The 288,358-nt window shown below is 39.7% G+C and overlaps 2 protein-coding genes across 3 annotated transcripts; one reads left to right on the top strand and one right to left on the bottom strand.

Moving 5' to 3' along the window:
* Positions 1-53,247: 53,247 nt before the first annotated feature.
* LOC124796429 (beclin 1-associated autophagy-related key regulator) lies at positions 53,248-185,344 on the bottom strand. Its single transcript, XM_047260617.1, has 9 exons — positions 184,587-185,344; positions 184,390-184,495; positions 162,666-162,747; positions 153,463-153,700; positions 152,570-152,739; positions 131,403-131,556; positions 96,950-97,126; positions 78,810-78,939; positions 53,248-53,885 (listed from the first exon to the last, which is right to left on the bottom strand). The coding sequence occupies exons 1-9, from the start codon at positions 184,820-184,822 to the stop codon at positions 53,721-53,723; spliced, it is 1,458 nt and encodes a 485-aa protein (XP_047116573.1). The 5' UTR covers positions 184,823-185,344; the 3' UTR covers positions 53,248-53,720.
* On the top strand, positions 185,139-262,660 carry LOC124796430. Of its 2 annotated transcripts, none has more exons than XM_047260619.1 (7): positions 185,139-185,408; positions 198,636-198,810; positions 222,865-223,073; positions 226,966-227,040; positions 227,149-227,301; positions 244,016-244,199; positions 261,551-262,660. In XM_047260619.1, exons 2-7 carry the CDS (start codon positions 198,642-198,644, stop codon positions 261,577-261,579), a joined length of 819 nt encoding a protein of 272 aa, XP_047116575.1. In that variant the 5' UTR covers positions 185,139-185,408; positions 198,636-198,641; the 3' UTR covers positions 261,580-262,660. The 2 variants fall into 2 exon arrangements, with proteins under 2 accessions (XP_047116575.1, XP_047116574.1); XM_047260618.1 differs by having other exon boundaries at positions 257,854-262,660.
* Positions 262,661-288,358: the final 25,698 nt, after the last annotated feature.

Here is a 288,358-nt window from a genome sequence, read left to right as displayed (position 1 = left end):
GAATAAAACGGTTAAGAGGCTCACTATTGCCAATAAAATTTATGCTAATATCGTATTTTACCGAGCTAATTGATCCAAGTCGTATTAAGGACAGGAGTTATTCACAAAAAAAAGATACAATTATGAATTATACCCAAGAGGAAAATTAATATAAATTATAAGAATTTTACTGGCCAGATATTCGTTGTATCGTTTTGCGTTCTACATCCGGAATTGTTGCCAAACACTAACTCTACTGTGACGAATATTTTACGTGCATTTTTGCGGCATACAAATGTTTGCGACGCAAGTACATTTCGCGGTAAAGATAAAAACGTAAGTTACACGAGGAGTTGGAGACCAATCATGACGCACTGCGGACAGCGGATGTGCTTATCTGGCACAGATATCAAATGCAGGTGCTATGCTGCTTGGATTCGATTGTTGGTCATTTGTGAATGAGAGTCCCCTTGCCGTGTGTCTCTGTGTTTCCGCAGCTTCGAAGCGAAGAAGGCTGTATGCATTTGTGGTGCCAGGCAGATCTTCAATCTTCTTTGAAGGATAATTGCGGAATTTCTCGGTGAGTAAAATGTGACGACAGGCTTCTTCAGCTACACCTACACGCACACGTTTCGCGTCTGTAGTCAGTTTTAGCGGACGTCTTGTAGGCGAATGACCTCGTCATTAGATAAACAGACGGACACGTTTCATTGTTGTTGGAAGTCCTACGAGTAGTGCCGGGTTTTACCGATCGCGGTTCAAATCCCCGTCTGGCAATCCTATTTAGGTTTTTCGTGGTTTCCTGATATCTTTTAAGGGGAAAATCGGAATCGTTCCTTTGAAAGTAACTCTGGCAGCTTAACTCCGCTATCCTTGTTCTACCCAAACAAGTGTTCCGCCTCTGGTGAACATTAGGTTAAAGCTCAATAAATACCATTTACTTTCAGATATTCCTGCCAGTACTGAATGCTGTTGTACGTAATGGCGGCATCACATACATAGAAGGCTTTTGCTAGTTCTTTATTTTGTTTCGTTGGTAACATCAAAATAAATTTATTGCAGAATCATTTCTGAATTTCACAAGAAAAATGACCCTCGTCTTCAGACTGTCAGGCAATGATTAGCTACAATGAAAAGAATATGCCTTTTTCGGTTGAACGTAGATATAAACCACTTTTCTTCCAAACTACATTTTATTCTATTTAGAATGCGTTTGCACAGAAATACAACCCTGTAAAGCCACATAAGACCCCACTTTTTAGTGGAGAGGAAATTGTTGTTTATTTTGTTTATTTACATTCCACTCATAATATAGGGTGAGTCAGGAGGAAAAGTACACGCTCTGAGAGGTGATAGTGATTCAGAACAAAAAACTTCATATGGACGTATGCCCTATCCGGGATGGTTTCCGAGATGGAACACATTTAGTATAACATCTGTACGTTTTTCTATAATAACTCGAAAACCTCACATTCCATCGAAAACGTACCGCAGTATAAAATTAAACCATACTAAATTTCTTACAAAAAAGTCGTATTAATTTTTTCTGCAGGACAAAGAGTTTGCATGAAGAGAGAGCGAGAATACTGAAAATCTCGCGCGACGCGCGTTCTCTGTAGCTTAGGCAGCTTTTGTAGGCCAATTTGCAGTAGTTTCCCGATTTGATAGACCTCGCGCGTTCTCTGTAGCTTAGGTAGCTTTTGTAGGCCAATTTGCAGTAGTTTCCCGATTTGATGGACCAGACTTCCTCTACACTACTCCGGTATTTTGTAAACAATGACTATGTTTGAATAATACAGAATACAAATATCAATGTACATTCAAAGTGTTCTATGTCGGAAACCACTCAGAACTGGGCATATGTCCATATGAAGTTTTTCGTTCAGAGTTAGTAATACTGCGCATGATCCTATAGGAAATAGAATGTTCTTGCCGCAACCTCTTCTATTAACTAGGTCACTCAGTCGATTTTTGGGTGGACCTACCGTTCTAAATAAGGCGCTAAAAATTTGTAATTTTGAAATGTATAAAAGTTTGACAGACGGGAAGGTCTCATTCACTACCAAAGAAAGTACTACGACCAACGAATAATCGAACACCACAGGTACAACTGTGTCTTAGCAGTTACCCAATGAGGTGCGAAATCTCATACTGATAGATAATTAGAGCTCGATTTGAGGAGCTCCGAGGTGGAAAAACTGTAATGAAATGCCAAAAATCGTGAGCAGGGGTAAAATTCCTGAAGTATTGTTCCATCGGCTGATAATGGTAATCAGAATTCTCGTGGTGGTACGTCGTTGTGGCGATGTCAGACCTCAGGCAGGACGCACGTATTCCTGATTAAATACCGGTACTTATAGTCAGCTGCATTTAGAGACTGCGTTAGATATGAGACCTCATTTTTCTGGCCTCAATACACACTGCATACTGTGTGATAAGAACAAGCGGAAAGGAAACCATAATGCATTTAATCATAGTCTCCTCTTCATTGAGCAAACGAAGAACACGATAAAAAATTAGTCGTGCTTGGGTAGCTCAGTTGGTAGAGCACTTGCCCGCGAAAGGCAAACGTCCCGAGTTCGAGTCTCGGTCCGGCACACAGTTTTAATCCGCCAGGAAGTTTCATATCAGCGCACACTACGCTGCAGAGTGAAAATCTCATTCTCGAAACATCCCCCAGGCTGTGGCAAGCCATGTCTCCACAATACCCTTTCTTTCAGGAGTGCTAGTTCTGCAAGGTTCGCAGGAGAGCTTCTGTACAGTTTGGAAGGTAGGAGACGAGGTATTGGCAGAAGTAACGCTGTGAGGACGGGGCGTGAGTTACGCTTGGGTAGCTCAGTTGGTAGAGCACTTGCCTGCAAAAGGCAAAGATCCCGAGTTCGACCGGCACACAGTTTTAGTCTGCCAGGAAGTTTCGTATCAGCGCACGCTCCCCTGCAGTGTGAAAATCTCATTCAGCGAAAATATTGTTGAGAAAACAAGATATTTTCTGCCACTAATACAGACAAACAAATTGCTGTAAACTTCTGTTTAAACAAATTGCTGTAAACTTCTGTTTAGAATTTCTCAAGCTGTTCAGAAAGAGGTGTCCACACACAGCGGACAATATTTCCAGAAATCAGCAACATCTTGGAATTTATGCGACGTGAGATGAAACACGGTTTTCCTGGTTTAACAAGTGTCGTGGGAGCACGTAAACAGATATGGCAAAGGAATTCCCAAACAGCTGGCATACCTGTGGCTATGGGATTGCAGCCGATAACGGGAGACTCACCTGCCACAAAGCCTCACTGAAGGTAGAACCAAGCGTTTTGTTAGTGCAAGTAACTCGTTACAACATTGTCGCACGGTCGTTAGAGTCTCGAGAAAATAAAATAAAGAGATGAGAGGTAGAGACGGAATGGTAAATAGTGAGAGAGTAAGAGAGATGATCAAGCGAAATTGATTACGGACAAGAAAATCAGTTAAGAAGCTCAGTTTAACAAGTTTGGGACATAAAAGTATCAGTGTGTTGACCTAAAGGCTTAGTTTGAGTATTTTTACACCATGATGCCGTAGGGAATTCTGAGACGTGGCACATGAAGTAAATGGAGTGTTTATTGAGCAGAAGAGAGCAGAAAAAATGTTAATGAAGTAGGAAACCGCACATCTTGCGGTGCCCTCATTAAGGATCCTGAAGTTCTTACACTTATTTTGTGTTTGTTAATTTGTACTTTGACTCATTTCATACATCTAAAGGTTCTCTTCCTTGAGAAAAACTACAGAACATGATGAATGACAGCATTTATCATTAAGGGAGGACTCGATAGAAATAGAGAAAGTGATGGAGGAAGGAGAAAAATGGAGAACCGGAAGAAAGAGGGAAACTGGTATCAAGCACGTTTTTTTCAAATTCTTTATTTAATCAGTTTGTCCTCTTCACGAAGATAACAAAATTTCTGACTTAAGTCTTCCAGCACAGCACCCAAAGGTTCAAACAATCTGTTCCGTAAACACTCTGCTGTTTCCTAGTACTCGCAGGTACTTTTATGAGCGCGCCGATACTAGTTGTTGTTCATTAATCTAGTAGCTGAAAGGTATTACATTTTGACTTTATCTAACTGTCCATTATCTTTTTATCAAATATAATTTTCCCCTTATATAAACACATCATTTGCGAGAGGAATGAACTTGCGATTAATATTGACCTGAATGTTGTTAACATATATAAAAAGAATAGTAGACGTCTAATACAATTCCATTGGGGACAAACATATGAAGTTAGTTTTTGACTGTGGATTTTTTTTATTTTTATTTTTCGTTTCGGGATAATCTTCTACTTTCTCGTTGTCAAGGAGTCAACTTTCTCATGGTTGAACTTTCCGCAATACAGACAGGTAGTGAAGGTCCACACTAAGAACGTCTTTATGTCCGAAGTTCCAATACGACTCCTGTAACAGATAGATACCAATACACAGGGCGGAATCTTGGGTCGGGTGTGCTGCCCTTCATTGTCAGAATTAGTTACTGACAGAACACAACACAAGGAGCTGACAAAGTGCTTTCTCCCATCGTGAACATAGAGCAATCGAGATTATATTAACCGAGATATTACCGAGGCTGACAGATTGCCTGGCCTCCAGGTTATATTCTGGGACGGCCACCCACAGCAGACAACGTTGGCTAAGGTCCCTGTGTGAGATAACAAGATCACGTAATCGATGAGAGCGCAGATACTTGCTGATAGCACGCGACTGAAGTAACGCCACAAAATGAAAGGTGCGCTCTGGATCTACCGTTTTCTTTTGGGCGAACGGGTTTTCGCCATAATTTACATGCGAATACTGTCCTAATTTGGTGTCGTTTGTACCAGTTCTTGCTGAATGCAGTCTTTAAATGTTTCACTACAATAAAAGTGGATATCAAAGATGACAAACTGATCTACTTTCGTGGTAAAAGAAGGCGAAAAATCCTTTCATCCAACAGAGAGAAACAGAGCTACAGCAAATCCCACCTTAAGCAAATTCGGCGTTAGGTCTGTGTTCCGCCCACTGCCGAATATTAAGGAATTGCCGCCTCCAGTGAAAGAAGATCTTGGTTTGAGAGCAGCTGCCATAGACAACTTGTCAAGTGAATGAGTGTAAACCAAGAGCAGACGCCGGCCGTAGTGGCCGAGCGGTTCTAGGCGCTACAGTCTGGAACCGCGCGACCGCTACGGTCGCAGGTTCGAATCCTGCCTCGGGCATGGATGGTGTGTGATGTCCTTAGGTTAGTCAGGTTTAAGTAGTTCTAAGTTCTAGGGGACTGATGGCCTCAGAAGTTAAGTCCCATAGTGCTCAAAGCCATTTGAGCCAAGAGCAGACACAAACACGTGGGCACTTGCGGCGGGTGGTAATGCAGTTGTCTAGGGCACACTGTCTGCACGGTGTACTACCGCTTTACTGAACTTTCACTGGGCACAAACGGCACGTCGAGTTGAGAAACTTTGAAACGTCAGCGACAGCGGCACATAGTATTCGGAAGGGCAGAAGAGCGGGTTTGAAGAAACTAAGATCCTGTCTCACGGTTCGTCTTAAATCCGAGAACACTAAAGCGGGAACATGCTACACTGCTACTAAACAATCGTAAATTTACTACTCCAAATGTTATTCAATGGAAGTCATAATTTATACGTTATAAATTAGTTAATTACATTTATTAGATCTACAATGGTACGTTATATCAAAATTAAGTTCAAAATATCCTGTTTCCATCCCTATAATGACTATTTTGCTGCTCAAAATGTAATTGGAAAAGAAGTCTTAATACATGTTACATACCAGGTAACAATTATTATTATTTGTGTGTATTTTACACACTAAATGAGCAGAGGCCTCCACTTTACACACTGTTATTACAAAAAAGACCTAGTTCAGTGTTCTGCACAAATTGTAGTAGTTACAAAATGTCGTCATTCTTCATTTTCTCGAAGGACAAAATGAGCAATTTTACCTTGAGGTGGTTGTTGGTGTCAAAACGAAACTCAACACCATCCGCATTGTGCTAATTTCAGCAGTAAAAGCCGAGATCAGCACTGAAGAAGACCAGTGTGATATAAACTAACACTTTTCTAACTCTGTCTGCTTGATATTTTGCCTAGATGGCACACTAAGGTAAATTCTAAGTAATAAAATAAATATGCCGACTATTAGGCAATAAAACAAATATGCTGACTGCTGGGAAACAGGCACATGATTACTAAATATCCGTAATATTTACGACTAGAATACCAGTGTTAGTAGACCGCTGGAGTCAGGAAATTGTAACAACAATGTTAGGCATGAAGCTACTCAAGAGCACATGTCGCCTACGTGTCCAGATAGACGGAACCGCGAAGATAGTTGGTTGGTTTGGTTTGGTTTGTGGGGCGATCAACTGCGCGGTTAGCAGCAAACCGCGAAGAGATACCGACTGCAATCGTAACTTTTACGACGGTTTAGTAATCTAAGATTAACAGGATTTTATAGTAAGAGAAATAGTAAAAATTTGCATGTCCACCAGCACACTGAACAGAAACACTGGCTTCAATATTTGTCGAAGCTGGAGATGGGCGCTAAAGACCAAACGCTCCGAACGAGAAATAATTACTCTTAAGGTTCCCGTTCCGCTCTTTTGCCGCTCCACATTTTATTCGCCCGCGAATCACCTCTAAAAGAACACTATGAAAAAAACATTATTCATATATACAGAGATTTACATAATTACCGGTCTATTTTGACAAGGATGGGACAGAGAGTAGGACGTGGCCTTATAATGGCAGCCATTCCGACATTCGGCAGAGATAATTTAGGAAAACCAAGGAAAACCTAAGTGTGAATGGCGAGATGAAGGTCAGAGCCTGGATTCTCCTAAATACGAGGCCTGTCCCTAAACAAGAGATGAGTTTCGTTCGGTTTAACTCTGGTTTACAGTGCTGCTTTGTTTACACATTATTTCATAATGTAGATAAGCTAGTGCTACGCTATTAATCTTTTTTCTAAACACAAATCACTGTATACACTTTGATTGACATAAGAACCACAACAATGATGCTTAATTTCCATTTCTCGTACTGCCAACTTCCCAGTTTCTTACTTGAAAAACTGAGTACGCATACCTTCATATTGCGTAAGAAATTGGGCTCAGAAAGAGTATAAGATGATAGTGCTATCTATTTCACAGCTTCGGTGTAAGGCTTTCCAGAAAGAAAGAAGAAAAAGAAAGCATTGTGCGAAAGTGCGTTGGGAAATGAAACAGGTGTTTTATTATTATTTACTTGCATTATATTTACGTATTTTTTGCCTAACCCTCAACTGTGTTATCTAAGTAGTCCTTTAATGTATATGACTATGGCTTGGAGAAGGGGATGGGGACTAAGTTCGTACGTGGTTGCAAATCCCAACCCCACTAACTACAGAAATCAGAACGCCACTATGTATTAGAGGCACAAAATATGATTCGGTGAACAGCCACAACTGAAGGTCATATTGATAAGACTGAGAAATCCACTTCATTTGTAACTTTCTTAGCATGGCTAATTTCTGACGCTATTGGTCCGTCGTCGGGTGGAACACATGTTGTTTGTCATGTCATGGGTGCAGACGGGCGGGCCAGTTAACGTAATACATTTAACTCACGCATACTTGGCATTAGGGTTCGCCGGTGCTGCCAGAAAAGCACCCGTCTCGCCTGTACCCAGTACGCGCACAGGCACATCGATTCCAACACTCAAATCATTTCATGACGATGAAGAATATGCTAATTTTAGAAAGTTTCCATTTTTGTTCAAATATGACGAGCCTTGAACACCGATAGAATTTTATACATTGATTTATAATTTCACGCTTAATGTGGTTTCGCGGCGAGCGGTAGACATTCTTCTATAGCACCCCATACTGCACAGAATTACAGTCTTCTTTCTCTTATCAAAAACTGATTCCTAATCTAAAGAGACCAGACGAAAGAAAACGCCTGTTCAAGGTTGTAGGAACTCCGCCGATAACGCTGTTCCCACGGGCGAGATACATTTCTACATTAAGAAAATGGGCATGTCAGAGATCGATCAATTCCCACATGCCGGAGACGCCCAAACATATTTGCTGGAATGGTTGTTCTCAGGGCACTGCTTGTTACTGCTCAAGTTGTTTGGTAACAGACATATGAGTCTGTCAGCTTTCCAACTTCTTCACAGTTGTGATGAGAAACTTCTCTAAAATTGCCAGTCATTTTGGCTTTCCAGTGGATCTCCAAACGTTTGTAACCACATACAGTCCACACGAATTTGCTCATTTCGTTCGTATGCTCCACATATCGTCAGAGACTTGCATTGGTGAATCTACATCAGGTTCTCACGAAAGGGCCAAATTACTACCTTACGCTCACAGCGCGGCTTTTCGAAATATCATCGGATCAAAATGATACATCGCACGTGGTCCGCTATTTGACATTTTCTAACGACATATGAAAAATTTTGATAATTTGGTAACACTGAGGTCGATACTCGGGAGGGCTGCAAGCCGTTACTTGACGCTTGAAGAAGTAATCAGTTCGTTTAACTTTTGGCATTTGCGATAAAACTCCAAAGAGCCGAGATAAAATAGTAGTGACATCTGGACGCTTAGCAGTTTCAGATCGAAGGAAAAACAAACCACTACACTTTTTTTTCTTTGTTTATCACGTTGAGTGCAGCATTGTTGTACAGTTATGAGGGCGCGATTTATAGTTCTGGGAGGAATTATGGACGCTGCAGTGGTATCTTTAGATGTAAATCAGAGGACTACTTTTAATAAAAACATAAGAAATATATTTACAGATCACTCGAATTTAGATTACATACGTTCAATATGTCCTCCACCAGCGACACGAACAATATCATATAGATGAATTCCTCACATACTTGGCTAAGAATGTTCATCGTCACTGATGTTACGGCATTACGGATTCGGTCCTTCAACTCTTCTAGGTTCTGTGGCAGTGTTGGCGCACAAACGTTGTCCTCAATGAAACACCACAGGAAGAAGTCACAGGGCATCAAATCCCGTGACTGTAGAGGCCAGCTGAGAAGTGCTAAGTTGCCTTCTGTTTGACGACCGATCAGACGGTTCGATAGAGTTTATTCAGATATTCACGCACTTGGCGACTCCAGTGAGGGGATACCCCGTCTTGCTGAAAAATGAAGTTGCTCATTTCAGCCTCAGAAACCACCAGTTTTGTAACATTGCAAGGTACTGCTGACCGTTAACCGTGTTTCCATCAGAGAAAAACGGGCCGTAGACAGATGAATGGGATGTCGCATAAAACACATTGACTTTGGGTGAATTTCGTACATGTTCAATATGGGCACGTGGGTTCTGTGGGTCCCAAATCGGAACATTGTGTTTGTTTGAATTCGTGCGACATTTTCGTCGGAAATACTGGGACAACAAGAACTCTTTCCTTTACATAAAAATCCTGTGTCTACGAACTGTCGATACCGTCTGCGAATGTTCAATTCATTCGAAGGATCAGTTTGATACCTCAACCAGAACCGTCTTTGCAGTATAATCACGGAATTACACTTCGCAAACTCAAAGACACAAAATTATTCCTGCTGCTGAGTAACCATTTTGCAACGAGTAACTGTGACCAAGCAAACAGAACACAACCGTACACTGTAAGGGAAAAAAAAAGACGCACCACGAAGGAATTATCCGAATGGTTCGGTAATCGGTAGATGTTATGTACATGTACAGACAAACAAATGATCAAAATTTTAGAAAAATTACATGATTTATTCAAGAGAAGGGGCTTCACACATTAGGCAAGACAATGACGCGTTGCTTCACCCCTGGCCCTTTTGCAAGCAGTTATTCGGCTTGGCATTGGATTGACAGTATTGTTAGATGTCTTCCACAGTGACATCATGCCAAATTCTGTCCAATTGGCGCGTTAGATCATTAAAATCCCGAACTGGCTGAATGGTCCAGCTCATTATCCTCCAAACGTTCTCAGCTGGGCCGAGATCCGGCGATCTTACTGTCCAAGTAGAGTTTTGCAAGCACAAAGACATGAAGTAGAAACTCTTGCCGAATGTGGGCGGGCATAATCTTGGTCAAGTGTAAGCCCAGGATGGCTTACCATGAAGGACAACATAACGGGATGTAGAACATCGTCGAACATATCCTCTCTACTGCGCTAACAAAACTCATCTACTACTTGAAGTGTCTCGTTTCCTAATTTAATTACCTCAGCGTCACCTGATTTAATTCGACAACATTTACTTAAACTTGTTTTGCTGTTGTTGATGGTCATATTATATCCTCCTTTCCAGACACTCTCTATTCTGTTCAACTGCTCTTCCAATTTCTTTGCTGTCCGTGACAGTATTACAATGTTATCGGAAAACCTCAAAGTTTTTATTTCACCTCCCTGAACTTTTAATTGTTTCTACAAATTTTCTTTGGTTTCATTTACTTCTTGCCCGGTGTACAGACTGAGTAACATCGGTGACCGGCTACTGCCCTGTCTCAGTCCCTTCTCAACCACTGCCTCCTCCCAGTAGTTTACTTACCACAGCTACCTTTAGAATTTCAAAGAGTGTATCCCAGTCGACGTTGCGAAAAGCTTTCTACAAAGCTACAAAAGATGTAAACGTAGGTTTGCCTTTCCTTTACCTTGCTATGAATAATCGTAGGGTCAGTTTTGCCTCTGGAATCCAGACTCATCTCCGACGTCGGCTTCTACCAGTTTTTCCACACTACCGAACCTACCCGTAACAAATCTATCAGTACGCCTCTGAATTGTTTCGATTTCTTTCTTTAATACGACCTGGTGAGGATCCCACACTCGAGTAGTACTAAAGAATGGGTCGCATTAATTTTCTATGTGCAGTCTCGTTTATAGATGAGCTACACTTCCCTAAAATTCTCCCAATAAACGGAAGACGACCATTTACCTTTCCTACTACCTTCCCGTACTTTACTGTGGTGATGACGTCCAGCAAAAGGTCTGACGACATTCCGTCACGTGACAGAATAAACTACTCCATTAGTCACGAGAATAATAATTCTCTCTCTCTCCAAAACTGTAGTTATCTCTAATTCAATTGTTCTTGAGCGTGAAGTGGGTATTTTAAGACAGTTGTTTCCCAACAGCACCATTTATTTATTTGGTCTATTATTACAAGCGGAAAAACTAAATTTAATGGTTTTTTCATTACTATTACATTACTCCGGAAATTTCACAAATATTAATGTAATACGGTTAATTACCCTTTCGTTTCTGTTTTGTTGAATTTACTGTTTTTTAAGGAGAAAATCGGATAGAGTGCTACACGGCGACTACTGCCTGCTACGTTCGACCACGGAAGCCAATAGCCCACTCCACAAACTGAAAATGAAGACTGATGCTTGTCATGTTGACGCAGTAGACGAAAGGAAAACGATGTAAGGAGAACTGTACGCAATGCTCTGTTATTTTGCGTAATAAGTATGGCTCCACGACTGTTTGCTCCCACTCAAGAGGCAGGACATGGCGAGCAGGAAATAACATTTATTATGTAAAGAATATTCAGCGCCACAAGGAAATAATAGTCTTTTCTTTCTTCTAAATATTAGCGGATTTAAACGTGAATAAATACGAAAGACTGCCTATCGGCAAAACTCGAAATGAGAAAAATAGTTATTTAATTTACTCTAAAATTAGATTTCATTGTCGTATAGCATCATTGCAGTTCTACTTCAGTCCAGGGCTTTATGTTTCAGGATGCTTATCAGATATGAAAGACTGTGTAAAGATAAGCTTTTCATTAGCTATTGTATTGTAGCAGGAGAAATAACTTTCTAATACAATGTAGTACATTCGAATATGCTGCTGAAACTGCTCTGGTAAATCTGTGTGATCGAAGATATTTTTTAACCCGGTGGAATGACTATAAAACAGTCACAATCACTGTTTCCTAATTCTCCCTGTAGAAGCAGCAAATGACCAGCGGTCCTTCGCAATTGTGTACCATAGATCCAACGGGATTACTGGTAAGTTCTTGAGCGACACTGCGACTTCTTAAACAACTTTATAAGGAGCTCCATTACCGTTTTAACGTAAGGCCTTCCGTAACTAATCAATCGCTTTCCCAGCGAACTCTCGGCTCGGGAACAGAAGTGTACGTTGCAAACCGTACAAGGGAATCGCAAACGTTTCCAATAGGATTAAAGTCTTGAGGGATCACAAGCTACAACAGTTGGTATCTTCAACGTGTAGCATCTCTTTTTGTCAAATGATCTCTGTGAAGAGCTGTCATGAGGGGATGCCCATGCCTATGCCAAAATTGACTTTTTCTCGCATTACAGCTTAACGTGACGTAATTAGTCTGCTTCGCGTCTAATGTGAGACTGATGCGGTTACTCTCTGTCTAGCAGGAAGTAAGATTACAGGTCAAGATGCTTTTGATATGGTGATTTTTAGATATGAAGCACCAGCTCTGTTGGATGAACATAGGAAAGGATATCCGCGATGATCTTTTTGGAGGAACTATCACAGCTGTCGCCAGAAGTAGCTTAGAGAAAATATGGGAGAACTCCGTTCCTGCTGAAAATCGATCCTTGTCCCATCTTTTTCGGATGACATCCCGTTAAATTCCCCACCCTCCCCCCCCCCCCCCCCCAACCCTCAAATTTCCCTATAACTGAACTACTGCTTCTGCTCAACATTAAATTTCGACTACTCAGAGACCAAAACGCAAAATCTTATGACCTTAGTTGGCTGGGTGACAGACCAGCGGTTGCACAGCAGCCTATTTGGAAAGGCTTTCCTTCCACGTGCGGAATTATGCTTTTTCTTCGAGAAATGTGTTTTGTTTATGTGGCCGATGATGAGCGTGTGTAGAGTTTGGTGTCACGTTTTTAAGGTTGCTCACGATGAGAAAGAGAACAGAGGGAGATACCGGGTGCCAGCACATAGTTTGCTCCTCCCAAATAGCACCAAGAGGGTCGCCGAACCTCCCTCCATCCTATGAGCGAATCCATCAACAGTGTCATGTGCTCTCATTCCATGAAACACCTCGGAGATAATTGTAACCTAATCCAGAACCTTGGTGCAAAATCTATGGATTAGGAATGTTACCCTACCACTTATCCTTCCTTTTGGTGGCGAAATACTGTGGATGATGTATTACTTGTGTGTGAATTTCTGCATGGAGGAAGAGGCACGATATGTTCGGAGTGTCAAAAAACGGCCGTGCGGAAAGAGAGGCAGAACAACACACATACAGATGCCATACTGAAGATATAGTAAGCTCCCACAGCACTTGGAAATCAGAATACGTTCTGGAAATGCGTTGTGCTACACACGAAAAATCGCATCTGGCGCAGGAATTTTATTGTTCAAATAATAATAATAATTGACATCATTGGAAACTTTCTCAAAACATCAGGACAGCGAGAGTTGATGTATTTTATACTGTCGACGACGAGTCAGTTAGAGACGGAAGTTCGGATGGGCAAATAAAGCGGCTGGATAGTCGGACGAGGGATTCAATTCCGCTCCTTCCGAATGCGACACAATTATAGGTTCTCTGCAAATTTCACGAAGCTCCGAAAGCGGTGCGTAAAATATCAGTTGAATGGAAAATTCTACAGTTGGCAATATTTTTATTCTACAAGATGATAATGTCCAGTGAAAAACATACAAATATCGTGAGGTTGTGAAAAACCCTTTCCGTGTGTCACAATGTGTGTGTCTATGCTAATCACACTTATTAGTTGTTGTGTATTGAAAGGTGTGTTGTTGAACAGTAATATCTGAGTCCTTTAGTTGGTGGTCTTATTGGCAATAAGTAGCTTCACTTTCTTTTAGTTTTCATTACTTTCAATCACATTCGAGGCGAGCGACAAACTAAGTTATTCTGATGTTTTAGTACAATGTTTTCGCCGAAAACAGGTGTTTGGCATGGTCCAGTCCGACAGTGATGCAATGACCTGTAGGTCTTACGTAGGAAATGCAAATTTCTGATACGACAGAAGCGTAGATAAATAGCATGACTATCCAGTGTAAAGCGATGAGCAATTACATCACATATTTACGGGAAACAATGACTTAAGCAAGTAATTACTTTGTGAGCGAATGGAAAAGAGAGGGTGCCACTACAGTTGACAACCGAGAATCGCTGACTCGAGGAACGTCCACGTTACGTTGTTGTATAATCTGGTATATGTCTTGTATGAGCTTCGAATTGTTTCAAATAACTGATAACGATATCTGGCAGATAATACTTTTCCCTGAATTTCCACCGTTAATCTCGATGTCGGCTCAAAAATTGAGACCTTTGACTGCTTGTTACACAAAGACGATATGTGCTATCAAAATAATTGCCAGCTACTTTAAGTCAAAGTAGAACGCTTCTGTTTCTCCCTGTTACAATGTTTAAGATATCACGTAAGTGCGCAGTGCTGCAGTCACTGGGATATGGAAACATAAATTACATATTCTTACGTTACTGTATGTCCATTTACGAAATAAAATTGTGACTTGAAAGGTAATGTGTGATATGACACAATGGTTAAAAGCATTGGACTGCGTTCAGGAGGAGAGCGACCAAAATTCTCGTTTGGTCATCCTGATTTAGGCACTCCATGGATTCCATAAACCACTTCAGGCGAATATTTTTAATGAAAAGGGCAGGGCCGATGTCCATCCCAATCAGTGCTCGATCAAAACTATCTTGTCACACCCAATAACGTCGCCGTTGACAGAACGTTAAAATGGAATCTTCCCTGTTTCCTTGTTTGTTTTCATCACTCCCTGCATCGAAAATTTCTTGAGTAACTAGGCCCAACACGCCACAAACCACAGAATGAAAGCTGTAATATACTGACATTTCTTCTTTGCGTTTAATCACCAAACGAAGATAGAAAAACGTTTCATTGAATGCTAGTACGAATAGATAGATTTTACCGAGCAAGAGATCTGCTCACCGGCCCACACTAGTAAAACAAATTTGAATCAGTACTCTCTTAAGGGGACGTCGACAATTGTAGAGTACCCATTTACGTGGGTGGTTTGACAAGTCTGGTAAAAAAAAAAGTTTGTTTCGTAAACAAATCGCCTTACTTCTCGATATATAGTCTCCTTTGGGCGATATACACTTGGTCCAGAAATCCAGCTTTTTCATCCCATCGGAAAAAATAGTCTGTCAAACTCTGCAAAATACTCGTTGACTGCAACTGTCATTTCTTCCCAGCAAGCCTTAGTTTTAAGATAGGGAACAAGAAGAAGTCACTTGGGGCTAAGCCTGATTAACAGGGTGGATCTGGAACGTGCTCAAAGCCCATTTCGTGCACTTTAGCCATTGTTGTAGCTGATGTGTGGGATGGTACTTTATTATGGTGATAGAACACTTTTTTGAGTGAAAACTTGTTTTTTTTTTCAGCCAACGCAAGTTTCAAAAGATTCAACAATGAAGCATAATAGGGCCCCAAGTAAACTATCATTTTCCCTTGGGAATCCCAAAAAACAATGTCCATACCTTACCAGCTGACAAAATGGTCATTGCCTTCTACAGTGCACTATCATGAGCCTCTGTCCATTCTTTTGATAGCCGTTTTGACTCTGGTGTGCAATAATGAATCCAAGTTTCATCAACAGTCACAAATCGGCGCAAAAAGTCTTGCGGACTGCGATTAAACATCGCGACATTGTGCTGAAATGTACTCGATGCGCATTTGCTCGACTGTGAGCAATCGCGGCACCCATCTCGCACACGACTCCTTCACAGACAATTCTCCGTGCAGGATATTATGCACTCGCTCAGTTGAGATGCCTACAGTCTTCCCTTCTTGCATGGAAATTTACCAGACTTATCAAACCACCCTCGTAGATAAATTTTCACACAGATGTTTGCTGACAGTGAAATGACAATGATTTTGGCTTTTACCACAGTATACTGTAGTTTTTTAAGCGCCTGACATGTAAGTTTTCTGTATCGCTCAACTTATGGCTGTAGCCATGTAGTGAGCTGTTATGGTAGGCCAGTGGGGAAGGCGTCGACTTACGTTACGAACTAGAATTCAAATTTGCTTGATGATTTTGACGAACCATACGTAATCTTTTCGTAAAATGATCAGAACTTCAGTGTTAGAAAATTTTTCTTCTATTACGTCAGCAATTTGGAATTTTGGGACAACAGAGCATTTTGTTGAACATAGATGTATGCTACACAAGATGTATGCATAGTTTCTGTTGTCAAAGGAACTAACACAAATTTTCCCACGTAAGGGGCAAGACTCTAAAATTGTCATTTTTGACAAAAATGAGTTGATCAGTTTCGAGACGTATTTTGTCACAAGAAATAAATTATATAGGTATCACGAAAATCTTATTACGTACCAGAGAATTGATGGTTGTACACTCAGTATTAGTTGCTGCCGCCTGTGACTAAACGGTAAGTTTTCATTAACGTTAACTCTGCCGGAGACAGTAAAGGACTTGGAAGAGCAGTTGAACGCAATGGACAGTGTCTTGAAAGGAGGATATAAGATGAACATCCACAAAAGCAAAACGAGGATAATGGAATGTAGTCGAATTAAGTCGGTTGACGATGAGGGAATTAGATCAGGAAATGAGACACTTAAAGTAGTAAATGAGTTTTGCTATTTGGGGAGCAAAATAACTGATGATGGTCCAAGTAGAGAGGATACAAAATGTAGAGTGGTAATGGAAAGGAAAGAGTTTCTGAAGATGGGAAATTTGTTAACATCCAGTATATATTTAAGTGTCAGGAAGTCGTTTCTGAAAGTATTTGTACGGAGCATATCCATGTATGGAAGTGAAACATGGACGATAAATAGTTTAGAGAAGAAGAGAATAGAAGCTTTCTAAATTAGGGTGCTACAGAAGATTAGATGGTTAGATCACTTAACTAATGAGGTACTGAATAGAATTGGGGAGAAGAGAAATTTGTGGCAGAACTTGACTAGAGGAAGGGATCGTTTGGTAGAACATTTTCTGAGGCATGAAGGGATCACCAATTTAGTATTGGAGGGCAGTATGCAGGGTAAAAATCGTAGAGGGAGACCAAGAGATGAATACACTAAACAGATTCAGAAGGATGTAGGTTGCAGTAGATACTGGGAGATGTTGAAGCTTGCACAGGTTAGAGTAGCATGGAGAGCTGCATCAAACCAGTCTCTGGACTGAAGACCACAACAACAACTACAACAACAAAAATCAAGACTGTTTCTTGTGTATGACACTGCTGAAGGATTCCTAATGTGGGACCTTATTATCTACAATTTTGTGATCATTTGTTTTTATAAATTCTATCCGAATGCCAGACGAGTTCAGTACACACCACACATAATTACATTATTGTTGTAGAATAATTCAGTTCGGTTTTATTATGCTACGCAGATTTACATTATGTATAACGACGAAATTAAATAAATAATAAGTGCTAACAAAACAAAAATGAGATGTTCGCAAAAAAAGGTATCTTCCATATAAGATGAATGAAGCTATTAGAGTTATTGAAATTCTGGTTACTTTCTGGTAATAAATTTACACAGGAAAAGAGTCTCATCAGAATCGGTGTGTAAACTTAAACCCTACTCCGCAAATTCGGCGTATTTAGCCTTCACAACTCGCCTACCAGAGAAATTTGCCGTTCTTAAGTCATGAGTTGACTGACACAGAAAATTTCTACTTCGGTTTCTCAGAAATTACGGAGTTTTGAGCTATGCCGAAATAGGCGTCAGTTTAATGGTTCAAATGGCTCTGGGCACTATGGGACTTAACATCTGAGGTCATCAGTCTCCTAGAACTTAGAACTACTTAAACCTAACTAACCTAAGGACATCCATGCCCGAGGCAGGATTCGAACCTGCGACGTAGCGGTCGCGCGGTTCCAGACTGTAGCGCCTAGAACCGCTCGGCCCCTCCGGCCTGCGGCGACAGTTTATTTTCAAAGAAGAACATATGTGAGAAAATTCATCTGGCCGGCTTCTCACTGTCAACGATAATGCCTGTAGCTATAAATGCTTTAGTAGTTTTACCTGTCGGAATGTGTGGATGTAAGTTATTCTGGGCGTTAAAGTTTCTCAAAAAAAGTGGAGCGCATGCAATGTGGTTGGCTTTCTGATATACCATGGTTCTTAATTGACACGGAGTTGTTTACTTCGGCGATTACTACCGCCCAGGTTGCAAACTGTTCGTCGAAATTTTCCTGATTATTGTGCTTCCTAATTACGTATTTATAGAAGTTTACTCAGACGAGGTCGCTAGTGCATGGCCAATGTTATAGAACTTATACTATCAATACTGTGTATAGCACGCATAATAGCTCAGTGAATGCCTCGCTGCGCGGCGGGCTTGCTCATTTCATAACGTGAGATGAAGCAATTTTTTTTTTTTTTGGGTGGGCGTGGGGGGGGGGGGGGGGGGGGTTGTGGCGGGAAGGAGACCAGACAGCGAGGTCATCGGTCTCATCGGATTAGGGAAGGACCAGGAAGGAAGTCGTCCGTGCCCTTTCAAAGGAACCATCCTGGCATTTGCCTGGAGCGATTTAGGGAAATCACGGAAAACCTAAATCAGGATGGCCGGACGCGGGATTGAACCGTAGTCCTCCCGAATGCGAGTCCAGTGTGCTAGCCACTGCGCCACCTCGCTCGGTGATGAAGCAATTCCGGGTCTTTTGGGGGAACTACCTACGACTTCTCGCAGCAGTTTGGCTAGAATATAGAGTGAAGCGAGAGGCGAGGAGAACAGTTTACAAAGAGAACTGGTACGTAATTCGTGGCAGTAAGTACACCATTATTGAAAGCGTACAAGCCTGTGATGTTTAAGCGTTCGTTACTTCCGCGAATCCTTTCTACTTTGGTACTGACGCTCGGAGCGAAACACAAAGCCGTAATATTAGTTTCGTGTCAATTGCAGTAGTACATCTTGAATTGGCAGGGATTAATTCTGCCGTACAATTTATTAGTCAATACGCGGGGTGACGTTTACTTAGCTTCCCCCTCACCCCCTCCCCTCCTCTTGAAAGCAATCACGCAAGGTCTGACGAGTAACAGCTTTCTTCTGCTGCAACAAAAGCTAGTGACACCGGCACATGAGAGCTTAGCGCAGTTGTTGTGGTTGGCAGGGATGGCGACTGCTACGGTGACGCTGTACTCGCACGCGCCGCGCTCCATGGGGAAATTCATGGCGCACTTGGTCGGTCTGTCGGACAACATGTGGCCGTCGTACTCGCGTCTCAAGCACTGGAGCCTGCTGCTGCACTTCGACGGCGACCCCGAAGACGAGGTCTGGCTGTGCACGCTACGGCGCAGTAGCCTGGGCGGCAGCCAGAAATTCTCCACGGGTAAGCCTTACTATGTTCTCATATTGAGTTGTCAGTCAATCGCTCATTTTTCTCATTTACAATAGTTAACAAACTTGGACGTTTTCAACAGTACGAGAGCAACACAAGGCAATTTAAAATAAATGCAGCTGCTACAAACGCTTACAACTATTTAATGAATAGCAATACATCGTTAAGAATTACAGAGAACGTAAAAATATTAACAATATGTCTGCACACTATATAGACGTTCTATATGACTTCTGTTGGTCACAGGCACAACATCTAAGCTATAATCGATTTCACACCATACGTTCTGAAGCACATTTGGAAGCCCCGATGCGAGCGCATCAGAAATGTTTATTTTGAGTTGAGGAATTGTTTTCGATAAACGAGGCATACATGAAAGATCTTTCACAAAGTCCATGGGTGGCATATATAGAAATTTAGGTGGCCATCAGCAGAACAAAGCATCAGCATGACCACTATGACTGATCCACAATACAGAAGACGTTGACTTAAAAATGTGTAAACCTCCGTACCCCAATGGGCAGCCGGCTGTGGTGGCCGTGCGGCTCTAGGCACTTCAGCCCGGAACCGCGTGACTGCTACGGTCGCAGGTTCGAATCCTGCCTCGGGCATGGATGTGTGTGATGTCCTTAGGTTGGTTAGGTTTAAGTAGTTCTAAGTTCTAGGGGACTGATGATCTCAGATGTTGAGTCCCATAGTGCTCAAAGCCATTTGAACCCAATTGGCATTTGGAGGTGCTTGAATGTGTCACTGGCGAAATCTCCTCTGGACTGTGGTGACATAATGACAGTCCTTAAATTCTAATGCTGGCTTCTGGTTCAATGCGACTGGACAATGATAAAAATATTGAACTTTATTTTACGTTATCTGTAACTCTTATCGTGTATCACTATGCATAAAACAGTAATTGTCCTGTTCTGCCATCTATGAATGTGGTGTCCATAGACCTTGCCAGACACCCTACATCCAGTGCAACCAAAGAATCCACAGAAAACTGATAGATGGTCACCCAGACCATTATACGACTGCAGTCATCCACGTGACAAAACTCACGGGATAGCCATATGTACATACACAAATGGTGGCAGTACAGTATCGTGTACACAAGGTATAAAAGGACAGTGCACTGGCAGAACAGTTATTTATATTCGGGTTATTCATATGAAAAGGTTTCTGACCTGATTTTGGCCACATGACAGGAATTAACAGACTTTGAATATGGAATGGCAGATGGAGGTAAGCACATGGGACATTTCATTTCCGAATTCGTTAGGGAAATCAATATTCCGATATCCACAGTGTCAAGAGTGTCCTGAGAATATAAATTTCAGGCGTTATCTCACCTTGGACAATGCACTGGCTGATGGCCTTCACTTAACGACCAAGAGCAACTGCATTAGCATGGAGCTACCTGTGCTAACAGACAGGCAATGGCCGGCAGTTGTGGCCGAGTGGTTCTAGCCGCTTCAGACCGGAACCATGCTGCTGCTACAGTCGCAGGTTCGAATCCTGCCTCAGGTGTGGATGTGTGTGATGTCCTTAGGTTAGTTAGGTTTAAGTACAGTAGTTCTAAGTCTAGGGGACTGATGACCTCAGATGTTAAGTCCCATAGTGCTCAGAGCCATTTGAACCATTTGAGACAGGCTATACTCCATGAAATAACTGTGGAAATCAATGTGCAATATATGACAGAGTGTATCTATTACGACAGTATGTGGCGTTAATGGTCTATGGCAGCAGATGGCCAACATGAGTGCCTTTGCTAACAGCACGACATCACTTGCAGCACCTCTCCTGGACTTGTGACCATACTGGTTGGACCCCAGATGACAGGAAGAGCCTGGTTAGATGAGTCCCAATTTTGGCTGTAAAGAGCCGATGGTGGGGTTTGTGTGGGGCATTGATCCCATGAAACCATGAACCCAAGTTGTTGAACAGGCACTGTTCAAACTAGTGGTGACTCCATAATGGTTTGAGCTGTGTTTACAGGGAATGAATTGTGTTCTCTGGTCCAACTGAACCGATCACTGACTGGAAACAGTTATGTCCGGCTACTTGGAGACCATTTCGAGCCATTCATGGACCTCATGTTGCCAAAATTTTTTTTATAAGTAATTGGATATACAAAAAAAATCTTCTCACCAAGCAGCAACATGAAAACACATATATAAAAAAAGGTATTACAATTTGCCAGACTGGATGAGATGGGAAGGTTTTTGCTTCTCATTGGTCTGGCAAGTGTCCCTGGCCCAGTGTTCTGGAAGACTTTTCTGAACTCTACCCTTTTTCCTAAACCTCACCAATCCTTTTCCCTCACTCCTCTTTCTTCTCCTTCAACTTTTTCCCCAGAATGAGCCACTGGCTCCAAAAGCTATCAAATTGTAACACCTTTTTTATATGTGTTCTCCTACCACTGCTTGGTAAGTAGATTTTTTTATCTATCCAATTATTTATATTTTCAAAAGTTGATCATTACCGTTCAAACAATTTTTATGTATAACAGTGTGCCTTACCAGTGGACCACAATTGTTTTCAATTGGTTATTAGAACATTCTGGGCAATTCTAGTGAATGAGTTGGTCACTCAGATTGCCCAACATGAATTCCAAGAAGTTTATGGGACATAGCCACAGCTTGAGGTCTTGCAGTATAATTCTCGCTTCCTGCACATGGGATCCCGAGTACGATTCCCGGTGGGGTCCGGGATTTTCCCTGCCTCGAGATAACTGGGTGTTGTTGTGTCGTCTTCATCATCATCATCATCATTATCATCATCATTCATACCCATTATGGTCGGAGGAAGACAATGGTAAACCACCTCTGCTAGGACCTTGCCTAGTTGGCGGTACTGGTCTCCCACATCATCCCCTGCACTCCTCAGAGTATGGGACCTCATCATTATCAGTTGAGAGGTTAGTTCATGCACAAAATACTACACCAGCGATACTTTCATGGCTATTGACAGCTATAGAGGCAGCATGGTTCAATATTCCTGTAGAGGCCTCCCAACAACTTGCTGAGTCCATGCCATGTCGAGTTGCTGCACTACACCAGGCAAAAGAATGTCTGACATGATATTAGGTCTCCCATGACTTCTGTCACTTCAGTGCATTTCATACTTTTAAGAAAACTGTACTTCCAATGGTGTTCTCCATATGTAAACATAACTAAATGAGGAAACATAAGTAGATCTGCCTTGTCTTTATGTTGTTCTAAGAAATAAAAATTATCTACCTGCACCAGAAACAGACATTACTGGTCATATAGCAAATGAGACACTATGTATAAAATTATTTAGGGTTTACTGGGAAGCAAGTTGATATAGAATAACCATACAGGCATGTGCAGAATTACCTGGAGATAACCAGGAAAAGAAGAAAATTTCATTTATTGAAAGACAATTTGGAAGGGAAGAAATGCTACAACATGGATCTTTGTCTTCATCTGGCACCTCTCTAACATTTGAACACTTGAGCCCAACTCATGGTCCTACTAAAATATCTCAATTTTGTGCTGTCTTTCTCATGCCATTCTAAATCCCAGAAATGCTGTTCTGCATACTTTGATGGTACAGTAAGCTGGAGAAAATCATGCCACATATAAATGAATGATCCTAGAACAAAATTTTTCATTCAGCAACAGGGTGTGCGCTGCACTGAACTTTTTCCACATCTCTGCAGTTGTATTAAAACTGAGCATTTTGTGGCTAAGAAACAGACTTAAGCCCCAGTTCAGTAGACAGTTTTAATTTACTAGAAATGTGTTTACCCAATTTTATCAAATAGATCAATAATGTTTAATGTGATGACAGGAAAGAATATATTTTTAAAAAATAAGACAGAGAAAAAGTATCAACCACATTTCTCATGACACTATGACCACATTCACCAAATATCTACCTACACTACAAAGAAATATGAGATGAAAACTGAGGATAATCATTATAGGGTGCATTAAGAGTACTAACACAAAATTATAATTCAAGGAAATACTACTATATTAAGTGAAGATAAAATGTGTATAGCTATACTATATCCACGCCATGACTTGATTCAACTGAAATTAAGAACCCAAATATGACACTTGTGAGTGGTTATCTTTTCTCTAGATTCCACAAAGGCTTTTCCAGTGTTGCATCAATAGGTTTTAATTTAATCCATTTAATCTTATGACATAATACGAAAAATAAGGGAAAGGCACCAACTCACCTGTAGTGGACTGATAGATGTGACAGAAAACAATATTCACAATAGCTTTTGATCTCTTGCTCTCTTTCTAATAAAAGTAAACACACACAAAGATACAGACACTCAAACACTCAACCCCAGTCTCGCCTTCGAAGTGTGTGTTTGGATGTTCGTGTTGATGTGAGTGTGAATGTGTGTACTTGTACTTAAAAAAAAAAAAAAAAAAAGAGCAAGAACTTGAAAGCAAGTGTGAATACTGTTTTCTGGCACATGTTTCGGTGCAACATGCTAACAGTCCACTACAGGCAAGTGATTGCCTTCCATTATTTTACATATTGTTCAATTACGGGATTTCCAGTATTGTTATTAATCTTCTGAGGTAAACAGACAAGATGAGATTTCAAATAATCATTAATTGACAGAAACAATAAAAATCCAACAAAAATTGGGACAATGCAGTGGGGATTGAAAATTCCTATTAGTTCCAGGACATGTAGTTACATTTGTTGTCACCAGGACACTATTTATATGACATACAGTTAATAGTTATCTGATGATGAATACTAATGTAACTACTCAGATATTAATCCAGGAACAGGAGATAAACAGAAGCAACATAACAACTGTATCTTTAATAAACTAGTAGTGTTCCTAATTATTTTGCTTTGTAGAGCTTACCTTGAGAAAGTTCACAGCAATGTAAAACTAATTAACTCCACTTGCAGTTTCTAACAGTTGCTTCACTTTGTAAATGTATATTTTTACTTGTTTCACAGCTCTGGACACTTTCCTTCATGATGAGATCTGTGGATCATGATAAGTGAATGAACAAAAAGAATGCTATTAGGCAGATTGACACATCTGACAATAACATCTATCATATTCACTTTCATAAGCAATAACAATTATTTAATAAGTTATTACAAACATCCTTCTTTTAAGCTGTCATCAAATTGTAGGATTGAAAAGCTCAGTCTAGGACTGAAAGCAATTCTTATATTTCTGAATATCATAATGTGTGCCTATTATCTTGCTGATGTTATAAACCACATAACAAATTATGAGTACATTGTATGAAATGAAACCAATTAACCTCATGCTAGTTTGTGTATCAATAACATAAATATCTGGATTATTGTATGATTCATACAGTCTTTAATATGCAATTTTTTTTTTCAGGAGGGGAAGAGATCGCATATTACTGCAAAAAAGTAAGCAAGCACGAACACCGAATTGGAAAATATGCAGAGACATTTTATTCTCTCGGTACAGTGAATATAACTGTTGAAGAACTGAAAGAAATGTGTAAAAATAATAAGTGTAATGGACGAAAATACAATGTTTTCAAAAGGAATTGTCAAGACTGGACAAGAGACTTGTGTAAGAGACTCGACATTTGGGATAGAAAAGGAAAACAAATTCGGACTTGAAACAAAACAGTTATGCAGGTGCAAACACAACATGTGTGCAGCTTCTTGGTAGTTAAATGAAAAGTCTCAAGCTTTTCAGATGACTTTGTCAGACATGAGCTTCGAGAGGTCACAATGCTGGCAGTGTGAAATGTTTGTCAAGTATGGTGAAACTTTTCACAGTACTCATGTTTATGTAACACGGTTGCAAGTTAGAGTGTCAGTACATAATCTGAATCATTCTACTTTCATGATGTATGGACTACTTTGTTTGTAACAACTAGATGAAACTGTGACGTGTAAACAGAAATGTTCGTTTGTAATTTCTTTGTTTGCATTTAAGTATAGGAAGAATAAGATGAGGAGAGTATTAAAAGACTGTAGTTATCTCTCAGAAAGTGCTCAAGTATTACTTAGTCAATGCCACATTGGTAATAATGTATATAAATGTTTCTGTTGAGAGATAACATATATCTGTGTTAGACATGTGTGGCGTTTCCATGTACTTAAAAGCTTGTGTGTGTCTGTTTAGAGATTTCTTTATGGAAAGGCACAGCAAATACTTTTTTTTATAATGATGTGATCTCTAGTTATAAGCCAAAGGATACCATCATATTGAAGCAACATTTCAATGATTTTCTTGCTTATGATCTTCATAAGATGATGATGGGCAGGGAACTTTCCAAAATATTGCTTGAAGGTAACGTTGCTACTTGTTTTGATAACCTGAAAATTATTTATTATTATTATTATTATTGTGTGGCACCCATTAAGAGTTTCTAAATAACAAGAATAGATATACTTGCCCAAGTATTGCTAAACAATTTGACACAATAGTTATTATTCATTAGTGACAGAACAAATCCACATACTAGGAAAGATGCTACTAGTTAAATAGCACATTCAAAATACATATAAAGGCATAGCCTATATGAAAATGGAGGCCTTCTTGGTGATTTAATAATTAAATCCGAGGTTTAGTTACCAAGGAAGATTTAATCAGTAAAAGTCACCAAGAAGGCATGCATTTACATTCAAGCTATTCCTTTATATGTATCATGAGAGTTCTAATTAGCTAGCAGCATCTTTGTTGGATGTGAATTTGTTCCATCACTAATAAATAACAGCTGTTGCATTACATTTATTAAGCCAAACTCTCACATTTTGAGGTCTTATTAGCTTCAGAATGGAGGCCAATGTGAGATTATATGGTGTGTCAAGAACAGCTATATTTATTAAGATTACTTGCTATTGTTTTGCTTTATTTCAGAGGGTAACCAAAAGCTCTCAGATTTTGCATTATGGCAAATTCTGCATGAAGCTCAGTGAATGTACAAACATAAGTTGATAGGCAACTTTTGTATTTCTGGATTTCACACTGTAAGATTGCTTAAGACAATATACACTCCTCAGTATTTCATTTAGACTGACAGAAACATGATCAAAATTATTATTAATTCTTAGTTTTTGAACCATAAACTGCTTAGAATAATTATTGACTGTTTTCTAACAAAATACTGGAATAGTGTGTCAGAATTTCCGCATGTTTGTATGCATAGGCTGATAGTAATATATGAATATGATATTACTAAACAGACTATGTTTAATTCTCTTTATAATATAGAAGTGGCAAGGTCATAATTTTTCTGAAAAGGGCAAATGATGCATGCCTGGAAAGATTTTCAGAAATTAAACCATAATCTTGCCTGGTAATAGGTGTTCGCACAATTGAACAGCAAATTAATATGTAATTTCTTCCGTGTTTTGTACACTTTTAATATATTTCAACAAAATGTAGATCTGAATTGTATGTGTCAGTGATATTAAATATGTATTTATTAATTTAACTTTGTTTTAACTTATTTTGTCCCCACAACTACTGAATTTTCAAATGCTGATGGTTATTGTAAGTTAACAGTTGCTGGAATCTTGCAATAAGAATGGAATCCAGTGCGAGGGATGACAGCAATGTCTTGATATTTGATGATGTACTATAACTTACATGAAAAGTGATGCTGTTCATGTTGGAAATGCCACTGTCATTACTAGTACTACTACTTCTACTACTACTGCTACTACACAATATTGGGAAATGAGCAGCTGTTCATGTTGGAAATGCCATTGCCGTAACTACTACTACTACTGCTGCTGCTGCTGCTGCTGCTGCTACTACTATACAATACTCGGAAATGAGCAGCTAATCTTAAAAACTTTTAACAGATACCGCAGCCACACAGAGTGTTAGCATGTTTCCATAATATTATGGCTAGGGCAGAATAATGGCTTATAGTCAAGCATGCTGAACCTGTGAAACGAACCAGGAAATACTCTCTTGAGTTAGCATTAACAAGCTGACTGCCACAAGGTCGGTGGCAGCACAGCAGAGCCGCCTGCTGGGGCCATCAGGGGCCTCACAGCAGTCAGTGTGTTGATATAGACATCTCTAATATCTTTAGTGCTTTGGGAACTGTTGACAAAAGCATTCAGACAACCCAATGGTACACAATCAGTCTAAAAGCAAAGAGTGTAAGATGAAATAGAATGCTAAAAAGGAACAGGTTAAGAAAACAAAAAAGCTGTAATTGCACAATAGTAGCCATAGGATATGAACATCAGAACTGATGGATAACCAGGTAACTATTTAATTTAAACCAAATGCAAGGCTCAGCAGTGCCACCAATTGTTTAAGCTCTTTAGAGGAACAGCTTGATAAAACTGATCTTATGATTGCAGTTGTGAGTGTAGACAGCTGTTTGGCCCATAAACTGAATTATAGGATGGCGTGAGACACACAGTTGAGAATGAGCTAGGCAGTAGTGTAAAGATTGTGAAATATTTTGAAATGCTCAACAACCTTGGCTGAAGCGTTCTCTTGTACATCTCAATGCAGATCTTTGGGAAGCTATCCCACCGGGAGTGATATTAACAAATAGGTCTGATGACCACACAGTTGAGTGCCCCACAAACCAAATCACCAAATTAACCAATAGGTGAAAGTGATACATCATCCCCCACCCAGTTGCATTACATACAGAATTACCTGCATCCAAATTCTTCTGGTAGGATGCTATTTGAATAATAATTGTGAGAAATATGCAGTCTTACTAAGGTAGTATCAATCTATTCCAGTGATTTCCACTGTGTTCCCAAGCCATTTTTTTAGAGTAAGTTCATTCGAAAACCAGAGCTCCAAAACAATCACAAAAGAGACAACTGCTGGCAAAGCAAAACACTGAGGCTTGGAAAAATCTGTGGATCTGACAGAACACTCATTTAGTATACTCTATCAAAATATTGTTTCCCCACAGTAAAGTTTCCAGTGAGGATCTATAATTAGAATCAGCTAACATCAATGATTTGGATTGAAAAGTGATACTAAATTATTACACACACTCCATGGTGGGGGTAAGAAGGGTAAGGAGGAGGAATGGCGGGATAGGTTGGGGGAAAATGTGCTGCTGTGCAGCGAGTAGGGCACAATGGGGACAGAATAGTACAGTTAGGTGCAGAGTCAGAAGACTGTGCAGAGGGTAGAGGGAATGGCAGAGGGGGCCCAAGAGATGTAGAGAAGGGGAAAAGACTAGTTGGTGGATTGGTGGGGTAGAAGGCATGTGTAGTGTTGGAGTGGGAGCAGGGGAGGGGAGTGGAGGACAGCGTAGGTTGAAGCGAAGGGATTACAAGAATCAAGGATATGTCATAGGGAACGTTGCCACTAAAGCAATTCAGAAAAGATGGTATTAGTAAGAAGGATCTAGATGGTGCAGGCTTTGAAGCAGTCATTGAAGTGAAGTGCATCATGTTGTGCAGGACAGACAGCTTGTTAGTTCTTATGCCAATGTAGAAAGCACCACAGTGGTTGCAGCTTAGTTTGTAGATCACAGAGCTGTTTCCACAGGGAGCCCTGCCTTTGATGGGATAGCAGGTACCTCTGGCAGGACTGGAGTAGGTTGTACTGGAATGTCTTGTATCCAGGTCTATTGCAGGGATATGAGCCATGAGGCATTAGGTTGGAAGCAGGGGTGGAGTAGGGACGGACAATGATACTGAATAGCTTCAGTGGGCAGCGGAATACCACTGTGGGAGGGGTGGAGAGGATAGTGGGTAAGATATTTATCGATGAGAGGTAGTTGAAACCATGATAGAGAGTGCGATCAGCTGCTTCAGTTCTGGGAGGTAATGAATCAGGAGAAGAGTGCTCCAGTACCTCTGCCCACATCAGACCTATCAACCACCAACAATATCTGCATTTCGATTGTTGTCATCCATTCCATACAAGAAGTCCCTTCCATACAGTCTAGCCATCTGTGGTCATCACATTTATAGTTATGATCAGTCACATCCCAAATACGCCAAAGACCTCACTGAAGCCTTCACAGGCCAATATTACACTCCAAACTCCTCTTGTGACTCAGTACCTGCCAGGACTGGAGCAACTTAATCACATTTTTTGCCAGGATTTCGAAAACTCCTTGCTGTGCCATGAAATAATAAATATCTTACCCACACTTTCCACAGTGGTATTTTGCCTCCCACCAAACCTTCACAATATCCTTGTCCATCCCTGTCTCTCATGGCTTATATTCCTGCAATATACCCGTCCCGTATTTCCTCCCACTATCGCATACTCCAGTCTTGCCACAGGTATCTCCTTATCCCATCAAAGGCAGGACTACCTATGAAAGCAGTTTTGTGATCTACAAACTAAACTCCAACCACTGTGCTGCTTTCTATATGGACTTGATAGCTAACAAGATGCCTGTCTGCATAAATGGCCGCAGCCAAACTGTGGATCTCTCAGTTACTGAATATGCTGCCCAACAAGCGATGTGCTTCACATTGATGACTGTTTCACAGCCTGCACTATCTTGATCCTTCCTACCAACAACAGCTTTTCTGAATTGCTTAGGTGGAAATTTTCCCTACAACATATCCTTGGTTCTTCTAAACTCCTCAGCCTCAACCACTACTACTCCTCTCTCCATCCCCATTCTCCTCCCCTGCTTCCACTCCAGCACTACCCTCAAGCTTCTATTCCACCAATGCACCTACTAGTCTTTTCGCCTTCTCTATGTCTCTTCTCTGCCCTCTCTCCTTCCCCCTCCACAACACAGCCTCTTGATTTTGCACATAGCAATACTATCCTGTCCACACCACACTCTGCTCATTCCCACAGCAGCACATCTTCTTCCCCCATCCCCATCCTATCCCCTCTCCACCACAGGACGCCTCCTTTCTCTCAGCACTCACCACGGATTACTGCCCATGTCAGACACAGGTGCAGCCCACAGTCAGGGGTGTTTTCTACTTCTGGAGGATGACTTTGCTGTCTGAAAGGTAAAAGTTTAGCAGTCTTTTTCATTGTACCTCTCTGCGACTCAACGCCTCCCCATGCGTAAGAAGCACGTGGTTACAAACACTATTTCGCAGGCTACGAGGAACACGAAACTCGCGAAACTCTTTTCATATTGTTGTTATTCCAGCTTGGACTTGCCATTTTTTGTTGAGGTAACTATACATATACTAAAAAATACAGATAAAAGACACAGAACTATAGAGTGGAATTTGTTCCGCACTTTGAAAACAGCCCGCCTGTCACTCAGTGTGGAGATCATTTTCTGTGAAGACCCACTGTGAATTTCAACTGGTCCCCAGTATATGCAGTTGGGTTCTTGTCAGCAGATACCACAGGACATACTATTCTGTTAATTCCTTCCTTTTGGAGGCAAGTAGTTATGGGGTGGGCACAGTGCATATTCATCTTGAAAGATGCATCCATCATCTACTGTTGATTGTAGGAATAGACAACAGTTTGGAAGATCCTCTCTGGATTCTGCACCGACCCGAAATTAACCTCAATGGTGATTAGAGGCATCTGACATCTGAATAAAATCCAGGTCCCCAACATGACAGACCCAACTCCATGCTCAATTCTTGGGATTCGATAACTGAGATGTGCACCTTTGTGCCTGGCCACCTCCACACTCTTCTAGAATGATCATTGGGTGTGAGAACGGTCTTGCACTTATTGCTGAAGAAAAACTGATGCTGCTGACACAGATAGCATTCCAAATGTTCCTAGCCACCTTCTTCACACAACATAGTGATGAGCCTTTGCACTATTGTCCATAATGGATACCTTGAAGCCAAATTAGTCTGGTGGATATCGTTGCACATTGTCTAGGTCTACACAGTCCCACATGCCACCAAAGAGGCAGCTTACAGTTCTGTTGCATTCTCCTAGTGGTATCTATGAGCCGTCACTGAGGCAGCTGTCATAAGCTGGTGAAGTTGCCTGTGGGTTGTCACTACCAGGCAGAGCTTTAGTATTTTGTATCTAGTGATAGTGGTTAAATGTCCTAAAGATGTCACAATGGCATGTGCCAATTTGGTGGGAAACTTTCCATTCTAGCAACCCTTATTGTCGTAATGTTATAATGTGTGCACAATCTAGGCTTCAACTTGGTCTAAGTTTCAACTGACCTTCATAGACATGCTCACAGACTGGACAATGTATACAAGCTACATTGTCCCATTCACAACTAAAGACATCTTTTGCTCTACTGAACAATGCTGAGAACACAAGTTTACTTGTACTCCATTACACAGATGGCTGTTTACAGCAATTTCCTTTGGTCAAAAGCGTATGGTAAAAAGAGGATTACATAAAAAAAGACAGAATCAACAATATTAAGAAAATGATAGATTGCTACTCATCATAAAGATGACGAGTTGTAGACCAGCACAACATTGAGCTACACACACACACACACACACACACACACACACACACACACACACACACAAAGAAAAAAATCAAGCACACCTCATGAACATATGACCGCTGTCATCAGAGATAGCAGTCATGTGTGCGTAAGGTATGCTTGCATGTGTGAATGTGCGTATTGCTGAGTCTTCTAGGTTGTAGTCAAAGAAACTTTTTGGTTTCTGATGTTCTGTCCAGAGCTGTGCTGGAAATCTTTGGAAGCACTCCTGGTGAAGCTGAGTCTTGCTGAATGATGAGTCAGACATCGGAGAGTGACATAAATACAGTGAAAAGTGGGCGTGGTTGAATTTACACATGATCAGCAGAGAAAATCTTCATCGGAGATAAAACTTACTATCAACTTTTGCCTGTGGAGGATAAAAACGTATTTATCAATTCTGCAGAGCCACTGTCCATTTATCACTGAGTTTCATGGCTTTTCCTTTTCTGTTAAAATTATCACTATGCTTGTATACTTTTGAGTACTTTTCTATACAGCCATGGATAATAGTTTGTCACAGCAAATAAAATTTTGGTTTCAGAAAACTTAGCGATTTCTTGAGTGGCAGTGGGAAATCAAAATTACTGGCCAGTCTATTGGGAAGAAATGTATCCTCATACACAACAGTTGTCACAAGCTAGGAGTACTTTTCATATGTGGCTGTTGGACGTTGTAGATTAGAGAGCTGGTGTTGACCATCACACTCCTATTGGTCACACTCAGCAACAGAATCCACACCAACAGCAGAACCTAGGAGCTCAACATTGAGATTCAAATGTAAAACACAGCCATAATATACAGCCTTCATCTGGGTCTGCTACCAGTGGAAATTCGGTGAAAACATACATATTGCAGGAGTTCTCTAAGCTCAAGGCTTCATGTTTTGTACTCAGGGTCAAAGACTTCACAATGTACCAAGTAACAACAACAAAAAACAACCAGAAACCCAAAGTATTTATCGCAGGTGAGAGCAGTCGCTTGAAAGGAGAATTGACACTGGTACATGCTGAATTCCCACATTATTACTATCCTGGGCATAAAACTTTTTCTTTTGCTCCACCAAAATTCTATGCACAACTAAATTGAGTGCAAATAAACTTTGATTTACATAGTTGTGCAAGGGTGAATGCATTTGCATTGAATTATTATTCACTGCAGCTGCTGCTCAAGACAACATGCTGAACCTTTTTAATGTTGATATGAAACTACAAGCTGTAAAAGTAAAGGTTCTTGTGGACACTGCAGGTATTGAGTACCATAATCAACGAGACGGTCCACATCATCTGCAGATTCAGGTGGAACGTGCACCAGTTACAAATATATGCAGTATGCAACATGGCTCACGAGCAGATTTGGCTAAATGTGTCAGTGTTCTTGAGTCTGCAACATTGTTCTTTAGTTCCAGTTTTCCTGCTACCCCTTCTCACAAATATGATGTAACAGAAATATTATTGAAGTGTTTGGCAGGAATTTGCTCTGTGTGACAAATTCCTCATGTAACAGAAGATATATCAACTACAGCTGATTTTACTGTTTTCCCTAGTCAGCAGATACTTTTACATTCTTTTAGTCTCATATTCACGCTTCTCTTTGTAGTTGCAATGCAGACTTTTATACAAGTACACAGAATCTTATAAACTCCATTTACTGACAGAGGAGGGCGTTTCTTCTTTACAGATCAGAGTGCTTAATGTATTTTCTTAGTTAGTCTAAAAATTGGTCTGACGTCACATTTCTGAAAAACCTTGCCAACCTGGTCATTTATTTTTTTGATGAAATAGAGAGAAACCGTGTTCTTCCACTGCTGCATTTTATTGTTGTCCTTTTTCCTGCTGTTATTTGGTCACAGAACCCTACTTACTTCTTTGCCTGAATAGCCATTCCTCTCGAAAGCCTGCTTCAAATGTTTTAATTCGATTCCAGGTGTTTTGGTGTGCAATTCTTTTTGAATCTGTCAACAAGACTTTTAATAGCACCTCTTGTGCTGTGGATGATCAATGGCATTCTTACATAAATATGAGGTCTGTCCAAAAAAATTCTGAAACATTCGAATTTCGCACCAATGGTGTGTTGGGGCAAAATGCGGTTGGTATCCCTGCACACAGCCCTGTGTTTAATTTATAACTGCCAGAAGGTTCGGTGTTGTATGTCTGTTAGTTATTGATCAGTGCTGTAGTGAGTAGCAAATTGTGTGGCATAGTTTGCGAATTTCGAGGTGATAGAGCAGCAATGCATCTGCATTACATTTTGCATGAAACTCAAGAAAACCTTTACACAGTTACACCAAATGATGCAGGAAGCCTACGGTGATGAGTTAAGTCCAAGGTTTGATCTTCACAATGGGTCAGGAAAGGTTCTCCAAGACCAAAAAAAGCTTGTCAGATAAGGTCAAATGTCAAAGCCATGCTGACAGTTTTCTTTGATTATGAAAGTTCATGAATTCGTGCCACAGGGACAAACTATTACTCAATGGCACTACTGGGACGTGTTGCGATGCCTGCAAGAAAATGTGAGAAGGAAACATTCTGAAATGTTGTGAGACAATTCATGGCTCTTGCATCATCGATAACGCACTCACACATTCATCCCTGTTGGTGCGTGACTACTGCACAAAAAACAAAGTCACTGTGCTGCTTCATCCTCCATACTCTCCAGACCTGGCCCCTGCACACTTGTTTCTTTGATTTCCAAAGCTGAAAACCCTGCTGAAAGGATGAAAATTTGAAACGATAGATGATGTAAAAGAAAATTCGCATATGGCACTTTGAACAATCCAAAGAGGTGTACCAAGACTCCTTCCAGAAGTGGAAATGGTGTTGGGAATGGTGTTTCAACTGTGGAGGAGATTATTTTGAACAAGACCATGCACAATAAGTAAAAGGCATGCGTAGAAAAATATTGTGGCTAAAGTTCCAGAATTTTTTTGAACATAGCTCTTATCTATCCATATGTGTGACTTTCTAAAAAGACTTATATTTTGACCTTCCATTGGCCTGTCTCATAACTAAGCCATCCAAGAAGGATATTGTGTAGTCTTTTTTCCATCTCCATAGTAAACTGGACTTTCAGATTTATATCATTCGAACAACAAAAGAATTCTTCTAAAACTTTTTACATTGTGAGCAGACCATGAATGTATCATCAACTAAACAATAACACCAACATAGTTTCTTATTTGCATTTTCTAGAGCTAACTGTTCAAATTTTTCCCTATAAAAATTAGCAATTGTGGGACCTAATGGGTTACCCATTGTGACACCATCAACTCGGTCATAAATTCATCCCATGGAACTGACTAGTAGTAAGGCAGTGTCTACAAAGAGCAGTCAAATCCACTGGAAAAACATCCATTATATAAATCATAACTTCATTAATTTAAATGATAGGGAATAAAGACACCATGTTGAAACACACAAGAAAAACTTCGGGAGCCAAATTTAGTCCTTCAAGTTTGTCGATAAAATGATGTGACTCTCTCTGGACAAAAGTCAGGATCTGAGAAGTTTCCTCGCCTGTGGCCATACAACCGGAAGACTTATCAGCAACTACGACATTGTCTGAATGCGTGTGTATTTTTCTTTTCCTTTCTGAAGGAGGCTTCGGCCGAAAGCTCAAAGTGTAACAGCCTTTTTGTTGTGCCCGTATGCAACTCAATACATCATCTTTATGGGGAGAACAACCTATCCTTTTCATAATATTGTTGATTTTCCAACCTAGACTGTCCACCATTTGAGAAAATAAGCTATGTGACTAATGAGGATGGTGTACACCTTTTTTTGAGCAGTTTGCACATGTGCATGAAACAAAACACACATACAAAGACAAGATACTGGTGGAAGTAAAGTTGTGAAGATAGGTTGTGAGTTACGCTCAGATAGCCCAGTTGATAAATCACAAGTCCCAGTCTGGCACACAGTTTTGAGGGAAATGACGACACATTCGGCACCTACTTCCTCTTAGTGACAGCAAACATTATGCCTTATAATAAACTGACAGTTACAGATACATTAAATTTAAAATTTTATTTTTATGGAGTTCCACAGCCTCAACGTTATTGAGGATGAAAACATGGCCCAAGTAGGCTGTATTATTTTTATCATCTAAGCGACTGGCCTTCAAGCACCCATAATACTTTCAAAAATGGTGTCATTGGTTTATATATCAATTGTCTACAGGCTCTCTCCAGTAGGTATACTTTATAACCCAAGTTAAATACGTATCTTAAGCTTCCAGATTCATTTTACATTATAATATATCACTGGTGTATGTGGATGCCACACATTTTACTTCTGCTCATATGTGACACGAAAACTAGCTGATACAAACTGAAAGATGTTATCTCATAGTATAGGCACAGCTTTTACGGTATAGCCAAAGATGTATAGAAACTTATCTGTAGATGGTTGATAACATTAGGTAAACGGCTGACTGCCATATTATGTCCATTATTCTACATGCATTATCTTACTGAAAGTAGTGGATTGAAACTCTTACCGGTATCTCATATGTCATAGCACATCTAATATTAGAAATTAGAGAACACAGTTCAGACTATAAAAGATTATGTCAGGCCTTTTAATGATGTGTGCCTGTCAGTCTGTAAAATAAAACAATACTGATGTTGTAACAAATACTTCGTGTGGTACATTAGAACCAGTAATATTTAAATGCCAGGCGATTTTCTTTCCACCTAATCTTTTGTATAGTGTTACAACAAAACTAGAAGACCATAGTTAGCTTACACTAAGTCAGTACACTTGTTTCACAATATGTTGTATTGTAGCTATTGGAATCTACAGGTGCTATGGGAAGGAGAAGGGGCCAATCGTACAGCTTAATGTGAAACTGAAGCAGTAGTTACAATTTTGATGAAAATATAAGAAAATGATCTCATTTAGAGCTTATACTTCTAGGTCTTGCAGCACTAGCCATTTCATAAGTCATGCATCGTATGTCATGTTACATGTAACATTCATTTTTATGTTGACACCACTAGAAAATGTGCAAGACACTGTTATGTGGCATGTTAATCATAGCAAAAAATAAAATTTCCATTAGTAAATTATTAACAGGAGGAACAGTGATTTAACCCAACTTAAATATTTATATGTAATAGACTAAGCTGAAGTTCCAGAAACTGTACATACATAAAATATCCAAATTCTATATAGATAAACCAACTGAAGGAAAGAGTGGGGGTATTCCACAAGGATGAATAATTAAAAAATTTATGCAAGTACTACAATTCTGTCAAATCTATAATGTTGATGGACTGCAGTGATATAATTTCAGTTAGGATTAACTCAGCTCATTAAGATTATTATATAAAACATAAAAGTAAAGGCCTCCATATGTTAACGTATCATAACTAATTCACAATTCTGTAAACTAGGTAAGTTTTTGAGGAAAGGCAGTGTTGTTATGGCATAACTAAGTTGAACTAGTTAAATAATATTATGAGCTTACAGGAGTTACATTATTATACATGTAAATCATGGTCTTAGTTATGTCATTTTACCTGTGATTATAAGACCATCTTTCCTCAAGGATTTAACAGTTTATAGATGTTACAGAATTGTGAATTAGTTATATAATACATTCATACCTCGAGACCTTTACTTTTATGTTTATTAATATTATAATTTTAACTAGCTGAGTTAATCTTAACAGGAATTAGATCATTGCTGTTCATCAATACTACAGATTTGACAGAACTGTGTAGTATTTGCTAAATTTTGTAAGTGTTCATCCCTCTGGACCACCACCACATTCCTTCCTCCAGTTGGTTTGCTTGTATGGAAAGTTAGATATTTTCTGTATGTATGCAGGAAATGCAAAATGGCTAAGCAGGGATGGCTAGAGGACAAATGTAAGGATGTAGAGGCTTATTTCACTAGGGGTAAGATAGCTGCCTACACGAAAATTAAAGAGACCTTTGGAGAAAAGAGAACCACTTGTATGAATATCAAGAGCTTTGATGGAAACCCAGTTCTAGGCAAAGAAGGGAAAGCAGAAAGGTGGACGAAGTATATAGAGGGTCTATACAAGGGCGATGTACTTGAGGACAATATTATGGAAATGAAAGACAATGTAGATGAAGATGAAATGGGAGATATGATACTGCGTGAAGAGTTTGACAGAGCACTGAAAAACCTAAGTTGAAACAATGCCCCGGGAGTGGACAACCCCACAGGAAGCAGGTGTTGACAGATGTGAAAATTACCGAACTATAAGTTTAATAAGTCACGGTTGCAAAATACTAAGGCGAATTCTTTAAATACGAACGGAAAAACTGGAACACGTGAGGCAATACTGAACACTGAGCCTATGACTTATCTTAGACGATAGATTAAGGAAAGGCAAACCTATATTTCTAGCATTTGTAGACTTAGATAAAGGTTTTGACAATGTTGACTGGAATACTCTCTTTCAAATTCTGAAGGTGGCAGGGGTCAAATGCAGGGAGCAAAAGGCTATTTACAATTTGTACAGAAACCAGATGGCAGTTATAAGAGTCGAGGGGCATGAAAGGGAAGCAGTGGTTGGGAAGGGAGTTAGACAGGGTTGTAGCTTCTCACTGATGTTATTCAATCCATATATTGAGCAAGCAGTAAAGGAAACAAAAGAAAAATTCGGAGTAGGTATTAAAATCTATGGAGAGGAAATAAAAACTTTGAAGTTCGCCAATGACATTGTAATTCTGTCAGGGGCAGCAAAGGACTTGGAAGAGCAGCTGAACGGAATGGACAGTCTTGAAAGGAAGATATAAGATGAACATCAACAAAAGCAAAACGAGGATAATGGAATGTAGTCGAATTAGGTCAGGTGATGCGGAAGGAATTAGATTAGGAAATGAGACACTTACAGTAGTAAAGGAGTTTTGCTATTTGGGGAGCAAAATAACAGATGATGGTCGAAGGAAAGAGGATATATGAGGGCCGTTCAGAAAGTAACCTCCGGTTGATTTAAAAAAAATACACCAAGTTAAATAAAAATATTTTAATATATACATCTTACAACTACATCTTTGCACTATTTTTCTACATAGTCTCCATAGCGATTGAGGCACTTATCGTATCTCTTCACAAGCTTTGAAATTCCTTCTGCATAAAAATCACCCGCTTGTGCCTGGAGCCAGCCTGTGACCGCATCTTTGAGCTCTTCGTCGTCATCAAACCGCTGTGACCCGAGCCATTTCTTCAAATGCATGAAGAGGTGATAATCACTTGGCGCCAGGTCTGGGCTGTAAGGTGGATGGTTGATAATGTCCCACTTGAAGGACTCAAGAAGGGCCGTTGTTCTGCGAGCAGAGTGAGGACGGGCGTTATCGTGCAAAAAAATGATACCGGAAGTCAGCATACCACGGCGTTTGTTCTGTATAGCCCGTCGTAACTTTTTTATTGTTTCACAGTACACGTCTTGATTAATGGTCGTACCACGTTCCATGAATTCAACCAACAACACCCCTTTGCCATCCCAAAACACCGTTGCCATCAGTTTTCTGGCAGAAAAATCTTGCGAGGCTTTTCTTGGTTTGGTAGGCGAATTTGAATGTGGCCACATCTTTGATTGTTCTTTTGTCTCAGGGTTCACGTACTTAATCCAGGTTTCGTCACCGGTCACGATTCTGTTTAACAATGGTTCTCCTTCGTCCTCATAACATGACAGAAAGTCTAATGCAGAGGCCATTCTTTGAGTTTTGTGGTGGTCGGTAAGAATTTTGGGCACCCATCGTGCACAGAACTTACGGTAACCCAATCTTGCTGTCACTATCTCGTACAAGAGTGTCTTAGAAATCTGTGGAAAACCAGTAGACAACTCCGACATTGAGAAACGTCAATTTTCACGAACTTTTGCATCAACTGTCTGAACGAGTTCGTCAGTCACCAATGATGGTCTACCACTCCTCTCTTCATCATGAACGTTTTCTCGTCCACTTTTAAATAAACGTACCCATTCACGGACAACTCCTTCACTCATAGCTCTTGGTCCGTACACGGCACAAAGCTCACGATGAATAGCTGCTGCAGAATATCCTTTGGCTGTAAAAAACCTTATGACAGCACGCACTTCACATTTGGCGGGGTTTTCTATTGCAGCACACATTTCAAAATGCCACAAAAACTAAACTAGCGCAAGTACGACGTTCACTCGACCACGGCTTGATGCCGACTGACCTGTTGAGTGCGTGAACGCACAGATGGCGTCGCTACTCCCCCCACAACCCGCACTGTGACCAATCGGAGGTTTCTTTCTGAACCGCCCTCGTAAAATGTAGACTGGCAATGGCTAGGAAAGCGTTTCTGAAGAATAGAAATTTGGTAACATCGAGTATAGATTTAAGTGTCAGGAAGTCGTTTCTGAAGGTATTTGTATGGAGTGTATCCATGTATGGAAGTAAAACGTGGGCGATAAATAGTTTGGACAAGAAGAGAATAGAAGCTTTTGAAATGTGGTGCTGTAGAAGAATGCTTTAGATTAGATGGGTAGATCATATAACTAATGAGGAGGTATTGAATAGGATTGGGGAGAAGAAGAGTTTGCGGCACAACTCGACTAGAAGAAGGGATCGGTTGGTAGGACATGTTTTGAGGCATCAAGGGATCACCAATTTAATATTGGAGGGCAGCGTGGAGGGTAAAAATCGTAGAGGGAGACCAAGAGATGAATACACTAAGCAGATTCAGAAGGATGTAGGTTGCAGTAGGTACTGGGAGATGAAGAAGCTTGCACAGGATAGAGTAGCATGGAGTTTTGATATGAGTAACTCACTTGACAGTGTTTACCATATTTTCTAGTGGTGTCAAAGAGTGTTACATGTGTACATGTAACATGACATGATGCAGGACCCATGACCTATGAATCATATAACACTATAAGACTTACAAGTATAAGTGCTAAAAGAGTTCATTTTCCTAAAATATATCACCTGGCGTATATATATTTCTGGTTCTCATGTACCGTATGATGTATTTGTTACTACATCATTATCGTTTTATTCTATCGACAGATGGGTATATGTCAACAGCAAGCCTGACAAATTTTTATAGTCTGAACTGTGTACTCTAATTTCTATTATTACATGTTGTATGACATACAATACACGATTTTCGATCCACTACTTTTAATAAGATAATGCATGTGAGAATAATGAACCTAATATGGCAGTAAATATCAACCGTTTACAAACAGGTTTCTAAACATCTCTGGTTATATCACAACCGCTGGGGCTATCCCATGAGATGACATCTTTCTGTTTGTTTTGCCTAACACACCAGTCTTCTGTCCACGAATGTTAATTTTTGAGCTTGATCTATCTTCTCCTTCCTTCAGGTAGTTTCTCGGTTGTCCTCAAAGTTGAGTACATCATATTCCAGTCATCCTAATAATAATCACTGGCTGTATCAGAAACTGAATCTGAGATCTTCAGGTGCAGTCAAGGACAAGCTGAACACTCAGTTATAGAGGCAGACTCAATTATAGAATCATAAACTTAAGTTCCTTTGTCTGCAAATTTTGCTCACTCATTAATACCTTGACTGTTAGCCAAAGTTTTTCAATTTTATTCTACTCACAATGCACATAAATAGCATAGCAAAGTTTTGAGAGGTAGTACAGTTTCTTGTTTCCCAACAGAATATACACAACAAAATCATAAACTGACAGCTCAATTGAAATACAATAAAGAAAACACCGACTGCAGAGAAAAGTGCAAGGGGTTGGTTTAGTTAATGACACTGGACAACAAAATTTAAATTTTTTTTTTCAGGTGCCAGAAACGAAAAGTGAATTTTCTTGTGAAATAGAGGGTGCTGAATATGAAAATGACAATAAAAATGCTGAACTTGTGCAAGTTTAAGAGGATTGTAAGGGGGTCAGAATTAATGAGACTTAAACAGGAGTGCACACAATGGGACTGATAAAAATATAACTTACCTGAGCATTACAAACGGCACCTTTCACTTGTATTGTGGGTCTGGAACATCCCTATCGATTGTTCAACAGTAACCAGCAAGTACAGAGTTACTCCAATGACACTGATATTTTCCCTTGCATGTATCACTTGGTGGAAAAGTTCCCCTTGTTCATTGCTGACTGCTCCACAATTTTCTGGGACGAATTCTATGTGGGAGTGTAACCCGCATCCTTTCGTCTTTCCCTCTCCTTCCCTCTTTCCTGATGAAGCAACCGTGGGTTGCAAAAACTTGAAATTTGTGTGTGTGTTTGTTATTGTCTCTATCAAAGTACCAACGCTTTCGTTTGGTAAGTTACAGAATCTTTGTTTTTAGATATATGTATTTTTAGAAACATATGGTACCCCATTCTTTGGTACAATGATATCAGTTGCTCCAGTACACCACACACTCACTCAGTGTCACCACTATCACATTCGTAATTGCAAATTCTCACTATGACCACTAAAAACACACAAGTTCTAAGAAGATTATCCCAAATCCAGTAGATTTAGTGGCAAAACAACTAAATTGTCAACACTTATGTGGTTGTTGATTTTTCTTTGTCAGCATTATACTGCTAGCAAAAAGAACAGTGATGGAACTGACCACCAAATAATAAGATGGTTATTAAATAAGCACACACCTGCTGTTTTCACAAACCCTTATTAGGCACACTTGGACATATACAGCGATAATGTATTTGAAACTTCCTGTCGGGTTGTTAAAACTGTGTGCTGCACTGAGACTCTAACTCAGGACTTTGCCTTTTGTGAGAATGTGCTCTAGCGACTGAACTACCCAAGCACGACTCACGACTCATTCTCACAGTTTTAATTCCGCCAGTACCTCGTCTCCCACCTTTCAAACTTGCCTGCAAAAGGTAAAAGTCCCAAGTTCGAGTCTCATTCCGGCACACAGTTTTAATCTGCTAGGAAGTTTCATATCAGTGCACACTCCGCTGCAGAGTATAAATTTCATTCTGGAAACATCCCCCAGACTGTGGCTAGGCCATGTTTCCACAATATTCTTTCTTCTAGGAGTGCTAGTTCTGCAAGGTTCGGAGGAGTGCTAGTTCTGCAAGGTTCGGAGGAGTGCTAGTTCTGCAAGGTTCGGAGGAGTGCTAGTTCTGCAAGGTTCGGAGGAGTGCTAGTTCTGCAAGGTTCGGAGGAGTGCTAGTTCTGCAAGGTTCGGAGGAGTGCTAGTTCTGCAAGGTTCGGAGGAGTGCTAGTTCTGCAAGGTTCGGAGGAGTGCTAGTTCTGCAAGGTTCGGAGGAGTGCTAGTTCTGCAAGGTTCGGAGGAGTGCTAGTTCTGCAAGGTTCGGAGGAGTGCTAGTTCTGCAAGGTTCGGAGGAGTGCTAGTTCTGCAAGGTTCGGAGGAGAGCTTCTGTGAAGTTTGGACAGTAAGGGACGAGGTACTTGCGGAATTAAAGCTGTGAGGATGGGTTGTGAGTTACGATTCATTGGTTGGTTGATTTTGGGAAGGGATCAAAAAGCGAAGTCACCAGGCCCATCAGATTAGGCAAGGAGGGGGAAGTAAGTCAGCTGTGCCCTTTCAAAGGAACCATACCGGCATTTGCCTAAAGTGATTTAGGTAAATCACAGAAATCCTAAATTGGGATAGCTGGACACGGGTTGAACTGTCATCCTCCCGAATGCGAGTCCAGTGTGCTAACCACTGCGCTATCTCGCACAGTAGTCACGCCTGGGTAGCTCAGTCCTGCAGGAAGTTTCATACCAGTGCACACACTGCTCCAGAGTGAAAATTTCGATAATGTATTTCATCCAAACCCCAACAAATCTTCAAAAACCAATGTCATATTAGTTAGCGGCATCCTCAAATTAGTAAGGACTGGTTAATTTTTCCCTCTGAAGTGTTTTCACCGTTGACCAGTGTAATATATGCCAACGTGTAGCACCCTGGAAGACTTCCTGGTCATCTACAAAGCAATAACGACTTCAGATGCTTGCTCAATAATTTAGACAATCCTGAAATTACATCCATTTCTCATCACCACCTCATATTCTAAAAAACATACTGGGTTATACCTAATATGAGTTCATGAATGTAGTCATCAACCTGACAAAATGTCCTATACTGGCAAGTGCTGAATACTCTCCATTTGTTGTTCATGTTTTTTCCAGCAGAAGTCAACTGCCAATCATATTTCACCAAATATCACCAGTGAAAATTAATCACGTTGTGAAACTTACATGTTTAATGGATAGAAGATGACTGGAAAAAGGTCTGTTTGTCAGAAGGTCCATAAATTTTACTCCATTCAGAGGTTGAGCAAAGGAGTGTTCCACATCACCCACATTAGGAAATGGATTCACTGCATGCAATATGCAGATCAGTGGTGGCAGCTCCACAATGTGGGGCATTTTCTGTGGAAAATATTTGGTCCCCTGGTGGTAAAAGATGAATGTGTAACTTGTTCTTGGGATCATCATCATCATGTCTAAATGCAGTTGGCAGTGTAATTTTCCCAAAGCCATAATGCCATGTTTTAAGTCAGTAATACACCTAATCATTAAATATATATCCTGTGCAGGACATGGAATGAAAAACATTCACTTTCACCTCCTTGAATGGACACTCAAGTTGAGTGCTGTCAACTAGGCCTGGGAATTTCTCTTACTTTTGGACAAATTCTTTAGAATCACATAACACATCTTGAGAGAAAGTGAAGGTACTATACATTTGAGCATGGAAGTACTATTCATGTTAAAAAGAATATACTCTTGGTGCACAACAGCTTGGCTGTCTTTAAGACTGCAATCTCCACCATTCTGCCATTCTCACATGGACCATCTTCTTTGATGTTGCATTGTTGGAATAACTGGTTTATTTTTTGGAACATTCCATGAAGTATCGCATGAGGTATCGTTTATCAAGAAAGTATTGATAATTTCTTGGGCTTCTCGACATTGCACTTTCATTTCCCATCGCTACTGGTAACTAGGTGACTGAGTATCCTAAACTTTAAATATGACAGCAACATCAATCCTATGAACCAAGCACGGCCTGATACTTAAGACCACAGTCTGCCTTGTCATGTGAAGCGACAGCAGTGTTCCTAGCACTAAGTTGAAACCACTGCAGTCATGGCATTAATGTTCATGGGGTAACACACCAACATGAACAGCCCCCTTTCCCAACATGCCACACCAACAAATTATGTCTCACTAACCTGTTTTTGAGAGTACATTGATTTTATGTAACCTCATCTTCAGATGTATGCATGGTGAACTTTACTCAGAACGTTTTACAATACCTTTTTTAAAAGCTTCTTTTGCACAGTTACACAACACCGTTAGTAGAGAAATAATGTTCATGACGCATCAAACATCCGAAGAAGGGATGGTGAGCATCTTGAAAAGTCATCATGGAAGAATAAATACCTATAGAAGCAACTGGCTGCAGATAATTCATTATAAATCACCTTCAGTGTCAACAGTTGCAGTGTTCTCATACATCCACAATGGACTGAAATTATGTTAATAGGGAAATATCAAGAAACATATCCTGGGCAGAGCACATTGTCAGTGCCTTTCTCTCTCCCATGAATTTCTTCCACAGTCCGGACTGAAAAAATCGTGCACTTGATCTGGGCTGCTGGTTGCCTAACTGTGCTATAGCATGCATGCTCGAATGGAACTGATATGCCCTTGCCTTCCTCTGACCTATGAATTTTAGAGAGAGACAGAGAGAACTTCAAATCACAGCAACACTTCACATTCTTCACATTAAGAAATCAGTATCAAAGGTGAAAGAAGTGATAAGTGACAGAAAAAAAATCCCAAGACCAAGTAAGTAAAGAACCAAAGGCCTTTAGACTTCCAGCTTGACATTCATCCACAAGTCTGATTAGATAAGTTATATTCATTGTTAGATTTCACAAAGATAGCTCATGATTCTTACTCTGTATGATACAGGAGAATCCCTTAAGGCATGAGTAAATATATAATACCTAAGCTGTAGATTGTGAGAAATAAGGCCACTGTTTCAAAAAAGCAACTAACAAAATTAACAAAATCTTTGTTTAGTGAGTTTAAGTAATTCTTTCACTGATCCTCCGATTTAACATCAACAAGAATGAGAATTACAGGAGAACTTATGGAACTACACAATAATTTCCAAGCCTGACTGAATACTTTGCATTATTCTATGGAAGCAAGCAATGACAAATTTAGATGCTCAAAAATTCTTCATTCGATAATTGCATGTGTCAGCAATTAATGGTGTTTCCAGATGGGAGCTTTCTTAGGATATGGAAATAAATACAACTTAGATATATACTACCACCCATGTTGCACTTTGTTTTAAAATGCACCTCTTTTGATAAGAGCATCTATAATTGCCCAGTAATCAAATGCAAATGTTTTCCTTTCACTGACACAGATTTTCATGTCTTAAGACTGTTTTGCAAACAGGGAAGCCGCTCCGATATGGCACTGTGTTCATCTTTTGCTAGTAGTATGGAACTATAAATGTTCTATAGTCCAATCACATAGAAAGTTATGTGTAGCAATCTGGTACTCTGTTATTGTGTGGTCTGTAGTTAGAATGAAACTGAAGCAATTTCCATTGACACTGGAAAATTCTAAGACAGACAAGATTGATCAAAAAAGCAACCTGAAATTTCAGTCAGAATGGGAAAGGTAAAAAGAACACTTGATCATGACGAGGATTTCTGGAGGGGACATGCTGCTCTGTTGTGTGGCAATCCACAACGAATATAGGTAGATAAACATTTATTAAACAAAATTTGTACTAGTCACCTTAAAAATATTTCTTACAAACAATATCAAGATATTTCAGTATAAAATTCACACTTTAAAGTGTGTATCACAATTAAAATCAGTACCTCAAAATCTCAACAATACTTTACATAATTCCTCAGTTAATCTTACATTAATTATTTATAAAAAATTATCCTATAGTACTTGAATTTCAACATATGTTGCTACTTTAAAGTACTTATTCCTTCAATTAAAAAATCTGAATTTGAATAAATGTCAGGTTTTTGCACAGCCAGTCTTATAAATATGCCTTCAACAGGACATTTGTGAAACAAAACAACCAGATACACATTAACCAGATACACATTATAATTTTGACATTTATAAATTAATAATACAATTAAGGACAACACATTTTTCACCTGTGAACAGACAACAGTATTAAATACCATATGTTAAATAGCACATTTAAAAATCTTTGCTGTTTGCATATGAGATCAATTATTTTCTGGCAAATCATAGACAAGAAACATGATACCAGAATGGTAAGGTCTTAGGTTCAAAACATCCAATTTTCAGACAGTAGGAACATTCAAAAACAAACTTTCAAACAAGTGCAATAACCTGTATGAACTATATATATGGCTGCTATTAATGCTCTTCAGTTTAGCTGTATTATAAGTTTTGTTACAAAGTACTTAATGATTGTTTTCAATATAAACATTACTGGCTGAATTTCTTCAACATTAGCATTTTTACTTAGATCACAAAATTTCAAGAGAGATTTGCTAACATTTTCTTGGATAATAATTTTACAGATTTTTAAATAAACAAATAATTAAATAATTAAGGGTTTTCATCTCTGATAGAACTGTGTGTGTGTGTGTGGGGGGGGGGGGGGGGGGGGGGGCTCTGAAAGCTAATGATTTCACAAGTAAGAAAAACTCGACACAGAAAAAAAGTGTTATATTTTGGCATAAATTACCACAATAAACAAAGATCAGTAATTAAATACAGATGATAATTGACTGATTGCAAGATCAACAATGACATATATTTTCAGATAAGAGCTGTATGGTATCTCTACCTTATTCTATTCCACTCCTGCTACAGAAAATAGATGAAACTTGTCCATCTGACTTTAGGATATCGCTCACAAACTGAAGGAGCTGCACAAAGAATTGAAGGGAAAAAACCTGACAAAACAGAAGCAAAATGCAAATATTTAACTAGCACTAACACACGTGCTCAGTCATTAAGTTCTTTTGGGAAGAAAGCCTACTGAGAATATTCATTTCAATTTTTTTCTGGAATGACTGGCCACATTTCTATGTTCTCATTTCTTTATACGAAAATATACGAAGAATCCAGCAAAGAATCAAAACCAGTAGCAATGTATGCACATGTTAGTTGAATGAGAAGAGAGCTTCATTGACTTAAAGTGTTCCACTAACTGTGTTTTCTTAGAAAGGATTAGAATCTTTTGTCTACAAGGAAAAACTGCAAAGAAGATGCAAGCTGACTCAGTGAGCTCTTGGATGTCAAAATGCCCCCCCCCCCCCCCCCCCCCCCCACCTCCAATTGCAAACATAGTGACAGATTTCAAATTCACCCATTTCTGCACCTATATTCAGAAGAAACAGCAAGAAACCTGCAGATACTGTAAGTGTCACATAAGATATTCATTTGGGGGGGGGGGGAGGGGGGGAGGGGGGGGGGGAAATTATACACACACACACACACACACACACACACACACACACACGACTTAAAAGTACCTTATGATACTCCGCAGGAACATAAGATGTCAATACATTCAGAGTTATGGAGGGAAACATAAAAGATCATGTACTTTCTCTACCTTCTTCCTCCCATTTCCTACCTGGAAAGTTAAGGTGCTGAAAGAATTGATTTTGTTTCAAAGATGTCCACTGACCAGTGTTAAGCACACCTTCATCATCATCTTTAGGTATAACTGAACTGTAGCTACAATTTTAAATTGCCATTTTCATACTCTGCAGTGGTCTCTAGTCCAGTCAAAAGGTTTTCTTCAACAGCTCAATGGAAGTATAGTTTCAGTGTATCAGATAAAAGTTCTACTTTAAAAAGAGTGAATTTTACTAACACAATAATAGTTCTGTTTCCAAATTTTCAATTCTTGACAAGGGCAGCTTATTTTATTGTCATATGCTCTTGGATGTTACAATATCCCCCCCAAAAAATACTATTCACTAGCCAGCCAGTAACATGAAATGTCTCCACTTCCATGGTTATCACTTTCAAATTAACTTCATTCTTGAGTGTCATGCCCAGTAATATCTAGCATTTCAGGTCACAGGATAAGTCTGAATGGAGTGTGGTAATTGTTTTGAAGTTTTTGGCAAATCTCCACAATTATCTTCAAGAAGTTCAGACTGTAAATAGCAAGAATAGTAATCTTTTGACCTACGTAAAAACCAGTATGACTGTCACTTTAAATTATGAATAATAAAATGTTGTTTCTCATCCATTCCCAGTAATGTTTTTATTTTTATTTATGTCAGTTTTTAGCAAATAGAAAACTGCCATACCAACTGAAAAGTCAAGAATAGCAAATTTTTGTGCATGTGAGAAGCTGAAAGAATCTTTTTTATGTATCTAAGGGCAGTGTTAATTCTGCCAATGAAAGCCTGGGAAGAATAGAAATACCCAGTATATCAATATCAAGAATATTCCAGAACCAACATTATGGTTAAGGGAACAGATTACAAAATATTGTTACTCTTTATAAACAATAATTTAAATGTTTATCTGAATTCTTCGAGAGAAAGTGTGATCATTATACAGGTATGATGATTTCAATATTCTCTTGTACCCTACACATTACAAATGAATTCATTTTTTAACACACACAGCTTACAACCTGCGAAGTTTCAGGTTATATGCAATATGAATTCAATAGACGTTATTGGCTGCTGTGTTACTTACCCCTGTGTTTTTTGGCAGCCTGGGGTATCAACAGGTGTCCTGCAGTCTTTGTTATAATTTGCATTCACCGGTGGGTGTAGGACAACACTTTGTATTTAGTGTATTTGAAAAATATGATGCCTTTGCACTTAACACTGCACACTACTCACAGTGGACTATGACTCTTGGTAGGCGGTACATCGAAGATTGCACAATCTGGAAATTACTGTCTTTCTTACCTTAGGAGAAATTTTAGGCAATTTAGACAATGAAGAATATAATTCTAGGCAAAGTGGGGTGTTGAAGGTACAAAAGTGTTTGCATATTAATCATGAAACACTGTTACTACTTGTGCACAATAACTTATTCAAATTATTATTTCTGTTACTTTTATTGCAGCTGATGAGCAAGAAATTATATTATTCTTGTCAGCAGACGAAATAAATGAAAGCAATTCATAAGAAGAGTTTGGAAGCAATGGCGAATGTTAGTATGTGCTGCTTGATGGTCGAGTTGAAAATATGACCTCTCGAGTGCAGCTTATGATCGACTATTAGTACCCATCAACAAAATGTGGAGCAAAATTCTCATGAACATAGATTCCTTGAGTCTAGTTCTGGATTGTGCTAAGATTTTTCTAACCAATGAAGACATTAGAGAACCATGTACACTTTACAAAAAATATCAAAGACACAGAATAAAAATTAGGCAAAACCTTTTTCAGTTTGGAATTTAGGGGAGTGTTTAAAATCAGCCACTATTCCAGCAATGTGTTTTAACTGCAGTTTGCAAGAAATGACAAGTTTGTGAAAAATACTGATGTGCTGTGCAAGCAGAGTAGACTGGCAGAAGGATTTCATTCCTTCTTCTAAGAGGTTCCTTGTCATAACAGTCTCAGATAATAGGCATACTTCCTACATAAAAATCTTGCTGTCTGAGATTTTATATGTGTACGAAGTCTTGCAAATACGCCTTGAAAATAAACACTGCAGATGAAGTAAAAAGTGGCGTATCTCATCTACATGAGTCTATGCTGAAAAGCAGGCTATCAACTCATCAGCAACAGTTATGAAACATCTCTCTGATAGTAATCTGTGTAACTAGAGGCCTTTTTGTTCCAGTAAGTAGCTTTTAACCTAGTTCAGATCTCTTTAAGCATCTAGCTGAAGACGGAATTAGAGCTGTGGATGCTGTAAAAAGATAAAAGAGAATAATGCCTCAAGAATTAATTGCAATTCAGATGAAAGAAAGTGACCTATAAATATAAACATAATGTGAAGATAATGAAGTGGGGGTGACTAGAGGGATTTATATTAATTGTCCCAGAGGCACATGACATCACCTGGAAAATAAACAAAAATTACATAGTTGTGCTGCTGCCACAGCAAACACTAGATTAAAATTTGAACTAGGGCAGTGTTGACCTTGCAAACTGACAGTGTTGATCTTGCAAACTACTGGTTGCAATACTATGTATTTCATCACAGAATAGTCAAATGCTAGAGAAAGTTTTATATTTTGAGGCTGCTAATGAGACTATCAAATGTATTTTGGCTGTAAAAGTTGGTGTACCAGAAGAGAATGACAAATGCTGATTTCATTACTAGACTTGCAGTTGAAGTAACTGACAATGCTGCACAACAACTTACAGGTATAGCTGTAAGTAGTAGAACTTTATTTAGATTAGCATAATGGCATTTTCTGTAGCATATACGACTCACAGCTATGAAGTATGGAGTCTACAAATGTTATGTATGTATCTACATTTGCAAGAAAGAAGTTTAAAAAGCTTCTTGCAGTTTTCTGTTTTGTTTTCCAATAATCCCATTTTTCAAATTTTTAAAAACGTGTCACATTATCCTCAAAGCCAATTTATTACTACATATCATTTTAACAGATATCAAAAATAGAAAAAAGAAGAGCTAACTTGGGAAGGGGGGGGGGGGGGGATTTTTGAGATAAGTTAAAAACTGGCAGAATATAACTTATTTGGTCACTGCTAATGTTACACAGTTTCTACAGCCCATTACATTGAATAGGTCTGGTACCGTGTGTTTCAAAAATAATAACAAAAACTAAGCAACACACAGTTATGTTCACTATAAGTGAACATATTTCATAAAAACAAAAAGTTTTTCAAAATGTTTGGTGGTCTGCTACTAAGAATCACTTCAAATATTATTAACTTATAATTGTAAACCAGTTTTTTATGCTGAAACACATCTCTGTAATGAGAATATGGATGGAAAACAAACAGCTGGGAGAAATAATCACCACCCACTATTTAGTCAACAAGCACACAGATTTCTTACTACTGCTCTGAACATACAGCAAATATGAGTTTTCTTTCCCGGCTGACACATGACAGTTATGGCAATAAAAGTTGAATACCTATCCAGGCCTCTTTGGTCTTTCTGTGTGGCTTTCTACTACTCTCCATTTTATAAAGGGGAGTGAATGTGTCTGATATTGGGCAACATGTGCAGAAAGCATGGGATACTAACAGCAAAGATTTGAATCACCAATGTGCCCAAAGGGCACAAGAGATTGAGAAAAATGTTGTCCAAGTTGTGGAGAAGTATCCCCTGCTGATGTGTCTAAATGCTAGGATGAAGAAATAATGTAAGCGTCTGCTCACAGTGACCTGTTGGTGAGATTAATCAATTTTTCAGAAAGCTTATTTCATCTACAGTTCATTTAATTTAAAACTGACCCACTTACGTCAATTTTAACTTCCTTTAATACATTTTTCCCTGCACTAAATAACATATGCTTGTCTTTAACAGTGTACATGAGAAATAACTTAATTCTCCAGTACACTGTTCATCCAAAAAGTTTGAATAAGCCCTCACGAAAGGTCCACTGAGTCTTCAGATTGGGTAGTGCCACAGTACAGACTCCAAATGGGATACGGATACTGGGGTGAGGAATGAGGCAAACAGAACAAATAAGTGCTATGACTGTCATGAGTTATCAATTTACATCTCACATTAAGTCAATACAAAAAAGTGATGCTGTAATACGATTATTAGGTAAATCTACACAAATGCCAGACCTGACATTTTCCCACAGAATGTATTTGTCTGAACTGTGGAATTTACCCAGATGCATTGTTAACCCTGCTGAACATAAACAATAGCTGGAGAGCTGAGGGAGGAATCAAACTTTATAAAGTGCTTGTGATATGCACGAAAAACCTTGCAGAAACTTGTAGATGTTAATGAGCTTATCACAAGCTTTTAGAGCTTTAAGATAACCATAAAAAACTGTTCAAGGCTCTCAGCCAAATACGGATTTCACGAGAAGTACTATGGTATACCTAGTTAAAAAGTGCAATATTATGATAATGAAGGGTCAGAATTTGTTCAGCAGTTTCTCAGTTTGTTACATCCCACACCCGATTGTTCTAAATCAGAATTTGCTACTCCTTATGTACTTATGAATCCAAGAAAATTATGCAAAAAGCTACACAAGTTTTAAAAATGATGACAAATAGTGAGGACTATATAAAATGGCTAATAGTAAATTTCATTTACTCCATGATCTCTGTATAGTTTTTAGCCAAGAGAAATTTATCATATTCCTCTATAGTACATAAGGGGGATTTGGAATAAAGACTCCTTACTTTTCTTTCTTATTATATAGCCAAACGTATTACAGTCAACACTTTCATACTGTTTAGACTTTAACACTGTCCAAAGCATAAAGTGGCACTTACCCCGAGAATTTATCCACAGCATGTAGTAACCAACCTAAGTGCAGTTATGACACAGTCTCAAAGCAATACCCCTAGTAATATTTTAAATTTTCTGTGATGCTTTCCATTTGCATGAACAGCAGTTATAGTGAAGTGAGGTGTTAGATGATATGATACTAAAATTACAAATGTTTTCTAAGTAACTGTTCAACTAGTTTTGATACAACTGTTCCTCGTGAATCCAATATAATAAAATTTTATTACTGAGAAAAAAATGTTCATAAATTGAAGTGTGCAATAGAGAAACTTGAGTTCTACACGAAACAATACAAAGCCATATACGACGAAAACTTTGAGTATAAAATCAAAGGCGTACAAGAATCACCAGTCGGAGTCTATAAATCTCATTTTAGTTTATTGGGATCACCAGCACTACCCAGAGAAAATGAACACCACCTACACAAAATAGTGGCTCCCACTGTCATTTTAAAAAATGGCGGTTCAAGTGCAAATTGGTAACTTCAGCAAAAAATGTGATACCGCTGAAAAAAGCAAACCTTTACAGTGAAAGAGGAGATAACTGCAAAAAAGAAGCCTCCATGGGGAAAATATACTAATAAATGTACATTAACACACCATAGCGACTTTTTTGCCATGCACAAATGTATACATTAAAAAACTAATATATAAAGCTATAGCCATATTCTATCTGTTTCCTGTCCAACCTCTCCATATGGAAGCAATACTTGCTGCTGCACTGGTAACTAAACCACCAGCCATACTTGTAGCTTGTTGAGTGCTGGTCAGAGCTTGCTGCGACCCTAAGCTCATTGGGCCAGGAGAACTTTCTGGACATGAAACATGGGGCACCTGCCAAATAACAAAAACTAAATAAGAGAACAGACTAAAACTTATATTCATCAATGGGAAGCACAGCAGTAAAAACTAGATCAAAGGCATTATCTCTACCACATAAAAAATTTCACTTGGTAAGAACGTGTTGAATAGTATCTTTAATATAATTTGATTCTTTGCTAAATTTATGATCATTCTAATTCACAACAACTTTCTATGCAGGACACAGCTCAAGGATTTATAACAACTAATCTAATACAAAAATACTGCTACCACATTCAGCTGTACAAAATGTTTGCCACTTAAGTATTCCTATAAGAATACAAGTTTATGGTAACATTTTTTTAAATGAAAGTAATACATTTCACATTTGTAATGTCGATTGGATTTTTATAACACACACACACACACACTTTTTTATGTCAAAATGAATTTTATTGCTTTCTCAAATTTACTTTCACCTATGCCATGTGTCGCTGCTAGTATAATCTTACTCTGTGTGAAAGCTACTTGCTAGAACACAGATACTACTTCTGAAAGTCTCACTTTAACAGTTCACTTTCTGGCTGCGTTCCACTTTCCATCAATCCCCCCCCTCAAAAGTTCCAACATTGTCAACCTTCTGCTGTTTCCGCCTCTCCCTGACGTACAAACTGCATATGTTAACTACCACTTCAACAGCTTGTCTCCACCTAAAACCCTGTACCTTTTCGAATCAATTAATGTTGCACAAATACAAGTAGATAAAACTCAAAGGCATTGTACAATGAGTGTTAAAAAAGCCTGTCTGAGAAAAAGTTGTAAGGGATGGAAAAGATCCACCATGGTTCAAGGGCAGCATTAGAAAGCTGCTGCAAAAGCAAAGAGAGCTTCACCTCCAAAATAAGCGATGTCAATGCCTGGTAAACAAACAGAAGTGGAACAAAGGCAAAATGTGTGCAACATGTAGGAGCATTCAATGAATTTAAAAGTAATTTTTTCCCAAATGATGTGACAAAGTGCAAAGAAGTTTTGGTCTTGCATAGAGTCAGTATGTGTATCAAAATCATCCATCCAATTGCTCAGCGACCACACCGGCACTGAAATGACAAATGACAGAGAGAAGATCAAAATGCTGAATTTGGTCTTATGAAATTGTTTCTAATAGCGATGATAATAACAACAACAACAACAATAATGTGACATTAGTAACAATAATGATAGTGGCAGATACAAGAATAATTTATAGGTCTGCAAAATAGATGTTTACTGATACAGCAAGTTCTGGGAAAAGGAAATTTAAGAAGACTACAATGGCTTAGAGTATGGGGAAATGACAAAGATCTAGGTGAAAGAGGAATGTAGAATGGTAATGAGTGTGCACACAGACAATGGTAATCTTATTGTTGTTTTAGAAGATATATCACATTATCTGTCTTCTGGAGCTGGAAATGTTATATTGTTCTCTAATACAATGTGGTAGGTTGTTCTGGACTCAGGTTCCTGCCACTGAGAAGGACACCAAGAACGTGGCTAAATGGTGGAGTTGGACTGAGAGGATTTTGCTCTGATGGGAATGGGTGTTTCTGCAGTGTTGTTCAGACAGGAGCATTGCATTCTGGAAACATCCCCTAGGCTGTGGCTAAGCCATTTCTCTCCAAAAGTGCTAGTTCTGCAAGGTTTGCACGAGAGTGAAGTTTGGAAGGTAGGAGATGAGGTACTGGCATAATTAAAGCTGTGAGGATGGGGCATAAGTCATGCTTGGGTAGCTCAGATGATAGAGCCCTTACCCACGAAAGGCAAAGGTCCCGAGTTCGAGTCTCGGTCCAGCACAGTTTTAATCTGCCAGGAAGTTTCATATCAGCGCACACTCCGCTGCAGAGTGAAAATCTCATTCTAGGAGCATTAAGGTTGAGGAGAGGTATGAGGGACTGTGCTCGTTGTTCAGATAATAGACAGAAGTTACAGAAATTTTTGCGAGTGTCCACACACAGCCAGGGTAGCTGTGCATATGATGGTAAAATGTATTCAAGGAGCTGAAATTCACAGATATAATGAACACAGGCATTCATAATCTGTCCCTGGTGCCATGAGCTTCCCTGACAATGACCTTGAAGGATAACATGGCTGAAATCAATGACTGGAACTAAGTGTTTGTACAATATTCTTATTTTTGTAGAGAATGGAAAAATATGGATGCCTTTTTGCACTTTACAATTGTGTGTTCAGTACAGTTTAGATTTTCATCTATAATTACTCCTGGACTCTTTGCTGAATGAGGGAAGTTGATATTTATCCTGTTTAGGATTAACAATGGTATGGATTCCCAGTATTTCAGGCCAATGAGATGAATGACCAACCAGTATCGATTGGGTTTTGGATAGGTTGAGCTCCAATTCTATACCTTGTGCCCATTTAGACAGTGATACTGTGCACAGGTGATACTGAGATGCTTGATAGCGGTCTTCAGGTTTATTGGTTTCACACTAAGATACCACACTTAGATTCAACTGGAGGTCATCAGCCTACATGTGGTATTTACAGTATGACAAAACTGATGACACATCATTGACATTCAACGAAAAGAGTATATGCCTTAACACCTTACCCGCAGATACCTGATACTACCTGCCTCTACAGTAACTTTATGGTGCCAGGCAAGATGCATTGCTGGTTAGACATCAAGTATGAGAGAAACAATTGCACTCCACTTGGCGAGAATTTTAGTCTGCTAAATTTGGTAAGTAAAATGTCATAGCCAATGGTGTCACAGGTTTTCTGAAGTCTAAGAAGTACATGATAGCTGCCTCTTGTGTGTACACAGCAAGCTTGACGTCATCTGTTACCGTTATTAAGGCAGATGTTGTGCTGTGATGTTTACGAAGTCTGATGGGTATTCATCTAGTGGGTTGTTTACAGTTAGGTAGTTTGCTGGCTGGTCATGGACTACATACTCTAAGGCCTTGGGGTAATGCAGGAATAATGCAAATAGGTCAGTAATCAGTGGGTGCTATGACCGTGTTCTTTTTTAGGTAATCATTTAACTAGTCCCTGTCACCAGGCCACAGGGAAAACATTTGTGGTTAAGGAGTGGTTGAAGATATCTGTTTTAGCGGGCCGTAGTGGGTCAATAATAAGCATCACCTGGATTGTGATGCCATTGTGTCCACCAGATGCTTATTGAAGTTTGATGTCTTCAATTAGGAATGTCTCTCTCGCTAGCAAGTACACTAATCTAGATCTTGTTGTCTTTGAGAGACCTAGTGCTCTTTTAGATAAGTCAATTTTACCTTTTCTAGCGTTTCTAGATTTTTTTCTGTCAGGTGGTCCCATATAACCTCGATCCCATAGGCCAGGATTGGCAAGATTTCTGCATTGAATAATTTCATGGCCGTTTCTAGACTGAGTAGGCAGATGTTTTTGATGTCCTGTATTGCTATCATTGCTTGGGCTGCACATTCTTTTGTATGTTTTGTGAAGCATTTGGCTGTTGGTTGAAATGTCACCCCTAGGTATTTAAAGTCCGATAAGATTTAATTTTTTGTCCTCTGATGTTGATTTCCGCATTCTTGGGTGTTTTGCCTCCTTTTCTGAAAATCACCATTTCTGTCTGTTATGTATATGTGTAGTTTGTGTACATCTTCATTTTCTCCAATTCGCAGTACTTTATCAGTGGCAAGAATGTACACTGCACCATTTGTCTATCTTCTCAATGATTTTCTGCAGCTTCTGTATACCTGTTGAACCTACGGCTGTGTCATCAGCGTATGTACAGCAAAGGGGTCATTGGGTCACCCTGTAAGAATCCATTCGATTGCAGAATGAGGTTCGAAAAAGAGACGTTGACTGATATTGTGATTAAGTTGTATTCGAGGATTGACTTTATTATTCTTGCCCATACGTTATATTCTCCCATCGTGTTTTCCAGTTTTCGGACTATGAGATCTGTTTCCAGTAGGTCAAAGGCTTTGGTAAAGTCTATGAACACTGTGTAGAACATTTGTTTCTTTTGTAGCACTTCATCGATGTTGTTCAGAAGAAGCCTGACTGCCGTAAGTGTTGATCTTCCAGATCTGAAGCCCATTTGTCATTCTGGGAGATGACTGTCTACAAAGGCTTTGATTTTTTGTGTAATTATTTTTGAAAACTCTTGACTGAGTATTTTCCAGGGCTATGCCTCTGTACTTGTTTGGGTCCGTTGGGTCTCCTCTACTTTTGTAAAGAACTTTTATTGTCGAGTGTCTCCATTGGGTCGCAATTCTTCCAAGTTCCAGGCATTTGCATCTTTTATATGTTCATTATATATATTATCGGATCCCAATGCTTTCTTGTTCATCAGTGCTTTTATTACTTCTTTTACATCTTCTTCATTTAGAGGTTCCCATACGTTGTCTTTTTCCTTAGTTTGATGATGTTTCTCTTTCTTTGGGGGTGTTTTGATTCCTTGTCTATTCAGTATCTTACTGAAGTGGTCTTCCCATTCCTTCATGTCTATTTTGGTGTATGAGCCAGTTTTCTTGGTCTTGCTGCTATGTATGTGTCTTTCTCTGCTTCGTCCGCTTTTCTTTTTGCCTCTCTTTCTATGTATTCTTTTTTCTTCTCTTCTATTAATTTTTTGTAGATTCTCCTCTCTTCTGCGTACAGTTTGTATGTTTCCTCGTTGTGCTGGTTTCTTAATGTGTGGAGCGTTCTTAGGTCAGTGTTCCTTTTGCTGTCCTTGTTTTCGGGTTTGTTTGTATCACTGAATTTTTTAGGAGGTCTTCTATTTTGTCTGTTGCTTTTTCAAAGTCTCCTTCCTCTATTAAAGTTTCTATTCGTGTTACCGTATTTACTCGAATCTAAGCCGCACTTTTTTTCCGGTTTTTGTAATCCAAAAAACCGCCTGCGGCTTAGAATCGAGTGCAAAGCAAGCGGAAGTTCTGAATAATGTTGGTAGGTGCTGCCACAAATAACATCTGCCGTCGAATATATGTAGCGCTACACAGGCATGCTTTGTAGGCACAGAGATAAATACTGGCGCCAAAACCTATGCTTCAGTAAAAAAAAAAAAAAAGAGAGAGAGAGAGAGAGAGAGAGAGAGTGCAAGACGAGCTTTTTTTTCTCCGCCTCCGAGTTTCGACCACTGCATTTTCATACATTATCCAACGAAGTAAATACAAATTCCATATTGTTCATCTTCGAAAGTAGCAGAATTTCAATGTACTACGAAAATCCGACTGGCAAGACTAGGGATGTTTGTCAATATGGCCAACTCTACGTTCTGAATTTTTTCCTACCTGTGAGAAGAGACAGTTGCTAATAAGACCCTGATGAAATGTGAATCACATGCAGGATTCTCTTCACCATAAGAACAATACGAATATAAACATTTTGCCATGTATTCTTTCGTGTTTTCTGCTATCTCATTTAAATCCTGTCTGCCTAATAAACTACGAAAATAGAGTGAGACAACAGCAAACGCGGAAGAATATACGTATCGTGTCATGTTTATATTCGTATTATTCTTGTGCCTAATAGTGATAAAGTCAGGAATGAAGCACGGCAACTGACTAGATTTTTAAATCTAAGATGACTAATTTCTGTGCAGAATTTGATGTACTAAAGAAGCGGCCGCAAAGATTTTCAAACGGAGAAAAATTTTCACCTAACTCTCGTTCAGAACATGTTCTAACATACGCAGTCTATTATTTGGTTCTAGTTGATCATTATCAAAGAAAGCAGCAGTGTAAGTAAGAACAAATAGCAATCTCTTGGCATTGTTTCGCTAATGAGATGATACCTTTTTTTTTTTTAAAAAAGCGGCGGTAGCGTGCACAAAAGCAAGCCATGCCGCGAGCGGCGACAGGCCATAAACACCTATAACAAAGAAAACGGCACTTATCAGTTCAATGCAAAATAAGCAGTCGATTCAAACCAGACAAAGCACGTGAAAAAGGATGGGTACCCGTATAAATACGAACGGAGGGCCTGACGCATAGCAATGGCTACCTGGTAAAGCTTAACTGCTAAGCTTACGACTCGAACCAAACCAGTATAGCTGTATCATCTTTCATTCGAACTAAATTGTGTCTCATATTACAATGGGCCAACTTTGTTTCGATTTGTAGGTGCGGCCTAAAACTTTTCTCTCCCCTTGAATTTCGAGTCTCAAATTTCAGGTGCGGCTTAGATTCGGGAATTTTTTTTCCCTTTATTTCGAGTCTCATTTTCCAGGTGCGGCTTCGATTCGAGTAAATACGGTATTTGTTCTTGCTGGTTTGTTAATTTTTCTTTATCTATTTTTCTTTGTGTGATTTGGCAGTTCTTTCTTGCTGGCGGTGACATGACTTTATTTATTTTTATTTTCATTGGAATGTGCTTTCGTATAGGACTGATGAAGTCATGCCATACTGGTTGAATACTTCCTTTTATTTCTCCTCTTGTTAATGCGATATCAATGGTACTTTTCCCACTGTGGCATATATATGTAGGTATCTGTCTATCATTCAGTAGGGTGAAACCATCTTGTTCTAGGGTTTCAATGACTAGTCTGGTTTTATAATTCTCAGTGTCCACTCTGCAGTTGAGATCGCCTGCAATAATGGTGGGTTTGCTGTCGTATTGTTTGATGAATGTGACTATTTCATCAATTATTTCTACACCATTTGTGTGCGGTTTAAAATAGGCTGCAATTATATTTATGTTTGCTGCTTCTACTAGCATACTATTTTCTTGTTTTATGATTTTTTTGGTGGGCGTCATTTAGGGCTTCAGCAGGATAGATATTCCTCCCATGGGTTGTCCTCTTTCTCCCTTCTTTGGCGTTAGGTGATAATTGTAGAAATCTTCATGTTGCCAGTTGTCTATCAGGAAGGTTTCTGTTAGAACTGCAAGATCTGAGTTTTGCAGAATGTCTGCTGGTGTTAGGCTAAGGGCACTTTTTATTCTCTCTGTATTCCACAAGACTGCTTTTATTTCTTGCTCTTCTGGTTTGCTTCTTAGTTTAGTTAAGCTCTGCTTCCACTTCCATTGAGCATCTTGGGAAACGAAATCAATGTACTTTTATGTTTTCAGGCCAGAATTCTGGTTTTTGTGTGATTTGTAGATTTTCAAACAGAATGTCTACATTGAAAGCTTTTTTGTCGCCCAGTGTGCACAGTTCTTCATATTCTAGCTGTCCCAGTACTCTGTTCTTGTTAAGGTATTTCACTACTGTATCAGTTGTGGTGGTTCTCTTTAAGTTACTGATATATAGCGACAGTGTTGTTTCTGCTGCTTGCATTTCTTCTTTTTTTTCCTACCCATTAAGGTTTTCTTTTTACTCTGGTTTCTTCTGTACCAGTTCCTCCCTACCATAGTACTCAAAGTTGGTTCCTCTAGTTCATTAACCTGATTTTCGGTTTTATTATGTTGCTCATGTGCATTTATTTGGGCTTGTAGCTGAATTTGTTGCTGGAGCAGAGGATTTCTGTATATTGTTGTTCCCCCGGTTTAACTTCGTTGTTGTATTTAGTTTGTATGTTGTTTCCATCAGTTTTGGTTTTCTCTGGTTCTAGGTGACTTTCCTTTTCTAGAGTTTTCTTTATTTGCTCCTGTATTAATATCCCTAGTCGGTTTTTCAGGAAATCAGTTATCTCCTCCACTTTAGGCCTCAGTTCTCCCATTTCCATATTATTTTCGTCTTTTTTTTGCTTTTTCCAGAGAGCTACCCACCCCGATGTCTCTGTTGAAGTTCTTCTCAAATCCTGTAGGTGTCTCTTCCGTCTGCCTCTGTCCGCTATGTGCTGTTTCCTGCATTTCCCCAACAGATGTCGCTAGGTGCCCAGCAGTCCTCTGTCCACTATGTGCTGTTTCCAGTGTTTCTCCGATAGATGTTGCTAGTTATCTGGCAGTGCAGCTGTCTTCTTCCTCGCTTGTCTCCTCTTGTTGGATGTTCCTAACCTCTCTCGTAGAATTCTACTCTCCTCCTACTTTGTTTTTGTTTTGTTTTTCAAAGATTCTAAGCATTTTATTAGTTTACTCACTGCCTCTAGTAATTCGTTCTTTGTTTCCTTCTTCATATATCCTCCTTCTTCTGCCACATTTCCGATCTTCATAAGAGCGTTCTAAATATGTTGCACTGCGCTGTCCACCATCTTAAAATCTTCAGGTAAGAGTATATCGTCTCCAATAGGACCATAAAAGCAAAGCACTGCAGTTCATATTTTCGTATCACACTGCCTTCGTATTTTCTTTATTTGTGTTTGCTAATGTGGCTTATTGTGACGGTACGAGATTTTCCAGATTTTTTGCAGCCAAAGTTTGGAAATAAATAATTTTGTTGAGTGGAAGTCAAATCAAGTACTAATTTTGAATATAAATGAACAAGCTATATTAGTATTTATTTTCATTTTTGTTATCCAATATAATCATTATAAAGTTTGATTAAATAAAAGTTTGTTATTTGTTACACAGAAGGTCTCCTGTAATAAGATACTTACCATCTATTATGCGTTGCGTTTAAAGTCACAATAAAAGCCTTAAAAGATTGGAATTGCCAAGTCCAGGTTTTTAGTAAAAATTACATTATTCTTCCGGTAAGAAGAATATTTAACACAATGGGGGTTAGTGGACTACTCCGACTTCAAGATCACAATGAGGTAACTTAAAATATAAATGAACCCTTGCACATGGCGACCCTTGTGTGAAAGAAACTGGAAGACGATTATATAATATCGGTACATCAAACTGAAAATTGAGTAGTAAGATTTCATATAAATAACCTATGGTTCTTTCAATTTATCCAGGTCCCTTCTCCTTAAATTCCCACCTTTTTGCAGTTTCTTCAGTTTTCATCTACAATTCATAACCAATATATTGTGGTCCGAGTTCACATCTGCCCCTGGAAATGTCTTACGATTTAAAACCTGGTTCCTAAAAATATCCTGGTTCCTAAATCTCTGTCTTACCATTATATAATCTATTTGAAACCTTCCAGTGTCTCCAGGCCTCTTCCATGCAAACAACTTTCTTTCATGATTCTTAAACAAAGTGTTGGCTATGATTAAGTTATCCTCTGTGCAAAATTCAACCAGGTAGCTTCCTCTCTCATTCCTCACACCCATTCCATATTCTCCTATTACTTTTCCTTTTCTTCTTCCTACTATCGAATTCCAGTCCCCAATGACTATTAAATTTTTGTCTCCCTTCACTATCTGCATAATTTCTTTCATAACATCATACATTTCTTCAATCTTTCCATCATTTGTGGAGGTAGTTGTCACATAAACTTTTACTACTGTGGCAGGAGTGGGCTTTGTATCTATCTTAGCTGCAATAATGCGTTCACTATGCTGTTCGTAGTAGCTTACCCAAGCTCCTATTTTTTTTATTCATTATTGAATCTACTCCCACATTACCCATATTGAATTTAGTATTTATAACCCTATATTCACCTGACCAGAAGTCTTCTCTTTTAAAATTTTCTAACCTACCTGGCCAATTAAGGGATCTGACATTCCAACCTCCAATCCGTAAAAAGCCAGTTTTCTTTCTCCTCATAACGATGTCCTCTTGAGTAGTCCCTGCCCGGAGATCTTAATCGGGGACTATTTTACATCTGAAATATTTTACCCAAGAGGAAGCCATTATCATTTAACCATACAGTAAACGTGCATGCCCTTGGGAAAAATTACAGTTGTACTTTCCCCTTGCTTTCAGCTGTTCGCAATACCAGCAGAGCAAGGTCGTTTTGGTTAATGTTACAAGGCAAGATCAGTCAATCATCCAGACTGTCACCCCTGCAACTACTGAAAAGGCTGCTGCCTCTCTTCAGAAACCACACATTTGTCTGGCCTCTCAACAGATATCCCTCCATTGTGGTTACACCTACAGTACGGCTATCTGTAGAGAGTTTAAGAGAGAGCATTAGGGAACGATTGACGTGAACGGAGTAAAGAAATACAGTAGAAGAAGAATGGGTAGCTTTGAGGGATGAAATAGTGAAGGCAGCAGAGGATCAAGTTGGTAAAAAGACAAGGGCTAGTAGAAATCCTTGGTTAACAGAAGAGTGATTGAATTTAATTGATGAAAGGAGAAAATATAAAAATGCAGTAAGCAGGCAAAATGAATACACAAATGAGATCAACAAGAAGTGCAAAATGGCTAAACAGGGATGGCTAGAGGACAAATGTAAGAATGTAGAGGCATATAATACTAGGGGTAAGATAGATACTGCCTACAGGAAAATTAAGACGCCTTTGGAGAAAAAAGAACCACCTGTATGAATATCAAGAGTTAAGATGGAAAACCAGTTCTAAGAAAAGAAGGGAAAGCAGAGAAGTGGAAGGAGTACACAGAGGGTCTATACAAGGGAGATGCACTTGAGGGCAATATTATGGAAATGGAAGAGGACATAGACGAAGATAAAATGGGAGATACGACACTGTGAGAAGAATTTGATAGGGCATTGAAAGACTTAACTTGAAACAAGGTCCCAGGAGTAGACAATATTCCACTAGAACTACTGATAGCCTTGGGAGAGCCAGCGACAACAAAACTCTTCCATATGGTGAGCAAGACACATGAGACAGGCAAAATACTTCACAGAAAATGTAATAATTCCAATCCCAAAGAAAGCAGGTGTTGACAGATGTGAAAATTACCAAACTATCAGTTTCATAAGACACGGCTGCAAAATACTAACATGAATTCTTTACAGACAAATTGAGAAACTGGTAGAAGCCGACCTTGGGTAGATCAGCTTGGATTCCATAGAAATGTTCGAACACTCGAGGCAATACTGATCCTATGACTTATCTTAGAAGATAGATTAAGGAAAGGCAAACCTATATTTCTAGCATTTGTGGACTTAGAGAAAGCTTGTGATAATGTTGACTGATATACACTCTTTCAATTTCTGAAGGTGGCACAGATCAAATACAGGGAGCAAAAGGCTATTTACAATTTGTACAGATACCAGACGGCAGTTATGAGAGTACAGGGGTGTGAAAGCGAAGCAGTCGTTGGGGAGGGAGTGAGACATGGTTGTACCATATCCCCAATGTTATTCAATCTGTACATTGAGCAAGCAGTAAAGGAAACAAAAGAAGAATTTGGAGTAGGAATTAAAATCCATGGTGAAGTAATAAAAACTTTGCGGTTTGCCGATGACATCTTAATTTTATTAGAGACAGCAAAGGACTTGGAAGAGCAGTTGAATGGATTGGACAGTGTCTTGAGAGGAGGATATAAGATTAACATCAACAAAAGCAAAACGAGGATAATGGAGTGTAGTCGAATTAAATCAGGTGATGCTCAGGGAATTAGATTAGGAAATGAGACACTTAATGTAGTAAATGTGTTTTGCTATTTGGGAAGCAAAATAACTGATGATGGTCAAAGTAGAAAGGATATGAAGAGAAGTCTGTTAACATCAATTATAGATTTAAGTGTCAGGAAGTCTTTCCTGAAAGTATTTCCATGGATTGTAGCTATGTATGAAAGTGAAACATGGGCGATACATAGTTAAAAAACAAGAAGAGAATAGAAGCTTTTGAAATGTCATGCTACAGAAAAATGCTGAATATTAGATGGGTAGATCACATAACTAATGAGGAGGTACTGAATAGAATTGGGGAGAAAAGGAATTTGTTGCACAACTTAACTGGAAGAAGGGATGAGTTGGTAGGACATGTTTTGTGGTATCAAGGTATCACCAATTTAGTACTGGAGGAAAGTATGGACGGTAAAAATCACAGAGGGAGTCAGGGATGAATACACTAAGCAGATTCAGAAGGATATAGGTTGCAGTAGTTACTGGGAGATGAAGAAGCTTGCACAGGATAGAGTATCATGGAGAGCTGCATCAAACCAGTCTCCGGACTGAAGACCACCACAACAAGAAGACCTGTGCATGAAAATTAATAGTGCTAAGACAAGAAGCCACTATTAAGCAGGCAATACAGAAACAGTCAAAATGTACATTCTGCTTTCCAGAAGTAATGATTTTAACAAAGTAACAGGTGTTGGTAACAGGCAATACTAACCAATACTAAAGTTGCTATTGAAGAGCCAATACAAAGAATTCTATGACACTGAAGCATTAAGAATAAGTACAGCCAAAAGCACAGGAAGGGGATTTGAACAAATTAAACAATGTATTTGATTTTTAATTTTAATAATGAACAGCCGCAGTTGCATCGTTTACCCAGAATTTACCTAGGTTTCAGTCGGGATAACCCAACCTTCTTCAGAATAACAATATCTATCGTTTGTCCATAGTGGACATTGTCAAGCTAAAACTACCAATCCATAAATTATCGTCAGACTGTAAAACTTACCTGGCACTACCTCGGCCCCACTTCATGACCGCAATGCGGCAGCCTTGAGTGCTGTACGAGTTCCAGTACAGCACTCGTGGCTGCCGCATCGCGGTCGCGAAGTTGGGCCGAGGCACTGCCAGATAAGTTTTACAGTCTGATGATAATTTATGAATTTGTAGTTTTAGCTTGATGGTGTCCACTATGGATGAACGATAGATATTGTTATTCTGAAGAATGTGGGTTTATCCCGACTGAAACCTAGGTAAACGATGCAACTGCGACTGTTATTATTAAAATTAAAATTAATATTTATACAGTTGCTGACAGGGCCGCGAAACGTTGATGATATTGGGTTTTTCCATATAATGGAATTTCAGTCGATGGAAGAACATAAATATAACATCACGATTGGAATTCAGTCGGTAAGCAACTAAAGAACCACAGAATTACAACTACCCTGACTACATCTACCAATATATGGATAATCGGAGCACCCACAATGAATGGTCCTATGTGTTGTTCAGAGCACAGAAGTTCGGCATCTGTCTGTCAGGTCGCCGTTCTACAAACCACCACGAAACAGCATGCTGATATCAACAGCAGCAGTTATCTTTGCAACCATCCACGAGTCACAAAATGCCATGGGTTCTTCTTTTAAAAGTGCAGTGGTGTGATCATGTGTATATAAAGACTAAAGTGAAATACTGGTGCAGTAATTTGATTGCAACAACTTCTGTGAATACAGTTTCTTACTATCAAGTCACTGTGACATTCAAATGTTCTATTATTATGAGAACCTTACTATTACAAATAGTAAATAAAAAAAACCATACCATTACAGTGAATATACCTACACCCATTCCCCACAATTAAGACACCTTACGTTATATATAGTTCAGTATAGCTACATTAAATGATATAAATACAAATTTGTTTTAGTTTGGAAATAATACGATGGCATACATAGATAACAGCATGACTATAGAAGAGTTAATGCAATCCGTTTTACTATAGCTGGCTCAGTTGAATAAAACAGTTATGCATACAGATGACAAATTCACACAAGTAGCAAACAGATTGATGTAAACTGACAACAGACTCACTAATTTAGAAAAACAATTTGAAGTGTTCATTGCCCAAGTTAAGGGTAGGATAGATACGTTGGAAACAAAACGGAACAGGGATTTTGATCATGTTTTGAAATAAATAGGTGCTTGGAAATAGAGGAAACTAAACAAGACAGTACCTTAGAGCAAGTACACAATATCAAAGCAGAAAATGACAAATTAGCGCAGAGAACTGAGATGCAGTGAAAACCCGCTTTTACACTTTTAAGGGGGCTTTTAAAAAAAAGTACGTGCAAAATACAGGAAAATGTGAGAAATAACATTTTAAGCTGTAAAAGTTACGTATAGCATACCCTCTTGCGTCTTCGACCTGATGTATGACATATGCAGATAAAAGGCATCAAAAGACATGTCAGGGGCTTATTTATTATCTAATAAAAACCATTGATGCAACTGGAACTGATAACCGTCTTGGAAGTAGGAACGTTCGACTCAATTTCATACGTCATAATCAACATTTTTGAAAATCTGCAGCTGCCATTCATAATTTAAATAAAGAAATACTGCACCAGTTATGAATTTTTTCATTCTTAGCACGACACATTTCGAGAGGTTTTTTTCTCATTGTTAAGTGCAAATATGTACGTAAGTACACTCCTGGAAATGGAAAAAAGAACAAATTGACACCGGTGTGTCAGACCCACCATACTTGCTCCGGACACTGCGAGAGGGCTGTACAAGCAGTGATCACACGCACGGCACAGCGGACACACCAGGAACCGCAGTGTTGGCCGTCGAATGGCGCTAGCTGCGCAACATTTGTGCAACGCCGCCGTCAGTGTCAGCCAGTTTGCCGTGGCATACGGAGCTCCATCACAGTCTTTTAACACTGGTAGCATGCCGCGACAGCGTGGACGTGAACCGTATGTGCAGTTGACGGACTTTGAGCGAGGGCGTATAGTGGGCATGCGGGAGGCCGGGTGGACGTACCGCCGAATTGCTCAACACGTGGGGCGTGAGGTCTCCACAGTACATCGATGTTGTCGCCAGTGGTCGACGGAAGGTGCACGTGCCCGTCGACCTGGGACCGGACTGCAGCGACGCACGGATGCACGCCAAGACCGTAGGATCCTACGCAGTGCCGTAGGGGACCGCACCGCCACTTCCCAGCAAATTAGGGACACTGTTGCTCCTGGGGTATCGGCGAGGACCATTCGCAACCGTCTCCATGAAGCTGGGCTACGGTCCCGCACACCGTTAGGCCGTCTTCCGCTCACGCCCCAACATCGTGCAGCCCGCCTCCAGTGGTGTCGCGACAGGCGTGAATGGAGGGACGAATGGAGACGTGTCGTCTTCAGCGATGAGAGTCGCTTCTGCCTTGGTGCCAATGATGGTCGTATGCGTGTTTGGCGCCGTGCAGGTGAGCGCCACAATCAGGATTGCATACGACCGAGGCACACAGGGCCAACACCCGGCATCATGGTGTGGGGAGCGATCTCCTACACTGGCCGTACACCACTGGTGATCGTCGAGGGGACACTGAATAGTGCACAGTACATCCAAACCGTCATCGAACCCATCGTTCTACCATTCCTAGACCGGCAAGGGAACTTGCTGTTCCAACAGGACAGTGCACGTCCGCATGTATCCCGTGCCACCCAACGTGCTCTAGAAGGTGTAAGTCAACTACCCTGGCCAGCAAGATCTCCGGATCTGTCCCCCATTGAGCATGTTTGGGACTGGATGAAGCGTCGTCTCACGCGGTCTGCACGTCCAGCACGAACGCTGGTCCAACTGAGGCGCCAGGTGGAAATGGCATGGCAAGCCGTTCCACAGGACTACATCCAGCATCTCTTCGATCGTCTCCATGGGAGAATAGCAGCCTGCATTGCTGCGAAAGGTGGATATACACTGTACTAGTGCCGACATTGTGCATGCTCTGTTGCCTGTGTCTATGTGCCTGTGGTTCTGTCAGTGTGATCATGTGATGTATCTGACCCCAGGAATGTGTCAATAAAGTTTCCCCTTCCTGGGACAATGAATTCGCGGTGTTCTTATTTCAATTTCCAGGAGTGTATTTTGTGTAGTGTCTGAATATGTGTTATTCTGCGTCTCTTCAACATAATCATCTTTTTGAGGTTATCAGGTACTGTGGCTCCTCAGTTATGTGGAAAACCACACACAAGCAAACTATCACTCACATTGTTTGTTTAAATAACATCACAAAAAATATACATAAATACTGCATTTGACAACGAGAATATATTTTCGAAACAAGTTTTGCTCAGCATGAAAAAGGTATGTAACCAGTGCTGTGTTCAAACTAAAATTATCTGAGCAACACAAAGTGAATGACGGTGACAACTAGCGCTACAAATGGCCGAACATCGAAACACGCTAAATATGGTTCGACAAAAGTGACATCATGATCACAACAATCACGAAACTGTGTTTGCGCAGTAGAGACAGTTCGGAAATGTTTGTCATTGGTCATGATATCTTTATTCAAACAAACCTAGTCACTCCTATCAGCCACCATGGCAAGTAGAGCTTGGCAGCAGTGGGAGATACGGCAAAGATTGTTCGAACTTCTACATGTTTACCAGGTCAAATCAACTGAGTACATAGCCCTGGTGTCAAGAAACTTTACCATGTAATTTGTAAACACTGCTGGACAGCCAGCATAATTTTCTCTCTCCATGAACATTTTTTCGTAATGCATAAATTGCTGGAAAATTATAAATATGTTGATGCAAAATCGGGTGCAAATTAACATTGTGGACATAGGAACTTTGACGGGAACAAAAAAACGTCATGAACGGCAGGAAACCAATTAATTCCGGGAAAGTAAAAGCGGGGTTACACTGTATATTAGAAAAAGAGGTGATGAATAGTAAAACAATGTAACATACTTACACTAACAAAAATATTGATGCTTTGTCCTAATAATTAACAAATTGGAACCAAGGATACAAAAGCTTGAATTTATTAAGGATGCACATAGTACAGAATCTACCTCTACAAAGACTAAATCTGCAGAGTTGGGAACACCAACAGTTCACAACAGTGATATTTTAAGTTCAAACACAAATGAAGTAATACGTAATAACTCTTTGAGCTTGGAGGAGCAAAGAAAGAACTAAGAAAAGAGGTAGAAGATTTGTTAGTAAAGAACAAGACAGTAACTAATAACTGTGATGACTTCACCACAACATTAAGCAAGGAATTAAATCACAAATTCACCAAGTTTCCACCTCTGTGTGATATTCACCCCATTTTATTTCTAAAGTCACTTAAGGGCATGTTACGTGATTCCTGGTTAGATTTTAATAACATACAATTTGTGATAAGCCATTTGATGCATGATGCTGCACAATGGGATGTGTTAAAAGCTATAAGAATTCTCAAGTTACAACAATTTCAAAACAGCATTTAAGTGTAAGTATTGGAATGAGGGAGTCCAAAAGAAATTGAGATTAGAGCTTTTAGGATCAAAACCATAGAACAGTAGTTCACTGAATGGTTATACAGATTTGTAAAATGGCACCTTAACAAATCTGTGTGTCTACAACATCTGATAAGAGAGCAACATTTTTATTAGAAGCGGTCAACTAGCTGATTACCATGGCATGTACGGGACAAATTGCTGGGGAAGGACTGGGAAAAAGTGAACAACTTATCGAAATATAATGCGTGGACACAGTGGAAAGGCGATCACAAAGATGGCACACAGGCAGCAATACCAATAATAATAATAATAATAATAATATTAATAATAATAATCAACAGAGTAATGTTAACAGAGGATCTTGTGCCACTAGAGAGAGTGCCATGAATGGAGGAAACAGGGTATACAATGGGCATGATTGTAGCAATTCAGGAAATAGACACAGAAACATAAACAATAACAGAAATTACTGCAATAATACATTTAACAATACAGAGACGGAAAACTAATATGCTTGCTAGTAGAGGCTCAGTCCTCTGAAGCAGTAGAAAATGAGCCACAATAAACCTGTTCTAGCTTAATCAGGAACAATTACGAGCTGAGTTTAATATATGTCTTACCACATGAAGGAAATACACAAACAAAAGAACATATAAAACCAAAATTGACATGCATTGTAAAGAGCATAACTGCAGAAGTTCAAAGACTATGGTGGTGACATATCAATAGTACATCACTATTTCTTTCAGCAAAATAATTTGCTAAATGCATTCCCTCAATTACCAGTCACAGGAATAAATATAAACAGGATAACAAGTACGACAAGCAAACCACAAAGTACAGAATTGTATTAAACGCACATACATTTCAAGGAGCAATCTCCTTCCTCCCCTCGTTTCAAAACATTTCCCTTCACTCTTCCTTACAAATGGTGAAGTGCTTAACACAGGGTATAGGGCCTGAGTGATCCCCCCCTCTACACACACATTTCCAACCTAACCCAATCAATTCTTCTTTCCTCTCTGATGAAGGAATGCAGACTTCCGAAATGTATGAGTATAGTTGGGTGGATTCACCTACTGGCAATAATGGCTGAGGGATTAGTGAAATGCTGATCAAATGTCAGTCCTTGTACTGCCTTGTAGGCAGCATAGAGCCAGTCGGAATTATCCTATGGCATACTCCTCAAATGGTGTTTATGTTTAAAAGCTACTATACACATTACTTGATGGAATACACTCTTTGAAATTCTGAAGGTAGCAAGGATGAAATACAGGGAGCGAAACATTATCTACGACTCGTACAGAAAACATACTACAGTTACAAGAGTAGAAAGACATAGATGGGAACCAACAGCATAGTTGAGATGGGACTAAGAGGGGGTTTGAGTATTTCAGGTGTCATTCAATCTGTACACTAAGCAAGCTGCAGAGAAAACCAAAGAAACAATTGGAGGAGAAGCTAAAGTTCAGGATGAGGAAATAAGAACTTTGAGGTTTGCTGATGACATTGTACTTCTATCATAGACAGAAGTGAACTCTGAAGAGCAGTTGAACGGAATGAAAAGTCCTAAAAGAGGTTATAGGATGAATATTGACCAAAATAAAACAAAGATAATGAAATATAGCTGAATTAAATCAGATGACACTAGGAAATTAAATTAAGAAATGTGACACTAAAAGCAGTAGGTAAGTTTTGCTATTTGGACTGTAAAATAACTTATGATGCTGAAGTAGAGAGGATATAAAATGCAGCAAGTAAAGCATTTTTGAAAAGGTGGAATTTGTTATCATCAAATATAAATTTAATTATTAAGAATTCTTTTCTGAAAGTACTTGTCTGGAGTTAGCCTTGTATTGAAGTGAAACAAGGATGACACAGTTCATACAAGACAGTAGAAGCTTTGAAATGTGGCGCTACAAGAATAATGCTGAAGATTAAATGGTACACTGAATAACTAATGAGGAGATACTGAATTGAATCAGAGTAAAAAGAAATTTAAGGCACAACTTGACTAAAGGAAGGCCAGTCTTCAGATAGAAGGCTGTAATAACATATAAATTATTGAATGGTATGCCTCCTGGGGGCAAGAACTAGCCAAACTTTCTCAACAATTTGTAATGATACATAAATGTTACAATTCCACTGTCAAACAATGGTTCCCTCACTCACTTTTTCTTTTAGTGAAGCATCTACATCTGGAATCAACTTTTGATAAATGCTAATTCCATAAAAGGAAGCTTATGTCAGAAAAGGAGATGATCTGACATTTTCTCCCGATTTCCCAGGGCGTATACATCCTGCACTATACCCGATTGTTGGATTGGCCAAGAGGGACTGGGTGACAGACCTTGTTTCGCATGGCCTCTATGTTCACCTGATCTGACAACATAAATTTTTGCCTCTGGGGGTTCGCAATGAATCATGTTAATGTGCCTCTGCTACCAGCTGACCTATCTGATTTATGAAACTGATCCGTAATTGTTGCTGCAACAATTACTCCAGGCACCCTGATGTAGTTTTGGGAACAACTCGCATATTGACTCACTGTGTGCTATGTGACGAATAGTGTTGGCAATTAACATTTGTAAAAAGAAGTGTTTGAGCTGCTCTTTCCTTTGATGTATCTTTTATACTTGTAAGTTGAATGTAATAAATGCTACAAAGTCTTAAAACCCTGAATTTCATTTTGAAACATCTGGTGTATAAGGTACTCACTATCCAAAATTGTTTGAATTGCATGCAGAACAATATGAATGTGCCAAGTGTATTACTTTCAAACTGGCCTACATATAGAAGAATCTGTCACATACTGAAGCGATGATTGCTATTTAGACAATTTGTAAAGGAAAGAAGCCACAAATATACAATCATGATGTGCATGGTTTTGATGTATGTGCTCGTGTACAAGGGAAAGCTTGATGGTGCCGAAGATGAAGCTCCTTTTCTTTTTTTTTCTTTTTAAAGACGAGTTTCAATTACCTATATAACAAACACCTGGGAAGAAAAATTTTGACATATGAATACAGACTATAGATAGCTAAAGAAGTGTATCCTGCAAGCATGATCCCAGGAACTATGAGAAAGAGACCTCATGAGGAAAGTAGGAAACTAGGAAGCAAGTCATGAGGTAGAGGTGTACAAGGTATTCAGAATTGGCAAGCACACTGACAACAAATGAATGCAGTAATTCTCCAAACGTTTCTGGGTTGGGGTTCCTTCAGAAATGTCATAGCAATATTGATGATTAGTAAACTACCCATGCTGTTAAGCGAATTAATTATATTTTTTGACGAAGACATCATTTCATATTTATACTGTTTGACTATTTGTTTCAGGAAAAAATATTTCATATTTATATTATCAGTTCAAAAACTTTTTGAGATTGGATTAATAAAAATCGAGAAAAGCTAAGATGATAGTTTTAATGCTTTAGTTGTTCAGCTCAGCCTACCCACTTGGGTACAAAACACAAAGTTCATAAAATAGTATGAAACTGTCACAAATGTCCTGCTTTGGAATGGTGTCCAACTCACACATCACATTAGCACCTTCTTTGTTTTCGGCAAACCATTAGAGATGCATTCTCCACTTTACCCTTTTTGGCAGGTTTGTGTGGAGAAGACAAAGTGTTATTTCCTGTAATGAATTTTTCCAGAAAAGAATTGTCTGTGTTTTTCATTTCAATCAAGTCAGGGCAGGCATCAATGTGTCATCCTTTTCACTCAGGAATCAAGGTATGCGGGACACACTCTGTACATACTCCCCTATTCTTCAAAACATTCTGGATAATATCTTTGCCTCTTGATTTAGAGATATTAAGTTCGTTGCCCTAGTGTGATTTAAGACACAACAAACTGACATACTACAGCCCCACATCCACTACTTAACACTGCCTGCTCATCACTAACTGGTCAAATGCACATTTGTTGTTTACAGTTGTTAGTTCAAACTGGCAATGTAGTTACTGTGCTGACATAGCGTATACGCCAGGAATAAAATCAATCGTAAGACTTTCTGGATGAACAGTGTATGTTTGACTTCTTGTTTCTGAAAACATTACATTACGTGAATACTTGTCCCAAAGACCGTGAATACGACATTTCTTATCGATGCAGAGCATGTCAGTTTCACATAACATTTTGTTACACACACACACACACACACACACACACACACACACACACACACACACACACACACACAAAATTACTACTTCATTTCTAAAAACTTATCTTTTGAGTAGAAGGAGTTGTCATTCACAAATTCTTTCAATCTGTTTTTAAACGCTGATTAGCTATGTCGGACCTTTTAATGCTATTTGGTAAATGACCAAAGACTTTTGTGGCAGCATAATTCACACCTTCCTGCGCCAAAGTCATATTTAACCACGAATAGTGAAGATTGTCTTTTCTTCTGGTGTTATAGCTGTGCACTTTACTGTTATTTTTGAACTGAGATGGGTTATCGATAACAAATTTCCTAAGTGAATATATGTACTGCGAAGGTACTGTGAATATCCCTAGTTCCTTAAATAAATGTCTGCAAGATGATCTTGGGTGGGCTCCAGCTATTATTCTGATTACACGATTTGTGCAATTAATACTTTTTCTCTTAATGGTGAATTACTCCGACATATGAAGCCATAAGAAAGCAGTGAATGAAAATAGACATAGTAGGCTAATTTACTGATATGTTTATCACCAAAATTTGCAATAACCCTCATAAAATAGCTTAAATACCCAAATCTAAACATTTCAGCAGGTCATCAATGTGCTTCTTCCAATTCAATTTCTCATCAATACATACCCAGAAATTTTGAATATTCTGCTTTAGCAACAGATTTCTGTTCGAAATCTATATTTATCACTGGTGTAATGCCATTTACTGTACAGAACTGTATATAATGTGTTTATTCAAAATTTAGTGAGAGCCTCTTTGCAGAGAAACACTTAATATTTTTTTTAAAGACATTATTTACAATTTCCTCAGCTAATTCTTGTTTTTTTTTTTTTGGGTGTGAATACTATGCTTGTATCATCAGCAAATAGAACTAGCTTTGCCTCTTCATGACTATAGAGTGGCAAGTCATTAATAAACAAGAAGAACAATATGGGAAGCCAAGACTGAACCCTGTGGGTTTTGATGTTTCCAAAGCTTTATATTTATCGTCTATCAAAGATCTGCAGTTATTGCTCTGTTTTGCAATGGTAACAAAGATATTAAGCCAGACATAAGTACTCCCTCCCACAATCAGCAGCACCACATACTCGCAGGAAGCAGGGAGTAAAAAGTAACAAGTTGGAGACATGTCTTCCTTCACCATATCATGTCATGTGGTGTTACATTGTGGCCTCCATAGTGGAATAAAGCTGTCAGCACAGCAATAACAACTCAATCTCAAATTCATCACTGCATGGTTACCAGACACATACCATATGCCTTTCTGCTGATGACTATGCTGCAAATTCTGAATGTCTGGAAATTTCTTGTGACCAGATTTCTGTAACATTTCCCACTTTAATTTTGAAAAGTGGTCCTTGGAATGTGGTATCAGATAAGCGTCAACTACTACTGGGAATTTCCAGCTTTAAAATCTTTACACAGTCTACGGGAGCTGTTCAGTTTTCATACCACTGCTAAACTTGGGGCCGAGTTCATGTGGGCTTTGCAGGTCCTCTTATCAACTAACTGAAATTAATTCTTAAAGTCTCCATACGTAACAACACAAATTACGATTAAAGCACAGGTGTTTGTGATTAAAGATCTTCCGCGGACCAAGTTGGTTGGTTGACGGGTGAAGAGGCTAAACAGTGTGGTCATCAGTCCTCAGTCATGAGATGGGTCATTTGGAGCTAGTAATGTCAGCCTGTAATTTGACTGAATTATCAAAATATGTAGGAATGGTAAAATTGGTGCACTGAAAGCAATACCAATGCCAGAGCTGAGAAATAAATAAAGAAAGGTAGAAGTATATGGGACAGGGTGGTATACATATCAAAGAGCAGATAAGGGCTCGCCATGGCAACAGAAACATACCAGATGCTGTCTGAACATCTGTGCCCATATTGGGTCTCCCTTTTGGAAACAGCCGACCTCTTTCACCCTTCCATAATGGAGAACCAATATGGACACAGATGTTCAAACAACATCTGGAATGTTTATGCTACCATCATAGGAAATCAGAGCTGCTGTCTTTACAATGGTGATCTGATGGAATCTACTGGTGATCCACCAAAATAAGCTGTGGTTTTGGCAGCAGAGACCACAAATGTGCCACCTGCAGCCTCCTGCTCCTGCTCCTCCTCCTCTCCCTTCCCCCTCCATCTTCCCTCCCACAACTTCTGCAGCCACAGCCATGGTATGAAATATGTAATCACTGTCACTAATCGGTGTGGATCATGGAGTTGTCCCCTGCACCATCTCGAAAACAGTTTGCTCTGGCATCTACAGACAGCACTCCACAAATGCCGCCCAGCTTGACAAATGATGGCACTGACCACTTTCTGATGGAGAACTATCTCACAGACCCACAGTCTCCTCTCTTTGACCAGTTGCCCATCCAGCACATTGAGATGCTGGACTCCCTCATCAGAATCTGCACAAAGTTAACGGTTTTTGATCATATTTGCTGTCTCAGATGATGGGAGGGAGAGAGGCCGCATCCCCAACAACTCAGCCAGTAAGATGATGTATTGCTACCACAACCAGCAGTGCCACATACCCACAGCAAGCCACAAGTAAAGAGCAATGAACCAGAGACATGCCTTCCCTTACCACGTCTTATCCCATGACGTCATCACATGGAGCAAACAGTGCTGCCCACACAACAACAGCAACAGCAACAGTCTCATATTCATCCCTGCATGCTGTCTTTCTGTTGATGGTCTATGCTGCAGCCTCAGACTGTGTCTGGATTTCAAATAGTATTACAACAGATTTGGACTCTAAACACAGACCTACAGAATTTCATGCTTCTGATCCTTTGTGTAGTCCTACCCAGCCAGCCAGAAGCTTTTGTTGTGTGCTGAACTCACAGCCTGTATAGAACTTTTTCAGGTGTGCGGATTCAAATATAGGATACAGCAACAGGGTTACAATAAAAATAAATCGTATGAAAATATTATACAAAATACATAATCTCTATGGGGCAGTTGTTAATTAGCTTTTCTACGCCCATCACATTCTCGTATATTCTTCAATATTGAGTATGCAGAGATCATGACATTCAAGATTTTACAGAAACACATTTTTAAAAGTTCCCAGAAATTACTGCTAACAGTTAGTTGCCTTTCGCGATTCTTCAATTTTTATTAACAATGATCAGTTTTGTATCACCTAGTGATTCACCGTCAGATGACGCTACACACTTACTGCATGTTTGGAACATTGTTAGGGTTGGATAGAGTGAATTCCATCCTCCTGAATACGAATTCAGTGTCTTAACAACTACACTGCCTCACTAGGTTGGTCCTATTGTACAATTAGCACCAGCAGGATTGCAATGTACCACTGCACATGCTATGGACTGCTGCTGATGACTCAAGGGCCATGAACCATGCAAAAACATACAGAACTTAGCATTTAGCATCTACATTGTTTTCTATACACACTTCACCCCAGGACTGATTTGACAACGTAAGTAGTATCTATTTTACACTCTCAAAAGAGACTTTTCAAGGCCTGAAGTTTTCTGGGTTTTACCAAGCCTGTTTTTACCTTTCTTATCTGACAGTCATGCTCACATAGGTCCAGATCGTTAAAAATACTTTACTGTTTTCCCTGTTGCTACCTGCAAGTAGAGGGTCTCAGACTAATGCCGAACTTCATGATACCCTAGTAGGAATGATTACCATATGTACCATGCCAAATGCACTCAAAATATTTAGGAAGCTATTATTAGTTTTATCCTCAATACCACTATTAATATTCATGTCTCCACATATCATCATGTTAGCTTTGGGAGCTGAGACTCTTTTCAGGATTACAGTTAATTGGCTGAAGAAATCATTCACATTACCACGAGATGAGCACTACACATACAGAATGATTAGCCGGACATTTGAAACAACACTGTAACGGGAGAATATTAAATATTATATTATCAGGAGAAATGTTGCTATATATTTTTGGAAACAAGACAAATCATTTTAAAGAAACTTACTGCTTCCCATTCCATTGGCAAATTATCACTCTCATCTTCTGAATCAGAGCTCTCATTCTGACCCAATTCTCGTGCCAGTTGTTCTTCTAGTGATTTAGTGAGATTGCAGTCCACTTCAAATGGTCCTTGCCTGCAATAGAAAAATTGATTACTACTTCTATATTCCACTACAACAAAAAATACTTAATTAAAATGGAGGGAAATCAGTTCTGAGTAGCAGAAATCACTAAGGAACATGTCTAGGAAAACTTAGAAGTAGATCACTCTGAATACCACTACAAGAATTTGATGCATTCAAAATCTGAAATGAAGAGTGCATATGTGATATCAGGACATAATTAGTTCCCCAGACAATGCACTGCTAAATGGTGTTCTGCAAGTGCCCTTTTAGTCTGTATTTGTTTTATAAGAACACTCCTTGGGGAAACAAGGCAGAAATGTAATAATTGCTAAGTGCAATTACAGTTACAGAAAGTATTCCATTATGCCTTAATGAGATGATAGGGTGTATATCCAGCCGGGGGCGGGAGGGGGGGGGGGGGGGGGGGAGTTTCTGGATTTTTCATAGATTTCACAGTTAAAAACACTTAAAAACACACCATTCCCCGGGAGAGAGTACATTTAGATTTCACAGTTAAAAACACACTATTCCCCAGGAGAGAGTACATTTTTTTCTATATTAAGTGACACTATACTTTCCGACACTATACTTTCCCTCAGAGCCGTAAAATTTGAACTTCCTGGCACTTAAGGAAATGAAACCCAGCAAAAGGCATTGCGTTCTGGAAAGATCTTTCATATGCGGCAACATGTAAACTGAATGTTTTCATATTTTTGATGTGGTCCTCAGTCAAGAGACTGGTTTGATGTAGTCTCCATGCTACTCTATCCTTTGCAAGCTCCTTCATCTCCCAGTACCTACTGCAACGTACATTCTCCTGAATCTGCTTAGTGTATTTATCTCTTGGTTTCCCTCTACGATTTTTACCCTCCACGCTGCCCTCCAATACTAAATTGGTGATCCCTTGATGCCTCAGACCATGTCCTACCAACTGAACCCTTCTTCTAGTCAAGTTGTGCCACGAATTTCTCTTTTCCCCAATTCTATTCAATACCTCCTCATTAGTTACGTATTCAGCATTCTTCTATAGCACCACATTTCCAAAGCTTCTATTCTCTTCTTGTCCAAACTATTTATTGTCCATGTTTCACTTCCATACATGGATACAGTCCATACAAATACTTTCAGAAACGACTCCCTGACACTTAAATCTATACTTGATGTTAACAAATTTCTCTTCTTCAGAAATGCTTTCCTTGCCATTGCCAGTCTACATTTAATATCCTCTCTACTTCGACTATAATCAGTTATTTGCTCCCCAAATAGAAACCTCATTTACTACTTTAAGTATCTAATTTCCTAATTTAATTCCTTCAGCTCAACCAACTTAATTCGATTATGTTTCATTAGCCTCATTTTGCTTTTGTTGATGTTCATCTTATATCCTCCTTTCAAGACACTGTCCATTCTGTTCAACTGCTCTTCCAAGTCTTTTGCTGCCTCTGACATGATTGTAACGTCATTGGCGAACCTCAAAGTTTTTATTTCTTCTCCATGGATTTTAATAGCTACACAGAATTTTTCTTTTGTTTTCTTTACTGTTTGCTCAATATACAGATTGAATAACATCGGGGATAGGCTGCAACCCTGTCTCAATCCCTTCCCAACCACTGCTTCCCTTTCATGCCCCTCGACTCTTAACTGTCATCTGGTTTCTGTACAAATTGCAAATAGCCTTTCACTCCCAGTATTTTACACCTGCCACCTTCAGAATTTGAAAGAGAGTATTCCAGTCAACATTGTCAAAGACGTTTTCCTCTGTCTACAATTCCTAGCAACGTAGGGTTGACTTTCCTTAACCTAAATTCTAAGATAATTCGTAGGGTCAGTATTGCCTCGCGTGTGCCAATATTTTTATGGAATCCAAACTGATCTTCCCCAAGGTTGACTTCTACCAGTTTTTCCATTCATCTGTAAAGAATTTGCGTTAGTATTTTGCAGCCATGACTTATTAAACTGATAGTTCGGCAATTTTGTCATCTGTCAGCACCTGCTTTCTTTTGGATTGGAATTACTACATTCTTCTTGAAGTCTGAGGGTATTTCGCCTGTCTCATACATCTTGCTCACCAGATGGTAGAGTTTTGTCAGGGCTGGCTCTCCCAAGGCTATCAGTAGTTCTAATGGAATGTTGTCTAAGCCCAGGGCCTTGTTTCGAATTAGGTCTTTCAGTGCTCTGTCAAACTCTTCACGTAGTATCATATCTCCCATTTCATCTTCACCTACATCCTCTTCCATGTCCTCAAGTACATCACCCTTGCATAGACCCTCTATATACTCCTTCAACCATTCTGCTTTTCCTTCTTTGTGTAGAACCGGGTTTCCATCTGAGCTCTTGATATTCATACAAGTGGTTCTCTTTTCTCCAAAGGTCTCGTTAATTGTGATATATGCCTCTACATTCTTACATTTGTTCTCTAGCCATCCCTGCTTAGCCATTTTGCACTTCCTGTTGATCTCATTTTTGTATTCATTTTTGCCTGCTTCATTTACTGCATTTTTATATTTTCTCCTTTCATCAATTAAATTCAATATTTCTTCTGTTACCCAAGGATTTCTACTAGCACTCGTCTTTTTACCTACTTGATCCTCTGCTGCCTTCACTACTTCATCCCTCAGAGCTACCCATTCTTCTTCTACTGTATTTCTTTCCCCCATTCCTGTCAATTGTTCCCTTATGCTCTCCCTGAAACTCTGTACAACCTCTGGTTCTTTCAGTTTATCCAGGTCCCATCTCCTTAGATTCCCACCTTTTTGCAGTTTCTTCAGGTTGAATCTACAGTTCATAACCAATAGATTGTGGTAAGAGTCCACATCTGCCACTGGAAATGTCTTACAATTTAAAGCCTGATTCCTAAATCTCTGTCTTATCATTATACAGGGTGATTCAAAAAGAATACCACAACTTTAAAAATGTGTATTAAATGAAAGAAACATAATATAACCTTCTGTTATACATCATTACAAAGAGTATTTAAAAAGGTTTTTTTTCACTCAAAAACAAGTTCAGAGATGTTCAATATGGCCCCCTCCAGACACTCGAACAATATCAACCTGATACTCCAACTCGTTCCACACTCTCTGTAGCATATCAGGCGTAGCAGTTTGGATAGCTGCTGTTATTTCTCGTTTCAAATCATCAATGGTGGCTGGGAGAGGTGGCCGAAACACCATATCCTTAACATACCCCCACAAGAAAAAATCGCAGGGGGTAAGATCAGGGCTTCTTGGAGGCCAGTGATGAAGTGCTCTGTCACGGGCTGCCTGGCGGCCGATCCATCGCCTCGGGTAGTTGACGTTCAGGTAGTTACGGACAGATAAGTGCCAATGTGGTGGCGCTCCATCCTGCTGAAATATGAATTGTTGTGCTTCTTGTTCGAGCTGAGGGAACAGCCAATTCTCTAACATCTCCAGATACTGCGGTCGCCATCTTAGCATCAACTGACGCTGACGCCTAGTCAACAGCGCCTCAAGCGAACAAATGTACAACTAAATGAAACTTTATAGCTCCATTAATTCGCCGACAGATAGTGCTTAGCTCTGCCTTTTGTCGTTGCAGAGTTTTAAATTCCTAAAGTTGTGGTACTCTTTTTGAATCACCCTGTATAATCTATCTGAAACCTTCCAGTATCTCCAGGCCTGTTTCATGTCTAGAACCTTCTTTCATGATTCTTGAACCATGTATTACCTATGATTAAGTTATGCTCTGTGCATAATTCTACCAGGCGGCTTCCTCTTTCATTTCTTACCCCCATTCCATATTCACCTACTACGTTTCCTTCTCTTCCTTTTCCTACTATCACATTCCAGTCACCCATGACTATTAAATTTTCATCTCCCTTCACTATTTGAATAATTTCTTTTATCTCATCATACATTTCATCAATCTCTTTGTCATCTGCAGAGCTAGTTCGCATATAAACTTGTACTACTGTGGCAGACATGGGCATTCACTATGCTGTTTGTAGTATCTTACCCCTACTCCTATTTTTTTATCCATTATTTAACCTACTCCAGCATTACCCCAATTTGATTTTGTATTTATAACCCTGTATTCACCTGAACTGAAGTCTTTTTCCTTCTGTAGTCGTGTTCCTTCTGTCACAGAACATCACTAATTCCCACTATATCTAACTTAAACCTATCCATTTCCCTTTTTAAATTTTCTAACTTACCTGCCAGATTGAGGGATCTGACATTCCACGCTCCAATCTGCAGAATGCCAGTTTTCTTTCTCCTGATAATGATATCCTCCTGAATAAACATCGCCCAGAGATCCGAATGGGGGACTCTTTACCTCCAGAATATTTTACCCAAGACGAAGCCATCATCATTTAACCATACAGTAAAGCTGCATGCCCTCAGGAAAAATTACTGCTGTAGTTTCCCCTTGCTTCCAGCTGTTCGCAGTACCAGCACAGCAAGGCCGTTTTGGTTAGTGTTACAAGGCCAGATCAGTCAATCATCCAGACTGTTGCCCCTGCAACTACTGAAAAGGCTGCTGCTCCTCCTCAGGAACCACACGTTTGTCTGGCCTCTCTAACAGATACCCCTCCATTGTGGTTGCACCTACGGTACGGCTATCTATATTGCTGAGGCCCAAGCCTCCCCACCAATGGCAAGGTCCATGGTTCATGAGAAGGGTTTTCATATTACGAAAGTATAAATAGAAATTCCACCACATAAAGCTCAGTAACTTCCGAAGCACTGAAATCTAGATTGGTTGACTAAAGTGAATCGTGCAATGCAATCACTGATCATCTCACATGATCTCGCCAGGCAATGACAGCAGATATTTGGAATATAGAACACGTGATGCAGTCAGCCAATAGCAACATCATTGTTAAGTAGTGGGAACACACAAATGGGAAAAATTAATGTTTTAAATTAACTTTCATACTGTATAGCTACAAGAAAGCAAAGCTTTGGCATTTAATATTGGATGTCAAATATTTTTGGCTGTTTTTTTTCCAAGAGAGTGGTTAAGCAGGATACTAAGAGCATAGCTTAAATTGCAACAACCGAATGCTTCTAAAAAAAGCACAATTATAAATTTCATTGTTGCGGACAGAAAATTTCATGCGTTACCTGGCTGAATACATGTTCCACCAAGCGCTACATTTCCATAGACAAGCCAATTATGTGCAAAACTGCTCAAGAACTGACCTCACATTGATTTTAAGGATAACTGTACTTTCTGCCATCTTATCGTATAATCCGTAATTTATGAAAAACTGATCTTGAACCTTGGCACTTTTTAGTGTGTTTCCCTTTAACATATGTTAACTACAAATGTGCAAGTAAAAACTTAAATAATGGCATAAATGGCTGGTCTTATGAGTATGAAATTTTCCTGAAAGCTGGTTCTCAATTTTGAATGAGAATCAAATGTTCTGTGATTTAAGAAATTCATCGTACATTCTCATACATAGTTCGTCTTACATAAAAGGAAACTTACTTTGAAAGCAATGCTTCTCTAACCACCATTTGCAATATTTTCCCATGACCTGTTAGAAATGTTAACAGTTGTGAAGTTACACTCATCAAAAACAGAATACCGTTATGAAGTATTGCATAGTCTTTATCCTAAAGCCTGTGTGACATTTTGCTGTTGGCAGATGCTTGTGTGTGCACTGTGTTTTGTTGTTTTAAATGACGGATTTTCTTTGCAGCAAAAGTTTTATTTTGGTGACATTCTCTCATTTATGGTTTACTGCTGCAGTATTATTCTGCAGTAGCAGGCTCAAGTAAACGTTTTTGTTAGAGTAGTCAGTCAAAATTACAAAAATTTAGCTGAAAACTAAAATGATGAAAAAAATTCCCAGAATTCTATAAAATTCCCGTGTTTTTCCCAGATGGAAAAGTTTCTGCATTCCTCCCAGTTGTCCCAGGGCATACACACCATGGATGAGGAGTGTATACGATTGGCAAGGAAGGGAGGGGGTAGTTCAAAATCAATGTATTAATTTGTGCTCACACTGCATGCATATATATGCTAATATATGCTAATACAAGAAGCCTGCTAGCACGACATAAGTGGAACCAAAATTATTAGAATGTTTCATAGCTACAAATGTGAAAGGAAACAAGAATCCTTCAACTATGTGCATTTTTATGTTGAGAGGTGATTCACTTTTCATAGTAGCTTGATTGAATGGAAATTTAATTTGCACTTAGTGATCTAATCTGTAAACAATATGAGAAGCTGAGTTTTGGTCAAGTAAATAACTAAAACAATGAAATCACTTACTAGAATTATCAGCAAAATTTTGAGGTGTACAGCAATTAGACGGGTGCTGCTGCTGCTGGTAATTATGACGATGACAATGGTTTCAGAGCACTCAACAGGCAAGTTATCAGCATCCATGCTATATATGAATGTATGAACTTTATGAACTGAACAGGAAGGACCTTCCTTAAAAACAATGTTACTGTAGTGATGAACTATGGAAATATTTTAATATTTTCATTTTTTTGGGAGTGTATGCTCGAGCATATCCTCACACTTGGATAAAATTATGGTAGTCTTAATACAAAATATTACTTCATGAAATGAAGATTAATTGGAAAAATCACTGAACTTTCCTCAGATATAGATGCACAGCTCACAACTAATGCACAGGAACCAGTTCCTCTCGATCATTAAAATCTGGTCCATAGCGATTGGGGATTAGTCTTGATTCCTCACAAAAATTTAAAACGGCATTGCCCAGATACATACTCATTCCAATCATCTATTAGTCCATCCCCCCCCCCCCCCCTCCATCTCCTCCTCTCTTTTCTTTGTCAATTGCTGTCACCCCCACCACAATAAGAATTTGCTGGTTTTGACCCCCGAAGTATTTCTTCCCAGATAATAAGTAAAATTTTTACCAAGTCTGGTTGTAATCAATCCAGTGCTTTAGGTGGAGAAGTGGAATATACAGGCATGCATGCACATCCATCCACTTTTATAATACACTACTGGCCATTAAAATTGCAAAACCAAGAAGAAATACCGATAATAAACAGGTATTCATTGGACAAATATATTATACTAGAATTGACATGTGATTACATTTTCACGCAATTTGGGTGCATAGATCCCGAGAAATCAGTACCCAGAACAACCACCTCTGGCCGTAATAACGGCCTTGATACGCCTGGGCATTGGGTCAAACAGAGCTTGCATGGCGTGTACAGGTACAGCTGCCCATGCAGTTTCAACGCGGTACCACAGTTCATCAAGAGTAGTGACTAGCGTATTGTGACAAGCCAGTTGCTCGGCCACCACTGACCAGATGTTTTCAATTGGTGAGAGATCTGGAGAATGTGCTTGCCAGGGCAGCATTCGATTCATTTACTGTATCCAGAAAGGCCCGTACAGGACCTGCAACATGCGTTCATGAATTATCCAGTTGAAATGTAGGGTTTCGCAGGGATCGAATGAAGGGTAGAGCCACGGGTCTTAACACATCTGAAATGTAACGTCCACTGCTCAAAGTGCCGTCAGTGCAAACAAGAGGTGACCAAGATGTGTGACCAATGGCACCCCATACCATCATGCCAGGTGATAAGCCAGTATGGCAATGATGAATACACGCTTCCAATGTGCGTTCACCGCGCTGTCGCCAAACACGGATGCGACGATCACGATACTGTAAGCAGAACCTGGATTCATCCGAAAAAATGACGTTTTGCCATTCGTGCACCCAGGTTTGTCATTGAGTACACCATCGCAGGCACTCCTGTCTGTGATGCAGCATCAAGAGTAACCGCAGCCATGGTCTCCGAGCTGATAGTCCATGCTGCTGCAAACGTCATCGAACTGTTCGTTTAGATGGTTGTTGTCTTGCAAATGTCCCCATTTGTTGACTCAGGGATTGAGACGTGGCTGCATGATCCGTTACAGTCATGCGGATAAGATGCCTGTCATCTCTACTGCTAATGATACGAGGCTGTTGGGATCCAGCACGGCATTCTGTATTACCCTCCTGAACCCACCGATTCCATATTCTGCTAACAGTCATTGGATCTGGACCAACGCGAGCAGCAATGTCGCGATACGATAAACCGCAATCGCAATAGGCTACAATCCGACCTTTATCAAAGTCGGAAATGTGATGGTATGCATTCCTCCTCCTTACCCGAGGCATCACAACAATGCTTCACCAGGCAACGTCAGTCACCTGCTGTTTGTGTATGAGAAATTGGTTGGAAACTTTCCTGATGTCAGCCCGTTATAGGTGTCACCACTGGCGTCAAGCTTGTGTGAATGCTCTGAAAAGCTAATCATTTGCATATCACAGCATCTTCTTCCTGTCGGTTAAATTTCACCTCTGTAACACGTCATCTTCGTGGTGTAGCAATTTTAATGGCCAGTAGTGTATGTATAGATGCTACACTCATCCAATCACAGCTCGAAATGGAGGGCTTATCTCCATGCAAAAATTTAATGCCCTTAGATTGTCATGCAAACATCATTTAATTAAAATACAGTGCATTGTTTACAGTGACATCATGTGTGTTTACTTCTAGAAGCTTTGTATGACACAGGAGAGAGCTGAGAGTCAAACGATAATATCCCATATAATCCAAGTGACAGGATGGAAGTACATCATGGTCAGGTACCGACAATATACTGATATGAGACTGTTACAATATTTCTGGCTTCCAAACATATACTCTCTCATTGGCTGCATAGAACCAGCAGCTGACACACCCCATTTTATTGCTGTCATACCTCATAACAAGGATCAACAACATAGCTGCAGGAAACACATTAAGTAAGTCACTGGTCCTTGTCTTGACTTTCACCATCTTCTGCAGAAATATGTACTATTTTGTATTTGTCCAGTTTTAAAGTAAATTGAAATGGATTCAGGGAACTGCAACTTAAACATGGTGGATGTTCATAAAAAAACCAAAGTGCATAGTGCAGATTCTATTGGTTGGCAGCATAACAAAATCTAACTGTTCACTGCTTCCCTCCCTACATTCACCCCAGTTCTCAACCAAGCTGCTGTCAATGCTCCCCCTCCAAACCTTCCATAGTGCTCTGCTTGAGCAACTGTGAAAAACAGATTGCAATATCTTCTAGCGTGGAAGTCATATGTAACAGCAGTAACTAATACATAAATAAAAGATCACAATTCAGTCCAATTCTCAAACTTCCACTTGTCCCGCAAACTAGTTGCATCTTTTGGTACTATCTCCATGACAGGTGTTGCCGCAGCAATTTACTCTTGTGATACAACTACATTTAGTGTAATATGATTTAGTTTGCTTTTAGGAATTTAATTCTGGATGAATTCTCTTTCTTGCTTCCTCTGAATGTGACCATCATCTTCTAAAGCTGATTAAAAGATGGTAAAGTTTTTACACATATTCTAATACATGAACAGTGATTGAATTTAGGATTGGCAGCCCAGTTGGCAAATTATTACAGTCTCTAACAATCAAATAAAATATTTACTTGCGTTTGGAATCAAGAAATGTATTCTGAAGGACAATGTTTTCGCCTTTCAATATTACTTTTACTTAAAAAGCACCAGAGATATTTGTATGAGAACATTTTTACAAAACCCTTCAAATACAAGTTTGTATGATGAGAGAACTGAATGCTATGTAGTCTTGTGTTTCACAAAACTGTCGAATTTTAAGCAGAGCTACAGATTGTTTTGATGGCTAGGTCATAGTTTCTCATGTATCCCTTGCACTAGCACACACAAGTCAAATGTCATGGGACTGTTCAAGCAAGGTCAATACCATACTGGGCAGTTAAGTGTGTCGGGAAATCTCAAGCCTGATCGAATGTCTAACGTATACTTCTGCATTCTTCAAAATAAATCTGCACGTGACTTCAACAGCCAAAGCTTCATCTGTAAATGTAAAACAACCCCTACATCAATCTGTCAAATAACATAAAAATGATGAACTCAGCAGCAATAGTTTACTCTGTGAATATAAGATGATCTGTATTTTCCAACTGATGATTTTGAGAAAAATCCTATATTATAATTCTTTTTGTGCTTTCAACATACAGTTTTCAAACGTTTATGTCTTTACTGCGAGGACAAACTGAGTGCACCAGGGCTGAGGTATCCTTTGTTGAGAAGGTGCTACATTGTTGCTGTCTATGATTTCTGCCATTTTAGCAGCTATCTCACTAGACAAGGAGTGTGTGGCTGCTCTCTTGCACATCGTGGGGATTACTACTGTTTTTTCCCCACTTCACGTACAAACATTCTTTGGGAAATCCTCTAACTGTTGCTATTTGCATATGTGGTGAAGGCATTAATGCCAGCAATGTCAATCATTCGAAAAAAGAGGGTAAATAGCCGGCTTCTGGTTCTCCTTTAGGTGGAGTAAGCAGTGCACATTTGATCTACTCCTGTTTTGGTCTTATTATGCACTGTTATAATTTCTGATCCACAGTATGTGTCAATAACATAGTCACAAAACAAAGCTGAATATGGGATAAGTTTTTCCTTCATTTAGCACATATGAAACTATGATACTATCCTTTCTGAACCAAAAAAGGCCGCTTCTTAATTCATGAACCTTTTGTGCAAACAAACTCTGGAGGTAGCGCCCTCGTATTACCGTAGTACGAGTCTATTCAAAAAATTCCGCAACATTCATAATTTCACATCAATGGTGTCTTGGAGTGAAATGCGGTTGGCATCCCTGCACATGTCTTTGCTGGAAGTTTCATTGTTGTATGTCTGTTAGTTACTGTTCAGTGCTATATTGAGTAGAACGTTGTGGCACACAGTTTGCCAATTTCTAGATGACAAGCTTAGAAGAGCACTGCGTCTGTATTAAATTTTACAAAAAACTCGCGGAAACTTTAACAGGTCAGCGGAAACTTACCAGATGGGGTGACAGTCTTTCCTCCTCATCCTATCGGATAAGTTTCCCCTGACCTGGGGTTCTGGATGACTTTTCCGAACTATACCCCTTTTCCTAAACCTCTTCAGCCCGTTTCCTTCAACCCTCTTCCTTACCTGTCAGCCCTTCTGCTGGAAGAGGGAGCCACTGGTTCCGAAAGCTCGCATACCTAAAACATTTTTTTAAAGGTGTGTTGTTCTGCCGCCGCTTGGCGAGTAGATTTTTTATCTATCCATTTACTTTACATTGATATCCATAAATTGGTCTGTGACAAGTGGGACACCAACAGTGGTGTAGCATCATATAAAAAAAAATCAACATAACTGGTACACTATATATGAGCCATCTGCAACTACAAGAAAAATGGATAGTGCCAAAAATGGTGTGCAAATTGAAGCACGCGGCATGGGTCATACTGAAGTACAGGTATTCAATGGACAGAAATGCATGGAGCAATATTTTGAAGATGGATCATTTTGTCCATATGACCCATGTAAATTATTTCCTGTTAAGATTGTTGTGCAAAAAGGAACATATCAAATAATTAAAAAGATGGCAAGTCAAGGGTAATTTTGGAAAATAATATTGCAATTGTTGTTGCTGTGATCAGTGGTGAAACTAAACACTGTTTGGCTGTATAGGTTTTTGTCAAGAAAAGTATTGTGTTGTTACTGAAACTGATGATATACCAGGTGGTTATAATTTAAACTTTCCCTACTTAACACATTCTAACATGGAAAATAATTATTGTACGAGTACCAAACTTGGTAGCATTAATGTGCAGAGTACAGGATGCATGATTTCCATGCCTCACTGTCCAGTTCCAACTGTGGCCACCAGGTGCTGTGATCAGTCGGTGTCAACGTGAGCACAAAAGGAGCAGAGCATTATTGATGGAGCTCTATTATCAAAACACCAGTAATGCTGCACCTGCACTTCAAGAATATTGCTGCCTGAAAGGATTACAGAAGGGTACTCTTTCTCCACTTGCTGTGCAGAGAATGACGAAGTAGTTCAAATCAACTGGAGAACTGGGCATTGTTCAGGGAAGAGGCCAACAACCGGTTGCACCACAGGTGGTTGACGAAATCGCTGTTGCTACGGCAGACAACGCTGCGCCATTATTCCCGAGTATCAGACAGTGTGCGTGCTGTATCACGATAGTTGAACATCCCGTGGGCCACTGTAAGGAAGGTGTTTCGAACCATTCTCAAATGTTATCCATACAAGATCCATATCATACAGCACCTTGTACCACAGGATGGATAATGATGTGTTGACTTCGCTCTACACTTTCTTGCAGGGATTGAATTTGACGAGGGCTGGCCCTGGACCATCCTATGGACAGACAAAGCTAATTTTTCTCTGACGGGTGATGTGAACAAAGAAATGTCGAATGTGGGGATCTTCACCTCCAGTCAATGCGAACGAAGTTACTCTGTATGGTGAACGTTTCACCCTATGGTGTGGCTTCATAGCTATGTTCATCATTGGCCCACTCTTTTTTGAACAGGTTGGCGCTCAAGGACCAAATACATGCAGCATGACAGGCCAGCATTACTGCGATATACTTTGCCAGCATGTCATAGTCGCCCAACAGAAGAGAGACGCATTGAACTCAGTTTTCCTGCACAATGGGGCCCTACTGCACATCGCTTGTAAAGTTCACCTGCTTCTTCGAAACACATTTGGAAACGATCGAATTATCAACCTATTGTTTCCAAATGCATGGCCAGCATGATCACCTGATCTTACTCCCTGCAATTTCTGGTTGTGGGGCTACCTAAGGGACAGGGTTTACCAGGGGAATATTCAAACACGTGCTGATCTGAAGTGCAACATATAGAGAGAGGTAGCCAGCATACCTACAGACATGCTTCATACTGCTGTGCAGAATGCAATCCTGTGCTTTCAGACTCTTCTGGACACTGATGGGCACCATATTGAACCCCTTTTGTAACAGTAATGGTACTGGTATGTAATGGTATGGTGTACCATAGCAGCAATTAAAAGGGTTTCAACGGAATTGATTCTGCATTATTTCTCTTCCCCATATCCTTGACACAATGCTACCAAGTTTGGTACACGTATGGTAACTGGTTTCTGTGTCACACCATATTAAATTGGGAAATTTAATTATAACTGCCCAGTATTAACAGAGGCGGCATGAAAAACTGAGCCACCAAAACAAGCACTATGTTCACCAATTTTTCAAGGCTCTTGCTACAGAGACAATGACTGACAGAAGCTTTTAAGAGGGGTGCATAAACAAACATCAGCTGGCATTTGATAAAAAAGAGTGCAGAAACCCATTAAACTTGGAGGATTACTGTAGGCATATGTTTACTGTAGGCATATGTTTGCAGAGCAAAGGAAGAAAAGATTCGCAGGCTCACCAATACTTTGCAGTTTTTAAGCATGAGTTTTCCAGTTCCACGGTAACGTACCTTTTGTAACACAAATATGAAATTACAGAAAAAGTTACCACTGTTTACTAAAATAATGAAGACTCAAGCTGAAGTTACTGTGAGAGACTTTTCTACAAATGGAGGCAAGCAGTTTCATAATGAAGATGTGCATAGATTTGCTGACTCAACTGGGCTAAAACATTCAATTACTACAGCATATAATATTAAGCAAAATGGAGCTGCCATTTGGGAAAACAGAATCATAAGTGAGACAGCATGTTCTTGGCTTTTCTCTGGCAAACACCTACCAAAGACATTGTGGGGTGGCATAATTCTGTCTGCAACAAATACACTGAATCAAACTTGTTCCATGAAAAATAAAAGTGAAACTCCAGTTGAGATACTCTTGAAGAAGGAAGGTAATTTTGATAATTCAATTATATCTGGAATGGAATGCTATGGATGGATTCCTATCAAAAAATGGAAGTATGATGCTAAATCTTCAAAAAGGATGCGTGTTTGGTTAAGAAGGTTACGGGTATTACAGTTATTTTTCTGAAGTAAAAAAAATATGTATGTGTAAATGTAGAAATTTAAAATTCAATTGCAGACAAGTACAGAAACCTCTTAACCCAAGAAATTAAAAGGGTTGTTGGTACGGCAGTTACAGATGAAAAGGAAGAAATTACAGAAACTGAATGTGAAAACATTGGCTCTTAAGAGGCTTGTCAACAGAACTGTACAAGCCAAAATGTAGTTTTAAGTAACAAAAAGATTAGCAACCATTTGTACAACACTGAGGAAAAAGTTGAGAGCACTAGGAGGTCAGAAGTGAAGACAAAGGAAGTCACAATTTATGTGAATAGTGAAATTTGAAAAAAAAAAAACCGTTAAGTTTTTGTGAAGATTCAGCCCACAGAGAAAGAATGCTGCTTCTTTGTGAGACACACTGAGGAATTATAGAGGAGGAGTGCATTCAGAAAATTTTGAAGAATGAAAGAATGCAATGGAGGAAGAAATAAATTCTCTGGCGAGGGAGAGAAACCATGGGAACTGGGTTCCCAAATTAAATCAAATAAAGTGACTGAAAACAGATTGGTTTTTGCTACAAAATTAAATGTAAATAATGAATTAATTTGATATGAGGCTCGATTGGTGGCAAAAGGATACACTAAATGATTTAGAAAAGACTATGCTAACATATTTAGCCCTGTAGCAAGATCTTAGATGAGGAGAGCCCTGCTCAGTGTTGCAATTCAACATGACTGGTGTACAAGGCAATTTGATAAAAGGACAGAATTTCTACGTATCAACCAGACAGCTATGACATGGTGAAAGATATGTTCATAAATTGCTGAAGAGTCTGGACAGTTTGAAGCAAGCCTCAAAATGCTGGTATGAATGTCTCATTACATTACTCAGTGAATGGAATTTACCAAGGATCTGTTCTGTTTCATGTTATGTTCTCCAGTGAAATATTTGTACTGGTGTTATATGTTGTTGATGGCTTGGCTATGGACTCTATTTATTCAACAATTAAATTTATTGAACAGTTGGTTAAGGTCATTCAGATAACTGTATTCAAATAAACCATATTTAGTGCAGTTGTTACCTCTTTTTCACATCTTAGGAGCTGTTTCTTACATCCATGTGCAAAGGTGAACATTGAAATTAACATTAGTTCACTCCTAACTTTTTTAATGGTGCGGACACAGTTGATAGCATGAAGGCTTCCATGACCAGATGATATTGCAGCTGGTAAACCTTTTAAGGTTAGTTGAAATAAGCAGTTCTCACAATATGCAAAGATCAGCACATTCCTCAAACTGGGGAACTATCAAGAATGGGGTTCCACAAGGGTCAGTCTTGGGTCCTTTGTTGTTCTTAATATATATTAATGACTTGCCATTCTATATTCATGAAGAGGCAAAGTTAGTTCTCTTTGCTGATGATACAAGAATAGTAATCACACCTGACAAACAAGAATTAACTGATGAAATTGTCAATACTGTCTTTCAGAAAATTACTAAGTGGTTCTTTGTAAACAGACTCTCACTGAATTTTGATAAGACACAGTACATACAGTTCCGTACAGTGAATGGTATGACGCCATTAATAAATATAGACCTTAATCAGAAGCATATAGCTAAGGTAGAATATTCCAAATTTTTAGGTGTGTCCACTGATGAGAGATTAAATTGGAAGAAACACATTGATGATCTGCTGAAACGTTTGAGTTCAGCTACTTATGCAATAAGGGTCATTGCAAATTTTGGTGATAAACATCTTAGTAAATTAGCTTACTACGTCTATTTTCACTCATTGCTTTCATATGGCATCATATTTTGGGGTAATTCATCACTGAGGAATAAAGTATTTATTGCACAAAAGCGTGTAATCAGAATAATAGCTGGAGTCCACCCAAGATCATCCTGCAGACATTTATTTAAGGATCTAGGGATATTCACAGTAGCTTCTCAGTATATATACTCTCTTATGAAATTTGTTATTAACAACCAAACCCAATTCAAAAGTAATAGCAGTGTGCATAACTACAATACTAGGAGAAACGATGATCTTCACTATTCAAGATTAAATGTAACTTTGGCACAGAAAGGGGTGAATTGTACTGCCACTAAAGTCTTTGGTCACTTACCAAATAGTATCAAAAGTCTGACAGATAACCAACAAGTATTTAAGAAGAAATTAAAAGAATTTCTGAATGACAACTCCTTCTACTCCATAGAGGAATTTTTAGATATAAATTAAGAAAAAAAAGAAAAAACAAACAAAAAAAATTACAAAAAAATTAAAAAAAAAATAAAAAACACAAAAAATAAAGTTGTTATATTAACTTAAGTATGTTGTTAAATTAACTTAATTATGTCATGTATTGGAAAATTTGACTCGTTCCACATCATTACGAAATATCGTATTCATGATCCATGGAACTAGTATTAATCTAATCTAATCTAAGGTCCACGAAACTCTTCTGTTCCAAACATGTCATCCACAACTGCACTGGACATCTTCAGAGGCATCACCCTGTTGAGTTTTATCAACTGATAGGTCATACGTCAGAGAGCAACATATGTACCGCAGAAAAAGGGGGCATGGCCGGAGTTCCACATGATAAGCAGAGATGATCCTTGCCAAACATGATAGTTAACTATAGATTGTCATCTTGTCAAAGATGAAAAACTGTTTAACGTCTCTGCAGAGCTACTGTCTACATGTCGCCATGTTTCATGATCTCTTCTTTCCTACTGAAATTATCCCTATGGTTGTATATTTCAATGGCTTCTCTACATGGCTGTGGATAATAGTTAAGTTGTCACAGATAAAACATTTGTTTCAGAAAACTTATCTTCACGACTTCCTGGCTGATCATGCTCTGCTATAGCCAATTTGTCTATGTTCTCTAGTAGGCAAAGGCTGTTGTGTTCCTTTTGCCGTGTATTCGTGCTTCTCTTGGTTGTTCCATACCACACGTACATGGAATTGTATATACGTCACATGCTGACAGAGGAGGGTGTTTATCCTTTATAGATCACAGTGCAAGACCTATTTTGTTTGTTGGTCTAAAAACCACTCAGATATCTTATTTCTGTAAAATCTCTCCAGTCTGATCTGTTACTTTTTTAATAAAATAGAGAGAACTGTATTCTTTCATCATTGTTGTTCATGTTTGTCCATCAACTGTATGTGATTTGGTAGTAGAATTCTGTTTGCTTCTTTCCTGAGTAGCAATTTTTCTCAAAAGCCTGCTTTAGATTTGTAATTTGGCATCCAGGTATTCCAGCATGTAAATCACGTGTGGTATGGAACAACCAAGAGAATCGTGAATACACAGCAAAAGAAACACAACAGTCTTTGCCGGCTAGGAAAAATAGACAAATTGGCTATAGCAGAGCACGAGCTTCAGTCAGAAAGTCATGAAGATAAGTTTTCTGAAACAAAAGTTTTACCTGCAACAACTTAACTATCATCGACAGCCACGTAGAGAAGCCATTGAAATATATAATCATAGAGATAATTTCAATAGGAAAGAAGAGACCATGAAACGTAGTGCCACATAGACAGTAGCTCTGTAGAGTCATTAAACAGTTTTTCATCTTTGACAAGATGACAATCTATAGTTAACTTTTATGTTTGGCACGGGTCATCTCTGCTTATCATGTGGAACTCCGGCCATGCCCCCTTTATCCACAGTACATATGTTGCTCTCTGACGTATGACCTACCAGTTGGTAAGATTCAATGGATGAGCAACACCCCTGAAGATGTCCAGTGCAGTTCTGGGCGAAACGTTATGAACAGAAGAGTTTCATGACTCATAGCTTTATACTTTGAAAGGTTTATCAATAGTGACGGCAAACGTATTGTGACTGTTAGCACCAGAAGCCTTCAGCTACACTGTGAGCGAGTTTTAGTAGTTGATTACCATCCCGCTGAGACAACCCAGTAAAAGAAACAAAATAGAGGGAGGGGTTGTAGGGAAAAGCAAAAGCAGAAATAGAAAATAAAGAACCTGATGTTATGCATGGTTCTACAACAGAACAAAAAAATAAAGTTACAACTACAACGATGCTCAAAATAAAAATTAAGTTCGTGTGTAAATAAAAATATTTGGTTCCAACAAGGCTAGATGGTGAAATGGAGAGAAATAAAAGAGATATTTAGTTCTGTGAGCAAACATAGATGCTGGTATCTCCTCTACATGTATGTTATTACCACGTACCTGCCCAAGTCACTAACTTGTGTGTTTAATAAGTGAAGCACATTCTGTAGTGTGTGCGATGGTCTCAGGAGCTCAGGATTTACATTTTGCGAAAAGCAAAGATGGAGGATGTTTGTATTAAGTCTTGCTACTCTTCTTGCAAATTGATGGTCACTCATTTCATGGCTGCAAAAATCACTATAAAGAAAACATAAAAAACATATTTTATTTTCTTATTCAAGAATGCAGGAAATTAAAAATGTGACACAACAGAATTTTTTTATTTACTCACTGCTTTCTTCCAAAAACCCTGGTGAAATTTTAATCAAATTTGCAGTAAACAGCGTAATTATAACATACACACTATCAATTGCAAATATACGTTTTTCTGCACATAAGCATACTTACATTCTCGTGTGCAAATAATCTAAAGGATGACAATGAATACTGTTCCCCTGCACAAATGAATGTAACGAAATAACAGAAAAAAGGGTGTTCTTTTTTGTCAAACTTGGGCAGTAATATAATCTCAAAAAGAAGAAGTTTTATTATCTGATTACACGCAGCTCCATCAATAATGAATCAATGAAAACTAAACATTACAGAAGACTTACAGAAAGAAAAACTCTTGACAACTACTGACAGAAATTGATGTAGTTAGCCAAAGACAAATATGTTGCCAACACAATGCAGCCCAGTATATACGAAATCGTGGAAACATGTACTGCTACTACGGGTGAAACTGTCACCGCTTTAACAAAGAGAGTGATTATGTATGAGGAGGAGAGTTAAGACTTGCATAAGCAGGGTGAAACATTACAAGCTGCGGTACAGCAGTTGCACTCAGGATCAGTAGCTAAGATTGTGTTACGCGCACCTTCCCCTCCTCTCAATCACTCGTCAGCAAATTTAACAAGGCCTTTTTCCCAGAAAAGTAATGGAGGATGTCACAGTATTCATTAGAGATGCATTAGCTACTGCCAAATTATGCAAATGGATGAATGAAACATGTTTGTGTATGGCTATGGTTAATTGGCAAAAATAAAGTGTATGTAACGTATCATGAGATACTTAGGAGGAACAATCTGGAAGCTAGCTGATGGTTTACTCCAGCACTACTAGAAGCAAAACAGTGTGAGATTTTTTAAGAGAGAAACTAAGTAGTTTAGTGCAGAAGAGTGAAATATCACCCAGAGTGAGACTGCACAATCCACCTGACCTGACTGAAGCTATTGGGCTCCAGACACCGCTGGAAGAAATTGATATTTCTATGAAAAGATATAATAACCGTAGGGTCTTCACCTTTGAATTAAAGTGCTACAGCTGGGTCATCTGCAGAAGCAATGTCGCCAACCAGATGGTTAAGAGTGTAGCAAGTTGGTCAGAAGGCCCAAGTGTGCAGGAATAAGAAACAAGGGAAACAAAAAAAATTGCCCGTTAAACACAAATGGAAGTGTACTGCCCATTGCAAGGCATTAATAGTAGAATGAAACACTGCACATACATATGAAGAGATGAAATGCTGCTTTTTAGGTGTAGCAGCATTTCGTTTCATAGGCACAGGTGCACACTTGTCAGTTGTTAGACTGAACATCTTAACCAGGAAGATACTTTGGTCTCCATATTACATGTTACATGGATTAGATGACAATGATGCAAAGTCATCAGGGAGAACACTGCTTGACTTTATAACTGGGATTAAAAAGTTTTCAAGAATACATGGAAGTGTTGCAAAATGTTGGTGAATGTTATTCCGCAACTTTCGGACTACACTTCCTTCATAATCATCATCTCAAAATCTACCTTTCATGGTATACAACTGAATTTGTGGAATTTTGTTTCCACTGGGAACAACAACTGCAAGTGAGACAATACTGCAACGTGCACCAATTATGAAGGTGTTGCCAACTGAACTACAAACACATATGCTGAAGATTGGTTGCCATGATAAAATACCACCTGATACAGAGAAACTGTAGATGCCAATGTATCACAAGAAGTGTTGCATAGGACGACTACAAACTAATGAAGCATTTTGTGCACCGAAGCAAGACACGTATTAGTAACGGTGAAGCATGACATGTATTAGTAATATAAATAGAGAATTTATGGTTCCTGTCAATATGGATAATTTAGGTGTGGGTGAGGTCAGTCTGCCAAAGGGCTTGATGACTGCCAATTTAGACTTTCTGGATGAAGACACTAATAGGCCATGGAATGCAAATATTGTCATTGTTTCACAGAAATCACTGGGCTGTACTTAGAAGTAAGGGTTCTGTTGCAATTACAGATACCTGAATGCCAAAGCTGTGCAGGTACTTTTCAACAGTGGATCTAAGAAGTTGGTATCATCAACTAGAAGTAATTCCAGAAGTTAGGTTGAAAACTGCTTTCACAACACCATAGGGATACTAACAGTATGACAGAATGCCATTTGGACTTATAAATGCAGTGGCTACACTTCACAGACTATTGGATGGCTTATTTCACACACTGAAACCTAAAAAAAGGTATGGTATGCTCCGATGACACCATTGTATTTTTAAGAGATATGGAAGAACACATCAGGCATTTGGATGCAGTATTTAACATATTATGGACAGCAAGTCTGGGTGCTTAGTGTGGATAAATGCTATTTCGCACAAAGAGAAGTTAAGTATCTTGGCCATGAAATTAATACAGACAGTGTAAAAACTGATCCCTGAGTGATTTCAGCACTCCGTGACTTCACAACACTGCAAAGTACCAAATAACTTCACCCATTCCCAGGCCTATGCAATTATTATAGAAAATTCATTAAAGATTTTGCAAAAATTGCAAATCCATTGAACTCACTGTTGGGAAATGAGCAAAATATGGAAGGACAACAGACTGCCAAACATCATTTGAAACATTGTGAGGTGGGGGACACACAACATCAGACCCAGTGCCGATATTTCCAGATTTCAGAAAAAGAATTCATTCTTTCTTGTGATGCCAGTAACAGTGGGCTCAGGTGCATTCTCAGTCAAAATACAGTCAGTGAAGAACATTCCGCAAATTATGCGTCTAGACAACTCAACACGGCAGAATAGAATTATTTCAGGTCAGAAAAGAAGATGCTAGCAGTGTTTATGGAATTGCATATTTTAGCTGTTTTGAGCATGGCAAAAAGTTCAAAGTAGTAACAGACCATGCATCACGAAAATGGTTATTAGGATTATAGGATCCTTCTAGTAGGTTAACAAGATGGGTGCTCAAACTGAGTGCATTTGATTATGAGGTAGTTCCATAAAGGGAAGAAGCATACAAATGTGGACATATTGAGAAGAAAGACAGCAAATAACAGGTAAAATGTGGCTGAATGGCAAATGGTGCAAGCAACTGACGTAGTGCACCAGGAATTCAAGCTGCAGCCACACTTTGTGATGCACGATTCTTTAGTCTGTAGATCAACTAAGTGGTGGCCATGTGTGGTGTTTCAGCAGCAGTCAGGGATGAAGATTTGCAATAAGCACACAACCACATATTAGCACATCATGGTGGTCACATGAACTATGGTTAGGAGGTTTGCTGAAAAATGCCAGTGGAAAACTAGGAAACATGGTGTGCAAGAGTACGTAAATAATGGTATACCTAATGCCTCTGAAGTTCCGCTGCAAAGATTGCCAGAAGTGAAAAAAACCATTTGAAATGATTGGCTTGGACATCTTATGACCAATTTAACAGAACTCTTGCAGGGAATAAGAACATATAGTAGGATCTCGACTATCCAACTCCAGCCCGTGACTGTCCGGCCTACTTAATCAATATCATAATAATATTCCTGCATGATGAAATAGGATTAATTTACTGTACATACAGTATTTTTCCAAAGCTTTAGCAAGTGAGGACAACCTACAATGCTGTGTGGCCTTTCAAAATGTTTAATGCATATTTTGTGCTTCTAGCACATCTGAAGTTACAGTTACAAGGTACAGACTGTACTGTTAATATTAAATAAATTACCAGAACCACTCTTTAACAAATGATACTTAGAGGTGCTTTTCCAGTGATCACAAGCAGCAATTAACACAAGTATAGAGCACCTCTGTTTGTAACCCCCTCCCTTTTCTTTCCGATTGCTTATCAGACACCCAAAGTGCGCGCATTCTTAAATTGTTGTTTTGTGTGGTCCTTTGTGTTTTAAATAAAGAGTCCAAAATTGTTGACAAAACTTGTATGCGTTTAGATCACAAGCTAAGTGCTGTAATGTGACTTGATTCTGGGGTAGCAACCAAAACTATTGCTTTGGAGTTACAGGAAGTTAGGGGTAGGAAAAGTACTATTGAAGACTGGAAGAAAAATAATGAAGACAACATTGAAAGATAAGCATAAAGAAGTTGTGGAAGCTTTCTTTTTTTTGGTGGTACCAACATTTAAGAGGGAAAGGTTTGCTTGTTACTGGGCCGATATTGCAGGAAAAAGCACTGCCATTTCACTGGCAAGTAGAATGAGAAGATCCAGAATTTGCTACCAGTGATAAATGATTGGACTGGTGGAAAAAACAATTTGATATTCAGCAGATTACCATTAGTGGAGAGGCTTTATATGCTGACAAAGAGCCTGTGTCATTGTTTAAAAGACAGCCTTTCGATGTTAACTGAGGAGGACAGAATTTCTGGCGAACAGCTGTACAACTGCAATGAGAGTGGTTTAAATTACAAGATGCTCCCTAAAAACATGCTTTCTTCTCACCCATATACAAGAAAAGTAAGCAACAAGCTGCCTTACTGGTTTGCTGTTATGCAACTGGCAACCACAAGCTTAGGTCTACACTAATAAGGAAATCATAGAAAACTAGAGCTTTCAAAAACCTGAAAAATTACTAATTGCTGCCCCTACATTAAACTCGTCAAAAGAAAGCATGGATGAATTCAAAAATCTTCAAAAGCTGCTTCCAAAATGAATTCATATCAGATGCAGAGAAATATTTGAAAGATAACAATTTACCTAGGAAAGCTCTGCTGCTTCTTGATGATGTGACTTCACATCCTACCAGTGATGAACTCACGGACGGAGATATCAAAGCATTATTTTTTTACCACCAAACGTCACTGCCCTTTTTCAGCCGATGGACCAGGGCATCCTTGAAATATTAAAGAAGTGTCACTACCCTATTCTCAGTTGATTTACATCAGCAGCTGATAATGATGAAGACTGTGTAAACATTCTGAAGAGGATTGACTTGCTGGATGTCACAAGGTGGCTGCCCAAAGCATGGCAAGAGATTCCGGACCTATCACTTGTAAGGTCTTGGAATATTCTTTTAGACCATGAAGGTGGACGTTTTAACTTTGAATCCATGTGGGAAACAAAAGTCAAAGATGGTAACGATGATATCATTTTGATACTCACAAATGTACTGGGCTGTGGGTACGTTGAAGCAGAGGATGTCACAAAATGGATGGCAACTGATGAAGTTGATGAACTAACTGACAATAGTATTGTAGAAACAATGACACAGGAGGAAGAAACACAAAAGGAGGAGGGAAATTCTGATGACAGGAGAAATCTCATCCCACATTCGGAAGGGTTCAAGATGACTGAAGCAGTGTTGCAGTACATTAGTGAGCAGGAGGAAGCAACACCAGCTAATATCTTCTGTTTGCTAAGTGGAGGGTTACTGCAGCACTAAAGGGGCACAGGAAGGAAACAGCTACAAAACACCTTTTTAAAACCTCAAATCTGAAAGCTTAATCTTTTTGTTAGGCCTGTCTTTACACATGTGTGTAATCATACATTCACACTTTATAATGCAGATTGTTTTATGTTTCCTGTACCAATTTCTGAAGGGTGCAGGATGTATATAACAAATAGCATGTATTATGTAATGAGACAGAAAATGTTAATAAAACTGGGTTTTAGTATTAAAAAAAGGTGTTTTGAATCGTACAGTTAGGATTGGAAAACAGAATTTATAGAACTCTGGCCTATCCGGCTTTTTTCATTATCTGGCTTGACCTTCCGCCACATGAAGCTGGATGGTCATGAGTCAACTGTATTAATAATAATGTGTTGCAAGGCGGATCCAACTCATGGGGTGCATGTACAAATTTTTTAAGTTATTACTTGCCATAGGCAGCTGAGAATCAGATCTGGTTCATAGTGTGTGTCACAAATAGTACCTTGGGTACACAAGGAGTGCAATGTTGCAGTAGACAGGGTGCCATTCATAAGTTTTCACACAGAGCTGAGCCGTAATCAAAAAATGTAAATAGTGCATTATGACAGAGCCCAATGCTGCCACTCAACAAACCTTTCAGTACAGAGCCACAACATATAGGCTCCATGCTCAAACACTCCATGGTGTCCTGCCACTGACAGAAAGTGGAACCGACAATAAGAGACCACATTGGGGATAGGTCTGCTAACACCACTGGATGAGAACAAATGACTGCATCACCAGCTGAGATGAAGTTATGTCCTGCTTAAATATGACCATATCAGAAGCCTCCATATCTTAGTGTCTGGTCACCCCATTTGCATCTTAGATTCTGACGGACTGACAGACTTGCTAGTTACAGGATAACATGATGTGCTGCCTATTGCAGAGAGAAGACTTCGCCTTTGAAGCAACAGCCAGCCACCTGTAGTGGAATTTAGTTGCTGCCAGTTGCCACAGTTGTTTGTTCACCACTGTGATTGAAGATGATGTGGGTAAGCCTGGGCCTTCCTCTGGTGAAGGGCCATACCAAGTGATTGCAAACTACTGTCCACAACTTATTGGGTGACACACTTGAGTATTGATTGCCTCCCTGGCTGTACACAGTACCATCTCTCTGGCTGTATGTTGTGTTGCTGATTTGGGTCTTGGGATTGCACCTTCATGACACCTGCCATTTATGATACACTGTTAGCACCTGCTTAAGCGCAGTTTCCATCTTCTAGAGTGCTGGGGTGGGCTGCACTACGTGCCGGTGACTCATAGTAACCTAGCACCTACAGACTCTTGTTCAGGCTAACCCGCACAAGATTGTTGCTGGGTTCTGACCTGCACAACTGCCGCAGCCGACGAAGCACCGTTCCCGTATTCCTTGTTGCAGTCCAGTGTGTGAACAAGCACACCTTCTGGAGATCTGTACTGTAAAATTGTAAGTAATAAATCTGTTTCCAAACAACACTGTTTCACTGACACCTCAGGTTATCTTAGTCCTGATGAGGGACTAGAGACTTGCGCCAAATTTAGTTCGGAACCAGATGCTCGGTTCTGTGATACTGTTCTCCTGAAAATTGGATGTGCTAGTATCTACTCATCTGTGGATGTTAAGATTAACCTTTGACATATGGGAGATATGAAATTAGGTGCACAGGTTGCAAAAAGGATTCACAGAATTACATGAGGAAGCACATCAACTGTTTTGTAGGAAGATGCTGAAAATCCTATTTGGAATGGTAGACAGTAGACACACACACAAAACCTACATAATGTAGAAGTGAAGTAGAATGGCATACTACGCAGTTGACAAACACAGACAATTTCTCCAGCCAGAGACAAAAGTATAGAACGGTTATTATTAGGGAAAACAGAAGTTCGGAGTGTCAAAAAGAAGCACTAGCTCGAAAACCAAATTTCCAGTGAGTGGGAGTACACTGGATTTTTTCAGTTTTCACATCGGAAGATGTCATCATAAACTATTACCAAAATGGAAAACCCATGAGCATTACCAAAGTAGAACCACAAAACAGTGATATTAATGAATGATACAACTTGTGATATAGCAGGAGCACAATTTCATCTACCAGCTACTATCATGCATATGACCATGATCCAGTTCTTGTAACCTACTTTGTTGGCTGGAAGAGCCATTAGAAGTGCACCCGCACACAGTGGAAGTTCGATTTACGTTCTCTGGTTTTCGCAATTCTACACCGTAGATTTGAAGCCCCTATGAAAAAGCAGTATGATCAATGCTAGAAGTTCCCCATTTCTTCCTAATAAAGTTTACTTCCATTCTACGTTTTTACTCCATGTCTCGTTCAATTTCGTCCTGTTTCCCAACACACTACTGCCACAAATTATACCTCAAAACATGAAGTTTTGAGGGTTCTTTCATTTTATGCTCACCGCGAAAATAGCGAAGATTTATAGCCTACATGGTAAAACAATCTGAAAACATGGTGAATACTACCGGATTACGTCATCTCAGATGTTTGTTTTTCACCTGCAGCTAATGACTGTATAGCATGATGACAGCTAGCTAATGCAGCGGTTTCTAGCATATACAGTGATAAACAGCAAGCCTACTTGGCAGCCTGTTCCAAAGTATGGCTGATGTGATTGGGGTATAGCAAATGGAGTGAACGTGGCTTCAACTTATGTTTAACCTCGTACACCCTTCACTACCATGCAATAAATTTGCTTACACTAGTTCTGCTTGGAGCCTGTCGAAAGAATCCAGAATTAACAGGATGTGTACAGTGAACAGTTGTGTCATGGTATGTTCATCTATGCTGCAGTCCTCAATGATGTTTAACGTGTTGTGAAGCAGACAGTTTGTTATAAATTTAATGAATTGTTGGGGCAGCGAAACACTGAAGTCACAGCAGGCTTAACTATATTTCATATTAATTGGTACTAGTAAGTACCAAATGTGAAGGAAACTTTTTGTGTATATACATGCTTTCACGAAACTTGCTGTATTTACACTACAGTGCGCAAAGAGTTCGAAGTGCAAAGGCACACATTGGCAACACTGCAGAACGCTTCACTTTGACTATGCGGCACAATGGGCAAGGAAAAGTTTACAAGCAATACACAAGCGGTCACTGTGTACGCATCACCAGAATATGCTGCAATGCCATTGGCTACAGAAGGAAAACGCACACACACTCGTGTGTTAGATTCCAGCACCTTTCACCGTACTTCAGTTCACCACATTTATCAATTTTTGCTTTTTCTGGGTGAGCACAAAGGAAAGATCAGTCAAAAATAAGTGTCATGATGTATAACTTGTGGTTGTAGCATGTCAAAAAATAGATCAATGACCTCGTACCCAGATAACAATTTCAATTTTTTGAGGAGTTTTTACATGCTGTTATGTGTCTGTGATTTTTTAAGAACTGAAGAAATTCATTACCACAAATTGTTGTATAAATATTGTATTGTATATTTACCTTCCTTCACTTATACACATTTTATACAATGTATTGTAGAGGATTACGATTTTTAATCATATAGGCAAATTACGTATGTTTTTGCTCATATTATAAGGGTTTTAACTTTTTCCTCGATTCTACATTTTCCTCAGTTTTGCATTTTTTAATTCTGGACCATATGAAAATGTAAAATAGGGATATCACTGTATTCCTCAACAATACCTCAAGCCTGGAACTAATGCAATCATCAGATTAATTGCTAAGTGTTACACAAAGGATGAATGGCAGAACAAATATTCCAGCATATTCAGAACTACAGAGATGAAACAATAAAACAATGGTATAATATCACAACCATAAGCATTTCCACTACCACTACTACCATGGTTCTACTAACAGTTTGTGCATTCTACTTTTGCTCGAGACATGAAACAACTCACCCACCTGAATCACCAATTGATAAAATACCTATCAAGTGGCTAAATAGTAGCAACAAGGAGTGAAAAAGTGTAATGTAAAGTAAGGTTGTGAAGTTGTATTAGAAAATAAGGACTCAACAGAGATATGGGATTAAGAAGAGACCAAAAAACTTTGTAAATAAGTTCTTCAAACATTTCAATAACAGAAAATTGTACAGTAAGTAACTATTATACGTGCAAACTAATTTTACACTTGGTGCAGTGGCTAATGCGAGTTGCCATACATGCATTTATCATTCCATCAGTCACTGCACTGACTGTAAACATAGTTTGAGTGTATAGTACCTATGCATGTTGAGATTGATTTTAGAGGCAAATTAGGAAAAAAACTGCGATGAATTTTACTAAAGGGGAGGGGAATGTTACACAGCAGAAATGCATTATGGGTTGGGTTGGGTTGTTTGGGGACGGAGACCAGACAGCGAGGTCATCGGTCTCTTTGGATTAGGGAAGGAAGTCGGCCGTGCCCTTTCAAAGAAACCATCCCGGCATTTGCCTGAGGCGATTTAGGGAAATCACAGAAAAACTAAATCGGGATGGCCGGATGCGAGATTGAACCGTCGTTCTCCCGAATGCAAGTCCAGTGTGCTAGCCACTGCACCACCTCGCTCGGTGTATTATGGGCAAATGTAAAATTTTTCTTCAAGTCCTCTCCGACCAGCACCAAGCCAAAGCAAACCAGGCCAACACCCCGTGTCACAATCAGAATAAAAAAAACGGCATAAACACAACACTGCAAACAGCAGAGCAAGCTATTAATAATTAATTCTGGCAGTTCTGAAAGCACAGTTTGATTTCACAACAGACTTAGAGTTTCACAGGAACAACACCTATCAGACTGCTGACATGAGAAAAACAAGAAGCTGAAGCCCCAAAAGGCATTCTTGCAAAACAGAGGTTGTGAACACCACTGAGGGGCCCAGAAAAGTGGGCCACATTTGCTCAGTGCTGGACAGGCATAATGTCACTGCCTCAAATGAACAGTAAAAATTAGTTGGGCTTGCAAGCCTACACGTGATTATTTTGCAGTACACCAGCTACAAGACTGATCCTACAATGCACTGCTACCATCTGAAAAGATCGTTTCCACCTTTGAGGCTACTACCTGTCCAGTCTGCTGTACTTAGCTGCTGTGAGCTACTGATTTCTGAACTACTGATGAGAAGACTGAGACTTCTAACTCCAGCTTGCTGAGATGAACTGATGATGTTTGGCACATTGCCAACCTGTCACAACATCTGGGAAGCAAGATAACCACTGATGCCTTTGAATGATACTTGTAAGCAGTCACTGACATCCTGGGCATTCCTTGGAGGAAAGGTTATGTTGCTGTTGTTCTCCATATCATGCACAGCTGCTGACAGATTACGCAAGTACCCCTTCACTGTACTGAGATTTCTCTGGTGATAGACAGTCACGGTCCTGGTCAACAAAGTCTGCTGTATGGGATACGCTGGCTGCCAGTGAGAGTTGTTGCCCACCTGACATCGTGTTTATGTGAACAGAAGCTACCGGGGCGACATCCTCCAAAGTTTGGTGAGAGAGCGTTCCCATTCTCTGAGGCTGTGTGCTGCACCATCACTGGCCTGGGCGCCACCAAAGGGAAGAATACAGGATTGTAAGCTTTACTGTAATATTTTGTAGTCCCCTAATATTGTATCATTAGCACCCAGCATGCTAACTGTTGTCATCTCGACAAAAATAGGGGGTCTCAACCAAGGCCTGTACAGTGGTTTAATAACATAGATTAAACAAATATAGAGAAATAAGAGAAGTTTTGTTAGAAAGAAATCACTTTGGAACTCAGAAAATTGCCATTTAATTTCAAGTAACATGACTGTATTTATAATTTTTTTATGATGCAGATTATATTATTATATTCATCACTTATTATTATAGTTGTTACACACTCACGGAAACCATTGCAACACCAACAAATAATTAACGTAAACTAATGAAATTTCTGGAATAAATCTGTCTAAGCAATATATCGTTGTTGTTTTCAGTCCTGAGACTGGTTTGATGCAGCTCTCCATGCTACTCTATCCTGTGCAAGTTTCTTCATCTCCCAGTACTTACTGCAACCTACATCCTTCTGAATCTGCTTAGTGTATTCATCTCTTGGTCTCCCCCTACGATTTTTAGCCTCCACGCTGCCCTCCAATACTAAATTGGTGATCCCTTGATGCCTCAGAACATGTCCTACCAACCGATCCCTTCTTCTGGTCAAGTTGTGCCACAAATTCCTCTTCTCCCCAATCCTATTCAGTACCTCCTCATTAGTTATGTGCTCTACCCATCTAATCTTCAGCATTATTCTGTAGCACCACATTTCGAAAGCTTCTATTCTCTTATTGTCCAAACTATTTACCGTCCATGTTTCACTTCCATACATGGCTACACTCCATACAAATACTTTCAGAAATGACTTCCTGACACTTAAATCTATACTCGATGTTAACAAATTTCTCTTCTTCAGAAACGATTTCCTTGCCATTGCCAGTCTACATTTTATATGCTCTCTACTTCGACCATCATCAGTTATTTTGCTCCCCAAATAGCAAAACTACTTTACTACTTTAAATGTCTCATTTCCTAATCTAATACCCTCAACATCACCCGATTTAATTTGACTACATTCCATTATCCTCGTTTTGCTTTTGTTGATGTTCATCTTATATCCTCCCTTCAAGACACCATCCATTCCGTTCAACTGCTCTTCCAAGTCCTTTGCTCTGTCTGACAGAATTACAATGTCATTGGCGAACCTCAAAGTTTTTATTTCTTCTCCATGGATTTTAATACCTACTCCGAATTTTTCTTTTGTTTCCTTTAATGCTTGCTCAATATACAGATTGAATAACATCGGGGAGAGGCTACAACCCAGTCTTACTCCCTTCCCAACCACTGCTTCCCTTTCATGTCCCTCGACTCTTATAACTGCCATCTGGTTTCTGTACAAATTGTAAATAGCCTTTCGCTCCTTGTATTTTACCCCTGCCACCTTTAGAATTTGAAAGAGAGTATTCCAGTCAACATTGTCAAAAGCTTTCTCTAAGTCAACAAATGCTAGAAATGTAGGTTTGCCTTTCCTTAATCTTTCTTCTAAGATAAGTCGTAAGGTCAGTATTGCCTCACGTGTTCCAGTATTTCTACGGAATCCAAACTGATCTTCCCCGAGGTCGGCTTCTACTAGTTTTTCCATTTGTCTGTAAAGAATTCGTGTTAGTATTTTGCAGCTGTGGCTTATTAAACTGATGGTTCGGTAATTCTCACATCTGTCAACACCTGCTTTCTTTGGGATTGGAATTATTATATTCTTCTTGAAGTCTGAGGGTATTTCGCCTGTTTCATACATCTTGCTCACCAGATGGTAGAGTTTTGTCAGGACTGGCTCTCCCAAGGCCGTCAGTAGTTCCAATGGAATGTTGTCTACTCCGGGGGCCTTGTTTCGACTCAGGTCTTTCAGTGCTCTGTCAAACTCTTCACGCAGTATCATATCTCCCATTTCATCTTCATCTACATCCTCTTCCATTTCCATAATATTGTCCTCAAGTACATCGCCCTTGTATAGACCCTCTATATACTCCTTCCACCTTTCTGCTTTCCCTTCTTTGCTTAGAACTGGGTTTCCATCTGAGCTCTTTATGTTCATACAAGTGGTTCTCTTATCTCCAAAGGTCTCTTTAATTTTCCTGTAGGCAGTATCTATCTTACCCCTAGTGAGATAAGCCTCTACATCCTTACATTTGTCCTCTAGCCATCCCTGCTTAGCCATTTTGCACTTCCTGTCGATCTCATTTTTGAGACGTTTGTATTCCTTTTTGTCTGCTTCATTTACTGCATTTTTATATTTTCTCCTTTCATCAATTAAATTCAATATTTCTTCTGTTACCCAAGGATTTCTACTAGCCCTCGTCTTTTTACCTATTTGATCCTGTGCTGCCTTCACTACTTCATCCCTCAAAGCTACCCATTCTTCTTCTACTGTATTTCTTTCCCCCATTCCTGTCAAGTGTTCCCTTATGCTCTCCCTGAAACTCTGTACAACCTCTGGTTCTTTCAGTTTATCCAGGTCCCATCTCCTTAAATTCCCACCTTTTTGCAGTTTCTTCAGTTTTAATCTACAGGTCATAACCAATAGATTGTGGTCAGAGTCCACATCTGCCCCTGGAAATGTCTTACAATTTAAAACCTGGTTCCTAAATCTCTGTCTTACCATTATATAATCTATCTGATACCTTTTAGTATCTCCAGGGTTCTTCCATGTATACAACCTTCTATCATGATTCTTAAACCAAGTGTTAGCTATGATTAAGTTATGCTCTGTGCAAAATTCTACCAGGCGGCTTCCTCTTTCATTTCTTAGCCCCAATCCATATTCACCTACTATGTTTCCTTCTCTCCCTTTTCCTACACTCTAATTCCAGTCCCCCATGACTATTAAATTTTCGTCTCCCTTCACAATCTGAATAATTTCTTTTATCTCATCATACATTTCTTCAATTTCTTCGTCATCTGCAGAGCTAGTTGGCATATAAACTTGTACTACTGTAGTAGGTGTGGGCTTCGTATCTATCTTGGCCACAATAATGCGTTCACTAAGCTGTTTGTAGTAGCTTACCCGCGTTCCTATTTTCCTATTCATTATTAAACCTACTCCTGCGTTACCCCTATTTGACTTTGTGTTTATAACCCTGTAGTCACCTGACCACAAGTCTTGTTCCTCCTGCCACCGAACTTCACTAATTCCCACTATATCTAACTTTAACCTATCCATTTCCCTTTTCAAATTTTCTAACCTACCTGCCCGATTAAGGGACCTGACATTCCACGCTCCGATCCGTAGAACGCCAGTTTTCTTTCTCCTGATAACGACATCCTCGAGTAGTCCCCGCCCGGAGATCCGAATGGGGGACTATTTTACCTCCGGAATATTTTACCCAAGAGGACGCCATCATCATTTAATCATACAGTAAAGCTGCATGCCCTCGGGAAAAATTACGGCTGTAGTTTCCCCTTGCTTTCAGCCGTTCGCAGTACCAGCACAGCAAGGCCGTTTTGGTTATTGCTACAAGGCCAGATCAGTCAATCATCCAGACTGTTGCCCCTGCAACTACTGAAAAGGCTGCTGCCCCTCTTCAGGAACCACACGTTTGTCTGGCCTCTCAACAGATACCCCTCCGTTGTGGTTGTACCTACGGTACGGCTATCTGTATCGCTGAGGCACGCAAGCCTCCCCACCAACGGCAAGGTCCATGGTTCATATTTAAGTCATTAACACTGCATGGTCAGAGGTTAATGTAAGTGTGATATAAACCACCGCAAATTGTAAAATGCTGGTACATAGATAACTGGTACAATCGCCAGAATGTTGAATGCGAGCGTGCAAAATGGGCATACATTGTATTGTAGAGGTGCTGGATGTCAGTTTGTGGGATGGAGTTCCATGCCTGTAGTACTAGGTCAGTCAATACAGGGATAGTTAATGCTCTTTGTGAATGACACTGATGTTATCGTCTGATGGTGTCTCATATGTGCTCGATTGGAGACAGATCTGGTAATTGAGAAGGCCAAGGCAACATCTCGACACACTGTAAGGCATGTTGGATTACAACAGCGGTATGCGGGTGAGCATTATCCTGTTGGAAAACACTCCCTGGAATGCTGTTCATGAATGGCAGCACAACAGATTGAATCGGGATAACCACGAGGGTGCTCCAACTGTCATATGAAATCGCACCCCAAACTGTAACTCCGGGTGTAGGTACTGTGTGTTTGGCAGGCAGACAGGTTGGGTGCAGGTCCTCAACTGGCCTCCTCCTAACCCCACCCAGCCATCAATGGCACTGAGACACAACCAGCCTTCATCAGAAAACACAAGAGACCTCCACTCCCCTCCCCAATGATCTCTCACTTGACACCACTGAAGTCACAAATGGTCAGTGGAACGCACAATACAGGCTGTCTACCGTATTTACTCGAATCTAAGCCGCACTTTTTTTTTTCCGGTTTTTGTAATCCAAAAAACCGCCTGCGGCTTAGAATCGAGTGCAAAGCAAGCGGGAGTTCTGAAAAATGTTGGTGGGTGCCGCCACAACTAACTTCTGCCGTCGAATATATGTAGCACCACACAGGCATGCTTTGTAGGCACAAAGATAAATACTGGCACCAAAATCTCTGCGTCAGTAAATAAACTAAAAAAAAAAGTGGAAGACGAGCCTTTTTCCTCCGCCCAGAGTTTCGACCACTGCATTTTGGTACATTATCCAACGAAGGAAATACAAATTCTGTATTGTTGATCTTCGAATGTAGCAGCATTTCAATGTACTACGAAAATCCGACTGGCAAGACTGTTTGGGATGTTTGTCAATATGGCCAACTCTACATTCTGAATTTTTTCCTACCTGTGAGAAGAGATGGTTGCTAATAGGAGCTTTTATGAACTGTGAATCACATGTAGTATTCTCTTCGCCATAAGATTAATATGAATATAAACATTTTGCCATGTATTGTTTCGTGTTTGCTACTATCTCATTTAAATCCTGTCTGCCTAATAAACTACGAAACTAGAGTGAGACAACAGCAAACGCGGAAGAATATACATATCATGTCATGTTTATATTCGTATTATTCTTATGCCTGATAGTGATACAGTCAGAAATGAAGCACAGCAACTGACTAGATTTTTAAATCTAAGATGACTCTAATTTCTGTGCAGAATGTAATGAACTAAAGAGGCGCCTGCAAAGATTTTGGAACGGAGAAAAATTTTCGCTAAAATTTCGTTCAGAACATCATCTATCATACGCAGTCTGTTATTTGGTTCTTGTTGATCATTATCAAAGAAAGCAGTAGTGTAAGTAACAACAAATGTTTCGCTAATGAGACGGCTCCTCTTTATTTTTTTTGTAAGCGGCAGTAGCACGCACAAAAGCAAGCCACGCCGCGAGTGGCGACAGGCCGTAAACACACACTATCAGAATGCGACAAACAATGCATGACACACTGCAGTAATGCATTTTCTGCTTGGAGTGACGTAAACACGTATAACAAAGAGAACGGCACTTATCAGATCAAAGAAAAATAAGCAATCAATTCAAACCAGACGAAGCACGTGAAAAAGGAAGGATATCCGTATAAATACTGACGGAGCGCGTGACGCGTAGCAATGGCTACCTGGTAAAACGTAACTGCTAAGCTTACGACTTGAACCAAACTACTGCAGCTGTATCGTCATTCATTCGACCTAAATTGTCTCTAATATTACAACTAGACGAACTTTGTTTCGATTTGGAGGTGCGACCTAAAACTTTTCTCTCCCCTTGAATTTCGAGTCTCAAATTTCAGGTGCGGCTTAGATTCGGGAAATATTTTTTTCCTTGATTTCGAGTCTCATTTTTCAGGTGCGGCTTAGATTCGAGTAAATACGGTAGCTTGGAGCTGTCCTTGAAGTAATCAATTTGAAACAGTTTGTTGAGTCACTGTGGTGCCAACTCCTGTTCAAATTGCTGCTGCATATGCAGTATTATGCGCCAGAGCCAAAGGTCGATGATAGTATTCCCTCTCGATAATGCCACATGGCTGTTTGAAACCCAGAGTTCTAGAAACTGTACATTCTCGTGACCACTACTGCCAGCAGTCATATATGGTGCTGCATTCCTGCCAAGTCTTTCTGCAATATCACAGAAGGAACATCCAGCTGCACTAGCCCTCTTTCATCAGCATCTTTGTCACCTTAAAGGCATTCTTGACTAACGTCAAATCACCACATCCAGTCTCTCAGGAAACCAATGCTCATGACTGTTACAGTAAATCTGATTTGCATCCTTATAGTGGTGCTACCAGTTCCACACTTTATGAGATGGATGTGAAATCTGAATGGACATCTTTCCCAAGTAGATACATGTCCACCAACTTTTGTTTGTGTCAAACAACTCCTCCTTGGTGATGAGATTTTTTTTCATCAGTTTATTTGGCAATGAAGAACAGACCACCAAGACTTCATGACTCATTCCGTAAGTCAATACAAATATAACATTCAAATAAATGTATGTCCTGAAATGTTTGTCAGATTTCCACCTTATTTGTTTTTTCCCCCCCTTCTGAGTATGGGCACCCAGATGATATCCAATTTAATGTTATTTCATTGTCACATATTAATTACATTGTATTATTAATGTTTATACAAAATTATGCATTCAGTGCCACAGTGAAAGTATGAAATTTAGAATGAATAGCAAATAAACAAAAATTGGTATGGCCCATTATCAGATAATCTTAACATGTCTCTAAAATAAACACTTTTTAAAATTGGTGACTATATTTATTTACACAAATCGTCCCACCTTAGTGATACAATTTTATATGGTTTGATAAGACATGACAGGTCTCACTGTATTAATATAAAGTTTTGTGACCGGATGATTTCAAAGAATACAAGGAAATTGCTCCACTTTCCTATATTGGAAAAAGCAAATTCAACAATGTTTTCAACATTCACAGAAAACTTGCTTGCACTGTTAGATATGCTGAAGTTTCTATATGAAAATTTCACATGTGTAAATGTTGTTGAAGTCTTCCACCTATACAGAAATGTAAGGTGTATACCATTCCTATTGTGTGTGTGTGTGTGTGTGTGTGTGTGTGTGTGTGTGTGTGTGTGTGTGTGTCGAGAGGGGGGGGGGGGGTGCGGCGGCATGTGTGCATCCCATCTGTAATCCACTTGACACCTGCACATGCAAATGCAGAATCATTTCATCTACAGTGTGGAAATGACAGTAGCTGTCAGTGGTCATGAATCTGGAGCACACTGGACCTTAAATGAAATCAAAATTTTGATTGAAGATGGCCTATCATATAAATACTGTAAATTAAAAGCGCAATATTGTTTTAGATTTTGTTGCTTTTCAAAATCTTTCCCATAAACATACTCTGCTCTACGCTGTGACTATTTTTTCCATATGCTTCCTAAGTGTCCAAAGAACTGTCCAAAATCAAGAAATGACAGCTAAAAAGTTGAAGCAAAGGCACTGATCCAGCCACCAAAAGTATTAGAAGTGTAGCTGCAGCCCGATGCTCTTCTGCCGCAATCTCTTCCTCCACACACAGAACTACGACTGAAAAATCTCAAGGAGAGTGATCTTTGATTGACTGATGGGAGTTACGGGACTGAATGGCGACATCATCAGTCCCGCAGTTCACGAGTTACATGCTTAAGACCGCATTATCCACTGAAAGTGGGTGGAGCTGATCAAAGGATCAAACTATAAAGTGAGGTTGCTAAAAACACACATGGTAGAATGCATTAAAGGGTAGGCCAAATCTAAAAATGAGAAAACAAAGGGATAAAAGAACAGTCTTTGGACAGAGGAGTGGTCATTGGTCCTAGACGCAGAAATCACGAAGAGAGGCCCCAGCCATAAACACCCTGCCCCTGCTCCAGGAGTGAAGCAAAATCTTTTAACTGAAAATAGAAACTACTTTCACAATGGAAACTAAGGACCAGTTCAACCATCTGTGAATCATCTGCTAATATTAAAAACAAGGAATCTGGAAGGCTATACTTAGCATGAAGGGCCACAAGAAGGGGACATACCACCAATATAAGGGATACCATCAGTCTGGCTCCACAACCACACAGTGGAGGGTGGCACATTACGCAAGAGAAAACAAACTGTGAGCCTTGTATGACTGATGTGTAAATGGCATAAGACAGTGGACACCATATGAGAGGAGTGGAAGGAAGAGAGCCAAACTGCAGTAGTCTCGCTGATTGTGTGTGTATTACTGAGAGCAGTAGGGCACTGGATGGCATTACACATTTGGCCAAAGAGAGATTTGACGTGTATCCACATATCTGCACCGGGAATCATGAAAGGGAATGGGGGCAAGTATATGCCTCTCTGGCCAAACCACCAGCCAGTTCATGCCCACATGACTTGGCACCCAGAGAAAGACAACCAAGCAGATGGTGCAGCCAAGGGCTGAGAGGTGGTCATGGATGGCAGAGACCAAAGGGTGACAATAGTAGCATCTGTCTATAAGGGCTGTGTTAATGGCTAGCAGCTCTTCTGTGAACACACCACATTACTCTGGCAGTAAGTGGAGTTCCATGCCATCAGGGGACATAAAAGCGTATCCTGCCTTATCTCTCTTTCTAGACAGAGACCTTAGGATCCTGGAATAGGTAGGTCCTAATCCATGGTCAAGGCACCATCCAGGGGGAGGGAGAGCAGGGTATTTGCAGGATGAAATAAACACAGGGCATTTTCCTGTGAGTGGAGGTGGACATCCTGACGGAGGGAAGTAAGGCACATTCCATCTGGCAATCCCACCATCTGGGTATAAGGAGGGAGACATCCCTTGTTTACAAAGACGATGAGATACAGGGGATGGTCAGGGAATCACAGAATGGTGATTGTGTATGAAACCAGGAGTTGGCTCCTTCGTATTTGTAGAGCCTGTCAACCATAATCAAGCCTGGACACGATAAATATGGAGAAGAGTAGCACGGTCTGCACCCCAAGGTGTGGGCCATCAAAAGGCGGAGAGCAATGAGCTCCCACATGCAGGTAGCCTTCAGGTGGCGAATATGGGACAGCCACCTCAGATTTTTATCAAAAAGAAGGCCCACAAAATGGGACTGTGTTACAACATCCAAGTGCTGGTTGCCTAAATAAAGTTCTAGATCAGGGTGTACTGTAGGTCGACAAGAAAAATGCATAACACGCGTTTTGGAGGAAGAAACTTGGAGTCCATTGAAAAGCACACGCAGAGGCCTGTCAGATGGCACCTTGGAGCTGGTGTTCAGCACATGCTACCAAGTGCGAGCTGCATCTGATGCAAAAATTGTTGATATACAACACCGGGGTAAACAGAGATCCAACAGAGATTACAAGCCCATTGATGACGAGGAGGAAGAGTGTGATACTGAACGCAAAATCCTGTGTGACACAGTTCTCTTGGACCCGAGGAGTGCTGAGTGAACTGCCAACTCTAATAAGAAAGAGCTGGTGGGATAAAAACTCATGGATAAAAATCTGAAGGAGGCAGCGAAAGCCGCTGTCAGGGAGGGTAAGTAAAATGTGACGGTGCCAAGCCATGAAGTATGCTGCTGTATGCCTTACGTAGCCCAAAGAAGAACGCGACAAGGTGTCGGCAGTTAGTAAAAGCCTGGCAGACTGCTGTTTCCAATCTGAGTAAATGGTCAGTTGTAGACTGTCCTTCCTGGAAGCCACACCGACACAGAGACAAAAGGCACCGAGATTCGAGTACCCAACATAATCGGAAGCTAATAACCCTCCCAAGCAGTTTGCAAAGTACGTTGCTCAGGCTAATCGGTCAGTCAAGAGATGTTGGGTTCTTCCTGGGGTTAAGGATGGGGATAACTATGCTGCCCCGCCACTGCAAGCAGATGGTACATGTAGCCAAATGTGAGTAGATGTTGCCTCTGTGTAGCGTTCGAGGGTTGGATCATCTGGTTGTGCATGGAATCCGGGCTTGGGACATTAAAGGCTTCTGCTTTGTGGGAGATGAAACAGAGGGGGGGGGTTTTCAACTCGTTTCTGGCAGAGAAAGACAGCAGATAAGAGGAGGATGCTAATGCTGTCACAAAGTGTGTCGCGAGATTTTCTGCAATGACTGGTGCATCAGTAGACAGAGCACCCTGCAGGATAAGAACCTGCACAGTTGATTGTCGCTAGAGGTCAGAAGGCTATGGAGCTTGGTCCAAACCTGTAATGAAGAGGCATATGTCCCGAGAGGAAACATAGTGTTCCCAGCATTCCTTTTTAAGGTGCTTAATAAGGTAGCAAAGCCTTAGCACGGAGATGCTCAAAAGAAATAACATTGGTTGGTGAAAAGTGTTGTTTAAATCACTACAGCACCCATCGACAGACTTGGATAGTGCCTGCTACGTCCTTGGTCCACAGTAGTTCTGGTCAACAATGAGAGGGATCTGTGGATAGGGGGACAGCAGTGGCAGTGACATGAAAAATAGTGTCAGAGATGTCTTGCGTGGCTGCATCAATGCAATCTGAGAAAGAGGTGTCGAACTACACAGCAGAGATATATAAAGGCCATTGGCTCTGTGGCAACCCCAATGTTGAGGGGGGGGGGGTCTGCCTGGCAGCGCAGGGAGAATAGAGAGAATGATAGAACCACCAGAAAGTGGTCACCGTCACAAAGTTCATCATGGTATAACTAATGTTGTGAATCCACAAGAGTGGAGGAGAAGATGGTGAGATCAATTACAAACAGTGCCACGAGCGTCAATGAAGTGGTTATATGAACTGTCATTGGGAAGACAAATCAAAGTCTGTAGTAAGCTGGTCAACTAGAAGACCACTACCCATCGAAGTGGCACTCCCACAGAGGGGGTGGTGTGCGCTGAAGTCCCAGAGTAAATATGAGGGAAGGAGTTGCTGTATTAAGGTAGGCAGTTCAACATTACGAAATGGCCTACCTGGTGGGAGGTAGGCATTGCAAATGGCGATTGCTGCGGTCATTTGCACTCATATCGCTATCACTTCCAGATTGATACGAAGGGGATACAGTCACTAATGACATCAGTGCAAACGAAAGTACAGACCCCTCCAGATGCTACCTTGGGGCCAGCATGGTTCAGACAGAACGCCCGATAACCACGAAACATTGGAGAGTGGTCATCACGGAAGTGCATTTCTTTAAGAGCAAGACAGAACACACAATAAGAGGAAACAAGTTCATGTTTTTCTGGTAGGTGATAGTAATATCCATCGCATACTTGCTAACTTTCAAAAAGAGAAATCCACAAGATCCCAAATCCCAAAAATGTAATGCGTGCATGCGGCCCAAGGCGTTCAAACATAACGAGAAAAGACTACATAGGAAGTGATTACAAATAATGTTAACACATCTAATGTAGGCTACATTTTAAGATTACTATTTTTGAACTCTGAAGTTAGGTGCTTACACAAGTTACTTGCTGATGAGTGTTCATTTGTTGTCACTTAACACTGGGAACAGTTCACACACTACACAAAAATGAGCTTTTCAGCATTTGATGTCGCAACTCACAATACGAATGGCACTGTCAAAACTACTGAACTGAACATTTATTTACACTTACTTACAAAATTTTCTCAAGTTCACAGAACACTGGCTATATTCCATCATAGTTTGCAGAAGAGAGAGGAAGACGAGTAGCTTTCTTCAGAAATTCTGAAGGAAAACTATTCATGTAACATGGACCACTGCTTCTTCTTTTCGAAACAGAAATGGACTCCAGTGGAGGACCTAAACTGATTGCGATTCTTCTTCACCAAGCTGAACATACACTCACATTCAGCATTGCTGCGCAGTAGAGTCAAAAAAGAAAGCATTATCCTGGATAAGCTATCGTACTTAGGAACACCATCAGCTCCATGAATGCTCATCAAGCGAACCCATTTGGTATCATCTGTCAAGTTCTCGCTCTCAACAGTAGCAGATCATCAACCTGCAGGGCTACAAACTGGCTCTATAGTACATTCATTGTGTCCTCAGCTGACTCACTTCCTTTCCTTGACACCAATGATGGAAACCTTTCTACAAGAACTTCTACCACAGAAAACTTGGCATCCTCAATTTTGAAAACTTCTGCAACCTTTGCATGTTTCAGTACTTCATCACTGAGGTGAAACTTATTTATGATATAACCACTTGCAGAGCAGAAGTAAGTGCAGACAGATGAAAAGAATGTTGATTTGTCTTTATCATTAAGTTTCTCCACCTAATTCGTTGTCTGAATGCCAATAACTAGATCATCATTGTCTCTCTGATTCTCAACAAGATGGTACTGAACTTCCTGTAACAGGGAACTCTTTATAACTTTAGGTTTAACAAACCTGGAAAGAAGGTGCTGTAATAGGTTCATCAGTAGTTCTAACAGTTTATGAATTTGAAGGGAAGCTCTCTGACGTGCGTGCAGCACTGAGATTCTCAAATACAGGAATGAAAGCACACAGTATGCCTTGTTTAAGCCTGGAGAGAGAAACGCACAGTTTTTCTTCACGGGTTTGAATAACGTTCTTCAGCACAGGAGGGTCAGATTTTGTGACAGATGCAAATCTCTTGGGGGCAACCAATTCTGATCACTCAACAGCCTTCCTCTTTCCATGCTTTAGAACCACCAAGCTCAGTTTGTGGGATTGTAAACAATGTTAAGCTAATTGATGCACACTGAGCACCTCATCTTTAAAGAAACCAAATAATGGACCCCACTGCTCCGCAGACACGTTTTAGTACCTTCTTAGTTTCCTTGTCGTGGAGCTCTTGGAACTCCTTCAGGTGTTTCTTCCTCTAATAACCCTTTTCTAAGTAAAAGAAAATGTCAACTAAAAGTTCATCAATCTTAACAGGCAAACTGCTTGCATCTTTCTCAGCAGCCAAGTTAATCAAATGACATTAGAAACCCAGCACAAAGACATATGGCTGTGTTTCCCTTAAACCAGCAGCAACCCCATTTTTCATTCCATCCAGCACTGGAGCATTGTCTGAACAGAACAATACACAATTTGCAGTCGGTATTTTGGAATACTCCAACTGTGAAATTAACAAATTCCCAATATTATGCCCCATTGAGCCACCCACCAAGGCTGAGACAGACAGCACCGAAGTAACTATCTTTTCCTGCTTTTCCTCCAAACAGGTGATGACTAAGTGATAAAGCTTAGCTTCAATGTCATTGCTACCATCTGTTGCCAAAGTAAATGGTTCACACTACATGCAACTAATAAGTTCATTTCTTGAATCTGTAGCCATTTCTTTTAAAATACGTGAAGTCTTTGTACAACCACAACCATATCATTTTGCAATTTCCAAACCGAGAACATTTTCTTAAAAAGCAGTAACTAACGGAATATTATGTTCCATTAAAAATGAAGTGAACAAACATTCTGCGCTTATTACATCAAGGTCAACTCCAGGAATGGTAAAAAATTTTCCTACTGCTGCCCTTCATTTCATGTTTAATGGATTTAATGTAATTTATTAATTCAGTTCTTCCTCCAAAAGCAAATTTTTATATCAGACACATACATGGGACAGAATGCAAATGTTTTACCTTTCCGTGATCACACAATATAACGAAATTCAGCAGAATATGCACGCCTGAAAGATTGATGATGTCGGTTCTTAGTTGAACTCCTCAAGAAAACACTAAATTACACAAAAATTCATCACACGATTGCATGAATACCAGAACCTGAGTAAACATTGCATAAAGCCAAGCATAATCAAAGCTTTTCTGCTAACATGCTGTTGAAGCACAACGAGTATGCAGTGTTAATCTATGTGACGTGATTATTGATACAACGTTTGACAGACTTTTGCCGACAGTGTTTCAAACACACAGAATTAATGAAAAAAGTGCAGCAATATTCTGCAAGAAGGGATTATCGATAATATTACTGGCAACTTTCAGTCGAATTTCAAACACTCACATCTCAGAATAGCAGCAATTATTGAAAATAAAATCTGAAATAAGGTATGAATGCAGAGGGCAGGAACAAGCCCGGGGAGTTGAAAATCTGGAAAAAAAAAAAAAAAAAAAAAAAAGCCATGTTCATTTGGAATACCAGAAGACTACCTCAAAATCCGGAAATCTTCTGGGAAAACCGGCAAACTTGGCAGGTATGCCATTGCAATTATTGTGGGGCAAGAGTCCAGGTTAACATAAAGAAGGTGAGGGGAGGTCTAATGAAGCCGAGGAGAGGTCATGTCAACAGGTCAGTGGTCATCACCGACAAGGATGGGTTGAAATCCATAAAAACTGGGGCTGATTTAGGGTGAGGAGGAGGGAGTGAAGCCCCCCCAGGATGTCGGGGAAACCTTATCCTTAAAGGCTTGGGACATGCACTGCTCCTGCTCCTGTTCCTGTTCCTCCTCACTTGGGAGGGAGGAGGTGTCATCAGTAAGGGTATAGGTGGTCACAATGTCCGGGTCAGAGAGAGAGAGAGAGAGAGAGAGAGAGAGAGAGAGAGAGAGAGAGAGAAAGTGCCTTTGGGGCCTTCGGAGTGTGGTCCCTCATCTGACCTAAGGCTTCTTGTCTTAAGTAGGCAGAAGAGTGGTGTTCCAAGAGGATTTCTCCTCTGGCTGTGGAGGAGAGGAAGGAGGAGGAGTTGCAGCTCCTTAAGGGGAAGGGAGAGGAGCTGCCAGAGGGGTTGGGAAGACGTAAATGAGGCAAAGGTAGCTGAGAGATTCACAGAGTGAAGTCTGTCAAACTTCTTCCGGGCCTCAAAATAGCTGAGACAGTCGAGCATCTGTATTTCCTATATTGTTTTTTCCCTTGTATACTTTGAACGTTCCGATGAGCGGGGAGAATGTAGCCCAGAGCAGTTTACACACATAGGCAGTGCAGTGCAAGGGCAGCCACAGTCACCACAGATGGGAGTTGTATCGCATTGTGAGGACATGTGGGAGAACTTGGTGGTGGTGGTTTGGGTTGAGTTGGGGTGGCACTTGACATCATGGTCATCAGCGCCCTGACAAAAAGTCAGCATGCAAATCTCATGGGTGGGAACGAAGGCTGTCCCCACACGTGGAGCAGTTTATAATGTATTAAAGTCTGCTGCCCTTCGCCACCAATTGATGCAGCATGACAGTCAAAATTTCACAACCCTTGTAACACTGGAATCACTATCTGCGAGGTTGGTTGGCAGATCTCCAGTGAGACTGAGGGCTGCCCTAGTATCAGTATGTAGGACACATGAAACCACAATACGCTAAACTGAAAGCGGCACACCACAAACATAACAGAGTGGTGGATCATACCGCCGGAGGAGGAAGCCATGTGTTAAAGGGCTATGCTCGATGTGTAGTCTGCAAAGCACAACCTCCTTCCAGCAGCGAGGCCGACATGAAGTCCGCCAAGCCTTTGTGGTCGATTTGAGTGACCACAGTTTGTTGTCAGTCACCTGCAACCATTCAGTCTCCGGCTGACGCATGAGGCACCTGTCAGAAAATGAGACGATGGCATACAACGAGAAGGGACATTGATGGACAGCACTAACCCAACATGCTTCCTTGGCGGCTTTTGTCAGCCATGTTGTTGCCCTGTATCCCAATGTGGCCAGGTACCCAGCAAAAGATCACCTCCTTGCCATGGTGTTGGAGCTGCTGCAAGGAGTCATGGATGAGCTGGATCAGCAAGTCTACTGGATACATTTAGTGCAGTGCTTGCAGTGCACTAAGAGAGTTGGAACAGATAAGAAACCAAGGTACGGTGATGTCTGTGAACCCTCTCCAGTGCCATCAGAATGCCATATGATTCTGCATCATAATTTGTTAACTGTTCTGGAAGACGCACTTTAAACCTTATCATGGAAAACAGCAGAACAACCGTGAGCATTCTCTTGCTGGGATCCCTCTGTATAAACAACAACAAAACTGTGGTACATACTTAAAATAGATGAAAACAAAGTTGTAAAAACAAAATCTGGAGTAAAAGTTGTAAAAACAAAATCTGGAGTACAAGTTTTCTTGTACTGCGTCAAGTTTAAAATAATTTTGGGAAAGGTGCCAAGGTGGCAATGTGCTCCATCCCTGCCTGTGCATTTTGATGCCTGAAAGTTTCAGATCTTTTGAGACAGTCTGTAGCACTTATTCCAAATGGCTTGGTCGTATGGACCCAATTCCTGAACAGCTGTTCCAAGATGGGTTGGACCACTGAACTAAATGTCAATGAGTGACACTAAGATTTTCAGCTCCTGTTGAGCCAAAAGATTCATCACCGAATCCAGAGTGGTGGTTCACCAGCCTCTGCACGCAGACTCTGAACTGGGCTGGTCCAAAAGGCTCCAGTTGATATCTGAATGCCCTCATGGTGGGCAGCATCTAACATCCCGAGATAGGAAGGGCAGGCCAATCTGTAGACCATGCTGCCATAATCTAAGCGTGATCGAACAAGTGTCCTATAAAACTGCACGAGGCGGGACCTGTCAGCTCCCCATGTTTGCCCACTCAGGCATTCCAAAATATTCAATGACTGGAGTTCGTTTGTTCATTGCTCTTCCAGGTGTGGGAGCCAACATAATTTTGAATCAAATAATAAACGCAAAAAGTGCACAGTGTCTTGAAAACGTAAAATATTGTCCTCCATTGTGAACACTGGTTGGTTAAAATACTGACGAGCATGGTTAAAATGGACACATGCAGTCTTCTCAGGTGAGAACCGGAAACCAGTTGTCTGGGCCCAGGTTATCAGTCTCCTAATAGTCAGCTGTAGCTGCCTTGTCATTGTAAGATCAGAGCAAGAGTAGAAGATTGCAAAGTCATCCACAAACAAAGAGCATTTGACAAGGCTTCTAGTTGTGGAGGAAATGCCATTGATAGCGATGGCAAACAATGTGACACTGCCCTGGGGGACCCCATTCTCCTGAACATAGCAGTCAGACATGGCATTGCCAACGCGATATCATAAACACCAGTCCTTGAGAAAGGATTGGATCAGAAGCAACGGGCGTCCACGTAGTCCCCATTCATGAAGACACATACCAAATTGTTTCGATGTAAGGAGGGCTGCTGTATTGCTGTTTCCAGTAGAATTAAGTTGTAAAGGGTGGAACGGTAGCGTCTGAAACAGCACTGGGAGCGGCTCCCTTGCCTGGTTTCCAGAATGGAATTAATATTGCCTCCTTCCAGGTCGTGGGGTACTGTCCATCAAATCAAATCTGATTGAAACAGGAGAGGAGTTGTCCTTTCGCTTCAGGGCACAGATGACAAAGCAAAGCATTATGGATCTCATCAGGTACTAGCGCAGTGTCTCTGGCTGTAGACAAAGCCGATTCCACTTCCCACATGTAGAACAGAAGGTTGTAGACTTCCTCGTTATGCAAGAATAAATTAAGCTTCCTCATCCCCACAGTCCTACGGAACACCTGAAAAGTGGGAGATTATCTGGTCTACATAGTAACAGTAAAGAAGTATTCAGCTAAAACCTGGACCCTGTCTTCTGGCATATCCACCAAGACCCCATTACTTGACAAGGCCATAAGGGGACATGTACTACCCTTGCCTGAAATCTGTCTTATTGATTCTCAAACTTGTGCAATGGAAGTGGACTGATTAATGGAAGTCGTGAATTCCCTCCAGGAAGCCCACTTCTGTTCTTTTATCACTCGCCTCACATGTGCTCTCGCAAATCTGAAGGTATTAAGATTGTCTGTAGTTGGACAGTGTTTGAAGTTCTGCAGAGCTGTTCATCTGGCCCTGATTGCCAATTGACAGTTGTCATTCCACCGAGGTACAGGCCGCCATCTGAGGTATTTAGTAGACCTGGGGATGGACTCTGCGGCAGCCCGTTGGACCTCAAAAATGATATGGGCCACTGCCTCCTGTGCAAAATCCTTTTGTTCAAGAATACTGTACTGAACTGTAACCAATTTGCCCTTTGTATCATCCATCTGCGTGGTCTCCTGTTGACCATCATCCTAGTCGGCAGACAGATCCACACTGGGAAGCGGTCACTAGAATGTAAATCTGGAGTCACTTCCCACTGAACTGAGTGTGCAGTAGCTGGGGAACAAAAACAAAGGTCAATGGCTAAAAAATACCTTACAGCTGTGGAAAAGTGCGTCATCTGACCCGTGTTCAGAAAGCAGATATTCTCAGAATGGATGAGTCGCTCTATCATCCGACCCCTGGAGCAAGTGGTAACCGAGCCCCACAGCACATTGTGTGCACTGAAGTCCCCCACGAGGAGGAGTGGGCATGGGAGTGCCCAGAAGAGTTCTACCAGTGCGTCTGCATCCAAAGCATCCTTAGGGGGCAGGTACAAAGTACACACTGTGATATTAAAGGGTGTGAGAGCTTTCACTTGCTTGCAAGGTTGTGGTAAGTGGGACAGGAAAGGAGTGGCATCTGTCATCAAGGAAAACAGCTACTCCACCTTTAGCCCTGCCTCCAGTAGCATCGTCCTTACTGGATGAGTGGTAGTCCCATAATGCAGGTGTGCATTTCTTGTAAGCAGATGCAGAATGGTTTCTCTGAAACCAGTTGTTGCAATTCTTCCAAATGTGACCAATATCCATACAAATTCCACTGCAACACAGAAGTCCCTGTGGAAGCCATTGGTTAAGATGGTCCCCCCCCCCCCTCCCTCGGAGGTGGTGATTTACTGGGGAGGTCAGGGGGAATGTTAGCTGGTTCCTTGCTCTCCAGTTCCTCCAACTGGAAGTCCATATCCTTAAGATCATAGTCCCCATCAGAAAAGGAGAGCTCGCTGATCTGAAGGTTTAACTATTGCTTTCTTGAACTCAGAACTACTTTTTGAAGGGCGTTTTTCTTTGCTGACAGGAGGAAGTGGTTGCCTGGGTTGCGGGGATGGCTTAGTTGACTTCTGATGTTGGTTAGTGGTATGTGGCTTAGGCAGTAAGCATGTTGCTGATGGCTTCCGAACGGCTTTTCATGTGGAGTGTTCCCCCACAGTACATCAACAAGTGCATGTGCTTGTACTTGAACCTGTGATCCGAGTTTGTGTGGAGGCATCACATTTAACGATTGGCGACTTAAGGACTGATGCAAAAGAAGTAGCAAAAACTGGTGGTTGTGTAGCTTTGAAAGCTTTCTTGGCTTCACCACAGGTATGCATCTCTTTACTTTAAACTCCTGAATTTTCCTTTCCTCATTGTAAACCTCACATTTTCTGCTCACACTGGATGATCACTGGAGCAGTTTACACATTTTGGAGGAAGTGTACAAGAATTGTCTGACTCTTGAGCTGAACCTCCACAACTGCCACACGTAGCCTTCCCATTACATCCTATAGTAGAACGGCCAAATCTTTGACGTTTGTTGCATCACACTGGATTAGGAAAAAATGTGCGATCTTAAGACGGATATAGCATGCAAGGATGTGTTCAGGTAATTCTGGAGTCCTAAATGTTAGAATAAATGTTGCTGATTTTTCCAATTTGCCATTGAGTCTCCTCATATAGTTCTGCACTTCCGTGATGCCCATGTGTTTCCATTCTTCACGTAACCCCATGGGGTCCACCTCCATTATATCAGAGCAGGTAACCACGCCCTTATTAAAGTTAAGGGTGATCTGAAACTCAGCCTCGACTGGGTAGTCACCTATGGCCTTACATCCCACAAGCTTAGATATATGGTTTGAATTAGCGCTGTCAACTAGAAGCGTTCCATAATGAAGTCGTTTGACACTGTTTAGAGACCCAGCTATACCTTCCAATGCATTGTGAATAGGGAAAGGGGAGATGATCTCAAAGGTTCTCCCTGTTCGATTGATTACAATGATAGTATTATGGCACACTAATGCCCTGTTACTATCATTCTGATATTTCTTTTTGGGAGGACTGACCAATCGAGCTCTCTGAGGAATGGGTGCAGGTACTGCCTGACAGTACACCTCTCACATCAGGTGTAATGGTAGTTTGATAAGACAGTTCCATAGGGATCCCACGACGCTAGGGAAATAACTGTCGACCCAGGTAAAGCCCTGCATACCTGAGCAAGCCTTATACAACCCGGGGGAGAGTGTGGGGGAGGGGGGGGGGCAGGTGTCCCAGAGGTTGCCCGCTACAGATTGTTTTAACTCAACAGCCATTCACCTCATCAGCACATAGCAAACCTTGAGGTTGAGGTTTTTTTTATTTTATTTTATTTATATATATGTATAACTTCCTTGCAGTCCAGGCAATGAAGCCAAGACAACCGTTCTCCGAAACACACAACATTCCACCGCTGAGCCGCATGGTGGTCGCTGAAGCATGCCCAGAGCTTACGGTGACAGAGGGTGCCACCAGCCCTTACCAGCCCCCACACAGGAACCCCAGGGTCGCCAAGTCTGTGTTCAGCAAATGAATGCTGAGCTCCTGAGGGGTGCGCAAACTTGAGGCAATGGAAGCAATGCATCAAGGTGGAATGTATGGTCTGATGTCGTATCTTTATTCCATCACCTTAACTTTCTCGGGCAGAGCATGTAAGGGGTCCATAGGCCCTTACTATAACTTTGCACTTGGCACAGGTCGATAGGGCGAACAATCGATTGTGACGTGTTGAGAGAGCGAGTGTCTAGATGCGCAAGTGTAGACCCCTATGTAATAGATTAATACCGGGAAAGTGAAGAAGTATCATTACGAAAGTGATCAGTGACGTTACTAGTGCCGATATTTGGTTTCGCGTCTACTGCGCCGGCCTAACCTTGGATTGCAGTGTTGGATGCAGTGATGGATTAGCGTGTGACGATAATGGCAAATGAAGAAAGCCTGTGCTGAGATTAGCCGTAATTAGATATGTATGACGAAGGCAGTGGCTGTCTCCTTTTTTGTGTTTTGAGAAGAATATAAGTTCGTAATTAGTAAAACTGTGTTGGTGTTCCTCATTACCAGACATTCAGTATTATAGTATTGGGCAGAACGAACTGGAAAGTAACAACTTCCGTAGCAGTCAGTTCTGATTACCAGCCCCATTAGGTTCACGGTCATGTTAATAATAAATATTGGACTGCTATTCGATAAGATCAGGTTGGGATAAAAACAGAGGTGTTACAAGCATCCCCCTCAAAGTCAGGATGAAAGTGCGGGTGTCTACATGATTAGCTTTAGGGCCTCTCTGGACATGCCGGACAAAATGTACACCACGTCGTTCCAGATTAGTCCATGTTCATTACCAGACTGGAGGAGAAGGTCCCTATGGGAAATTACACCTGTGTCATAGTGAGAGACTTTTAAGGAATGGTAGCCACTGGTTGGCAGAAGTTGTCTTTATAAGGAGGGAGCCAGATCTCATCTTGCTTAAGCACTCAACTTCACTGAACTTGTCCTCAATGTATTCCACAAAACAAAAAATAAAGGGAGTTTGGTGGTGGCAAAAGTCCTGGAACATTCCAGGAACTGCGGAAAGGGTTCTGCGCCAAGTGCGACGGCTGGGCCCTTCTTCCAACAAAGTGGGGGAAAAGGTGAAACAGGAATGAGACAGAACTATTTCTAGGAAGATATGCAACCGCGAAAGAGAGACCAGATAGTTTACATATTTCACGTGCCGAGCGTCCGCCCTGGTATCACCCACTCCGATCATGGGCTCGTCCCACTACCTAGCGATAGCAACGGCTGCCTGGCATGATGGTCGTTGCAGTGAGTTCCAATGCCCCGAAGAGATAGGCAACTACTCCTAGGCTTTCACAGTGCAGGTACCAGCAGTACGATCCCTGTGGTCTCAACCAGATGGGTACATGACAGATCCACCACACTGACTACTGAGCTAGTGACCTAGCAAGGAAGTGAAAGTGCTATGATGAGGAGGGAGGGCTAGGGGGAAAAGGGAGAGGGAGATGAACCCATGCCGAGGACACTAGGGAGGGAGTTCTTCCCCATCTGGCTCATACTCTGATGTCAAATTCGGAGATTGGGGTCAAACCCCTACAGGGGACCAAAAACGAAAAGCTGCAAAAGAGGAAAAAAGCAAACAAACCAAAACCGCAAGCTGAAATGAAGTCAGGAGGATAGCTGGGCCAACATAAATAAGAACACCAAGGAAGGAGCAAAGGGAAAGGAAAGAGCAAAGGGAAAGGAAGGAGAAAAGGGAAAGGAATAAGGACAGGAGGGAGAAGGAAGGGGAAGGTAAAGCAGCCCAGAAAAGAAGAAAGGCTGAAATAGCTCGGGGACCTGTGTGCCCCACACCTACCCTCAAAAGAGCTGTTGGCCCCCTGGGGGGTGGAAAGTGATCTTTGGCTTGGTCAGACACTCTCAACCTGCTATGTGTAAACATTTCCAACATCTGTGATTGCAAGACTATCAGAAACTTACAGAAAGTACTCACAAGTGAATATCAGACAGCAACTACCTGCAAAAATTTGCTCCTAGTGCAAACAATTTTCTGAGTACTATCTGAGAGCAAGAAATTGTGGGAGAGGAAGAAACTCTCATGTGAACCCCAGCCCTAACAGTAAAAAAAGCCTTCATTCTTAACTGTTTCCACCCTTTCTATTACTTTAAATATCACATGTGATTCCCACTGAAGATCAGCTCCACAACCATGTGGGCAACAAAAAAATTTCATTATTTCACAAATGTAAACAATAACAACAACAGCTTTAAAGAGAGAGAGAGAGAGAGAGAGAGAGAGAGAGAGAGAGAGAGAGAGAAACAAACAAACAAACAAACACACACACACACACACACACACACACACACACACACACACACACACACTTAGATTTCCAATATTTTCACTCTGTATGAAATGTAGGGATTCCATAATGCGATACTTCGAAAAATAGAACAAACAACTGAATTTTAAATCTGAAACTGAAATGATCCATTAACGCTCCCACGGAAAACAGACAGCACAATGTCTTGCAATACCCAAACATAATTCAGGGCTGAACCTATATACAAATTCCAAAAGTAACTATTTCCCCAAAGTTAACAACATATTCCTGGTCCATTCAAAGACAGGTATGAAAAAGGATAACAAAATTGTTTCTGTATGAGTCTAATAGTTTTAGAAGTTTTAGAACTAACATTAAAATATTTATCGATGGTCCATTTAGAAATGAGAGACACAATGCACTGTGTCTTAAGATCTACGCTACATATTTCTCAGAAGTTGTCTAACAGGTGACTTTGAGAAACAGCTATTATGAAACTATATAATATGCTCCAAACAATTTCCTTGTCATTGTAATTTTTACAAAAAAATGATTTGGATAATACAAATCATGTACCTGGTATTGTTTACAAATATTACTTCCCATAAATCTCATTCACGTAACCAAACAAACAAATAAATCAAACATATGGATGTTCCACGTCAATCATAAGCTTATGTAATGTCTTCTGGAGTAAGACAAAAGAGGTACTGCAACCCCAGTGAAGTAGTGATAAAGTACTTTTTACCTGTAACTCAATTTTGCTGGCAACCATACATCCAAATAAAATGCCAATACATTGATCAACTGGGTTGTGTATGTAAGGGCAGCACTAATGTTGTATGCTGCATTGTGGTCAACATCACTGTTACCACTAGGAACACCATCCCTGTTTGCAGCAACTATAACATACAAAAAACAGAATAAGCAACATAATTTCAATATACGAGTGACATACTACATTTTGTTATAATAAAACATAAAATGTCTGAGATTTCACTGTTTTGAAATATCCTTGATTTTTATATATAAAGCATCCCCCCCTCAGTTATTCATTTTGCTGCTGAATAGTCTGCAGTATCTTGTGAATAAATCATTCTTAGAGGTAATGGTGTTGGTGACCTTCATGCTTTTGCAACAAAAATTAGTGAAGGCCATTCAAAATGAACAAACACATTACAAAGAAGATTGACTAAATCCAGTACATGCTCAAAATGAAGCAGTTTTGTCTTCTGCCCCTATAGCTAACCAACTGGATGTCTTGTGTAGCTAATTGTTCAGGCATAACTTTTGAGGTGAATAAAACAGCATGAGCTATGAAAAACCAATTACTGAGAACTGGAATAGAGTGAAGCACATATTCTGTTATTTGAAAGGCACATTAAATTATGGTACTATTTGTGTGAGAGAAGATGATTTAAGCATTTACAGTGATGCTGATTTTGCTTGTGGCAAGCAGGCAAGGCTTCAAGAACCAGCATTGCGACCAAGTACCCTGGTGGGGAAATATCATGGACAGGTCAGTTGCAGGAGATACTGGATAAGCGTACAACTGAAGTAGAAATTATTTTATCAAGTAAAGCAATCACATAATTATTCTGATTGCTTTGCTTAAAAGTCAATTAACTGAAATGCCAGATCAACTTCCAACACTTTATTGGTTGGTTGGATTGGAGAAGGGACCAAAATGTGCAGTCATCAGTCCCTCCGACCTTGGAATAACTAAAACTGATAAAACCCCACACTATGAGAGGGAACTAGAATGGCCATAAAATTACAAATTATTGATAGAGAAGAAGGAAGAAGACGGAAGAAGAGAGGAGGGTAAAAAAGTGACTAATGAGAGGGGCATGAAGGAAGAAGCACAGGTAGACAAGATAAGACACTCAAGATAAAACAGACCCCATAAAGAAAGGAGTGGGAAGGCAGAGGGTGGGGGTGAACCACCACCAAGCCCAGTCGAAGCCAGTCATATCGGGGCAAAGGCGGGAGCAAGACAGCCTGCCATCCTCCACCCACCAATAAGGTTGGGGGTGAACCACCATCAAGCCCAGTCGAAGCCAGTCATATCGGGGCAAAGGGGGGAGCAAGACAGCCTGCCATCCCCTCCACCCACCAATAAGGTTGGAGGTCCCACCCTTAACTAAAGTGATAAAAACCCCCATCACAAAGAAATCGTAAAACTAGATCAGCTGCTGAGGCTCTGTCAGCTAACGCCTGGTGTAGCGAGTCAGGAAAGCTGAAAGTCCGTCAGTAAGAGGTGAAACACAGTCAACATTGATCCACAATGACAGAGAGGGGGATCCTCACGACGGAGGAGATAACTGTGAGACAGCCAAGTATGGCTGATGTGGAGCTGGCAAAGGACGAAAGAGGCTATACGAGAGGCCCATAAAGAGGACCGCCACATAGTTGTAAAATCCTTGATCGCCCTGAGCTTATTTGGTGAAGAAAGAGTGTGCCATTCTGCATTCCAAAGTCCCAAAACCTGACAACGTAATGCCAAGCAAAGGTCTATTTCTGGAATGCCAATAGCAAGAGATGGCCCATTAGTAGCCAATTTAGCCAGTCGATCAGCAAGTTCATTTCAGGGATCCCAACATGGGTGGGGGTCCAAATGAAAACCACTGAGCATCCATGTTGATCAAGGAGAGAAAAGGAGTCCTGGATAGCTATGACCAACGGGTGGCCAGGGAAGCATTGGCCGATAGCTCGCAAACTGCTCAAGGAGTCACTACAGATAGCGAAGGACAATCCTGAGCAGAAGCAGACATGATCCAGTGCACACAAGATGGCTACCAATTCTGCAGTAAAAACACTACAGCCATCTGGCAAGGAGCAAAATTTCATGTGTCTCACATGGTTGTAAGTGTAACCAGTGTGACCAGCAACCATGGAGCTATCAGTATAAATCACTTCTGAACCCTGGATCGAACTGAGGAGACAGTAGAATTGGTGGCGAAGGGCCTCCGGAGGGACAGAATACTTTGAACTGATGGAGAGATGAAGACAGAGCTGTGGCCAAGAGACACACAGCAGAGGGGTACCTGCGTGAGTGGAGAAAAGAGGTGGTAAAGCAGTGCTCGAGCTCAGAAAAGAGCGACTGAGTGCAGACAGCCACGGAAATCCCACATCATGGCCGCCACTGCGGGGGGTTAATCTCCATGTATGGATAAAGGATACCATAATTAGGGTGCTATGGGGCGCAACAAATGCGAAGCGCATAAGATATCAGCTGCGGTTGGCGCAAAACTCGCAGTGGTGGAATCCCCTCCTCTGCGAGAAGACTAATTACGGGGCTGGTCCGGAAGGCACCAGTCGCAAGTCGTACCCCACAATGGTGGATGGGGTCTAGTATCTGCAATGTTGAAGGTGACACAGAACCATAGACTGGACTTCCCTAGTCTAAATGAGACTGGACAAGCGCTTTGTACAATCACAGGAGAACAGAGCGGTCTGCATCCCAGGTGGTATTGCACAAACATCTACGAACATTGAGATGCAACCAGCACGTCCTCTTCAGCTGGCGAAGATGAGGGAGCCATGTCAACCTGGCATCGAAGACCAGACCCAAGAAGTAATGGGTGTCCGCTACCTCGAGGGATTGGCCATCGAGGAACAGGTCCGAATGGGGATGGATTGTAAGGCAACAGCAAAAATGCATGACAAGACTTGGCCACCAAAAACTGAAAGCGATGGGAGAGAGCCAAAAATTGCCCCCCGTAAATTGCCCCCCGTAGACGGCGTTCTGCAGCGCCCATGTCAGAGGAAACGCCGTAGATACAAAAATCGTCAGCATACAAAGAGGGGGACACTTGGCCCAGCAGCTGCCACCAGTCCATTAATGGTGATGAGAAAGAGAGGAATGCTCAGCACAGAACCCTGTGGAACCGCATTTCCTTGCCAATTGGAAGTGCTGTAGGAGAAACTAACTTGGACCCGGAAAGAGCGACAAGAAAGAAAGTTACGGATAAAAACAGGCAGAGTGCCATGAAGGCCCCATTCGTGAAGGGTGGTGAGGATGTGGTGGCGCCAGGTAGTGTCGTAGGCTTTATGCATGTCAAAGAAGACTGCAATGAGGTGTTGCCGATGGGCAAAAGATGACTGAATAGCAGACTTCAGGTGGACCAAGTTATTCACCGTACAGCAGTCACAGCAAAAACCACCTTGAGACAATGACAAAAGATCACGGGATTCAAGGATCCACAACAGCTGCCGACTCAACAGGAGCTTGCAGAGGGTGTTGGTAAATCTAATTGGACGGTAGGTATCCAACTGAAGAAGTGGCTTCCCATGCTTCAACACCGGAATAACAATGCTTTCCTGCCACTGGGTAGGAAATACCCCCTCACTCCACAGATGGTTGAAAAGGATCAGTATACGACGGTGGCCAGCCACCAATAAGTGTTGGAGCATTTGGTTATGTATCCAATCGGGACCAGGAGCCGTGACGAGACAAAGGGCGAGGGCACTGGCGAATTCCCACTCCCTAAATGGGGCATTATAAGGCTCCAAGCAGCGAGACGTGAGACAAAGACAGTCGTTCCGAGCGCTCTTTCGGGAGGAGGAATGCAGGAGGAAACTGAGTCGATGCAGAGGCTTGGGCAAAGTGTTGAGTGAAGCGCTCTATGGGTAAGGACACTACCATGCACAGAAATTCCTGCAACACCAGTGGGAGGACGATGGCCAAAAATTCGTCTCAGTTTCGCCCAGACTTGTGAAGAGTGGGTGTGCAATCCTATGGCAGCCACATATCATTCCCAGCAAATCTGTTTCTGAAATTTGATTAGGTAACGGGCCCGGGCATGGAATCGTTTAAAGACCAGAAGGTGAGCACTAGAAGGGTGCCGCTTGAAGTGTTGAAGAGCACGGCGGCGGTCTTTAATGGCCGTAGTAATTTCCGGAGTCCACCAAGGGACCATCTTCCAATGGGGAGAACCCAAGGAAGAAGGGATAGCTGAAACAGCTGCGGAAAGAATGGTGGCAGTCAAAGTCTGTGTAGACTCATCAATACTACTGTGTGGTAATACAGAGGGGATGGTAGCAGAGGAGAAGGCACCCCAGTCAGCTTTAGAGAAGGCCCACTTGGAAGGGTGATGGAGCGAGATATACTGAAGGAAGGTCAAAACAATCGGGTACTGATCGCTGTCGCCTAAGTCATCACGGACACCCCACTGAATGGAGGGAAGAAGGCCGGAACTGCAGATGGAGAGGTCAATGGCTGAGAAAGTGCTGTGCGCCACAATAAAGTGTGTGGGAGCCCCGGTGTTTAGGAGACAGAGGTCAAGCCCTACCAGAACAGCTTCAATTGTCCTTCCCAGGGCAGTAGTTGTGTGACTACCCCAAAGAGGGTTGTGGGCATTAAAGTCCCCTAGAAACAGGAAGGGATAAGGGAGTTGTTGAAGAAGGGTGGTTAGGGCAAGGGATGTGGGCGGCCGGGAGGTAGAGATGTATTACAGATTGTCATTGGAGTGGCCAGATGGACTCTGACAGCAATTGCTTCCAGAGTGGTATGGAGGGCAAGTTGCAAACACCACCAGAAGCCCGCAAGAGGCCAATTCAGTTTGAACAGAAAAGGTGCACGATGAGTCTCCCAGAGAGCAATACAAGTAGCAGAGTAGGAGGAAAGAAGGGGCTGCAACTCCGGGAGGTAACGCAAATAGCCATTCCAATTCCTCTGGAGAATTCTCAAGCTGGAGTCCAAATGGGAAGCAAAAGGACCAGAGCAGGTCATGCCGCCAAGTCACCATCCGTCACCGATAAGGATGGGGTAATGTCAATATAGGTGGGGTCATTGGCTGGAGGAGGGGAAGGCGGCACCTCAGGGGGTACCAGAGAGGCCTTGTCCTTATTCTTGTGTTTCTGCTTCTTCTCTTGTGAAGGAATAGAAGGACGGACTGCAGCGAGGCCGGGCACGGAATCACACCTGTCAATCTTGGCGCCCACTGGCCGTGGATCATGCGGCAGATGGGGAGCTGCAGATCGCCTTTCAGGGGGGTGCTGGGAAGAGGAGTTCCGGGAGGGAGCTGCAGTACCGGCGGCTGCCAAAGAAGGGGAGCACTTCTCCAGTGGGGGAGGGGGAGCAGCACCCAAAAGGATAGGTATGGGTACTGAAGGGGAGGGGGAGGGGGAGAGTGAGGGGGAGGGTGTGGGTGTGGGGCGAATGGGGCGGGGCTGGGAAGAGGAGGGTGTATGAGGGGGAATGGACGTAACTGAAGCAAAAGTAGAAGTTATAGTCACGGGATGGAGCCGGTCATACTTTCGACAAGCCTCAGTGTATGTTAATCAATCTAAGGTCTTGTACTCTTGAATTTTTCGTTCTTTCACATACACCGGGCATGCTGGTGAGCATGGAGGATGCTGCACATTACAATTTATGCACACTGGCGGGGGCACAGGCACTCCTCTCATGGAAGAGGAGCCCACAGTCACAGCAGAGGGGATCATTGCTGAAGCAGGAAGACATGTCCAAACCATAAGCATTTAAAGTATCTCATTGGTGGTGGAATATAAGGTTTAACATCGCACTGATACACCATCACCTTGACCTTCTCCTGGAGGGGATCACCCTCGAAGGCCAGATAAAGGCGTCTGTATCGGTGCGATTGCTTAGAGGGCCTCGCTGTACACCACATATAAATCGGACTCCTTGTCAGTTTGGAGAAGAAGACCCCAGAGGAAAATGATGCCCTGTGCCGAGTTCAAAGGTTCGTGGGGTACAACGGAGACTGGGATGTCACCAAGATGGTCACAAGCATGCAGGGTTTCAGATTGGGCAGCAGATGTCTTTATGAGCAAAGAACTGGACCACATTTTACTCATGGATTCCACTTCACCATACTTATCTTCAATTGTCTCCACAAAAAACAGAGGCTTGGCCATGGCAAAACTTTCGCCATCTGTTCTGGTACAAAACAGGTACTGAGGGAAAGGTTTCAACCGAAGCTGGCGAGCTTGACACTCTTCCCAGGGGGTGGCCAGGGAGGGGAAGGCCAAAGGATCAGAAGAAGGAGTGTCATGTCTTCTATTACTCTTAGAGACGGCCACGGAATGGCTTCATGCTTCATGTGCAGAGTGTCCGCCCTAGTACCACACACTCCAACCATGGGCTCGCCCCGTGGGCACCACCCAGCCCCAGCAAGGGCTGTTTGGCACGGCAGCCATTGCCAGGAGTTCTGATGCCCCAAAGTGATGAGCATCGACTCCTTGGCATACACCAGGCGTTAACAGCTCAAGTATTAGCAGTGTGATCCCTGTGTTGTCAGGGGGCTCAGCCAAGTGGGTACTTAACAGTCCCACCACACGGACTGGCTACCGTGCTAGTGATCTAGCAGGAAGGGGGCCACGGTGCAAGGGGAAAAGGGAGGGGAGGGGAGAGATGAGCCTGCTCCATGGAAACTAGATTGGGAGTTCATCCCAAAATGGCTCACACTGAACGGAAAACATTGGAAATGGAGGTCAAACCCCAAGGGGACCAAAAATGCCGAAAAGGAGATGGAAACAGCAAACTAAACAATGGTGGTGGTGGTGGTGGTGGTGGTGGTGGTGGTGGTTAGTGTTTAACGTCCCGTCGACAACGAGGTCATTAGAGACGGAGCGCAAGCTCGGGTTAGGGAAGGATTGGGAAGGAAATCGGCCGTGCCCTTTCAAAGGAACCATCCCGGCATTTGCCTGAAACGATTTAGGGAAATCACGGAAAACCTAAATCAGGATGGCCGGAGACGGGATTGAACCGTCGTCCTCCCGAATACGAGTCCAGTGTCCTAACCACTGCGCCACCTCGCTCGGTGCTAAACAATGGCACACACCAAAACAAACCAGGAGGATAGCCAGGTCGATATAAAGAAGTTCACCAAGAGGGAAACGAGGGGGCAGGGAGAAAGGAGCATTTACAGGGAAGGAGAGGAACAGGGACGGTAATGCAGTCTGGAAAAAGGAAGGAGACTGCAATAGCTCGGGGCCCCATGCCTGCCACACACACACACACACACACACACACACACACACACACACACACACACACACACACACAAAAGGGACTGTGAGCCCCCTGGGGAGGTCCAACACTTCATGCTGACAATAATAGTCCATTGAAACCAGTTAAACACCATATTGCCAACAATAAAATACATATATGTCCAAGACTCCTATGTTCATGAAAGATTACTGAATGGCAAAATTACATTGGAACACACAGATGAAAAGAATGGGTTGGCTGATCTTGTGATAAAGCCACTTTAACAACTTCCATTTACTTTACTATGTGCAGAGATTGGCATGCTGAAGTCAAACAGCAATTCTTGGTTTATAATAAATGTTTGGACGTTCACTGTAAACTGCCATCCCACGACATTCTGCAATACCTTTGAATTTCATAAAAAGTATTTGTAATTTGTTCTGTTAATCATCAGTTTGTAATAGTCTGGAAGTAAATCTTTCTTAAATGAAACTATTGGTTGAACTTAGTACTTCCGCAACAAATTTTATAGTTTACATAGGCGAAAGTTCCAAATTGTAAATTAACTGTTTATTACAAAAATGAAATTTCATTTGACCAAGAAATAAGTCTCTCTATTGGTACAGTGGTCAACAGAGTATTTGTATCTCAGTTCAAGTGTTAATGATGAACAAAGCTACCATATGCTCTAACTAGCCAATGAAGACTACTATAGACAGTTTCCTAACCACAAAGCACTAGGACGAGAAGTTTTTATACATATTTCTCACAAACTTCATAAGACTTGTTCAATTCCCTGCAGACACAGTGAATGGACACATGTACAAGAGAGAGTGAGCAAGACATTATTTTGCAGCTGTCGAGTAAACACTTGTAGATACTCCTCTCTCACCTTTTCCTATATTTCATATAATTCTTTTTTTTGGATTATTTATTGACAGTGGAAATGTTTACAATATTTACGAGGATTTTATGGAGTCCACTTCCTCATTTTCGACAATTAATGAAAGGATGACTGAACTTAAACATGGCCATACTTGAAACTTCATGGAAGATTAAAACTGTGTCCCGGGCTGAGACTCGAACTCGGGACCTTTGCCTTTCGCGGGCAGAGTGAAGATCTCATTCTGGAAACATCCCCCAGGCTGTGGCTAAGCCATGTCTCCACAATATCCTTTCTTTCAGGAGTGCTAGTTCTGCAAGGATCGCAGGAGAGCTTCTGTAAAGTTTGGAAAGTAGGAGACGAGGTACTGGCAGAAGTAAAGCTGTGAGGACGGGGCGTGAGTCATGCTTGGGTAGCTCAGTTGGTAGAGAACTTGCCCGCGAAAGGCAAAGGTCCCGAGTTCGAGTCTCGGTCGGGCACACAGTTTTAATCTGCCAGGAAGTTTCATATCAGCGCACACTCCACTACAGAGTGAAAATCTCATTATGGCCATACTTATCTCAAAGTTGATCAAAATAAAAGGAATCTCAAAACTGCGACCACAGATGAAACCAAAGTACACATTATAGTGTAGTATCAGGCAACAAGTGATTAAATGTGCATGAAATGTTTCACAGAGGAAAAAGTGTTACATTGTACCGGGTGATCAAAAAGACAGTACAAATTTGAAAACTGAATAAATCACAGAATAATGTAGATAGAGAGGTACAAAATGTACACAATAATAAATGCCCATGCCCCGACAAATGATAAAAATAATAAAAAAGAAGACAGAGAAGAGGTAGAAAAATTTTGGGAGCTCTTAGATCAAACGACGAATAACATTAATAAAAATCACATCAAAATTTTAATTGGAGACTTCAATGCCCAGTTAGGAAGGGAAAAGAGATATAGAGACATAATAGGGAAATGGACAGCACAAAGAAGAACAAACAAAAATGGCATAAGACTAGTGGAATTTTGCAGAAACCATGACATGATCTCAAAGTCGACGTATTTTAAGAGAAGACCAAGTAAACTAAAAACTTGGAAACATCCAGACTGGAAAAAAGGAGAATGGCAACTGGACCATGTCTGCATGGATAAGAATTACCACAAGGAAATTTACAATGTGAAAGTACTGAGAGGGGCAGATACCGGATCAGATCATTACATGATAAAAATTAAAATTAAATTAACCCCATTAGCAAAGAAAAAATCCCACCAGAAGAAGAAGAGAACCTATGACCCTCATAAACTGATACAAAATGAGGATTATGAAGCACAAACCAGGGATATAAAAATAACAGATGATCTGGAAGAAATAATTCCCAAATTGAAACAAATAGCTGAACAAGTTGCCCCTATAAATCCAAGGAAAAAACACCAGTGGTGGAACGATGAACGTGATGAAGCAGTGTTGGATCGACACCAAGCCTGGTTAAGGCATCAAAATGAAAAAACAGAAAAATCATATTTGGAACTCACAAAACAAAGGAAGACAACACAAAAAATAATAAGGAGAGCTAAACGTCAGTACCAAAAAGATATACTTCTAATGATAGAAACAAATAGTGAAAAAACAAACTCAAGAGACTATTACAAAATATTTGGCAGACAATTACAAAGATATGATCTTCCAACATTAATGTTAAAAGATAAAGATAATAACCTAGCCCATAGCAATAGTAAAAATACAGAAATTCTAGCAGAAACATTTAACATTTATTGTGAAAAAACATTTAACAAGTTACTAAATTGTGAAGATCCCCCAGAACTTCTTCAGATAAACACAGAAACCCCAATTAAAACACCAGCAGAAAATATAAATCCACCTACAATTAATGAGATCTACAGAGCTTTGAAAGAACTCAAAAACTACAAAGCAAGTGGAGAAGATCAAACGTTTGCTGAACTTTGGAAATATGCAGCAGAACCAGTAAAGATAGCATTACACCAATGCATAGTAAAAATCTGGAATGAAGAGAAATTACCAGAAAATTGGACTACTGCTATAATACATCCATTACATAAGAAAGGAGAAAAATCAAATCCAGACAACTATAGAGGAATTTCCCTTTTGGACTGCACGTATAAGATCATGTCAAGAATACTATACAACCGCTGTAAAGATCAACTAGAACTGGAACTGGGAGAATATCAAGGAGGATTTAGATCCTGGAGAAGCTGCCCAGAACAGATAATCACCTTGAAGTTAGTTATGGATGTCTACAAAAGAAGGCAAAAACAACTAGTCATAACCTTTGTAGATTTCAAAAAGGCGTATGATTGCATCCATAGATCTTCAATGATGAAAATATTAAGGAATTTTGGACTTCATCCAAAATTAATAAAAATGATACAGTTAACCTTAACAAACACCAAATCCAAAGTAAAATTTAGAGGAGAAATATGTGAACCATTTACGATTAAAACAGGGTTGAGACAGGGAGATTGTTTATCACCATTGCTATTCAATTGTGCTCTTGAATATGTAATGAGAGAATGGTAGAAGGAAAAGCCTATGAATATTAAAATTGGAACTAAGAAAGATAAAATAAACCTAAATTGATTGGGATTTGCTGATGACCTAGCATTACTAGCTAATAATATTCAGGAAGCCACGAAACAAATAACAAGCTTACAAAATATAGCACAAAAATTAGGACTCCAGATATCATTTGAAAAGACTGAAATAATGGTAACGGATCCACTTGTAATAGATCACATCACAGTGAACAATAGGGAAATTAAAATAGTGAAACAATTTAAATACCTGGGTGAAATTATAACACATAAACTGGACGAGAAACCTGCATGGCGAGCAAGAACTAATAAAATGATAAAAGCTCAAAAACTAACATGGTCTACGTACAATAAAAAATGTCTATCAATTAAAACAAAATTAAAACATTACAAGACGGTGGTTCAACCAGAGGTTACATACGGAAGTGAAACTCTTTTTAAAGTCACCCAGAAAAACAGAATTGACAAAATTTTAAAAGTAGAGAGAAGAATTGCTAGAACATGCATAAATAAGAAATATCAAAAAGCTGGGCAATGGCGGATAGTTCCAAATGAAGTGGTATACAGAGAACTGGAGCCCATCACTGATACTATACGAAAGAAAAGGATCTCTTTTTGTGGTCACATTCTGAGGACACCAGAAACCAGATTATCAAGGAAAATGATTGAGAAACTCTGGAATTTGAAACAACAAGGAGGATGGCTAAAGGAAATAAGAGAGGATATGGAAGAACTGGAAATAACTCTGGATGATCTGCAGAACAAAACGCCAAATTTAAAGAAGTTGAGGGACACAGAAATAAGATTTAAACCAAAAATTGACAAACGACATACAATGAAAAGGGTATTTACAGATAAGGAACGACGAAAAGCATCGGAACGAATGAAGAGATACTGGGCCACTCGGAAGGGGAAAATACCAAAGAAGAGGACCAGAAATGATTGACTGAAGTGGTCCAATGAGGCCGTAAAAGCAGAAGAAGAAGAAGAAGAAGAAGAGAGGTACAAATTGACACACACGCTTGGAATGAAGTGGGGTTTTATTAGAACCAAAAAAATACAAAAGTTCAAAAAATGTCCAAGAGATGGCGCTTCACCTGATCAGAATAGCAATAATTAGCATAACAAAGTAAGACAAAGCAAAGATGATGTTCTTTACAGGAAATGCTCAATATATCCACTATCATTCCTCAACAATAGCTGTAGTCGAGGAATAATGTTGTGAACAGCACTGTAAAGCATGTCCGAAGTTATGGTGAGGCATTGGCATCAGATGTTGTCTTTCAACATCCCTAGAGATGTCGGTCGATCACGATACACTTGCGACTTCAGGTAACCCCAAAGTTAATAATCGCACGGGCTGAGGTCTGGGGACCTGGGAGGCCAAGCATGACGAAAGTGGCGGCTGAGCACACGATCATCACCAAACGACGCCCGCAAGAGATCTTTCATGTGTCTAGCAGTATGGGGTGGAGCGCCATCCTGCATAAACATCGTACGTTCCAGCAGGTGTTTATCAGCTAGGCTGGGGATGATGCAATTCTGTAACATATCGGTGTACCTCTCACCCGTCACGGTAGCAGTTTTGCTGTCCAGCGCCATCTGTCAAATATTTTGTAACCTTTGGTTTTTTTTTTGTCTAATAAAACCCCATGTCATTCAAAGCAAGTGTGTCAATTTTTACCTCTCTATCTACATTTTCCCTGGTTTATTATGTTTTCAAATTTATACTGACTTTTTCATCACCCGGTATATGAAACACTAACAATGAAAAGGATTTGGCGGACGTTGATTGCTACATTTGATGAATGCTGAATAAAAGCAAATTAAAAATGAATCCCTCTGCACCATTTGGACCACTATAAAAAACTTTATTTTGTGAGGCAAAAGCATTTCTTGCAAAAATCAAAGCAGTCGAACAAGTCAGTGGCCCTACACAAAAAAGGAAGGAAGGCCATACGCTACGAACCACCAATTTTGACAACCTTTGGAACACCAGTCAGGGTGTCACTTGAAAACGTCTCGTGTGAAAGGTCACTGTGCTTCTTTTTTAAAAATTTCATGATGCAGGGTCCATTTTGAACCAAGGAATAGTTAGAACACTAGAAAATGAGGAATTTTTTTCTTATACAGCAGGTCCATATCTAATAATTTCAGAGAAACTGAAGCATCAGTGATTTCAATCTACTGCAAATACACTCAAGGAGGGAACACGCATGCAGATTGGGTGGTGGTCAAGTGGTATCACGTCATCAATTAGATTACAGTCTTCTATGACCATGATCACACTTTCAGATACATTTTTAACTAAAGATACAGAGTGTTCTACAATATCAGTTGTCAGTTTTCAATATTTCACATAATGCTGTCATACACAGGGTATTGTTGGACAAACTTCCAAGAGAAAAGTCTTCATAAACAAACAAAGTTTGTTGCCTATTGGGTGGGCAACATGAGCATACTAGAAAATGACCTTTATCCCTTACATTTGTTTGAGAGAATTTCACTAGTTTTTCTCCTTCTAAGAGGAATACTATTTTAGGGATTGTCAAGGTCTGCAACAGAGAAAAATGGACGAATATCCCAGAAACAAAAGAACAAACAGAGAGATAGAAAGTAGCAATAATTATGTGACACTTTTGGTCATATTTCAATCTTCAGAGTTCCTCAAAAAAGATAATATTATGAGACAAAAAAGTCACCAGGGGGGAGGGTGGAGGAAGGGGGGAGAAAGTAAAAAGAGGATCAAAAACGTATCATGAAAAGTTCTTAAGCACATATGCTGATTATTTGCATTCTTGTTCAAACAAATTTCGGGCTTGCAGCCAGTCATCGATTAATTCATTGCATGATATTTTGACTGGGCACCTGTGAACCATCAAAGACTGATGAAGACTTGCTCCATTGCACCCTATATAGCACGCTGCGAGTATTCCACACATGTGTCAAAATTCAAGTTGAAAGACGGACCAGACTTCTGGCGGCAGTGCCCTCGCTGGTGGAACCTTGAAACTCCACTATCCTCTGTGTTAGTGCTTGCCACAGCCGTTGGCGAACTCTGCCGACTTCAACTAGAACAAATCATGAAGATGACGGGGTTCCCTGCTCTGTGCAACTGGTAGCCACTAACATGGTTCATCAGATTTTCCGCCAACCGTATTTATAAGGATTCTTTAATAATGGAGTCCCAAAAAGACGTAGCTGTGGTCAGTATCTCGGTTCTATCATACTCAGTTGAATGTCCAGTCAAAAGACAGTGTTTGGCAATAGCAGACTTACTTGGTTGCAAAAGGCAAGTGGAAAACCGATGTTCAAGGATTCTTGCTATTTTAAATGAAATATTGCCCCTTAAAGGAAGAAATGATATGGATTTTGCCGGTGTGTTCTCCTCTTTAACCACTTCCTGATACTTGATTTTAACTGACAGTGTCCTGTTAATGTGCTGGGGGGAATATCCCTTCTTTCTAGATACTGTATTTAGGTGGGTGAGCTCTTTAGGTAAACTACTTATATCTGAGACAGTGTGAGCTCTGCATACGCGTGTTTTAAAAATGTTCATAGTTTGTGACGGGTGACATCAACTTGACACTCGCAAATACAAATTGGTACGAGTGGGCTTACGATAAACTGAATGCCCCAGTGAACCATCATTGTTCTTTTTTTTTATTTTCATGGTGAAAGGATCAAAATCCTCCATAAAAAGGTTGGCCACCAAGGGAGACAGGAGGGCTGCCTATGCCGAACACTGTATTTCCATTGGACAGTCAATAAATTATGATAGAACTGTGATTCTAACCACAGCTACATCTTTTCGGGGCTCCCTTACTAAAGAATCTGGGGAAACATACCTGGCAAAAAATTTGATGAGCCGTGATAGCTGCTACCAGTTGGACAGTGTGTGGAATTCCATTATCTCCACATTTTTTTTTTTTACTGAAGAAGACAGAGTGCACCAATGGACACAACGAGCAGTAACACAGAGGACAGCTGAGTTCCACGGTTCTACAGGCGAGGGCGTTGCTGATGTGATGGGTGGTCTGTCTGGTAACTTCAAATTTGATGCATTTGCGGAATACTCGCAGCGCGCTATATAGGATGGAATGGAGCAGGTCTTCATCAGTCTTCAATAGCTCACGTGAAGATGACTGGCAAGTGCTCAGGCGAAATATCATGCAATGAATTAATCTATGACCAGCTGCAAGCCCAAAATTTGTTTGAACATTCAATTCGCCATGAAAGTTTTAAAATTTACACATTTATTCTTGTTCACGAAAGATTTATACTATTCAGAATCTCAACAGTTAATTTTTGTGAAAAAAAATAAATAAATAAAAAAATAATAATGCAACTTTTTTATTTATATATTTATTTATTTAAATAATAATAATAATAATAATGCAACTCCCGTGTGGGGTTGTTAGTACCCCCATCGGGCGCCTCCCCAGGTGGCGGATAGGGGAATGCCTCCCAGATATAGGTGGTACTGGGGAAATCAAATACCCAGGGCGGACCAAAAACTAACGAAATGTAGCGTCTGAACTCCTAGAGGAGCGGCTACAAACAGCGTCTGTTCTCCATGTTAGGAGCGGCTGAACACACACTCTGAAACTTACAATCCCAGTTTTAACCTCGGAATGGCCCAAAAAGCCATCTCCCCCCTGAATTTCAAACAGCTATGCATGATGTCAATTTCTCTAGATAGAACTACTCCAGGAGGTAACCAATCCTCCGCCGCTATCAGCAGCGCAATCAGGCCTAAGGATTCTGGAGAGCCTGAAGCACCATGTCGTTCAAGAAATTCAAAATCCTCTAAACTGAAGAAAAACAACGTACATTTCTTTGGAACCCTAAATATTAACTCGCTCTTGAAGCCGGGAAAACTGAAGCAGCTCACCAAAGTCTCGAAGGTATATAAAATCCAAATATGTGCGCTGCAGGAAACCAGATTTACAGATGAAGATTTAATGGATTATGAAGGATACAGGATATTTAAAGGAAAGAAAGGCTGGAACCCATGTGGAAGAGGCCTTCCCCACCTTGGAACAGGCTTTATCGTGAAATCTAACTGGGTAAACTCAATAACCGACTTCCAGTCACCTAATGAACGCTTGTCTTTTCTCACGTGCCGCGCCCTAAATAAAACCTATACACTTATTAATTGCCACGCACTCATCAACAATGAAAATAAGAAAAACCCCCAGAAAGTAGATACATATTGGGAATCTCTAGACCACGAACTTTCTAAAATCCCAACATCAAATGTGAAAATACTGTTTGGGGACTTCAATGCACAAATAGGCCAAGAAAAAAAAATACAAAAAAACAGTAGGAAACTACCCGGCTCACAAAAGGACAAACAGAAATGGAGAAAGATTAATAGAACTATGCAAGGGTCATAACTTAAAATTGATGTCTACAAACTTCAAAAAACCTCCTAAGAAACAGAAAACATGGAAATCACTGAACACAAGTATTGGAGAGTTCCAGATAGATCACATAGCCATCACACACTATAATCAAAAAGAAATAATGAATGTGAGAGTTTGGAAAGGGGCAAACATTGTAACTGACCACTACTTATCGACAATCAAATTAAATTTCATACCACAAAGAAAGAAATAAACACAAAACAGGAAAACTCAAAAGATAGACGCAAACATCCTGAAAGAGAAAAGAGAAGAATTCTGTCAAAACATAGTTATATGTTCGGATAAATGGGAAGATATAAAAGAAGGAATGATAAGATCTGCTCAAGAAGTCGCAAAAATGAAAAAGAGAAAGAAACACGAATGGTGGGATGAGATATGTGAGGAAGCAATAGAACAAAGGATGAAGGCATGGAAGAAATGGCACTCAACCAAAAGTGATAAGGACTACCTGGAGTTCAAACAGCAAAGATCTTCTACAGCAAAACTCATTAGATCAGTAAAAAGACTATTTGAAAAGAACCAACTTACACAAATGGATAAAGATTTTAAGAGAAACAATAACAGATCCTTTTACAGCACATTCAGACAGAAACTACAAAAATATGTAGCACCAAATCTGTATTTTAAAGATACCAGTGGAAAACTGGCAATGAATAATGAAGAAAATTGTGAAATATTAGCAAAATATTTTGAACAACTCCTCAACTGTCAGGAACCTATTGAAAAATTACCAGCCAACACCCCAAACACAGTAAACAATAATTCTGAACCCCCATGCCTCATAGAAATCAGAGAAATCATTAAAAACCTTAAGAACAATAAAGCACCAGGGGAAGACATGATAATTGCAGAAATGTGGAAAAGTGTGGATAATACAACTCAAGAAAAACTACTGGGAATAATCAATGAGATTTGGAGAACGGAACGTATACCGGAAGAATGGAAAACTGCATTAATACACCCCATCTTCAAGAAAGGGGATAAAACCGATGCAAATAACTACAGAGGGATATCTTTACTTCCGGTAACGTATAAAATTCTATCTAAGGCCCTACAAAACAGATTGGAGAAACAACTTGATCAAGAAATTGGTGAATACCAAGCAGGCTTTAGGAAGGGAAGATCTTGTGTGGAGCAAATTTTAAACTTTAATCACTTCAAGAAGGCGTACGACTCCGTTGACAGAGCAACCTTGGTTAACATCCTTAGGGAGTTTGGAGCAAACAAGAAAACAGTTGCAATCGTCAAAGAAACACTTACGGATACCTATGCAAAGGTAAAGTTCCGTGGTGAGGTATCCAGACCATTCAAAATCAGAACAGGATTAAGACAAGGAGATGGGTTGTCACCTACCCTATTCAACTGTGTGTTAGAAAAAGTTATTAGAGAGTGGAGGAAGAAAACAACTGAAGAAGGAATACAAAAAATCAGATTAGGAAGAATAAAGGATGAATTAGAAGTAGATTGCCTCGCTTTTGCTGACGACTTAGCGATTCTGGCAGGAAGTTTGGAAGAAGCAGTCAAACAGATCAATATTCTGAATGAAACAGCAGAAAAAGCAGGACTGAAAATCTCCTTTGAAAAGACAGAGTACCTAACCAACGTAAAAGAGGCACCGAACAATATGATTACAAAGTATGGCCAGATAAAGAAGGTTTCTAATTTCAAATATTTAGGGGAAATCATCCAGCCCAATGCTTCAGATAAAGAAGGAAATAAAACAAGAACAAGAAAAATGGAAATGGCATTCCAGCTAACAAAGAATGTGTACAACAAGAAGTCAGTATCAATTAACGCAAAAATAAGGCACTACAACACTGTGACTAAGCCTGAGTGTCTGTATGCATCTGAATGTTTAGCAATGAACACTAACAAGGAAATGGAAGCTATAGCAAAAAAGGAGCGAAAAATCATTAGAAGAGTACTTGGGCCGAGGTTTGAGAATGGGACTTGGAAGCTTAGAAGTAATAGAGAAGTGTATGACAAAATTGAGAAAGTGGGAGATACTATGAGGAAGAGAAGAGTAAGCTTTTACGCCCATTTGAAAAGAATGAATGATGAAAGGCTGACAAAGAAAATATTCATGTTTTTTGACAAGAACCCCAGAACCCAAATTACCTGGTTCAAAGAAGTCAAAGCAGACTTAGAGGAGATGGGTATAGGAGAAGATGATATAACCAACAGAGACTTAATGAGAGACAAAATTCAACATTTTGAAGGATTTGAAGTGAAGAAGAGAAGAACTGGAAGAACAGTGTGGACAGAAGACCGAAGGGAGCAGCACAGAGAGAGGATGAAGACATATTGGCAGAAGAGAAAAGAGGAGGAGCGCAATAGGAGAAATGTACATTGAAAAATAGTTGTTTAACGCGGTCTCTAGACGACCAAAATCGGAATTAAAAAAAAATAATAATAAAAAAATAAATAAAAAATAAAAATGCAACTAGCGGTGTGTGTGTGTGTGTGTGTGTAAGGTCATCTTCCGGTCAAATGCTTACATGTTTACTAGTTATCCTGTTGTCCCTGTCTGTAACTCAACATCTCTGCTATATGGTGAGTAGCAATCCATCCTTTTCATAGTTGTTGTTGTTGTGGTCTTCAGTCCTGAGACTGGTTTGATGCAGCTCTCCATGCTACTCTATCCTGTGCAAGCTTCTTCATCTCCCAGTACCTACTGCAACCTACATCCTTCTGAATCTGCTTAGTGTATTCATCTCTTGGTCTCCCTCTACGATTTTTACCCTCCACGCTGCCCTCCAATGCTAAATTTGTGATCCCTTGATGCCTCAAAACATGTCCTACCAACCGATCCCTTCTTCTAGTCAAGTTGTGCCACAAACTTCTCTTCTTCCCAATCCTATTCAATACCTCCTCATTAGTTACGTGATCTACCCACCTTATCTTCAGCATTCTTCTGCAGCACCACATTTCGAAAGTTTCTATTCTCTTCTTGTCCAAACTATTTATAATCCATGTTTCACTTCCATACATGGCTACACTCCATACAAATACTTTTAGAAACGACTTCCTGACACTTAAATCTATACTCGATGTTAACAAATTTCTCTTCTTCAGAAACGATTTCCTTGCCATTGCCAGTCTACATTTTATATCCTCTCTACTTCGACCATCAGTTATTTTACTCCCTAAATAGCAAAACTCCTTTACTACTTTAAGTGTCTCATTTCCTAATCTAATCCCCTCAGCATCACCCGATTTAATTTGACTACATTCCATTATCCTCGTTTTGCTTTTGTTGATGTTCATCTTATATCCTCCTTTCAAGGCACTGTCCATTCCGTTCAACTGCTCTTCCAAGTCCTTCGCTCTGTCTGACAGAATTACAATGTCATCGGCGAACCTCAAAGTTTTTACTTCTTCTCCATGAATTTTAATACCTACTTTGAATTTTTCTTTTGTTTCCTTTACTGCTTGCTCAATATACAGATTGAATAACCTCGGGGAGAGACTACAACCCTACCCTGTCTCACTCCTTTTCCAACCACTGCGTCTCTTTCATGCCCCTCGACACTTATAACTGCCATCTGGTTTCTGTACAAATTGTAAATAGCCTTTCGCTCCCTGTATTTTACCCCTGTCAACTTCAGAATTTGAAAGAGAGTATTCCAGTTAAAGTTGTCAAATGCTTTCTCTAAGTCTACAAATGCTAGAAACGTAGGTTTGCCTTTTCTTAATCTTTCTCCTAAGATAAGTTGTAAGGTTAGTATTGCCTCACGAGTTCCAACATTTCTACGGAATCCAAACTGATCTTCCCCGAGGTCCGCTTCTACCAGTTTTTCCATTCGTCTGTAAAGAATTCGCGTTAGTATTTTGCAGCTGTGACTTACTAAACTGATAGTTCGGTAATTTTCACATCTGTCAACACCTGCTTTCTTTGGGATTGGAATTATTATATTCTTCTTGAAGTCTGTGGGTATTTCGCCTGTCTCATACATCTTGCTTACCAGATGGTAGAGTTTTTACTTTTCATAGTATTGTCATTAAAAGGAAAAAAATGGTTCAAATGGCTCTGAGCACTATGGGACTTAACATCTGTGGTCGTTAGTCCCCTAGAACTTAGAACTACTTAAACCTAACTAACCTACGGACATTACAAATGTCCATGCCCGAGGCAGGATTCGAACCAACCACAGCGGTTACATGGTTCCAGACTGAAGCCCCTATAACCGCACGGCCACACCGGCCGGCCATTAAAAGGAGCTACTGATATTTATACCAGAAATAGTATACAACTTTATCTAATAGTGGCACTTATGTACGAATAAGCAGAAGTAACGACAGATTTTGTGGAAGGGTCGAATGCTTCATGAAATATGCACATTTAATTTGTGGAGCCTCCTTCTATATGTAGATCTATACCAAGTCATTTACCAATGAGTGGAGAAAAGCTAGTACTCATCTATCTGCCTGCTAAGTAGTGCACCATTGTTCCACTGAAAATTCATAGCTTCTCTGTTCCCTGCAAGTATTTGTCCTCAATAAAATGAAATGAAGTAATGAAATTTATTGTAGATGGCCCAAATTTCTGAAAAGGGATCTATATATGCAAAGGAAATTACTTTTGTTCCGCTGATGTATTGTACCTACTTGATCTAACTTGTCCATGTCTTAACTGTATGTTATCAAATTTACAGCATAAATTTTGGAAATTTTTTCCTCACACTTTGACCTCATGAAACTGCAATTACAATAAACTAATTTGATTACTAAAATGCAGTTTAGGTAAATTAAAAGCATTACTTGTAACAAATGTAATACTAATCGGGAGTTAAGAGAATATCACATCACCTAAGAATGTGTTTCATTTCATTGTCAAATGATGAAGGTTGTATTGTTTCTTCATTTTAGGACTTTAAAAAACACAATTAATGGAAAATAAACAATTTGTGTGTTCCAGAATTTTGTGCAAATGCTCCTAACACTTTATAAACATGTTACAATTTTAGTTTCTGAGCCATTACAGGAAACACTATTACACAACACACCAGGGTTGCTGTTTTATCTCTAAACAACATCTATGGTTTTACTTTTAAACTGCCACAAACTGACTGTTTACTTACCCCAAGCATTATAAGCAGAATAATCTCCAGACCCAGGAAGTGATGGGGCTACTATACAATGGTGTAGTTCCCCAGAACTGTCGGTAAATACCCATTTGCCTTTAACATAAGCAGTGCGAGTTGCTTCAGCCAAGGCACTAACAGTATCTTGTGTTTCATTGTCTTCCTCACTACAGAAATGATTGGTACTGAATTAGAAGATTGTTGTCTACATCCACAGTGAAATTTAATAATCACTTTGCAATGTTAAGAGTAATGAGATGAAATATTTTTGTGAATACTGTCATTAGTAATATACTGGGCTACTACACTGAAATTCGGAACATTTTCTTTCTTTATAGCATTAAATAACATCAATAATTTATATTGCTTTACGACCAATGAAAGAAATAATAATTTGAACATTTCAGCACCTTATTACTACAACATTTTAAAAATGGGCTTTTGACAGCTCATTTTTTTGCATGATTTTTCTCAATTTGCTGCCCTTACACCAGTAATTCTTATACCTGGATTCTTCCTTACAAATTCTTAGGAAAAATTTGTGAATGGCTTATTCTAATCTATTACATTTCACTTGTGTGACATGAATGAATAATAAAACAAAATATGGGCACTCTACTGAAACTGTGAAAGGTATTTACTGCTTTAGAAAGCACACAGTTTTATTGAAAGCACATTAAATGGTACTAGTTGAACTGTACAATATGTTAAATTCAAGGATAGAAGCCTAGAAAAATATGATAATCCTCGTGCCTATGGATATTAAGAGCCATCTATAAAATTAATTTTCTTTTAACATTGTAAAAAGTCAAACACAATGCAGGTTACAATTAAATGAAGTTAATGCTGTAATTGCTTTTTGCGTGCTGCCTCTGTTGATGAGCTGTTACCTCTGAGCTGATGGAACTTGTGCTATGGGGAAGATGTACTGCACAAGTTGCTGTATGCTTGACCTTATAACGTGCTTCAGCTCATCTTGAATTTTCTGCAAGGACTGACGCCTTTCTTCAACATCTTCAGATAGGTTGGCAACAAACTGCTGCAAACGGCAGACACGCTCCTCATATCGTGGCAAGCGATCTGCTCGCTGCTTGTTTGTTTCTATTAAGGCTGCTACGTCATTTCGGCCTAAAACATATGCCTACTGTCAACTAACTATTTGAAATACAACAACATTAAACAAACAAATAATGAAGTCCAAGATTTCTGGCTTTAATCAGAAATGTCTGATCAGGCAGATACAAATTACCTTGGACTTATGCAAACTTCCTATGAGTGTTCCAGAACACCAAAAGTATTGATGACTGGAATGGGAAGAAATTTTAAATTTACATGTCTGTTCTGATGTATGAACTGCAAAGCCGTGTTGTCATCTCGCACTTATGTACTGTTATTACTAGATAATGACAGGAAGGATACTTGACATTTTGGTAATATGCTCAAGAAGCATCAGCAGTCAAGGCACAAACTCACTGCATCTTCAACATATTGACTCAATAATGTGTTAATAAATCATTTGCAATAAGACGCTAACTTTTGGTATTTCAAAGAATATTTCTTTAACTGTGAAGCAGAAACTATTTTTTCTATTTCTGCCCATTTAATAGCATGTTATAAGCAAAAGATGGTGGTTAAAAGACTTAAAAGCAAGAGATGTCACATTGATCCCTTATGCTAGGAACACGAGTTCACTCTCGCATACCTTACGTTTAAGTGCTGGCAATAATCCAATAATAAAATTCACCACCTTCAGTTTTATAAGTAACACTGTACTTCTCTGCCATCTGTTGGCGCCAAGTGGCACTATTTCGTCAACTAAATGTGTGGATAACTATGCTGGAGCACAATTAAGATCTTTGTCAAGAACTGAGAGACGGGAGAAATCTTACGTGTCAGTGAACTTTATAGTCATTTTATGCACAGTTTAACTTCACATGTTCTTATGTCTTTGGTACTTAAATGTGTTATTAATTACCACAATTTGACTAGTAACAATTTTTCAAGAAAATCTTTGGGATAACAATTAATTGAATTTACAGGAGAGATTATTAGACTGTGAAACAAATAAGTCACATTTTAAAACACTGCAGCACATTTCCGATGTATTTATAGCAGTTGTCAATAATTTGTTCACATTTTCCCCAAAATGTCTGACTCACTTGAAGACTGAGAATATAATAAATAAGGCAACTAAAATTTAAAGTTACAAAGCAGAGCTTTATGAAGGAGAAAATAATGATTTTGGTTTGATACAATTATTTCTCTAACTTTTTTGTAGATAATTTGGATGATATTTGAATAAATGTTTCTTTATAATATTTGCAGCAAGTATGTTCATTTTTCTATTCCAGTAAAATAAAAAAAAACCTCTTATTTTCTATGTATTTTAACATCTTAAAAATATGAAAGTAAATAAGGAAGAAAAACATATTTTAATTTGCAATATGCAAACTACTAAGAACTTGGAACTACACTTTTAAAGAACAGATTTCAACAAATTACGATCTATTACCAGCATATCATCCTGGCATCAACGGACAAGACATTTCTCCATAATTTTTCTTTTACTATTGCAGCTTAACATTTGTGAATGAGAAGAAATGACTTTGCAACATCATCTTCCACATGTAGAAACAAGCCTAACAACTTTCATTTCAAAGTGATAGCCTGCTACACAAGTGTCTAAGAGGAAGTACTGAGCAGACACTTGGGGAAGCACAGATGTGAATAAAATGAGAATAATTTGAACTTAAACTTGGTAAAAACAGAAATTGTTCCTTCACTACAAAACAATCTGCACAATGTACAAGTGAAATATGTTACACAAGGTCTGACCAAACAGTGCTCTGTGGGCACAAACACTCCAGCTGGGTTCCTGCCTAGAGCTCCAAGCACAGTGGCGAGTGGAGCTGAGGGACGAGGAGGGAAAGGAACAGGAATGCTAGAGCTTGGCAGTCATCTTGAAACAAGTCAAGCAGTTAGCTGGCAATACTATTATGTCAAATCAGATTTATGTTCTGCATTGGGAATACTATGGCATCCACTCATTTGTCAAAAAAATGTGGTAAAGCCACATCATTCAATGTGGAATGGGAATCGCTTTACTTTTCGTATAGTTTGAAAGCCATGCAAACGGGTGGGGCATTACACTATTATGAACTGGAACAACACTCACTGGAATGTCATTACATCAGCCACAAAGTCGATGTAATGCACTTGTCTTCTGACGAATGAGTGAACGCTGGCTGAAATGAAAGCAGTGACTAGGGAAAAACTGAGTTACAGTAAGTGGGGTAGTTACAAACTCTCTTATGGTTGACATCAATTATTTCAATTCCTAAGTCTCTTAAAGCAAGGTGAGAATCATTTGGTAACTGAAATGGCAGACAAGATTGACGATAGCAAATAAAAACTGGCCAAGTGCATATAGAATTCGCACATTGCTGGTTTCCAACAAACTTAATAATAAATATAATGAACAATGGGAAGTCCAGGTCGGAATATCAATAATATTGTGAGAAGGATAGTTTGCTATTCACCGTAAAGATGACACTTAAGTTGCAGACAATTATAACGAAAAGACTATTACGTAAAAGCTTTCAGTATAAGCTGCTTCAGAAAAGGAAACTGCACAAACATTCATAAGAGCACGCAAGCAGTCACATGTGTGTGAGGTGTACTTGCTTGTGTGAACATGTGGGCATTTTTCTTTTCTGAAGACAACTTTTGCTGAAAGCTTATATGTAATAGTCTTTTTGTCATACCCGTCTGTAACCCAATGTGTTATCGTTCCAGTAAGTAGTGACCTATCGTTTTCATAATATTGTCATTAATTATGAACAATGGTATAAATAAGTCAACAATGGAATCAAGAGTCTCAGCAATTTTTGCCTGGTATCAATAATGGCAAGATATCAGTCCTACGAATTCCAAGACTTTTGAGAATGTTTTAAATTTAAGTTAAATTATATATGCAAAGTTTCCCCATCAGTCAGTATACTACATAAGAAAAATCGTATCATTAGTTCCTGAGACTAGCCCAGAATACAAAAGAAATGAGCAGGGAACTGCAGTTCATATATCTAGCAGTGAGACCATTCAATTACTACTTGCCAAATTTCATGATTCCCGGTTAATGGGAAGTATCAATAGGTTTTTATGAGTGAGTTTGCAGGTATCAAAGTATGTGACATAAATGGCTATATCTTTTGACTGCACTGACTTAAATTTTTTACATCACCATGGGTACAGTAGACAGACCTCTGTACATGACAAATTTGAACTTGATATGTCTACCCATTTCAGAGAAAAAGATGTCTCAACAGTCAGACAGATTAACAACAAAATGATCCTCCAAGGATTCTGTTTTTAACAATTGAGATACGGAACTCTGAAAATTAATCCTATGGAAAAATCCGCTTCCAAGTTCACGACATGGAACATTTTCGAGAACTCGAGACCATCATTCGTGAGCCAGGTGTGAATGCCTACATTTCAGTAATTGAAACATTTCATCACGAGTTCTGAGAGAGATTTTCTGCACGAATGCAATGACTTCAATTTATCTGTCACACAACTCTTGCTTTTGGCTGCTAAGGTGTCAAATTACTCCCAATTTGATCTGAGACCTGAACAGTGTAGCACCTGGCTCCAATTACTTGTTTCTCCAATCCAGAAATTTAAAAGACTATTATAATGTGTTACCCCAAGAGTAATACCCTCGAAGCACAAACAAGCTGCTTAAATTATTTCAATGTTCTGCCAACAAATGTTTGCACAGGTCTTTTCTTTCTATTATGAAATTGACAAAGTCCCACCAATGTTTGGATTTAAAAGACTTTAATATACATAACCACATGTGTCTGTATGACAAACAATAGTTCTAGATGTATTACATATTCTGAAATCGAAATTTGTGTATATTTATAGACAATGCAATTTAATGTTAAATTCCTGTATGTGAAGTTTTTTTCAGTTCTGTTTACTGTATTAGCACCATCTAATGTACTTTTTAAATTAAGTAATAAAGCTATTACTTTGGGGAAGAAAGACAAAAAATGGGAAATAAACACCTGTGACAAAATGCTGCACATCAAAGTGTGATACAATATTTGTGTCTTAGAAGTAGGCACTGTACTGCAAATACGTCTTCCTAAGCTTCCCACATGTGTAGCCTTCAGCACATAAGCTGTCTCACTCTACACCTTCTCGGAATAATGCAGTAAGGGGGGAGCTGAGCAGCCTCAGTGTCCAATTCCTTGTTGCACCAGTAAAAATACTGTATATACATAAGTTTCAGTCATTAGATTGGAGGGTGGGGGGGGGGGGGGGGGGGGGAGGAGTGAGAAAACTAATCAATGCAAAACTTTTAGATGACAGGAAAAGGTCAACGTAAGCTACATCTAATGTCCATAAATATGTTCCTTGCTTGTGTATCAGACTAGACACAGCAAGTTACATGAGACAAACTATGTGAAAAAACTCTGCATTATATGAGCCTGAGATTTATATTTCAAAAAATGAGGAGTAAGTTTTACTAAAATCTAAAAGATACTGGAAGAGACATGGGAAAAACCTGAAAAGTAAACGTTACTACAGTGTACATTTCTGGAATGACAACCATGCAAAAATTGTATAAGCCAGAAGAAGTAATGCCACAGCTATTATAACATTGTCAGACATATCTGTTACCAAATGATTCTCCAGAAGACAAGTGCACCATATCAATTTTTGACTGAGGTATGTTATGTGATTATAAAAATTTGATTTGATTGAGCAACATTTTTGTTCATTTTGAAAACTGGGATAAAGGGGGTGGAGAGGAACTTCCTCCTTTTTATATCTCATTGGTTCATGTCAAAGGAAAGCCCAAAGCTAAATTACAGTGAAACAATTGAAATTTCAATATTGTGATCATTACGTGGGCCTTTAGGAACACCTAAATATGCTCACAGTTCATAAGAGATCCGATACACAAAAGCAACTGTCTCCAGGATTTGATTTGGCACACAGTTGAAACTGTCAAGTAGTTTTGAAACTGCTCTCTGCCACAGAGTGAAAGACTACTGGCTATTTCAGTAGTATGGCTTGCCATTTTTCAGTCTTCAATATTTTTTGCTAAACATGATTTTGTTACCCACTGAATTATTATACTGCGGTCTTCATATTATCTACTATTCAAAATTATATTATACTTCAGTCATTATGTACTTCTGGAACTAAATTTATTTCTGTAATTGTGAATACTACTGATGTTTGGCTGTTAAGTTTTCATTGTGAAAGCAAAAATTATTTACTTATTTAAATGTGTTTTCTCTTGGCAATTAGTTGAATGACTTTGCAAAGAATCTGCACCCGCTGTTTTGAGTTCATATATCTTATGCACAGTTCACTGTTTCAGTTTTTATACTTTGCGTCTATTTAAAACAATGTTACAGAAAAGAAATGGTACGCCCCAAAAATACACAAACTTGAAAACTTCGCTGTAACATCAGACAAAATTTTATTTTTAATAATCAATTAGTGTTGCATAACAAAATCTTTTTACACACTTGCAGCTGAAATACAGAAAGGCATGTGATATTTATTATGAAGTTTTATGGACTCGTGTTGTGAGGAAAATCACAGGTATAATTGCATATACATTTCAGAGCAAATTTGTCACTACTGAAAGATACCAAAGCTCTGTTGAATTTCAACTTTTTATATTTTTAATATTATACCCAAAAATTTTTTTTTACCAATTATGTGCTTGCAAATCTGTGTGCACTTGGACTCAAGGGGAGTAGGAAATGAAAGAATAAACCTAATGAAACCAAAATTAAATTATTTGTGATAAAAACACAACAATGACCAAAGTAAAAGGTCTGTTCAAAAATGCACATCTGTAAAATCGAAATCTACTTGAGCGTAACATTCAATAATGCCTTTCTCCACCTCATGCAATGTAAGATGCTTGCATCCTCCATGGCACGCTGTTCACAAGTTGGACAAGAAATTACTGCTCAAGCATGAGCCACACTTAGGACGGCAGCCCTTCTGATGTTATCTAGGAGGTGAAGTGGGTTGTTCAACAACACACTGCTAGTTCCAAGTCCCAAGTATGTTTACTTGGATTCATGCCAACAAATGCTGCACATCATTCCATTTCATTGATTCCTGCCTGCTGGAGAAATGTATTCAATGTGGGCATGGTATGCTTATGGATCATCCTCTTGAAAGGTAAACCTGTCACTGAAATGTTGACTGCTGGGCAAGACAACAGGTTGGAGAATCATGTTCCCATTCTGCACAGCCCTCAAATTACACTTAACAGTGATGACAGGCATCTGGCTTCGATAGATAACATCACCCCAAGACACGACTGACACACCTCCTTGCTGAACCCATGGAGTTGCAGGCTTGGAACATGCATTAGTACCTGACTGCCTACGGACTCTTCTGTGACACACATTACGAGTTAGATAAATCCTGCAATTGTTGGTGAAGAGAACCCAATGACACTGATCTATGCTTTATTCCAAGTGTTTCCTACCCCATCTTCATGCAACAGTACTCAGGGCTCTGTACTGCTGTTTTGTTATGCTTAGAGGTCAAATAGATCCTGTGAAGATGGTTGCAAGCAGTATGGGTTCAATTCTCTTCCAGACAGCACACAGATCTATTGCATTTGCTTCAGGATACCTAAGTGTCATAATTTGTGACAGTCATCAGTTGTTATTTCTGACAGCTGAGGCAATCTTTAGCGCAGGGGTTGATATAATGTAGCCAACATAAAACTTTTTTTGAGCAGTTTATTGAATTCTTTGACCCTCTACAGCCCCCTCTATATTTTTATAAAGAAACTGCAGCATCTGAATCTAAATAAGAACTGTTAAGAATAAACTGTTACGTGAGATTAATAAATTCGATTAAAAGTCATAAGCATTCTGGTATTATATCAACCAGTAAATGATGAAGTGGACATTAATTCAAAATAGGTGAGACAGGGTAATACATGAAGGCAAGTCAAAATGTGTTTCTGGTTTATACAGTAAGACGTGAAAAAAACAAGATGCATTCTAATACTGCTGATGTATACACTTAAGTAGAAAATATTAATCCTAGATTCCGAAACTTCCTTCTCCCGGGGGGAGGGAGGGAGGGAGAGAGAGAGAGAGAGAGAGAGAGAGAGAGAGAGAGAGAGAGAGAGAGATCAATTGGGGAGAGCTGGAAAAGGGCACAGGTGGGGGGAGGAATTAAGGGTGAAGGCACAGACTACCGTATTTACTCGAATCTACGCCGCACTTTTTTTCCGGTTTTTGTAATCCAAAAAACCGCCTGCGGCTTAGAATCGAGTGCAAAGCAAGCGGAAGTTCTGAATAATGTTGGTAGGTGCCACCACAACTAACTTCTGCCGTCGAATATATGTAGCGCTACACAGGCATGCTTTGTAGGCACAAAGATAAATACTGGCACCAAAACCTCTGTGTCAGTAAATAAATTTTTTTTAAAAAATGGTGGAAGAGGAGCTTTTTTTCTCCGCCTCGAGTTTCGACCACTGAATTTTCATACATTATCCAACAAAGTAAATACAAATTCCGTATTGTTCATCATCGAATGTAGCAGAATTTCAATGTACTACGAAAATCCGACTGGCAAGACTGTTTGGGATGTTTGTCAATTTGGCCATCTCTTTACGTTCTGATTTTTTTCCTACCTGTGAGAAGAGATGGTTGCTAATAGGAACCTGATGAAATGTGTATCAGATGCAGTATTCTCTTCACCGTAAGAATAATACGAATATAAACATTTTGCCATGTATTCTTTCGTGTTTGCTGCTATCTCATTTAAATCCTGTCTGCCTGATAAACTATGAAATTAGAGTGAGACAACAGCAAGTGCGGAACAATATACGTATCGTGTCATGTTTATATTCGTATTATTCTTATGCCTAATAGTGATACGGCCAGAAATGAAGCACGGCAACTGACTATAGATTTTTAAATCTAAGATGACTAATTTCTGTGCAGAATTTGATGTGCTAAAGAAGCGGCCGCAAAGATTTTCAAACGGAGAAAAACTCTCGTTCAGAACATGTCTATTATTTTATTATTTGGTTCTTGTTGACCATTATCAAAGAAAGCAGCAGTGTAAGTAACAACAAATAGCAGTCTCTTGCCATTGTTTCGCTAATGAGATGATTCCTCTCGTCTTTTTTTTTTTTTAATTGTAACCGGCGGTAGCGCGCACAAAAGCAAGCCATACCGCGAGAGGCGACAGGCCGTAAACACGCACTATCAGAATGCGACAAACAATGCATGACACAGTACAGTAATGCATTTTCAGCTTAGAGTGACGTAAACAGCTATAACACAGAAAACGGCACTTACCAGATCAAAGCAAAATAAGCAATCGATTAAAACCAGACGAAGCACTTGAAAAAGGAAGCGTACCCATATAAATACGGACGGAGCGCCTGACGCATAGCAATGGCTAACTGGCAAAGCTTAACTGCTAAACTTACGACTCGAACCAAACTACTGTAGCTGTATCGTCATTCATTCGACCTAAATTGTGTCTCATATTACAATGGACCAACGTTGTTTCCATTTGGAGGTGCAGCCTAAGACTTTTCTCTCCCCTTGAATTTCGAGTCTCAAATTTCAGGTGCGGCTTAGATTCGGGAAATTTTTTTTTCCTTTATTTCGAGTCTCGTTTTTCAGGTGTGACTTAGATTCGAGTAAATACGGTACTCGAAGACAAGAGGCTATAAGGGGTCCACCAATTGTCCTCAAAATAGTTGCACCCTTCTCATCCTAAACTTGTCCCTAATTTCCAACACTTGTAAACCAAGCGTTAAAATGGAGCATACATGCTCTGAAAGCTAAGATTACAACTTTCTAATACGTTTCTATCAGCGGTGCTAGGTATTTCGCTCCTTTCAGAAAAGTACTGGCCATCTATTCTATCTCTCTGAAATTTAAATTCTTTCCACTGAATTTTCCCAATGATATAATACAATTTTAACCACAATTCATGCAATAGGCAACAATTCACTGAATTTTAGAATACAAAATATATTTGTTCCTAAGGATAAGATTATGGTGGTTACCTTTTACAATGTTGAGTGCAGTCTCTTTATTCAGTAATTCCAAAAGACGTATTCTTTCTTTGCAAGCATCTATTTCACATTGCTAAAAACAAAAAAAAGGTATTTATTGCCAAATAAATATTTTTAAATGATGTAGCTTATCATTTAAAAGAATACACTGATTATCTCACTCACTCACACACACACACACACACACACACACACACACACACACACACTAGCTTTTAACTTAAAACATGATAATACCCCACACTGTAATACTTTAATATGACATTGTAATCAGTTACGTCATAAGTATAAATTAGAAAAATGTAAACCCCACAGCATCTTTCAAGTAAAACCATGTTCCAATAGCAGAGATAATCTGGTTGGGATGAAAGCAATCCGCACATCACCTCTGTGATTAGCAAAACTGACAAACACCCTTATTGTATGCACAAACCTCAATTTACACAAATCAAAGTACAAAGAAGTAATTTTTCATGCTCATCATGGCAAATGAAAAAGTGATGAACATGGGGCATACAAGGAGCGGCAATAAAGTAATGAGACTGATGTGGAAAAAAAATGTTACTTACCATTTTAGTCAAGTTTAGTGTTGTCTCATTCAAAGCAGTTCCCTTCTGATTGCACAAACTTTTTCCAGCACATCTGCCATTGATGGTAACATTTCTGGAACTCACCTTCTGTAATCTTCTCGTCACAGCTTTTTGGATGTCTTGTGTTGTTTGAAAAATGGTGTCCCTTGACCGCCGTTTTGACTCTTGGAAACAGAAAAAAATCGCACGGAGCAATATCTGGCGTATAAGGTGACTGTGGTAGTACTGAAATTTGTTTGGAGGTTAAAAATTGCTGTACTGAGAGCAGTATGGGCTGCAATCATTTTCACGGATAATCTTCGATCAGATTGTACGAGTTCACACATCCTGGCCAAGTTGACATCTGTCTGTGAGGTTGATGGTTGTCCACTGCGGTCTCTATCTTCAACATTGGTTCTGCCTTCACTAAACATTTTATGCCAACAAAAATCTTGAGCTCTTGACATAACCACCTCTCCGAAAGCCTTCTGAAGCTTACTGCAAGTTGTTGTCGCGTTTTCACCCAATTTAATGCAAAAAGAAATGGCATACCATTGCGCAATATTATGTGGTTCCATTTGCGTAATGAGAGACACAAACACACGTTAACTTATTACAGCACAACTCACGAGTGAGCAGCTGCATCGGTGTACCGCTTGGATTAGACGCACCTTATAGACCAAGATCAAAAATATTGTGCCTAAGTAAGCCTGCAGGGTTGCCACATCTTGCAAAGAAAATCAGTCTCATTACTTTATTGTCACAGCTCATATACCACAATTGATTGGTATTTGCCTGGGAATGATTTTACAGCTTAAACGTAAGTACAAACCAACAAGCAAGGGCAATCCAAAGAATTTTCTACAGTATTTGCATTTGAGGAACAAACATAAAGCTGCAAAATGTTCCCAACGGGCTAAGAACAGTTAGATATAGGATACTCCATAAACAACAGTGAAGAGAATGGCAGAAAGTACTGCCCATTGTAGCAGATTTCAGGAAGGAAGACAGTGTAAATGCTTCCTTACACACCATAATTAATCTAATTTTGTCTTCACGATCCCTATGGGGTGATACATATGCATTGCAGTATATTCCTAGCGTCATCTTTTAAATCGAATTCCTGAATTTTTGTAAGCGTGCATTCATGAGATATTTCATGCCTGGGATAGTTCATGCCTATCTTCAAGACTCTGTCAGTTCAGTTTCTTCAGCATCTCTGTGACTCTCTCCAATGGGTCAAACAAACCTGTGACCATTCATGCTTCCCTTCTCTGTGTTGTTGTTGTTGTTGTTGTTGTGGTGGTGGTCTTGTGGTCTTTGGTCCAGAGACCGGTTTGATGCAGCCCTCCATGCTACTCTATCTTGTGTACGCCACTTCATCTCCGTATAATACTGCAAGCTACATCCTTCTCAATCTGCTTAGTGTATTAATCTCCTGGGTCTCCCCCTATGATTTTTATCCTCCACGCTTCCTTCCAATACTAAGTTGGTGATTCCTTGATGCCTCAGAATGTGTCCTGCCAACAGATCCCTCCTTCTAGTCAAACTGTGCCACAAATTCCTCTTCCACGCTTCCTTCCAATACTAAGTTGGTGATTCCTTGATGCCTCAGAATGTGTCCTGCCAACAGATCCCTCCTTCTAGTCAAACTGTGCCACAAATTCCTCTTCTTCCCAATTCTGTTCAGTACCACCTCATTAGTTACGTGACCTACCCATCTAATCTTCAGCATTCTTCTGTAGTACCACATTTCAAAAGCTTTTATCCTCTTCTTGTCCACACTGCTTATCGTCCAAGCTTCACTTTCATACATGCCTACACTCCATACAAATGCTTTCAGAAAAGACTTCCCGACACTTAAATCTATACCGAATGTTAATAAATTTCTCTTCTACAGAACGGTTTTCCTTGCCATAGCCAGTCTACATATTTTATCCCCTCTACTTCGACCATCATCAGTTATTTTGCTCCCCAAGTAACAAAACTCATCTACTACCTTAAATGGGTTGGGTTGTTTTGGGGGAGGAGACCGGGCAGTGAGGTCATCAGTCTCATCGGATTAGGGAAGGACGCTGTCCTTTATGGTGAGTGTTCATCGGAGGTGAGGGTACCATCTGGAGTGCCCCAGGGAAGTGTGGTAGGTCCGCTGTTGTTTTGTATCTACATAAATGGTCTTTTGGATAGGGTGGATAGAAATGTGCGGCTGTTTGCTGATGATGTTGTGGTGTACGGGAAGGTGTCGTCATTGAGTGACTGTAGGAGGATACAAGATGACTTGGACAGGATTTGTGATTGGTGTAAAGAATGGCATCTAACTCTAAATATAGATAAATGTAAATTAATGCAGATGAATAGGAAAAAGAATCCCGTAATGTTTGAATACTCCATTAGTAGTGTAGCACTTGACACAGTCACATTGATTAAATATTTGGGCGTAACATTGCGGAGCGATATGAAGTGGGACAAGCATGTAATGGCAGTTGTGGGGAAGGCGGATAGTCATCTTCGGTTCATTGGTAGAATTTTGGGAAGATGTGGTTCATCTGTAAAGGAGACCGCTTACAAAACACTAATACAACCTATTCTTGAGTACTGCTCGAGCGTTTGGGATCCCTATCAGGTTGAATTGAGGGAGGACATAGAAGCAATTCAGAGGCAGGCTGCTAGATTTGTTACTGGTAGGTTTGATCATCACGTGAGTATTACGGAAATGCTTCAGGAACTCAGGTGGGTGTCTCTAGAGGAAAGGAGGCGTTCTTTTCGTGAATCGCTACTGAGGAAATTTAAAGAACTAGCATTTGAGGCTGACTGCAGTACAATTTTACTGCCGCCAACTTACATTTCACGGAAAGACCACAAAGATAAGATAAAGAGAGATTAGGGCTCGTATAGAGGCATATAGGCAGTCATTTTTCCCTCATTTTGTTTGGGAGTGGAACAGGGAGAGAAGATGCCAGTTGTGGTATGAGGTACCCTCTGCCATGCACCGTATGGTGGACTGCAGAGTATGTATGTATGTAGATGTAGAGTTAGCTGCCATTCTTTACACCAATCACAAATCCTGTCCAAGTCATCTTGTATCCTCCTACAGTCACTCAACGAATACACCTTCCCGTACACCACAGCGTCATCAGCAAACAGCCGCACATTGCTACCCACCCTATCCAAAAGATCATTTATGTAGATAGAAAACAACAGCGGACCTACCACACTTCCCTGGGGCACTCCAGATGATACCCTCACCTCCGATCAACACTCACCATCGAGGACAACGTAATGGGTTCTATTACTTAAGAAGTCTTTGAGCCACTCACATACTTGGGAAACAATCCCATATGCTTGTACCTTAGTTAGGTGTCTGCAGTGGGGCACCGAATCAAATGCTTTCCGGAAGTCAAGGAATATGGCATCCGTCTGATACCCTTCATCCATGGTTCGCAAGATATCATGTGAAAAAAGGGCGAGTCGCATTTCACAGGAGCAATGCTTTCTAAAGCCGTGCTGATGCATGGACAGCAACTTCTCAAGGAAATTCATTATATTCGAACTGAGAATATGTTCGAGAATCCTGCAACAAACCAATGTTAAGGGTACAGGCCTGAAATTTTGAGGATCCGTCCTAACCTTCTTATATACAGGCGTCACCTGCGCTTTTTTCCAGTCGCTCAGGACTTTACGTTGGGCAAGAGATTCACGATAAATGCTAGCTAAGTAAGGAACCAATGCAGTAGAGTACTCTCTGCAAAACCAAACTGGAATCCCATCAGGACCTGGCGATTTATTTATTTTCAACCCATTCAGCTGCTTCACAACCCCAGGGATGTCTATCACTATGTCCTCCATATGGGAATCTGTACGAGACTCAAACGGCGGTATGTTTGTACGATCCTCCTGCATGAAAGATTTCTCAAATGCTAAATTTAAAATTTCAGCTTTCGTTTCGCTGTCTTCCGTTGCCAGGCCAGACTGATCAGTGAGTGACTGGATGGAAGTCTTCGACCCACATACCGATTTTACGTAAGACCAGAATTTCCTTGGGTTTTCAGCAAGATCTTTTGCTAAGGTATGACGGTGGTAGTGGTTGAATGCTTCGAACATCGCTCTTTTTACAGCAGCACGAATCTCTACAACTTTTGCCTGTCCTCATTCTCCTGATCATTCTTGTACTGCGAGTGCAACTGCCATTGCTTCCTGAGCATTCTCCGAATTGCGCTGTTAAACCACGGTGGGTCTTTCCCGTCCGTAACCCACTTTTTCGGCACATATTTGTCCAATGTGTGATTTACAATGTGTGTAAAATTTGCCCATAATTCTTCCACGTCCACCGTACCGGAAGTAAATGAAGTCGATTCATTTACTAAGTGGGATGCTGCTAACAACTGCTTATCTGCTCTTTCTAGTAAGAATACTCTCCTAGCCTTCTTGACTGACTTTTTAACTCTCGTAACCATAGTCGTAATGACAACATCATGATCACTAATCCCTGTCTCAAAACTGACACCGTCGATGAGGTCTGGTCTGTTCGTGGCTACCAGATCTAAAATATTTCCATTACACGTTGGCTGTCGATTTAGCTGCTCAAGACAGTTTTCGGATAATGTGTTCAAAAGTAATTCCCACGACGGCTTGTCTGTACCGCCTGTAATGAATCCATTGGCATCCCAGTCTATACTAGGTAGGTAGAAGTCGCCTCCGACTAATATAGCATGATCTGGGTACTTCTGCGATACAGAATGTAGACTCCCTTTGAATGATTCTAGAACTGTCACGGCGGAATCTGGTGGCCAGTAATAACACCCCACAATTAACTTTATTTCCCCTAGCCCTGTTAAACGTGTTCAGATAACTTCACAATCGCACTCTACTTTGACCTCAGTAGACACTATATTTTTGTCAACTGCAATGAAGACACCACCTGCTACGGTGTCTAATCTTCCTTTCCGATACACGTTCCAACCCTCACTAAATATTTCAGAACTTCCCATCTCAGGGTTCAGCCAGGTCTCAGTCTCGAGAATAATTTGCGCGCCACACGCTTCCTGGAGGGCAGTAAATTCAGGAACTTTATTCCAAACACTGTTAAAATTTACTGCTAATATCTTGATAACTGAAGTGTCTTTACACTGAGCACGTCCTGATTTCCCTGCCTGCATGTCGACTGGTGAGTGTTCATTAGGACATCTCTCGCACTACTGCCTAGCCTAACAAACCCCCATGTCCACGCCACAAGTACTCTGCTACCCGAGTAGCCGTTTCCTTTGTGTAGTGCATCCCTGACCTATCTAGGGGCATCCTATAATTCCCCACCCAATAGCGCAAGTCTAGAAATCTGCAGCCAAGACCGTCACAGAGCCGATGAAGCCTCTGGTTTAGACCGTCCACTTGGTTCCAAACCAAAGGACCCCGATCCACTCTGGGAACGATGCTGCAAATAGAGAGCTCTGCTTGCACCCCACTTGCCAGGCCAGCACTCTTCACCAAATCTGCCAGCCGCCTGTACGAAGTGAGGATTGCCTCAGAACTCAAGTGACAGGCATCATTGGTGTCGACGTGAGCAACTGCTTGCAGACAATTGCACCCCGTACGCTCGTTAGCCGCGGGCAAGGCCGCCTCCACATCTTGGATGAGGCCCCCCAGCAGACAAACCAAGTGCACGTTGGATTTCTTTCCAGCCCTGTATGCTATTTCCCTGAGGGGCTCCATCACCTGCCTAACATTGGAGCTCCCAATAAACAGCAAGCCTTTGCCCCCCGTGTGCCTGCTCGGGCACTGCTGAAGGAGCGGCCACCTGCCCACTGACAGGATGAACGGGCGAGGCCAGCCGGCCAGCCTACACATTGGCCCTCCGCCTCGAGTGACGCGAACTGCGTTGCAGTCCGCCACTCACCCTGAGGTGAGGGCGGCCCCAACGCGCCTGGTACACTAGAAGGTGCTTCGGCGGCTTAGTCAGCGGACGCAGCAAGCGACACCTGGTGTGTGTCTCTAGCGACGCGCCAGACCCTCCGCCGTTGCTGCACCTCGGGCAGCAGCCTAAAGGCAGCTGACGGTGGACAACAGCACACTCAGCTGCTGACGAACCACGGCCAGTTCCTCCTGTGCCCGCACACAGCACGCACATACCCTATCCATCCTACTGCTAATATCTAACGACTCCGCAAATTTATACTCTACAGCTATCAATAAGCAATATTACTCCTCTCAAATACGAGAATACATCCTCTTCCATTTTCATAATACTGTCCTCAAGTACATCGCCCTTGTATAGACCCTCTATATATACTCCTTCCACCTTTCTGCTATCCCTTCTTTGCTTAGGACTGGTTTTCCATCTGAGCTCTTGATAGTCATACAGGTGGTTCTCTTTTCTCCAAAAGTCTCTCTAATTTTCCTGCAGGCAGTATCTATCTTGCCCCCTAGTGATACATGTTTCTTCCTCCTTACATTTGTCCTCTAGTCATCCGTGCTTAGCCATTCTGAACTTCCTGTCACAATCTCATTTTTGAAATGTTTGTATTTCATTTCACCTGCTTCATTTACTGCATTTTTAAATATTCTCCCTTCATCAATTAAATTCACTATCTGTTCTGTTATGCAAGGATTTCTACTAGCCCTTGTCTTTTTACCTACTTTATTCTCTGCTGCCTTCACTATCTCTCTATCAAAGCTACCCATTCTTCTTCTTGTGTATTTCTTTCCCCTGTTCTTGTCAACCGTTCCCTAATGATCTCTCTGTAACTCTCTACAACCTCTGGTTCTTTCAATTTATTCAGGTCCCATCTCCTTAAATCCCTACCTTTTCGCAGTTTCTTCAGATTTGATCCACAGTCCATAACTAATAAATTGTGGTCAGAGTCCACATCTGTGCCTGGAAATGTCCTAAAATTTAAAACCTGATTTCTAAATCTCTATCTTACCTTAACTCTTCAGGGACTCACACCTAGTGAGTACGTGGCTGGCGACCACGGGGTCCCAAGCTGAGTACTGGCATTGCTTCCACTTACTTATGCCAGGCTCCTCACTTTTATCTTTCCTATTTGGCCACCCTCGGCCAACTCTTGTTCTTTTCCGACCCTGACGCTATTAGGTTTCGAGGGCTAGGGGTCTTCCATTTCCAACCTATACTTCTACTGAGCCGAATATCTCCCGGGATAAGGAGATTACCTTCTACCAAGTGCCAACGGCCTTCTAGGAGGGTGGATGAGCGGCTAGAAGGAAGGGCACTCTCTTGCCCTTGGGGTGGGAAACTGCTCCTAAAGGCGGAGGAGCCACAAGGTAGCCAACGGCATAGAATGGAGAAGGCAACGGGAAACCACTCCATTAAAGACCCGGGCGGGTATCCCAAGTATCAACAGCTTATGATGGAAAGCTCTTTGGTTAAATTCTCCGGAGGTAAAATAGTCCCCCATTCGGATCTCCGGGCGGGGACAACTAAAGAGATACCAAAATCCAAAAGCATTAATGTAAGAAGGATAGCAACATGGAACGTCAACTCACTTCTTAAATGTGGTAAACTGGAAAACTTGAAAATGGAAATGAAACGAACGGATATTGATGTACTGGGAGTCTCAGAAATGAGATGGCCAAACGCTGGCGACTTTTGGTCAGGGGATTATAGAATCATACACACTGGAACAGCACAAGACAGTCCCGGGATTGCAGGAGTGGGAATTATCCTCAATAAAGAGATGGGGTTAAGAGTAAAAGGATTTGTTCAACATAGTGAGAGGATAATTTATGTCCGATTGAAAACTAAACCAAGAGACACAATCATAATCCAAGTAGACATGCCAACTACGAGGCACGAGGATGATGAAATCGACATGATGTATGACCACCTTGAAGAAGTAATTGGCAGAATTAAAGGAGCTGAAAACCTTGTTATCATGGGAGATATGAATGCCGTTGTTGGGGAAGGTACAGAAGAGGATGTGGCAGGGAATTTTGGATTAGGATTAAGAAATGAAAGAGGGGATAAACTTGTAGAATTCTGCCAAAGAAATACACTTTGCATTACAAATACCTTCTTTAATCATCATCCAAGAAGAAGATATACTTGGAAAATGCCTGGTGACATTAACAGATACCAAATTGACTTCATATTAGTGAAGCAAAGATTTAAAAACCAAGTTAAGGACAGCAGATCATATCCAGGCTGTGATGTGGAAAGTGACCACATACTCGTTATGACGACGACTGAACCAAAATTCAAGAACATTAAAAGAAGAAGTACATGTAAATGGGATTTGACAAACCTGAAAAACGAAAATACACTGAAGCACTATCAACTAGAAACAGACAAGAAAACAAATACACAGGGCTGCAATGACATCCAAAGCAGCTGGGAAAAAATAAAAACTGGTATTTTAGAAGCAGCAGAAGAAGTAATAGGAAAAGAAAGGACAGAGAAAAGGAAGGAATGGATCACTAATGACCTACTAAATATGATGGAAGAAAGAAGGAAATTAAAAAATTCTGTGAAGAATCAACAGAGAGGCAAAACAAGCAAGAGAAAAATACCTTGATGATCTCTGTATTTCAGTTGAGGACAACATGAGCAAGGGAAATATCGACAAGGCCTATAAATGTGTGAGACATTGCTTTGGAGACAGAAGAAACAAATGTAGGGCTGTGATGGATGAAAATGGCAATATGTTGGATGATGATGATGAAGTTGCAAGAAGATGGAAACAATATATAGGAAAACTGTACAGTGGACCAGACCTGTCTGAAAACATCATGGAAGAAGAAACAGAAGTAGATGCACACAACATAGGTGAACCTATATTAAAGGTAGAGTTTGAACTAGCTCTGAAAAAATTGAAAAACAACAAATCGCCTGGTATAGACAATATCCCAGCCGAACTTCTGAAATCTGGAGGAGCAAAACTGAATCAGGAGTTGTATAATCTTGTTTTCAACATGTACGAGCAGGGTAAAATTCCTACAGACTTTGAGAAAAACATTATGGTCCCCATTCCAAAGAAGGCAAATGCTACAAGATGTGAAAATTATAGGACACTCAGCCTAGTTACACACGCCTCTAAAATATTAACCTCAATTATCCTAAAACGCATAGAACAAAAAGTCCAAGCTACACTCTCCGAAGACCAGTTTGGATTCCGGAAAGATAGAGGAACCAGAGAAGCAATATTTGCTCTAAAACTAATAATAGAGAAACGACTAGATAAGAACCTGAAAACATACATAGCTTTCGTAGATGTAGAGAAAGCCTTTGATAATGTTAAATGGGATAAGATGTTTGAGGTACTCAAAAAAGTAGGAATAGACCATAAATATAGAAAAATGATATGGAACCTGTACAAAAACGAGGCAGCAAACGAGGCAGCAGTTATCCGTGGACGGACAAAACAAGAAGAGGTGCAGATGCGGAAAGGTGTCCGGCAAGGTTGCGCACTATCCCCTGTTATCTTTAACGTACACATTGAAGAGGCGCTGAAAAAAGTAAGGGAACTTTTCTCGCTTCATACATTTCTTCTTCACCTGCGGAGCTAGTTGGCATATAAACTTTTACTACTGTGGTAGGCATGGGCTTCATGTCTATCTTGGCTACAATAATGTGTTCACTATGCTTTTCGTAATAGCTTATCCACGTTTCTTTTTATTCATTATTAAACCTACTCTTGCATTACTCCTATTTGATTTTGTATTTATAACCTTGTACTCACCTGACCAGAAGTCTTTTCCTTAGTCATCAAACTTCACGAATTCCCACTATATCTAACTTTAACCTATCCATTTCCCTTTTTAAATTTTCTAACCTACCTGCCCAATTAAGGGATCTGACATTTCATGCTCCCATCCATAGAAGGCCAGTTTTGTTTCTCCTGACAACGTCGTCCTCATGAGTAGTCCCTGCCCGGAGATCTGAATGAGGGTCTATTTTATCTCCGGTATATTTTACCCAAGTGGGCTCCATCATAATTTAACCATACAGTAAAGCTGTATGCCTTTGAGAAAAATTATGGCTGCAGTTTCCCCTTGCTTTCAGCCATTCACAGTAACAGCACAGCAAGACCGTTTTGGTTGATTTTACAAGGCCAGATCAGTCAATCATCATTAGTCGATATGACAATGAATCAATCTATAATTGCAGCAAGCTGAAATTATTCTAATATGAGACAGCATGTCCTAATATATGGTACTGTTGCATATTAGGATACCCATGCTATCTCATATTGGGTCATTCCATGCCAAGTGGTCTAATTTCGGAAAAAGTTCTTGCATGGACATCACAGATTTTGCTGAAATTTTGTGCTTTGCAAGCTTTAAAACAAGCGTTCAGTGCATAGTGTTGTTGAATGGGGAAAAAATCCGCAAATTGGCGTTCATAAGAAGAACAACACCAAAAATGCAACAGGAGTGTAATACATAGGAAATTGTCCACACAACCTGCCACTGATGATGCCTTGCAGAAAATAAAGGCGAAACGCGTATGGCACTAAAATTGTGTTTTATTCAGTTGCTGTCAGACGGTCCATAAGTAAAAATTATTAATATACCATAATATTACACGCAACTGAGGAAGACAGGACTATAAAAGTTGAAGATTACTCAACAATTTTAGAAAATAATAAAAACTGTCAGATTTAATTTGAGACCAGCGGAATATGGGCCCATTTTCAATGCACCTCCATGCTGCCATTATTTTTTAGGGCCTTATACTGCTGGCTCATTTCATTTAAAATCACCCAAAATACAGAAATCTCGTTGCCATCATGTCACAGATATTTGTGAAAATTTGGTGTAAGAAAGTACATAAATAGAAAGTGATAAATTTTTTTTTCAGATTTTTTAGATCAAAAGTGTAGTCAGGGGGCCATTTGGAAATGTCTAGCATTTTCTCCATCTTACGTCAGTACAAAAGGTAGGTCGAAAGTTTTTAACTACTATAACTACCTTATTTATAAATCAATTTTATTCAATTTGGTGTCATTAGAAAGATAAAAGGACCAACTATATCACTAAACTATAAAATGCTGTATCTGTGCATATAAATATGTGCAAATCTGTAATTAAAGTCATTTTTTCATGAATTTTTTTTGGTAAAAATCACAAGTTTCACCATTTTAAATTTTGTCTCAAAGAATTCCTATTGTCAGACATCTCAACATAAAAAAATCAGAAGGGTGTTTGTTCTGTTTAATCATTTAAAACACAAAGAACATAAATAATAATATACACGTTTCATTTTGTGACTCTTACCTAGTGGTCAAAAATGATGATCAGTTCTCATAAAACACATTCATAAAATTCTAAAAAGCATTCATTCTTTCAAATAAGTTTTCAATGGACAATATTATGTCTGATTCAAAAGTATATAAACGACCAGTACTTGTGCTTGCACTAGGAGCAGGAAAAGTCATTAAAACGTTTTCATAAGGTATCCAACAAACATCAGTGTGAAGGGACCATGAATAACTTGAGGAAGGGCTACTTGGACTCATGAACTTGACTCTTGCATCTCTGTGTTCTTCACTTATCTCTAGAATTTTTCCAAGCCACCACTGGTTATCGTAGATAGCTGCGACAAATGTTTCTTCTTTAATTGTGTTAGAGGCAGTGTTCTGGATTCCAAGAGGAACTTGAATGAATTTAGTAGAAGATGAAACACGCTTTATCAGCAACTTGTTTTCATTCAGTGGTTTGAAAAAATGATTCACTGTTGTCCCCGGAAGGGTAGAACCAGTCTCTCATCGTTTTTGTAACATGTCTGTGATGAGTTTTGATAAATGTAAACAGATCTTTTGGACATAAAATGTGACTGTCATATGGATGCTGTGAACTTGCTCTTGTTGCTAAACATTTAATAGTACTACCAACTCCATCACATGCATTTTTGCCATGACTAGCAACAAAAAAATTTCATTTTGCAGTCACTCCATGATCTTGCTTGTGATGGCACAAATTTAAAAAGTTCTTAAAGTTTTTACATTGTGCAGAACTGCCATCACTGAAGTATATAACATGCTGGATGTGTGGTAATTGTTCCAATACATAAGTGAGAGCAGTTTTATGGAAACATAGAATGTGTTTGTATCATGCTGCAAACAGTTACTTGTACAATGCAATATAGACTTAATGTAATCATCTGTTTTAAAGTACACCACAAAAGGATGAAGGGTGACTTGAATGTTCTGCCAGTGAAATCCTTGTGTAGCATCCTGAAGCAAACAGGTATAGTTCTCTGCAAAATCCACTATGATGATACATGTAGTATCAGGAAGGGTTTCTTTGCTTGATTTAAAGTAGTGACTATGAGATTTTGATACATTATGATGTGTTAAGCTTTGAAGTTTTTGCACGAAATACTCAACAAATTCATCGGTCGTCTTCATTAATGTCTCCAGTGCAGGTCTATCAGTTTGCATCCATTGTTTGAATACAACATTTTCACAATCTTGTAAGGACTCCAGCTCCATTAAAAAATGGCGCAGTTCATATTCGTCAGGACACTGAGAACAACGAAGCAGCATGCACTCCTTGTTTTCCAGATTGCACGCAAGTTTCTGTAGAAGTTCAGTATACGGTTCTTACAGATGTGCAGCATGCATTAACAGTTTTACGTTCTGGTGATATGTGCATACACATACGTTATGCATTCCATGACTGTTTACTGTAACACATTCATTTGGCCTGTTGTTGTTGTGGTGGTGGTCTTCAGTCCTGAGACTGGTTTGATGTAGCTCTCCACGCTTCTCTACCCTGTGCAAGCTGCTTTATCTCCCAGTACGTACTGCAGACTACATCCTTCTGAATCTGCTTAGTGTATTCATCTCTAGGTCTCCCTCTACGATTTTTACCCTCCACGCTGTTCTCCAATACTAAATTGGTGATCCCTTGATGCCTCAGAACATGACTTACCAACTGATCCCTTCTTCTTGTCAAGTTGTACCACAAACTCTTCTCCCCAATTCTATTCAATACCTCCTCATTAGTTATGTGATCTACCCATCTAATCTTCTGTAGCACCACATTTCAAAAGTTTCTATTCTCTTCTTGTCCAAACTATTTATCGTCCATGTTTCACTTCCATACATGGCTACACTCCATACAAATACTTTCAGAAACGACTTCCTGACACCTAAATCAATACTCGATGTTAACAAATTTCTCTTCTTCAGAAACACTTTTCTTGCCATTACCACTCTACATTTTATATCCTCAGTTATTCTGCTCCCCAAATAGCAAAACTCCTTTACTACTTTAAGCATCTCATTTCCTAATCTAATTCCCACAGCACCACCCGATTTAATTCGACTACATTTCATTATCCTCATTTTGCTTTTGATGATGTTCATCTTATATCCTCCTTTCAAGACACTGTCCATTCCGTTCAGCTGCTCTTCCAGATCCTTTGCTGTCTCTAACAGAATTACAATGTCACCAGCAAACCTCAAAGTTTTTATTTCCTCTCCATGGATTTTAATTCCTACTCCGAATTTTTCTTTTGTTTCCTTTACTTCTTGCTCTATATACAGATTGAATAACATTGCGGATAGGCTATAACCCTGTCTCACTCCCTTCCCAACCACTTCTTCCCTTTCATGCCCCTCGACTCTCATAACTGCCATCTGGTTTCTGTACAAATTGTAAATAGCCTTTCGCTCCCTGTATTTTACCCCTGCCACCTTCAGGCTTTGAAAGAGAGTATTCCAGTAAACATTGTCAAAAGCTTTCTCTACGTCTACAAATGCTATAAACATAGGTTTTCCTTTTCTTAATCTAGCTTCTAAGATAAGTCGTAGGGTCAGTATTGCCTCATGAGTTCCAATATTTCTACGGAATAAAAAACTTATCTTCCCCGAGGTCGGCTTCTAACAGTTTTTCCATTCGTCTGTAAAGAATTCACGTTAGTATTTTGCAGCTGTGACTTATTAAACTGATAGTTCGGTAATTTTCACATCTGTCAACATCTACTTTCTTTGGGATTGGAATTATTATATTCTTCTTGAAGACTGAGGGTATTTCGCCTCTCTCATACATTTTGCTCACCAGATGGTAGAGTTTTGTCAGGACTGGTTCTCCCAAGGCTGTCACTAGTTCTTATGGAATGTTGTCTAATCCCGGGGCCCTGTTACGACTTACGTCGTTTGGTGCTCTGTCAAACTCTTCACGCAGTATCATATCTCCCATTACATCTTCATCTACATCCTCTTCCATTTCCATAATACTGTCCTCAAGTACATCTCCCTTGTATAGACCCTCTATATACTCCTTCCACCTCTCTGTTTTCCCTTCTTTGCTTAGAACTGGGTTTCCATCTGAGCTCTTGATATTCATGCAAGTGGTACTCTTTTCTGCAAAGGTCTCTTTAATTTTCCTGTAGGCAGTATCTATCTTACCCCTAGTGAGATAAGCCTCTACATCCTTAAATTTGTCCTCTAGCCATGCCTGCTTAGCCATTTTGCACTTCCTGTCACAATCTCATTTTTGAGACGTTTGTAATTCCTTTTTGCCTGTTTCATTTACTGCATTTTTATATTTTCTCCTTTCATCAATTAAATTCAATATTTCTTCTGTTACCCAAGGATTTCTACTAGTCCTCATCTTTTTACCTACTTGATCCTCTGCTGCCTTCACTACTTCATCCCTCAGAGCTACCCATTCTCCTTCTATTGTATTTCTTTCCTCCATTCTTGTCAATTGTTCCCTTATGCTCTCCCTGGAACTCTGTACAACGTCTGGTTTAGTCAGTTTATCCAGGTCCCATCTCATTAAATTCCCACTTTTTTGCAGTTTCTTCAGTTTTAATCTACAGTTCATAACCAACAGATTGTGGTCAGAGTCCACATCTGCCCCTGGAAATGTCTTACAATTTTAAACCTGGTTCCTAAATCTGTCTTACCATTATATAATCTATCTGATACCTTCTAGTATCTCCAGGATTCTTCCATGTATACAACCTTCTTTCATGAATCTTGAACCATGTGTTAGCTATGATTAAGTTATGCTCTGTACAAAATTCTACCAGGTGGTTTCCGCTTTCATTTTTTACCCCCAATCCGTATACACCTACTACATTTCCTTCTCTTCCTTTTCCTACTGTTGAATTCCAGTCACCCATGACTATTAAATTTTCGTCTCCCTTCACTATCTGAATAATTTCTTTTAAACTTGTACTACCGTAGTAGGCGTGGGCTTTGTGTCTATCTTGGCCACAATAATGCGTTCACTATGTTGTTTGTAGTAGCTTACCTGCACTCTTATTTTTTATTCATTATTAAACCTACTCCTGCATTACCCCTATTTGAATTTATTTTTATAATCCTGTATTCACCTGACCAAAAGTCTTGTTCCTCCTGCCACTGAACTTCGTTAATTTTCACTATATCTAACTTTAACCTATCCATTTCCCTTTTTAAATTTTCTAACCTACCTGCCCGATTAAGGGATCTGACATTCCACGCTCTGATCTGAATAACGCCAGTTTTCTTTCTCCTGATAACAACGTCCTCCTGAGTAGTTCCCGCCCAGAGATCCAAATGGGGGACTATTTTACCTCCAGAATATTTTACCCAAGAGGACGCCATCATCATTTAACCATACAGTAAAGCTGCATGGCCTAAGTTCACAAAATCTAGTAAAACCAATTTTATCTTCAGGATTTTTTCTCTGAAAGCTAAGTATACATCTTTCAGATTACGTAAAATTAGTCTTTTTGTCTTATACACTCTTTTGCCATTTTCTGAAGGGACAGATAGTCTTTTTTATTAGCAGAAATGCAACTTATATCATCTTTGCAGGAAAAGTTCTGGACACGTTTTTCCACATCCTTACCTGTTCTGTTTCCCACTTTACAGCTCCCTTTTGACAAAATACCATCTTCTTTTAGCAATACCCTCGATTTCTTTACTATGTATTCGATAGTTTTAAAAAGCATTTGGGTTTTATCTTTACTCTGTGCAGCTGGTGCTAAGGTTAAGTATTTGTAGTTTTTCTTTAACAGAACTTCTGATGAATTTCTCTAAGTTTTTGTATTAAAATATTACAGTCTGTACATTCAGCACAGCCAGTTTCTTCAGAGACATTTTTCACTGGAACATGTAGCACTTCTGATGGTGTTTGCTGGAATTTTAAAGCTAAGTGACAAGACTTGGATCGAATCTATTCTGGCTGCCTGTCCTGTGCTCTCTTGGTAACCCTAAATGGTGAAATTTCAAGTAATTCACAACCTTCATTAAGTTTTTGAAGAGCTGTAGATGGATCTGGTAGAGATTCTTGCTCTTCAACTTCACATTCATCCATCCCTGGAAGGTTAATCCCCATAGGAGATAAAATGTCCTTACAGCATGTTATGCACAGCTTGGTAACTGGGGTAAGTGCAAGGGTTTTTATTTCTTTGGCATGGTTAAAGAAATAGGTTGCATAGATTTCTTAGCAGTCTTTTAACCATGCTTCTTAAAAGGGTCACAGCAAATTCTTTGTCTGTCTTCAAATGTTTCCAAATAGAGCCTTTTGTGAGAAGAACAAACACAATATTTTAACAGGTGCTTCTTAGCTTCAATAATTCAGTATCAGCTTGATTCAGGCTTCACATACCTGTTAAATCAAGCTCTTTACTGCTACTACTTTTGTTCCGACACACAACTGCTGACACAAAACCTAAAGAACATTTGTTTTCCGTTGTGATTTTTAACCAACTGTGTATGTTGCAGAAAAGAACTGGATGGTTTGAAACTTTTTCTTGTTCTCTAATTAGTCACACAGTCTGTGTTGCATGTGAGTGTTGATACTAGACTGAATTTTTCATTGTTGTTTCATGTATTGTTGATTAGCTATTTGAAGCAATTAATTATTACAGCATTATTGAAATAAGTGGTTACAAACTTACAAGGCACTTCGTTTCTCAACGCCAGTTGGTAGACGGGTCTCACATTTCAGAATGGTCTCCTAATTACAATTTTGGTCAAAAAAATTCCAGAAAAAATATTTTAACCCTAACTCATTATGTACATTCTTACACCAAATTTTCAGAAAAATCTGTGACATAAGGGCAATGGTCACTGGGTGATTTCACATGAAATTACCCTGCCCACACTGCACAACTAACTACAATTTTTAGGTGGTTCAGAACATATAGAACATAACCTTTCTAATGAAAATGATTAAAAGAGTTTTCAGTAGACTTTTTTTGTTAGCTCATACTACAACTGTTTTGTTAACCCTAATATGAATAGCATGGGTCCAATGAGCCTTGAGATAGTTGTCATTGCTGTACAAGTAATATGATAAAGGTATTATTCGAGGACTGTGTCCTTAGTTTTAAGTGTTATTTATATTTTCTTCTTTATACTGTACATTTACATAACCTGGGCCCAAGCGACCCTGTGTTTATGTTGTAGAGTAACTAATTTGGTTTGGGTTGTAATCAATTACATTTTCTTGACACGCGTATGTATTGCTGTGACTGCAGAAAACATGTTGTTACAACTTTTAGCTCTGTTCAACTGTCATATAACAAATTCTAGAATAGTGCATGACAGCGAAATACTGCAGAAAATGGTTATGAGTGTTTGATGCAGTAAAGAAATGTTGGAGTTCGCTACACAGCAGTGTTGTGTTTGACATTCGACACTCATATGGAAGAAAGGTAAGGTCATTTTTAACACTAAATAATAACATGAACACCACTTAACAGTCCAGAGATGATGAGAGTGCTTATGTTATTTCTTCATATTATTCTTTTGCACACAATTTGGCAAAATTTATACAAGCACCAGCAAAGGTTATAATCTCTTACACCCCCAAAGATGCTTGGGATTTATTAACTCCTCTAGCTACTGTGGACGAGATTGTGAGATGCACAAACCTAGAGACAAGAATTGTTTGTGTATCAAGAAAAATAAATGGATATGATGCAACTAGAGATGAAATGCTTGCCTTCTGGAGAGTTTTATTTAATACTGGAGCAGATAAAGGCTGGATGTTCCAATCAGGAAACTTTTTCTGAGAAAATTTTCCAATTCATTACCATATATAGGGCTACAATGTATGTGAGTCGATTTGAGGCACTCAGAAGATCTACTAGATATATGACAAAAGAACAAGACAGGCTAGGTAATAAATTGATTAAGTTTTTGCTATATCCTACATAAGGAAAATATTTATAGGACCTAAAATTAATGTTACAGTGGGTGAACAACTAGTTTCATTTAGGAGCCATTGTGGATTTGTGCAATATATGCCAAATAAGCCTGGAAAGTAATGAATAAAAGCCTAACTGTTGTGAGAACAATGAGGTTGAATAAAAAAGGAATTCCAAATGATATTGGGTCAAAAAGTAGTAGACAAGTACATTCAAGTGTAATTGCATTTGCAAAAGGCAAAATGGATGAAAAAAAAAAATTTTTTTTTGACCCTAGCCCATGGCTCCCTGGCACAACATAATGGATTTATGTACTCTAAGTACCTTTTTATGAAAAAGTTGCTTCACCATACAGCAGAGATGCTGAGTTTCAGATAGGCACAACAGAAAGACAGTGCGGCTTCAGTTGCCTGAGACTGCAGAGAGAGAGAGAGAGAGAGAGAGAGAGAGAGAGAGTGTGTGTGTGTGTGTGTGTGTGTGTGTGTGTGTGTGTGTGTGTGTGTGTGTGCACGAGTGGGCGCGTGGGCATGTGCCTGTTTTTGACGAAGGCCTTACAGGCTGAAAGCTTTATTTGTGACAGTCTTTTTGTTGTGCCTATCTGTTACCCAGCATCTCCATTATATTGTGAGTGTCAACTTTCCTTTTCCAAATACTGTTACATTCCATCCTGGGTTTTCCACTGCTTTACTAAACACCTTTTGTCTTTATGCAGCATAAGATTCCACATAACACGAAGCATTTCTGCCCAGGAGGAGACTTTTCAGGCCTAACTTTCAATGGAGTTAATCTAACTACTCATGATCAGAAGATGAGCTGAGACCTTTCAATAGAAAACCATATACATCGAGAAGTTCACTGCTATCGCTCAAACACAAAACAGCAGTAGCAACAGCACGATGGGTCATCAGAAGAGATGGTTTCTGTAAGTGCGCAAAATCTGTGTGCCAGAACCACAGCAGTGTGGTGTGCAACAATTATAAACAGTAATATGTCTTTTTCTTTGTCAGTTTCGTAATCACCAATTTGTGATAAAAAATACTGGGGACTTATGTTTCAGTTTTCATAATTTAATTTAATCAAAGAAAATTACTGAGGATTGAAAATATACTTTATCTCAACATTAAAAACGATTTCAGCTGTCTTATATCCTATCGCGGGCACATTTTTTGCATCAACTCAACAAAGATAATATTTTTGCTATCCTATTAGAAATGTGATCAACTAACTAAATTTATTTTTGTGACTTAGGACCAAAAATTATTGTGGTACATATATCATCATAGCACCTTTGTGAGGTATTAAAACTTGTAGTAAATGGTTTCTCACTTCCCTTTTTGCATTGCCATTAGACATAAAACATAGTGAATAATGTTTTGTGTTTTTCTTTCACTTTATTTAAAAAATATTTGTTCCCGATATTAAAGTTTACTTACCACAAAGTGAAAACAATCCTTGAAATTTTATCACACAATAAAGGTATGAGCTGCTACAGATCACAATAATGCATACTGCAGATGCAAAGCAATGTGTTCTAACAACAGTAGTGATCCCATGACAAACAAACTGATTGTTGTACCAATTTTCATACACCTGGTGCAGTGTAGTACTACACGATGTCGGGCATAGACAGAGGTGGTAAAACATATTCCCAAAAGGTATTGGATACTCCTGTGTTGGTGGTAAGTATGCTTCTCAAGGACCACAAATGACAGATTAATTTTGTAGTAAGTATACTTCCCAAGGCCCTTCCAAAAACTACACTGATGGTAACCATAATTCCCAAAAACGATCAAAACACCACTGTTTGGTGGGTATATACTTCCCACAGTCCTGCAGGCTATATTTCACAACAAACAGAAACTACAGCTGATGCAGTGGGCTGCCACTAGATGGCGGGAACATACATAACTGGTAACATATATTCCCTTAAATGCTGCAAAGAAATAGGTTTAGTGGGAAGTATATCCCCAGGGCCCATGAAAGGGTGAAAACAAAATATTCATGCATGATATCCAAAAAAATATTTGTTCCCATTTAAAATTTTGTATTAGACGATAACAGGTCCCATGGAGCCACGATACGTAAATGAGCAAGAGACACAAGTCAAGTGTGGGTTAAGACTAAAAATATCACTCTCTAGCTGATTAATATCACTGGGATGAACATTGTTCTTGTTTATGAACAAATACCTGCATTAATTTATACATATTAATGATGTTTGAACTTCATGGCTGGTTTTAATTACTTTAATAAATATTTAGCAACCTATCACTTTTCTGTATAACTCTACTTTAGCGACCTATGGGTTTCCATCCATTTTTAACCTGCATAATACATTATGATCTTCATCCATATCATATTTTAAGGAACTGCATTTGGAATGCCACAGTTGTCTTTTTGCACCATTATATGTGTAACACACACAATTTTCAATTTGCTGATCCATGGTGATTGTCCACAGGCTACCACTCCATACAGCAGTAGGCGCCTACTGACAAAACGTTGCACTACGTAATATGACAGTGGGTTGTAAACTGAATATGGTGTTTCTCTCTTGATCTCCTTTCCATTTTTCTGTCAACTAGTACAGAAGCCTCCCGTCATCAGTAAGTTACCATCAAAGCCGACAATCCCACTGACACTTCTAGCTGCTGACCAAGGAGCGTTTTTTAAACCAATTTCAAATTAACCCACTCCAATGACAGCTTAACAATAGCTGTATTCCAATTCGCTAATTATTGTGGAAAAAGTCATTCACTTTTACTAATTATGTAGGAGGTATCATTACACTGCAAATAAAATAATAAATAAATAAACAAACATCTGTCCCCTCCCCCAAACTTAAAATTTATACACAGACAATCACAAATTTTCATTTAATGCTTATTACTGCTTTTCATTTCTCAACAGCTGTAAACACAACTTGATACGGTGCGAACAGAATCCCTTTCCTCCAGTAGCAATTGACTGCCACAAATAACAAGACCTACGAAAGTAAAGGTACTAGTAGAGTCTCTTACGCTAACACTTCTCTTACCAATTCATTTGCTTTTAACCGCTTCCACAGCAATTCTTCACAATGCTTCTCTACCTGACACTTGTCATTCTTCAACCGCAAGAGGTTAATTTGTTTATCCGCGAATCTGAAAGTAAATGAATACGACAAAAAGTGAGCTGCCTGTTCAACATTAAAAGCAAATCTACAACTCAGTGCATCGGCAATGTAAATCTTACCTCCGATAAATAACATGATCGAAGGAAGAAGACATCTTCCGACCAGGGTACAACGATTGCATACATTTCGAATGAATGAAGTCTCCATTCTGAACACACTGTTTGCAATAAAATGCCTTTTTATAATTGCCACACAGAGGACACTTTCCAACAGTTGAGCTATACCTGCTACAGCTGTCTTCTATTGACATTAAAGCCAAATCCTCACAACTACCATCCGAACTACTCGCCGCCATTACATTATCAAAGATATCCACTATGAAAACATCGCCGTGTCAAACAATGAAACAATTATTTGAACATTCGAAAAACACTTTATTGTCATTATGAATCTTTCTGCATAGTACCCAGCGAATGACTTCCTTCTGCGCAGAAAGGTTATTTCAAAAGTGTCAGATTCACGATACGTCATAATACAGTTGCCTGTCGTTTTCCGTCGTTTGGAGTTTTATTCCAGAAAAAGGATTTTGTCACAAACTATTTCCTTTATTTTCCGAGCAGAGCGAAGTTCCCAATAACTTGCATCACAGTAAGAGGTCGGACCGCAGTGCAGGTCGATCCTTTCAGATAACCTGATTTTGACGTGTCGATGGCTGTCTTTGTTGCGAAATAATGAAGCAGTATCGGACGCGGTTTGATAAGATGACAGATGAGAGGATTTCACGATGCATGTACTGTTTGTTTTGGTGCACTGTTTGAATTATTGAATCAGGAATAAATTGTAACGAAAAGAAGGGGGCGGTCAGCAAACGGATCCGATAACGTGTGTTATTGATGTATTTGAAATGAATACATTACTATGTACGCGCTTCAACGAAACAGGTGAGACAAGCCCAATGAGACACTTATAAATACAAAATTTGGTTGATATTTTTCATTTTTGTGGGAACTGTGTGATGCTCTGTTTGGTATGAGTGAGTTATACAGCTCTTCTAAAACAAATAAAGAGTTCTTGTTTCATTGCCGTTTAAAACATAAACAAACATTTTCATTTGTGTTGCGGTGTGCAGCACTGCTTGAATTTTGAGAAATGAAAAATAAGCCGTGTATCCTCGACTGGTGTTCATAACACGTTCTAAGAATATGAACCGAAGCAACGTTACTGTTTTTTCTAGATGTTTGCACAGAAATGCATTTGATACGACAGAACATTAATGTTTGGAAATTTACAGGTGATTAACACTTGAGGTTAATCCGTGTCAACTGGCCCAATTGGGAAAATGCTTCCGGCCCGACAATTTTCGAATATGTGAAATTTATACAGTATGTACCCAACGGACCGGTAAGAAGTTCAGCTCTAACTTTATATAGGTGCTTTGGCCGTTTTCACAGCTGCCAAATCGATTTGGCATGCTGTAATTTGTCATCTGGATATAACTGTGCAGAATACACAATAAATGCAAATGAAGACTAAAAAGCCATGCCCCTGGCCCAATCCCACCTCAAACTTGCAGAAAATTGTTGTCGTGGCAAATGTCCAACATTTTAACAATGCTAGCGGGGGAGATTCACATGACTGGGTAGAAATCACTTATGGGGTTCCACAAGGCTCAATATTAAGTCCACTTTCGTTTCTCATAGATGGAAACAACCTAACGTCTGAAATACAACAATCAGAGTGGGTTCTGTTTGCGGATGACACTAATATTGTTATCATTCCATACATAAATACAGCAACAGAAGAAATGATAAACAATGTTCTGAAAACTATTATTGAGTGGTTTTCTGAGAATTATCTCTTCCAGTTTTGAAAAAGACATTACATATTCACCTATTTACTAAAGAAAAATCACCAGACATTTATACAGACGTTGCTATTTTATTTAGATGACCAGTTTTGGCATCTCATTAATGCATCATTGCAGGCATAACTGGAGCCATCAGTACTAGGATTCCCCGATTTTTTTATAGTGTGTATACTTCGAAGACTTGACATGTCTTCAACAATGGACTAATAAAGCAAGAATGCTTCGAATACATTTGGAAAGGAAATGGGGAACATAAATTTTGTTGGCCACTAAATTAACAAACTCTGTTCAAATACGCCAAAGGAACCTCAGAATTTAAGCCACTGTTTGCAATCTAACTGTAGTGTACCAAAATAAAAAATACGAGTTTCCAGTAGACTTAAATGCACACCTTTCAGTGGTGCAAACAATTATAAAATAGGTGGTGGCAATTTTAAGGTATGTGGTGTCAAGTACAGTTAGAATTTGGTTCATCTGCTGTTGTTTTGTAACTTTAGAGGTTGATAACATAGTGGTTACATTTGCTGAACAGTTAATGAGAGCCCAACTTCATGACAGGAACACAGATAATGCACTGATAGATGATCACTTTTCCGATGTCTCTTACTCACTACCTTGTCCTTGTTGCCGTGATAACAAATTTCAGCATGTTTTATGAGGGGTTGTGACATGGAAATTGTTTGTGATCATGTATTTTATTTCAATGTTCTGTACAAAATTGTTGTCAGGATACTAAGTCATGTTGCAATATCCAAGCTATATTTGCTAAATAATGGTTTGCTAAACTTCAAGATTTTGTAATTTCCAGCTACCAATAAAACAGCTGCTGTCCAAACGACTCTATACATCAAGTTACTGATGAAGTTGAAACTTGGTAGACATTCATACAGGTCTCTTAGTACATTCTGTATAAATTTCATCAAAACTGAAGATGGTCATGCTGGGATCTCCAGGTCACTTGGTACAGAATGACACATTCTATTAGTACTTAGCAACTTATTTCTGGGAAGTTCTTAATTAACAGAAAATAGAGTGTGATACAAAACACCATTGTTAAGCAGGTGGCTACTGTACATCTACATCTAAACTCTGCAAACCATAATGAGGTGCATATTAGAGGAAAAGTCCCATTGTACCAGTTATTAGTGTTTCTTCGTGTTCCATTCGCATGTGGAGTGTGGGAAGAATGATTGTTTGAATGCCTCTGTGTGAGCATTAACTATTTTAATCTTATCCTCACGATCCCTATGTGAGTGATACATAGGTGTTGCAATATATTCCCAGAGTAATCATTTAAAGCTGGTTCTTGAATCTTTGTTTATACTTTCTCACAATAGTTTACACCTATCTTCAAGATAGACGTACGCTTTAAACAAATCTGTGACCATTCGTGCTGCCATTCTCTGTGTATGTTTAATATCCCCTCTTAGTTCTATCTGGTTTTGGTCCCACACACTTGAGCAATATTCGAGAACCCGTCACAATAATGCTTTGTAAGCAGTCTCCTTTGTAGACTGGTTGCACTTCCCCAGTATTCTACCAATAAACCATAAGTCTACCAACTGCTTTACCCACGACTGAATCTATATGATTATTCAATTTCATATCCCTACAGAGAATTACACACAGGTATTTGTATTAGTTGGCCAATTCCAACAGTGGCTCATTGATATTATAGTTATAGGATACTACGTTTTTTATGTTTCATGAAGTGCAAAATTTTACATTTCTAAACATGTAGAGATGTTGCCAATCTCTGTACCATGTTGAAATCTTATCAACATCTGACTGAATATTTATGCAGCTTCTTTCAGATACTACTACATTACAGATAACTGTGTCATCTGCAAAAAGCCAGATTTTACTATTAATATTGTCTGCAAGGTCATTAACATACAACATGAACAGCAAGGGTCCCAACACACTTCCCTGGGCCACACCCGAGGTTATTTCTACATCTACTGAGAACTCTCCATTCAAGATAACATGCTGTGTCCTTCTTACCATAAAGTCCTCAATCCAGCTGCAAATTTCACTTGATAGCCCATATGATTGTACTTTTGACAATAAGTGTATGTGTGGGTACTGAGTAAAGTGCTTTTTGGAAATCTAGAAATATTGCATTGACCTGGTTGCCTTGATCCAAAGCTTTCACTAAGTCATGTGCAAAAAGTGGAAGTTAGGTTTCAAGTGAGCAGTGTTTTCGAAATCTATGTTGGTGGTACTGAGGAGGTCATTCTGTTCAAGATATATCACATCACTGTGTTTGAGCTCAGAATATGTTCTATAAGATCCTACAACAAATTGATGTCAGGCATATCTGATGGTACTTTTGTGAATAACTTTTACTACACTTACTGTAGACAGGTGTGAGTTGTGCCATTTTCCAAGAACTGGGCATGGATTTTTGTTTAGGGGATCTACAGTCAATTATACTTAGAAGAGCTTTGTTCAGTTTTAATGATCTCTGCTGTTTCTCAACACCACTGACACTAATACTAATTTCATTCATCTTTTCAGTGGTATGAGGATTAAACTGGGGAAATGCTCCTGGGTTTTCCTTTGTAAAGGAACATTTGAAAACAGAATTAAGCATTTCAGCTCTTTCTTTATTATCTTCAATTTCAATTCCTGTCTCATTCGGGAGGGACTGGACACAAACTTTGGTGCCACTGACAGCCTTTACATACGGCCAGCATTTCTTTGGGTTCTGCGAAAGATCACGTGACAGTATTTTGCTACAGCAATCATTGAAGGCATCATGCATTGCTCTCTTGACAGCCAAATGCGTTTCATTCAGCATCTCTATCTATAGCCGTATGCTTTTTTTTACACCTGTTATGCAGTAATCTCTGTTTATGTAGAAGTTTCTTTTCAGTGACTGTACACTATGAAGGTTCTCTCCCATTTTGAACCATTCTGCTGGGTACATATCTATCCAGTGCGTGGTCAACTACTCTTAAACTTGATTCAGAGTTCCTCTATATGCTCCAGCTCTGTGCTGAAAGTTTCAAGTTCCTCTTTGATACATTACACTATTGATTTTTTTTTTTATCTAGTTTACTGTGCGTTTGTACTTTGGTAATCATTGTGTCACAGTGGCATCACGGTCACCTTTATACCAGTTTTGATGTGGACATCCTCAAAGAGGTCAGATGTGTTTATTGCCATTAGATCCAATATATTTCCATGATGAGTGGGGTTCCTAGCTATCTGTTCTAGGTGGTTTTCAGAGAAGGTGTTCAGTAAAATTTCACAGGATGTCTTCATGCCCACCAGTAACAGAACTGTAATTTTCCCAGTTAATTGTTGGATGATTAAAGTCTCCACTAGTGATTACAGTGTGATTAGGGAACTTACATAAAGTGAAATGAGGTTTCCTCTAACGTTTTTGGTTACATCAGAAGAGGAGTCTGGTGGATGATAGAAGGACCCAGTTGTCATTTTGTGCCCTCCTCTAATACTGAGTCTTGTCCAAACAAATTCACGTGCAGCTTCAGTTTCTGTCTCGATGGACATTATTGTAAAAATTTTAATGGCACCTTTAATATTCTGCAAACTCCAGATTGTAATGTAGTTTATGTACAGGTAAAAAGAAAAAAAGAAATGTTCATGTTTATTAAAGTGTAGAGTAATTTCGAGAGAAATGTTGGATTCCTTCAGGGAGGAAGGAGAAGTTTATTGGACAGGGATGGATGGAGAAACCCATTTGTTATGTGTGAACTGTCACTCCCACCTCAAAGCTTCTTCAGATTAAATTCCTCCTTCCTTTCTGCAGAAGGAGCCAAATGTTCGGATATGGTATCTTGAAACCTGAAAGTGTTTTTATGTCTTTTGTTGTTTTGTTTGACAGATGGTTAAAGTTGTATGCCCATAAAATACTGCCAGCCTTTCTGTCTCCTTTTGATTTTAATGATCATTTGAATTTAATTTTTTTTTTCTTGCACCAAGTACAGTAGTTTAAAGATATTTATCTGCTGATAATGTATGTACTCATTTGCAAAGTCTTGCTCACCTTGGTACTGAGGCATGAATGAAAGCAAATATAGGTAACAGCCATTATATTCTCCCAGGAATTACAATTTTACTGTGTGGATTAATTATGATTGCATCGTCATGGGTAACATATTTTGTAGATAAAATAGTTCTCCTTCCGGGTGAGGAGTGTTATGAGATATTGGAAGAAGAATTTGACAAAGCAGAAAAAGTTTCCTGTAATAGAGAATATAAGAGACAGACAAATACTATCAGAATTGAAGAAAAAATATAACCCCATTACAAGTAGATAAATAAATAAAAATAAAAAAGAAATAAAAAGGCAGGTGCAGACAGGTGTGAATATTACCAAACCATCAGTTTCATTGGGCATGTTTTGGAAAATAGTAGCATGAATTTTCTACAGAAAAATGGACTGACTGGTAGAAGCTGAGCTAGAGGAAAGTCTTTTTGGATTCAGAAGAAATGTAAGCACACATGAAGCAATACTGCCACTATAACTAAGGCAAACCTTCGTTTATTGCATTTGGCCATGATCACTGGAATGTATGTTTTGAAATTCTGATGTTATTAAGTACAACTTGTATAGAAACCAGACTGAAGTCAAAAGAGTCGAAGGACATGGAAGGAATGCAGTAGCTGAGAAAGGAGTCAGTAAAGGCCCCCATGTCATTCAGTCTGTAGATTGAGCAAAAAGTAAAGATGTAAAGGTTTGATAGTGACATTACAATTCTATCAGAGACAGTAAGAGAATTGGAAAAATCAGTTAAATGGAATGAGTAGTGTCTCGAGAGTAGGTTATTAAATGAACAAAGATAATAGAGTGTAGTCAAAAGAAATCGGTTGATTTGTGGTGAACTGGATTTGAAAACGTGACTGAAAGTATTAGGTGCTGCTGTTTCAGCAACAAAATAACTGATGATGACAGAACTAAAGAGGATATAAAATGTAGACTAACAGTGGCAGAAAAATGTTTTGTGAGAAAGAGAAATTAGATCACCAGACAAAATATTACCTGTGACGTAAAAGAGCACACAGGTCACTTTGGAGCAATGTTAGTAATGAAGAACTGGTAATAGGCAGTCATGTGGCCCTCCACCCCTAACATGAATCATACGAGTGAGATGGCGTGTGTGTGTGTGTGTGTGTGTGTGTGTGTGTGTGTGTGTGTGTGTGTGTGTGTGTGTGTGCGCGCACGCGCGCGCCTGGGTCAACGTGGAAACATGACAGAATGGGAGAAAGATACTGTCCGTATGTGTCCATGACCAGAATGTGAATGAAGGTGCCTGATTTGTTGATGTGTCATCATGGGCTATTCATGTTTCATAATTGGGAATTGGTCGAGAGTGTCTTGCTGATTGGTGTCCTTCACAAAACCTGGCACTTTGTGCCTGTCAAACTCCTCACTCCTCATTTGGTTTGCACACCAAGTGGGAAAGTGCAAATGCATTTGAGTGCTGAGTGATAGGCTGATAATGGATCTCATTGGTATAGTTACTCAGGAACTATATCCAACCTTACAGCCATTGAGTTGTCTTATGGGGAAGTTTTAAATGGGGCTGAGTTGTGAAATGTGGGACTTGTGATCAACTGAAACAGTTTGTGAGTAATACCTCTGTGCCATATGTAATGTTTCATTGCAAATACACTGGGCTGCTCTATGATGTGCGTATATTTGTGAGACAGCAGGGCACCAGTTCCACAATCTGGTATATCAGTGGCAGCATTAAATGTTTCCTGAGATGGAATATTGCATAACAACCTAAGTTGCATGAAATTCGTCTGGCAGGCCTCTGACCACACAAAATTGACCCCCATTTTCTGCAAATGAGCAAGTAGGAAATCTAGGCTGCATTCGGGACAAATTACACATAATAATTGACTTTATCCAGGAACGACTTGTTATTTGAGGTTCTTAGGAGCTGACAAGTTAATGATTGTGTCCACGTGACCCTCTGTGTGCGTGAACCCGTCTTTACTTAAGACATGCCCCATGTACATTACCCATTTGCTCAAAGTAACTATATTTGTTGTGATAACACGGACCATGGACTTAGAGCCACTCGTACATCATCTGTAGGTTAGGTGCGAGAGCTGCTCCCACATGGCCCCAGTAATTAACAAGTCATCTAAATAATCAACACAGCTGGGGATACCTTGGATGAGTTGCTCAAGATATCTCTGAAATATTGTGGGGACACTTGTAACCCCAAATGGCAATCTGTTATAATGGCATGCCAAATGGTGTATTAATCAGCAAAAACTGTTTCTTCTGATCAATTGCAGGTAACTGAAAAGTAGGCTTCAGTGAGATCTATCTTTGAAAAATAGTGGCCTCGGCCAATTTTGCCAACAATTCCTGTGGCTTAGGAATGGGATACAGCCAGACATCTGCTCGAGCATTAATGGAAGATGGCAAGTCACCACAAATATGAAGTGATACGTTTGGTTTCTTAAAAACATCCATGGACATAGCCCACTGGTTAGATGATATGTGATATATAACTCTAACCTATGTAGTTCTGCTTTAACTTGATTATCAATAGTGAAGGCTGTGGACAAGCTCTACAAGATTTATGCACTGCCGATTGCTTTAAGGATATGTGGGTCTGGAACCCTTTTGCACAACCTAATGTAGTTTCAAACAGTTGCTTATATTGCACACATAACGTATCAAGTTTCTGTGCATGGCATCACAGTTGAGACTGGTCTTGGATCTGTAAACCAAAAAGCACAAAAGTGTCTAATCCAAAAATGTTAGTTGTCAAAGAATTGACTACTAGCAGTGTTAGTTGCTGAGTTACATTTTTATGCTTAGCTTGGACTTTGATATAACCTGCAACAGGATTAACTGGCCATTGTATATCACCACTTTGTGTTGAGGAGATCACAGCTGCTGGAGCCAATCACTAGTATTGTCTTCATTAATTAGACATCCGACCATGCCTGTGTCCAGCTGAAAATCCACTATTGCTCCATTAATGTCCAGTTTCATCATGAGCCTCTGTATCCCATCCGTTGCTGCTATGGGCACCGACTAGATTGCGTGCAGCACGCTGACAGCTTAAGGCAAACACCTAAGTTTTGTGGCATGAAAAACAGGTAATATCACAGAAAGAGCAATGACACCACAGATGCCGTGAGCTGCAATCTGGACACAATTTAATGGCACGAAGTTTTCTGGGGCACTTTGACAACGATGAGGAGGAAACTGTTGTATGAGCCTTCATTCACTCTGGGACACACCAAAAGTAAACAAAGTGCTTCTGTTTTTCATGTTAAACAACAATGAGGGTATTGGATCACTATCTACTGCACTAATTCCAGAATCCCATGTCGCCGAATGAACAAGTGCTTGGTAAATCGGATGTTGACATTGATTGGAATCATTAGTTGATCATAGAGTACAGTGGCGATAATACTCTGACAGTGTTGACTACAGAGGAATCATGAAACATAGCTTGTGCTGATGCAGCTACTCTGTGAGCTTTGGCAATTTTTGACACACTGCTCAGGCTGGGATCAGCTTTCAGAACATTCTTTCTGTCAGGAGAAATATTTAAAACAACATCACAGACTAATGAGTTGACATACTATATGCCAGCTCTGTTTACAGAAAAGTCACACTTGTGAGCTAAGCCTTGCAAGTAAGCATCCCATGCTGCATATGTTTGCTTACATTGCTTAATACATTGGTTAAATTTGAGCCCAGCTGCAACTACGGTTCATGTGTTTGGTGAACATAGTAGTCAGGCGGCAAACCACAAACATCAGAAAGTCTAAAATCACTGTTGTCTGAGAGTGTGTGTAGCTTTTGCACCACTTCGTGCAGTTTATTAATAGAAGCCAGAGTGTACTCTGACATTCAGGGTCAGTTACTTGATTTCTCTTTTTGAAGAAGCAATCATGTGGAGGAGTGGGAGGCAAGGAAACTGCAATTGTAGACTGTTATTGGTTTTGCAGCAGTAGTAACAACAGTTTCTGTTGTTGTTGGTGGAATTCCCACTGCTGTTCATACTGCTGCTGTTGGAGTTCTTACTTTTTTTTCGTGCTATTGCTGTTGCTGCAGTTATTGTTGCTGTTGCAAGTGCAACTGCTGCTGCCAAAACCTTAGAAATTCATGATTCATGCTACATTGGAATAGTTGTGACAAGAAATTTCTTGTCATAGAGTTTTTGACCTACTCTTTATACATAGAACATATTTATGATCACTCACACTGGCGGTAACAGAGATGCCAGTGGAACAAACCGGGATTTCTGAGGTCAATGATGGTGGAGTTCTTGAAGTGAATGTCTTAAACAGAAACAAGTCCAGAGTGTAGGAAAGTCCTCTTAAGCATATACCAATAATCCAGAGAGTAATCCAAATCTAAAATATAATACAGGCAAAGTCAAAACTCTACCGATCAGTAGTGTGTACTTAATGCTTCAGTGAGTTGGTAAGGTTGAGTAACCACAGTTGGGCCACAGCATTTACAGGAAGTCTTGCATTGGTAGACATCTTCGTATTACATGCTTGTGGCTGTATCACTGCCTTGCATGGGGGGAAGCTACAGTGGGAGTATGTAGCCCAAGTATCTCTGACATCTTCTCCATGTTGATACTTGGGCTTGGTAGCGAATCAAAGTCATTGCCAGATACTAAATTTTTAGGTGCAAGACATTTGGACAAGTCTTCTCATAGTTCTAATAAGACTATTTGTGCGACATGCATAAGGACAGCACATGAGGGTAGCCATTGCACACCATCCTCTACCTTTGTAAACTGCCCAGAATATAACTCCCCATCCCCCTCAGTCATTGACATGTTCCGTTTTCAAAAGGAAGAAGAAAATCAAGGAGTGTGAAACATGTCACTGCCAGTCTCATTGAGATGCTATGAAAAAGTTCGAACGATTTCACTCACTCGACATGATGTCAAACTTTGTATCAAATTCCACATCTAGTGTGATGATGAGATCTCAGACAGCAACTTCTGGCCCTAGCCACAGGTAATTGTCTACTTTTCAGTCGGAGGGGGGGCATCAGCTCTCTTGACATTCCCAGCCACTTCTCAACCCATACATCTGACACTTCTGCTGATAGCCACACCTAATGAAGTGCCCTCAATCCAGAATGAAACAGACCAGCAATCTATCACCAGCTAGTGGATGAAAGAGCCACATGTTGTGGGTCATAGAAAATAACAGTTCTCTTCTGCCCCGTAAGTCAAGACAGGAAAATCCTTACAGCAATTGAAACCTCACAGGGATGATAGGGAAAAATCAGAAGTTAAACCAAATTTTGCTGCTCTGGTAGACCCCTATCCCCTCCCTTAGTCGAGCCTATGAATGCTGATGAAGACTCACACATTCAGGTGGAGCATGACTCAGAAGCGAAGTAATTTGTTCTTCTGTTTCCACTTCACTGCTTTCTCAGATCCCAATCTGCCATTCCTTCGGTGGAACAGTAATGGATACCATCATCACCTGGCTGAACACCATCAGTTAGCTGCTACTATTCAGTTGGCGTGGAACTACAGGAGACATTTCTCAGACACCCAGCTCCTCTTCTTTTTCTTCTCATTGCATTACAACACTGTGTGGGTTTTAGCCTCATCGACAAGCTTCCTCCATTCTGCCCTCTCTGCCATGGTTCTCTGACATCCTTGGACTCGGATAGATTTTTTATCTTGTTACACGTCATCTGTCCACCGTTTTCGGGGCCTTTCTCTCTGTATTCTTCCGGTTGGCCTCCATTCAAAAATCTTTTTAGTTGTTCTTCCAGTATCCATCCTGAGGACATGTCCAAGCCAGGATATTCTTCTGCTTTTTGTAATTCTTGTGAAGTCAGCTCCTTGTACAGGCTGTCCAGCTCAGTGTTTGTCTTAGATCTCCAGAAACCTTTACTATCCTGAACTGCTCCACAGATCTTGCACACCACTCTACAATCAAATATCCTGAGCTGCTGCTAATCAGCACTCGTTGGCGTCCATGTTTTGCATCCTTAGGCTACACTGGCTGGATCATGACCTTATATAGTTGCAGCTTCAGCTGTCTATTTAATAACCTAGAGGGCAATGATTTCTTAAATGCGTGGAAGCATCTATTACCATTTAGGATGTGGAGTTTTATTTCAGTTGACATGGAATTTGTGCTGTTTGTATTAGAGCCCAAATAGTCAAAGTTCTGCACATGTTCAAAATTGAAACCATCTGCTGATAGTCTAACCAAGTTTTATTTTCCTTTCTACCGAGCGAGGTGGCGCAGTGGTTAGCACACTGGACTCGCATTCGGGAGGACGACGGTTCAATCCAGTCTCCAACCATCCTGATTTAGGTTTTCCGTGATTTCCCTAAATCATTTCAGGCAAATGCCGGAATGGTTCCTTTGAAAGGGCACGGCCTATTTCCTTCCCAATCCTTCCCTAACCCGAGCTTGGGCTCCATCTCTAATGACCTCGTTGTCGACGGGACGTTAAACACTAACCGACCTACCACCTATTTTCCTTCCTGGTGAAATTTATCTACTTAGTATTTGTTTCATTTATAGAAAGGCCTCTAGGTTCTGTGGCTTCTTTCAGCTCGGATCTTGTGCTCTCTAATGATCCCCTTCTACTACTAATAATTGCTACATCACCAGCATATGCGCATATCTGAGTCGACTTCGTGCCATGTAACCAGATATCTGAAGCTTCTGCATGGCTGCTTCAAGAGCCAGATTGAAAAGCATCATAGAGAGTGCGTCCCCTTGTCTGACTCCTTTACTAATGCTAAACCAATTGCTCAGTTCTCCATCCTCTCGTACGGCAGCCTTGGAACCAGCCAACGTTGCTTGAATAAGTGAGACATGCTTCAATGGTATACCAAGCAGCAGCAGGAATGCTGGAGCAGGCGTAAATGGGAAATACCTGTATGACTGCTCCCCATAAACCACCGCACCAAGTTTCAACTTGGTTTGTGTAAATAGTATGCTTTGTTAATTATCTATGACAAGATAATACTGTATGCGAGATACAGGCTTCACTTTTAGACTAACGCCCTTCCTGTAGTTTTCCAAGACCCTGTGACCTAAAAAGAAAGCCACCCAGTCTCTTCCACATAACCTCTGCTACCCGTGTAGGCACTCCATGTGTTTAGTGGATCCTTGATGTATTAAGTGGAGCCAGAAACCCCACCACTGTATGGCGCAAGTCGAGGAATCTGCAGCCCACACTGTTGCAGCACCTTTTGAGCCTCTCATTTAGACCCACCACTCAACTCAATACCAAAGGTCTGCAGTCAATCCTTTTGACAATACTACAGATGTTGAGCTCTGCCTTCATCTCGCCAACAAGACTGGCCTTCTGTACCCTTCAAATAGCAGCCCAAAACCAGAGAGAATCACTTCCATTCAGAACCAACACACATCATTGGTACCGACATTATAAAATGACTTAGAGAGAATTTCTGTATGGTGCGAAAAGTGGCAATTAGCACTGAACAAAGAAAAGTGCGAGGTCATCCACATGCGTACTAAAAGAAATCCGATAAATTTTGGGTATACGAAAACTTGCACGAATATAAGGGCTGTCAATTCGCCTAAATACCTAGGAATTACAATTACAAGCAACTTAAATTGTAAATGCTACATAGATGATATTGTGGGGAAGGCGAAACAAAAGACTGCACTTTGTTGGTAGAACACTTAAAAGATGCGACAGACCCACTAAAGAGACAGCCTACATTACACTTGTCCGTCCTCTGCTGGAATATTGCTGTGCGGTATGGGATCCTTACCAGGTAGGATTGACGGAGGACATCGAAAAAGTGCAAAGAAGGGCAGCTCGTTTTATGTTATCGCGCAATAGGCGCGAGAGTGTCACTGATATGATACATGAGTTGGGGTAGCAGTCACTGAAACAAAGGTGGTTTTCTTTGCAGCGAGATCTATTTACAAAATTTCAATCACCAACTTTCTCATCTGAATGCGTAAATATTTTGTTGACACCCACCTACGTAGGAAGAAATGATCATCATAATAAAATAAGAGAAATCAGAGCTCGAACGAAAAGATTTAGGTGTTCCTTTTTCCACGCACCATTCAAGAGTGGAATGGTAGCGAAGTAGTATGAAAATGGTTCGATGAACCCTCTGCCAGGCACTTAAGTGTTAATTGTGGAGTAATCATGTAGATGTAGAAATATGTGGGGGTTGTGTGGCTTTCAGAATATATAGTGCTCTCCTGCATGGGAGGAATGGTAAGGTCTAGTATTATTATTCAAGTCTCATGAAATAAATGTTTTTGGTTGTATTGTGTAATTAACTTTCCAATAAATTTCTTTCAGGTGGTGATGCTGAACAGTTCATCTGAAGGAACCAGCCAAAATGGATATGTGAAAAAATCACCATTTGCATTTATTTCAAATTTATTTAAAAGAAAGAAAAATCGTGGTTCAAGAAATGATGTGAAGTTCAAGGACTGTGCTTTTGGGGCAATGGAAGGTGGATCAGGATGTCCATGTATGTTGGAAACCTTTTGATAGTGTGTCTTAGTCTAGTTCATATTACGTTTTGCGTTTTCCATTGCTAGTTAGTTTCTTGCTTTTGCATCTTCCACAATGCCTGAAATCTAGAGAGCAACATATTTATTTGGCCATTGTATAGTAACATTTTTTCTTTTAAATTATACTGTCAAATAATTACTGGCATTACACACACACACACACACACACACACACAAAGTTGGCAGAAAATGTTTACATTATGTATATTATTTTATCTGGCATATGTCATTGTTAGTTTATTAGTTATGGATTATAATTGCCATCTCTTTCTTTGAAATGGAGGGAATAAGCTCTCTATTGTAAAACACTTTTTCGTGTCATAACACAAGGAAGAAATAAAAACATTCAGCTATGGGTATGAGCATGTAGAGGAACTGTTCCTCAAGTTTAGAAAAATAATTGTCCAAGCAGTGGACAGAAACGAATTTAATAGATCATTTCATGATCATGGAAGGGCCCCTTCATGGCATACAGTCTCTATAAAGAAACTTTTAAAGAAATAGTGGCTGCTGCACAGTAGATGTAAAACAAAACATAGGGTTGTAGATCGAGGAATTTGGAGTGCAACACATTTGGTTACAAAAGGAGGACCTCTTACAAAACCTAAAGATATTTTGGTCATACCTGACGGCTATCAGTAGCACCAAAGTTTGCGTCCAGATACTCCTGGAAGGCACAACAACAGAAACCAAAGGTAGCAAAGAGAAAGCAGAAATGATGAACCTCATTTTCAAATGTACCTTCACAAAGGAAGATCATGGAATACTGCACCAGTTTAATTCTTGCATCACTTGAAATGTTCCTTAGTTTTAGAAATGTAAATTTTCAGTTTGTGAGTGTTGTTATTCTAATCCAAGAACACTGTAATTTATTTCTCAAACAGTACACACACATGGAAGGCAAGGTGCAACACAACTCTCAGTAAGGAAGGGACTGGCAGAGTCTTGTGCTCTGGACTGTATATTTATTATTTCCAAGAGGGGGCACAGCTGGCATGCTGCGCATACAACTGCTGTCGCATTAGCAGGCTGGGTGGCCCCTAGTGGCTAAATCAAGTACAGATGTCACACAAGAACTGAGAAGCAGCACACACAAAATTGGTAGTTACAGCACTTGTCTTCCTTTGCAAAGAAGTGAGCACTGTGCTCACATCCATTTCTTCTGTAGTCAATGTAGGTTGTTGAGTTGTGTGATGTACTGCCACCAGTGCATATGGTCGGAAGTGGCATGAGCGAGGACAAGTGCGTGTCTGCCCCCCCCTGTGAGAGGCTGTATGATAGGATAGGCAACACTGGCATAGTGTCTATTTCCACATCTGAGTCCAGTTTCAGAGAAGAAGGGTGGTGGAACAGCAGCGCTAGCTGTGATGGAGGCAGTGAAGGCGTCAGCTGTGACAGTGTGGGAAACTGGGTCCCGCTGTGGCCCCTGACAGCTGAAGGGGGCACCCACAGCAGAGGAAACAGTTGTAAAAATGTCGGCAGTGGTGGCGGAAAAGGCAAGGGCACTTTCCATGATGTAGGAGACAACCAGGAGATAGTGGATGCAGGGACGGTGGAGGCACACTTGGTAAGCACCTGCCCAGTGAGATCTTAGCTGGTCAATGTGTTTCGACACCATCCACTTAGCTGTGTGGACAATGCAAAGGCGTTGGCCATGGATACTTTTGATTACCGGCAGCACTCATTGTGGCCAGTGGGCAATCCCGTGAGCCAATACCGCTGTGCCAGGCTGGAAGTGCTGAGGCACTAGTGCTGGTGGGTGGCCTGACATTGGCTGAAGCAAGTAGCAGAGTCCAGGGCTGATGACCATGCAACAACTCCGCCAGACCTTCATCGCCAATTGGGGTGAACCTATAAGAACTGAGGAACTGGTCAACAGCTACTTCCAGTGGCACATCCAGAACGTAATTTTTCATCTGAGTCTTAAATATTCGTACTAGTCATTCTGCTTCCTCATTTGATTGAGGGTGGAAAGGAGGAGACATGACTTGGAGAGCACCACTTTTTTTTTACAAAAATCTTCAAGTACCTGAGATATGAACTGGGGGCCATTGTCTGTAAGTAACATATACGGAAGACCTTCCACTGCAAAAAATTTTAGACAGAGCAGAAATTGTTGCTGTTGCAGAAGTAAACAGGCAGTGCACCACATACAGAAATGTAGGATAAAAACATCAGTTATAACAAGCCAGTAGGAAGTCAAAAAAAGTTCCACAAAATCTACACTAATTTGGTCCCAAGGCTGCTGTGGATCTGGCCATAGTGACAAAGAAGCACGGGGAGCCACCTGATGGGTGGCATACTGTAGGCAGGCTACAAGAACTTACACCATTTTTCCATCAATATTTGGCCAAAAAACATGTCTACATACTAACACTTTTGTACGTGACACACCCCAGTGGTCGACATGTAATAAATGTATAACCTCACACTGAAGGGCAGACAGGAGTACCATCCGAGGAGTGGAGTCCTCTCTAGCTAACAGCAACACTCCATCCCAAACAGAAAGATGATTTTGTAATGCAAAATAATTTCTCAGTGGATCAGAAACATGATCTGAACATCCAGCCAGCCCTGTTGCTCAAAACAACTTCACTTAAAACAAGATTAAGATCCATGGCTACTGCGGCTGCAGTTTTAGTGCTAGTAACAGGAAAACCATCAACAACATTTTGAGCTTCCACATCTAAATGAAAACAAAGTAATTCCTCTTTATCAAGCTGTGGATTAGGACTAATCTGCAAACGCGAGAAGACATCAGCCTTTGCATGTTGCACTGTGGGTTGAAAATGTATCTCATATTTTTATCATGACAAGAAAAGAGCCCGCCACTGTAAGCATTGTGCGGCTTTGTCCAGTGAGGATGCCGAAGGGTTGAAAAGAGACACCAAAGGTTTTTGGCCCGTGGACAGGTAAAACTTTGACTCATATAGTAGAGCATATATGATCTCCAAAGCCTTCTTTTCTATCTGAGAATAACGCAATTGTGCAAAATTTAAGGACTTAGAGGCATATGCAATAGGACATTTAGAACCATCCACATGCTTATGAACAAGAATAGTACCAGTGCCAACTGAGATGTATCTGTCTTTAACACGAGGTGCTGGGCCAGCTGAAAAGTGACTATACAAAAGGCCGACTGCAGCTTAAATTTCAACTTGAATGCCTGGTCTCAAGTCAGGGACTAGTGGAAAGGAACATCTTTACATAATAATGCTTGGAATTGTTGTGCCACAGTAGCAGTGTCCAGTATTAATGCATGGTAGTATTCAATTTTACAGTATGGCAATAGCATCAATATGGTGGCACAATTGTTTAACGCGAGCACACAACGCATCAGAGCCCAAATAAACAATGACAGTTGAAGAAACTGTGCCTTGTCCAAATCGCACTTTAACCCTGCATCCTGTAAAACAGAAAATAGAACACGAAGGTTCTGCAAATATTCCTCTGTAGAGGTGCCATACATAACTGTTTCATCTAAATAGTTGATGCAGCCTCAAACTGATGCAATAAGTTGCCCTAAAAAACAATGAAAAACAGCTGGTGTGCTTGCCACACCAAAAGGCAAACACTGATATTGATAAAACCCAGCTGGGGTATTGATAACTAGAAGGCATTTATATTCCTCATCAAGCGGCAACAGTAAATATGCCTATGCCAAGTCAATCTTTGAAAGAGAATGACCTTTTAGTAATTTTGCTAACACCTTGTGCATTAATAGATTTTTAAAAAAAGCAGTACAGAGGCATAATTTATTGGTAGGTTTTTTGACTATCATCAGCGGTACTTACTACTCACTGGGAGAAATAGATTGAATAACATCAAGGGATTGAAGCCAAATCTAATTCTGTGGTGTTTTTTTAGTTACCGGTACCAGGTGGGTGCTGAAAAACTGGGGGTGGGCATTGTTGGATCATAATATGAGCTTGTAATTCTGTTGCACAACACACTTTTAGAGGAAGTAGAGAGGAAAATTTGGCACAGACAGCATGCAACTTGATCAGAAACCAAATGTGCTTCAGCATCGATTGAGAATGCAAACAGTTTAGAAATGTCCAAACCAAACAAATTTTCATTGTCCACAACTAGGAATGTTAATGAATGAACACAGCCTTGTAAGTCATAGCTATAGAAAAGTGTCCAAGAATGGGAATCTTTTGTTTGTTATAACATGTCAGCCTCTGAAGAGGAGAACCAAATTCCACATAAGTCTGAGAATTCACAAATGCTGCTTCTGCATCCATGTTTCCCTGCGTTTCCAATTATTTTTTAAACACAACACACTTCAGTGGATAACTTGCTTTGAGACACCATCACTGATGATACACTGTTCACATCCATGTTCGTTTTGTCCTCACTGAGGTTTGGAAAGGAGTTACTTGCAGAACCAATGTGTCCTTTCTTTGGTACCTATTGCACATTGCCCAGCTCTTGGGACATATGGTCCATTCATGTTGAATGAAGCAGTACGGGCATGAAGACAGTGGAGCATGAGGCTGTCGCTGTTGTGATGTGGACTATTGTTGTCGCAAATGCCAGTTACATATATTATGCTGAGACGTCTGCTGGACTGCTGCAATAGCATCTGTGTTATGTTCCCATGTGAACTGACTGAAGGCTGGGAGGGGTGAGAGGAACTGATTTCTTAAACTTTGTATCAGACTTCTGTCTGACTTCCTGAAATTTTTAAAATCACAAATGACTGAGCTAAGTTCAATACTTACGTAAGCATAGAGTTTTCACACTGTAGAGCTCGCTCTCATACTTCCCTATCATGAGCAAAACGTATGACTGCATTGTGAACCATTTGATTGGTGTAGGATTCCTTATGAACATATGTCACAAAATTATTGTATTGTATTGTATTGTATTTATGATGGTGGCTAAGCCCGTGTACCTCTACTGCCCATGCTGTGTATGTTTTGGCAGCAGTGAAACTCCACACGAGAAGCAATAATGCGAGTACATTTACAGTGATAAGTAGAAAGTATCTCACACATCTGATCAGAAGGAAGACTTGACGGTTCTTGTGAGGAGGCAAGCTGACACAACAAAGTTCTGATACCAATGAGTTGAAATCCGCAACAAATAAAGGACCTTGCAAAAGCTTACATCTGTTACCCCAAATGCATGGAAATGCCGGTGTAGATGTTTTTCGTAAGCATCCCAGTCTTTTGCTGTATCGCTGTATGTAGAGAACAGCAGTGGATATGTTGGTGGAGGGACCACAGTTTGTGCGAGTGTAGTTGTTGAACTGGAAATAGTGACTGTTAGTGTCTGCTATTGCTCAATAAGGGATTTAAGTGCTGCTTCCATGGACTCAAAAGACTAATGACTGAAGTGGAACATGTGGTGTTAAATACCTTACTTGTTGCCAAAAAGTATTTTAACCCAAGACCACTGTAATTTATTGCTCAAACAGTACACACAATGGTACAACACAATCAGAAATACACAAGTGGTCAGCGGAGCCTTGCACACCAGCCTGTATATTCATTAGTTCCAATAGGGGGTGCAGCCGGCAGGTGTGTCATGCAACTGCTGTCTCATTAGCTGGCCATGTGGCCTCTAGTGGCCGAATCAAACATAAACTTCATGTGCAAACTATGAAATGGCGCATACACAAAATCGGTAGCTACGGCAGTTGTTATTCTCAAATTCTGAGCTGCTGCATCTTGAACAAATGTCCATGTAAAACTGTGTAAATCACATTAATGTGGACTTCTCCTCTGTTGCAGCTGCGTACTGAAATCTGGAAGCTGTGACTAAATTTTTGACATTCTTCTAAGTAATAGAAGGCATTTCCTGTGAACACAGGTACATTGCTCCTTCTGTTGCAATTGGTGTATGAAAGACAACACTAATGTATAATGAGTGTTCATATGTTTGATATTACATTGCATGAACTCTGTCTGACAGTAACAAACGACAGTTCTGTACAAATAACTAACCATCATATGTTTCCCACGACATCAGCACCATTATTGTGGCACCCCTTTTATTCAATGGCACACCCTGCTCCTTCAAAACCAGAACACTACAGCGTGGAATAACTGCCAAGCCAGTAGGTACTGCAGTGTATAGTAAACAGCAATTGTCGTCACACCTTGAAGATGCGTGGCATCTATCTGTACCATTTTACATGTACAAGCAATAACAAAACCATCCAAACAGTTTGTGATTTTAAACTACTTAACTAATAAAAAATACCTCCAGCTGTGATGATCATCACTTGTCAGTTAGTTACATTGGGTAACACATCACTTTCCCAAAGTGATGTGTTACACCACACACTGTGAGGGTAAGGGATGTAGATGCTAATGTCATAGTATTGAGAAACAGCAACAGTCACTAAAATCGAACAAGACCCCATGATTCTTGCCAGATTATATATGAAATACACACACGAGTTAGCTCCTTTCTTAACCATGACACAAGGGCCGTTCAAAAGTAAGTTCTGATACATTCTGCTGTGTGAAAGAGTGGAGATAGTAGAGAGATTTCAGCATAGCTGTGTTGCCCAGCTCAGTAAGAGTGTGGTAGTGCAGCAGAAAGGCTATTTAACTGTTGTTTCCACCACAACTCCAAATCAAAATGGCTGATATCACTGAAACTCTTGCTGCCTGTGAATTCTGTGAGCAAAAAATGTCCTCATTATAGACATTTATAATGAATTTAGCTCAGTATATGGAGATAACTGTGAGTGATAGTGCTGTAAGAAAATCATGCCATTTGTTTTGGGAAGATCAGATGAACATCAACAACAAAGAATGAAGGACAACCATCTGATGTGGCAAAAGAACTTGTTGCAAATATAAATAACAAAATCAGAGGAAATAGCTGGTTCACGATGACAGAATCATCAGTCATTGTCCATAAGATATCTTGAATAATGTTGTACAAACTTGTGACTGATCAGCTCGGTTATCACAAATTTTATGTGCAGTGGGTCCACAAAATGAAGAGGTTGGGGGCTGCATTAACATTTCTGATGTTTTACAATACAGAAGGCGGTGAATTCCTCAATCACATTGTGGCAGGAATTGAAACCTGGGTTGCATAATTCAATGTGGAGAAAAAATCAACGGTACAGGTCCACACCGGTTCACCATGTAAGTCTTTTAAAGTGCCACCAAACATTTTTTGCCTGAAAACTAATAACTCTTTTTTTTTTCTGGCTGGAGAAGGACACACACACACACACACACACACACACACACACACACACACACGCACACTGCTTAACAGCATAAACTGAATATTGTTTGACCGTCTTCTGTACAACCCTAATTTGTCGCCCAGTGATCTTCACTTGTTTTGAAAGATGAAAAAACCAACCAACAGAAGCTATCAAGGGCAGTGATGTACACGATCACAACACTAGAACAAAGTGTAATTGCTTCTGTAACAGAACAACATTAAAAATGACTGATAGAAGTCCATATATCAGTGGTTTGATTTGGTATAACAAGCTACCAAACTCTCTAAAAATGTACACGAAAATGTTTTTAAAACAAAATTAAAATCTTTTCTAATAGAAAAGTGTTTATATTCTTTCAATGAATTTTAAGATAGTGATTGTAACATGAGGCATTAGCATATCAATTGTAATGTGATAAATGCAGAAAATAGACATAAGAAGCAACAGCTACAGAATATAGTGCATTTTATAAGTATGAATACAACCATAGTATTAAGTTTGACGTTTGCAAAAGCAATCATTACAATAGCTCCATGCAAAGAAAATGTAAATAAATAAATAAATGTAGAAATATCATCAGGCATTCCCCAGATAAGTTTGTTGAGAGCCTTGTTGTTCATCTTGTGTATTAATCACCTGGCTGACAATATTAATAGAAACTTCAGGCTGTTTGCAGATGATACAATTCTGTATAATGAAGTACTATATGTAAATAAAAGTGCAAAAATATTCAGTCAGATGTCGCTAAGATTTCAAAATGGTGCAAGGACTGGAAACTTTATTGAAATATTCATAAACGTAAAATCCTGCTTTTCACAAAAAGCAAAACCTAGTATCATATGATTACAGTTTCAGTTAAATGCATTGGTGTCCAAAATTAAAGCAACAAACTGCTATTCTCCTGTCCTGCGTCCAGTTCACAATGGAATTATACAAACTGTCAACAGATGTCTGTACGATTGTGTTCTGCAAGGAACATTGGCTTTCCAGTCAACAGACAAGTATGCCAATGATGATGCCAGGGCACTTATCAAATGGGGTCGTATTTGCCAGGTAGTCCCACATCCACAATCATTGTGTCCACAGTCACAGACAGTGCAATGTGGCACAGAGAAGACACCTATCAGACTCTCCGTGGTGAGGACCATAGGAAGAATGGAAGCAGGACAGTCGCATAAACTGATGTGTCCTGATGGCTTAGTGTGAATCGTTCTGTTGTTTCTTGTATGTGGAGATTGTTTATAGAGACCGAAACTGTGCCCAAAGACCAGGGCAGGCCCAACCACATGTGACATCAGAAAGAGAAGACAGTTATTTGGTTGTAAGGGCATGATAGTACCGCCTTAGTACTGCATGGCAACTGGCATCTGACATCACAGCATCCACTGGATGCATTTTATCGAGGCAAGCTGTGTACAGAAGGCTTCGGCAGAGTGGCCTTTATTGTCGGAGACCTGCTGTATGTGTACATCTGACGCGTCTTCACAGAAGCAAACATCTAAAGTGGAGTCATTAATGTGCCACCTCAATTGTCAAATATTGGGCCAATGTTCTTTCCACAGGTGAGTCCTGATTTGGTCTGAAAAGTGATTCTTGAAGGATTCACATCTGAGGGAACGTGAAACACGATTTCGAGACCCAGACATTGTGGAAAAAGACCAATATCGAGGAGGATCCGTAATGGCATGGGCAGTGATTATGCTGAACACCTCTTCACTAAATTGTACGGGTGAATCAGGAAGGCTTAACTGCTGTAAGGTATCATGATGAGATCTTGGGACCTCATGTGCAGTTGTTGCAAGGTGCTGTGGGCCCAGACTTTGTATTGAGGAGTTATAGTGCCTGACCTCATAGAGGGTGGTTGATATTTCATTGGGAAACAAAAGATTTGCATGCAAGGCGTGACCTGCTCACTCGCATAGAGCACATCTGGGATGCAATAAGGAGATGAGTTGCATTCCATCAGCATCCACCAACCTCTCTCCAGGATTTGCAAGCAGCTCTGCAGGAAGAATGGGTATTATTGCCTCAACATGAGATTGATGACATCATTCACAGCATGCACTGTTGTTGTCAGGTCTGTACTGCTGCCAGAGATGGTCACATACCATTGTTGTTGTTGTTGTTGTTGTTGTTGTTGTGGTGGTCTTCAGTCCTGAGACTGGTTAGATGCAGCTCTCCATGCTACTCTATCCTGTGCAAGCTTCATCTCTCAGTACCTACTGCAACCTACATCCTTCTGAATCTGCTTGGTGTATTCATCTCTTGGTCTCCCTCTGCGATTTTTATCCTCCACGCTGCCCTCCAATACTAAATTGGTGATCCCTTAATGCCTCAGAACATGTCCTACCAACCAATCCCTTCTTCTAGTCAAGTTGTGCCACAAACTTCTCTTCTCCCCAATCCTATTCAACACCTCCTCATTAGTTATGTGATCTACCCATCTAATCTTCAGCATTCTTCTGTAGCACCACATTTCGAAAGCTTCTATTCTCTTCTTATCTAAACTATTTATTGTCCATGTTTCACTTCCATACATGCTACACTCCATACAAATACTTTCAGAAACGACTTCCTAACACTTAAATCTATACTCGATGTTAACAAATTACTCTTCTTCAGAAACCCTTTCCTTCCCATTGCCAGTCTACATTTTATATCCTCTCTACTTTGACCATCATCAGTTATTTTGATCCCCAAATAGCAAAACTCCTTTACTACTTTGTCTCATTTACTAATCTAATTCCCTCAGCTTCACCCGACTTAATTCGACTACATTCCATTATCCTCATTTTGCTTTTGTTGATTTTCATCTGATATCCTCCCTTCAAGACACTATCCATTCCGCTCCACTGCTCTTCGAAGTCCTTTGCTGTCTCTGACAGAATTACAATGTCATCGGCGAACCTCAAAGTTTTTATTTCTTCTCCATGGATTTTAATACCTACTCCGAATTTTTCTTTTGTTTCCTTCACTGCTTGCTCAATATACAGATTGAATAACATCGTGGAGAGGCTACAACCCTGTCTCACTCCCTTCCCAACCACTGCTTCCCTTTCATGCCCCTCAACTCTTATAACTGCCATTTGGTTTCTATACAAATTGTAAACAGCCTTTCGCTCCCTAATAGCCTTTCGCACACACCATATTGAGCACATTAACCAGTTGTCAGAATGTGTGTGCAAATCCGTTAATTTGGAAAAAATAAGAACATTTTTTTCTACCTTTATGCATGTTGCAGTTGTTTATGTTTTGTATTTTTTATATTTTTTCTGCTTTACTATGACCTGTTTGTACTGTTTTGTGGCAAAATAAATGTAGTCTTGGGAAAATTTGTGTTTGTTGCTTTAATTTCGGACACCAGTGTAGTTGGATGTACCAATCTGTAGGGATATGAAATCAAGTGACCACGTAGGCTGAATTAAAGGTAGACCAGGAAACAGACATAGGTTCATTGATAGGATACTGTAAAAATGGAATTAATCTACATAGGAGATTACTTACAAAACACTTGTGACACATCCTTTCATATTTATAATGGGTAGAGGCCCACAGCAAATAGAACTAAGGATATTGAATACATACGAAGAAGAGTAGCAAGAATGGTCTAAGGTGTTTTTGATCCATGGGGAAGTGTCACAGAAGTGGAGAAAAGCTTGAACTGGCAGATAGTTGCAGGATAGATTTCAGCTGTTGTGTGAAAGTATATTTACAAAGTTTCAAGAAACAGTATTGAAGAATCTAGGAACATCGTGTGGTCTCCTATGTATTGCTCCCATAGAGACTGTGAAAACAAGGTTATACTAATTACAGCAAGTACAGAGGCATTTAAACAGTCATTCTTCCTGCACATCGAATGTGGTTGGGATGGGAAGAAACCTCAAAATATGGTACAGTGGGAAGTGCCATCTGCCATGCACTTCACAGGGATTTGCAGAGTATGTACGTAGGTCTAAAAATGTGGAACTCACGTCTGGTGTATATAGGATGGATGGGCAGCACTTGATGGACTAGAAGTGTCTTTTACATTTTAACTTAAAGCATAAAACAACAGTTTGCAGGCATCAAATGTCAATGAAAAGGAAGAAATGGCTTATGACCAGAAAGTTACCCGTATCTAGTACTATTGAACAGTCATCATGACTCTCAAGACTTTCTGCAAAGAGAAACAGTCAGCTGGTGGGAGATGGACAAATTTAGTAGCTGAAAACCTAGTGTTGCTGGAAAGAAGCTGGATCAAAACAGACATGAACAAGTGTTGCAAAAAACTGAATATAATATATGTTAGCTTTTCACGTAACTAATTAATAATGACCAGGAAATGGAGAATATTATAGTGACTGGCTAGTATTATAGTGAGTGTCAGATTACCACAGCTCCTCACAGAATTTTTCTACCCGTTTGTGTTTTATGTATGTAATATCCAATGCTATCTATTGCCATCACACACTCATTTTCAGCTTATATGATACTGAGAAGTCCTTGGTCTAAAACAAATGATGGAAGGAGTAAAGATAACCACACAATGTCTAGTAGAGAAATTGAGTGCTGGCGGCCACATAAACAAGATTTAATACCTTGCTGAGCTTTTGGAGAATCTCTTCCTTCAAAGCTAACTAATAGATCACCTTCACTCCATTCACTAATCTATTTATTTATTTGATATTGCAGATGAGGCAAAATGCACTTATGAGTACAAATTTTTACTATCTAGCATTTTCCAAATTATAATTTTGCATCTTTTTCATTTTAAATTACAGTTTTGTTTACATCATTTATGCTATATGTACTTCTACATGTAAGTTACACCTCTTTTTGTTACAATAATTGCATATCAATTTGTCTTAAGCTGCTATGCGCGTTAAGTCATTCATACTGTAGTAACAATTTTCTTTAAAAAAAATTTTAAGAGTTCTTTTTGAAACTATTTTTATTGTTTATCTCTCTCAAGTTTGAAGGTATTTCTTCTAGGGCTTTTGGTCCTGTGTATGACAGCTTTGATTTGTGTTTCATGGTGTTGCGTTTGTGCTCTAGAAGAAGTTCCAATTTCTTGTGTCATGACTGTGTTGTGTCTTGTTATTTAAAGTATTGGGATTATATATGAATATCATCCAGCGTGTAAGTTTGTATAGGTATATGCTGGGTAATGTTTGTATCATAAGAGTTTTAAATGCTGGCTTTCATGATTCTTGCCATCCAAGTTTGGCTGTAGTACATATTGCTCTTTTTTTTTTTGCAATTTTAATAATTAATGTTTGTTTTGGAGGGGCTTCCCCAAGAAATCATGCCATAACTTAACGTGGAATGGATTAGTACATTAGTACTTCCATAATATTTGTGCCTTTTAGGTTGGTGAATTTGTGCAGCACACATAGATCTGAACTGAGCTTTCCACTTACATAGTGTGTTTATCCCAGTTTATATTTTTGTTGGTTATTATCCCAAGGAATTTGTGTATTTGGAGTTTTTGCTGTGCACTCACCTATGTAGATGCTGATGCCTTCATTGTGTTTGTTTTTCTTTTCTTGAAACTTGACAAAGCGTTTTAGTGATGTTATGCAAATTTAATTCTATAATTCTTCGGATCTTTATTTACGTCTATGTTGACTTTTATCTCTAGATTTTCTGTGTCTTTATCCTTGAACAGTATAACTGTGTGATCTGCATAAGGAACTGTACTGCCAGAATCTGATTTGAGTTGTGATTTGTGTATAAAATAAAAATCAGTGGGACAAGAATGGATCCCTGTGGTGCAGAGAGGTGTAGAATTCTTGCTCCAGGTCTTATTTTCGCTCCTGTTAATTTTGTAATTTCTGTTAATTGGTTCTGCTTCTCAAGCATTGTTGTTGTTGTGGTCTTCAGTCCTGAGACTGGTTTGATGCAGCTCTCCATGCTACTCTATCCTGTGCAAGCGTCTTCATCTCCCAGTACTTACTGCAACCTACATCCTTCTGAACCTGCTTAGTGTATTCATCTCATGGTCTCCCTCTGATTTTTACCCTCCATGCTGCCCTCCAATGCTAAATTTGTGATCCCTTGATGCCTCAGAACATGTCCTACCAACTGGTCCCTTCTTCTTGTCAAGTTGTGCCACAAACTCCTCTTCTCCCCTATTCTATTCAATACCTCCTCATTAGTTATATGATCTACCCATATAATCTTCAGCATTCTTCTATAGCACCACATTTCAAATGCTTCTATTCTCTTCTTGTCCAAACTATTTATCGCCCATGTTTCACTTCCATACATGGCTACACTCCATACAAATATTTTCAGAAACGACTTCCTGACACTTAAATCAATGCTGGATGTTAACAAATTTTTCTTCTTCAGAAACGCTTTCCTTGCCATTGCCAGCCTACATTTTATATCCTCTCTACTTCGACCATCATCAGTTATTTTGCTCCACAAATAGCAAAACTCCTTTACTACTTTAAGTGCCTCATTTCCTAATCTAATTCCCTCAGCATCACCCGACTTAATTAGACTACATTCCATTATCCTCGTTTTGCTTTTGTTGATGTTCATCTTATATCCTCCTTTCAAGACACTGTCCATTCCGTTCAACTGCTCTTCGAAGTCCTTTGCTGTCTCTGACAGAATTACAATGTAATTGGCGAACCTCAAAGTTTTTATTTCTTCTCCATGGATTTTAATACCCACTCCGAATTTTTCTTTTGTTTCCTTTACTGCTTGCTCAATATACAGATTGAATAACATCGTGGAGAGGCTACAACCCTGTCTCACTCCCTTCCCAACCACTGCGTCTCTTTCATGCCCCTCGACACTTATAACTGCCATCTGGTTTCTGTACAAATTGTAAATAGCCTTTCGCACCCTGTATTTTACTCCTGCCACCTTCAAAATTTGAAAGAGAGTATTTCAATCAACATTGTCAAAAGCTTTCTCTAAGTCTACAAATGCTAGAAACGGAGATTTGCCTTTCCTTAATCTTTCTTCTAAGATAAGTCGTAAGGTCAGTATTGCCTCATGTGTTCTAACATTTCTATGGATTTCAAACTGATCTTCCCCGAGGTCAGCTTCTACCAGTTTTTCCATTCGTCTGTAAAGAATTCGCGTTAGTATTTTGCAGCTGTGACTTATTAAACTGATAGTTTGGTAATTTTCACATCTGTCAACACCTGCTTTCTTTGGGATTTGAATTATTATATTCTTCTTGAAATCTGAGGGTATTTTGCCTGTCTCATACATCTTGCTCACCAGATGGTTGAGTTTTGTCAGGACTGGCTCTCCCAAGGCAGTCAGTAATTCTAATGGAATGTTGTCTACTCCCGGGGCCTTGTTTCAATGCAGGTCTTTCAGTGCTCTGTCAAACTCGTAGTATTGTATCTCCCATTTCATCTTCATCTACATCCTCTTCCATTTCCATAATATTGTCCTCAAGTACATTGCCCTTGTATAGACCTTCTGTATACTCCTTCCACCTTTCTGCTTTCCCTTCTTTGCTTAGAACTGGGGTTCCATCTGAGCTATTGATATCCATACAAGTGGTTCTCTTTTCTCCAATTTTTAATTTTCCTGTAGGCAGTATCTATCTTAACCCTAGTGAGATAAGCCTCTACATCCTTACATTTGTCCTCTAGCCATGTCTGCTTAGCCATTTTGCACTTCCTGTCGATCTCATTTTTGAGATGTTTGTATTCCTTTTTGCCTGCTTCATTTACTGCATTTTTATATTTTCTGCTTTCATCAATTAAATTCAATATTTCTTCTGTTACCCAAGGATTTCTACTAGCCCTTGTCTTTTTACCTACTTGATCCTCTGCTGCCTTCACTACTTAATCCCTCAGAGCTACCGATTCTTCTTCTACTGTATTTCTTTCCCCCATTCCTGTCAATTGTTCCCTCATGCTGTCCCTGAAACTCTGTACAACCTCTGGTTTAGTCAGTTTATCCAGGCCCCATTTCCTTATATTCCCACCTTTTTGCAGTTTCTTCAGTTTTAATCTGCAGTTCATAACCAATAGATTGTGGTCAGAGTCCACATCTGCCCCTGGAAATGTCTTACAATTTAAAACCTGGATCCTAAATCTCTGTCTTACCATTATATAATCTATCTGATACCTTCTAGTATCTCCATGATTCTTCCATGTATACAACCTTCTTTCATGAATCTTGAACCATGTGTTAGCTATGATTAAGTTATACTCTGTGCAAAATTCTACCAGACGGCTTCCTCTTTCATTTCTTAGCCCCAATCCATATTCACCTACTATGTTTCCTTCTCTCCCTTTTCCTACTGTCGAATTCCAGTCACCCATGACTATTAAATTTTCGTCTCCCTTCACTACCTGAATAATTTCTTTTATCTCATCATACATTTCATCAATTTCTTCATCATCTGCAGAGCTAGTTGGCATATAAACTTGTAGTACTGTGATAGACGTGTCTATCTTGGCCACAATAATGTATTCACTATGCTGTTTGTAGTAGCTTACCCGCACTCCTGTTTTTTTTTATTCATTATTAAACCTACTCTTGCATTACTCCTATTTGATTTTGTATTTATAACCCTGTAGTCACCTGACCGAAAGTCTTGTTCCTCCTGCCATTGAGCTTCACTAATTCCCACTATATCTAACTTTAACGTATCCATTTCCGTTTTTAAATTTTCTAACCTATCTGCCCAATTAAGGGATCTGACATTCCACGCTCCGATCCGTAGAACACCAGTTTTCTTTCTCCAGGTAACTACGTCCTCTTGAGTAGTCCCTACTCGGAGATCCAAATGGGGGACTATTTTACCTCCGGAATATTTTACCCAAGAGGACGCCATCATCATTTAACCATACAGTAAAGCTGCATGCCTTCGGGAAAAATTACGGCTGTAGTTTCCTTTGCTTTCAGCCATTCACAGTACCAGCACAGCAAGGCCGTTTTGGTTAGTGTTGCAAGGCCAGATCAGTCATCATCTAGACTGTTGCCCCTGCAACTACTGAAAAGGCTGCTGCCCCTCTTCAGGAACCACATGTTTGTCTGGCCTCTCAACAGATACCCCTCTGTTGTGGTTACATCTATGGTATGGCCATCTGTATTGCTGAGACACGCAAGTCTCCCCACCAACGGCAAGGTCCATGGTCCTTTGTGGGGGGGGGTTATGAATAAAGCAACAATTTTACCAGCTGTCAGTAGAACTCTTTTTGACATCATCCAAACTAATGTGATTCTTCAATTTCTCCAGGCGAATTTTATGACGAAATAAATCTTGGGTGAACAGCCTGGTATGAGTGTGCATAGGACACAGTATTTCGGCAATTGACCACGTTGCCGGAATATTGTGTCCTATGCACACTCATAGCAGGCTGTTCACCCAAGATTTATTTCGTCATCTCCACACTAGTCTATCCTGTGGAAGCCTCTTCATCTCTGAATAACAACTGCAACCCACATCCATTTCATCCTGCTTACTGTACTAAATATTTGATAAGGCAAATATCTGAAACTGAGAAACATATTACTAGAATAAAAAATCCGCTTCAATGGCTGGTAAATTCTTATTTATTGCACAACTGGTTTCAAAGTCTGAAGCTTCATTGTCAGATTTCACCAAATAATTGTTGTTGTGGTCTTCAGTCCTGAGACTGGTTTGATGCAGCTCTCCATGCTAATCTACCCTGTTCAAGCTCCTTCATCTCCCAGTACCTACTGCAACCTACATCCTTCTGAATCTGCTTAGTATATTCATCTCTTGGTCTCCCTCTATGATTTTTACCCTCCACGCTGCCCTCCAATGCTAAATTTGTGATCCCTTGATGCCTCAGGACATTTCCTACCAACCGATCCCTTCTTCTAGTCAAGTTGTGCCACAAACTTCTCTTCTCCCCAATCCTATTCAATACCTCCTCATTAGTTATATGATCTACTCACCTAATCTTCAGCATTCTTCTGTAGCACCACATTTCGAAAGCTTCTATTCTCTTCTTGTCTAAACTATTTATTGTCCATGTTTCACTTCCATGCATGGCCACATTCCATACAAATACTTTCAGAAACAACTTCCTGACACTTAAATCTATACTCGATGTTAACAAATTTCTCTTCTTCAGAAACGCTTTTCTTGCCATTGCCAGTCTACATTATCCACATTCATTCACTTTGGAAAAGTTATCTGATCTGATTTTCTCATAATATATGCGGTGACAGCTCATTGATGCCAAAGTATTTTCTAGTGCATATATTCTTTGAAATAACATAGATGCATATATGCATTCTCCATGGTTGTTAGAGTGGTAACTAGGACAGCTTCTGGAGTATCTGTTGAGGGATTGACGTGTTTCTGAGAGATACATATTCTTCTTTTCTTCTCGCTAAAGTGAGCCAATTAACATTTGTGCCGCTAGCGGTTTGTTTTGAAGAGAAAGAGATTGTAAAAGGAAAATAATTAAGGCATGGAATCACCGGAGATCTGGACATATAATGGAGATGGATTTAATACACGATTTCCTCCGTAAATAAGGTTTGTTACTTTTTTGTTCTGGAGTGAATGAACAAATGAGTTTTTTCTGAATCATTTGTTGATCACGTTGGCCCTGTAATTAGTGGGGAAGTTTCAGCTGTGCCGCAGAGAGCCTGCAATCACTGAGTCTGTGTTAAATCGTCCAAAAAAGCTTCGTACAAATCTGGAATTTGCAGTGTTTTAACAGTAATAGTAAATGTAAAGATCTCTTACAGCAAGCCAGCCGCTGATTACCAAGACGAAGGACTCCATCAAAGATTCTATTTGGCTGATCCTTTTATCACTATATCACGTAATGAAATCTTATATTAAAAATTATACGTAGATAAAGGAGAGAAAGAGAGAGAGCGAATAAAAATAGAGATAATACTTTCGCCTGTCTTATCACGGATCAGCCAAGAACTGGGAGGGCCTTACTTTACTGTATAGACTTATGTGTGAAGGTGAAGGGATCTTAAAGACAACAGATACACGTCTGTACAGACAAGACATTACACAGAGATAGCGGCTAGCTGCATTGATCATCTATTCTTAGATTAAAGAGATGGCAACTTATTATCCGAACATTAAAATGTTAAAAAGGCTCCCATAGCACTCCAGCTGCACATGCCTCACACCATTACAGAGCATCCACCAGCTTGAACAGTCCCCTGTTGACATGCAGGGTCTATGGATTCATGAGGTTGTTTTCATACCCATACATGACCATCCGCTTGATACAATTTGAAACGCGACTTGTCGGACCAGGCAACATATTTCCAGTCATCAACATTCCAGTGTCGGTGTTGACAGGCCCAGGTGAGGTGTAAAACTTTGTGTCATGCAGTCATCGAGGGTACATGAGTGGGCCTTCAGCTCAGAAGCCCATATCAATGACGTTTTTTTTTTTTTTTTTTTTTTTTTTTTTTTTTTTTTTTTTTTTTTTTTTTTTTTTTTTTAGTGGTTCGCACACTGACACTTATTGATGGCCCAGCATTGAAATCTGCAGCAATTTGCAGAAGGGTTGCACTTGTGTCAAGTTGAATGATTCTCTTCTGTCATCATTGTTCCCATAGTGCAGGATCTTTTCCAGCTGCAGTGATGTCTTGAGATTTGATGTTTTACCATATTCCTGATATTCATGGTACACTCGTGAAATTGTACGGGAAACTCCTGACTTCATCACTACCTCGGAGATGCTGTGTCCCATTGCTCATGCGCCGACTATAAAACAACATTCAAATTCACTTAAATCTTGATAACCTGCCGTTGTAGCAGTGGTAACCAATCTAACAAATGCGTCAGACACTTGTCTTATATAGGCGTTGCTGACTGCAGTGCCATATTCTGCCTGTTTACATATCTCTGTATTTTAATATGCATGCATATACCAGTTTCTTTGGTGCTTCAGTGTTTGAGGTGAGAGGCAATGCATTCAATCTTTTAAAATCCTACTTAATGAACAGGCAACATAAAGTAGAAATAACAGATGAGGAAAGAAATAAATACTACTCAGACATGGGTATGACCCATAACTGCATGCCACACGGTAGCTCCTAGGGCCACTGCTGTACTTGATATATGTTAATGATAGACAGGAGGAAATTAAACAAAAATAAATACTATTTGTGGGTGACAAAAGCATTTTAATTAAGGGGAATGGTTCTAGAAGAAGCTACACTGTAAGTCGTAAGTGTATTATGCTATTATGCGGACTAGAAAACTAGTTTAGAAATAATAAACTGATAATAAATTACAGAAAACAAACATCATGAGCTTTAAAAATATTCGACCAAAAGATAATGAGTTAGTGTTAAAAATCAAGGAACATGTACTTGAACAACTACCACATGCAAAATTTCTGGGTCTTCACCTTGATGATAAATCAATATAGACAGAGCACATAAGCAGTATAAACAGTGAAATTAATTCAGGCTGCTCTGCACTACCAAAGTTAGCCCAAACTGTAAACATATAAGTCCTCAAAATGTTTTACTTTGCATACTTTGAATCAATAATTTTATTTGGAAGAAAACTAACACTAGCTCTGTACATATGAAGGAGTTACTCATTATATAGAAAAGGGCTATATGGATAATAACCAGTGAAAACAACGAACAAGCTGCAGATCAAAATTTAAGCTGGTAAACAAATGTAGGGGAAATAGTCACATTGTGTTGAAAATTGTTATTGCATAATCAAAATGTAAAGGCCTGTATGTAATGATAGAACGTGTATCAATTAAAAACATCAGATGCCCAAATAAATAAATAAATAAACTTCCCTCCAACCACGATCTTTTGCTCATTTTATCTGGCAGCCCCTAATAACCTGTCAAGAATGCCTCATCTTCAAACTGGCCTCATCTCCATTCCCCAGATTCCTTCCTAGTGAATCTAAAAGTACCTTTATGGAATAAACAGCTCTTCATGACCTTAAAACTAGTTCTTCCTTATCATCCTTCCCATGTACAAAGTCTCCAGTGTGATGATATGAAACACAGTGTGTTTGTAGATGAGGGTATTTGTCAGTGTTCCTATATGTCTGCTTTAAAAGCTCACCACTATTATCCCACCCCAGAAGACCAACAGGACCTCGAGCAGATCTTCAGGACATTAAATATGTCTCATAATCTTTTGCCTTAATCGAGCTCGCTCTTCACCTGCTTATTCAATTACCTTTCACTTGCTTCCAATGTTCCAGAAACCCAACTTCGTTAGTAGACCCACTTCCTTCATTAGATAACACCTCTAACTAATTTCTGCAGTCTCTCTTCCTATGTCCACATTTCCTGTCCCATTAACAACAGACTTGCTTGTGACTGTGGATGTTATGTCACTGTACAGACTTCACCAGTGTCCATCACTTTGCTGTCTTTCCTATCATCTTCAGGGAACCAAAGTCAGTACTGCTTCCCTAATCCTTTTTGCCAATCACATTCTCATCCATAATTATTTCTTCTTGGAAAGCCATAGGCACCTACATGGCACGGTGGGATCTAACTTGTTGATGAGCCACCTATATAAATCCTGTTTATGCACTCAGCACCTGAAACCTCTTATAGTTTAGATTCGTTGATGATATCTTTATGATCTGTGACTGTGACGAGGATATCTTCATTTATTTCATCCAGAATCTCTACATTTATATTTTGGTCATAAGAATAAACCTGACATAAACAAACACAAATGCGATGATTGGTCAGCAGCCGTGTCTCCCATACACTGGTGGTGTTTCGCTCTTGGAAGTCGGTCTAACTTATGTGTTAGATATCTTATTACTGTGTCACTGTATGGAATTTCAAGGCATTCTGATGTCTTATAGCCATCAATATTTTTCTTAATCATACTTTAGCTACGTAATTTTTGTTTCAAAAATCGTGTACAGTCACAGTCTCTGTAAATGCTACTAGTGCTCCCATTGTCTTGCTGTTAATACGGACTGTGAAAATGGATGACATTGCTTCCTGCTTGGTGGTGAAACACGCGGACGGAACTCCATTAATGGCCAGAAACAGTTTGTTCTCAATGTTTTTCACAAGACTACAGAGAGAAATCAGCTTTGACTTTTTCAAGAAACACAATATAATAAATAACAGACAGATTCTATTTACATGCTTGGTGTGATCGGTAGCATTGAAGAATGATAACTGTTAACTGAATCTTCCATTGGTTATTGGTAGAACAATATTGTAATAAATCAAAAGCACCAGCTTGCTTTTGTTCTACAGTACACTGTAGGACAAAAGCAAACTGGTGCTTTTCATTTATTTTAATGATAACTGTATATACTGTGGGGTGGCGGTTCAAATCTCGTTGTGATCTACATTTTATTTTTTTTTTCTTTTTCCTTTTTTTTTTTTTTTTTTCGGTCTGAATACCTAAATCATTTAAATATGAGATTTATTGAATATACAGTAATTAACTCATACTTAATTATCATTTTCCAAAAAAATGCAGGTCTTTTAGTTTCTAATTACATATAGCAAACAAAATTCTGGTTTTCATTGCAAATATAAATTCTTAATTATTGATATTTTTTTAAAGATTGTAGAAGTTAAGAAAACATTAGACAATTAAATTTTGTGGAGAAAAATAAAAAAATCAAATACCCTTTGTTTGAATATGCCCATGGTTTTGTAGGTCAGACGTGGTCTCATACAAGCCATAATGGTAAGTGCTTCAGAAATGTGGAAAACAATCATTTTCGTGGTGTCAAGCACACTGTACAAATGCTGCATTTTTACAGTTGTAACTGTAACACTGCAGTACAAAACGAATAGAAGTGATCTGGAGCCAAGTCAAGGGATTTGTTGCGAGAAATAACAAGACATTTAAGCTGCCAAATGTACTGGAACTAATGCACGAAGCTTTGTGACACGTCACTGCCGAATGATGCCGAAATGTAGAACAACATGTCATAAAAGAGCAGGAGGAATTGTGGATTTTTTTTGTGGCTCGGGATTTTGTTGCCTCGTTATCAAAATAGTGGTACAGAAATGTATTTCTCAGAGTCTGATATGGAAGGAGTTCAGAGATCACCAGACGATTGACTTCAATACTTTGAGTGACTTCAATATTTAACTACATGGTGAAATCCCAGCAGTGCTCTTTTACGCCACGCATAGCTCATGCAGAAAAATTATTCTTGTTTAAGTCAGGAATTTTCATCACTCTTGTTTTTAATGACAATAATGTGTTAGCTAAGATCGAAAGCATGTTATGTTTTCTGTCCGGTCACCTAAGAAGCATATCACTGAGTTTTACCACATATTATTTCCTTCTTTTTAAATATTAAATGACATTCAAAGCTATACTGTTCTCTGTTCATCTCTTTTTATGTCTTTACTGTAACTGCTCACATCACTGCAGGTTAGCTGGATCACTTGCCTGGCCAGTGCTGTCCAAGTTATATGCACCGGTAAAGCTGTTGCCCAGTATTATTGTTGAGTTGATGTATGCACAACGAAAATGTATAGTCAATATTTTACTTGACTGTATTCGAGGCAGCTTGGCTTCTGCTCCATGTGAAATGAATTCCAACCAGATTCCAGCAAACACGGAAGAATACATAATGTAATGTTTACATTAGGTTTATTTTTATGTTGAATGAAGTATACTACCAAATCCATCTTTCCTGTCTCTGTTCAACCAAAAGGCAGCAGCTTGGAGTTAGCATTGCTGATGCTCAATCAATGGTCCCTGATTTCAATTCCCAGCCAGGTTGGTGCTTTTCTTCACTCAGTACTGTGTGTGTGTGTTTTGTCCTCATCATTATTTCATCATCATTTATGCACAGGTCACCGGTGGCCACTCTCTGCAGAAGGGACTCCTGGCCAAAAATGCTATATGCACAATTCATTTTTTGTATCAAACCAAAGAGCTATTTCTCTAGCTGCCAAACTCTACATCTTTCAAAACTCAGATTTTTACCCCCTTCTACTCACATTTATTTTCCATTTAGAAGTGTACTTTTGTGATATCACTTTCTTATGAACATCAAAAGTTGGCTGAAGGTCAGACATGAGCCATAAACCGTCATGTTATTGCACTCATTTTGATATTTCCTGTAATTGCTTTTAACTCTTAGCTTTGGCAGTGGTCTGGGCACTACCCTACTATTTCTGTACATACCATGGTAAAATACCTTATCGTCTCATGCTGGATTGGTACTTGAACCACAGACATTTGCCTTTCATGGGCAAATGCTCTACCGACTGAGCGACCCAAGCATGACTCATGACCCTAGCCACCTTATTTACAGTTATTGACACTGTTCTCTTCAAACTTGTTCTGAGATGAGGTCCTTATGACCTTACAGTTTGGTCCATTAATCCTCCTGCGACCAATAAACATTCTTGTCGCCACCCCCACATACTGGATGGGATTCGTGTCTGTTGCAGAGGGAGGCAAGCCTAGAAGTGTAAATTCATTCATTTCTGTAGACCAGAACTACACTATCGGTGATGTCTACACTGGAGATTGTTCCTACTGAAAACAGCTTGCTCCCTCAGTAATTACTGTAGTGCTAATAAATATCAGTTTTAATATTTGTCTTATCATCATTATAATTTATTATTTTTATCATGTTTTGTGTGTGTATGGGGAGAGGGGGTGGGGGGGGGGGGGTGCAGGCACACAACAGCTTGCTCCCTGAGTAATTACTGAAGTGCTAATAAATATCAGTTTTAGTAATTCCCATATCATCATTATAATTTATCATTTTTATCATGTTTTGTGTGTGTATGTGGGGGAGGAGGGGAGGTGCAGGAATGCACATGCGCATGCTATTATCTGTAAAATAAAATATAATTTGTAAAAAAATATTTTGTCACAATTGTTTTTATTTCAGCAACTTCCCCAAAGTACAAAAATACTAACTATGTACCAAGAGTACCATCAACCCTCTCTGTAAATGCTGTGGATGTCATGGTACAAACAACATGCTGCCCCTCTTCACCAACTGTTTCCACAATCACTCTTACCCCTGGTCGTACAAGGGATATAGACCAAGACATGGCTGCCCTCAGGCTCTCGCGACAAGATAATCCTTTCTTACAGGTGAGAATTAGTTTTATATTCCAATTTAAGTTGCTTTATAATATTAAATGAATACTAGATGTATGAATTAGTGTGAATGTCATGTTTAGTACTTTGTACCAGTGTGGATTCCCCTCCCAGTAAGATGAGAACTTAATTGAAAGCGTTCATTTCAAATATGAGCATGTGAACTAGGACAGTATTTCATATTGAAGTACATGATACGTTGTAACCATGGATTTGCAGTTATCTCTCAAACGATTTTTTTCCAGACCAGTATTCACTAGAATGTTCTGTTTCTGTTGTGTTCTTTAACCCATACCAGTTTTTTATGATATACTCTGTATATCCCAAAATGGAGGAAGGAACAAAAAGGACAGGTATGATGGTATTGTGATAGATGTTAATCTGTCATTTGCTTACTGACAATTCTGCTTGTATGGAATGACACAGTTTCTTGAGATGATACTTGGCATCCATAGCATATCAATTATTTTTATTTCCACGTGGATTTATGCTAAATAGTGAACTTACAGTGGGCCTCAAATGAGTTACTGTCCTGGACACCTTCGCTGCAGACAAAAAGACAAAAGGTCCAGAAGAGTTGTTGGAAGGGTCCCTTTCCGGAAATCCAGTGTAACCTAAAATTCCTTTAATAGCTAGGTCCTTCTCATAACAATTGGGTCAGTCTCATCCTCCCCCCCCCCCTTTTCTAAAACCTTGCAAAGTTGAATGACATCAACCTCCTCAGACATATCCTTGTGAGTAGTTACTATGCTCCCTCTAAGAAGAAATGAGAGTGATGAAGAGGTGAAAGTACAAATAAGGAGGGATGGTGTGGGACTTCAAGACTTGTTTATGTTCTTGTATGATGCTAAATCCGTTGAGATGAGTTGCCTTTTTTCATGCCATTTTAGTATACTATGAGATTCATTTAAAAAGTATAAACATTATTTTCTGTATTTCTGTGCAACTCACAGTTTTACTTCTGCGACTGCATGTTACTTGGAAAATATTGTTCAGCCATTTTTACGGTAAATACCTGTTTGGAAAGTCACTTTACGTAATGTATCAGTTAGATGCATTTATTATGCAAAATGTGACTGTGTTAACGGCTGTTGATTTGACCTGTAAATCAGAAAAGCTTGTCTGTTTTCTGCCTCTGACAGTCATGTTGTTATATAAATGACAAGGTACCATCTTTTTTGCGAAGAACGTCCTTTTAGGAGGTGAAATATATACTGCTGATAAACACATAAAAAAACTGTACCTAACTTCCTTAACTATTAGTTCCTTCGCCAGGAAAGAAAGAGGGTACAGACTGGAGAAAGTTGGAAAAGAGGGTGATTCACCCAAACTCCAGCTTAAGAATGACCCACATGTTGTGACATTGGGGAGGGCCAAGGATGAAAAGGGATCTGTTCAGAGAGTAGGAAGTCAAATATGATACTTCTTGAGCGAATTACAGCCTATAGCTTGGTCTGCATTCTCAGTGGGTGTAGATGTGTTAGCTTTGGTCTACTTGATGATTATACTATTGAACCCATCCCCTCCCCATATCCTGCAGCAGCTGCCCCTCCATCTTCAGTTTGAATCAAAACATATATGTTGATTCTGTATTGTTTTTCTTGAAACATGCTATTATTTAAAAGTTCACTATAGCCTACAGAGAAAACACAAGCTTTTGTTGTGGAGTAAGTGGTTCACCTGTCATACAATACAGCTGTGATGGCTCATGTTCCTCTATTGGTAGTAGAGGCCATTTGACAAGTGTAGCACTTCGTGTGGAAATGATAGTGTTCATGCTATAGAGCTACTACTGTCTTCAGAATCAGGTTTTCACTCTGCAGCAGAGTGTATGCTGATATGAAACTTTTTAGCAGATTGAAACTATGTGTCAGACTGAGACTCAAACTTGGGATATTTGCCTTTCGCGGGCAAGTGCTCTACCAACTTAGCTACTCAAGCACAACTCATGACCCACCTTCACAGCTTTAATTCTGCCAATACTGCATCTCCTGCTTTCCAGACTTCACACATGCTCTCCTGCAAACCTTGCAGAAGTAGCGCTCCTGGAAGAAAGGATGTTGTGGAGACGTGGCTTAGCCACAGCCTGGAGGATGCTTCTGTAGTGAAATTTTCACTCTGCTGTGAGGCACAAATGCAAAACTGTTGCCTTAAGCAAGCAAGTGCTGTACTGACTGACAAGCACAACTCACGACCCATTGTCACAGCTTAATTTCTTCCAGTACCTCGTCTCCTCATCTCCTACCTTCCAAACTTCACAGAAGTTCTCCTGTGAAACATGCTGGACTAGCACTCCTGCAAGAAAGGATATTGTGGCCACAACCTGGGAGATGTTTCCAGTTCACTGGCAGAAATAAAGTTGTGAAGATGGGTTGCGAGTTGTGTTTGGGTAGCTCAGTCTGTAGAGCACTTACCTGTGAAATGCGAAGGTCGCAAGTTCGAGTCAGTCCGGCACACAGTTTTAATCTGCCAGGAAGTTTGGTAATATCTTCTTTGTCATATTTGTGAGGGAATTAGTATGCAGTTTTAAATAAATAATTACATACTTCAAAACGATGGAAAGTCCAGGATGGTGTAACAACTGCTCCAGCCCTGTTCCCAACCCCCTCACCTCATGGCCCATATTCCTGCTCTTTGCAAGAGACTTATATGCAAGACCTGTACTATACATCCCCCCATTACCACCTACTCCATTCTTGTCACGGTCACCTACTACCTCATTAAAGGCAGGACCACCAGTGAAAGCATCCACATAAATTAACAACTAAGCTGCAGCCACTGTGGCGCATTCTCTGTGGACACAACTAATAAGCTGTCTGTCCTTATGAATGGCCACTGCCAAACTACAGTCAAGAGACAGTTGGGCCACCCAGTTGCTGTACATGCCACCCAATATCATATGCTTTGCTTAAATGACTGCTTCACAGCTTATGCCATGTGGATTCTCCCTTCCAACCTGCCAACTCCAGCTTTTCTGAATTGCACAGGTGGGAACTCTCCCTACAAAATATCCTCCATTTCTGTAACTCCCCTGGCCTAAATCTTTGCTAGCCCTGTCTCACACCTACCTACCCCTTTTCCTTTCTCCCACTCCAGTTCTACCCATGCCTATCCTGCCACTGCACCTGCAAGCCTTTTCCCCTTTGACACTACCTGACACACCTCCCTGGTCGACACAGCTTTGTGACACTGTACATAACAGATTTGTCCTGTTCCCACCAAGTCTCTGCACACACTACTGGATAGCATGAGCATCTTCCACCTGTACCCTGCTATCCCTCCTCCTCCTCCAGGCCTCATGTCTCATGCCTCCTTCATACTCCCATCACCCCTGATTTCTGCTATGTCAGATGCAGTCACAGTCAGGCTCTAGCGTCCTGAAATGGTGGTCACGTGTGTGTGAGTTGTGCTTCTCTCTCTCTCTCTCTCTCTCTGTGTGTGTGTGTGTGTGTGTGTGTGTGTGTGTGTGTTTCCACGACAGAGGAAGGACTCCATCTGAAAGGTTTACTATTTTAGCAGTCGTTTTTCATTGTGCCTGTCTGCCACTCGGTGCCTATACTATCCTGTACATATTGTAGTTATATAATTCATGTTATTCAATTTTCCATGGCACTATAAATATTGAAATTGAAGTTTACTATGTGAAAATACTGTGGAAAGTAGTAGTTAAGTGGTGGCTCAGTTTCTCATGTACTTTGTCTAACACTGAATTATGATTGTGAGTTGATTTTAAAGATGCTGTACATATTTATAAGCACAAAGATTGTAAGTGATCATTTCAGTAGTGAAAACTCAAATAGTTTATGGTGGTGCCTGTTTTCCTCTTAAGTTTGAGTTGTGGATAATTTCACAGGTTATGTGTTTAACACTTATTCCTCCGCTTTAGGTACTTGCCAGCAGAGAAAGTTTGGTGGATAGTGTAGAAGAATCAGAATCTGATGATGCTAACTTAATGTCACAGGTAAGTCAGAGACAAGCAGAAACCAGCCATAAAGTTGTGAGTCTTGTGTCTTTATGAGACTCTGTGCCTGTCTCTATTACTTTTTATTTTAATATCACATTTTTTTAGGAGTTTCCAGCAGACTTGGATGTAGATCCTCTAACATTGCCAGAAATTCATGAACACATGATACGTAGCCCTCCACCAGTGTCCTGGCCAAAGTCACCAAATTTTAAAGTCTTTCGCTTCCCCTTGCAGTCAAGTGATGACGAATCTAGTCAGGTATGTACAAATTTGGAAAAACTTGTTTGATAGTAACAGTTAAAGATTTGCACAATTGCTTTTTTTTAGAAATATCAGAAGACAAAACTGAACCAAAGATTATAAATTTATATTTGTTTTTTTATTGTATATAGTATTAACACAGTGGTGAATTTTCAGGCAAACCCACTTAAGCTTAGTGATGTTTTATGATAACAGTAAGTTCTGAGAAATCTAAATATGTCAGTTGTATTTGTGTTCAGCTTTTAATCTTAAAGGTTTTCAGCAACTTAGCAGTTAATGTACAGATTACTTAAAAAAAAAAACTATTGGTGTCAGCCACTGTTTCTCTTTTGCAGCTAAAAAATTGAATGATTAGTTTGCTGTAGAAATTAACTTACAAGCATGCCTATACAAAGCCACTTACATAGTAAGGAACACAAGCTCATTCTGTGTTTAATAGTTCGTCATACGGATAATATAGGTATGTGATGGATTTGATACCTTCTTTGGAAATTGTCACAATACAAGATATGTGGCAAAATAAAAAATAATTTGTAAGAAACATGCCTTATCCATGGCCTGATGCCCATAGAAATAAAATGACCGTGGGTGTTAATTTACACAGTTTTAACTACAATGTTCACAGTCCAAATCATCAGATATGTTGTGTCTGCCAGTCTAATTTCAGAGCATTTCCATAGTTTGCAGTTTACAAAATTCAGGTGGGCTGAATTTTTTGCAGTGATTTCCATTAGCAAATTCAGTTCATTGTTGGAAAACTCATCAACCTTTATATGTTTGTCCATTGTAGCATCAGTGTTAATACATCTCAGATTTCCATCTTCATTAGTAATCAAATGTACTTCCATTTTGTATGGATATGCATCTGTTCTACACGTGTACAGTTCATGTCTTACCAGTACCTCTCTTAACTTGCTGCATACAACTGCCACTCACCAACTAAAGAACAATATTGCAACTGCTTTCTCTTAAGTGACAATAATTCTCATAATTATCATTTAAAACTAGTATTTCACATTACATTTGGTGGGCACCATGACTGCTGTATTTAACACTGATGAGTCTAAACAGGAGATGCTACCAGATGTTCAGTTGTTTTTGGCAGTCAAGTCATTGGGGTTTGTCTCCTACCGGAGAGAACAGTTTTCAGTGCAAAGAGGTAATCAATTCTAAAGACACTGTTATATAAGAAGCTGATTCTCCTTGGTAGACAAAAAGGGTTAGAACACTGTTGCAGAAACAACGAAACAAACATGCCAAATTTAAAGAGACGCAAAATCCCCAAGATTGGCGATCTTTTACAGAAGCTTGAAGTTTAGTGCGGACTTCTATGTGAGATGCCTATAACAATTTCCACAACAAAACTTTGTCTCGAAACCTGGCAGAAAATCCAAAGAGGTTCTGATCGTATGTGAAGTATGTTAGTGGCATGAAACAATCAATGCCTTCTCTGCATGATAGTAATGGAGATACTATCGAAGACAGTGCTGCAAAAGCAGAGTTACTAAACACAGCCTTCCGAAATGCCCTCACATAAGAGCACGAAGTAAACATTCCAGAATTTGTATCGAGAACAGTTGTCAATGTGAGTAACGTAGAAGTAAGTATCCTTGGAGTAGTGAAGCAACTTAAATCACTTAATAAAAGCAAGTTTTCTGGTCCAGACTGTATACTAATTAGGTTCCTTTTGAAGTATGCTGCTGCATTAGCTCCATACTTAACAATCATATACTATCATTCGCTCAACGAAAGATCCGTACCCAAAGATTGGAAAGTTGCACAGGTCACACTAATATTCAAGACAGGTAGTAGGAGTAATCCACGAAATTACAGGCCCGTATCGTTAATGTCGATTTGCAGCAGGATTTTAGAACATATATTGTGTTCTAACATTATGAATTACCTCGAAGAAAATGGTCTATTGAGACACAGTCAACATGGGTTTAGGAAACATCATTCCTGTGAAACACAACTAGGTCTTTATTCACATGAAGTGTTGAGTGCTGTTGACAAGGCATTTCAGATGGATTCCGTATTTCTGGATTTCTGGAAGGCTTTTGACACTACCCCACAAGCGGCTCATAGTGAAATTGCGTGCTTATGGAATATTGTCCCAGTTATGTAACTGGATTTGTGATTTCCTGTCAGAGGGGTCACAGTTCATAGTAATTGACGGAAAGTCATCGAGTAAAACAGAAGTGATTTCTGGCGTTCCCCAAGATAGTGTTATAGGCCCTTTGCTCTTCCTTACCAACATAAAGGTTTTTGGAGACAATCTGAGCAGCCCTCTTTGGTTGTTTGCAGGTGACACTGTCATTTATCGACTAATAAAGTCATCAGAAGGGGGGGGGGGGGGGGGGGGGGGGAACTGCGAAACGATTTAGAAAAGATATCTGAGTGGTGCGAAAAGTGGCAGTTGACTCTAAATAATGAAAAGAGTGAGGTCATCCACATGAGTGCTAAAAGGAACTCGTTAAACTTTGGTTACATGATAAATCAGTCTAATCTAAAAGCTGTAAATTCAACTAAATACCTAGGTATTACAATTACAAACAACTTAAATTTGAAGGAACACATAGAAAATCTTGTGGGGAAGGCTAACCAAAGACTGCGTTTTATTGGCAGGACACTTAGAAAATGTAACAGATCTACTAAGGAGACTGCTTACACTATGCTTGCCCATCCTCTTTTAGAATACTGCTGCGCTCCTTACCAGGTAGGACTGACGGAGTACATCGAAAAAGTTCAAAGAAAGGCAGCACGTTTTGTATTATCATGAAATATGGGGGAGAGTGTCACAGAAATGATACAGGATTTGGGCTGGACATCATTAAAAGAAAGGCATTTTTCGTTGCACCGGAATCTTCTCACGAAATCCATTCACAAACTTTCTCCTCCGAATGCGAAAATATTTTGTTGCCACTGACCTACATAGGGAGGAACAATCACCAAGATAAAATAAGGGAAATCAGAACTCGTACAGAAAGATATAGGTGTTCATTCTTTCCGCACGCTATACGAGATTGGAATAATAGAGAATTATGAAGGTGGTTCGGTGAACCCTCTGCCAGGCACTTAAATGTGATTTGCAGAGTATCCATCTAGATGTAGATGTAGGACACTCTTATGTGGAGGAAAACTCTATTTTGCCAGTTGTTGCATAGGGGAATCTAGGAGAAATGGAGAAGCAAAAACACTGGCCAAAGAGGTATCCAAATCACTCACAGTGACAAAATATGCCATAGCCTCACATGCAGTCATTTCACTTTTGAGGAAGAATATCATGTGCCAATGGGAAATTGAGCAGATGGTGGTACAAAACAACAAATTAAGAGCTAAGAAACAAAATGTTTAGCGCTAAAGAATATCCTACCAGCTACGCAGATGGACAGGCATAATCCTAAAAAGACAGTGTGGAACTCTGCCTGTAAAGTGCATTACTTCCTGCAGCAAGAGGTCCCACTGGTTTTCAGTGCTTACAATGTACAGTTTTTGGTGCCACATATTTTAACTAACTATGCTTTATATAATGACAAGGGCATCCTTTTCATTTCCATGAGACTTGTACTTCATTTTAACCAAAATGTGACTAGTGCAGTGTGTATTTAAAAATATGTGAGATGGGGAGTGAAAAAGGAACTCTTGTTGAAAATTTTTGATTTTGAGGTTTCATTTAGGTTCAGCAATAAATTCTGAGCTATTAGTGTCTTTAAATTTGAGTAAGTTGTGGCAGGTTGAATATTGGTGTTTTAATATAATGTGTTTTAAAGTTTCACTTTATTACCATTGTTTAATTTGACACATTTAAGAATCAAATTTTGCATATATATTACCGTTCAAATATCTTTTGTCAAATGGTAAAGACTTCTTTAAGTTAACATTACACATTAAGTGGTTAACCCCTTTTGGCCTGTAGCACATTATAATGCACAAAAATTTAAAACCAAATAAATTGCCCCCAAATTGAGAAAAATTAGTGTACCTTCCACATTTATTTATTTACTTACTTTTTTTTAGCTACAGATTGGTAACGTTTATAACTCGCATATAAAAAGGGACTACTTCTCTTGTTTGGCAGTATCGTATTTACAGAATATTCTTCTTTTGTACAAACCTACTCGGAACTCTTAAAATGACTACAAAATTTAGGAGATACTTTTTGTGAAACATTACATACACAGCTGTGATATTTAGGAAAGAGGCCTCTTGTTAGGCCAATGTTATTTCCACATAATAACAAGAGGTTCTTTTTCAGAAGACTGACATCAGTTGCTTTAAATGACGTTATTGATTCCTACTGGATTCAAACAATGTGCAATTCAATACACAATGAAGTAAATTACTACAGTAAACAAAAAAAGAAAATATATATTTTAAACTATGCAAACGCCAGTAATACTGACAATGGAGGAAAAGATAGATTGCTACTTACCATACAGATGACAGTTAAGTTGCAGACAGACACATTTAAAAGACACTACACAGAAGCTTTCAGCCACAGCCTTCATCAGAACAAGAAAGAGAAACACACAATTCATTCACACCTCATGCGACCGCCGGAGTGGTTGTGCGATTCTAGGTGCTACAGTCTGGAGCCGCTATGGTCGCAGGTTCGAATCCTGCCTCGGGCATGGATGTTGTGATGTCCTTAGGTTAGTTAGGTTTAATTAGTTCTAAGTTCTAGGGAACTGATGACCTTAGAAGTTAAGTCGCATAGTGCTCAGAGCTATCTTGAACACCTCATGCACACATGACCGTCAACTCCGGCAGTTCAGACCAGATTTTATTGTGGTCCATGCTGCCAGAGTTGGCGGTCATGTGTGCTTGCTTGTGTGAATGAATGGCGTGTGTTTCGCTTTCTTGTTCTGACGAAGGCTGTGGCCAACAGCTTGTGTGTAAGTGTCTTTTAATTGCCCTGTCCGCAACTTAATGTGTCATCTTTATGGTAAATATATATTTTCGACATTATAAAACATTTTTGCTCGTACTGAAAATTTTACCTCCCAGGCAAGAGGTTCCTTTCCACTTTCCATCTCAAATATTATGATGTGTCAAGCCTGTTTTTTAAATTGTAAATGCTTTATTTTTGAAAGAGGCTAGAAATGGGCAAACTCATTCATCTTTGATAATTCATTCACTGGTGTGATTGTTCATGCTTGGGAACCGTTCATTTCTACTTGCTCATCATGCCTTTTTTATCTAATTGAGCATACTATTTTGATTTTGCACCGCTCATTTCTAAATGGAACGGAGGCCAACTGAAGTGGGGTTGGAGTAGTAGAAATTCTCAGAAAACATCACAGTCACTGCAAACCATGCTCAGAGAGGCCAGAGCAGGCTGAACAGAAGTATAGGTTATGGAACCTCTTTATGAACCAGTATGGACCACCCCAGTTGTCATTCACTTTTGAGGGAATCTTGTAGTTGTAGCAAGTACAATGCCTTCATTTATAGAATATGATATATATTTGCGAGGGCATTACCAGCATGAAATAACTGGAAGTAAACTGTCATGTATCAAACAATAACAGCTTTGTTTTGCAATTTGTGGCTGTGAAAATTAACTACACATCGAAGTGCCATATTAATGGTGTGGGAAGTGGAGATTTGTTTTGAAAAATCATGACTTTCAACACAGGGGCTGAGAAACTGCACACTAAAATCAGAAACTTTGTATTAGTAGCAATGGCAACTATAGTATGCTGTAAGATCGTTGGAACTTCATATGTGAAGGGAAGCAAGACATACTTTTTTTTCCCCTTCTTCCCAGAATGTTGCTAGATGACACAGCACACGTCATTGCTTTGAAGATCTTTACAATTACAAGAGATAACCAGTTTCGATCACTCAACAGTCGAACAGTTGAAGTGAGCCCCAAGGTTCATGATGGAATCAATTATTTTAGAAAGAGAATTCCTGAATGAGCACAGGCAGCCATTAAATAAGATGAGAGTGAAATGAATATAAATTCTACAATTCAGTTAACTATGTATTAATGTAGTTAAAATGTAAATTTTACTCATGAATATATTTGAAAAGAAAAGAGAAAATATCCACTACTTATGACGGAAAAGGGCTGGAAAAGTTCTCCATGAAATTTATGCTGAATGACTTTTTAGTTAAATCGTTAGTTTCTGTCACAGCAGCATAATGATTGTTGGAGATGCATGGATTATGATTGAAATTTTTTTTAAAAAAGGTACCTTGTGTTTACTTTGTAGACATAAGGCACATGAGAGGATTCTGTTGATAGATTTTTAATTAATTGTGAACTTTCTTCTCGAAGAACCATCTCCTGCAGTATCTTCCCATCCTGTAAAAGGATCAAAGGATCCATCACTCAAGACGGGTAGTAAAAGTCACTTGTGTATTGAAAACATTTGTGCTCTGTGATGAAGTTGAATTATGACCACAAGAACAGACAGCAGTTTGTTCTATTTGTATTTTCCTTACCACTATGTATGTTGAAGCATGATTCTGTGCCACTTCAGGAGCCAGAGCAACATTTTTGAATTTCAGAATTCTTTCAGAGGTGAGAAAAGTAATGAGACTGATTTTTTATTTTATTTTTTCAAATAAAAGTATTGTCCTCTTCAAGGTAGTTCCCTCTGGCACCTATGCACTAGCAGAGTCATTGTTCCCAGTCTTGTTTGCAGCACTGAAAGGCTTCAACTGGTAAGGCCTTTAACATGTTGGTCACATTCTTTTGAATGTTCTCCAGAGTCCTAAAATGACATCCTTCTGAGACATTTTTCAATTTGGGAAAAGAAAAAAGTCACAAGGACTCATTATCAGGTGAATAAGGGTGCTGTGGAATAACAGAAATGTCTTTTGAGGTCAAAAATTCCATGGTGGAAGGGTGGAAGTGGTCATGTGACATTAGGCATTGCCGTGGTGCAGCATCCATATGTCTGCTATGTCTGTGGTCTCAATCGATTCACCTTTTTCCTGTGCCTTTCAAGCCTTTCTAAAACACTTGGTTGACAGTTTGTCATGGAGGAACAAATTCTTTGTACACGATACATTTAAGGTCAAAAAAGCGAATCAGCATTGTTTTGATCTTTGATTTGAGGTTCTTTCAATTGAGGGGAGGTCTCAGTGTTCCACTACTCATTTTGCTGCTTTGTTTTGGGATCATTCTCAGAAACCCAGGATTCGTCACCTGTGATCATGTGACTGAACCATTCGCAGTCATCAGCAGCTCTATCAAGAAAATGAGTGCACACATTTCTTTGATTGTCCTTCTGCTCAGAGGTTTTTGGCACCATTTTGGCACTAATTGTTGGCATGTGCAAATCTTCAGTCAAAATTTGATGTATGGTGAAGGTATTTAACAGGTCACACAACATTTTTATTGTTAAAGGTCAGTTTAATCTCACAAGAACATGCACATATTTGATGTTTCTGTCTTTTTTTGAAGTTGGAGGTCTCTCTGAGCAAAGTTCATCTTCAGCGTGTTCTTGGCCTTGCAAAAATGGTTTGTGACAGTGAGAAAGTTGCGCTCTTGATAAGGAATGTTTCCCATAGGCCTCTTTCAACTTTTCGAAGGCTACACTCATGGATTCCCCCCGATTAAGACAAAACTAAATGGCATAACATTGCTCAAAATTCCACTGTTCCTCTTTCGTAACACACAACAAAAACACAACTTCACTGATGGAGCTCTGAGAAATCATGTGATGGCTGTACAGAGCTGTAACTCAGACTGGGTGTCTAGAAGGGATGACTTCATTGGTCTACACAAGTAGAACAACACCGTGTTGCCAGATTGCTCACAGTGTTGTCAGTTTCATTACATTTCTCAAGCACCTCATATAGTGTCGTCAATGGTGATGTCTCAAGTGTGGCTTTATAAAAACTGAAAAAGTCATTTATGGTCCCTGTTCCTTATTCTGTCACCTAAGTCTTCTAAAGCAAAGATGAAATCTACACCAAATCGTGAAGCTAAACCAACAGACAGAAATACACAGGTATTCAAGTAGAAATCGATGAAATACCAAAAATTATGAGTAATGGTACTGAACAATTTGTTTCTAATAAAATTAGAATACCTTTAAACAGATTTGATTTCAGTGACATGTTCCATAAGACAGTGGCCTGCGAATAAAGATTTTGTCAATGCTGCACACTCAGTTACTAAAGTAAAAGTTATAAATTGTTTGATTGAGACAGATGTCAAGGTAATGGAACACTTCCTTAAAGAGAAAAGGGAGGGGGGCTATGTATACTTCAGGTGTGTCTGAGTGCACCCATAAGGTCTCAGGGCAAAAGAAAAGTCGCTTAATCGAAGAATATTTTTAAAAGAATGCCTGATATTGTCATCATATTTGCTTCACACTACTAGTAAATAGTAGGTTCATAGGTTGTATTATTAAAGCCAATGGAGCAATACGGTATTACTAATTAATTTGAAAGTAACAAAGTGTACCTGTGAACAATATTTTTTTATGTGAAAAGTAAATATGATTTATACTATTCTACGATTTTTCAAATGGAGAAGCACCCCCGTCCCTTTTTCCTGATGACACAAAGGAAGCAAACTAGGGTCCAGCAAGCAGCACAGAGAAATAGCCAGACTTGGAAAACAAAAAAAATAAGTGCCTACCTAAGTGTCATGTTTTATTTTTGGAAGAAATGCAAAAATCAGAAATAGAAATTTTATATAAACGGTCTTACATTGCAGTTTAATAAAAAAAATGATGAAAAGTTACCTTAAAAACTAATCATTAAATTGAGCAGATGAAACGTAAAAAAACCAACGAAGGGGGCGGGGGAAGAAATGGCTTGTAATAAGCAAGTGCTGCACTGTTGATACAAACGATGAAGAGATAACCTGATTTCTCTGTTTGTTGCACAAAAAATGCATGTATTATGTAAGCTTAAGTTTTTTTAATTATAGAAAGGTTATAAATTAATGAGCACCATTCAAACATAGAGAAACTAATCATTAATTGAAGCGTGTGCATGAATAACGCTGTACAGCACATTTAGACATTTTGTAGAGTCGCATAAAGTAATGTTGTATACGGCAACCTGCGTCACCTGCTGCAATAGTTAATCTGTTTACCATCCGAGGGCAGCACTAGACACTGAGGGGAGAGATGCAGTTTTTGCACCTCTCGATGAACAATGCTGTATGTTACAAGAATGGCAGAGTGTAGCAAGATGATGTCTACTGCAAGTTATTTGAATGTGCAAATAACACGTGGTAAAGGAAACCTAACTTCAGTAGTTGGCAGGTCATTATAAGAGAAAAAGACTTTGTGATGCTGAATTGGAACAAAAGTTATGAAAGGGAAAGGTAGTTCCTGCAAAGTAGCTTCCAATGCAAGTGAATGGAAGAAGTTTTGTAAAAAGGTGTATGTCTATAAAGTAGCACATGTGTCCCGAACAGTGGCATATGTGCCATGTGGAGAACATTGCTCTACATTATGTGCCGCTTTCTGAAAACATTACTGTAAAAACATGTGACGTGAATGAAATTAACTAAAGTTCCGTTGTTATCATCGATGAAAAAATATAATACACACTCCGAGCACTGCTATATTATTAAAAGAGAATGTGAAATATGATAAATTCAGTTGAATATTAGGTAGTAATATTGACTTAATGATTCAGGATCATGTATGCTATTTAGAAGTGTGTTCAGAAGATGGAGGCAAGGACATAAATCTGGAAATTACGTTAAAGCTGTACGAAGAATATCATGCCTTGACATGTGATGAGCAGTCCATTTGCTTGATAAACTCCTTGGAAAATAAGCGTCCCAGCCAGATGAAAGGAAGATAAGACAGACGATACTTCACGGAAACAAGCTATTTTCAAATACAGAGTCCAGTCAGAAGAAATGGGTCAAAAAACATTGCTTCACATATTCTGAATCACCCATCAACAAATACAGACTCTTCAACATAAACTGAAAGGTGGAATTACAACTCCTAAAGTCAGCTGAGGAAAACATTTTAGTAGGTCAGTTTCCATATCAAGTGATGACAGGGCTCTGATTCGGGAACACATTTCATGTTTCCCGAAGCAAATGAACCATTACAGCAGGAATAAATTCTCCAAAGAATGTTTGTACCCCAATCTCCACCTCTGCACAGAATGTATTGATTGTTTATGATCGCAGATTCAGATGAAATAGAAATGCACAACATCGAAGTTGAGAGTCAGTTGTGTCACGCAAAAGCAGACCAAGCATACAAAGTGCTAAAAAATGATACAGATTTGGCTAAAATCAACAACAATACACGTGTTATATGTGCTGACCTACAACAGGTTTTACTTTGTCCTATATTGACGCATTCCAAGATATTCTGCCAGAGACTACTGTTGTCATATAATTTCACAGCTCATGATGTCGGTACTGGAAACAACATGGTAAGTTTGTGGGATGAATCCACCGCATGGAGAGATTCAGCCAAAATAGTTTCCTGTCTGCTTAAATTTCTGACACTTGAGGAAGGTATGGAACACAAACTGATTGTATAGTCTGACCACTGTATCGGGCAGAACAATAACTGGAGAGTTTTAATGCTTTATTTCTAACTGGTCAGCTGCAAGTACTTCACAGAAATACATAAAAAGTTTTTATGGTCGATTCACAGTTTTGTACCTTGGGACAGGAATTTCACAATGATCGAGGAAAGAAAGAAAATGTAAAAAGTTATAGTTCCTTTGGAAAGGAAGCTCAGCACTGCTAAGGCCTTTGTTGGTACTTCAAAACGGACCATTCAGAAGATGATGATGGAAGACTTAAAGGGTGCAGGATCCGTTGAGCTGGTTTTCAAAATACTACCTTCTTTGAAAATTACTGGTGTGGTCTGGTTGAAGCTATGTAGTGAAGATCCTTGAGGCATAAGTGTATGTCTTAATCACAATGTGCTTTGTCCATGGGAAAGACTTTGTATTGTGAAACATGGTTGTGAACATGAAGTAAAAAAGTTTGCATTGCGTTCTGGTTTTTGGTCACTGTACAGTGGGGCGGGGTGGGGGGGCACTGAAACTTCGTAAGGAAAAGACAACTGACCTATTGGACAGATGAAGTATATGAAGCCAAAATACAGGCATTTTTACGAAAACTTGCAGTGTGACAGCTGAGTCTAATGTCCCAGATTTGTGTCTCAACTTGATAACAAACTGATGTTCTATTACCTTTTTAAGGCTAAAATAATCAGTTTACAATAAATATTAATTTGTATATTGTTATAATTTTCTTTCTTACAACTTTTGAATTCTAGGCAACCTCATCATTACAGCAGAGGATAGAGTGATCTGGAATAATGCTGTATATCCATTGCTACACAGCATTTTTCCATTTTTGTGCTTACTTATTTTTTAAAAAAAGCTATGCTTCACACAATTTTAAGAAAGCTCAATGATGTATTTTCAACAATCTGTATGTACAAACAATACAAATCTGCTGTTACATTATTATTTTGCAATAATTCTCTGGAATTAACAGTTTTTGTGAATTTACTAAAAACTGCTAAATGTGTCGCACAACAATGTTTGTACACACGTTTCAATTATAAATTACCGATCGTAGATACTGAGTAGTATATAGAAAGAACCAGGCAGCGAGAGTTTGGGAACAGATCGAAACAGAATGAGAACTGGTGAGTGCAGTAAAAAACCAATGATGTGCTACTGAACTAGGAACAGTAGAACTGGAACATAGAAGAAGAATGAGACTGGCCAAACAAGACTGAGGCAGGAATGAGTAATGGAGCAACTTGAACAAGGAACGAGCCCACTCGAACAAGACCAGCTGCAGGGAACGAAGATTGACCATTCTGGGAATGAGACCAGCTGCAACAACAGTGAATGGTGAACTGCCATTCCTTAGAAGTCATTCTTGGTCATTCTGTTCACTTTAGTGAACCATTCCTTTGGACCTGTTCGTTCATGAACAACCCGCTTCTAAAGGAGCCTACTCATCGAAGATCAGCTGCGTTCAGTCATCGTCAGACACACGTGAAAAATAAAGAAAACTTGCTTACTTTTGGAGTAATCCATTTTTGAGCTGGTGTACAAATACATGCATGCACATACACAGGTGCCTATGCCCCTACATGGTGCTGGATGGACATACAATGCCAATGCTGCATTTCGGGAGATGGGCTAGGATGGGCTGAGGATTGTCGGGTGGGGCAGGTAGAGTGAGAGAGAGAGTCTGGAAGCAGGAAGAGTGGTTGCGGGTGGGTAGTCAGCAGCTGAGAGGGAGGCAGCTGGTTTGCCAGCTAGGAATACAACGGGGAGGACTGATAGATGCCATGTGCACAAACTAGGCATGTGATGTATGGGTGTTGGAGCCAGTGAGGAGCAGCACATGCTGAAGGTGATGTGGAGCTGTGAATTGATAGGGTGTGATAGGAGGAAGAAAGGGGAAGCTGTTGGTTGGAGGGTATGGGAAGTGGATTACCAGAGATTGAGGCCAGGACGATTGTCGGAGCAAAATATGCGTTGCAAGTATAACTCCATCTGCATAGTTTAGAGAAGCTGGTGGTAAAGGGAAGGTTCCAAATGGCTGGTGGTGGAGGGAAGGATGCAAATGTCTTGGGTTGTGAAGCAACCTTTGAAATTGAGAATGTTGTGCCACAGGGTGGTCATTCATCCTTGTCGGCAGTTGGTTGGAAGTGATAGCAACATGAAGAGCTGTGTCGTAGTTTTAGTAGAGTTGGTATATGACTTGGCGGCTTTCACAGGTGGTCCAGCCTCTGATGGGTAGGGTAAGCCTGTGACAAGACTGGAGAGAAAAGTGTTTGGTGGGTGGATTGAGCAGGCCTTTCACTTGGGTTTTTCCCAGGGATATGATCCCAAAGGCAAGGGATGGTGATTGGGAGTGACATAGGAATGGACCAGAATGTTGCATAGGGTGAGTGGGTCACGGAACACCCCCTGTCAGTTCACGTCTCTACATCACCTTCAGTATGTGCCGGTTCTCATCAGCTCCAACAGCCATGCATTACATGTCTGGCCTGTGCACTTGTCACCCCTCCCCTTGCATTCCTAGCTGGCAAACAGGCTACCTGCCTCCAAGATGCTAACAAACAACCCGCAATCGCTCTTCCTGCTTCCCACCTCTCTCTACCTCTACCCATCTTACCCAACACAATCTTCACCTCAACCTAACCCATCTGTCGAAATGCAGCACAGGCATTGTATGTCCAGCTGGCACCACATAGGGTCATATATATTTATATACATACAAAGGTGATGTGACTTACCAAACGAAAGCGCTGGCAGGTCGATAGACACACAAACACACACACAAAATTCTAATACAAACATACACACAAAATTCAAGCTTTCGCAACCCACGGTTGCTTCGTCAGGAATGAGGGAAGGAGAGGGAAAATATATATATATGTGTGTGTGTGTGTGTGTGTGTGTGTGTGTGTGTGTGTGTGTGTGTGGGCGTGCGCGTGCGATGAAAGTATTACTCAGAAAGCTAGGCAGTTTTCTTTCTGCTAGCTGTCAATGACTCAGCACTTATGCTTTTCAGTGAGCTGTCTCCTTTACTTCTAAAGTATTTACACTCTACCAGAACTTTCCTACAAATTAATTGTTATCTAAATTGTTTAGAGTGAAGTGGTGGTGGTGGGGATTTCAGCATGAAAAATACTGTACTAAACAAAACTGAATTGTAGTTACAGCACTCAGCTGTGATGGTGTGATCAACATGACAGCATTTGAATTACTTAGATACAACCAGGTGTCATTTGCATCCAGCACTTTAAAATCAATGTTTCACCAGCAGCTGATTTTATAACTGGGGACTTACTTCCAACGTATGGGACAATATTAGGTGTATCCTTTCTAGGACCAGTTTTGAAAGAACATGTGGCCACTGTTTAATCTTCCTGCCATAGATGTTCTTCGTGTTCTACTGATAAATTGTTTTCTTGCAGTTTCTCATTAGGCTTCCAGTGTGTCACCTAATTCTTAAATTGGCCTCCTTTTCAAGGGACACTCACAGAAAATATTGTATTCATTTTTTCTGACAATCTCTCTCATCTTGCTGGAAATTGGCTTCTACTATGATGAGAATCTTATTTACTCTTTTGGACATTATTTGAAGTTGCCCAACCAGTGATTAATCACACGTTTCTAATAATTACAGTATTTTGACAATATTATGAAAAGGATAGATTACTACTCACCACATAATGGAGAGGCTGATTTGCTGCCAGGCACAGAAAAAACAACAGGCAAGCCTTAGGCCAAAAGGCCTTCTGAATTAGACAACACACACACATTCTCTGGCCTTGGCAGCTAGAGACAGTGGTCATTTGTGTGTGAGTTTTGTTTTTGTGAATGTAAGTATGTATGTTGTCTAGTTCAGAAGAGGGCCTTTTAGCCGAAGGCTTACTCGTTTAGCATTCTTTTTGTTGTGCCTATCTGCATCTCAATATGTCCACTATATGGTGAGTAACAATATATCCTTTTCGTAATATTGTTGTTGTTCCAACCTGTATTTTCCATTATTTCATTGCAGCATTTTGTTGTATATCAATTTTACAAAAAAAAAAAAATAGGGTTTGTATGTTGCAACATCTTTTATTAAATTTACTATCCATGCTTGATTTTTATCTATGTGCAATGTGAAAAGCTGCAAAGGAAATAGTAGTTGTACCAAGATGTACCTCAAATTTTGCATTTTCAGTAATTAATGCTGAAATGTATTCTTTTAATCAGGAGTGTTCGATTTCCTTGTTCATTCCTTTGTTGTGCATTATCCAATTTTCATTAATCAGTCTGCCCTTTCATTTTTTCATATGAGTCGTTTCTCCTGAAAAGTTTCTTAATGTTACGGTAGATATAGAGTGTGAAGCCTCCCAGTGGGCTGAGATGGAACATCCTACACCTCAGAACTGTTGTTGCATGACTGTATACCTGGCACTTACAGAAATAAACAATTTGCTAGCTGAGAAGTGCAGAGGTCTTTGCTACAGTAATCAATCCATTGGCACGTGTTAACAGTAACCTGCAGTGTACCCAGCTATTATTCAAATACACACAGCCAAGGAACTTAGACATGTGCCTTACATTGGTTGATACCACAGTTGCCTTGTTGTTGTACTCTGATTGGGGATAGAAAAGGTACGCCGAGATGTCAAAATTGCTGCATAATAGGAATGGAATATTTAAGGCTGAAACACTTTAGTGGACAATGATGCTTTGTGGACGATGTCAGGAACCCAGAGCACAATGTTTTGATCCAGATATGGAACTTTGATGTCGTAGACACGCCATATTGAATAATATAATTTCGACTAATGTGTTACACATCTTTATTTATTTGTTGGCTCCTTACAGTTCCCTACACAGCCTTCAGCCCACTAATCGGACAAAAATTTAACAGTTTCTGAAGTGATCAGAAATTAATCCTCTACATAGTTCCAGTTTCATCTGATTATATTATTGTAGCTCAGATGTATATTTTTCCTATTATAACATTTTTCTGATTCACTGTAAGTGCTAGCTCTTTTTCCAGATACAGATACTCACTGTCTCCAAATACACTGAACCATTTAATACTTAAATCAATATTTATGACTTTTTTTTGGTTTAAGATTTTTTTATTGTGTGTTGGTTGAGTTCAATTTATACAGTGTTTATTTTTGAATCACTTTGTGCAAGGGTTATTCAGAAAGTAGGGAACATTTTGACATTAAAAAAGAAACTAAGTACAAGAAATACATTTTATTATACACATCTGAAAGAGCGACTGACATACTACTTTTCCACATAGTCACCAAACACATTGAGGCAATTACCCTAGTGGTGGACAAGATTTGAAGTACCTTTGTTGTAAAATTCTGCCGCCTAAGACTTCAGCCAGTGAGTCACGCTCTGGTTCAAGATCAGGGCTGTTGCGTGGATGAGGGAAAATTTCCCATCTGAATGAATTAAGGAGTTCTTTAGTGCAGTTGGCCGTGTAAGGTCGGGCATTGTCATGCAAAAACAAAATTTTGGGTGTCAGCTTTCCTTGCCGTTTGTTTGAACTGTTCTTCTAAGGCTCCATTATTGTGAAATGACATTTTTCACAAATCGTTTCATCAACTTCAGTGACAAGATCTGTCAGTCACAATGTTTGGGTGTCCACTCTTCTCTTCAACATGAACATTGGTTTGGCCATTTTTAAAGTGAATGCACCACGTCCGGATGGAACATTCATTCATTACGTTGTTTCCATACACTTTGCACAGTTCATGATAATTTTTCTATAGGTTTTAGATTTTTGCCAACAAAAACCATATCACAGACCGCACCTCACAACTGGTGGGATTTGCAATTGCAGCGCACATTTCAAATTCGAATACCGAAAAAAACCAGACGCGCAGAGACGTTCCTGCTGTCACGGATGGATGCCGACTGAGCTGCTGAGCATGCACATACCAAAATATACGTGATCAATGCATGCCTAGCAGTGTCAGATGGAAACGTTCCCTACTTTCTGAATAGCCCTTGTATATAAAGTTTCTGTATGGCATTGTTAATAGTGAGGTTTTAATTGTCGCCCACAGTAAGGACAATGAGCATTGGGGTACACAGTGGTGGTGGTGGTGGTGGTGGTGGTGGTGGTGGTGGGAGGGGGGAGGCAACAAAAGGGTAGAGGCTGGGGGGGGGGGGGGGTGTGGAATTTACATATAACTTTTTTCTGGTTGGGTAATTTGTTTCAGTTTATGTAATTGGGCTATTTCAGGACAGTTTAACACACAATGGGAAGAAAACTCCATTGAAATTGATCTCACCTCGTCATTCAAGGGGGCATTCAAGTGATTGCCTCAAAGAATTGTCTGCAGAAGCACTAAGTTCCTGTCAAGTTCCGACTCCAACTAAGTTGGGATCTTCACCTCATCAACACCGTTCCTCCAGTGAAACACGTGGTTTGTATAACTTTTTATTTTTTACTTATTTAGTGTTGGGTGTCAAACTATATCAGTATTAATCTATTGCTGAGTTAATGTTTTGTTAAATATATTTTTAGTAGTTTTGAAAAATGTGCACCATCATGCATAACTGCGAAACATAGCTTTGCTAACTTTTAACATTGAAATTAATTTTGAAGAATTTTTTCATTGTAGTAATTGTGTGCAGTAGTTTTCATTAGTAGAAAGTGATTGGAAATTCTTATTTATTGATTAGTTGCTGTTGTTGCAAGTGACATTCACCCCTAAAAGATGTTTTAGTCTGTGTTTCACAGTTATTTTTATTATTAAAATCCAAAATGACATACAAACACTAATGCAGATTGTAGATATAGTACGAACAAAAGTCACTAGATCACAAGCCGATCAGGAGATCAAACAGAATCTGAGGTTTTCCGAATGGTGACGTAAACTGTTCAAACAGGTCAAGCTGTGCTACCCGTACTTGAAAAACTAAAAATGGAGCCAAGACGATAGAAGACAAATTCTCCAGGAACACAATGAGGTACTTATTGGAGGATTTAACAACAGATGGCAAACTAATTGTCTTTTCATACAGGTGAAGATGTATTCATTCCGTTGACACCCAGTGATTCAAATATGCCCTTCGATTTAAAGTGATTGCAGTTTCCCATGCACTTGCATTTGCTATGACTACTAACAAGGCACAGAGCCAGTTGCTTTGCTTGGCAGATATCATGGGCAACACTAGGTACTGCAGCTGGTTTTTAATAATGTTCAGTTCTGTTGGTAGATCTTTGTCCCTCATTGGGATTTTCATGGTTTTGTAGGTGATTGTTCATGAGGTTGATTGTGGCATGGTGTACTGTGGATAGTAGTACAAGGCATAAGGTTATTAGGGTTATGACACTAGCACTGTGTCCCATGTTACATGGGAACCAAATACTGGGGAGGTTGGTGCTGATCACTGATGATGTCCTGGTCCATTCCTCAAACTCTGGAGGTGGCATATTGCTTTTAATGGAGACGAGCCAGGAATGGCCTTGGGAGGAAATCTGAAATTTTTTTGCATTGTTTAGCACTTCAGGCTGTGTATGTAAGTAGCATCTGCTCACAGAGCTGTGCACAAACTCGGGTTCGAACACAAAGAAACGAAAGTGGATCTACTGACAAGTTTAATTGTTGTTGTGTGGCACGAAGGTACTGAAATTGGATATTGCAGTCTGTGCATGTTGGAGAAATTGATCCTGTAAGATGTTCTTTTTCTGATGAAGTGTGGTTTAATTTGTTGTGGTGTATTAACTTGGAACAATTAATATTATAGTTCTGAAAATCATGATATATCAAGAACCTCTGCATTATGTGGGTGTGTTGTGCAGTTATTGCAACATGAATTATTGGACCAGTGTTTTTTCACTGGACAATAACTTCTGACAGATATCTAAGCACTATACTGCAAACTTTTTTTTAGACAACTAACAACAAATGAATGGATATACAGTTATTTCATGTTGGCTAATGGAAGACTGCAGGCTGCAAATGCGTCTGTGTCAGTATTACAAGATGTTTTGGTGATAGAAACTATCCTCTTGTCACAGTTAGTAATTCCTGTTGCATTAATTGCACACAACATGTACTTTTTCACCGTAGATTGTAATTTTATCCACGTAACTTTGTGTTGCCTATAGTCAAACAGTTACGTGGTATGAACTCTGGTTGTAGTGGTCTCTTGTAGTTTCTCATTTTGGACTCTGAGTTGTTGCATTAGTGCATTCTTTTGTGCTACTATACAGTCCTGCATTGTAAGGAATCGAAAAAGACTGTGCATATTGTGTGAAGACAGAAGGGGAACAGATTGCTGCCCGGGAACAGCTAGGAACAGTGTTAGTCCTAGTCAGCAGGCTTCAAGCAGCTGCTCTAATCTGCAGTGTCATTGACACGCCTGCTACGGAAGCTGTGGTATCTTCAGTGCCACTGGAAACCTCTAGAAACTCTGCTGCTGATGTGCCCTCCTCTGTGCATGATCTAGCCAGTTTCTTACTGCCTCCATTATTAGGCAGAGAATTGTAAGGACCCCTCAGGGATTAAGCTCTCATGTAGCAGATGTATGTGTGGCAAGCACATGTAGGTTTTTTTTAGATTAGAAGAACTCCTCAGTAGTCTCAGTGATGGTGTACATGCTGTGCTTAGAAGAACAGTTACATCAACTACAGAGGATTACATTTCTTGTAAATGAGAAAGAGAACATATTAATGTGGTATTTGTTAACTGCAGGAGTGTCCATGGTAAGGTCCCAGAATTAGTCTCACTTCTTACATGTAACAGTTTACATAGTAGTATTAGCCACAGAAAGCTAGTCAACAGGAAGGAGTAACAGCAAAATCCTAAATGTAATTTTAAATATACAGGATGAATCACCAAAAACTTGCACTGCAAATATTGCAGAAATGGAAAGTGCTGTTGATGTGTGGTTCATAGTATGGATTGGTAGACAGGGGCTCATACTGTTAGCCAGTTTTGATTTTAATAATACTTAGAAAGAGTATTTTTTGTACAAACATACTCTTTTTTTTTAAATGGAACAGTACCTGTTGACACTAACAAACTAAAAGTAGGATATATTAGAATGTCAATGGTGTTCATTACAGGAGTCTAGTGCAAGTCATTTACAAGATATCGTATTGTGCAAAGTTTCCACACAGACATTTGTTTGTGCCATTCAACCTCCATAGTTGATAGGTACAATGCTGTTATGCTTGCTTAAAGTGTGCTTATGTGTCCCTTGATTGCATTGTGACTTGCTGGTCAGTTGATATGTGACAGTCCAAGCAGTATGTTGTGAGTGGACGATGTGGTTTACCAATGCAGAAAAAGCCAACATGCACATAGTGTATGGAGAGAATAGGAAGAATGCAGTTTGTTCTTGTATGGTGTATGTGGCAAGATATCCCAATAGACATCAACCATCTCAGCTGTTATTTATCAACCTCTTCAGCCAGTTATGTGAAAGTGGTAGTGTAACACCTATAAAATGTAACAGAAAAAAATAAATGATGACAGAAGAGGAGGAAATTAATGTTCTTGCTGCTGTTGCAGTTGATCCACACATTAGCTCCTGCACAGTTGCACAAGGAAGCAGCATGAGTCAGGGAAGTGACCTACACATTCTCCATCGACATAGGTTCCATCCCTATCACATCTCTCTCCATCAAGAGCTACATAGGAACAGTTATGAGAATGGTGTTAACTTTTGTACACAGGCATTAAGACAGGCTGGATCACATATCTTGTTTAGTGATGGAGCAACATTTACCAATCATGACCAGGTAAACCACCTCAACATGCACTACTGGTCCGTTGACAATGCCCGTTGGTTTCATCAGGTGGAACGTCAGCGTCCATGGAGTGTAAACATGCATTGTGGGATAGTGAACCATCAGCTTGTAGGCTCGTGTTTCATAGGCAGAATGTTGAAGATGCACAAGTATTGTAGCCTCATAACAGACCATCTTCCACAAATGCTAGAAGAGGTTCCTCTGCAGACTAGGAGGTACCTGTAGTACCAACATGATGGCTGTCCAGCCCATAGTGCATGAAGTACTACAGCATGTCTTCATGAATTATTTCCAAATCGTTGGATTAGATGCAGAGGATCTGTACCTTGTCCAGTCCATTCCCCTTGATTTTTCTTGAGGAAAGCTGAAAGACGCTGTTTACAAGGACATACCAAATAACCTGATGATATGCAGCTTTGTGTTACTGCAACCTGCTCATACATCTCTGCTTGGTGAAAGACTACTTTTTCGTGTACCAACCTTGGTCTCTTTTCAACGGACACAAGTTTCAAACAATCCAACAATGAAGCATAACAGGGTCCAGTTCGGCCTTTTTTCAAGTTCTGTATAATGAGATACCTTGGGAATCCCAAAAAAACGGTGGCTATCACCATACCAGCTGATGATACGGTCTTTGCCCTCTTTGGTGCACTTTCACCAGCCCTTGTTAATTGTTTTGACAGCCATTTTGTCCAGGTTTCCCATCGACAGTAAGCAATCATGACACACACCTCCCCCACAGTTTCTTCATAGTCAGTTCTACATGCAGGATATTATGCACTCATTCAGTTGAAATGCCTACAGTCTCAGCAATCTCAAAAATTTTTATTTGGAGGTCTTGCATTACCATACCATTGATTTTGTCAGTAGTTTCTCTTGTGGTGACAATTGGATGGACAGAGTGCGCTTCATCTTCAGTGCTTGTCCATCCATGTTTAAATTCATTCACCCAAAAGTAAATGGTCTTCAATGGTGGTGCAGAGTCCCTGTAAATTTCATACAATTATGTTTTGATTTTTATGGCTGTCCACCCCTTCAAAAAACTGTTTAATAACAGCGCAAAACTCAATTTTCTCCATTCTCAGTTACATCTGACTGGATTGATTGGACCAGTGTTTTGTGAGCAGAATTCTCTCACATGCCTTACCTATGACTGGCTCTATGTGCACATTCTGTTTCAAATCTCTACAAATGGTTACATCCATATTTGTATGAGTTGACCAATTCAAGTTGTGACTCATCGAAACTGTTGTGGTTTTTTCCCCCTTATTTTATTTCTCTCTCTCTTTTTTTTTAAAAAAAGTGCACAATTTTACATTTTTTAACATGTGGAGCAAATTGTCAGTCTTCGCACCACCTTGAAATCTTATCAAGATCTGACTCAATATTTATACAGCTTTTTATCAAGATCTGACTCAATATTTATACAGCTTTTTACTGGCAGTACTTCATTATACATAGTCATATCAACTGCGAGAAGTCTGAAGTTACTATTAATATTATGTACACAGTCATTAATATACAACATGAACAGCAAAAGTCCCGACACACTTCCCTGTGGCACACCTTAAGCTATTTAATCTATGTGTCTCCCCTTCCAGACTGACCTTCTGTATCCTACCTACCAAGGTATCTTCAGTCCAATCACAAATTTCATTATATACCACATATGATCATATTTTTGATAATAAATGTAGGCATGGTACAGAGTCAGATGATTTTCAAAAAAATCAGTAAGTACTATATCCACCGGTAAGCATTGATCCATGGCTTTCAGGATGTCATATGAGAAAAGTGTGAGTGGGGTTTCACAATATCAGTGTTTAAGAAATCCATGCTGTTTGGTATAAAGGAGGTCTTTCTGTTGCATATACATCATTATGTTTGAGCCCAGAATATATTCCAAGATTCTACAAGAAACACATGTCAATGACATTCTGTGGTAGTTCTGTTACCCTTCTTGTAGAGGGGTGTGATCTGTGCTTTCTTCCGACAGCTGGACATGGTTGTTTGCTTAAGAAACGTAGGTACATTTTTGTTAAAATTTGGTATAGAGTCTGACAAGAATTCCATCATGCCCTGCGGCTTTGTTTAGTTTTTGTCATTTTAACTGTTTCTCAACACAATGACACTAATATCTATATAATCCGTCTTTGCAGTGATGTGAGAATTAAATTAGGATGGCATACCTGGATTTTTCTTTGCAAGGTAACATTTGAAAATGGAGGTCAACATTTTTGCTTTACTACCCATAGTTTCAGTTTCTGTCTAATACATGAGTGTCTGGACACTAACTTGGGTACTAATAACAGCCTTTTGGGAGGGATCCTTTGATATGCTATGCATCATCTTACAGCTGATCTGAAAACTGCATCAAATAGTTAAGCAACTGTGTTATAGGACTGCCTGGCTAGCCATGCGGTCTAACGCACTGCTCCCTGATCGGAAAGGCATGCCGGTCCCTGGCACGAATCCACCCAGTGGATTAGTGTCAAGGTGCAGTCTCCTGGCCGGCCTGTGGATGGTTTTCAAGGTGGTTTTCCATCTACCTCGGCGAATGTGGGCTTGTTCCCCTTATTTTGCCTCAGTTACACTATGTCAGCGATTACTGCACAAACACTGTCTCCACGTACGCGTACACCATAATTCACCATAATTGCTCTACCATGCAAACATTTGGGGTTACACTCGTCTGGTAAGATACATTCCTGGGGGGGGGGGGGGGGGGGGGGGGGGCTTCCAGTGGGGGCTGAACTGCACAATACCCTGGGTTCAGTGTGGGGCAGCGGTGGGGTGGGTGGCCTGCTGTGACCTGTTGTGGGGCTGTGAACCACTGAGGGCTATGGCGGGACGAAACCTTTCCATCTTTTCTAGGTCCCCAATTTAAATACACAACTGCATTATTAGGATGATGTGTTAGACCTGAACTATTCAATTCAGTTAACATAGTTTGCAGCTCGTGGTCTTGCGGTAGCGTTCTCGCTTCCCGCGCTCGGGGTTCCGGGTTCGATTCCTGGCGGGGACAGGGATTTTCTCCGCCTCATGATGACTGGGTGTTGTGTGTTCTTCATCATCATTGACTCGCAAGTCGCCGAAGTGGCGTCAGCTAAAAAGGATTTGCAATACGGTGGCCAAACTTCCCCTCATGGGGCGTCCCGGCCAACAATGCCATACGATCATTTCATTTCAGTTAGCAGAGAGGAAGAAATCAGTGACCATAAGGCTGTTTAACATCAATGACTCCAGGTATTGAAAGAAATGCTAAAAAGAAAGGAAATATTTTTTCTTGACAAATATGACAGGAAACAGATTGCAGATTATTGAAGCAGCCAACAACAAATGACATGTATGCTGAGGATGACAAAACTCTTGGTATTATACAATTGCAGTGCTAGAAAGTTGTTATTGCAAAGATTACTTCATCACAGATTTAAGCAAAGTCAAAGTGTGTTGACAAACAAAGTGTGAGCAAAGGCCAAAATAGCATAATGGGAGCAATATAAGCAGCATTCAAAGAATTAAATATTGAAATGTTGCCCATCAATTTGATGAAAAATCCTCAGTACATGAAATTGTTAAATGGATGTAAATCATCTTTTCACTCACTCATTGAACACAAGTAAAATATTACAGAGAAAGGGTTGAAATGCTGAAGTCAGGCTTCTCAAATTATTTCACTGCAGATCATCGTTCTGCTTTCAATCATTGCATGAATGCTGGAACGACTTACATTGAGGCAAATGACTACAGAATAGAAAATCAAATTGTAATTAATGCAGTAGAGAAGTACACCTGTATGAATCCCTACAGATTACGAGCAGAATATTGTAGGTTATTAGAGCATAAACGTTTCCAAGTGATAGGAAAGAGGTACAGGCCATTGCCATTTTAAAAAGAGTTGTTGGATTGGTGAATGTAGTTGTAGATCTGCTGCTGTCATTTAGTGTCATATTTAATGCTTGTGTTATGAAGTTTTTGAAGAAAATGTATCTACAAACAAAGATCTTGTAAAACTCGGCTCACTCTGTCTGTCCATGGGATCCAAAGAGCCACAGATAATGATGCAAAGGTTGAGACTGGGTTCCTTGACTTGCAAAAGGCGTTCAGTACTTTCTACACTGCTTTTTAGTACGGAATATGAGCCAATGGAAAATCAGACCAGCTTCAAGACTGGATTAAGAATTTCCTAGCAGATACAACTCATCATATTGTTCCTAATGGGGAAACACCACCATATGCAAAATTTACTTTGGGTGTAGTTCAAAGGCTAGATACTACTGGAAGCTCGATGAGGCTGTTTGTGGATGATGTACCTTGGAAAGTTTCAGTACCAGAAAACTATAGCAAAATGCAGGAAGCTCTGCAAAGGATTGGCAGTGTGCAGAGTGGCAGTGGACCCTCGATTTAAATAAATGTAACATATGGCACATAAATCATGTTGACAGTAAATCATTTAAAACAGTTGTGACAGTAAAAATATTTGAGTATCAATCCTGACTGATCTAAAGTTGAATACCAACATAATTAATTGTGGGTTGGGAAAAGTTGATGACAGACTGAGAGTAATTGAAGTAAATGTAAGAATGCAGTTTGTTTACAGAAGAAAGGATTTATACTTTCTTGTCAGATGTTCATTTAATAAACTTGGAGAAGCTCATAAAGATCCAGTGGCATGTGCTGCAAGAGAGACGTTGTGCATTACGGGGAGGTTCACTGTTAAAATATTGAGAGTGAATGTTCCAAGAAGAATAAGACATCATATTAGTTCCTCCCACATACATCCCAAGAAATCACCATCATATGAAAGTCAGATAAATTAAGAGTTCATACAGAATAATATTATGAGGAAAGCTGCTACTCACCATATACTGAAAATGATGAGTCGCAGATAGGCACAACAAAAAGACTTTCACACTTAAAAGCTTTCGGCCAAAGGCCTTCGTCAACAATAGACACCCATACGCGCGCACGCACACACACTCACACAAACAGAAACTCTCACACATGATTGCAGTGTCAGGCAGCTGAAACCACTCTGTGAGCACCAGCACCAGTGCATGATGGGAGTGGCGACTGGGTAAGGAGGAGGCTTGGGCAGGGAGGGAGAGGGATAGTATGGTGGGGATTGTGGACAGTCAAGTGCTGCAGGTTAGGTGGGGAGGGCAGGGGAGAGGTAGGGAGGGGGGAGGGAAGTAGTGGAAAAGGAGAGAAATAAATAAAAAGACTGGGTGTTGTGGTGAAATGACAGCTGTGTAGTGCTGGAATGGGAGCAGGAAGGGGTTAGGTGGGTGAGGACAGCGACTAAAGAAGGTTGAGGCCAGGAGAGTTACGAGAACATGGGGTGTATTGCAGGGAAAGTTCCCACCTGCGCAGTTCAGAAAAGCTGGTGTTGGTGGGAAGGATGCATATCACACAGGCTGTGAAGCAGTCATTGAAATGAAGGATATCCTGTTTGACAGCATATTCAGCAACATGTGGTCCACTTGTTTCTTGGCCACAGTTTGTCGGTGGCCATTCAAGCGGACAGACAGTTTGTTGGTTGTCATGCCTACATTGAATGCAGCACAGTGGTTGCAGCTTAGCTTGTAGAACACATGACTGATTTCACAGGTAGCCCTGTCTTTGATGGGGTAGGTGATGTTAGTGACTGGATTGGAGTAGGTGGTGGTGGGAGGGCAAGAGTTTCGATGTGTGTTATGGGTTCCAGGAATTTGGGATTGCGTAGCAGGAGAATCTTGCAGATGGAGAGAAGGTACTGCAAGGAGGTTTGGCCTTGGTTGATATCGTTTTGCAGGACTATGTTAGTGAGGGCTAAGGATTGGCGGAATTTGAACAGGTGGAGGTCATTGTGAAAGTAGGGGTGGCAGCCAGAGGTGGGTAATTTGATGGTAAGGTCATTAGGAAGGATTCCATGAGACAAGCAACAATGCAGGAGCAGTATGTGGGACTGGTATCTGGCTAGGGATAAGGAGACTTTTCTGTATTGACACAGATCTAGGTCCCCCATTTGCTTCACCTGTTCCTACTCAAGCCAGTGAATCACCTCTCGAGACGTTGATCCCCACCTCGAAGATGGCTACATCAGTACCTCCATCCATATCAAACCTACTAACCACCAGCAACACCTCCACTTCGACAGCTGCCAGCCATTCCAGACCAAGAAGTCCCTTCCGTACAGCCTAGCCATCCATGGTCGTCGCATCTGCAGTGACGAGCAGTCCTTCTCGAAATATACCGAGGGTCTCATTGAAGCCTTCACTGACAGTAATTATCCTCCCGACCTTGTACAAAACAAATCTCCCATGCCTTATCTTTCCAGTCTCCCACCACCTCCCAGAGTCTCACCGTCCGGCCACAGAGGAGCATTCCCCTCGTAACTCAGTACTACCAAGGATTGGAGCAACTGCATTACATTCTCCACCTGGGTTTCGATTACCTCTCGTCATGCCCTGAAATGAGAAATGTCCTGCCAACTGTCCTTCTCACCCCTCCCACAGTGGTTTTCTGCCGTTCACCGAACCTACACAATATACTCTTCCATCCTTAAGGCGGGTCCACACTGAGTGCGCCGCGCAATACCGCCTTGCGCGGCTCTGCGCGCTCAGTGTGGACGGTGAACCGCGCTGCGCTGCGTCATGCCGCGCCGCGCGGTTTTCCGGCTGTTGTCAGTACATCAAAGGAAGTGGCGCGTTTGCGCGCGCTCAGTTTAGACAGGGCTTCAGCTTGCTCCATCTTCAGACCATGCGCGCGTTCCAAGTGGAACACAGTGCACGCCTCGGAGCGGTGGGGCGTGGCGGGGCGCGGACGGTGCACTCCCTTCTGTTACAGCTGTGCGCGGGATGCAGCAGCACGGCGCGGCGCGCTCGGTGTGGACCCGCCTTTACACGACCCCTGCTCCCAATCCCTTACCTCACGGCTCATACCCCTGTAATAGGCCTAGATGCAAGACGTGTCCCATACATCCTCCCACCACCACCTACTCCAATCCAGTCACTAACATCACCTACCCATCAAAGGCGGGGCTACCTGTGAAACCAGTCGTATAGTCTACAAGCTAAGCTGCAAACACTGTGCTGCATTCTATGTAGGCATGACAACCAACAAGCTTTCTGTCCCCATGAATGGCCACAGACAAACTGTAGCCAAGAAACAAGTGGACCACCTGTTGCCGAACATGCTGCGAAACATTCTATCCTTAATTTCAATGACTGCTTCACAGCCTGTGCAATATGGATCCTTCCCACCAACACTTTCCCTGCTATACATCCTGTGTTGCCCTCAACTGTTGTTAGTTGCTGTCGTCACCCATCTAGCCCCTTCCCTGCTCCCATTCCAGCACTACACAGCTGTCATTCCACCACCACACCCAGTCTTTTTATTTATTTCTCTCATTTTCCGCTACTTCTCTCCCCCCCTCCCTACCTCTCCCCTTCCCTCCGCCTAACCTGCAGCACTTCACTGTCCACCATCCCCACCATACTATCTCTCTCCCTCCCCGCCCCAGCCTCCTCCTTAACCAGTCGCCATTCCCATCATGCACTGGTGCTGCTGCTCGCAGAGTGGTTTCAGCTGCCTGACACTGCAGTCGTGTGTGTGAGTTGTGTTTGCATGAGTGTGTGTACATGCGTGTGTATGTGTGTCAATTGTTGATGAAGGCATTTGGCCGAAAGCTTCAAATGTGAAAGTCTTTTTGTTGTGCCTATCTGTGACTCAGCATCTTCACTATATGGTGAGTAGCAACTTTCCTTCTCATACATTCCATCCTGGATTTTCCAGAGCTCATACAGTTGTTTACTGACAGTTGTTCTTACCATGGACCACTTGAAAATGGATTGGGAAAAGATTGTAGGATTGTGTTTCTGAAAATTCCCACTGCCTTACCCCCTTATGATGCTTTTGAGTATATGTGTAGGTGGATATGTACCTGTGGATGTTAGTTTTCTCTAAAATTTTGAAATTGCCTTTATGGTCATGCTTATGAGTTTGTAAATCCAAAACTTTCCTACTTGTTTTTGTTTTGTATCCTGAGTTTAATCTTACCACAGAATTAAATGCTTCAATGATAAATCTGATATCAGAGATGCTGCTTGTCGTCTTTGCTGCTTTAAGTATAGTCACTAGGTGGGTGCATTATCTGGCTTATATAAATATTTACAATATTTATTGAAATAATAAACCCCAAATTTCAAAAGAGTTGTAGGTGATAGAGCAGTGGACTTGCATTCTGGAGGAGGAGGAGGATTCCAATCACTGTCTGGCCGCACACATTTAGACATCTGTTTTTTCCTTAAATCATGTAAAGTGGATAATAAGTTTGTTAATTTGGAAACATCAAACCAGATTTCCTACCTATCTTTGTCCAGTTTGCGTTTGTGATCCTTCTCTAATGACCGTATCGGTAAGGGACAATTATTACTTAATCTTGCTTTCTTTCTCCATTCAGAATTGGTAGAGTTATTTCATTGCTTTAGCATATACTTAGCTACAAATTCTGTAGACAACATGACTCAGCCATAATGTACCTATATTGTTGCAGCTGCTACAAGTTATATAAGTTTGTAGTTTATGAGCAAATGGTCAGGTTGAATTGATGGCTTCCATCAAATTGTGCCCAAGGGCCAAGTTGATCTGTTGCTGTCTTGACATTTTGTGATTGATTTTGATGGCCTACACCATTTGGGTCCCTTTTCCGATCCCATCTCTTCTGAATTGTACTGGTGAGAACACTCTTTGCAACACACAGTTCATTCTTGCAGTCGACCAGACCCCAGTCACTGCAAGTCTTTGTAATCCATTTGACACTTTTCCTGAGAAACAATCTCTGCTACTTCCAAATTATCAATGTAAGTATAGACCAGATGTGGCTTGAATTCAAAGAAATAGTATCAACAGCAGTTAATAATTTAACTAACGATGGAGCCCGTCTCCCGTGGTACACAAAATGGGTCAGAACACTGTTGCAGAATGGAAAAAGAAGGCAAAATTTAAATGAACGCAAAATATCGTAGATTTGCGACCCTGTACAGAAGTTCGAAATTTAGTGCAGACTTAAATGCATGATGCTTATAGTGAAACATTGTCTTGAAACCTGGCAGAAAATGCAGTATGTTAGGCTGTTTGCAGATGATGCTGTCGATTATCATCTTGTTAAGTCACCAGAAGATCAAAACAAATTGCAGAATGATTTAGGAAAGAATCTGTATGGTGTGAAAATTCGCAGTTGACCCCAAATATTGGAAAGTATGAGGTCATCCACATGAGTGCTAAAGGGAATCCAATAAACTTCAATTACACGATAAATCAGTCAAATATAAAGGCCATAAGTTCAACTAAATTACAATTACCAACAACTTAAATTGGAAAGAAGGCTTAGAAAATGTAACAGATCTACTAAAGAGACTGGCTACACTACAAATGTCTGTCTTCTTTTGGAGTACTGCTGCGCGGTCTGGGATGCTTACCAGATAAGATTAATGGAGTACACCAAGAAAGTTCAAAGAAGAGCAGCACATTTTGTATTATCATGAAATAGGAGAGAGGGTCTCACTGACATGATAACAGGATCTGAGGTGAACATCATTAAAACAGTCATTTTTCATTGTGGTGGACTTTTCTCATGAAATTTGAATCACTAGTTTCTCTTTTAAATGCGAAAATATTTTGTTCAGGCTGACTTACATAGGGAGAAATGATCATCACAATAAAATAAGGGAAATAAGAGCTCAAACAGAAAGATATAGGCATTAGTTTTTTAAATGTGCTGTTCGAGATTGGAATAATAGAGAATTGTTGTGAAGGTGGTACGATGAACCCTCTGCTGGGCACTTAAGTGTGATTTGTGGAGTATCCATGTAGATGTACTTCTACCCTCCTCCTTCATTGCATTCTTCTGCCCCATGGTGGCCTCACACTCCATGTTTCTCCCCCATTCCACTTTAACTCACCCATGCATTCCTTTCTTTATTCTCTCTTACTCTGGATCTTCTATATCCTTTTGCATTTTAGTGCATTTTTTCTGATGACCGCCCTGCCCCGTGCGCACACACACGTTGCCCTTGGTTCGCTGCATAGGTGAATGTGAATGGATGCTCTGCACCAGTACTACCTCTCATGACTAACTCTGTTCTTCCCTCTTCCAGCTCTGTGTCTTTCCCATGTTGTCCCATTCTGCAAAATATATGAAATGTGTTTTCCATCTTTGAATGTATAAAATTTGTTGGTTCTTAACAAATATGTAGTACATTAGTTCTACATAATTGCAATTCCTTATCAGCAGGCAACAATTTTACTTATTTAGATATATTTTCCTGTTTCAGAACGTAGCCCAAAACCTTTCCTGTTGCTCAATCCTGAAGTGCGTCGGTTGAGTACAAGAAGCTCTGATGACAATGTTCAACTAGTTTCAAAGAATGACGAGTATGAAAGACGCTCTGATATGGACATAACTCCTAATTTACCGCTCCTGTTAGCAAAGCGGTCATCATAATGTTACAAGAGCATCATATGTTCATTAATTAGAATAGTTTTAATACCCACTAGTCATTAATCGAATAATCGAAGGCCATTCTCTAATACATTGATTTACATTGACATTTTGTTAATGTTTTCTGTAATTAATGTACGTATTTTATATTGTACCTGTGAGTAATTATTCACCAAAATGTGACCATTAACTATGAACAGTTGTGTTATCTTACCTTAGGATCTTGTTGCATATGTGTGCTCCCTCTTTTTTTTTTTAAATGTAATTACTGTATAGGTAGTTTCTTTATCATTGTTATTGATCTCAATATTTATAAAAGATAGTGAGCAAAATACCAATGAATGAGCATCTGAACGATGTGCTCCACTGTGTTGGATTCTAGTCATATATTACATGACTGTAGGTTTCCTAAAACAAAAACTATATTCACAGTCATATTTGAACCACCCTTAAAATTTACATAATTATTTCATGATCTGGGGAAGGGGGGTGGTGGGAAGAATTAAGAGACTGTATATTTATACTTAATACAGTTTTAAGGGCAGTTTGTATTGAAGTATTGGTTAATTTCTTTTTTAAGACAGTTGTTAGTTGTATCATTTACTTAGAACCACTATATTTTTTTTTGGAATGTGGAATAATGTTGGATTATTATTATTATTATTATTATTTCATCTGGGGTACATTTGTATTCTGATTTTTCCTTTTCTTCTCTCACTTTGTACTTTGTATAATTCATTTGTTCAGATACTGAGAATACAAATGAAGCACTGCTATTCTTCTCTGTTGCTGTACCAGTGTTCCACACCACCAAATTTGTTACTTAATCCATTGATCTTGCACCTCACTTTTCCTATTTTTAATGTAATCACATATACATACTTTTTTAAAATTTGTCTTCCTTCATAAAATGCTTTAGTTATCTTTGACCTGAGTGTGGATGTGTGTACTAAGACTCATTATTTAGTTTCATTTTACTTCTTTAAAAATGGTATTGGAGCTTTTGTTAATCTGAAACTCTGCAGAATCTTTGACCTACAGAGTTGACATGTCAACAAAAATTCCATTCCTCCCATCATGTGTCAGTGACTCCCAATAGCTTTCCTTATCGCCATTTTGTCCTTCATTGTTGAAGCTATTGGCCAAGTGTGTATTCCAGTGTACACCACAGATTTATTTTTGTGATTAAAATAATATATGAATCATGAGCTTTGTTGAAAATTGAGTTAGGTGGTATGATAGCATCAGATTAAGCTTATTGTCCTGAAAGCTTCAAAATATCACCATACTTTGGTTGATTCCAAATAGTTTGTTGTTGACTTAACTACTTTCCAACCTACATCCCATGTCACATACACCCCACACAGCAACTAATATACTAGGAGAAAAATGTTGAATTGTGTGCTCACTTGTTCAGTCATGTTAAAGTTAGATAGATAGGTAGAATCACTTAAACTTGAGCTGAAGGAATATTTGTGAATTACTATAATTGAGAATGTATGGTTATACTTGACAGCACAAAACGGCTAACAGGAAGTGTGGTCGTCAGAAAAATGTGATCCTAGAGATTAATAATAATTAAGAACATTGACTTATAAGATGTGTAGTTCACAGAAGCTCACAATGATTCGGCAAGGAATCTGGGATTCTGGAAATGTGAAATTATTGCATGTTTTATGTGTTGTTGTTGAATTAATTTGGATTTTAAATTTTTCATATTGTGTGGTAGTGGGCTTGCAATGTTCCAAAGGGGAAAGGTTCATTATTGGCTGTTCTTATAGATTGTTCAAAACTGTTATGAACCAGTTGTTAAGCAAAGCCCTTGTTTCTGTGAAATGTTTGTTTTAATGCTGACCACTGATGTCGTTCAAAGCAGGATTCAGTTTCAGATCTGCTCTGGAAAAGTTTCTGTTTGTACTAAATTGGTTGTGACAAATTGCTTATGGCCTTTGCGTTTTGTATGCCATATTATTTCTCTCCTGTTTTCAGTTCCAAATGATAATTTGAGCAGAGACACATTTTTGAGATATTGAAACATGATACTGTGAAAATATTTTTTTGAAAATTGCCAGTGATGTTTGAATTGCAACATCCTCACAGTTTGTAGTAGATTTTAAGGAATAGTAGTGCCTTCTGAAAGCTGCTTATACAAAATATTTGGAGCTTAGCAACAACTATTCTCTGTATTACAGCATGTTATTTACAGAACTGATATTCAGTGTGTGTGTGTATGTTCACAATAAAACATAAATTCAGATTTATTACTCCTAAGATGAATCAGTGCTGGCTACATTTAGAGATTTACTGGTTTTTGAGATAGTATATAAAAGTTATCTGTGGATTGCAATACTGAAGATTCCATAAATTCAGTTGTTAGACCTGTTGAATCTCAGAAAGATATAAAATGTAACTTGAGAAGTGTTTGAAGTGTCAGTGACAAAATTTCACTCTTTATGGAAACTCTAGATTTTTAAAGGGTTTTGAAATGGGGATGCTTGTTCATATATTATATGGATGTTTGTAGGGTACATAGTTTAGTACAAGCTATTCAGTAATCAGTCATTACAAGCAGAAGATTGGTGTAAATACTTATTACAGTGTTAAAAAAATTTAGCTTATGCAGCTCATAACAGTCCATGTTTTTACCAGTATGAGATCAGGTGACTTCCATTATATTTCCATTGTGGTTTGTACCCTTTATGCTTGGGATAAGGAAGGATCATCTGTGCAAGAACTGAATTACCCCCTTGATAGTTTAGCCGAAAATGGATTCCATTGATGCTTTTTAAGAGAGTGAAGTTCAGTTACTCGAAAATTGTCAGGATACCATTTCCTTTCATGGTGTGCTTAGGATTTGCATTAATCAGGCACCCTTCCCTCCCTTTCCTTGTCTCTCTCTACTTTATTTATGAGTACAGTGGCCTACATGTCTCTTTCAGGAAGAAAAATTTGGTTTCTTTATTATCGTTTATCCTCAATAATGGAAATCATTGTAGCAGAAGTCAAATACATGCAGAAGTAACTTAAAAATGATGTTGTGAGGCTGGCCTGGACTTCCGTGTTTTTGTCAGCTATGGAATTGAGTTACTTTGTAAGTAACATCAGACATGGCTGGTTGTTGAAGGCAGATAATACACCTTCCTCAGTGTGTACTATCTGGAAGTAATAATCACAGCTTCCTTCCTTCTCCAAAGTGTATTACAAGGCTGTAACTTCTTTTTCTCAAGATTCAACTGCTATTGTCTCTTCAGAAATTATAAGTGAGAGAATTTAATTATAGTTTTTCAGTGCCTGGCGAAACTGCCGAAAAAAAAATGTCCTGTAGCATGTTGTTTTTCAGTGTCAGTGATGTCTTTTTAAAAAGGCAACTAGCAGAAGTTGCTTTCAGTTAGCACACAGAGTTTGCATTTAATTTTATTAAATAAAGAAGTTTTTATATTTTTATGAAGTGTGTTAATGTTACAGTTTAGAATTTACAAATTCTGAATGGGTGCTATTATAAAATGTAATAATTAAATTAATCTTTTCAGTGAAAAACATACTAAGAAAGGAAGCATAACTAGAAGTTCAGCAACTTTATAATGGTGGCATGTGTACAGAATCACATGCTTTCATCTTATAGAATGTATAACAAAGAAAACATTTAAGATTTAGAATATCAACTTTTTTATTAGTTTTTGAGGTAATATTATTGCCTCCAGTGTTTTATAAGGAAGAAGTGTTGAACTGTGTGCTTCCCTTTTCCCTTATGATATTGTCTTTGTGAATGTCCAGGGTGTCCGTTGCATTCCAAGCTGTAATGTGCTGACAATGATTTTAGTTGGGTGAGATTATCTGTTTTATTAATTTTTTATTTTTTGTATGTATAATAAAGTGGCATCACATATCATACTTCCTCTTTAACAATATGAGAGTGAAATGTGATATTTTTTCTGATATAGATGCTAAAGTTCTTCTGTCTACAAATATTAATCTGAAACTAGTTGTAAAACAGAAGGTAAAGACAAATCTAATACCTGTGGTGCTCCATTAGTTTTGGATTTGGTATGCTTCTCAGTGTAGTATTTGTGAAGCGGTGAAGGAGCTGCAAATCATAAATTATTATAGGTTGTTACTATTTAATGAACAGCTCTTACATTTTAAGTTTCTATGCTATATGTTTCTGTGTACAGACTTCAGAGATATTATTTATCTGTTGAGTTGGTTCTCAATTGTTTGTCATGTGATTTGTTGCTTGGAGTGTGTGTGTCTGAAATGCTGCAGTCAAACTTTTATAGAACTAGATTGAGAAGAGTGTTTTTTCCTGTGATAAAAAAGTAAGAAAATTATTTTCTGGATAATTACTAAATGAGTGTCTTTACTTCTTCAACTTCAAGTGGTACTGTTGTGCTGATTTTATAAACACTTTGACAAGTGTGTTAAATTATGCATTGTTAAATAATGTTTAATACTCACATATTTATATTTGCCAAAATTCTCCAAAGGGAGAAAGGATGCAAAATGTTTGTTTCAGATTCTTGTACTGTACAGTTTCAGTGATATATTATCAATGTATAATAATGCAGTACAAACTTATTATGATTTTGTTAGAGCACCAAACAAGATTGCTGAGTAAATGCTTCCAAATATTCTACAATAAAAGTCCACAAATATTTGTGTGTTGTTGCACTATAATTGGATTGTCAAATTGATTTGATATGCACACATCAACCCTCCCATGTATTAAGAGTATTGATGACATGATTACTATTGAAATGTTTATCATAAGAAAGATGAAATACATTTTTTACTTCCCATTGTACATTAAAATAAGTAAAAAGTGGTTTCAGTCGAGGATAATGAAGTGCTGAAATCATGTACTGTATCCACGAATGTCACCATTAAGAGTGATTCACACTGGATGTAGATGGAACAAAATGTCAAGTCATGTCACAGAAATGCAAGGGGGGGGGGGGGGGGGGTGTTACACTAGAGTGGTATGTTACACTAGACCAGTGGTTGTCAAACCTTTTTGCTCATGAGCCAGTACTGACATTAGGGGGCAGCACCATAGGCCACATATCGACCAATCTTACAATTGCAGGGTGTATACGACCCGGGACAACCAGGAGATCCGGGAAAAACCTGGGAATTTTTTCATCCTGGAGGAAACTGGGAAAAACTGAGGAATTTTTTAGAATTCTGGGAACTTCTCGTTATTTTAGTTTACAGCTAAATTTTTGTAATTTTGACTAGTGAGAACCAGTACCCTAACAAAGGATATTAAGACTGTATCTCGCTACTGCAGGTTAATACTACAGTAACAAAACATGAACGGGGTGGGGAGGGGGGGGGGGGGGAGAAAGGAAACCACACAACCACACATAAATAAATTGCAAAGGAAATGCGCCACATACGACAAAACACAGTGCTCATACAAGTGTCTGCCAACAGCAAAATGTGTTAAACGTTTAGCTTTAGGAAGACTATGCAATGCTTCATAAAAACAAATTGCCTCCGATGAGCATGATGTCAGAATTGTTTACATTAGTTTCGTTGGAGCAGTTGCGAGCGAGCTTTTACGCATGCGCCGTTGAATCATGTATGAGAAGTACCTTCTCCCACTTCTGGGTACAGAAGTGTGGCTGTTAGATGGCAGGCAGCCAGATACTACCCAGAAAAATTTAACTGACGCATCCAAGCTGCCAGATTCGCGCATGTACGAGAGACCCAGATTGAGGGGATGGAGGGATAACTGGGGTATCTTCCCTGGGCAACAATTACAGTGGAGGGCCAAATTCATAGTCTTGAGGGAAAAAAACTCATTTCACAAAGCGCCTAGCATCCAGCGCACATTGGTCTATCGATTATTTATATGATTTTGAAACACATTCCTGTTGGTTTTTGAACACATTCTAAGTTGATTTCTGAATGAATCATAAGTTGAGTTTTCAATGCGTGCATAGTGTATGTGATGTCTGCCAGGGCAATCCCTGTCGCATCTAGAAATAAACTTTCCTGCAGACAAAAGAGGGCGGGGCTGTACGAGCTGAGCAGAATAAAGCTGAGCGGATGAGTGCCAATCGCTGTTTATGTGGTTGACTGGGTTTGCGAATGATCAGCTTTGTTATAATTACCAGCGAAATCCATAGATTCAGACTACCGGAATGGAAATAAATGACTAACAGGAATAACAGGTAAGAAATATTACATTATTATCTTCTTGTTGTATCGAAGAAAATGAAATCTTGACAGAAAATTTTTGGTCAGACCACTACACTAGTAAGGGCCAGTTGTGCAGTTGTATTCTGGGAGTAGTGCGGAAAACACGTCGTACAAACACATAATAGCACCTAACCGAAGAACAATCGTGGGATAACTAAACAGGTGATTGTGGCAGTTAACCGGAGAATAAGTTTCGTCACTGGAAGGAGTAGCTACAGCATTAGTGATGACAAGATTGTTTATTTGAATGAGCAAGGAGATGAAACGGGGACCTCACACAAACTATGGAAGAATATGACGATTCCAAATTTATATAAAACTTTTCGATCTCACGCTTGAGAAGCTGGAGTGTATGAATGAACTGCGAAACTATTTCCTAACATAAAGCTTTTTGCTTGTAGTATGCTTAATAGGAATTTCATATTGGTACTTTGTGAATTCTGTCTGTTATAAAAATGACCATTTGTGCCAAAACAGTCTCGTTTATGTGGTGTGTGTTACAACTGCTGCAATATTAGGCCGGCCTATTTCGTTTCATCTAACAGACAGTGATAAAATACACGTAATCAGATCGAGAAACCACACCAGTCTTGGACACTATTTGTGTTAACAGCTTTTTCAGCATTAGAGAACATTTCGTTTTTTCATGTAACAAAACATTTGACAAACTTTGATCAGGTAATAGAATCTTTGCCAGGAAGGAAAGCACGCCATGTAAAGCTGTAGCAAGATTAGAGAGGGAAAAAAATGCCAGGACTTAAAGGATACAGGGTACTTATAAATAGTGGAAAAATCGAATTTTTTTTAATGACTTTATTAAATTCTATAGTCATTCCTGATTACATTGATATATACATTACAGGGTTTCGAATGGAAAAATGACCTATATATACCACATTTTAAAGTTACGGTCGTGTATGGCGCCAGTATTATTTCGAAAAGAACTGTGACCTTTCTGTTTCCAACAATTATACGTATGATACATTGTATATATAGGTAATAACAGTGGAGGTTTCTGGTGTCTGTAAATGATTAACTTTGCTAGTATTTACTTTTGCTTCACTGGAGAAGTTTGTCCATGTGTTACTGAATGTTTGTTGGCCAAATGCTACATATGTTTGTGGAAGTACATATACTTTAGTGTGCAATAAATACAAAACTATGCCACACATCAAGAAATTCAATAAAAGGAAATTCTGTGGTAACCAATTATTAAACAAAGCAAGCCAAACTTGAAAGTAACCTTTGTATCAGTTCTTCAGGGAAGAAACTCCCACATGGCACATCTTCCGGTGATTGAAATTTTTGTGTTAACAGTGATGCTGTTTGTACTGGATTTGTTGTTGTTGATGTGTGCAGCTTATCTTCGTTGTTAAAGGATGTGGCGAAATGTAAACAATATGATGGTGTAGGATGTCTGGAAATAACTGAATGACAAAGTAGTGGGAAGGGTTTAGCTTCAAAATTAGTTGTTCTGTGTAGATCCTGCAATAAATCTACCTCGAAAATGACTTTGAACATGATGTGAATTTGAAATTATTGTATGAATGCATACAATAGGAAAAGGAAAAAAAAGGCGACTCAAACGTTTTGTGGCTTGATAGATCCTCCTCCTCCCAGTAGGTTCAGCAAGTACAAACAAATACTTTTGGGTGTCTTGACAGTTGTATCTAAAGCATCTATGAAAAGTGCAGTAGAAGAAACTGAAAATATTAGTGGAACCAGGGATATTGCTGTTGCACTTGATGGGACATGGGAACAACAAGGACATTGTTCCTTGAATGTTGTTGTAAGTGCTACTTCTCTATAGAATGGAAAAGTTGTTGATGTTGAGTGCTAATCTAAGTACTGCCACACCTGCCATGGTAACACTGGACATATTCAATATCAGTGTTCTAAGAATTATGATGGTTACAGTGGAGGTATGGAGTGTGATGAAGCTCTAAAAATATTTCAGAGGTCAGTGCCCATTTATATGAAGCAAGAGCAAAAAACAATGACGTACGAAAGAACAGTGCTGTGTTAAGTGGCGTGGCACTGCACTTTGGCACATGTAAGACTAATATGTCCTTACATTTCCTCGAACACAAATGTTTTGTGTGTCATATTCTTCAGAAAGATGTGTGCTGCAAAATGAACATTTTTAATTTTTAGAGTCCTACCTAGAAAGCTTGGGTATGGGTGTGTGTGTGTGGGTGGTGGGGGGGGGGGGGGGGGCACCATTCAGTATTGCCTCTGTCCTTAGATGCATGCACAGAGCAGCCCGACTTGAAGTGGGGAGGTGGGTAGTCTCCACGTGATCTGTGTTTACCTTTAGTAATTTGCTGTTTCCTCTTCATTTATTGCTCTCACGTCAAATGAAAACAAAACGGATTTCTGTAGCTGGGAGCTATCAAGTCAATTAAAATACATTCACATACTTATGGAAGGCTAAAATGTTATTAGTTTCATATTTTATTTCCACCTTTCTGACAGTAAAGCATTAATCGCCATGCAGAACAATTAAGTTATTTTTGTCGGATTACTAAATAAATTTGGCTTTTATTAATCTTTTCTGCTGAGACAGTCAATTTATTTGAAACGAAGTGTTTAATTCCACTCTATTGGCATAATAAAGAATGAAATAATACAACACTGTTACTCCAAGAAATTTTAGATCCGAATCTGGACATACGAATGTGCACTTTAAGCCGAATTATATATTTTAGTATGGTTCAGAAATTCTGATGCTCTTGGAATATCCTCTGATGTCTTGTTTCTTTTATGACATAATGTAAGTTCTTTCAATGTTTAACACGTACCAACATACGGACATCATGCGTCATCGTAGCTGCCCAAGCGCGGTGATGCCATTCAAAGGATTGATCAGTCTTACAGTTACGAGGAAAAGTATACTGTCACTTAACACGGAGAAGGTATATTTTCACCCGGGAGGAAGTGTATTTTTAACAGGGAAAAATCCAGGAATTTTTTTTCCTTGCCGCCTGTACAGCCTGTATTAATTGTTAACCTACAAAAATTATTATATTACAAGCTGCCAACAGAGTAGCTATAGTAAGTGCACAATAAGTTGGATGCTGGTTCCAGCTGCTGAGTGTTCAAAGTCTGCGCCATTTGGAATTCTTTGTGTTGACTTCTGTATTTCAGATTGCTACCACTGTTCTCATACATATAAACAGTGTTAATGCAATTTCATACTCCTAGCTAAAAGTACTCCACTTGAAGATGATCATCTCTTAATGTGCATTCATGTATACATTTTACTTCCTCATTAAAATTTATATTGCAGCAGCTGATCAGTACGAGTCATACACTCCTGTGATTAGTCAGTACTGGAGGACAAACAATAAAAAATTTCCCTGCTTATATCCTCTAACCCACTTTGGCCACACTATTTATCCCTCTGTCCCTAAGATATGCCGCCAACTCTACTTATCAGATGACCAAATTCAGTAATGTCTATTACAATTAAACACATCTTAAAACATTACAGTCTTTGTAATTATGTTTGTTTATAACTGAGCAGGAAAACCAAATTTTTAAGCAGCTCTTAATGATATGTAAGGTTTTTGGGTCCGCTGTCAGTTCCTAGGTTATTTAATTGTAAAATATGGCTTAAAACTGCAGGCCATGCAAATATGATTATGGCAGCATGTGGCCCGCAGGTCACTGTTTGACAATCACTACACTAGGCGGAACATCAATATTACGTCACACACCGATGCCCAAAACCCAATAGTGAGAGTGAACTTGTCAAGGACTGTCTTTTGCATGGGCTGAGTACAGTTTCAGAATTAAGGAACTAGATGTGGTTATACATTTATTAGTGTGCGAAGCAAAATTCATAGTGAATGTTCTTAAGAAAGGTCATGCAGTACATTTTACATCTTACTGGAAACTGAACGAATAGGAGTGTCATACTTACAATTCAAAACATCAACATTTATGTGCTAAAGAAAATACACACACTCAAATGAAACCATATTATGAGAAGGAAAGTTGCTGAGTCTCAGATAGGCACAACAAAAAGACTCTCACAATTAAAACTTTCGGCCTTTAAGGCCTTTGTCAGCAATAGACACATATATGTGCCTGCACGCGCACGCGCGCGCACACACACACACACACACACACACAACTCATACACACATGACTGCAGTCTCTGGCAACTGAACTGAGGATAGTTTCAGTTGCCTGAGACTGCAGTCGTGTGTGTGTGTGTGTGTGTGTGTGTGTGTGTGTGTGTGTGTGTGTGTGTGTGTGTGTGTGTGCGTGCGTGTGCGTGTGTGCATGCGTGCGTGCAACTTTCCTTCTCATAATATTGTTACATTCCATCCTGGATTTTTCATTGTCAAATAAAACCATATTATTTAGAGTGCAGAGTGTTTGTCCCTCTTCTGCCTTGTTATTTGCATTGATTGCCATCTTTTCCCTCAGGGAGCTGAATGTTTCACTGTTTTAACAATTATAATAAGGTTTTCAGGATGTCCCTTAACCCTTTCTCGGGCCATGTGGGATATACTTCCCACTAAATGTATTTCTTTGTGTGATATCACTTCTGTACACTCGTGGCATCTAGTGGCACTATGCTCTACCATCTGTAGTTTCTGTTTGTTGTGAAATAAAAGCCTTCAGGACTGTAGGAAGTATTGTCCCACCAAACAGTGGTGTTTTAATGGTTCTTGGGAAGTATGGTTATCATCAAAATAGTTTCTGTAAGGGGTTTGAGAAGTTATCACCTCTGTCTATACCTGACATCTTGTGGTAGTACACTGCATCAGGTGCATGAAAACTGCTACAACAGTCAGTTTCTGTTTGTTGTGGGATCACTGCTGTTTTTGTAACACATTGCTTTGCGTTTGCAATATACATTATTGTGAACTGCATCAGCTCATACCTTTATTGTGTTATAAAGTTTCTAGGATTGCGTTCACATTGCGGCATGTAAACTTTCATATCGGTAACAAATATTTTTTAAATAAAGTAAAAGGAAACAGAAAACACTGTTGATTGTTTTTTATGTGTAATGGAAATGCTTAACTGCTCACTAAAGAGAAGTGGGAAATCCATTTACCACCATAGTTTTAATACTTCACAAAGGTGCCATGGTGGTATATATACCACCATTTTTTGGTCCTAAATCACAAAAATAAAATCATTAAAAAGTAAGTATGGTTCATTGACCACAATTCTAATGGGATAGCAAAAAAACTATTTTTGCTGAGTTGCTACAAAAAATGAGCCTGAAAAACGGTTAAGCTGTTTAGGACGTTTCTTTATCTACATGTACATTTACGTGATATGTCTGCTATTCACAATGAAGTGCCTGGCAGAGGGTTCAGTGAACCACCTTGAAGCTGTCTCTCTACCGTTCCATTCTCGAACGGCGTGCGGGAAAAACGAGCCACTAAATTTTTGTGTGCGAGCCCTGATTTCTCTTATTTTATCATAATGATCATTTCTCTCTATGTAGTTGGGTGCCAACAGAATGGTTTTGCAATTGGAGGAGAAAACTGGTGATTGAAATTTCATGAGAAGAATGCCTCCACCTTCATAATTCTTCAACAGTTGGCAACATTGGTATGCGGCAGGTAATGGGTTGTTCTGTAGCCTCTTCTCTACAGCTCCAGTTGGCAGGAAGCCTTTAGCATTGAATGGTTGTGTTGTTATGGTGTAAAAAATGGAACCCCACGTAGATGGTCAGTCAATGCAATTTAAGCAACGTGCAGTCATTGAATTCTTGACAGCAGAAGGTGTCACTCCAAAGGAGATTCATCAGAGAATGAAAGCATTTTATGGTGAGTGTGGTGATGAGAGTACTGTGTGTCATTGAGCGAGTAAGTTCAAAGATGTTGAGACAGGAACATCTGACCTGCGTGACAAACAAAGAGTTGGACGTCCTGTGCCAGCAACCACCGAGTTTAACAAGTAAAATGTTGACAGATTGATTCAAGACAATTGTTGTATCACTCAGAGAGAAATTGCAAGCACGAGAACGTGTGGCTATGATTTTTCCAGCTGAGGGCTGCTAAGGCTTCCTGAGAGCTGGAGCTGTAGAGAAGAGGCTACGGAACAAGCCACTACCTGGCGCATACCAATGCTGCCAACTATTGAAGAGTTATGAAGGTGGAGGCATTACTTTTCAGTCAACCTTCGTAAATTTGGTGTGCTTTTTTCGCTGCTTCTGCAACAGCGATCTGACCCATTTTGTGTACCATGGGGGATCGGTACCATCACTTATTAATTTATGCAGTATATATCTCTCAATTGCTGTTGATACTATCTCTTTGAAATCATTCCACAACTTTTCTATGATTACTTGATCATATAGGAAGGAAGGAAGTCTGTCTCTTAAAAAGGCATTAAGAGAATTTTAGCAGCTTTTTTGAATAGATAGCCTTTGCGTTTCTTTTTGATGATTGTAGGTGATACGGTATTCTGCCTAGCAGCAACTGCCTTGTGGTTGCTAGTCCCTGTATTCATGACGATACTCACTATTTGTCCAGGATTATCTGTTGCTAAGAGGCCAAGTATGCTTTCGCTACCATTTACATTTCGAGTGTGCTCATGAACTAATTGTTCAAAATAATTTTCTGAGAAAACATTCAGTACAATTTCAGATGACGTTTCATGCCTGCTGTCAGCTTTAAATGTATAATTTTTCCAGCATATCGAAAGCATATTGAAGTCACCACCGATTATAATTGTATGAGTGGGGTACCTGTTTGAAATGAGACTCCCAAATTTTCTTTGAACTGTTCAGCAGTTATATCTTCTGAGTTGGGGGGTCAGTAAAATGATCTAATTAATAGTTTAGTCCGATTGTCAGGTATAACTTCTACCCATACTATTTTGCAGGAACTATCTACTTCAATTTCATTACAGGACAAACAACTTCTGACAGCAATAAATACTACACTACCAATTGTATTTAATCTATCCTTTCTGAACACTGTTAGATCGTTTGAAAAATTTAGGCTGAACTTATTCCCAGCTTTAGCCAGCTTTCTGTAACTACAGCTTCGGTGCTTTCTGTTAGGGCTTGGATCTCTGGTTCTTTCCCAGCACAGCTACGACAATTTACAACTGCAGTACCAATTGTTCCTACAACTACCTTACTGTGTTTTACCTGTTCCCTTTTAGACGGACACCCTTTCTGTTGTTCCCTGAGACCCTCTAACCTAAAAAAACTACCCAGTCCCTTCCACACAGCTCCTGCTACCCGTGTAGCCACCTCCTGTGTGTAGTGGACTCCTGATCTATTAAGCAGAACCTGTAAACGCACTACCCGATGGCGCAAGTCAAGAAATCTGCAGCCTGGTCATGAGCTTAGTCATTCACAATGTACGCTTTTCCTTATTCGGTTATTTTCAATTACTGTAAAGATTAATAATTTTTATTTTGTGATATGAAACTTGTAGGAAATGTATAAAGTACTTATATAAACTACATAGTGTTTCACAAAAACAAAGCAAGCAGTAAAGTAGAGAGCATGAAGAGATGAAAGCCAAAATCTGTGAATCTAGCATGAGTAACTGTGGCAAGAACAGTTTAATGTCAATGTCAAATCTATCTTCCAAGAATCCTTGATGTTGGCGTTCTGTGCTATTGATGACTGATGTGAATGCCAGTCTGAAATACACTGTGGAATGTTTTGATATGGTATCCTGTATGAATTGACCTTTAACTGGAATAGGTCATGGATAAAACATCACTATTGAATAAAGCTATTCTTACTGACACTCCTAATCATTTAAATAGATATGTGTAAAATTTGTGTAGTACCAGATGTGCTAGTAATTAATTTTTTTGTAATGAGCATGTGCTTAAATTAAGTTTTGCTATAGCACAATTTGCAAAACACATTTACCTACGAATGAATATGCTCTTGAAGCAGACAATTATTCTTATAGTAAAAGTAATTGAACTTCTTTTTAAGAGAAGTTTCACAATCCACCTTTTTCAGCACCTTAATAAGCTGATAGAAATGAAAAGCATTAATCTTCATGTAGATTACTACTGGTAGGTTACATTCATTGGCAATGATACTGCTTTGTTGCATAAGACAAAACAAAACAAAAGTCAAGATAAATCTCACTTGGGGAAAACCAGTTGCTTTCTCTCTCTCTCTCTCTCTCTCTCTCTCTCTGTCTTGTTTTAAATAAAATGTTGTGTATAACAAAAATCGTAGAGGAAACATGTTTGAACTCTGGAGAATACTCTTAGTAATGTCTTTATCCCCTTATAAATAAAAAGATGATGTTCCACCTTTCCTGTGATTTACCACATAGAAGTTTATGTATAATTTTCTATCTTGGATGGTGGATGACATCCCATAAAAATGGCCAAATTTTTCTGCTTGACACATCTTACCATATGCGCATGACATGAAGTATGTAAATATGGTTGACACAAAGACAATGGTCTTCACTGATAAACACATTAGTGAGCTATTACTTGAGAATGGCACAACAGCCAAAACTGCAATTGTAACTAAATAAATCTAATAACACTCGAGGTGGAATACCTTGAAATTCATAAAATACAACAGAACTGTGGACACAGGTATACAGACAATAATGTGCAATAATATATTTTTGTTTTGTCATTGTATGATAAATTATTGTGAAGTGAAGAAAAAAACTGATAGTTCACCTCAAATTCCATTTATCTTGCTAGCTCCACCTTCACTTAACGAGTGTGTGAAGTGAACAACTTGGCACAGTTCATTTATAATAAAATAAGTACCATCCTTTTAGTTGCTATATCACAATTGCATTTCATTGTCCAACTAAAATGGATGTCCACACATGTCTTTCTTCAGGTTCAGTACTTCCATGCATTTGTGAGTTGCTAGTGTGCTCTTTTCAGACAGATTTGTAATAAGCAAAAAGAAAGCCTTAGACGTCGACAGCTCTTCTACATCTGAGGAGAACAGAGTTGAATATACTAATATTTGAAAGAGTACAAAAATTGCACTGTCTTCATCATTTACTAACCAAAAAAACACAAAATGAGGGTCAAGCTAAGTGCAACGTAACCACTGCTACAAAGAAGAATATATAAATTCTGGATTTATGTGAGCCGGCAAGGTCAACTTGAACCAAAATGTGTGATATAGTATTGCCAAATGAGCCTATGGGGAACACATTATAACGACAAATTAGTTACAATAGTGCTACGTCTGCACTGATGGAAGCCTTTAGCTGAACAGTGTGTCAGATACCGCTCACATCTGGCCTCTGTCCACCACCAGTGCTATTCTTTATTGCCATGGAGGTCTCACACAGGCTCTCCTCCTGGTAGTGTGGAGCACTGTGACGAGCAGTGTATGGAGTGTGGAAGGTGATGAGACAACCAGGAGGTGGAGAAGTCATCAGGGTGCCTGAGGATGTGACAAGCATGTTGTCCCAACTGGCGGAGTTGATGTGGGCAGGCAGTATACACCACACATCATACAAGTGATAGTCAAGAAGAGATACCTATGTTTGGTGGGGTGGACAAAGTTTGGCTGCTTTGTGGGGTCAGAGGTTTGAGGGATGGTGGAAAGATCAGCAGGGCCGTATGGCACTGGTGAATGTGCATGATCTTAAGGGGGTAGGCATGGAACCGTGATGGTGAGGAGACCATCAGCAGAGAAGTGGGAGGTGTGAGCAGCAGTATGAACATCGTGTGGTATGTTCTCTTGAAGTGACGAGTGATAGAGATGTCTGTGGTCTGGTGATCTGATTGCTGCACCTTGAAGAGTAGGTCATCGTCAGTCAACTGATGTGAAGGTTATCAGGAAGGAAATTGGGTACATCGAGACACAACTCATAAGCTGTGGTCACCTCACCAAGAGAGGGTGAGTCACTTGATGGAGTAGTGGTGGGCAGTTGGAAGGGGTCATCATCCGGTAAAGCGTCTTGCAGAGTCTGGGTGTACTTAAGGCAACTGACAGACATGTTGTAGGTTTCCCATGTAATAATACGTCAAAGGTACAGCGCCCCATTGAAGTACTTTGTGGGGACCAGAGTCTGAGGATTGCAAGGCTGTTCAGATAGTGTCATTGCGTAACATCACAACTCGAATCTTATAGAGCCATATGGATGAATTCCTTAGGTGCAGAGAGGAAGAGGGTGAGGTACATGGAGATGGGCAACGTGGCATGTTACTTGCAAAACCAGATGAGATTGTTGGAACACAGTGTCAACAGCCGTACAACATTAGAGCAAGCGAAGCTGCAAGGTCGTGTTTGTGGGCTTTATGCATTCCTAAGAATACCCACGGTAGTGCCCCTTCCAGAGTCCACTGTGACACGTGAGAGCCATCTTTAAGTTGTGTCGCCACCGCTTGATGAGGCTGTTGCTCTATGTGGATGATATGCTGTTGTTCTAAGTCAATGGGTGCTGCCAATGTTGCACAACTTGAGGAAAAAGGCTGATTCAAATTGGCGATCTTGGTGGGTCATTGTGGATGTGGGACAACCAAAATGCCAAATCCATTTGTCAACAAAAGTTTTGTTGGTGGATTCGTCTGTAATGACCTTAAGCAGTACAGTTTCTGCTATCGAGTGAAGCAGTCCACCACTGACAGGGTGCGCTAATAGCCATCAGAGATGGGTAATGAGCCCATGAGATCGATGTACACTTGCTGGAAACGCCCTTTTGCGATTTCAAAGCGACCAAGGGTCATTTGAACATATCATTATCTCTTGCTCTTTTAGCATGGAATGCACGCATTGTTCCAGAGCTTACCGTTCTCCTTCTTATTAGGCCATACAAAATAGTCCACCAGCAGGTGCCTAGTTGGATGTACACTGGGGTGTGCCAAGTTACGTAACTGGCCGAAGATGACATGGTGAAGAGGTTGAGACAGCACAGAATACCCCATGAGTTGCACCCAGAATAGGCCAAAGTTAGATCTTGAGGTTCATTGAGGACTCTTCAAGAAAAGCTTGTAACTGCTGTTTTTGCTTTTGTGTTTCTATGAATTATTCATAGTTAAAGTGGGATGACATGGTGTTCATTCATAAGGTTCACCTGCCACGATTTTTTGCATGCCTTTAATATGTCAGATGTTGGTGGTGAACTGTGTGATGCAATCTAAGTGCCAAAATTTTTATGGCCAGACGTCCTTGGACAGATTTAAGACAGCGTCTGCGAGTGGCTGGTGATCTGTGTAAATAATCAAATGGTGCTCCTCTTCATCCACTTCTAACGCCGGAAGTAACTTACTGCTTCATAAGTTGCCACCTAGTTCTCGATCATATGTTGACCACTAGCATTCCAAAGACGAGAGCATGTGTAAGAATAAAATGGAGTGGCTGCTAAACATCCTCTACTTCTTGTTGCACGGCAGTGCCAATAACAGAGCCAAGTCTGCCATTATGATGAGCTAGGAGTCAGGTAGGGGGTGCTCCAAAGTAATTGTTTGGACGAGACTGTCTTTAATAAATTCAAAAGCAGATTGGATTTCTGAAGTCTACGTGAGTTTACTTTTTCCAGTAGTGTTCTTGCTGATGAGGGCATGATTGAGCGGCACCAGATAAGAAAGTACTGGGAGTAGAAATTATCTATTCCTAAAAACTGGCGTTGTTAATGGCAGTCCTGCAGTGGTAGCATTTGTTGAATTGTCTATGCGTTGAGACATAGGGCGACTACCAGAGGTATTCACTACATGGCCAGGGAATATGACTTCCTTTTGTCACAATTGGCATTTTTCTTCATTGATTACATCTCCTCGGTCAGAGAGTGCGTCGAGAACTTATTTGAGATGCATGTTATGGGAGTCTTCATCTGGAGAGAAGATAAGACTGTCATCAAGGTACGCAGAACAGAGCGAGAACGTGAATGGTATGTCATCAATAAATGGCTGCTAGGTTTGAGAAGCGTTCTGAAGTCCATATGGTATAAATATGAACTCACGCAAGCCAAAAGGCCTCATAATAGCTGTTAAATACGTTGGGTATCATCTGGGCACATGGGGATTTGCAAGAATGCTTTCTTGCAGTCAAAGACACTAAATACAGAGGCACCTGCCAGATAATGGGTAAGTCCTGGATGTTAGGGACTGGGTAGCTGTCCAGTATAGTATGAGCATTGGTGATTCTGTAATAACCTTAGAACCCGAAAGCTCTCTCTTTTTTTGGAACTAATTCGATGGGTGAAGCCCAGGAAGTGTCAGAGAGCTGTACAATACCAGCTATAGGAGTTTATTGACTGCTGCCTTAGCAACACTGAGTATACCTAGCAGTAGTCTATGTAATCTCTGATGTATCTGAGGACCAGGCGCAATATTAATCTTACGAACCATTCTGTTTTCAATGGCGCACTGCACAAACTGTCCATGCAGGGAAGAGCACAAAGACCTGTCATGAGGGGTACTAACTTTTGTGTTGGTAGGTGATGATAATGCTGTGAGTGTATCTGTAGATAGTGAAAGAGCTTCAAGGTCAGGTCATTTCAGAGAAATAGCAGGTACACTGAAATTGGGCAGAGGCGGTCAATGAAGCTGGTCGAGACAATGCCATTCCACGTGGAGTTCCTCCTCACAAGGGAACCTCCCCATCGCACCCCCCTCAGATTTAGTTATAAGTTGGCACAGTGGATAGTCCTTGAAAAACTGAACACAGATCAATTGAGAAAACAGGAAGAAGTTACGTGGAACTGTGAAAAAATAAGCAAAATATACAAACTGAGTAGTTAATGGGAAGATATGCAACATCAAGGACACTGGGACCGCAGGAGTGCCGTGGGCTCGTGGTAACGAAAGCAGCTGCGGAACGAAAGGTCCTTGGTTCAAATCTTCCATCGAGTGAAAACTTTAATTTTTTATTTTCAGGTTATGTGACAAACTCTTATGTTTTCATCACTTTTTTGGGAGTGATTATCACATTCACAAGAAAACCTAAATCGGGCAAGGTAGAAGAATCTTTTTACCCATTCGCCAAGTGTACAAGTTAGGTGGGTCGACAACATATTCCTGTCATGTGACGCACATGCCGTCACCAGTGTCGTATAGAATATATCTGATGTGTTTTCCTGTGGAGGAATCGGTTGACCTATGACCTAGCGATCAAATGTTTTCGGTTCCGATTGGAGAGGCACGTCCTTTCGTCTACGTGCAATGCACGGTTTTGCGATGCGGTCGCAAAACACAGACACTAAACTTATTACAGTGAACAAAGACGTCAATGAACGAACGGACAGATAATAACTATGCAAAAATAAAGAAAGTAATGTTTTCACTCGTGGGAAGACTTGAACCAAGGACCTCTCCTTCTGCAGCTGCTCACGCTACCACGGGACCACGGCGCTCCGGAGCTCACTTTCTCCTTGATGTTGCCTATGTGGTCCATGGACTACTCAGTTTGTATCTTTTGCTTATTTTTTCACAGTTCCACACAACTTCTTCCTGTTTTCTCAATTGATCTGTGTTCAGTATATCAAGGCCTATCCACTGTGCCAAGTTATAACTAAATCTGAGGGGGATGCGATGGGGAGGTTCCCTTGTCAGTTTTGTGGATTCTGTCCTAGATGGCATAAGTTTCGTGTTGTAGACGGATGTTCATCACATACAAGTCAAAACAGAGCCATTGCTGTTTCTGAGTATGATCGATGACGTGAAGGCAGTCCTGAAGGTACTGGTGACTGTCGGTTGTTTGGGTAAGTGGCAGAAACTGTTGTGTGAAATGGGCAGCTCCGTTGAGCTGGGCCATGCAGGGGACATAACCGACGACTCTTGTGACAGAACAGCCATGGACAGTGTGAAACGAAATGCCGTTGTGCAGATCAGAAACCAAATGGAAGTATTGAAGTAAGTCCGCTCTGAGTACTGCTCACTAACGTCCACAACAGTGAATATCTGGACGAAAGCGTCATCAAAACCAAGTTCTAGTGTGCAGGCCTGAGATCCCTAGATTCGGATTATCGAGTTGTCCACTGTGTGAAGCTGGATGGCTGAGCAGGTAGGTAAAAGGAATGGAGACTAGGGTGGCGACGTACTAACTACCAAGCTGGTGTGGACAAGAACCTGTTGTCAGTGTGAGAGTGAGGTGAGAGAGAGCTGGTATCATAGTTCTGATTGTCTGAGTGGTTAGATATCCTGCACGGTTTGGTGCATGTTCTGCGAACTGTGGATTGAGTTTGGGTAGTCGCATGGTGGACAACAGTTGCAAACAGAGTAATAAAATCGTGTGTGGTACCAGTAGAAGCCATTCTGCACATGTGTGGGTGGGGCATATTTGGCAGGTGGGTGGGGTTTCATAGTGACAGTGTGTAGGTCGTTGCTCTGGCCGTCATCAGTGACGCCAATGTTGGGTGAGCTCAGCTTGGTTAACAGTAGTTGAGAAGTTGACTATACTACTATTGCAGTTGCAAGTCACATTTGAATCTATTGTTGTCTGCGTTATTAATACATTGTCGGTGCTGAATGATGCAAAATATTCTGTCTGTAAGTTTGAGGTGTGCATCTATCGGCTCTAGCTTGTGGACAACCATGGCCAGTTGACCTTGCAGGAGAAGGTTGACAACCCATGATGTCCATAATGTGTGTTCAGGCATGAGATGTGTATCTATCTGAGTTTGTAACTGACACAACAGTTGCAACAGAGTCTTGTCCTTTAAATCTTCATCGAAGATGACATAGTGTGAGTGTTGTTCAGGGAAGTGAGAGAGGTGATGGAATAGTGCTGTTTCAGTAGCCTCATATTTATTGTCCAAGGGTGGGGTGAGGACAATATCGTTGATCGCGTCCGCTTATTCACGGAAGTGAATAAGCAGGATGGCGAATGTTGGGCTATCACTGGTGACCTCATTTGAAACAAAAATGCTTTCCTCAATGGCAGATCACAGGCTTGTCTGATCTGGCCAAAAAGGAGGCAGCTTAACATGAGCTCCAGCCCATTAGGTTACCACAGTGACATCCATATTGGTAAACAGCTATGCAACACGACATGATGCACAATAGAGCAGTTGGAAAACAATGCAGCCAGCTGCATGAGGCCCAGAGTGAATGAATTCATGTGCAGCACAGATGACACCTTTGCCAAAGCGAGTGAACGCAAATCTGACTGGTTGGATTGGTGTGGCTAGAAAGTAGCCTGGCTTGCGAGGACCCACTGATCACTGTCAGCACTGTTGTGAAGGGTGTCACTATCGCTTTTCATAACTTGAGGTGTGCAGAGGATGTTATGCACATGTTGCCAGATGTGTCAAATGCGCAGCACAATGACAGCGTGACAGAGACATTGTAGCTGAGCAATAATAGTAGAAGTCCTGAAATGGTGTGAAACACAGTCGTCGTAGATCGCTAATGTAGTGCACTACCTACAGATCTGATGTGGAATGTACAATAACACAACCTGTATCTGGATAAGCGCACACTTTGTTATAAGAAAGGCAGTACAACAGAACGACGTCTGCATTGGTTGAAGCCATTAGCGACTTGCCGAACTGGCTGTCAGAGATCCCTCACACTTGGGCTCCTCGACCCCCAGCGATACTGTCATGGAGGTCCCACAAGTACCCATGTCAAATGACACAGCAAAGGCACATCATGGATGTGTCAGTTCATATTCAAAGCGTACTATAGAAAACTTAACAAACGCACTGTATGCTCTAGAGTTAGATGAAAGCACTGACATTTCCAGAAAAACTCAGTTATTATCTTTTGTGAGATTTGTTTGCAAATCACAAATTATTGGTCAATACCTGTTTCGTCGAGAAGTGAAAATAACAACCACTTGAGCTGTTTTTAAGAGCTCGTCCCAAGAAAACAGACTCAAGTGGACGGATTGCATTGCAATATTACTGAGGGCGCTGTTGCAATGACAGGAAATGTAAAGGTGTTTTTAACTTTTATGCAGAATAAGTACTTATTGCTTTTTACATAGAAAGGCTTTAATGGGGAAGACTATGGTTTGGAAGTTGGTTGGGTGACGTCATTCAAACGGTTGTTTCAGTGATGCATGCAGAGCATAAAGTATTGATATTCCACAGCAAAATCTGTTGGCTAACCAAAGGAAAAGTAATTACCAGAGTTTTAGAACGTAAGGGCGAACAGTTTGTAGTTTTTGAAACGAACTATAATAATAAATTTGATTAGTGTGAATGTAAGCAAGGCTGGCATGAAATGATCATATTACGAGGCGATAAAATCAAAACATTTTCGAAAATCTCACTCTTTGGATCTCCATCATAGGGAGAACGCTCTAACTGGTTTTCCAGCTACGGGTACCATGTTAAACGAGTTGAGTATGGAAGAGAAACAATCAGGTGAAGCAACATAAATGGGCATCTACCTGAGCCACTAGCAACAATGATACCCATAACTTTCCTTCGATCTTCACTATTGACTGGGGATGGTTGATGGCACCTGATGAAGAAATCATATGAAAAGGAGAATTAAACAGCTCAAAGAGAAAATTACCGAAATATCATTAAATACAGTCCTAAGACTGAAATTTAAGACAATGCCCACGATGTTTATTGAATCTCAATCAAAAGTGAATATTCGGATATTGTCTCTTTTACTGCCCATCTCAACGTCCTACTTATGCGAGTCTGAATTCTCTACACTGAAAAATGCGGAATGTGACTACATGTCTCTCGCCTTCTTGATGTGTATAGCGAGATGAGCGAGTGTCTGCCAAGAATTCGTTCACACATACAGCTGATTTGCAAAAACTGCCAGGGGAAATATCTCACAAGCTTTAAGTTTTATGTCTTTTTATATTTTGAACAGTATATGGACCCATTCAGTGCATTTGCGGTTAAATCACTGAGCAGACAATACCTTAACATAAAAATGGATAACTAATAACTCACAAAATAATGAAACAAGTGGTGGCGGTGGTAATACACCAATAACAAAAATTAAACTAAAAATTCTATATCATGAAATTCATTATTATTATTTCTAAGTTTCTTCATTCTCTTACATCTCAGTTTACTATTTCCTCCTTCAAAAAATACAAAATTCCAACTGCTAATTAATTTCAAATATCTGTCTCCATACAAGTTTTGTCTTCATGTCTAGTATTCAAATATTCACATTCACATCCACATTTACCTATAGTTCACTGATTTTTTAAACAAATTAGAAATGCTAACATTATAAGCTTCTTAGTAGAGTCACCATTCATATAGAATAAATTTTAATAAGATTAAAACATCTAAAAGTGTAAAACCTTTCGGCACCATTTGAAAGGAAACTCGGTGTGTTTTCTTCTGATGGTACTCTATTTATTTCATCCCACCGGTTTTTTTTCTTCTGAACGTCACTATTGGACTGACTTAGCTGCTAATTGTCATCCACTCACCTTGGTAACAACTTGTATAGTTGGTAGAGCTGCTGACAGCAGATGTCCTCATCTTCTTCTAGATTGGCTCGAACAGTTATGATGATAGCAAATAACAATAGTAATGGCTGGCAGAACCAACCCTATAGCTATCCAGCTCTCCCACGTGGAGCAAAGCAACGAGTCTGTATATATTCGCTAAAATTCATTTTAACCGATTAAGAAACAATTGTAAAAAGCTTAAGCAGCTTAGCTTCACAGTTTAAATCATCAAAATCGGTTAAAAATAGGCTAAATGTGCTTAAAAAATCGTATTAAACTTCGCAACTGTGGTGCCGTCTCTTAATGAGAATTTAAAACTCTTTCTTGTGCGCCAGGCAGAATACGATCTGGTGTGGAAATGAGATAGAGAAGGAGGTGGCACTTCGTAACGGGAGGCAGGCGCTTGTGGCTATATATCCTGCATATAGTTCCTGCGTCAACTGTTGGAGTTAGTGGTCTTCAGGGGGCAGTAACGACGTTTGTTTCCTGCTGCTGGGCTCTCCTCAGATTACGAGTTATACAGAATCTCCATTATTATGAATTTCTTAGCCAAATTTTAACTGATTTTAAAAATTTAAAACCCTAACATAATCTACATAAATATGGCTATCCAGAAAAATGAAAAAAGAACAATATTTTCTGAAACTTACTGGCAGATTAAAACTGTGTGCCACACCGAGACTCGAACTCGGGACCTTTGCCTTTTGTGGGCAAGTGCTCTACCGATTGACGACTCACGACCCGTCCTCACGGCTTCAATTCTGCCAGTATCTCGTCTACCTTCCCAACTTCACAGAAGCTGTTCTGTGAACCTTGTGGAACTAGCATTCCCGGAAGAAAGGAATCTGGAAACAAAATTTTCTAATTGCTATAATAAAATTTTAAAAATTTTCACTCAAAATTCTATAATGAGCAACATATGCTAAATTTTTTTGCCATACATGACTGTATAGGCAAGAGTATCATTCGGAATTTTATCACTGAATGTGGCACACTGCTTCATTGTTGTTTTCCGAGTAGTTAACACATTCCTCTAGACATATTTATGACATAGATAGGATGATTCACAGTAAAATTGAAGGGACTTATTTGACATCACTATTCAATTGTGTGACTCTCTTAAATTCTAGGAAAGCATCATACGCTTTCAGATAATTATTTGGGGGATCAAGGCTCCACATTTCTTGAGAAAAAACTTCTTACCTTCCATTCTTTAGATAGATATTCTGTAATTTTATTTGATCGAATAAGGAAGAGTCAGTCAAATAATTATTCTCCCTTTTTGTCTGGCAAACAACAAAATGAAATAAAGCATATCAAATTCTGCAGAATTATAGTAATTGGTAATATCTAGTTCAAAATCTCTCTTTACATTCAATCCAGCAAGCTCTGTGGTGTGTGGTTCACGGAAAGAATGGGAATCTTCGAATTTTTTAGTCTCTCTTGCTCTAGCTTGAATGAATATTCTGATTCATGCCTAACCAAAGGACCTCGAATTTCCATCGATTGTACAACAATTTTGCCTCCCTTAGGAAGTGTGGTCACTTCTTCAATGCCAGATTGATTATCATCAGCCTATCGAAAAATGGCATCTTAGGCACTTGAAGATCAAGTAAAAATTACAATTACATCTACTTCCCATGTTATTTCCTTGTGAACTTTGAAAAATCTACGAATTATTTCCAAAGGATAACGTGCATTATTTTTCTTACTTTGTATCTTCCCATTATTGAGGATATGACCTTCCACAGTTACCTCATTGGCCAGAGATGAAGCCAGTCATGTAACGACAGATGAAGAAATAAAACAATGTTGCATTCTAGATAAAATATTATTTCCTTTCTTTATGGTGATAACTTGAAACAGCTTTGCCACATAGTTCTCAATCAATTTTTATTGGATTTTTATCAAATGCTGGATTCTCCCCCCATGAACCATGGACCTTGCTGTTGGTGGGAAGGCTTGCATGCCTCAGCGATACAGATAGCCGTACCGTAGCTGCAACCACAATGGAGGGGCATATGTTGAAAGGCTAGACGAACATGAGGAGGGGCAGCAGCCTTTTCAGCAGTTGCAGGGGCAACAGTCTGGATGTCTGACTGATCTGGCCTTGTAACACTAACTAAACCGGCCTTGCTGTGCTGGTACTGCGAACGGCTGAAAGCAAGGGGAAACTACAGCCATAATTTTTCCCAAGGGCATGCAGCTTTACTGTATGGTTAAATGATGATGGCGTCCTCTGGGGTAAAATGTTCCAGAGGTAAAATAGCCCCCATTTGGATCTCCGGGCGGGAACTACTCAGGAGGTCATCGTTATCAGGAGAACGAAAACTGGCATTCTACAGATAAGAGTGTGGAATGTCAGATCCCTTAATATGGCAGGTAGGTTAGAAAATTTAAAAATGGAAATGGATAGGTTAAAGTTAGATATAGTGGGAATTAGTGAAGTTCAGTGGCAGGGGGAACAAGACTTCTGGTAAGGTGAATACAGGGTTATAAATACAAAATCAAGTAGTGGTAGTGCAGGAGTAGGTTTAATAATGAATAAAAAGTGGGACTGCTGCTAAGATACTACAAACAACATTATTGTGGCCAAGATAGACACAAAGCCCACTCCTACCACAGTAGGAAAAGTTTATGTGACAACTACCTCCTCATATGATGAAGAGATTGAAGAAATGTATGATGTGATGAAAGAAATTATGCAGATAGTTAAGGAAGACAAAAATTTAATAGTTATGGGGGACTAGAATTCGATAGTAGGAAAAGGAAGAGAAGGAAACGTAGTAGGTGAATATGGAATGGGGATAAGAAATGAAAGAGGAAGCCGCCTGGTAGAATTTTGCACAGAGCATAACTTATTCATAGCTAACACTTGGTTCAAGAATCATGAAAGAAGGTTGTATACATGGAAGAGGCCTGGAGATACTGGAAGGTTTCAGATAGATTATATAATGGTAAGACAAAGATTTAAGAACCAGGTTTTAAATTGTAAGACACTTCCAGGGCCAGATGTGGACTCTGACCACAATCTATTGATTATGAACTGTAGGTTAAAACTGAAGAAACTGCAAAAAGGTGGTGATTTCAGGAGATGGAACCTGGATAAACAGACAGAACTAGAGGATGTAGAGAGTTTCAGGGAGAGCATTAGGGAACGATTGACAAGAATGGGGGAAAGGAATATAGTAGATGAAGAATGGGTAGCTTTGATAGATGAAATAGTGGAGGCAGCAGAGGATCAACTAGGTAAAAAGACGAGGGCTAGTACAAATTCTTGGGTAACAGAAGATATATTGAATTTAATTGATGAAAGGAGAAAATATAAAAATGCAGTAAATGAAGTAGACCAAAAGGAATACAAATGTATCAAAAATGACATCGACAGGAAGTGCAAAATGGCTAAGCACAGGTGGCTAGAGGACAAATGTAAGCATGTAGAGGCATATCTCACTAGGGGTAAGATAGATACTACCTACTTTTTATTTATTTATTTATTTATTTATTCATCTGTGGAACAATAAATATTGTATGGATGTCGTCAGATTACAACACATGAGCACACATTTACATTTACAATTAAACAGGTTTCTCATATTTTGTGTAGTTTTTATAACTAGTCATACACATATTTATAATTACATAAAATCTTGGTGATAATGTTATATGTTGCTAATAATCTACATCTATGTTAAATATTCTTTTACAGTATAACAACTTTTACTTACTAAACAGGTTTTAAGCTTTTGTATGAAAGTGAGGGGCTCATTTATTTCTTTAATTTCTTGTGGTAATTTGTTGTACACTTTTATCCCATTGTAAAATATACTTTTTTGCGTCTTTGCCTTGTTCTTTCTATCTAGATGGAGGTGGTGACAAGCTCTTGTTTCATGGTCATGTATTAGGCTGTTTGTGTTGTACATGTTGAGATTTTTCTTAACGAACATTATGTTCTGAAAGATATACTCACAAGAAACAGTTAGAATTCCTAGCTTTCTAAATGATTCTAGACAGTGGGCCCTGTTGTTGCTATTTGTTATTATCCATATGGCTCTTTTTTGTACTTTGAACACAGTTTGTATGTTACTGGCACTTGTTCCCCAAAACATGATCTCATAGCTGAGGACTGAGTGTAGATATCCGTAATATGTTATTTTAAGACAGGTATTATTGCATACCAGTGCAAGGATTCTAAGAGCATAGCATGCTGTGGATAATTTCTTTGCCAAAATGTCGACATGGTTTGTCCATTTCAGTTGGCTGTCTACATTCATCCCTAAGAATTTGGTACTTGTTACACATTCTAATTCATTATTATTAACTTTTATTCTAGTGGCATTGTGTTTTTTGTTCAATTGGAAGTTAATATATTTAGTTTTCTTTACATTTAGGGTTACTTTATTTTTTAATGACCAGTTGTGGACATCATTGAGAGCCTCGTTTGCTCTTTCTGACAGTTGTGTTGGATTTTCACCTGTTATTACTATGTTGCTGTCATCAGCAAAAAATATTTTTTCGCCATGTCTAATACTTTGTGGGAAGTCGTTAATGTATATAAGAAACAATATTGGGCCTAATATACTTCCCTGTGGGACGCCTATATTCACATTTTCTGGGTCAGACAGGTGTTTTATAAGGGAATTGTTTGAAACTTGTGATATCTCAACTCGTTGAACTCTGTTTTCCAAGTACGATTTGAATCACTTCTTTGTCACACCTCTTATTCCTATTTGTCCTAAATTATGATGTAAGATTTTGTGGTCAACTGTATCAAAGGCCTTGGACAAGTCTAAAAAGATACCACTTACATTTTCACCTTTGTCCAGTGCTTCTAAAATTACTTTAGTGAACTGTGCTATAGCAGATTGTGTGCCTTTTCCGGGCCTAAAACCAAATTGGTCATTGGAAAGAAGATTATATTTATTCAGGTAATTTAGCAGTCTCTTTTTGACTAGTATTTCTATTATTTTATAAATGATAGACAGGAAAAATAAAGTGACCTTTGGAGAAAAGAGAACCACTTGTGTAAATATCAAGAGCTCAAATGAAAACCCAGTTCTAAGCAAAGAAGGGAAAGCAGAAAGGGTCTGTACAATGGCGACATACTTGAGGACAATATTATGGAAATGGAAGAGGACATAGATGAGGATAAAATGGGAGATATGATACTGCATGAAGAGTTTGACATAGCACTGAAAGTCCTAAGTCGAGACAAGACCTCAGGAGTAGACAACATTCCATTAGAACTACTGGCAGCCTTGGGAGAGCCAGTCCTGACAAAACTCTACCATGTGGTGAACAAGAAGTATGAGACAGGCGAAATACCCTCAGACTTCAAGAAGAATATAATAATTCCAATCCCAAAGAAATCAGGTGTTGACAGATATGAAAATTACCGAACTAGCAGTTTAATAAGTCATGGCTGCAAAATACTAACGCAAATTCTTTACAGACGAATGGAAAAACTGGTAGAAGCCGACCTCGGGGAAGATCTGTTTGGATTCTGTAAAAATACTGGAACACGCGAGGCAGTACTGAACCTATGACTTATCTTAGAATTTAGGTTAAGGAAAGGCAAACCTACGTTTCTAGGAATTGTAGACACAGAAAAAGTCTTTGACAATGTTGACTGGAATACTCTCTTACAAATTCTGAAGGTGGAAGGTGTAAAATACTGGGAGTGAAAGGCTATTTGCAATTTATACAGAAACCAGATGGCAGTTATAAGAGTCGAGGGGCATGAGAGGGAAGCAGTGGTTGGCAAGGGAGTGAGACAGGGTTGTAGCCTCTCCCTGATGTTATTCAATCTGTATATTGAGCAAGCAGTAAAGGAAACAAAAGAAAAATTCTGAGTAGCTATTAAAATCCATGGAGAAGAAATAAAAACTTTGAGGTTCGCCGATGACATTACAATTCTGTCAGAGGCAGCAAAGGGCTTGGAAAAGCAGTTGAATGGAATGGACAGTGTCTTGAAAGGAGGATATAAGATGAACACCAACAAAAGAAAAATGAGGATAATGAAACGTAGTCGAATTAAATTGGTTGAGCTGAAGGAATTAAATTAGGAAATGAGACACTTAAAGTAGTAAACGAGTTTTGCTATTTGGGGAGCAAATAACTGATTATAGTCGAAGTAGGGAGGATATCAAATGTAGACTGGCAATGGCAAGGAAAGCGTTTCTGAAGAAGAGAAATTTGTTGAAATCGAGTATAGATTTAAGTGTCAGGAAGTCGTTTATGAAAGTATTTGTATGGAGTGTAGCCATGTATGGAAGTGAAACATGCACGATAAATAGTTCAGACAAGAAGAGAATAGAAGCTTTCGAATGTGATGCCACAGAAGAATGCTGAAGATAAGATGGGTAGATCATGTAACTAATGAGGAGGTACCATACATAATTCTGGAGAAGAGGAGTTTGTGGAACAACTTGACTAGATGAAGGGATCGATTGGTAGGACATGTTCTGAGGCATCAAGGGGTCACCAATTTAGTATTGGAGGGCAGTGTGGAGGGTAAAATTCGTAGAAGGAGACCAAGAGATGAATACACTAAGCAGATTCAGAGGGATGTAGGTTGCAGTAGGTACTGGGAGATGAAGAGGCTTGCACAGGATAGAGTAGCTTGAAGAGCTGCATCAAACCAGTCTCTATTGGAGACTGCAACAACAACAACAACAACAACAACAACAACAAGATGTTGGATAATTTGTACCACCAGCACCAATGCCACTAAAGGTGATGTACAGTTGAGGCATGATTTGGTTGAACCCAACCATCTCTAATATTTATATTAATCTCTGTGGTCTTGTTG

The sequence above is a fragment of the Schistocerca piceifrons genome, chromosome 4 (genome assembly GCF_021461385.2).
Source record: "Schistocerca piceifrons isolate TAMUIC-IGC-003096 chromosome 4, iqSchPice1.1, whole genome shotgun sequence".
NCBI lineage: Eukaryota > Metazoa > Arthropoda > Insecta > Orthoptera > Acrididae > Schistocerca > Schistocerca piceifrons.
Note: the sequence above shows the minus strand (reverse complement) of the source record. Positions and strands in the feature narration are given on the sequence as shown.

Excerpts from the sequence above, each read along its gene's own strand:
- LOC124796429 (XM_047260617.1), bottom strand. The coding sequence starts at position 184,822 with ATGGCGGCGAGTAGTTCGGATGGTAGTTGTGAGGATTTGGCTTTAATG. Across the intron at positions 97,127-131,402 it reads CCAGCAAAATTGAGTTACAG|TGATTTTTGCAGCCATGAAA; the intron begins GTAAAAAGTACT and ends TTTTCTTTATAG. Across the intron at positions 78,940-96,949 it reads CAAGTTAGTGACTTGGGCAG|GCAAGGACCATTTGAAGTGG; the intron begins GTACGTGGTAAT and ends TTTCTATTGCAG.
- LOC124796430 (XM_047260618.1), top strand. The coding sequence starts at position 198,642 with ATGCTGAACAGTTCATCTGAAGGAACCAGCCAAAATGGATATGTGAAA. Across the intron at positions 227,302-244,015 it reads GTGATGACGAATCTAGTCAG|GACAGTTTAACACACAATGG; the intron begins GTATGTACAAAT and ends GGGCTATTTCAG. Across the intron at positions 244,200-257,853 it reads TTCCTCCAGTGAAACACGTG|AACGTAGCCCAAAACCTTTC; the intron begins GTTTGTATAACT and ends TTCCTGTTTCAG.